Source organism: Anas platyrhynchos, chromosome 2 (genome assembly GCF_047663525.1).
Source record: "Anas platyrhynchos isolate ZD024472 breed Pekin duck chromosome 2, IASCAAS_PekinDuck_T2T, whole genome shotgun sequence".
Taxonomy (NCBI): domain Eukaryota; kingdom Metazoa; phylum Chordata; class Aves; order Anseriformes; family Anatidae; genus Anas; species Anas platyrhynchos.
The window spans coordinates 8,916,461-9,160,253 of record NC_092588.1 but is presented as its reverse complement, the minus strand read 5'-3'; the positions used below and the strand labels follow the sequence as shown (position 1 = coordinate 9,160,253).

Sequence of the window (243,793 nt, the reverse complement as noted above, 5' to 3'; positions counted from 1 at the left end):
AGTACTTCAAAGCTGGCATAAACTGCCCTTGATGCTGTTGATTGTATGTTGCTTTTTGTAAGCTATGGAGTTCAGCTTGTTTGTTTAGAAAACATTGAAAACATTGAAGTCAGCAGAGCTTATGGTTTGGAGATTGTCAGAGGAACTGAGGTATGAATTTCTGAAGAAGCATCTGGCTGCTGTTTTTTTTTTTTTTTTTTTTTTCCTCTGTAGTGCACATAGGTAGAAATGAATAAGATGACATCAAAGTAAATTGAGTTTCTGCCAAAGCTTTTTCCTCTTAATGGGAAGAATCTAGCAAAGTCCTCAATATTGGCTAACTAGCTTGGCCAAGGAGCTACAATATCAAGGCAATTCGCCTTTATTATCCAAGCATACGTGCTTCAAAGGATATCAACCAGGTGTTTTGGCTTTACAGATCTTTCTTGTATGAACAATTCTGTTCTGTATGAACAAGAATCCCTGAAGATAGTGTTGTGAGGGAAAGCTGAATGCACTAATGATACCATGAAGTCATGGAGTAAAACTAGAAGACAGTGCATAAATAGTAGCTGCTGTTCCTCTGAAAACAAATGCTACAACAGGGAATAACACTGCTGAGCCTTTAAGGTCATTGCACTTGGAAAAGGAACAGGCAGTGTAATTGCTGGGGTGACAAATAGCTGCCTCATGTAGACAAATAGACCAAAGCAGGGATTTACCTACAGCAGACACAGGTGAAATTCCTCACTAAAGAATTATTCATGGTAATGAGCTGATTTGCCACATTCTTTATCTGGTCAACACAGGCTCAGACTTCTTTAGCAGACAATTTTGCTTGGGAACATAGTTATGCTAATGGGGATGTTGAGAGGGATAACACAGAAAGCCATCCATGTCTAGGATAAGAAGTAGGAGATATAGGCCTGTGCTAAGACACAGTGAAGGTGCCCTCAGTCTCCAGCCTCCCAACCTGTTTAGATAACACTTTCCACTCACTGCTAATTGTCATTACAGAGGCTGGTAGCAGTAGTGAGAATTAGAAAACTGGTTCAGCTGGGATATGTGTTTATCAAGAATTAAAGGTCTAGAAAACCAGGAGGAATGAACCCACATCCAGCAGAGAGATAAGCTGAGGAGAGGACAGCTGTTTTATGAGCTGTTTAAACCAGCCAAAACTTCCCTCTCTAGGGCTTCAAATACCATTTTAAATGTGAAATTAGTTTAGCTGCTTCAGATACAAGCCATGTCTTGTCTTCCTCCTACAGCACCAACACTGTCCTGGGTGGTTGAGGGGCTCTTCTTTACAGTGCTACTACATGGTGTAAAGAGCTGATATTTGTAGGGCTTAAAACCAGTAATCAACTTGAAATGAGAGCAGCCTCACCACTTTGTATAACATTTCTGACAGCTCTCTGATATCTGTGATCATACCCATCCTTCAGTGATATGGTTTTCTCTGGAATCTATTTGGCCTTTTTTGTTATTTTTGGTTTCTGAAGGCTGCATTCAGCTGATCAAATTTTGCCCAGCATACCTATTCTTTACGTTGTTTTACAATGAAAAGCATTATTTTTGTCATACTACAATTAATCATTTTTGTGCTTTGATGCCTCTTTTGTTAGCAAACCATAATGTAGGCATCGATATTTTTTAGCCAAAATGGTCACTTTTATAAAAATGTGCCCAATCCAGTGGTGACACACCTGAGATATCCCAGTTTTCATTAAGGACTGTGTAACAGCCTGTAAAAAAGCAAAGCCTGTATTTACCAAGAATCCATATGTTGCACTGTATTGGCTGTCTGGGGTCTCGTCTGGGGATTGCTGTGTGATTGCAGGTTCTGCTGCTCCCATCTGTGATTTATTTTAAAGATAATATTTACTGAGACAAGCCCAGCTCCTTTGAGCACACAGATTTGATGAGAGGTTCATTTGTGCGCTTTACTGATCAGTATGATTCATAGCACTGATGCATATAGGTACCTGTGCTATATATTTACTTTTTTCCAGGGGAAAGCTGATAAGCTATCCTAAAACAAAGTCACCCTGTACTTGTTTTAATGCAGGGTTTGTAGCACTTAGATGTGCCATTTTGGCATCCCAGCAGGACTGTCTCTGTTCTGGCACACAAATCATTTGGGGTAACCTCATTCACAGCTTTTCTCCTCCTTCTGAGGTATCTGAGTGGACGTTCATCTGTGAGCTTTGTCTCCTGTTGTACTTCAGCACATTGTTTTACGGCTTGAGAGAAACCTTCTTTTGCTAAAAATTCAGACTGGAAACGGGGTTAAGAGCTAAGCTCAGGAAAGTGAACCAGGGGAATTTGGTTAATTCTTTGACTGGACAATAGATTTAACTGTAGACTCCAGACAAGTCCATGTATGTCTTGTGTCATTCAAGATATCTTAGTACATTTGAACCCTTCAGATGGTACTGACAGATATAGCACAGTGCCCCCAGGAGAGCCTTGACTTCCTGGAGTGGGTGCTAGAGCTCAGGTGGGTAACGACATGCAATACTGCCTGCAGAGCAGCCTTGTGGGCAAGACACTTCAATCTCTGTCAACCACCCACAGCCAGTCAATGGAGTCAGTGGGTCTGGGGTAAAATCTCTCTCTTCTATGTCCCACAGCCTCACATCTGGGCAGGTAGCACACATCAATCTATAGGCTGTATTGACTAGCTTTTCAGTGGTTGTTATGGAGACCAGACAACTAATTTGGATGGATATCACTCTACTTGAAGACAACTAAAAGTGAGAAGAACCTACTCAATCTCCTTTTGCCTTTGCTTCCCCAAGGCAAGCATGCTATTTTCCCAAGATTCACTGCCTATATAATTTATGTTTTAAATCCCCCAAAGTCAGGCATTTATTCTTGACCTTTTTTTTGTGGGTAACCAGCACAGATGAGCAGAGGCCTACAGCTCCTGTGGCTGGACATTCAGAGGTGAATAATAGTAAATGGAGAGAGATACTGGCAGCATTTGTAAAAATGGATGAACTGGAATCTCATAAAAATGTCACACCAGAAAATAATCACGCTTATTCTAAAAAAAATTAAACCTTTTTTATTTGTATATTTATTTTTATATATAAAAGAAATACAAAAAAAAAAAAAAAAAAAGAACACAAACAAAATGTTGATTATGGCAATTCAGTTTTGTCAGCCCCCTCTGCCTGGGCTGCTGCCTCAGATCCACCGGGAGTGAGCAAAGTCCTCCGGTTATAATGTCCCTTTATGATTCCAGAATTATTGTTCTCATTAAGGATTTGCTTCTGTTTTTGCCTGTTAAGAGACTGTACAAGTCCTAATACAACAGCTGCTAATGAATACTGTCCAGTCAGTTTTCTTGGTTGTAAGATTAAAGGATTTGGTTGAACTCTTCCTAGAAGAAAATATGTTTTGATTTTTCCTTCCTGTTCACTGATACCTTTGACATAAATCTCTCCTCGGTAGTCGAAGGCAAATCCTCGGTCCTTCAGGATCAGATACGTTTCTTCAGGCACTTGTATTCTGTCACTAACTCCTGTGCTGTCCATTCGACTTGCTAAATTAACCGTTTTGCCCCAGATATCATATTGCGGTTTCTTAGCACCGATAACTCCTGCTACGACAGAGCCATGGCTAATCCCTATTACAAAAAAGAGAGAGAGGGAGAAAAAGAACATCCAGTCAGATGAAAATGACCAAAAACCATATTTGCCCTTCAGTACTATATGAAAGCTGGTTCACATATGCTTATCTCTAAGTTTAAGAAAAGGTGCATATAAAAAGAAAGTAAGAAAAAAACTTCAGGAAAAGTAGAGAACAAAAGTTATATCCTCAGAACTATTTGACAGGGCGTCCATCACAGTGGAACTGCAGTACTTACATGTCATCTGTATTCCATGTACTATTGCCAAAATTCCTGCAAAATTATTCTTAAGTAGTAGAAAGATCTTTCTGGCCCTGCACTTGTTGAAGGCAACCCTGTCTGTGCTATGCAATCCAGAAATGACATCCCTTACAAGTATGCTTCATGAAGTGAAAATACTGAAGTATTCCTATGAAGTTATTGGAAGACTATATCTTATGATATTGCTGCATAAATTTTGCAAGAAATAATATAAAAGTGAGTTTTTTTTTCCCCCTAAAATGGAGTTTTAAGAATAAGTTTTCTGGTAATGAAAGGCAACTTTGGGAAAAAGATCTTACATTTTTAGATTTTATTAAAAGACTATATACGCAAATACATACATATGTATAAATTGTTTATAGACATGGTCTCCAAAGACTGAGTTAGCACAAACAGTGATGATGCCACCCTCCATGCTGTGATTAATGAATACACTTCAGCTTTTCTGATGTTAAGATTGTCTGTAAAGGACATGTTTCTTCTGAGTGGAGTTGGTTTTTGCCAGTGATCCAGTCAGCATAAACAGTCATCTGATTTGTTTCTGCTATGTTGCATACGTTCAGGTCATCCCACCCTATTGATTTCATCCAGGATAACAGTTTACCCCTAACAGCAGTTTAGAGATGCTGCCACGGGGACAGATCAGGTTAGAACTGAAATTAAGATTTTGTGCAAAGCCAAAAGGCTTTGTGCACAAAAACTGTGCACAGAGTTTAGGGTAAGCTACTGTTCCCCTTTTTAATTTAAACCACATTTTAATTTTCACGCTTGTACTCTGCTTACCAATGCGAAGCTCAAAGTTGTTAAAAGAATGCTTGTTGATCTCCTGTATACTTTCATTCAAAGCTATGGAGAAGTCAGCCAGAGCACACAAATGCCCCCATTTGTCTTCACATTGCTGAGGAATCATTAAAAACAACATTAGAAATGTTTTGCATTTGCCTGTAGAACATCTCCCACCCATCCCCACCAAATGCAAAATATCTTACAGATTTGGAATCTGTAAGAACAGTCTAAATGTGCTAGATCAAAGGCAGATAGGGTATTATTAAAGTTAAATTAATGCTTCCCACTTATATTACAACACTTGTGAACCTGGATACAAGAAAGCTCACTGTGAAGTACATGTTTTTTATATGGACAGATAGTGGTAAGACAAAGAGGAATGATGTTAAACCAGAAGTGTATATTTAGATTGGATGTTAGAAAAAAATTCTTCTTTCAGAGGGTGGTGAGGCACTGGAAAAGGTTGCCCACAGAAGCTGTGGATGCCCCACCCCTGGAGGTGTTCACGACCAGGCTGGATGGGGCTTTGGGCAGCCTGGTCTGGTAGGAGATGTCCCTGCCCAGGACAGAGGGGTTGGAACTGGGTGATCTTTAAGGACCCTTCCAACCCGAACCTTCCTATGATTCTATGAAGTACCAGAGAAATCCATTTCCTACCAATAATCCAAAAAGCAAAAATGGGAATTAACAATGCATATTGAAATCTATCTAATGCTGAGAAAAGAAGTATAAAGAGGATTGAGATTGGCCTGATAATGTTATGATGTCACCTCATCTATTCTGAAGCTGAGTAATTCTTTCATTAAAAAAATTTCCATAGGAATGAAGCATTGCAAGCACCACCTTGGATCACACAGTGCAGCCCTCTGACATTTTGATCATCCTCAGTATTTAAGCCAGATCATAAGAATCTCCCAAGCTTCACCCTCTTCTGTTTACCTTCCATGTCCTCAGCTGTATTCAGTTCAGGGCATGTCATCTTCCCTCAGTAACTCTCACCTCTTAGATATTGATGCAGTCACATACATATATGTATGCAGACAAGTATATTTAAAACATAGATACAAATTTCACTAGGTTTTTATTGTTTAAAAAAGGATGAATTAATCCTTGGAAATGCAGTGAAGATTTTCTCATTTTGAATTTTTACCCTCATCAAGCCTAAGGAATTAGGAGCTGTGTGTCTGATGTTCAGTTCTTTGCTCATCTCTGCACAGAAGCAATTTAAACTGGAACAAACAAAAAAAGCCTTATGCATGCCTAGTTTTGTGGATTTCTAGCTGTCAGCATCACTTGTTACTCTGTAGGTGGGAGATGCTCAGCTAGTTACACTCCACATGTTTTATAATGTATTCTAAACAAACAATGGAAATTTTCTAGTTTATAAATCTCAGTCTAATCTGGTTGCTGTTTTCTTGGCAGTTGCAATCAATGTAGGCAGATCTGATTCCCACTCTCCTGTTGATCTGGGGCAGCACACCCCTCTTCTGTGGTGTTCTTCCTCGTGGGGAGGCACTGGTTGCCAAGCAAGACAGACTTCAACAGCAGCCAACTTCTTGCTGGATGTATTTTAGAAACTCATTTTATTCCTTTGGAGACCCAATTTTCAGGCATATTATTGCATGTAGAAATGAATGGATTTCTCTCATCTGGCTCATCTGAAGTTCATGGCTATGACAGTGTATGTGTCTTCTGTGGCTAATTTTTTTGCACAGGTTGGTTTGCACCTCTGTAGGTGAGGGCAATGTGCAGACTTCTTGTTTTATAATGCTCTGACATGTCAGCTTTATTTTTATGTATAGATTATCATTCTGTCTAAAAATATGCAGCTATGTCCTTGTAATAAATGTTTAAATGAAGCCTTGCACTTACATAAGCATGCTGCTAGTGAACAGATCCTTTCTTTTCATACATTATTGCAAACTTCCAGTCAGATTCTGCTCTGAGTTACAGTGGTAACTTTAGAATATGTCCAAAGATATAGATAGACCTGCTCTAGATTCACATCAGTGTGATTGAAAGGAGATTTTTTTTCTCTCTGATAAACTCAAATTTGAAGAAAGAATCCATATGGTTCTTGTTCAGAGCACAAGATGGCATTTCAATTCATCAAGAAGTGCAACTGTTGTCTGCCAGAAGCCCCAAATGTCTATTTTCTTTTAGCATACACAGCTCTATGAACATCAAAAAGATAACTCTAATATTTTCTAATATGCATAGTGGGATCACACCAAAAGGCTTTGCTTCTTAAAGTAAACTATTCTCTTACCTGTTTTTCAGGTGACAATCCTGACACGGCCATGTACGTGCTGCCAATTGTTTTAATTTTTTCAATATCTTGAAATCTCTCTTCACCTAGTAACTAATACACATGTAAACCAAACAAAAACAAACAAAAAAACAAAAACAAACAAAGAATGTGTAATTTTTATTGCAAAATGCTTGTACAGATATGGGAATGAATCTTTGTGTTCATGCTTTCTTCCAGTCATGGCACACAGTTTGCTCCATATTCTGGGACACATTGAGCTGTGGCTCTTTGCAACATCATCTATTTACAGAGTGCATTCAAGCTAAAGCCTGCTGTGCTCTGTAAAGCTGTTTGGTACATTTTGGAATGGATAATACAAGACATACATATTCCAGCCTAACAAAAATGCAGATGAATCCCACATTTGCTGAGTTATAATCACAGAAAAGTAATGAAGACAAACTCTCTGTGTATGTGTGCTTGTATATATGAACACGCAATCACACTAAAGTATTCCTAAATCTCTTTGGGAAGAATTCAGTTTGCTTAAATTAAGTGCTCTTATGGCAACGTTTCAGGTGATGAGGCCAGAATTAAAGGGAATTCAACCAATTAACCATTTAACCATGTTACACAGTCAGTGGATAAAGGTAGATGCCTCCAAAGAATTTCTATGAGAGATCAAATCCTCACGCATGGCATGTTTCCTCCTGTTTTCTACCATGCCTGATGCCGGCATGTCCATTGGTTGTTCCATCTGCACTTTTGTTATGTATTTACCTCTTCTACAAAAAAAAATAATAATCATGGAACCAAGAGGAATTAGTAAACACCTGTATTGATGCTAAGAAGGAGTAATAACAATAAATAAATAAATAGATAGATAAAAAGCAAATTAAAAACAAACAAACAAACAAACAAACAACTAGCCAGATTAAGAATCCAGAAGAGAAAGAATAAATATTGTCTATCAACTAAAGCACTGGGTAGAGTGGGAATGTAAATCTGGTCCCTACTTCAAGCCCATCTTCACAGTAATAAAGACTTAAATAAAGACTTCACATTAAGTTGGGATCAGAGCCTGAGAGACCTACGCAGATTTCAGGTTGTGAACTCTACCAAAGACAGCAGAGCTTTATGTGGAAAGTGGACACGTCACCTCATCACAGGCTTTAAATATGTGTATTACTGAAGGTAACACCAAAATACCCTAGGAAACTCCAAGATATGCGATGTAGTATCTAATAAATTCAAGCATCAGTATGGTTAGGCAGTCCTGGAAAACAACAGCCAAAACCATCACCACCACCAAAAAAAACAAATGAACAAACAAAAGCCAACAACCAAACCACTGGTACCAGGCAATGAATTTGAAACTTTCAGTTCTAAAGTTGGGATTTAAATTTAAATAATAATAATAATAATAATAATAATAATAATAATAATAATAATAATAATAATAATAATAATAATAATAATATCTGGAGAGGCAAAAAATTAATGAAGTTTTCCCCCTTCTTTTATACAGCATCATGCATTCTTTTTCCATCTTGTGGGTTTGTTTCCTGTCAATTAAAAACTAAAGGGATTATTTCATTCAAAGGGAAAAGCATACCAAAGGCATAACATGAAATATCCCTGGCGATTGAAGTAACCACTGCATACGTCAGCCACAGTGTTAGGGGCTTGGAAGCGCTGCCGTTCATGTACAGATACAACACCATCTGTCTCTAATGGGAGGCCGCACAGCATCGCGCAGGGGACACACAGCCATATGGTTAATGGCTCCCTTCCAAGTCAGGAAAGTCCAAAAACTTGACCCGCTTCTCATTTTCTTTAAACTGCCAGAAAAGCCCATTATCTGCATTTCTCTCCTACATGGGCAGCTCTTCCAACTGCTCTCTTAAAGAAAAAGAATGCTTCTCTTTTCTATGCATTTGTGAGCAGCCTGAGAGCACCAGGTGTGTGGGCAAGGGGAGAAAATGGTCTTGATTAAAAACAGACTATGTTTTCATTTCACATGCTCACTGGAAACAACAGCAGAGAGCACAGTAACATAAAATGCATGATGAATATCTAAAATGACTATTTTTAAGGAGGAAAAAATTATTGTCTCTCAGGAAATTTAAAATAAATAAACTTATTTTCTTTCTTCTCATTCATTATTATTTATAAATCTCTATTTTTTTTTTCTTGCTTTATCTTGTTTATTAAACAACATCTTTCCTTCTTCAAATAATGGTTTATTTACCCATTACTTTCTTCACAGTATGACAGGATGATGGAATTTGTTATTGGGAAAAGGTATTCCCACTCAGTCTTAAGGCAACAGCTATTTGTTACAGGACTTTAAGTAGGCTTGCTAATTTACCAAGATAGTCCAGGAAACATTTTCAATCACTGTAATGTGGTTGGTATCTGAAAAGAAACTGAAGCTTAATCATTCAGTTCATGTACAGCTAAGGTCAGACCCTGTGGTATATGATTGCAGTAGAACATGTACAAAGTAGTAGAAAAGGAATGCTTCAGGACATGCCACACAACTGTAAATTAATCAGCAAAGTCTGAAAGCAGGATCCTGCAGGCTGCCAAAAAACATGTTTGTGACAACATAGTATATTAGAATCTGTTTTTATAAACACTGTGCAAATCACTGCAGGATAAAGGAAAAAGGAGGGAAAGAGGGAAAAAGAACCCATGAACTAGTAAGCTCTTATTAAAGAATGAGTCCCAACTGTACCATCACTAAGATACACAAATGATAGATTAAATGACTAGAAAGACTATTACTTTACAGAAAAAAAGTCTGTCAAGACTCAGAATTATCAGGAGAAATGTTCTGGTATTAATTTTTGGTAACAACATTTCTAAGAATGGGAGTTTAGCCCTGTATGTGTCTTAAGACTTCAGACACTTATGAGTAATTATAAAAAAGAGTAATTATAAAAACAGATTTGTAATGTTCCTGTTTGTTTAAATGTGAAATATTCCTTTCAGCACCTCTGGGCCTGGGTACAAAATAGGAAATAACTGTACCATGTAATGATGCTATGTGTCAAAAAAAAAAAAAAAAAAAAAAAGTGTCCTTTTGTCAGTCCAGAACCCAATATCTCCTGAAACATCTCCCATTCTGCCTCAATCAACAAGATATCCTAAGTAATGACTGTGCTTTGAGAAGACTTAGTCACCTGTTCCCCAATACTGACTTTTGGACCATGTTTCCCAGACTCCCTAAGAAAGAATCAGTCACATCCTGAGTTGTCTGGGGACTCCTACCCTGTGCAGCTGCTGGTGGCACACATTGTAAGGCCACTGTTCACTACTTTGTGTTTGAATGTTTTTGACTCCCTAACACAGTTCCACTAAGTGCAAAACAAAATAGATATGGACAGTAAGCTTTGTGTTTTATTGTAACAAATAAATGCCTCTAAAATGAACTGAAAATAACCCACCCTATCACATTTTTCAGACCAGGTCAATTTGGATTTTTACCACTGCTTTCATTCAGAAATATATTCCTAGCACTATGGATACAACATCCCTATTACTGTTACCTGTAAAAGGTAAGGTGGGGATTCACAGTGTAGAATCTAATTTGAGATTAGGAACTCATTTCACTTGTCTAAACATAGATATCTAGTGATATTTAGAGCATGCTTCCTGGTAAAACATCCAACAGATTTCTCTAGGATAGTATGAGTTTTCTGATGGTGTGGTATGGGACCTGCCAGTCCCATATGTATTCCTGTCCTAAGAATTGTACATCCAGCTGTCCCTACAGAGTTATTCACATGAAGCTGAAGAACAATATTCATCCATGAAGGACATATGTTCTTCCATATATCTGCTCTGCTTTCAAGCTGCATGTCTGCATTTTGTTTCTAGGCCTGTGTTGAGACAGACAATCTTGGCAAGAAACATCATGAAAAGAAAGGCACAATGACATCATATAATGTCAGTCTATAGTTACGTGGAAACATTACTGCCCCTGAAACACTGGACTTGAAATGACTTCTGGTTCCATTTCCATGTCTAGGATTGCTCTCTTCACAGTGGTTCTGTCACCTTCCAGACTGCTTAGACAGAGTAAACTAATGGCATGACTACACTGGAAATAGGTTAGCTGTCAGCAGGGGATCACATAATTTCATTTACTACTCATACGAAGAACATATCTATTATTCAACTAAACGTGTCTGGGACATAATGCAGTCCCTAATTAGGTCCTTTATTAATTACAGAACAGGTGTTGGGGACCTGAATGCACTATCACATTAAGGTTTTTGATGAAAATGTTGTCTTCAGTAATCACCTCAGCAGCAATGAAATTTTGCCGTGAAGATTATATGAACATGCATGAAAAGATATCTTAAATTAATTCATAGCAATAGGCTTTGCATTAAGTTTGAGCCATAATCATTTTAATCAGATCTGGAAAGAAAAACAAAACTATTAATCATGAAGCAAGCTGACAGCTGTGCAAGATCTCAGAGATAAGAATGAGATATTTATACCTATAAGGAAAGCAGATCAGGAGTTTAACAGGTGACAGAGATCTTCTCATAGGAGAGGAGGTTAGTTTTCTACTGAAATGCACAGGGATGCATCTGTGAATTCTTCTATTTCCTGCTGGAAATTTTAGTATTTGCTCAGCTGTACAAATTAATCCTCAATTTCATTGTGTCTCACAATTTGGTACATTTGACCCTCATCCAGCTTTCATGAGCTAACACTCTATGTAGTCTCCTAGCGTTCATCTTTTTCTCCAGTAGCTTCCTCTGAAGCCCTTGGAGATGTCTGTAGTTCAAAGCAAAGCAAAACAAAACAAACAAAAAAAACCCTTAGACTAGCTCCTCAAAGGGAGATCGGTACTTAAAGTAGGACTGAGATATAAATTAAGAAAAAAAAAATAATCTGTATGCTTAATCTATAGACAGAATCCTGGTATCCCTTCTTGTCATCTCTCAAAAACTCACATTTAATAATTTGTATTCTGATAAAGCCTTTTGAGTTGAGAGTCAAAATAATAAAAAGAAACAAACAATAGTAGAAGCTGTTCTCATTTTTGCAAGGCACTACCTAAGTAGAGCTTTTCCCTATTCTGTTTAAGAAAATTGTTCTATGGTTACATCACTCATGTGGGATGTAAAATCTAGATCCAGATCATTTTGAAGGAATTAACTCATTCCTTCTGCTTTCTTGGAATGTGTCAATATCAACCTGACAAGACACTCTTCACTTCCCCACTTGATACTCTACCACAATACAGAAAAGAATTAAAAAAATTTTTTTTGGATAAACAGAGATAAACAGAACATGAGATTCTAGGCTAGAATTTTTTTACTGTTCCTCAAAGATTACTTGCTATACACATGCCCAATCCCCTGCAATCCAGGTTAGTGCCAATTTTATGTTTCTCAGAAAAATTCTAAAAAGAATGTGTTTTTCCCATTTTCTCTGTAAATCTCTTTCCCATATGGAATATTCCAGTCCAGAACATAGATTCAATCTCACTTGTTCACCTTCTTGAACAGGACAGGATACCTATATAAATACTTCTTTCTTTTTATGTCCTTTCCACACTTCTTTTCCTCTCCACCTCTGAATTCCTTAACAAAGCAAGCAGCTTAACCAATGTATTACTTACTTGACCAGACAAGTGACATCAGTAACAATGCCACCACCTTTCATTCTTTACCCAACAATAGATTAAAAGCTGTGTGCTTCACATTTAACTTGACACTGTTTTTAAAACCTTTAATGTTTATTGAGTCCATTCACTCATTGCCTTCAAAATAATACCTTTATAAATACCATTATTTAGATCATTATTTCCCAGAACTGCTGTAAATTTTCTCACCCTTTCTTCTGCAGAATAAAGGCATGTTCTACTTCTAGGTATGCTGGAGCAGACTAGTTTTAACAGCATACCTTTATATTCAAGTAACTATTGATTTCAGTTTTACTAGTCATTCAGACCAAAGTTTGGCAAGTTGAAATTAAAAAGCAAAATAGACAATTGTAATAGCAATTGGAGTTAAAATAAGAACAAAGAGAAAATTACTGGAAGAAAAATAGTAAATTTGATAATTTAGGATGAAGTATTTGGTGTTAGGGAACTCATCACCTAAGCACTACCAGATTTTCTCTAATCGTCAGTATTACCTCATCAAAGTCTGCAATGATCTCATTCAGCAAGCGCAGACATTCTACTCCTTGGTTATTCATCTCAGTCTGGGAATAGAAGTCAGCAAATCCAGGAATAGAAGCAAACATCACACCAACAGCATCATAAGACTGAGAGTACAATTCCTAAAAGAACATTGAAAAAAACAAGTTGGAATGGGAATATAGAGAAGAGAAAGTAATTGTCAGCAATTAAAATATGTTTCTTATTTTTTCCATGAATAGTACCTTAATAACTGAGGTTACCATTAAGTATATTGTGTAATTGACTAGCCAGGTTCAACAGGAGCAGGCTGACAGCTTTCATATTTTTATTATGGATTTTATGCAAGGTTTGACCTTTATTAGAAAACCTCTCTTTCTGCTTCTGAGGTCAGGAGACTACACCAGAAAAACTAAAAAAATAAAAAAGTAGAATTTCTGAATTGATATGAATTTATATGGGGAATCACTTGAAAGAATGAGGAATTAATTTGCAGGTATAGGTACCAGAGAATCAAATACTGTTAGGGAAGTAAAAGAAACCTAATGTTTATTATTTTTAAGATGTTTAAGTCTGTTTTACATGTTTGGAGCTACCAATATATTTCTAGATTAGTAGATTAACAAGGATAACAGGGATCAGGTGGGGTTGTTTTAAATGTTTAATATGAATTCTTTGAAAAGATTCTATTAATTACCTCATTTTCAAGTGGATAATTTATACTTTAGAAGGCTTTATAAGTTTGTCTACTCTTTGGTTCTCCTGTGGTTCTACCTGTGGTTCTCTTAAGGTGACTATGGAGCCATCTGGTTGCCTGGCTCTTGGAGAGGTTCCTGTTATTAAGGTTTGGAAGAAGGGAGAAACAGAAGCGAGGGTTATAACGGAGTTACTGGGGATAGAAAGTAGTTTATAAGGGACCAGACCTAAGAGGCTATAATGATAAAGTGTTCCCTGGCATAAACTTTCACTTATGGTACATATATATTTCACCCTGGTATTGAATGAACAATTTATATATGTATTTGTTCCTGTGAAAATACATGTGAAATACAGTCAGTTCTTTGAGACCAAACAATTTATTTTTATTTTTAGGAAACAAAAATGCCAAGGAATCTCCACAGTTCCTGGTATGCTTTCCTAGTGGATAAGATACCACAGCCACACACATTCTCTCTCTCTCTCTCTTTTTTTTTTTTTTTTTTTTTTTTTTTTTTTTAATTTCAACTTCCAACCATTGGCTCTTCCTGTGTACTGGCAGCGCAAGGTCAAAAACTGGCATAGTGTAGCCCAATGTCTGGGTACTTTTGTTTCTGTCCTGGGACTTCCCTTGATATTCTGGCATTGAGCAGTAGCTTCTCAATGCTCTTGCTAGTGTGCTTTAGGAAACGTTACCACTTTACTCTCATTATAAAAGGACTGGTCCCCATACACTTAATGTGAACACCTCAGGCTCCTATACTCCATCATTCTGCTTCTCCCTATAAAAGCATCTTGAACCCTTGCCCTGCACTTTAGTATGCTTTTAATGCTATTGCTTATCTAGATTTTTTAGTAGTGTGTCCTCCAGAGAAAATAGAAAAATTCTACTAGTTTCCAAGTGCACTGCCAACCTCTTATTCAGGAAAAAAAAATAATAAAAGAGAGAGAGATTGATTACCATTTTACCCTTACACTTTCCTCCACTGAAGAACATCTACAGGGTCATGGAAGTCATATTCTAAGGATATTTCTGTTCTCTTTCACAGATATAGAAAAAAAGTAATACACGCTAGTTCATTGAGCCTTATGGAAAAAGAGACAATATGCACTTTAAGCATGTATGCAATCAGACATATACTTTCCTCAGATTTTGAAGATAGAAAACAATTGGCTCAGCCTTCAGCTGTTAGTTTTTTCTATTTTTGGTAAGAAGCATCAAGACAAAAATAATATATCCATGAGAAAATGCTTACAGTATACATTACAGGGAATTCATGTTTTGAGAGCAGAGAAATTAATTTAATGGCCAGACTTGAACAGCAGAATTGATTGTACTAAAATGTAGTAGATGTTACAGCCAGCCAACTCACACATAAATTATCCATGAGTATAGTCAATCTGGGAAACTGTCTTACAAAATGCAAAAGTGGTGGCACCGAATTCAATGGCAAATTATTGAAGCATCAGCAATGATCTGTGGGGCATCTGTTTGCTTCTGAAGATTATTATACATGTGAGTGTATGTGAATTGATGTGTAAGAGAGGACACATATTCCCTGAGAATCCATAATGGAGACATGACAAAACACTCTCATGGTTGGTATCAGGTCCGTTCTATTTGCAATGAAGTATTTTAGCCAGGTTTCGCACATATATTTTCTCATGTGCAATGTGGTGTTTTTATGACCACTTAATACCCACAGAGTGGGTATTCCTCAATAAGATGATTCCTATAGTTCCTTTCCTTGCAGGTTCTCACTATGTCACCTTTCCCTTGGTGTTATTTGAAATCACATATTCAGAACACAATGATTCCTCATTGTGTAGTGTAATTTGGCTGCCTACATCTATTTTCAAAATGTAGAATCAGAAAGAGGGAGACCTGAATGCATTTTACTACACAATGAATCTTGGTATGTCAGAGTTGGCAACTTTAATCTTGAAGCATTTGTTATGTCTTCATTGTTAAATATAATTCCAACATTAAATGAGAAAATCCCAATTTTATAATGCAATGGTCTTTATTCACAGATAATATTAAAATATGCATTTGCCTTATTTCAGATAAGGATTAAGTGATTTCCTGCTGTTTTCAGAATCAGATGCTGATCTTTCTTCTATCTCTTCAGCAATCCCTCTCCAAATTCTGGTTTAGGAATACACAGAAACTCCATCACCAGCAGACTTTTTACCACTTTTCCCTCAATCTGACAGACCTTCAGCACAATTAGCTTACACTTACAAAGCTTTTCTATGTGTATTGCAAGTATGCTATAGAAACAAAACTACAAACTGTGTTTCTGAAATGGGTGCTTTGTTAATTGCACAGAGAAGGCAATTCAAAGCAAAGCAATATGAAATGGCAAATATGTTCTCTTGGGTCTGGAGATGCAGGAGGCTTGGGTCTACTGCTGCCTGTTGCACAGATTTCTTGCATAATAATTGGCAAGGCTGTAATAATACTTCTGCAATACAGGGCTATCTTAAATTTTCACATGTATTTTGTTAAATATCTGTAACTTTTTTAGGAATATTTGATTTTCATATACTCAAAAGTTGGGAGGGACCTTTGGAGGCTTCCATTAGAAGCAGGAACAATTTGGTCAAGTTTGTCATGGCCTTTGCCAAACTGAAAAGCTGAAGATTTTACAATGAGGCTTTGATGAAATATCTGACCAGATCCCTGGACAAAATTTTTCTTTCATCTAAATGGGACTTTTTGTCCTGTAATTTGTGTCCATTGGATCTTGTCCTTCATATGAGAAGGGTTTGTGTTTGTCTTTTCTATAACCAACCAGTAAGTAGTTGAAGACAACAATAGGATTATCCTTCATCCTTTTCCTCTTAAGGCTGAACAAACCCAGTTCTCTTAGCCTCTTGTCATATGTCGTGGTGTCTGAAAATACTAATAATATTAGTGGCACTAAACTGAAATTGTTCTGCTAGGTCTATATGTCTTATACAGGGGATCCTAAAGCTGGAAACAGCACTCCATATGCAGACCTAGACATGTAGAACACAGAGAATAGTAATTTCCCAATTTCCCTAACATTAAAACATGATTTTTTTTTTTAATTCACTGTTTATTTATTTATTTTTAAAATATGGACCAGATGCCAAATACAGGCAGTATTTTTGTACTGAGTACTATTGAGAATAGTGTAAAAACAATTCCCGAACAGGTCTGTTTTTCTTTTGCTAATTAAATGAAATTTTCAGAGGTAAAATTGATACCTACTTCATTATCCCGATCCTTCTCCAGAAAGTGACGGGCAACATGACTGGGTAAAATATTACGTAGCATATTTTCATTGTGCTCCCTTAACTCCTTCATTTCATTGATTTCTTCTTTTGCTTGAACACGCCAGAGAAAATCCAGCCTTGCTGTATATTCAAGCTGTAATATCAGAAAGAAAAGAAGTGCAAAAATAAAACCCAACAAGATAAGAGTAGCTGTTGTATTGTCATCCTGGAAGGCTGCTCCTGCCATGTAATTTCTTCAACATTGCTGAAGATCTTTGACTCAGAAAGAATTTGATTTCATTGCCAGAAAAAATATCTTTTATTTGCCTTGTGTATTGTGAGTTCCTCAGAGAAATATTGGGACTAACAACATTTGTCATTACTGTTACGATTAGTGACTAGAAATTTTCAGAAAGTTATTTTCCTTTTAAACACCTTTCTATTATTTAAATAAAAACATAATGGGATCAGCCGGGAGATTAGTAATTAGAAGATATTGGTATGAAATAAATATGTTCTCCTTTTCATATATATATGAAAAGGGTTTCTTGAGGAAATAACAAATATGATTCCAAATACTTTTCAAAGCAACGTGTTTTACTTCTTACAGATGAGCATCTTTCAGCAAAACTAAATCCAAAAGTCCAAAACAGTGTCAAGGAGGACTTTCAAGTCTTTGGCACCAACATGAGATATTTCTGTTGTGGGGACATCCACTTGTATGTCTTTTAATTTTTTAAAAAGATAGTGAAAGATAAGCTATTGGCATTCCCTTGAATACTTATTCCTTGTTGTATTGGGGATACAGGGTCTGCACAGTAAGAATTTCAAACACAAACAGTGGCAGCGCCTGATACTGTCTAACCAAATTAGATGACTTTCAGTGTTGCATGTATATAGAACAAAACTAATATTCCTGCACAGCACAGTTTATATGTGAATACAAATATATATATTTGTTGCATATTTATACATGTATATTTGTATATATAAAAATGGCAGCTGTCTGATAGCTGGAGAACATGCAGAAACATCACATTTTTTGCCTGAGAGGCACGTCTCAATACATGGACAAGACCACAACTGCCAGAACTTTTGAGTTCATGGCACTGAAGGAGAGCTTTCAGAATTGAAGGCAGGTGATACTTTAGCTTGCACAAAGCCTGTACAAAAGCTGATTTATTAAGCTTCAACCTGATGGAAATATATCTCTCTCTGATGCAAAAGAATTATTTTTGAGACTTGAGATGTTTTAAACAGAGATAATAATCAAATACTCAGAAGAGGGTTGCATAACATCAGTAAATAAATGCATTTTCTAATTGGGAGAGACATCAAATGGATTGCCAACAGGTGCTGGGATAAGGACATGGCTGTGATATAATTCACATACCAAGGTATGTGACTGCAGTGGGTGGGAATAACTAAGACAGGGTTCAGGCATTGGCTAGTGACTCACCTGCTCCATGTTTTTCACTGTTAGCAGTGACCAGTGGCAGTTTTGAAGAATATACAAAAACATCTTGCAAGGGGGCTTACAGTTTGACTGTACTAGAGGAAGCTTTTCTTTGTAAAAACTAAAGATGAGTCTGACTTGATATAATCTCTCAAAGCTTGTATGCATTTTAGTAGTGATTTACATTCTCTCTAAATGCTATTGCCACCTTTAAAAACAGTCTCCTCTAATTTTCATATTTTGATCTTCCATCTTGTGATTGTTAATCTGACTCCTCTCCCCCCCTCCCCCCTCCCCACAATAAATAAATAAATAATGTGTCAGAAAAATAAATATATGTTTAAGGCATTTTTTTCTGACATTTGGAGTTTCCTTTTCTACTTTTCTTCTCTACTAGCTGACTGTGAAGGTAACATTGACTATAATTTTGCAAGAAGACCTTAAAGTATTTTACAGATTGGCTTGGAGCAGGAGCTGCTGGTGGATTCTAAGTTCTTTGATGCTTCAGACATCTAAAACCACTACAATGAGAAGTTTTCAAAAAGCTGCAATGCATTTTTTTGGGGGTATTTTTTTTTTTTTTTTCACATCTTTAAACCTAACTCAGAATAGCAACAGTTTATATTTATATTTTAAATAATTTCATTCTGGTTATTTATAATCTTATTATAGCAGAAAGTATTTTTCTTGTATCTTCACTGGTTGAGATGACACTGATAGTTCAGAGGTAAAAGGATGTCATACATATGAGGTCTGAAAATAGTTTTAGGAAGATGTTCTGCTAAGTTCTGATAGTTGCTAAAACTAACAAAATTATAGGGTAGAATTTTGGGTTTAGAAATATGAGAACAGAACAGAAATAAAAATATATGACTGCAACTGTCTGATCTTGAAATGTTCAAGTTTTCTTGTCCTGCCATATATCCCCCATATGCACTCTTAATTTCAATACTGTGTGAAGAGAATAGAACAGATGTATTACACAGCAAGCCTAGCATTTCCTATGTCCTCTATTTCTAAACAACCCAATCTTTCTCCAGACAATTGCCATATGCAAGGAAAGGACAAGGTATGGATCAGTGTTTGAGAGACAGAATATTTTTTCATTTGAGAATGAGAAAGGAAAGAGTTTACATAACAAAAGGGCACATTCAACCACTGAAAATTGCCTAACTTCAAATAAAAAAAGCAAATAGCCTTTACTCACTAATTTAAAACCTGTGCATAGAAAGATTAATGAAGAGACCTGTAGCATAATATCAGAAGCAGATACGTATCTTCCTCTCTTTTTCTCTTTCAACTGTAAAAAACTCCTCTTCCTATTTCCTCATTCTTCCTTGTTTTCCCAAGCATGAAGAAGGTTAAGGGGGTCATGGTTTTTGCAGATAGATTGCTTTGTAGGAATGTCAGTTCTTCCTCCCTTCCCACAAGGCTTTGGAGAGCAAAGCTATATCTCTTACATTTAGAGGTTATTGTGTACAAAGCTGTCTCTGCCTGCCCTGTCAAAGTTCAAGTTGTCATTTGCACCAAAGATCTCCAGAAGCGGAAGAGCAACTGGTCAACATTTGCCTGCATGAGAACACATCTGCAATCTAAAAGAAACCAGAGATGGTCTTTGTCCTTTGCTTTATAAGGTCTAATTGGAGTGGAGGGAGGAGAAGGACTGAGCCATCTGTGGGCAGTTTTATTCCTTCTGCTTTTGTTAATTTTTTATTTTTTTTTTTTATTTTTTTCAAAACCATGGTGGTAGGTTGCACTCAGGTTTAATAGGTTACTTATTTTTGTGTCTTTTCACAAGAGATGCATTTCCAAGAGAGAAGACTGTATGTGATATTGTATTTTGATAAGATTTTGAAAGATTTTATATGTTATATTTAACTCATTAAAATGTTAAAGTGGTATATAAACACATTGTAAGTACAGAATGTGCAACCTCAAAATTGTCCACAATACTTCTTTAATGAACATTTTTTCAACTTTGGCTTGCAGAAATACTGTTGTAAAATGTGTACTACTCATCTTAAGAATATGTTTCTAGATGAAATTTGCTTTCTAATGAGGAATTATTCTATTTGGCTTGATGTCATAAATCGGTGATAGAACTATATATAATTACGGGTTTAGCACAAGAGAATGTCTCTATTTCTTGGTTGAAATACACGTAAGATTTTAAGACACTGACTTTGATTAGACATACTCACAGAACCTTTTCTTGATAAGAATCTAATTTAAAAGTCTATCTGCAAATGTAGGGATTAACTTTAAATCACACTGGATAAAGAATAGCAGAGAATTAGCTGTTCAGAAATTAAATACCCATAAGCTTGATTTTACAAAAGTAATCTCTTTTGCAAAAACACCTAGAATGAGACATATCTTGAGCTATTCTAATTCTGCAGTTTTTAAGAAGTAAAGCTGTGCTGGAGGACAGCTTTATCAGATTTAATGAATTCTCCATCAGTTCAAACAATTGAAGAGGCTTTTTTAATGTGCTCTGGATCATTATAATTCTTTTTATAATTTATAATTCTTTTAATATATATATCATAGTTTGTATTTTTACAGATACTTTTATGTTATCTTTATAAAAGTAAATAAAACAGTGCAAGAAAATGTTCTCAGGCACTGTTTTTGGATTTTGTTAAACTGATAGATTAGCCCTATGAATCATTCGGGAGAACGTACAGAGGTAAGTACACATCAGGGACCATTTCCAAGGGCAGTTTGGGTATATCCACTCTGTTTTATGGGACAAGGAAGATTAACAGACTGGAAAAAGGCTGTGTTGTGCCAACAGGCCTCCAGGCTGGAGAACAGTTTCAAATACCCTCAATCAGTTTTTCATAAAATACAAATGTGTACACTCAGATTTTGATCCTGAAGAGCATTACTTGGGATTCTGTCTTAATTCTTACTCTGCCTTAATCAGTGTTTCTTCTAAATGCTTACTCTCGCTTTAGGAGATTGCCAACCCTTAGATTTGTATCTTTGCATATGCTAAGAATTTCCTAGCCTTCTCTTATTGCCTCACTCCAGTTAGGATCTACAAATGCTGGTATTAATCAGCCTAATCCTCTTCAGGGGAAAAACTTTAAGCAAGTTGAACATGCAGGACCATGTCTAAGGGCAATTGTCATTGATGCTTCCTTTAAAGTAGTAGTTCTGTTCATCTTTATGTGAACAGAAACTGCCTGAAGTCAGCATGCTTGATATGTAGTGCCATAGAGATTGTCAATCAGAAGCACTGCAAAGAAAACACCCTGCTTTAGATGTATTTTAGTGAATGTATTGGTTGATTATTATTTTGATACAGTAGTTTCTTGATTCCTCAAGTATCACCCTCATCTAAGTCCTTGTTATGATCTAGGTGAAAGCATTCCTGGAAGTGGTCCATGACCCAAAGTCGGTGTTGGTGCTTAGACTTCTATAACCTAAAATTTTCCTCAGTTCCTCAAGTGCAGTGTTTTTCTTCTATCAACATACTAAGTCATTTCAAGGGATTTTTATTATTTACTGATTTGTTATTCCCTTTCTTCATTTTGGTTTTATGCCTGCTCAAGTACACTGAAGTAGTCAGATAACACTAGAATTGAAAAAATACCTAAGATAAACGAAGTCCTATTTGTTCCTTCAACCTCTATCAACAACTACAATATAACTTGTCTATTGCTGAATATAATATTGCACATGTTCTTTAAGAATGCTAGGCAGTGTCAGATGTAGGCTTTCTTTAATCAGATTCTGCATATGGCTTATTAAATTGTTAAAGGTCATATGCTCAAGTGGATAAAAAGGCAGTTGGTATTTTGAAAGTAATTATTGTCACATCCTGCAATTGTAAGTGATATAGGGAATGGTTGAGGCAAATGTTTGCATTACCTGTTGACCATGATAAAATACAGCTAAAAGAAACATTGCCATCAGTAGTAAAGATGCCTCCTTTGTACCCAGGAAGTCTGTTCTGGAAAAATAAAATAAAATACAGTTATTGATTTGTCAGTGCTTGTTGTAATCATGCAGAAATTTCATTCTGTAATTCCCTAGTACTTTTTCTTGTTCATTAAAAAGTCTTCTACATTTGAACATTTAACTTAGAAATAATTAGTTCAAGAGGACAGGAGTGTAATTAGAGTGCTTGCTGTTTGGAAACAAATGTATTAAATAAATAAATTGTAGCCTACAGTAAGTACACAGAAGGTGATGATCTTTCTTTTTCAAATGTGATATGTAAGCTGTGTGCCAGTCATTCAACTTTCCTGGGAGCTTTATAAACAACAATGAACACAACAGCCCTTGCCATGTATAGGAGGTGGTATCTGCATAGGGAAAGATTTAGGCTGGATCTAGTAAAGGGAAGCTTCCAGAGTGTGACAGTAAAAGTCCAACAAAAGGGACTTGAGATAAAAAATGGACCCCAAGGCAGTTGCTGAAATTTAAATATACTTATACTGATTTTACTGAGACACAAAGAGGAGAGCATAGAATTCTTTGCCTATGACAGGAAATAAAGGAAATGTTTGTAGATAGCAGGGAAACAACGAAGATGAGTTAGGAAAGTGTTTTCTCCTGAATGTAATCAGAGATGCTGTGTGTGGAGCAACGGAGAAAGTGTGATGAAATATGGTGAAAAGAGCCCAGAACAGTTTAAGTAGATTTCAGATACAAAGAGGAATTACAATTATGTGAAAAGATGACAAACTGAAAAAGCAATTATCTCTACAGTGTCAGGGAGTTGTAGAGAGGCATGTTTCTCAGGGGGGAAAGACATGAATGGAGAGGTTGGGGAATTGGTAGGGCCAAGTTTATAATGAAACAAAAAGGAGAGGGAACAAAATTTGGAGCTGAATGGAAACAGTCCAACCTTAAATAATGCACAGCCCAAACCCTGAATCCATTTATGTAATTTTGAAAGAAAGATATATGATTCTTGCCAGAGGACTCCCATGACAACTAGAGCACACAGAAAGGTGGACCTTGGCAAGACTAAACCAAATAGAAACTTTCTTGGGAGTGAGGTAACTGAACTGACCTTGTCTGTCTGATGAAGAATTTAAATACTTTGAATTCAAGTGTCTTCCCATTTTGCAGTTGTATGAAATATGGCCTCCCTAGGATTCTGGAAGGACTCTGATACACTGGCTGAGGGCAGCAACCTCAAAGGTAATAATTCCAAATGCCTCTATTACTGGATATTGTAGTAATGTAGTTATAGCCCCAAATATATAAGACAGATGAGTTTTGTATTAAGTTGTAATACCTTTTATTCAACTATTTAGTATAGCTAAGAAAACAGGGAAGCTTCTGAAAACAGGGCCTTGAACCTTGTGCTCTCTAATGTCAGAGGTGAAACTCAAGTCCTTTTCCTGAGTGTGGAGCATCTGAGCTGAGATGAGTCCAGTTCTCCTGGACTGTTGGTTGCTTTGAAGTATATTCCTGGCTGTTTCTTTCTCTGTGGAAAAGTCCCTGTAGAGTTTTATTTCCATGTGCAATAGAAACTGTTCTGAATCTGAAGATTTTCACACAAGCATACATTTTCTTTGCTGTGCTTAATTAGTGGAAAAAAAAATATGATCATGACATCATCAGACAATGACCATGATATCTACTTCTAGTTAATGCTCTTGGTCAGAGTATTATTTCCTTCCTGCCATTTGTTTTATTTGCTGGGCTCTGTCATGAATATACTATGTGTTATATGATTAGATAATAAGAGCATAACTAGGATTAGAAAAAGGAATTGCATCTCAAGCCATTAGTATTTTGGTACTGTAGGAAGCTAGTAAGGAAAGATATTTGTGCAAAGCCTTATTGTGTGTAAAGACATGGCTGTTGTGAGAACTACTTGCAGTGCAAATGGATGCTTTTCTATGCTTTTGCAGCTCTTCAGTTACAGGTTTTGCTGGCATGAACTTAAAAGCACAAGCAGCAGTACAAGCTGGTCGAGTACTACAGATTAAAGATGTATTTTTCTGAATGAGCTAAATCGCTGCTACTCTAGGTTCAGAGTTATTTAACACTTGGAGAAGCTCTAGCTGCAAATTGTGGTGGATCTTCTGTCCTCCCACTGGCTCTTCAGCTCCTCTTTCTGACAAGAGAGTCTACAAAATGAGATCATCCTTGTATTCCTTATATCTTTAGCAACTGTATGCTATATTTTGAGATTTATATGGGTAAAACCCTGCCCCTAAAACACCGTTTACACATTTTCTTAATTGGAGGCAAAAGTTTAAATCACTACTTCTGGAGTATTTACGACTAGAAACAAGTGGTGTATATGCACTATAATATATTTTTGGCAACATGGATGGACTATGGGAGACTTAAGAGATAATCCCTTCTCAATATTTACTTTTCCTCATGAAATGAGTACTTAAATAAAAAGGTCTGAGAAAAAAAACAATCACATTAGAAATCTTGCTAGATTCGTCAATGCCTCTTGTAACCAACCCTATTTACTATTATGTTATCCAACATGTATATTCTCTGGTAAGACTTAACCTTTTACCTTGTTAAAAAACAGTTCCTAAAGGAAGCTGTGAACACTTACTCTCCATTGTGGTTAAAGTTGTCATATTGCAGAAAAAGTGAAGCATAGATGGTCTCAGTCAGCAGAGAATAGATCGCAATCATGATGAGAAGTACTGCCAGTTTTAGGACAGAGTTGAGACGAAGAAAGACTGCACAAGTCACCATTGCCAGCACACCAGTGAAGACAAAATACTGAAGAGAAAATGGCAGTCAATTACTTTTAGTGATTAGTGATTATACATTCACTTTGTTGATATTTGCATAAACAATCCAGTGACCAGAAGTATAAAAAACTATTGGTCTCGAATTTGGTGCTCTTGTAAGTCTTAGCATACAGGTTACTATAGAAACAAAGTGCTCATATAGAATGTTTAATTAAAACTTCTCTTGTTTTGCATGACACCTCCATATTAGCAGAAATCCTCTTTTGCACCTTTGTTGCCTTTTCGTAGTATTAGAATGGAAAGGGCATCCTGTATAATAAAAAGAGGAAAGTGAGAAATGCTCTATGTATTAGCTGGCTAATGAAAAGTCAATAGTGGGAATCACTTCTATTCCTTTGATTCTAAACTTCCACAGGAGTCACATTAGTTAGGACAGGAGAATCATATTCCTGCTTTATCCTTTTCCCATGCTAACTGAAGAGAGGATAAAACCATAGGTTTGGGCGTTTATTACAATCATTTATTTCTTTATTTATTTATCTATGTATTTCATTATTTTTAATATTACAAGTCAAGCTGAGTTTCATTCTTCTCTTAAAATGTGATGCCTGGAAGTTTTATTCAGACTTCATTTTCTAATCTCATCATTGTCTCATTTTTCTCAATGATCATGTTAAATGCAAACCATGAAGCTATAGAAAAACAATCATGGCCATAAGCTATTCAGATTTGAAATAGCAACATAAACACACATGGTCCACATGTAGCTTAAATTAACTCCTATCATACAGGCTTAGGAGAGACTGCAGCATTCAGTTTTCTGACTACACTTTTTTCTTTAGTATAGTTCCTCTGGGAAAGTGTGCACCTCTACAATTTGTGGTAATATCATGACACTGCCATATGAAATTCTAAGCAACATGCACATGACCAATCCATTGAATTTGCTATCAGATTGCTCATCACAGAGAGGAAATTTTTGTTTGTTTCAAATGGAAATTTAGAGTAACTTTTTTTTTTTTTTTTTAATTGTGTTTATTTATTTATTGATAAAAAATATTAGTCTCTTACATTAGCTTCCTAGGAATTAAGCAGTATGTTTTATTGAGTTGGTGCATTGGATCATTGCTGGATGTGTTTTCAATTATTTTTAAATACACAAGAGAGGCAGCAAAAGTTAAAAATTTGGGCAAATGAGATTCTGCTGCTTACAGAAAGGAAGCTGGAGGACTTAGTTTGGTAAAGCATTTAATAATGACTTGTCACTGATTTCATGCATGAACAAGGATATTACTAGCCAGAGAGGGTTTCCATTTTTCTTAATGACTTTTATTGAAAAAAAAAATCTTTTCTTGTACTAAAATGCAGGTCTTGTCACATCTCAGTGTCTCATGTCTACTCACATTTCAGCTGTCTGCTGAATGCTGTCTGCATATATACAGGCTGAACAGCAAGGACAATAAAAATCTTTATATCCTAAGATTTTTAGATTGAGATTCTGGTTGTAATGTTCTATTAGGCCATAAGATTGATTCATTCTGTAACCCATTTCTACTTTTTTCTGCCAGCCTATTGATAGATGACAAAGTTCAGCTTCACAGTCCTATTAAGGCACCTGACTCCACCACCACTATTTTAGTGGTCATAGATTTTAGTAGTTGCCATATAACTGCTGTAGAGCTATGCCTCAGATTCAAAAGTACCCTCAGAAATACCTCAGGATAGGAACAGATGTCTGCAAAAGATGCAGATGAACTGTTGAACGTCTGGTTCTTCAGGGGCACTGGTTTGTCAAAATCACACCATAGCTGTGAATAAAGGAAAGAAGGAAAAAAATAAATAAATCAGGGCTACATTGTGTGCTAGTGACTACATGCTTGTGTGGCTGTCCGGCTGGGTTCAGGGGTGGAACTGGTTGACCTGCTCCTCTCCATACTAGCTTCCTAACTGCCATCAAGGGCTAAATGGACAACATGAAGACAGAAAAGTGGGAATTAAAAGGAAAGGGGAAAGCTATTCACACTACAGGCATTTAGCATCTGGGTAGCCTTCCTATTCAATCCTATTCCTAAAGGTGAAAGATGAGCTCCTCCAGGAGTTTCAGAAGACTGACATTGGACTCTTAAGAACTATCAAGTGATAATGTCTATATTTTACTATGAATTATAGACAACATAATTATATCATGAGCATAAAATCAAACTGTATGTGTACACTTGCTTGAAGACAGGCTTTTCCTGCCATGATGTTATGGATGGAGTTATCCTTGTAGGAGTGGGAAAAAAGCCCATGGCATCATCCATGTGTCAAAGAATAACATGGTCCCAGAATTGTAAGTGAGACATATAGAATGTAAGGGAATGAAAAATGGTTCATGATACAATGTTTTTGAGAATACTATCTAGGAGAATTTCAGAAAATACAACATTTTACTGTTATGACCCGCATTTATTTTAATAGTATTTCAGACTGGCTGTATTAAATATAAATACGACATCAGTGTTGAATCGTAATATATCATGGTCTTAGAACACAGGAAAAAAAAATCATGAATGTTTTCATGTTTTGACAGTCAAAGCAGATGGAGTTTCCCATCACATATATTAATCCAATCTGGATGTTTATACTAGGTCATTTCATCAACCTGGTATGTACAAACTAGTTCCCTTGTCCCTCTTTCTAACAGTTAGATAGTTTGTTTAATGAAGCCCAATTGATTAACATTAAATTGTAATTAATTTTGAGCTTGGAACTCTCTTGTTTGTTCTTTCAGCAACTCAGTCATCTCTGAAGTGCAGCAACATTTTCTAGCTTTTCTGTACAGTCTTGCATGACAACGGATAAAGATAACTTCTGCAAACTCATGAGGTGTATAGCACCTCTCTACAAGGCAGAGTGTCATCTCTGGGTGCCTCTAAATAATATTCAGGATAATAATCTTTTTTTTTTTTTTCCTAATGTTTTAATGATAAGAATGTACTTGATATAGAGAATCACATATGCCCATCTGATGAAACCAAAAACTTTTGTTAGAATGTATCTGAGTCTTACTTCCCTCCAGCTGGCTGAATTTGAACTCAGTGTATGCACATAGCTGCAAGGCTGACCTTGCATTACCTGCTCTTAAGTCCACATTGGTCCCTACAGTGTTGCAGTCCACCATATGGAAACAAGTGGCTGCTTCATAGAAGTCACCTTTTTAGTGGTGTGCAGGAAGTAGATAAAGTATTATTAAGGCAGGTTTCATTTTCATATAAATTAATTATATATTATATAAATGCTGTGGTTTCTTGTAGAGGTCAGGTCCCAGTGCCTCAAATCACTGAATATAAGACAATAAATGTAACTATTTCTTGTCTTATAGAAGCCCACTGGCATAAGAGTAAAACCAATTACATTTCTTAAGACTATTTTTGGATTAGCCATCACACATGATTACAGTGGTCACAATCTTCAAAAATAATCCACAACAAACCATGAAGAAAATCTTGTTATCATAATACCGATAGAAATTTGGGTTTGGTTGCCTTGTTCCAAGAGCAGGATTCATTATACCAAAATCTTTCCTGACAGATATTTGTCAAACACGGTTAAAAAACCTCTACATTATACAACACACCTTAGTGATCTATGCTATAATGTAGCACTGTCCTTATCTTTAGGAAGTTTTCAGCCCTATTGAACTTCCTGTCATAGACCATATTTGTATTTTCTCAGTGGTGACATTCTTCTTTCTCCAAATGACTCTCCTATCAGTGACAGTGTGGTATCAGAAAGAAACCAAGACACATGTTCAGTTCTAGCATATTGGTCACCTGTACTGTTATAGTTGCTATTATTTCTATTGTCATTAAATGCTTTCTTGGTCTAATCTTAAGGTAATAAATATCTATGAAGAACAAAGTTCAGATGAAAAAGAACAGCTGCATCCATACCCAAAAGGTTCCTTAGAAGAAGGAGGTGTGATAAAAATGTTATTTTTTAATCTATCAGTGAGATATTTACTATCTTCTTGACTCAGGTTTCAATACCTGCCAGGTTGTCTGATACTATTATCTGCCTAATTCATGCAGATAACTCTTATTTCTAATGACATTTGGATAATCAGGGCTTTTTTGTATTTGCACCGGTGTTACTCCTTTACATGGTAAAAATGGCACGTCAGCCAGGCTGACAGTATTCAATTAGCAATAATTTTATCCATGCACAGTTGTGAAACAAAATTTGGTATATGCCTTTTCTCACAGATATGCTGATAAAATTTGGTCTAGATTTGTTATACCTGGGACTTAGTGGAGACATGTATGTTGGGAGACCAGTCAGACCATTTCCCAGTGTGGATAGTTGTCCTGGTTTCAGTTAGGACAGAGTTAATTTTCTTCCTAGTAGCTGGTAGAATGCTATGTTTTGGCTTAGGATGAGAAGAGTGCTGATAACACCCCGATGTTTTAATTGTTGCAGAGCAGTGCTTACACCAAGCCAAGGACGTCTCAGCTTCTTGCTCTGTCCTGCCAACGGGCAGGCTGGGGGTGCAGCAAGAGCTGGGAGGGGACAGACCCAGGACAGCTGACCCAAACTAGCCAAAGGGGTATTCCATACCATCTGACATCATGCTAAACAATATATAGGGGTGGCTAGCTGGGGGAGGGGGGCCGGACTGCTCAGGGTTAGGCTGGGCATCAGTCAGCGGGTGGTGAGCAATTGCATTGTGCATCACTTGTTTGTACACATTATTATTAGTAGTATTATTATCATCACTGTTATTATTATTATTATTAATTTTATTATTATTTTCCTGTCTTAATAAACTGTCTTTATCTCAACTCACAGGCTTTACTTTCCCATTTCTCTCCCCCATCCCAGAGAGGGAGGGGGGAGGATGAGCGAACGGCTGTGTGGTATTTAGCTGCCGGCCGGGTTAAACCACGACAATAGTGGAGAGAGGAAAATCTCTTTATTGGGAGTATGATTAAAAGACATCTTTGGGGATACCTGTTTTTCTGCACTGACTATAAAGGAAGCTGAGAGTGACCATGACCATAGCTTGATACTTCAGCTAAAGTGAATCTGGACTGAAGGGAGTTGTTAAAACCCCTTTAGGCTTTTAAACTTTTCTCCTATGCTGAGGTTACTGGCCCAACTTCACCTGCTCTATCCTTTCCCTATAGGTATTTTCTAGTTTTGTTCACCCTTCTCATTTTTTAGTAATCTAACTGATAGAACTGTGACATGAGGAATTTAATACCTATAAGCACTATGGACTAACGGTCTTTAAGAAAGTATATCAGAATGTCAGAAAATTGTGAATCATCCTCAAACCGTGGATATATTGAACAGAAAATGGCATAAGGGTTTTAAAAATAGATGATCCTTATGAAGGAGAAATAATTACATATTTCAGAAAAACATAGTTTAAACAACAGTCTGAATTTCCTGAAGCTGTGGTACTTTGCCTTTTATATTTAAATTATATCTGGCTTATAAACACATTAGTTAGCAAGTCCTTTAGCAAGCTTAATAATTCATAAATCATATTTTCCTGTATAATAGACCTTGGTTCCCTATGAAGCTTACAATATTTATGATGGCTCCAAGAAAATTAATCAGAATAGATGCAAATATAATGACATTCCTGGCCAAGTAGGTCTCATTAATCCAGCAGCAAGTTTTCCGGAGCATTAAGGGTAAACATTTGTAATCCTCTGCTGTGGTGATTAGCACAAGAGCGGAGTGCAGCATAATCAGAATAGAAAATTGAATGACCATTGGTATCACCCTGGGAAGAAAAATAAGAAAACCCAACATTAAACCACATCACAATACCACTGCTAATAAAAATAAATGTGCAAACAGTTAACTCCAGGAAAAATCAGTTTTCATAAATCTGAGACAATTACTCCAGGAAAAAAGAAAAAAAAGAGAGAGAGCAAGAGAGGCAGAGACATGTTCTATAGATCTGTTACTGTTTCACTTGTTTTCTTGTTGAGAAACTGCTGTTGAAGAAATAAGCCAGCGAAATTGCTGCCATTGCCTCTGTCTGTCTATCTAGGGTCCACCTGTGTATGAAATGCTTCCCAACCCCAGTAGGCTAGTTTTCTATGGGCAGTTTGGAAGAGTGTTATTTTGTATACTGCACAACACAGGTGTCTTAAAATTATACTATATTTTCGGTCTCAAATTGTAAACTCAGAAACGACCAGTAAAACAATGTAGCCTGATTTCTGGCAGGCATGTCAGAATACGGTAATTACAGAAACGCAAGATTTTCCTAATTTTAATTAATAGTGGGTCAACTGTGGTTAAGAATGTCATCAATTTCAAAACAAATGAACAAACTGATCTACTCTTTCCATGAAAGACATTCAAAATATAAATCAGATGAAAATATGCTCTGAGGTCCAAACATTTTAAAATAAAACATGTCCTTTGGCATACTCTAAAAACTTCATTCGTGTGAATGTGATCCTTATCCAAGTATTGTTAAATGTGTACATTGAATAGACAATTAAATTCCTTTGAGTAAACCATTAAAACCAGAATTTCTTCTCATCAATCTTTCATTATATTTTTCTAAATTTGTTCCTTTTTTTCTTGCTTAAATCTGGGACATGAAGTCAATCAAGTAACTGACATGCCTGAGAAATGCGGTAAATTGTTTTAATTCACTGAGAACAAAGCACTCAGCATTTCATAAATCAAGTTTATTGTCCCTGTTTCTGCCAGTTATTGTCCTTTCAGATCTCTTTTCCCAAAGATTTTTATTTCAATTAAACCTATGAAATTAAAAGTAACTCCACTTCTCCTGTAAAGTTCCCATCTCTTCACACTCCTTTCCCTTGCCTTTCTGCAATACAGAGTAATTAAGTACTTAAAATTTCTAGTAACCTAGTTGTATACATGCCTGTACTCTACAGTGATGTAATTGTAATTTCTTACAGGAAAAAATCTTTGAAAGAGATTTAAAAGAGATCAGAACATTCTGGAGAGACTTCTGCAATTCCAGGTGTCTAAGTGTAGGTGAGATGTACATAGGTGAGATGTACTCTTTCTTAAACCCTCTGTAACAGTAAGTTTTATCTTCAGATTCAGATTTGACTACACATCCACTATTCCTCATCTTGTCGAGTAAGGTATAACACTACCCCTATGCTTGGGCCTTATTGCAAGACAAATTTAAGGGTGCAGTGAAAATATCACTATAGCTTTTCTATCCTAGTTTGTCAGTATGTTTAGATCAGCCATATCCACTCCCTGAATCCAAGTAAGCTATATTTCAACTTACCTGGAATTGTCCTCAATTTCAGGCTATTCAGATTTGGATTTAGCAGAGCAAATTCTGAACTGGATCTAAGCTATGGCTTATATGTGTAGGAGTCCAGAAAAAAATAATATCTCAATAGATAATAAAGAGAAAAGGTGTTATATACATAAGATTATAATGTTTTTTTTTTGTTTTTTTTTTTTGTTTGTTTGTTTTTTGTTGTTGTTTTTGTTTTTGTTTTTTGTAGTACTAAATTACAAAACATTTTGAAATAATATATGAAAGATACCAAAATGTAAGCTCTGTTCCCTAATGAACTGAAATAAAATGGTTTACACATTAATGTCCCTTGAGCTTCCATGTGGTAATATTAGTTTTGAAACTTTTCTCATGATGTACTAGCAGTACACAATGTTATCTTACATTTGTTTCAGCATTTCACTCTTACAAGTCTTTGCAAAAGTTTGTATGTGATGAACACAGAACACAGTGAAGCTTCCCAGAAATGTTCCATTCCTTTGGCAAGCTTATTCAGAATTTTGAAGGAAAGAACAATATAGCCAGAGAAAACAAATTGTATTTGGGAAGAGAGAATAATGAAGAAAAATTGACTGGACCAGAAGTCACAGATTTCATCCTGTACAACTGAAAGTTTCGTCACAAGAATCTCAAGATTCACTGAAAGTCCCAATGACACCAAGCAGGCTATGTGACAATGCTTTGAGAACAGCTTCTGTCTGTGAAAATACACAGAAGGCCACTGATGCTTACTGTAAGAGAAAAATATGTTCATAGATACACTCAGGATATCCTTATGAATGGAGTACAGGAAAAAGGAGGTATGTGTGAAATCAACAGTCCTGGAGATAGAAGCCTTTTCTTCATGGAACTAGAAGTTCATGGACACTAAATATTCTATTTTTTTCTCTCACTACTATATAGAGAGATGAGAAGTAGTACAGTTTCCATGAAAGAAGACTATACTGTGAAACAAACAAACAAAAAAAACCAACATTAATATGTTTAAGAGACAGCAATGTAGTCAAGGAAGAGACAATAAAGCCAGGAAAAAGCTGCACAATAGTCATGGAGAACTACAAGAGAGTCAAGAGAGCTCATCAAGAGAGCTATGTAGTTTAGGATATTCATCTCACTGCATAGCGGTCTCATATTTATTCAGCTGAAAGGCGTCTTGAGGTCCGCTGACTGACTTGTTCTCCAGTGGTTATATTTTGAACCTAGGGCATGGACTCTGGGTTTCAAAAGTTTTGTGAAATAAACTCTTTTGGCTTCCTACACTACTACAATACTTTGCAGTAGCTAAATGACTGAGATCCTTTTTGGAACTGAGAGTTTCTATTAATGACTCAGATGTGGATAGACAGCCTATTCATGCATATGTGGCCAATACAGCAGACCTAAGCTGACCCAGCTTTAAATGAAACCAAAATAAAGCTTTCAAAAAGATTGAGGTCAAGACTCAAGATGTCAAAGCTGAGGACACAAAACATGAGTTCTTATTTTGGACTGTCACACTACACATTTAAGACCAAATGTTATTGTATTATGGTACAATACAGGGAGCAGCTAGGGACCTAAGACTGGGATATCAATCCAAAATGCAATGCTACCTGCCTAGGCACCTGAGAAACCATGGCTGTGTATTTGTTTATAATAAATATGTAGGGAACAAGAATTCTTCTGTTGTAGCTATTCTGTTAGATATTGATGTGTTTGTCTTATCCAAGTCTGCTTATGATAAAAACAAAACTAAACTGTGCACGCCTAAGAAGTCCCAGAGAATCAGCCCAGTATCTGTGTAAAGATTATATTGGCAGCATGCTGATAGGATCAAATGCAGCCAAAGATATAACAGAGGTTATAAGAAAAGGAACAAGACATAATATGTTTCTAAGAACTTCTCTCATAAGTGCATGGGATAGATCCCCTTTTCACTGAAGAAGCAATTTAAGGCCAAATGATTTTTTTTTTTTTCCAGGGGTCCCCTAATGTCAGTTTGAAATGAGCTTTTTGCCTTTCCTCTTCCTTCCACAGTCGTAAATCAAGAGTTGTGGAGCCAGAAGGAAAATTTATGTAAAACAAAGGATGCAGATGTTTTAAATGAATAACTTGAAAACTGTTTTGCTCCCCTCAGAAGAATAACCCAGTGAAAAACTGTCAGAAATAAGAGTAGCACAGAAGTCTGCTCTAGTATGACCTGTTACCCATGTGAGCATATAGAAAGTTTATTGCAGGAGAAGAATCAAACTCCCAAGCCTTTCAGATGTAAAAGATGAATCACTGCAAAGTTGGCAATGTAACTTAATGGCTTCATAGAGGATAATTACAATAGAAATATGACATTAATTTATGTCACTTAGAGTAATGACCCAATATTTCAAAGCATGAAAGCTACTGCAAAGATTCTTAAATTCTGTGAGGTACCTATCCTGTCAGGGGAAAGTATGAATGAATCCAGTATTTATCATGCCGGAGACATATATAAACTGAAATAAAATTCTGCAACTCCCCTACATAGTAGTAATAATAACAGAAAGATAAGTTAACTTTTATGTTAAGTAAAGTTAGTCTTTGTTCTTTTTGAAATTGCTTGGTGAAGTGCTGGATAAGGCCCTGGGCCTCCATGATCTACTGTGTGGCATCTCTGCTCATGGCAGGGGGTTGGAACTAGATGATCTTTAAGGTCATCCAACTAAAACAATTCTGTGATTCTATGATTACCTTCTTTAGCACACACAGACCTAGGCAACCTACGTGGGAAATTCTCTGAAGACCCTTAGTAAGATATACTTTATGATGATTTAAATAATGTTTCTTTTACCATGTTTCCAGAAATTCCCAAAAGACTCAGCTTAGCAAAATATTCAAACGCACTTAAACAAATACATAATTCCATCCCTATACAACAAAGCACCAAATCATAAATTGAAAAGCTCTAAAATATGTTGATAGGGTAAGTTACCATGAGGGGTGTGAATTATACAGTTTGTTAGTTTTACCGTGCAAATGATATCCATGCTGTCCTCCTATGGTACTTCTCTGATATCTACTAGAAGTATAAACATAAGTGTTTAAGATTGTCTGAATCCAAATCCATTCATGTGCTTGTTCATGTGCTTATACTCATAAGTGGAATTGGTTTTTGAAGAGAAGTTTTAGAAATCTGAACTTATCTGAACTTATTTCCTCATTCAATACATTTAAATAAATCTTCTTGCTCAAATCCCCTCATCCTTTTTCTTTTTATTTTTTCCCCACTTTGCTCAGCTTTTGAACACCCCTCATTTAACAGTTATATTTTATTAAGACTGAGAAATGAAACATGTTTCTGAAGTAAAGTATCAGAACTTGAAAAAAAGAAGACCAAAATTTGCCTTCTTAAATCTTTTCAGTGGACTTCTGAAAGGACATCAGAACTACCACGAAGTACCTGTGTACTTACTCAGATCCTCTTTCTCAAAGGGATAATGGTAGTTAGTCTTTCCCCAAATATCTTCCCAGGTTCTATTAACCAACTTCTGAGGTGATCCTGGGGCCAAGGTTCCACAATTTTGTTCAAAAACCTCTGCTTATCTTATCTTGTAGGAAATAATATAGGAAATATCTAAAGTTTTTATTTATTTATTTATTTATTTGTGTTTTTTCTTTTTTTTTTCTTTTTTTTTTTTTTTTAAATTAATTATATTTGCAGCCTGTTTAATATTCAGTGACAAAAAGGTCCAAAGAATTTGTGAAATACATGGGAAAACACAAATTACTGTGCAATATGGGAAATCAGAATGAGAGACAGCTGCAGGCATGGAAGCTATGTGACTCCTTCTTCTCTTATTCCAATGGCACTAGATACCGTCATGAGAATTAACAGAGATGAATTTGTGCAGATAGAAAAAATGTCATGTATTTTTGCTGGTATAGTAGTGATTGATATAGCAGCAGAAATAATTTTAGAAAACAGGTTCCATTAATAAGATCCATAAATCTTGTGCATACTGAGAAAAAGCAAAAATAACAGCTACCAGAAGTGAAAAATTTTGAATGTGCATTGGGAGAAAGACTTTAGCCAAGCAAACAAACTTTCTTCTATTAGAGCAATATAGCACATAAGGAGCAGTGCAAGGTCAGACATTACTCTGTGTACATTCCCATCAAGGAACAACTATGGAATACATGGTATACCACTGCTGCAGAATGCAATTGCCAACCTGCATCCAATCACTGTTTTGTTATTCTGTGACATAAACATGGTGAACAAGTCCTTCTAAACATGATCCAAGATATATTGCTGGATGATTGTAACATAAGTTTGTTATTTCACATACGAGTAGTGCATTTTCAGTGTCATTCTCCAGGAAGCCATAAACTAATGTTCATCTGAGTGGTAGAAACCACTTGACAATTATGCTCATCTGGGCATTTCCATTTGAGCACTTTTTCAAAGACCAAATGGGATTAGAGGCTTGCTGGCTTTGCTATGATGTTAGAAAACTGACTGTACTTACATATAATCTTGTTTTGTTAAGTAGTAGGATAAACAGCCAATTGGTGGGCTTGACTATGTTATGCATGTGAACATATAGCTGTGAACAGCTGTGTCAGTTTCTTCACTTTGATAGGAACTTGTTGCTTGGTCAACCCCAGACAGAAGCAGAAGTGGGAAAAGGTCTACCAGATCATTTGCTGCTGCTACGTCTTAAGGGCAAAAGATTGCTTCCCTCAGCTGGGTAATACATATCATTAGCAACAAAGCGCAACAGTATGACTTTCTAATGTAGCATGTAAGAAACAAAACCAAAACAATCACTGATTGTCACTTTGTAAAGAACAGTTTTAAGTCTAGATCATGTTTTACTTGAATGCAGAAAGCAGAAGACCATATCACGTCAAACTTTTGTAAGACAAAGTTCATACTTATCTCAGTGGGAATACTGCTTAAAAACATAATATTATAATGTCAATAGATACTACTGTCTATCACGTGAAAATGTGAAGTTTCAGAGAATGTGATACAAAAGCAAATAATAAAGAGGGGAGAGGAGGTAGGAGGAAGGGCAAAAATATTTCCAAAGAGTTTGGGGAACAAGCAGTTTATTGGCTCATTCCACATCTGCTAGCAATGTTATCCCATTATTTCCCCAAGAGTGCCTTCAGATATACAGCAATATATTTCTATATTTACCTGGAAGAAGGAAGTAAGCTTTGGATAGTGGTGATAAACACAAGAACAATAAATGCACACACCAAGTTTGATTTGAATACTTCATCCCGCATTTGAGAATACTGGAATAAAAAGAAAAAAAAAAAAAAAAAAGAAGAGCAAATTAGCTGTTGACCCAGTGATTTCATAAAGACTGATGCATATGTGAGGTTTGGGGGAAGAGATAATAAATCAGCAATTCTGAATTTATTTTTTAAAATCCAAGAACAACAAATAAATCACAAATACGCTGGTAAAATACTTATTGAACATAAGTCTCTAATTTTCATTTGTACTACAAAATGGTTTTGTTGGCTGCCTCTTTTTCCAAGTTATTTGCATAAAACGAATGAATAGATAGCAGCTTCTGATGCTGAATATAGTACTAAATACATAATTGCTTCACCAAAGGAATTGTGGGTTCCTTCACCTGAAAGCAAACACAAAAGTAACCTGTGACTGTCTGCATGCATTATATTACAGAATTGTCTCTGTGCTTTCCATATTGATACCATTCTGCTTTCTTTTTTAATTATTTTAAATGCACCCAATTTGGGACATTCTGTAGCTAGTATGTAGGTTGTTATGTCTGGATCCTGACATTTCCAGTGGCTGTACAGAAACTTGTCAATGTGGGCATTTTCCAAGGAGAAAATGAGGGTATTATTATGTAAAAGATCATTTGAAGTGCATTATTACTATCATTTATTTTAAAGGTATTTTTTTTCCCAGCATATCAGACCACTGAAAATGCTAGCAAGCTCCCGTTTTATTGGAGTTACCCAGAAATGGAGTAACAGATACATCAATAAATCATTGCGGATTAGTAAATTGCAATGAATCAGATTGAGTGGAAATGTTGCCTGGATCTTCAGCTGATATTAAACACTGTTAATTTAATGAAACTCTAATCATTTATGGCAGATGAAGATTTGTCCATAGATGTATTTATCCTATAGAGATGACAACAAATTTTCTTCACCTAATGATCAATCCCATAGGAGCCTGTCTCAGTCATTTGTCTTCCTCTGAACAGTAACTCCATTTTATGTAATCTCTTTTGAGGGATCTGAGAGTTACATGTGCAGAAGAAAAGTAAACCAGAATCAAAGAAATGTCTGATGTCAGGATATTTCTCCAGAAGTTTGAAAATAAAGCAAATTGCTGTTATAAATGCCAAAAGAGTTTTATAATTGAGAAAAATAAAAAGCAATTAAGAACTGTATCAGCAACATGCATTGAGAGGGTTCATATGTGTACTTCTGCATTTAATGCTAAACTGCTCTTGAAGGAAGATCTTGTCTATACTCATACAGACTATACAGACTCAAGCTTCTGAAATGGGAAAAAGGCTTCTCTCTTCCCTGCTTACATTTGCTTTGAGTAAGAGATGTGTTTGTTGATGCCTTTCATTTTGGATCCTCCTCTGCCATGATTATACCCTGTGTCTTCTGTTTTCAGAAGCAGTACCATTTTGACATGATTTTTGATGGTGCTCAAAGGCAACTCCACTTCATTTTTCTGCTGAAAGCACAGAGGCACTGACCCCAATTTCATGTGCAGGGAAACAGAACTGCATCAGTCTGCTTGAATAATGGACCTAGGCTTTTTTGGTTCTTGCACAAAAAGAACCAAAGGGAGAAAGAAAGGCACATTTCTTAAAATATAACATTAAATCCCAAATATTACTTAGGGAAATTATAGCAAATTAATTGAATGAAATACAGACATGGAATTGCTTGTTGTGTCAAGCATTATGTCAAAGGATGAATGCTGTGGTCTAATCAGTAATAATGTGATGAGGCATTGTTATTGTCTCTGAAACAGCACAAACACCCATGATAAAGATGGAAACTCAAGGCAGGAAAAGGGATGGCTGAACTTCTGAAAAGAACAGAGTCTACATAGACCTTGTTGTTTATCAATAACAGAAAAGAAGATGCTGAACAGGCTCAAAATTTGCCAAGTGTTCCTTACAGAGCTTCTTGGCTCTACACTGGAAGTTTCTGGATCAAAGGAAAAAGGTGAAGCTTATTTCTGCAAGAATATGGGATGCAGCATGGACAAGGTTTGTTTCCTAGTCATTTAACTTCTCACCCATCTGAACTTTTTATACAGAGAAATTCAAATATTTAGGTCTAATTTTAACCTAAGATAACCTGTACTGAGAAATTCAAAGCTCTTTTGATGTTTTCAGTGTGCTCATCTCACAGAAAATACAGACACTTCACCTCTAAGCCCAGTCTTATTTATGATCTCAATACAAACACACATGAGAGCTTAGGATATCTTTATACAAATCTTTGCACTGAAAACTCTCCTTAACAAAAATTCTACCAGAATGCAACATTTCTTACCTTGTTTCTATGATTTATCTTCTCTGAAAATACATGCTACTGGTGTTACTAAGTCATTGTTATCATGGTAGAATATCTTAAGGACATCTTTTAATATTTGGAAATCAACTAAAGTAGGAGATTTTTCCCATGTGCCATTACATGTTTGAAAATCTTTAGTGTATTTTCATGCTACCATTATAAGTACTCTACAGTGATGACTCTTGCTCTATCTGTCTACATCCTATTTGTGAAAATTACCTCTAGCAAAATTGAGAGTGAATTAGTTTCTAAACGAGCCATCAAGTGCTAATGAGTAAAATACAGGTTAATAATGACTAGTCCATTTGGAGAAAGAATCTATAAAATATACCAGGTGGGGATCTTGCACAAATCCCCTGAAAAATGTATTCTTACAAAGTTCATGTGGAAATATGCATATTGCCTGAGGGATATAACCCGTTCACTAATACAATCATTGCAGATTGCTGTGGAATCTACATTTATGCTATCACCAAGAAGGACATAAAAGCAATAAGATAAGAGAGGAATGGGAAGATGTATCACTGGCTTAAACTGTTGTCATCTACAAATGATTTAAACTGTTGCAAACTGGGAGCTGTGCTAGCTCCCATGGTAGTTCTGGGCATGATGTTTCCAGAAAATATATTTTTATATATATATATTACCATTTAAACCTCAAAAGAAGTAAATCAGCACTTTCAGTACTAGTGTAAATCTGCTGTCCACAATTTCTTTGCAATGAGAATAAGAATAAAAGAATAAGAATAAAAGTATAAGAAATGCAGGCAGGTGAAAAAGCTAGCATAAGTCCATTTGAGATCCATTCAAGCCACCCAAAAAGGCTTATGATCCCAATGCACAGTAGTCCTGTTACAAATGCAGGAGAAAGAAATATAGAGTATTGTTCATATGGTTACTCAGTTCTCTGTGGTTTCAGAGCATTAACACAATACTGACTGAACACCATTAATGCGACAGTGCATGGTGGGGAGATCCACTATGGGTACTCGTTCTACATATTGAATAACTGTGAGGTCTGCAGTGAGAAGTATTTGCAGGTAAAATAAATAAGTATTAGGCAGATACAAGTACTGCCCAAAATTGTGATGTCTAAATGTGAGGGTGCAATATTTTACATAAGATAAGTTCCTTTATTTCAGAGTTATATCTGACTTACAGCTGCTTCTGTGCTGAGCTGATGGTGACTGGCAGCAAATGGAAATGGCAGTGTGAGATGGGAGACCAACAGACTTATACTCTTTTTGCTCAGCAACACTACAGGGAACACCTCATGAGGCTGATGTAGAAGGTCATGGTAAGCAGTTGCAAAATGTTAATGACTAGAAGAAAGCATAATTCCAGACTGAAAGGTTAGAGAGAACCTTTCATAGGTTCTTTCTAACAGAGAGACCAGAGGGGGGCTTCTAATCTGAGCTTCTTTTGCTTTCTGAATGGGCAAGAGGAGAAAGGAAGAACCTGATAGTAATAGTAATATAAGACAATAGTAATATAATACAAATAGTAATATAAGACAACATGGAGTTGTCTTTGACAGTTGTCTGTTGAAAACATTTCCCCTGTTGTTTTTTCATGATTGTTTGTGTTCTATAATTTAACACTAAGGCCATCAGGGCAACCTGTAACGACTGTATGGGCTAACAAGGAAGAAAGGGAATGACATTGTCTACATTGTCCCCTGATATAGGCAGATGCATGTTACAAATACATGACCATAACGGTCATTGCAATTCATTCAATTGCATTGCAATTACATTGCAATTCATCTTTCCTTAACCCACATCATCCCTTTACATCCTAATGCAATCCTCAACTTTCTCTGGGCACACTCACGGTGTCTTTGCACACTCAATACAAGCAAGAAGTTTGCTGGCTGACAACTATTTAGTCATTAGAGGTGGGAGAACCAGAGCAACTAAAACAGTGTTGACATTACAAGAAATAAAACCAAAACTTATTTCTGTGCAGTGAAAAAAAATAATTAAAAAAAATCAGCTCAATTCAGAGGACAGAAAGAGAAATAGGAAATACCTAGGGAAATACTGAATGAAAGGAAATATTGAATGGAAGAACTACTTTCCAAGTCTTTTAACATAGGGTGGCATTGGAAATATTACACTGAGAAGAAAATGTATCAAAAATGATAAAAATGTTGGCTTTTTAATAGACTTTTTGATATCCGGAAGTAATTAAAAACCTTATTAATATTTAAAATATGACCTATGAAATGTCATAGATTAGGGCATGGTTTTGCCCATTCTACCCCCCCCCCCCTTGCCTAAACTGCATTTTAATGAAATTCTGACCTGACTGTCTACATTTTCCATAAGGATGTTAATCATGAAGTCCAAAATCACAAGAGAGTTGGGATTCTGAACATAGAATCTGATTTTGGGCAGTGTCCATTTGCTTCAGCCTATGTTAAGGACTTGTTTTTATTAAATAGCAATGTAAAGTGGGGTTCATCATTCAGCATCCATCATTCATCATTGCTTTACTCAGCAAGTTGGTTGTGACCAGGCTGTTTCTTTTTACACACACAAAAAAATCTAATACACGATCCCCCACCTTCTTGATTATTCCGTTATATCCAGACTTTTCTATCTTATCTTTTTACCTGTTGTCTTTAACAGATTAAAGATTGCTCATGACTTTTAGACCTTTAAATGCTAATTAGCAGGATATCAGAAATCCTAAATTTAACTTCCTGCTCCAAAGCCTAATACTAATGTTAATGTCTTTTTCATATAGCGTTTACAAACAGGTCTTGGACCAGAGCATGTGATCCAGAGAACCACACCAAAAGAAGCTTTCAACCACTATATCACAGTCATATTATTTATCTTATCAAGACTTTTGTCCCTGATAATTTTGGCTTCTTTTCTGGTGCAGTGTCACTAGACAAGTGGGGAAATTTTCTTCATTGGCTGCTTTTGTCCTGCTAAGAGAGGTATGGTTTCAGCCACAGACCTTTCTTTAGCTGTTGTTGAAATCTGGGTTCCTGACAGCTTTGCATAATAACTGCATTTTTTTGCGGCATTGGCACCTTGTGGGATTTTACCTTGTGTCTCAGAATCATAAATATCCTCATGGGGAAATAGAATCTTTCCCTTTTTTAAGCAAAAAAAATAAATAAATAAAATTCATTCTATAGGCTGCTTTTAAAATAAGGACTTTGATACACTTCAAGCAGACTTTTTCTTTTCCAGTGGTTTTCATGAAGTGATCACCATTAATACCACCCGAGGACTAGTCTCCTGTAAGTCAAGCAAAATAGTCTGTTTTCCAGTGGAAAAGTGATGGTGGTGTAGGCCTTCAGACTTGCAATTATTTTTTTGTTTTTATTTTCTTTTCAGTTTAAGTGCACATCATATCATAGGCCTGCTGTTACTGCATTTCAATAGCATGCAAGTCAATGAAATCATTTGAGATCTATGCAACACCTCTCCCACTCAGCTTGCAAGTAAAGTTTTCCCCCTGCCTGCCTTTCTCTTTTTAGCTTAAAGCTTATATATGGAAGTGGACTAAAACAGAAATTAGTGAGATCATATTGCTGCTGAGAAGCAACAAAAACAAGAACAACATTTACCTCTTAAAAGCAGATGTTAAAAACTGGTGTTTAAACCAAAGAGTTGACATTAATTTTGACTTGAAATAAACAGTGGCTGACTAGAGGAGACCAGATTGATTCTGCTAGTAAATGAGAGGCACATATCTATGTAAATATAGATATCTATTTTGAATAGAAGTGTCAGTATATTAATATGCTCAATCACCATTTGTGCCAAAGCAACCTGTCATATGATGGAAAACTGCTTGTACTACACAACAAATGAAATCTGCAAGTAGCTTTTATTGTTTTCAGAAGAAGAGTTTGCTCAATGTAGGCATTTTCCAGCAATGAAATATAATCACTGAAGCACTGTAACACCTGCATCATGACAGTGTCCATTATGACCTCTAGATCAGTCCCATCTTCTGAAAACTGAAACAAAATGAAAAAGAACAAAACCAGAAAAGAAACAATGCAAGCTAGAACCTAGAGCTTCTCTATTTCAGTGGACATTTATTGCAATTTGAGTAGCAAATAATTCAGCTACCAAGACCCAGCTACCTTGTGCTCCAGGCTGGAGTCTTTAAACATCAGTGAAAAAGGCTTGATATGCTCTCTTCTCAATTTATCGCCACTCCGTAAGTCGATGGTGTGCTCTATTCGCTTGTTAATTTCCTCAGGCCCAGACTGGACATGCAAAGCTTGTGCAAGATGGTTTGGAAGCAGATTTATTGAATTTCTTGTTAGGGCAGCCAGAGTCTAGGGGAAAGCACATGCAAACAGAATAAACCTGCTGGTCCCCTTGGGTTAAAATGCAATGTTTTAGATCATGTTGCATTGCAAACCATTACAGCATTCCATGCAATTCATTTGATGAAATCTACAGAAGTGTAAAATAATATGTCTGTTCCACTAAACACATACAGTACATTAAGGGGAGTACTTTAAAGTCCAGTTTAAACAGGCTACAAGGTTTGTTGTTGTACTGAATATTAGGAGTACAATCTCCTTTCCAGATTCTGATACATAATCATTAGATTATTAGATACATAGCATGCATAAGGGGAGTTCACACCAAAATCACAACAGGGCATTGAACTCAGTGGTGTGTTTTCACAACTTAGAATGGAAGCTACAGAAACAGAAGACACAAACAAAACATGAGTAACAATGTTTTTTTTGGTCTTAAAGTTACTGGATGTGTGCAGTTAAGGAACAGATCAATTGGGCAGAAGTGAAGAAGGTGCATTTCTGGTTACTTCAGCATGGCTTTTCAGATAATATGCTCTTCTTCACTACTGGTATATTTTAGCCAGTCAAGATTACAGTTAGGCTATATGATTTAATGTAACTGTAATTCATATTATTTAATATATATATATTATCTCAATTGCTTTATTCCTTTGATATTTCACTGACATAAAAAAAAGAAAAAGAAAAAAAGTCTCTTGCACGGCTTTGCAAATGAAAGTTAGTGGAGGTAGTAAAAAGGATGTTTCACCTTCAGGAAAGAAGTAGAGTTTGCTTTCATAAAAATAACTCAATCCAGAGTTGGTACCATTTTGTGACACAAACTACAGGGAAGGTGCAGGCTGAATGGGAAAATAAACTCTACTACCTTTGATATTCCCAAGTGTTAAGGCATGTTAATGAATGGAAAGTATATAAACCTTCATACATCACAGCATAAAATAAAAAATATGGAAAAATATACACTTTTGCTTTAGGAAATGTATCATATAGCTCCTTGCTGGAAAAGATCCTCTCTATCTCTTTCAAGTCACTGTTGCGACAAGGAAGTTAGAATGGATTTTTCACTGCATTTCTCTAGAAAGCCAGTTCTTTTGGATCACAGGATTATGTATAGATAATGAGATAGGGAGGTTTCCCTCATTCTTATTCAAAATATAGTGAACAGTTAACTTTTAATGAAACTTGGAGATCACGTTAAAACACAAGTAAGGGTCTTGCTGTCAAACACTAAGGGTACTTGCTGTCAAACATTAATTTACAGCTCTCTTTGTAGTCCTAAAATAAAGTCCAGGGACTCCATAGTCATGGCTAATGTCTAGTTTTCTCATATTCCATTTTTTTAAGAGTCCAATATATAGACAGAAAATGATATTAGGACTGAAATCATCTGCCTATTGAAGTGAAAAATAATCTTCTTGCTTGCTTTAGTAGAAGAAAGGCTTCAATCATAAATGTTTGGCAAGTCTCTCTACTCCAGTTTCCCCATCAGAAAACCAGTATCATCAAGATTTTGGGGAAAAAAATCAAGGAAACTGATACCTAAGTTTCTCTTTTCATAATAATATTTCAGATATGCCTAATATGTTAATTAACTTGATAATCAAGTTGATAGCTCCAAGATTGGAGCAAAAACCCAGGGAAACAATTGAGTCAATACTGTATTACTACACATTAAATCACTACTTAATTTAGCTATTCTTATCTCTTTTAAACTGGGTAAGTTATTTTAAAGTAAGTTTTTTTTTTTTTTCATATATATATTTTTAAACTGGGCAGGAAATTTATTATCAGTTTCTGGCGACGAAATCTCAAAAGAGGATCTGAAATCACTCTTAAAGGACAAGATCATAAAAAATGGTGTTGTGTGCATTAATTCCTGAGAACTCATATTACTATATGAGTATATATTACTATATGAGCATTGGAAATGGGGGTGGAGAAGGTCCCTATTGTTTCAGCTGGGTATTGTGTTTTATTTACATAAAGGGGATGTTTTCAGTTCATTCTCTTAAGTGATTATTTTTTCTTCAAATTATCTTTTTAAATTTGATTAATATGAAGAACAGTTTTCTTGCTGAATGTATGAGCTGGTTTACGATTTGTAGCAGATGGACATGCCATAATGTCAAGAGCATGGCAACAGTCAGTCGTATTGGTGCAAAATTGACTCTGAATTTGTATTTATTTTCAGAGGAAAATAAGAAAATTCATATTTGAGTTTAGTAGAGCATCTCCCTTATACCCATACACGCACTTAAAAAAATGCTTTCCAGTAATTAGTAATAACAACAAAGCAAAATATCATGCAAATTATTGGCCAAGAATATCTTCTAACCATACTTTGTCTCTGCAGCCCCATCCTCATTCCGTATTTTTAAGACTCTGATTTCCCTAAGTAAAGAAATATTAGTTCTCCTTGCTACCTCTTCTACACTTTCATGAACAGCTTTGTGGATAATAGCTGTGAATCCTACAATAGTCTTTTGAGCTTTCCTGTTGTTGATGATAACAATTCATTGTACAAAAAATATACAGATTTTTTTAGGCATCCCCCCCGCCCCCCCCGCGAAACCTGAATCTGAGTATAAACAACAGAATGAATTAAAACCAAACATATTATTTAAGAAGAGATTGGACTGTGCACTTAGTCACATGGTCTGAACTTTTGGGTAGACCTGTGCGGTGTCAAGAATTGGACTTGATGATCCTTAAGGGTCCCTTCCAACTCAGGATATTCTATGATTCTATGATATTTAATAAATCCAGTCATCCTGACTTGAGAAAGAAGGGAAATTTATAGCCAGTGACTTTTATAAAGCTCTAGGTAAGCTTTACATTATTATTATTGTTATTGTTATTATTGTTATTATTGTTATTATTGTTATTGTTATTATTATTATTATTATTATTATTATTATTATTATTATTATTATTATTATTATTATTATTATTATTTATTCATATATCAAACACCAGATCTTAGAGATAAGTAGGGAAATACAAGCTCACATATTTAGAGAGACAGGGGACAGGTAGGGGGCAGTTCAGGAGGAAGACAATTAAGTGAAGATGCCTAGGTGTTTGGTGTCTAAACTTCTATTACTAACAATATATACCCTGGATACTTTCAGTTGCCCAGTCAATTGCAGTAATTAGCTGAGATGTCCTAGGTTATCCCAGAAAGCAATCTAGAGCTAGGAGATGTGACACAGGACCTACAGCAGTCCCATGCACTGTTGGTATGGGTAGGAACCAGCTGAAGTGTGCTAGGGTATCTCAAACTGCAATAGATAGTCACAGTTAAGAAGCTGTATGAAGATCTTACTCCACAGGGTGAAGCCTAGAGAACTGTTCAGATAATACACTAGTTGGGACATTATATTGTTTCAGCTTGGGTGATTAGCAGTGTACGAGACATCACAGTCTCTTGCCTGATTTTAGCATATAGTCCAGATGATCAAAGATTTTTTTATAAGTCCCTTGTATTATTTATCACATCCATGTATGCGGATGGCATCCTGGAGTACCTCAAAGAACACTAAACCCTTACAGTTAGGAATCTAACTAAAGATTAACTAAACTCTATGGGATATTGACACCTAGGACAGTCAGTAGACAAAAATGCAGGTGCCTTGGTTTCAACTGAATTATATCTTGTTTATACTCCACTGTCTTGGAATTATTTATGTTTTTCTTTTCTTTTTTGCTGTTTTTTTTTTTTTTCCTTTCCTTTCCTTTCCTTTCCTTTCCTTTCCTTTCCTTTCCTTTCCTTTCCTTTCCTTTCCTTTCCTTTCCTTTCCTTTCCTTTCCTTTCCTTTCCTTTCCTTTCCTTTCCTTTCCTTTCCTTTCCTTTCCTTTCCTTTCCTTTCCTTTCCTTTCCTTTCCTTTCCTTTCCTTTCCTTTCCTTTCCTGCCTTCTTGCCTTCATTCTTTCCTGCCTTCTTTTTTTTTTTTTTTTAACTGCTAAGTCATTGCAGCCATTACTAAGATATGTAGATATGCTTACTAAAACACAGACATTTTAATTTACTTTTGTCTAATTCACATCATTACAGTCCCATTAGGTGCCTCTAATACCACATCTAATCACCATATTTTGGAAGGCCCTCTGGAAGGCCCAAAGAAGAAATCCAGCTCTGTTCTCCTAACATAAAATAACTTCTGTCTGGCTTTCTCTGCTTTAGAAAAGAAACCCAGACACCTGTTTCAATAACAGAAAGCTCCTTCCATATTAGGCATGGTCTGAATTTCCAAACGGACACTTGCATCCTTGGCTTACCTCACAACCATAGCTAAGGCACATAGTTGTAACAGCACCATAGATCCTCACATCTTTTATTAATGTCTATGAATGTGTAAATAGCGGTTATTCTGTTCCTCACTCATATCAAGACACTTTGAATTCACTGACTTAGGCTGCCTTCAGGTTACCTCATACTAAGTGAGGCTGGGGTAAAGAATATGCATGACAGCAAAATGGAGTTTGGGCAAGAGAGCTCACCAGACTGTCTGCCATTTCATATGCTTCTCAACATACCTACAGCTAAAACTAAGCTAAACGTGAGTAGTTACTCAAATTTTTAAATAACTTACATAAGGTAAAGAAATCTTTTAAGTGTTATTGGCAAATATTCAAATGTATGGAGTGACATTGTTAGGTTGCTGTTATTTGGATTCTCGGCATCTGTTGCTATCAGTGCTTTTTAGGCTGCATAATTATAGTTATTAAACAGTTGTCCCATCCAAGGCTGACATGCCTCTGGAAAAAAAACTACTATATCCTAGTATGATTTAAATTTATCTGAATCTTGAGCTGAAATGCATTATTTGTGAGCAGTAATGACTACTCTCTCAATGTTAAATTTAAAAATTACATCATAATTTAATCACACCTGAAATAGTAGTTTTTTTTTTAAAGCTAATGTCCACCCAAAAGCTTATTGTAAATCTGTGTAATATAAAATTCTAATTGCTTCCAGTACAAAATCAGTTCTGTTCTGTTCTATTCTATTCTCTTTTTAAAAAAAATAGCAAAAAACAATTCTAGATATGGATCATTTGTTACCATCTTTGTAAGACAACAGTTTAGCTATGCTTATTTCAATGATTTTAATGAACTTTTTACTAGTTCATTAGGTGAGAGTTTTTTTCAATAATAGAACAGAAAAAAATAACCTATTTTATTCATTTTATTTTATTTTATTTTATTTTATTTTATTTTAATTTTAATTTTATTTTATTTTATTTTATTTTATTTTATTTTATTTTATTTTTTTGTTAGTATCTGGGTCAGATTTAGCTGAAAAAAATATCAGTGAAATGATAGCCTATTCTACAAAGATTTTTTGGGGACTAGAGAAATGGTCTTAAAGTGAAAGGAGAAAGAGAGAGACATCAGAAGATAGGTACAACAGCATGCATTCATACCTCTGTTCCTAATGAAATGAGAAAGTAGAGGGAACTCAACAAAATACAGAGAATACTAAAAGGCAGTGTACATACAGATACATGGATGTACAGAATATAAATAAAGCAGGTGTTTTATATCACAGAGAATTTCAATACACTTTGAAGAGATGAAGACAGCACTATGGACTGATTGATTGTGAAGGCTTATCACTTCAGACCAGATTTGCAAGAAGCAGAAGACAGTTGACAGAAAGGCCTGCACACAATGCTTGAAGTTCAACAGACAGTGAAGACAAGTAGGACTAAGGATGTGCAGCAGAAGAAAGGATATATCATGTCATTACCGATCACTCAGGAAAAATGTAATATAAATGTAGTCAACCTTGTTTCATAAAGACCCATTAATCTTTCAAATGTAGTGAAAACAGGTGTCTGAGGGCATTTTAACCTTTCCAGCTTCAATTCCTCTAAGTAAGCAGACCTCACAAGCAATTTTTATGACTGTATAAGAATTGCTGGTTCCTAAGGTGCTAGCAGTTAGTGTTGTAATGCTTTTGGAAAAGGTCTGATTGGGAACAGTTTTCATTTTTTTCATATTTCTATCAAACTAATCATGACTTTAGGCTCTAACTCACTTGTGATTGAACCTTATTTATGTTTTAGAATCAGCCTTTCATTTTTTTTTTTTTTTTTATTTTTTTAGGGAAGGGAAGGGAAGGGAAGGGAAGGGAAGGGAAGGGAAGGGAAGGGAAGGGAAGGGAAGGGAAGGGAAGGGAAGGGAAGGGAAGGGAAGGGAAGGGAAGGGAAGGGAAGGGAAGGGAAGGGAAGGGAAGGGAAGGGAAGGGAAGGGAAGGGAAGGGAAGGGAAGGGAAGGGAAGGGAAGGAAAGGAAAGGGAAGGAAAGGAAAGGAAAGGAAAGGAAAGGAAAGGAAAGGAAAGGAAAGGAAAGGAAAGGAAAGGAAAGGAAAGGAAAGGAAAGGAAAGGAAAGGAAAGGAAAGGAAAGGAAAGGAAAGGAAAGGAAAGGAAAGGAAAGGAAAGGAAAGGAAAGGAAAGGAAAGGAAAGGACAAAATGTTTTAGCAAGGTGCTTTTATTTATTTATTTATTTATTTTAGGTAGATCTGTTTTCTTTCCTTTACTTATCAATAACTTACACTATGTTGTTTCCTCTGTCAGAATGTCCACTCACATATTCTTTCACTTCGATGGCAGTACAGTGATGATGTGCAGTGATATTCATACTCTGACTAAAATGTCCCAGCTAGTTTGGTTACATTAGATTAACTTTTAATTTACTTCTCTAAGGACTGATTCAATTAAAACTAAGTTGTAGTTTTATACAGTATTACTATAGTATTACATTTCAGTTGGAGAAAAAATAAAAAAAAAAAAGAAGAAAGAAAATAGCTGTGCTCCTGGAATTTCCCCAGTTTACGCATATGATTTATTTCTGCCCTGAAACAATTTGTTTAATCATCTGCTCTTACAGTATATGTTAGAGAAAAGGTTAAAGATGAACTTGTTTTCTCTGAGGCTTCCATTATTTAAACGCACTTAAGCATGCATTCATACTCGATGATATTAAAGGAAGTTTGACTTACATTCTGTTTTCCTACTATGTTATCAAATGGAAGTTCAGGGCTCCATGATCCTTCGGTAAATGTTGCCCCACTGTTTCTCCTGTCGGAGGAGCTGACAGCCTCTTTCACAATATCTTCAGGCAAAGTCAACAGACTCTCCTCAGGCTGTTTAATTAAATACGTCTCAATGTTATGTTTCCTCAAGAATTCATTGCGTTCTTTGCCATGCCCTTCTTCAACTTTATAATCCCCATTGAGGCAGTCCAGAGTGGCCTTGGAGATGTGGATTCTCCTGTATAAGTGAAATAAGTAGTAGCAAATACCAATTGTGCTCTAGTATAAATAGGTAACAAGGAGTTTTATGGGCTCTGCACAATTTTTATATGATAAATAAATAAAAGTGTTACAGTTGTATATGGTGATTTCTATAAAGAAAATAAAACAATGTATTCAACAAACATGATGATTTGGGGATAAATACTGTCAAAGCACATTCTCATCAATATGATCTCATGAATACACAAAATCTTGTCACAGGAAAAACAATTTGATATTAATATGTGATGCCTTTGTTCACAGTAATAGTTTAAAGAGAGATCTTCCTGAGTGAAATATTATTCAAAATGAATCAAAATTACCACTTCGTGTAGATATGGTCAGAGGAAAATAAATGATATGTATTAGAGCAGCTTGTGTGAAACTGCTTTCATTTTCTTCAGTTAGTTAAGGTAGCTTAGACTATTTAAATTAGCAGTCTGATTGTATCTGAAGTGAATTAGGGAATAATTATGCAAACTGATCATGTACTAGACAGGTGGGGTGATAATTTCTGGTAAGATTAAGTGGTGAGTTAAAAGCTTTTTCAAAAGTGAATCTAATGAATCCAAGAGATGACATATGAACAGCTTAACTTTTGCAAAAACATAATAGGTCTTTGGATGTCTTAAAACAAAACTAGGGGGTGTTTGATGTTGATTTTCTTCATCATAGTTATGATTACTTGAGAAGGACAGAAATAAGTTAAATTTAAAAAAAAAAAAAAGGCTCTTATTTCTAGTTTTAAGAAATCTTCAACCACCTATATGTTGGATAATTTGAAGACACCTCTGAAACACATGGTTTGCATGGTTATTATATTATATTGCATGGTTAGCCATGCAATACTTTACAAAACAACATCATAAATGCAACATAATGAATGCAATATTCATTAGATATTTAGCTAACTGAAAAATAAATGTACTGTCTCTTTACTTTAAAACTGTCTAATTTTTTAAACTTTGGATTCATAGCACTTTTTGAAAGTCAGGCTTGCAGACAGATTTCTAAAATTCAGAGTCAGCTAAAATTCATCATTTCTTGATGGCATGTGCTGAGGCATTTTTCTCAGGCACTGCAAATTGGTTGGCTTGACTGAAGAAAATGGTCCTAGCACATCCCCTAGGAACTTTTTTTCTGGAACTACAAAGAATGCCTCTATACAACTATAAGAACAAAATATTACTGGATTGAAAAGTTTGTAAACACCTGTATAAGGTGCCGGTATTTCTAGAAGAATCAATTGTCGATTGTCTTTAATCATAGTGAAAAAAACAGGAGTATCATAACCTGGCACAAACTGGGTCTATATGGAATATTAAACATCAGTCTATAATTAAAAGATCAAAAAATTATAGCTCAGCCATTTTTTAACTTGTCTCAGCTTCTCACTGAAGTCAATATAAGTCCTGTACAACTTTCAGTATCTGAAGTCATGCTGTTATGATGTTCACAGAAATTAGTACACTTGTAATCAAATCTCAGTAAAACTGTCAGAAAAAAAAAAAAAAAAAAAAAAAAAGACTCAAATATCTCAAATATAAGCAAATTTTGTCCTGGACTTTAAAACCAGATCATATATCTTTGAAAGATAATGCATTTCCTAGCTCTTACAATAGGCTAAATCAATTGAAGTAAACTACTAATTAAAAAAAAAAAAGGGAGGGAGGAGAGGGGTGAACAAGAAAATGATACATTAGTTGCCAGGGTGACTATCTTTGTGCTGAGTTTCAACCTAATATAATTTCATAAGATTGTATTATGAAGTCCTGAAATATGGATTTTATAATGGAAATGATAACAGCTTTAACTAGAGTATGGAACTGGCTATTGATGTAATACCCTTAAATGGACCAAATACTAATAAAGAGTTGGTAGATTAAAAATACTTTGGGTTTCACCTTTTCCACAGCTTACTTAAAAACAAAACAAAACAAAACAAAACCAATAAAATAAAATAAAATAAATGTATAATGGAGAGTCCCCTAATTTCATACAAATACAGTAAATTGTGAAACTGAGCACCGAAGCCAAAAAGTATCATCTGTCCTACTGTTGAAAATGTATCAGACCTAAAGCTTTAAAAAATACCTGTCAATGATGCATCCTGGAAAATTAATTATTAGCTAAGTTTTATGCCAATTCAATACAAAAGATTAATACCTAGATGTACCTGGAGAAGAAAATTAGAAGATGGGAACTGGAAAAAGAATTTTCTTAAATAACAATGTACAATCTTATACAGGGAGAAGTAAGGAGAGGCTGAAGTGACCTTAACTGCTCTACTCTGTGCACCAGGAAATCAGACATCAGTCAGTAAATCACTGCTTTGAGAGACTTAGCAAACTGCTGTCACGTATAGGTTTTGTTCTGTTAGCAAACAGATATGCAAGAGTGGAAATTACTTTGCTCCAATAGACTGCAACTTAGTTGGGCATTTTATTGACACCAGAAAGGTGGTGCATTCTCTGGGTTATTCATTAATAGCTGTATTACTTGTATGAATTAACAGCAATAGACTACACTTTTTGCTGGCACGGATGATGAAAGGTAGATAATTGTTTTGCTCATGTTAACAAAGCAACATATGACCTTTCTTAGTCATCTGGAGCTCTCATGGGATAAGCATCAGGGATTTTATTTTATCTTTTTTTTTTTTTTTTTTCTTTTAGCCTGTAGTTTTTTACACTAATGACATATGCAGAGCATAAACTTGTTTTCAGAACATTAATCATTTCATTTTCTGTTGAATTTAATAATATACCTTAGCCTAGAGGTCTACTATGGGAAACAGTGGATGAAGCCTACATTTGCAAATACAGTGTAAACCAAATAACTTTGTAATTTCCTTGGAACTTGACAGCTCTTACAGATACTGATGTATATGTAGGGAGCATAGCACATGACTCAGATTTGATGACTTAAAACCTCTCTCACTCAAGATGACAGAATCACTTAGAGTTTTTCTACATAAAAATCTCCATGGCTATTACTTCTATTTTCCATTGCCACGTCATTGTTTGGGATCTTTATCTATATGTTTCATCAATGGAAGAGGAAATTGAAAGTGTATAGAGGATTCCTGCAACCACTACTATTGCTTCAAATTTAGGATCTGCAGTTTCCAAACTGCAGTGAGATATAGTTCACGTCAGGCAAAAACAATATTTTATCCTCCAGGTAAATTAGCCACCACAGATGAAAAACTAAGCAGGTGGATGGAAAGTCTTGTATTTTCACATACATAAATGGCTGTGCATAAAGGGGCATCTTTGTGGGTCCCTTCCAACTTGGTATATTGTATGATTCTATTAGCCTGTCATCCATAACTTCTTGCCATATCAACATATGAAGACATAACTCTTCCCATACTTTGTGCATTATAAAATAAAAAATTACATTACTGTGCCTCACAGCAGCAGAATGAAGACTAGAGAAACTCAGGGATGGTCGACACCTAATTGGTAAATTTGGCCTATCTCCATGTACCAGATCTGAATACAACCATTGACCATCTGCATGAAATCTTAGCTGAAAAAGGAAAAGAAATATTTTTGTCTTTTTCCAAACCCCTGCAAGCGGACCATTTCTATGTTTTTTTTTTTTTTTTTTTTCTTCTGCTTTACAAATACTTTCCAATCACAAAATAGGAAAAAAAGAAAAAGAAAAAAAAATAAACAAAGAAACCCAAGAAGTCATAGTTGATGGAATAATGGAAAGACAATCTGTTGGAAAGGTGCATAGTGTATGGTGTTGACAATGTTTTTTGACTGTGGGAAATATGTGTTGCCTTACCCAGGAATTCCACCAGACTCAAGTTTGTTTGCAATATCCACATCCCATGACCAGACATCAAACTGCCACTTTCGCAGGCCCAGCACTCCACACAGAACTGATCCTGAATGTATCCCTATTCTCATGTCAATGTCATGCTTTGTTCTTGACCTAACGTATCTGTTAAACAAAACAAAAACAACAAAAAACAGACTCGTGAAAGTATAAGCCATATTTTTCATATCTTTTAGAAAAGAATACAATGTAAAATGCAATATCAATTTATTATAAACAACCACTTAATCTGCAAAATGAAGAGCTATTTTTTCTAGGTAGCAAAGTAAGGGTAGTGATAAAATGACTGTAAAAGCCAGATTATCATTAAGTGCTTAATTGCATGCATGGTTCAGTGGCACACATATTACTCCTATCAGACAGAAAGGGAAAGATAGGGAGAGAAAAACATGCCTGAATGAAAGGATTTGTTGAACTCATTGAGTCCATTAGTTTAGAATTATAAAAGAACAATCAACAACATGAAAAACTACTATAATCAAATCTGTATATAGTTCTGTATTCTATTATATTTTTGAATAATTTTCAAAATTTTATTTATTTTTTTTTTACTAAAACTTTCTAGAGTTACTCTTTGCCCAAAGGTGAATTATTTGCAGTAGATTTGGCCAGAATATTATTTGCTTTGTTATGATAATGATGTGATTCAAAAATAAGTTGTTTCAGTTCAATGTGATGGTAAAGACCGTTGCACTGCTCAAAAATAGACACAGAGAAACATATTTGTCAACAGCCTCAGAAGAGGGATTTTGTCCCAACATTGTTTTCAATTAATATATCTGTGGGCTATAAGGGGAATTTCATTGTGTTAAAACAATATCTTCCTTTTCTGATACGAGAAAACACATGTCATTCACAGCTACAGCCACTTCAGAAGTACCTTAAACCTAGGACTGCTTCTTCCAAGTTTGTATTGGGATAGTCCAGCACATCACCATAAGAAACTCACAACTAAGATGATTGAACCATTGGGGTGACAAAGAGAAAAATTTTCCAGTCCTACCTGAGTGACAAGAACTATTTGCACAGAAAATACTGTTAGAAGTAGTGCTCATTAATATTTGAATAGCTTGTTCAGGATCAGAAAAGCATGTTACTGTTGGTCTACAAACAAGACAGCTATTTCTCTATAAAGAGTCCCAGTTCTACAGTCACTGAAGTCAGTATCAGGGCAGCCAGATGACACAACAGAGAAGGTAAAGAATAAACAGCTCTGTTTCATAACTCTGGAGCTAACTACCATTGCTTCAGATGCCTCAGTCATGACCTTGACAGACCTTCTCTAGAGAAGAAAATTGCATACTGAATTCAATACTTGGACTTTCGTTACTTATTTCGTGAAGCAAATAATGAAATAACAGTTTCAAAATGGAGAGAAATCAGTCACACAAAAATGTGAGGAATTGAAAATAAGCAATTAATCTTTATTTCCCTTTCCTGCAAAATCCAAAACCTTGGAGAAAAACATGCCTATGATGTCCCAGTGCAGCTATTTGTCTACTACAGAATACCTTTTCATCATATCAGGAAGCTAACATATTTCAGTTATTTAAAGAAACAGATTTACACAAAGTTAATCAGCTAATAATTAATAAGCTAATAAAAAGAACAAGCTTTGGGAGGGAATTTATCCATGTTTAGATAGTCTGTGTGTATAGTTTTCATCTACAAATTTCTTTGTTTTGCGGTCAAGAAGGCTTGAAATATGAAAATTTAACACATAATGACCTGACTCTGTAAGACAGGACTTGAAAACAAATCTTCCACATTGAAGAAGTGTCTTAAGTATTATGAGAACAATCAAGAGAATTAAGAACACTGTAATTTGTAATGTGTTGTGAAGAACTTTTATAGATATAATACAAAAATATGTAAACTAACACTCATAACTGTCAGAGGTATTATCACACAATATATTATCCCCACGCAAATAATCCCCAAAAATATATAAACCCCCCCAAAAATCCCCCCAAAATAATCCCCACACAATAGTTTCCCCAGTCTGCTTTTTTCTTTTTTTATTATTATTATTATTTTTTATTTTTTTTTAGGCTAATAAATAGGCTAGTAGTGTGTGTATACATGTATACTCTCTCTCTCCATATATATATACTCTCTATTAGACTGTTAAATTTTAAATACAACAATTCTTAATTACTAGTAAATGATGTCATTTAACTTTAAATAATGTAAATTATAGCCCTATATCTGTACATTGTATGGGAATTAATGCACACATCTCATTGGGGAGGCCTGGTATAAACAATGGTGCAACTGAGTAATACCTCTGTTTCCTGAATGTTCATTGACAGTTGCTGGATTTTAATTTTTCCTTTGTTATAAATATGCAATGACGTCTTGAGAAAACTTCATTAAGGCACACAGGACTTTTGCATTTGTTCAAAGCTTCATGTAGCTCTGCTGTCAATGCTACCTTTTGCATGACACTGCAGAGTCTATGTAAGGCCCTATCCCCTCTTGTCTTTCACAGCTTACCAGCAACTTTTCCATGTGCACTGCCGAGGTGATATTTGATCTCAGCACTTCACCTGTTGTCAGTGGGGATTTGGCCACCTGCCTGCATCCTTTGACCGAGGGCTGTTTTGTGTTTCTGTCAGCTCTGGCGTTGGTGCACCTGCAGGGCCCTATTGTCACATCCTTCTCTTACTTGCCCTTCACAGCAATATGTTCTTACATTGATAGGTAGGAAACTAATTGCATAAAGGGACCTGACTGAATTGCACCACAGGCAGTCAGATATATTTAAGCAGACTGTCCAGAACATGAATCAAACCATGATGGAGATTTGATCCTGCTTCTATTGCTTTGCTATTTGCAACACAAGACCAAGGACAGAGTTGTTGAGAACATTTGTGGAGATGTTATATTTCCTCAAACTTTTGATGTAAGTTTTTAACCTAAATAAAGAAGAAATAGTCATGGTTGAAAGGTGAGGTGATTGATTAGTATGTAAAAAGACACTTTTTTTTTTTTTTTTAATTCGAAATGATTTGGGTTGAAGTATTTCTGAATTACATAGAGAAGGGGACTTCACCTGAGTTGTCTCCATAGCCAAATCCAACACCCTAATAGCCAGACTGCCACTTTGCAGAGTCTTGTTTATACACTGCTATAGGACAAAAGCAGTTAAATACTTTGAGACTACAAAACTTGGGTCATGATGCTCAGTAGAGTTAGTTCTCATCTATTTAGAAAAAAAAACCAAACACCTTATCATAAATAATACCACATACCAGATATTGAAATAAAGGGTGTTCTCTTTGCATATGTTCATGTTCCACATCTTCTAGTTCTTCTGACTATTAAATTTATTCAAATATGAATTAAATTTTTTTTTAAGTTTTTGCTTCAACTGTTTAAAAGGTTTTCTGCAAATATTTTCAAAAGGTCCACACATTAAGCTGAATTATTGATGCTCTACAAAACAGCCCAGCTTACCTCACAAGCTATGAGATATCTTATTCAGGACAATGAAATTGTGACTGATGCTATTCATGCCATATCTCATTTCAGTCAAGTTGGTGATGAAAAATTCATTGATTTTAACTAGATCTTGGCATATCTGTCTGGTCAACATTGTTTGATGGATATTAGATTTTTTATTTTATTTTATATATTTTTTAGTGCTACTAATCTGAGGCTTTCCTATCTGTATATAGAAGGTAAGTCAAAAGTCACAGATCTACTTTTCAAGCTTTTCTGAGGCTGCTAGAAAACAGAATGCCTTTCAGGTTCAAACAGTGACACATCATCCACATCTGTGCTAATCAGTGTAACTGTGCAAGGCTCTGTCTACCAACTGAGATATTTAAAACAGCCCCAGCATGTTTTCTTCCTGGCTGGCTAGCTCTCCTGCAGGTTCAGGAGTTTGTGTGTGATATCTGTCAAGACATAGCCATTGCTGTCTTAATGCACTTTTAACAGGAATAGGAAGACTGTGCTTTCTAAACTAAACAAGGGTCATAAGTGACCCTGCTTTAAGCAGAAAGTAGGATCAATCTGTCTCCTGTAGCCCTCTCTAAACTGAACTGTCCTCTGATGCTAAGGTTCAATTACATAGAAAAAATTTTGGTTGGACCTAACAGATTTGTGGCATTTTCCTGAAAGAACTCAAATGGTTTCTGGTTCTGAGACAGTAGTATGTGAACAGAGGTGTGATTCTTGGAGCTGTGTCATCCTTGCAAAACAGACATCCATTACATTAAAAAAGCTAGGTAACAGGGTGCACGTTTAGGTTCAAAGAATACAGCTAAGGTATTATGGCTCACAGGATATAACATTTTGCAGATGGACTTTCCACAGCATTGAATTTACAATTTAAGGCAGATATTATCCCATGAAGACAGTTTAAAAGGGTGGGTCTATCTTGGAACTAGTGATGAATTCCAGTGTTAATAACAACTGCTATCTGAAGAAGTTTCATATCATCAGACTTATCATGAATGTAAATGACTTGCTTTGAGCTCAGACTGATACTATAGCAACATGGACAGAGTTAAACTACTGCCATATTCCTCTTTTTTATGTCTGCCTTCTCTGAGAAAGAAACAAGAGGGACTATAAATATTATTAGAAATTTTCTTTGTCATTTGAAAAGTATGTGATAACAGCTGTATAAATATATACACTCCTATGATAACTAGCCAATATTGTTTTGATTGTATTTGGTAGTACATTCGAAGAAAAGGGGACTCGGAAGTATACAAGCCTATTGGTCATGACACAGTTTGATTAATATGGGCATCCAATAGCAAAAGCAGGGAAAGATATACTGTCCTGATGTTCTGTTCATTAATTGTCAGTGACTGAAACGGACACGTGAAAGGGATGATGTGATTTGCATCTGAAATGCACTGAACTTGTGAACTGAGAACTTGTGAATATCTTGTGAATATCTTTCCACCACCATACAGAAATGAAGGCGTACAATAGTTTTTGGTTTTGTAAAACATTGTTCTGTTTTCTGTGAATCAGAGCTAGCTCCAACACAGACTGAGCTTTGTATATTATACAAGAAAAATCAGTGGAAAGAATACATTAATGGATTAATTAAATAATAATTCATGGATTATGAAAGCAGTTCCTGGCTTCTTCATTGCATAAGTAACTTATTTAGCCCCCATTAATCACTTTATGATTTTATTTTAATACCCAAAAGATGAAGTTAAAAGCAATTTTTTTTTTTTTTTTTTTTTTTTTTTTTTAATGTAAAGAGCTGAAAACCTAGCAGGTCAATCACTGAGATCACCTAAGATAGTCTCACTTTTATTTATTTATTTTCTTTCTTTCTTTATTCTCATGAATTTATATTAATGTTAACAACTTATCAATTTATTATAGACGGTTTCTGGAGCTTAGTCTACATTGTATCCAGGGTCTATTTTTTCTGTCATAATAATTGCTCTTTCAGCTGGTAATTTAGTGAAAAAATAATCCAAGAGAAGAAACCACTCAACACTCCTTGATTTACCAAATAAATATATCAGCAAAAAGATTTGCTTGATTTTTCACCATTATGTCGATATTAGAGTTGGATTTACATCATTATATTATGTGAATGAGTCCCTGAGGACTCCTTACACAGTCTTGGGATTTTAGTGATAAAGATATTTGAGAAGATGGTGGTGAAGAAAACAGTTTTTAACCTGGAAGCAGTTCTTGTCACCTACACTGCTACTGAGTTCCAAACTGAAGAATCAAAGGTACAGTTGTCCATCCTAATATACTGTGTGACACAGAACAGTACATTTTACCCACTTGTATTTGTTCTTCTGTGTTCCAGTAGCTTGTGTCTAATGGAAGTATTTCTTCCAGAAAAAATAAAGTATTGATCTGAAAACACTGAGAGACAGAAAAGCCACCACTTCTTTCAGTAATATTGTTGCCAATCTTTAAATCCAGTGTTTTCTGCACATATTAATGAGCCTCTAGCAAATAACTTATTCCTATTATTATTATTTAATATTATCAATAATATAATCAAAACAGATGTATAACAGTCTATGTAATTCTGTTATTTCAAAGGTACTTCTGCTTCACAAATTATTTGCAGGACTTTTTTCCTGCAACCTTATAAATATGCTTAACAAGCTCTTTAAAATGAAGACATAACACCAAGATTCAATATTATCATCTCAGTCTTGACATTAACATACTATCATCTATAATTTCCACTTTGGAAGTGTGCTCTCCTCTTCTTTATAGTTATTTCCTTCAGTTGTCTCAACAATTTTTTTTCTACTCCTTTCCTGTTTTCCCACCTTCTCCTTTACCTCACTTTTCTGTTGAACTTCCCTTGGCCTCTCATTGTGTTTTACATAATAATTCCTCTTTTAACAGCTCAACTGAAAGAATAGAAAATTGTAATGAACAAGCATAATAATCTCTGACTGGAGCATAATGTGATTTAGAAATTATCTCATTTTAGAATTACTTTTATGTTCTCTTTCTCTTATCTATTTTACATCCATTTTAATATATTTGAGTAAGAGATTGTTTCAACAAATCTAACCTCATTTTACTGTTAGGTCTTAATGTTGTGCTCCATAATTGAGTGTCAGCAAGTAGAATTCCTATCTTGAATTTTATCACATATCCCATCCATCTGGCATTCCAACACAGCTTTTAAACATCACTAACAGGCAATGAAAATGCTGATGACTACTTTCTTCTTACAGATCTTCCCCTTCTCATATATCAATAGAGATAAAGATAAAATGACTGACTATTTTTAATAGATAAGAGCAATTACAGATTTAGTTCCCCTCAGTGTTATCTCTGACATCCATTTAGCTTGGGTGATAGCTGTGAAAATGAAACATTATCATCTGATGACTAAACATTCCTCTACTATCTTATTTTTACGAAGTGTCAGAATAGACAGGCATTAATATAATATACTTACATGCAGGAAGATTTGCATAGCATGTAAAAAGATGTGAGAACCATCTGAATAAATGGACATAAATGAATCTTCATGAAGATGAAGAGCTTGTTCTATTTATTTTCATTTGCCCTTTCAATTGAATTCTAGGACATTTTGCAGAAGGTCGGGGCTTGCAAGACAGCCAGAGTTAGGATTCTTGGTCATGAACAAATGTGATGGGGCAAAGCTTCCTTGCTTTAGATTAAAAATCAAATTTTGTGGAACATTCCCATGGATTAAAGTAATATTTCAATTGAGCTCAATGGTTAAGAGAGCAAAATATATGACATTTGAAATATCAAGAAAAGCTTTTCTTGTATAAGCTTTGTAACGAGAAACAGTGATGCATAAAACATTATAGAGAAAACAGTGTTTTAGATTGTTTGGCTGAACCCTGAGCATTTGCAAAGAGAGCAGTGGAGTAGCAAGACTCAAATTTAAAGCCCTTAAGGCTCAAATTTAACATCCTTAAGATCAAGTTGAAAAGCCTCAATTAACAATGAATAAGCAGTTTAGGATATGAGTCATACTAAAACACCTAGAAGTCCCTTGTGAGTCAACCTGTCCAAGCAGATTTGTTTTACAGTTTGTGTAACTAATTATTTTACATTCTTGTTTAATTTCTGCTGACTTTGTAATCATCAAGAAGACTAAAAGGAAAATTCTGTAGTGGTATCATAAGATGGTGGACTTCTGGGCACCGTCTCAGCTGAAGTGAGGTACTGATCCTTGCAACATCATCAACTAGGCATTGGGAACAGGTGTCCTAGGGAGTTGGTGGAGTCACTCTCCCTGGGGGTGTTCAAGGATGTGGTAATTAGGAACATGGTTTAGTGGGTGATACCGGTGGTAGGGGGAAGATTGGACTAGATGACCTTAGAGGTATTTTCCAACCTTAATGATTCTATGATTCTATGAACTACATAGAATCAATGGAGAGAATAGGATCTTGGAGGATCTACAGAAGAAAATATGGTCTGCTTAACTTAGAGATACCTTCTATATTAAATGTAAAAAGAACTTACTGCTAGAAGAACCAAAAGATCTAGAACCACATGGATTTATCTCAATTTAAGTGCCTAAATCCCAATTTATCTGGGATCTCATAGCATAAATGCTATTTTTATTTTATTATTATTTTTTTTTTTGGGGGGGGGGAGTAGTGGTGGGTGGCTTTGTTGCTGTTGTTTTAATATCAAGTTCTTAAGCTACATTAAGTGCTTGAGCTAAAACATAGCTGAGATTTAAGAACTAACACAGAGCTCTGCAAGATAAAAAAGAAACAAGGGTTCATGTCATCTTTATCAGTACTCTTTCAATGTTTAGATGTTTCATGTTAACTTTCACTGCTTTGCAAGAAGGCTGCGAATTCATCTATATAATATGAACATAATTGTGAAACTCTGAAAGTTTCTTATATCTTGGGCCATTTCCCAACTATTTTTAACACACCAAATATTTGTTTCATAAAAAACTTCAGATGAAGATTAAATACATTATAATCATAAAAAAGTCATTTTTAACAGGTCATAGATCAAATATGCACAGATCAATATAGCAGAAACTCAGTTATTCAATTTTTTTTTCATTTTAACTGAGCAAATTCTATCAATTTCAGTACTAATTACCATCAAGACTGATGGTAATTTTAAGTTCTCTTAGACATAGACTGAAGTATTTGTAATATCCCATAGAAGGATTGGTCCTCCCTGATTACTATACGGCTGCACATTAAGATAAGTAAGATCTTCTGTAATCTGAAAAGAAAACCCATGGGAAAACCTTATCGGATAGCCATAAATTCAGATACTATGATTATTAAACAAAGTGAAGACAATTTGAACTGAATTAGTCTGGGATGACCAAAGTCCTAATAGGCTTTGGTTTCACAGCTCCTGTAGGATGCACGCATTATTTAAGATATGAAAACTATAGTACTATTTCTGTTGGAGTACGGTCTTTGAGACCTGCTTCATAACAGAACACCAGCATTTCAGAGACTTCGACATATATAAGGAAATTCAGAGAAACACAGAAAAGAAAAATGACTTACAATGGGTTCATTGTGGATGGTATTAACAAATGCAACTGATTTAATATGCATCTCCAAATATTTTTAACAATGCTTTTTTTCCATCAACGTTTTTTCTCTAATTCATGTTTCACTTTCACTGTGGGGATTCCAGAAGCAAAATATTGATTACTTTGTGCAACATTTAGTCTGTGATAATTGAATCCAGCCTTACAGATCATTGTTGCATAATCATTACTCAGTTACATTTTCCATTTATTAATTTTTGCCAAATTCTTTCTCTATAAAGATCTCAATAAAGTAGCTGCAGTGCACCCTAACTCTCTAATGTACATAATGAAACACACTCAGATTAAGGGAGGAAAGCAGTCTGGAAAAGAAGCAGACAAAGATAATGCATGGCAAAACATCCACAAGAAGAGGAGAATGTTCAGGATAGGAAACACTGTTTTAGGGAATACAGCAACAGAAGAAGAATTTGGAAAAGGGAATGTCAGAAGAATTGATATAGTGGGAAAAAAAAAGACAGAAAACCTCTTTTGGAGATGTCTTGGTTAATGATTGGACTAGCTGCTGCAGACCATGTAACACGGTAGCTGTGTGTGTTTTGAGAGCAATAAGTTTCACAGATCTTAACAGTTCTTACTTTATACTGTTGTCATTTTTATGAGGAGGTTGAGGATGAGCAGATTAAATTGTTTGCTGTAATCCTTTTAATACAATAAAAAATAATTAAAACACTAAATAGACAATGGTGTCAACACTTTACCTTAGAAACTAGCTTATAGGCAAGGTAGCATTTAGCATGTTTCCACACATACGGTGCCTTGTATGGATTGAAGAAGTCCTGCTCTTTTCACAGTGATAATCCTGAGATCTCTGATCCACCAAAAGAACTAATTGTCTAGTAATAACATTTTTAGATAGGAAGTACAAGACATTGTCAGAACCAATGAAAAAAGAAGAAAAAAATCATATTACCTGATAGTTTTGATCATGCTGAGCCCCATTTCAACGCAGCAGTGTGCATGGTCCTGTCGAGGTTCTGGGAGCCCAGACACACAGTAGTAGCAGTCCCCCAGGATTTTTATTCTAAGACAGTGATGTTCCTAGATGTAAATACATTAAAAGAGAAAGAAAAGGTTTGCAGTTGTGTTCTTATAATTTTAAAATAAATTTAAAACTGGTTGGAAATAGTCCTGAAAAGTAATGTAATGGATGTTTCCTGTTTGCGATTAGTATTATCTTGATTTATTTCTGTCTTGAAATAAATCACCTTTACTTTTTCATTAAAAAAAAAAAAAAAAAGATAACCATTTATGTGTTATGTCAGGCAGGCAGAGGTGGACTTGCTGATGGTGAGAAAGGTCTCAGCATAGTTACACTGGAAGCTATGCCAAAGATTCAGAAACACCAGCTGAGATAATGAATAACACATTTTAGACTATATTCCTCCAGGGCATTCTTTTTGCCCCTTTTTTGCACTGGAAATAAATGAGAGAAACCTCTTTTGTCCTACTGATAATCCCTTTCCACCTGTTTTCCACTGTTGCATTCCCAGCAGCTATAGGAGCTGATCAAGTATCTGCATCACAAAAATATCACAAGTATCTTGTGTTAGGCTTGTACTGTGGAAAAATGATATTTACTTGTCATCCAGCTGGAAACATCCTTTACCCTAGAAGCAAATATTGAATTTTATTCCTTAAATACTTATTAACTGTATCCTTTTTACCCTAGAAGCAAATATTGAATTTTATTCCTTAAATACTTATTAAACATATCCTTATAGACTGAAAGAACATATTGTGGTGTGATTAGATCATTATTTTAGAAGATCCTTTTCTAGTAAGTTGCCAAAACTTTTGCAGTTCCCAGACAAGCAGAACAACTAAGCCCAGAATAAGCTGTAATCATGCCCAAAGTATTCTGCTGGTCTGGTATCCACAGGTGATAATCAATGCCAAAGAATAGGGACCATAACGACTGGAGGACAGAACTGCAAGTGCATAGGGGCAGGACATACTGCAAGTTGAGTCAGGGACGCATTTTCATGATGGGGAAATCATTGAAATGCAAGATTAACTTTCAGTCAGTAAAGGTTCCAATGAGAGGACATTTAAATGAAGACTGGTCATTACTGGGAAGCAAGATAATTTCTAAATCTGGTTCATTAGATAATAGCAAACTTTTGCATGTGGTGTTATTTCAGCTTTTTTATTTTTCTCTCTACCAACCTGTGGTGAAGGCTGCACTAATAAAAGGGGAGCAGTCCCCTTTGCTAGTTCCACTGGGAAAAAGACAACTTTAAGTAGGATACAGGAGCAAACATGAATGCTGACAATGCCTCAGGAACTGAGTAGTGGCCAAATGAATGGGAATCCAAGTTATTATTCAAGATTTTTCCTAGGAAGAATAAAACTTTGTACTGAATCTCAGCCAAGTCTTTCAAAATCCAAAGTGGCAAAAAAGAACTTGAACACTTACAATCATAGAATCACAGAATATCCCAAGTTGAAAGGGATCCATAATGATCATTGAGTCTTTTATTGTCCTCCTTTGCACACTTTTTAATAGTTTTTTATTCTTCTTACATTATAGCACTCAAAACTGTACACAGTAGTCAGGTGGGGCCACACTTACACAAAGCATGATTTCATACCCCATTTTTTTGCACCTAAAAGCTTTCACCCAAAATCTTTGTACCCAAAACTTTTGCTGAAGTCAGCTAAAGCATAACACATACCCGTGAAGGTAATATTTGCTGTGGTCACAGGGACAAAGTAAACTGATTCACCCTGAAATCTCCTTAAACCATCAGTAGGAGCTGACTGTGTTTGAAGCCTTGGCTTCATCTTCAGCTACTACTATCACTGGCTCTAAGAGTGCAATATCTAGATGACAAAGTTTCATTAAGAAATTTAAAACTATACTCAGGCTTCTAAAATGACAAATTTTACATGTAACTCTTCTTTCCTTGTTTCTTTCTCTTCAGTCCCTCTGCAGACCCACACAAATGAGCAATGAGTACGTTTCATAGGCTTGCAACTGAAATTTCACACCCTAAAATCCACTGAAACATTCAGTTTCATATATTTTCTGCTCAATGGAAAGAACAAGAGATTTGACTTTACAACAATTTCCATCCAAATTTTTGTTTATACAATAAAACTATGAAACACTACAGCTAATCAATTAGAAATGAGCACTCAATGACACAAATCAGTGCAAGTTAAACTGTCAGAGTCCCTCTTCAAACTTTCCAGTGCTCCCCACTTAGAAAAATGGCAGATATAAAGATATAATAAAACACAGATTCTGTGGTTGTCTTTGCTAATAGTGCGATTCAATAAATTCCATACTCTAATTGTCATTTGATTTTACATCAACAAAGTAGAAAAAGCATTTACAATGTTATATTAATTTGACTGAAGTGAAGTAAAGCAAAAGGCAGCACTTTAACAACATTCAGACCCACTAGACATAGATTACAACTGATAGTATAGTATAGTATACTATATAGTATAGTATACTATAGTATAATTAGAAATAAATAGGAAATTAGAAATAAAAAGGAAAATATTCAAATATTCAATTTCCAGGAAAGAAAGAAAGATACAACTTGATTATTACACTATGATATTTTGGTATTATAATTATATTTTTATATTAAAAAAATATAGTGCAGTCTTGATTCTGTGGTACCTTCCTATCTGAAGACATGGGACTCCCCTACTAAATGAGCATCTAATTCCACACAGTTAGAAAACTCAGTCTGCAGTAGGAAAAATGCCCATATGTTTGGATAATAATGTCTCATTTAAACTGGCTGAAGCGCTGATTCTATGCGCTTCAATTTGAGCGCAATTTCTATGCGCTCAAATGAGACCTCTGTCATGGCTATATATCTCCTCATTTACTGAAAACCAGAACAAGACAGACCACTACAAAAAGGTATGATTTTGAAAAAATAAGAAAGAAGAATCTTAATGAACAAGACCTGCTAATGCGGGTTTGATGTATTCAAATTTAAGTACATGTGACACAGGAAATTATTTCAGCTGCACGTGAATGTGTACTTTTTTTTTTTTTTTTTTGTCTTGATACGTCATCTTTACAGTCATTTGCCAAAGCTCAGGAAGAAGTAATTTACAGGAGTGAGATATCCAAATCTAGATGACTATATATAGGTGTCCATATGTCAGCCAGCAGCCAAGCCTGCCATTACAGTCAAAAGACAGACAGGCAAATGCATTCATTTAAACCTATAGTGATTTAGCTCACAGCCAAAGCAGTCAGCTGGGCTTTAATTCAGTTGTCTGCACATAAGCTTATGGCACATTTGAAAGAGACCCCTGGGTATGTGAGGCACCCACACAGCACTAACAGACATGACACAAGACACATGTCTTTCTGCATTGGTGAAACAACCATGCAGAGTGTCTCTATTGGCAATAGGAACAAGGAACATTTAAATGACTGCTTGTCTTCCTAATTTGTCTTGTTAGTTGAATCGTTCTGACTGATAAATGTATTACAGTATGGTTATATTGTCCTTACCCTTCTTATATTTCCCTTTATATCTTATATTCCCAATACCTGTTTTGCAAGTGAACTGTGGATTTTTTTATCACTGGAAATGTTTTAGTTAGTGAAAGATAGTTTAACAACTGTAAGGAAGGACAGAGGACTGATAGCATCTGCTTTGGCAGTGGAGGACTGTGTGGTCTCTTGAGATCTCCTCTGATAACTCTGTAGTTGAATCACACCTCCAGTTTAAGTTAGATGCTTTGCCATTCTGTTGAATTAGTATATTAATGCTAGATTTATGGGTAATATGTGTCTTTCGAATAGCCATGCTGCAGTGATAAATAGAAGGCAGTTTTGTTTGTGCCTACCTGCTTTTCAGTGGTATAAAATCATAGCAGCAGCATTAAGGATCACCTTTCCTCACACTTTAAAGCTTGCTCAAACCCAATTCCTAACAACATCTCACTGTGACATTACCAAATAGTTGTCTGTTACCATTAAATAAAAATGGATGAAAAATCTAAAAAAGTATGAAGTAACTGTAAAATGAGAAAATTACTTAAATAAGAGAAAATGGATGTACAAGAATTTTGATGCAGCATTTGTTACATGATAGTGTTAAATTCTTATACTACTTTTTGTCTGTCATGATCTTTATTTTATTCTACTCCCTTTCACCTTCTCACAAGTAATTTCAGAAGTTCTCCTTGGGCATGTACATGACAGATGATATTGTACAGACATTCACATCAGTATCCATCATCTTGTACCCTTCCCCAAACTCAGTCAGTAGTGTTATTTGCTGATGGTATCAATTCATTTCAAAGCACGTCACAAATAGAGGCTTTTTTCCGACTTATTTTTTGCCTCTCATTTGATAGAAGTGAAAAATTAAGGGGACTGATTCTGCCAAGATCATTTGAAATCAGTAGAACTTTTGCCTGTGGATGTTGAACAGGCTTAAACACTCAGATATAAATAATAGTAATTCTAGACAGATTCAGAGGTAATTGATAAGATTTTTTTTTTTTTTTCCAAATCAACTTAATTCTCTGCAAAAGAAAATATGCAGCTCTTTCATAGATAACTACTTCATGCATTTGAATGATTTATGTTTAAGCTTATTAAATACACCCTTAGCGACTGGAAAGGGAACAAAGTAAACTGTCATAAAGTAGAACTGAAGAAATGAGTTGCTAAAATATCAAGTTACTAAAAGAAGCTGACAGAAACTTCATTAATATTTCTTGTTTCCTTCGGCTAAATTTCTGAGGAGAGGGGGAGAAAAGTGTTTTGTATGTTACACCATGTTTTTAAATGTGCCTGTGGTGAATTAATCACTTCACCTACTTTTCAAGGGAATAGGCTACTTAACAGACCAAAAGAAAATCCACATTAGCAATTTTTCTAATTTCAAGATAAAATTTGAACACTGTGGTTGAGAAATTATTGAGGCTGAACTGTAGAACAAAGAGGTTATACATGTAAATCTTTTAAAAGTGACAGAGAAGGAGGAAGCAGAGACTTGGCCTTTGTATGCAAGAGCTCAACTCCTGAAATGTTTGCCAAAGGTACAGGATACCTAGATAAAAGGCCTTTCTCAGCATGAATGGGGCGTAGGCCAAAGCTCTTAATCAGCAGGCTGGTCTGAGTGTGCTCAAAAAAGAAGTCCATCCAGATTTTTCTTATTGCAGCTCTGCCACTTTTGAAAACAAAGCTAGGACCTTGACAAAGCCAGATGGAAGGAAATTCTCTAGTCTGGTGTTTTGGCAGAAAGGAGGATCAGGTTTTGGGTCATGGCTGCCAGGACTGTTTCTATTTTTTATGTAAATGAAGGAAAATACATGACAATGCACCATCTTGTATCCTCTAACTACACCACAGAATACTTAAATGTTTTTACACTGCACACCAGTTTAACAGATCATGTAAGGAATGACTTCTTTTGGAGACTAACCTATGGCTGGGTGGTTAGGACTTCTGTAGGCTGACAGAAAATATGATTTGGGGGTCTCTTGTTCTGTGGAAGGAACTAAAGCACATTCCTGCATGAGTTTTCTGAAATATCTACTCATCTGTCCCTGTCCACACTGTGGAAGAAATGGCTGTGACTTCTGTATTTGGTGTTGATTACTAGGTGGTGCCATGACGGTTTTTCAGTACAGACACTCAAGGCATGTTTCTTTCCTGCAAAGGAAGAGCCCACTGAATCTCATGAGGCTAGGGGCATAAGCTGGGACACAGGAGGTTCCATTTGAACATCAGGAAGCACTTCTCTTATGTGAATGACTGAGCGCTTGAAGGGGCTGCCCAGAGAGGTTGTGGTGTGTTTGTCCTTGGAGATCTTCAAAAGCTGCCTGGACATGGTTCTGGGTGTCCTTCCTTAAGCAGGTGGATTGAACCAGATGAGGTCCAGAGGTTTCTTCCAAAGTCAACCATTCTGGGATTCTATGCAGTTCCACATGGAACTGTGCATAACCTGTGCCTCTTAGGAATTTCTAAGACTGCAGATGTATAAAGCGCAAAGTGGACATTTCTTAATAGTACACTTGTAAATCCAGAATTTTATCCAAATCTCAATTCAGTCAACAAGGTCTATGTTTTTTTTTTTTGGTTTTTCTTTTTTTTTTTTTTTTTGGACTTAAGTGATTCTATTCCTAAACTTTCAACTACTTCCATGGTGATTTATTTCTTTAATCAGTCATTTTCATCTGACTTTTTCATAAAATACCTGTAGATTAATTATGGTGACAAGCATTTCTAAAACTATCTTACGGACTACTGCTTTATTTGGCTGCCTAGATCCTTTGATGATTCACCGGACTCTTTAGCATCTGAAACACTATAACTTTAGTAAGAAGATTGTTTAGTACTGTTGTCTATTCACTGGTATTAGACAATTAATTATTGACATTGGTGAGGAGGGAAAAAACCTTAAGCACTGCAAAAAGAATATTCACTTCTCACTGTTACTATAAATTTGTATAATGTCCTTATAACAAATTAAATATCAAATATGTATGCTCACAATCCAGTTAACTGTGCTTCTTAATACAGTACCCAAAACATATAAGAATGGATATTCACACCTTTATTTACTGATCCATACCTTTAAACAGACAGTTTTGTTTAGGAACTCTAGGGAGTTCTGAGAGTTACATGCTTGAAGATCATTTCACAAAAGAACAAAGCACTGCCACCTCAGCAGTAAAATGTGTCAAGGAAACGTAAAACACTGCAACAAGAGTGTCTTTATTGAGGAGACAAAAGAGCCTTTAATGCCCTCCACTCTTCCCTCTTTGTTGTGAGGTCATGTACAGGGATTATGTGATGCATTCTTGGCTGAAGATCTCACTAGTTAGATGGGTTTCCAGCCCTGGAAATTCTAATCACAAGCAAGACCAATAATTCCCTTGTGGTGAACTTTTTAGCAGGTTGTCTGAAATCTCCCAAGACAGAATTCAACCAATGTTACAGAAAAAGACCACCTCTCTTCAAAAAAAGTAATCAGTTCTTAAACATGTGTAAGTAACTAGTGATTCACATTACATAAGTCTCCCACTAACACTAGGCTACTGACTTAAAGTGAAAAAAAGCTCATTAAAATGTGAATCTTCCACTTAGCATCTACAGTTCTTCTAAGTAAGAGGCATGGATATTCTGGTTTATCAAATGAAAGCTGATGAGATTGCGAAGAAATTATGTGTTTTACAGATTAACCAGTAAATTCTTATGTGAAATATTAAATTTTAGACTTTTGTGTAAGGATTTCTGTTTCAGCATCAATGCTTCATTTTAAGGATGGCTCCAATTTCAAATATGACTGTGTTTTTCTAGCAGCATATGCATGTGTCTAAATTAAAACATTTTGTGTGGTTTTACGTTTATATCTCAATGACTTTGGACTACATCTCAACTGCTATTGTGACAAAACTTACAAATGTGTCCTTCTCTCTTTAGGGTTTTATTCTATCCTCTGCCATATCTGAAACCAAATCTACTCATAGATTAATGTCACATTAATAAATATGACAAACTATTTAAATCATAGTATTTGCTGACATCTAGCACTGCATAGAAGACAGAGGAAAAACAAATGTCAGAAATAAGTATTATTTCATAAAAGCTGGATCTTTTTCAGGCTTAAAGTATCTTGCTGAATGTCAACTTATTTCCATTCTCTCATCAGAATTTTCGCCTAAGGAAAACATTAATATTAATTAAGTTTCTGTTTAGACCTCACAGTAGATGGATATATAGAGAAACCTTTTCTTCCTCTCTGTTTTATGCCAACATGTTTTTCTTATTTTCCAGCTGCCACTTTCGTCTTTAATAACTATAAATCTTTCACAAATATCATAGAGCAATTAGAAGGGGGAAGTAGCTATATATAACACAACATTACATTTCTTCTAAGAAATATTGAACTGAGTTCTAATTTTGATTGAAAGTGTTCTGTGGTAATGATACAGATATTATGGAATTTTTTGTTATCAATTATATTCATAAGTATATGTCATACTACTTGATGCAACCAGCTGAAGATTTAAAAAAATATACAATAAAAAATCAGAGCTCACTGCTTCTGCATTGCAGAAGAAAAACAAAGGCTGAATAAGAGAAACATGAAACTAAACTAAACTACATTGTTCAGTAAGCTGTGAAATAGTGTATTTTTTTAATAATATATGATTTATATAAGAATATATAGCAGGTCAAACAATCCTTTATATGAGATTATAGAATATGATTTTTATTTGGAAGTAATAAAGATTTATAAGGATTTTCCTCAAAATCCAAAGAAACTGCCTCAAGCTTTCTGCAATTGACCACTTTGCTTTGATGGTAATTCTAAGCAAAGCAAGAGCTTCAGTAACAGTGGCTATTAAGAGTTATGATGTCCCTAATTAAGCTGATTAAGAACTATTTAAGTGAAAGATCTGAAATCTAAGTGCTAATGTATAATCCTCATTAGGGGAAGATCCTTCAAGTGAGTTTTTGAAAGGATCTCTTTCCAAAAGGGCTGACAAAGATTTATAGAGAAGTATGAAACCATTGCTAATAATATTTGCAGGAGAAATAAGACTGGTGAAACAATCAAGCACCATGCAGGCATATGTGTTATAACAAGATGGCAAGACCTTAAAAAATGTGATCTTTGGACAGTGATCAAGGAAAGAGAGAATAGGAGGAAAGGTGATGATCTGTGTGGAAGCTAGTCCAGGAAAATGGCTTTCAGTGCTGGTACCTATGTCTTAAAAGAGATTCTGAAAAAAAAAAAATAATAATGGCAACCCAGAAAAATAGCTACAAGAATCATTTGAAGGAATAAATTTTACAGAGGAAAAAAGACTCACAATGAGCTTGGTCTGTTTCTTTTATCAAAAAGAAACCTGAAATGTGACTTGATCAAAGGACACAGATGTATTCCTGGAGAAAATCAGAGGCTACAAGATGGCTCTTTTGTCTAGGAAAAGTAGGCCATATCAATGGATGTAATTCAGATCTGGAAAAATCAAATGAGAAGCAAGGCATACCGAATTAGCAGTGAGAGTGTTAAGGCAATGGAATAGATTTCCAAGACACATGAGAATTTGTCTATCTTCTGGGACAATCAGATGAAAAAATGGGGATTTTTTTTTTTTTTTTCCTGAGAGGAGCACCTCTGACAGGTTTGAAAGATTCATGTAACACCAACAGAGCAAAAGTTAGGTTCATGTATATCACACGTACTTAAAATTCATGTTACAGGTCAGTCCATGTCCACTTCCAAAAATTTCCAAGGTCATTTAGGCACTGATTTAGGCACCTATATTTTAGGCAGGTAGCCCATTCATGAGTGTCCAGAACCCTGAGTAAGGCATCTTGATTTTCTATACAGTGCAGTGCTCCACATTTAGGACATAAAGACCAAAAGCCATGCAGAGCTGTGTCAGATTTTCTGTTCCTCTGTGGAGTTGTTAGCAATCTCTATTTTCAGGACACCAGACAGGTACTATGACATCCAGGTCTTAGAGACCACAGCCAAGGAACATAACCAAAAGCCTTTTTTTTTTTTTCAGTTTTTATTTATTATTATTATTATTTTTAGTAAATCTAATTAGTAATGGTAGATCACTTTAGCCCCTGTTGTCAAATCCATTCAGTGGATTACAGTGATTCTTCCCTGTGTCTTGTGCCTCTTAGAGAATTGCTCTAAACAACTAAATTAGTCTACTCAGAGACACGTAGGAGAGAAAATCAAATTCACAGATCAGGAGAGATAGTGCAAGGACTAGACCTTCACTGGCTACTGTAGCAGATTAGTTAGCCAACTCACATGTTGACACTTAAAGATAGTGGCAACAAAACCAGTCTTTGACCAAATAAACTTTAACAGAAAGAAAAGAAAATACAGGCCTAGCAAAGTTGAGCATGTGTTATAGTGTGCTTGTATTTCTGTGCTTTGCACTTAGCTTTTTTCTATTATGTAGTACAAATTAAGTACCAACTGATTTGTCTAACATAATAAACTCCATTACTCTGTTTAATTAATCTCATTGTGGAGTAAGATAGAATTCAACCAAAAGACTGTAAAATCTGCTAGCAACTAACCTTTTCAATGACTGTGATGGCCAATTATGCATCATTTAAATGAATTGGTCTTCTAGCCTTCTTTTGTTTTTAGAAGGAAAGTCAAAATAAAGGCAAGGTCTTAATAATAATAATAATAATAATAATAATAATAATAATAATAATAATAATAATAATAAAATAATTTAGAAAGGACCAGAACTACAAAAGTTCTGTAGAAACTGTGTTAGACAACCTCCAGAATTACAAAAGCCCAAAGCTCTGATAACTATCTGAGCTTTCACTTGCTGTCATTTTTAAAATTTGTCAGTGTCTTCCAAACTCAGTAGCTGTATAAACTCCCAGTGGGAAAAATATGAGTGGTGGTTATAGTATTTTCCCCAAAGCTCCCAAATACAGAGTTGACTCCATGCCCCTTTGGAAATAAGCTGTTCTTAACTCACAAACTCACATGTGCTAGTCGATCAAATCTGGCGAAGAGTTCATTCAACATTCGAACCAATTCCTGGGCTGACAAGGTTGTGGAGAGGTTGGTGAATCCTTTAACATCTGCAAAAAGGATGCTAAAAAAGGAGAAGAGATATTAATAATGCAGTTTATTTACTTTGGTAACTCCATGTGATAAATTACAATCTGGTGTGTTGTATGTGTTCTGTGTGCTCTGTGTTTATTCAACATCTATTAAAGGTGTGTTCTGAGAAGACAGTTACTGAGAAGTGAATTACAACTAAGGAAATATTTTAAAGTCATTCTACTTTTGCGCTACACTTTTGGAGACTCGGGAGTATCAAATAAAAATATTAAAAGGAGTAAGGAAATACCACCAAGAATGAAAAAGGTTTATGAAAATTTTGGAGTTTCAGATCATTCAGAAAGGCAGAATTAAGACTTAATAAGCACTGTTGTCCCCATTTAACAGTGAGAAGACTGTGGCATAGTGAACCCATAGTATAGAAGGCTATATAAACACAGAGACTTTTCACCCAGCTGTCTGTTAATAGTTTCTTTGTGAGTGGGTTTATACATGTATATGTTTATATATGTGGGTTTTTACAGTGTCTTTGATTTCAAATATTTTATTTTTTCATAGTGATCTTCAGGCTTTGCACAGCTATGTACCATACAAGACTCAATCGGATGAGGATAAAGTAAAAGGCTCGCAGGCTGGGTGGGATTTTTACTTGTGAAAAAAAAAAAAAAAAAAAAAAAGGAAAGGAAAGGAAAGGAAAGGAAAGGAAAGGAAAGGAAAGGAAAGGAAAGGAAAGGAAAGGAAAGGAAAGGAAAGGAAAGGAAAGGAAAGGAAAGGAAAGGAAAGGAAAGGAAAGGAAAGGAAAGGAAAGGAAAGGAAAGGAAAGGAAAGGAAAATTACCAAAATACACAAAGAGGAATGAGTATTAATAATAGCCTAGATAGTTATGAAAATACAACTTTCAAATGACCAATTTCTCCATTTTTCATTATCAAAACAGCAAAAGTAACCTAATGGGACACTAAGAGTTCATTACCCAATGGTTCATGTAGTATTTTCTGCTCAACATTTAGGGAAAAATACTGAGAAACAATTTTGAAAAGATCTTTTCTGTGGCGGCATGCATAAGAACACACCAGCATTTGTGCTCTAAATTATGTTTAGACTTTTTATCCTTAACTAAAACTCTTTTCCATTCAAATAGAAGGTCCATCTTCTCTCTGTTTTGATTGCTCTACAGCAACACTTACTGAGAATGAAAAAAGGTAATGAAATTTATGTTAATTTAGTGCAAAGCAAACCTTTTGTAAGGGTCCTTGAGACCTTCCACTAGATTTAATGAAAGAGTATGTATGAGGTACTGCAAAACCACAGAAGAAGCAGATAATCTATTTACTCTTCTGTAGAAGTTCAACACTGCATTTATTGAACTGTTCCAGACAAAGTTATATTTGTATTTCATCAAAAGGCAAAGTATATGTTTTTTTTTAGCCAATCACATCCCATATCAAAAGATGCATATTTTCCACTTCCTTCAGTGATGGCGGTTCAATCACTTGCCCATGTGTTTTGGGACAAATTTATGGCAAATATTATGGACTTATCTAAATATACTGTTTGTGAGAGATCACATTTAATTCAAAGATTCTGTAAAATTATAGAATGGAAGTGGATCATCTTAATACGTACAGTAAGTACTTATTGAGTAGCAGCTCTGTGATTACTATTACCCCTAAACCTAAGTTTGGGATAGGCGAAATTTAACAGGGGGGATAATGGAATTAGGAAAGTGATAATAAGAAGTACTGAATGAAAATATTTACTTATCAGGGTAGACACATGACATGTCTGCATATTTGAGAGGGTCTTACAGTATTCTAATTTCTCATTCCATAGGGTCAATAGGAAGATTGTGACAGAGTCTGTGCCTACATGCAGGCACAGCTTCAAATTCGTTGTAACCCTGAGCACACAACTAAGGTGAAAAAGTAAAATAAAATGCACAAATGGTTCAGTTCTAAAGGTTCAGTTCAAAGAGGTCTCACTATTGCAAAAACAGCCAGCTATCCTGATGAGTAAGAGAAGGCACCTAAGTGCATATCTGTTCAGTTATTATGTAGAAGTCCATTAATTTTCTAATTTATTAATGGATAAAACAATGTAAGAAGAACTCTCAAACGAGATATTTAGCAGCAGCTAAGACAAATATTAGAGAGGCTCTACCACTCACCTGACATTCTCATAGCGATGAATGTAGATCTTATGAAACTGGTGTTGCAAATGTTCATCTTCTACATTGGTCATATCATTTATCATTTCCAGAACTACAAATCGTGGTAAGACAGAAAGCACCAGCCGTTCCTAAAACAAAGAGGAAACCCAGACATTAGGCCCATTAATATCAAACTGAATTAGTACTTCACATGAATTGTTTGAGCTCTGTGTTACTAGAACAGCTGGGTAACTTGCAATTTCTGATGTGATTCTCCCTTCTAAAAATTTGTGATAATTCACATTAATAACCTGAGTCTAGACCAAGAACCTTTCCTACAAATTCTTCCCTTGAATGTTTCAAGCTTACCTGTTGACTATTTAAGTATCCATTCTAGTTATTATGTCCATTACAAGCTTCTCAGATAGTTACAGACATATCAAGCACTCTATTTTAGCAGTGGTAGCTTGAGTAACAGATCCAATTAACAGAGCCAAAGGAATTTGAATGTCCTCCAAAGCAAGTAGGATCAGATTCTCATTGTTGCTTATTTATCAGAAATTCCAGACTGTGTGTTTTGCATTCATAAACTGTATAATTATTAATAAGGATAGACATGAAGCTAAAACAAGATGTATCTAGAGGAATCTTACTACCATTCACGTAATGAAAAGGACAGCATTTAAACAAAGCTTAATTCTTTTGTCAGAGCTTAAAAACAGGGATAATATAAACTAATGCAAGCATAAGAAATGTTTTATGGACAGATTTAGCAATAAATTAGTTTTTATGTTAATCAGGTTACAATCCTTAAAGAGTGCTACACAGCCACAACAATTGCCTTCAACTATGTAGCATTCAGTGCATTTAGTGACTGGAGTACCTACAGAAGCATCCATTGTTACTGGCAGAATTTGTTTTATCCATCCATGACCATATATTTCACCAGAGCAATCTTTATTCAATTTAAAGAGAAATGGAAGAAAGCGTTTGCAAGTTATGGAGCATATATACTCTTGCTAACTAAAATACATGATACAGTACACTGAAAGGTGAAGACATGAGTGAACTGCTGTGTGATATCATGATCTGTATGAAAAATATATAAGACCACAAGGAAAAGGCAAAAGAACATGGAGGGCCCAGTGCAAGCATGAGTTTATACTGGAGAGTAGAGCTCTTTCATGTTTCCTTTTTCAAATCGTACCACACAGCTAAAACTCTGTTCCAAGAGTTGGAAATCTTTACTGGAGAATCTCAAATGTCACAAATAAAAACCCAAAGTTTTCAAAAAACACCCGAGTGGTTTAAACATCTAGATCTCATTTCAAAGGTGGAATGTGGGTAAAAGACAAAAACATTCATGATAATTCTCTTTTTGATGTCAACAGGATTAGATACCATAAATAAAATGTAGCAGTAGATGAAACATTTGAAATAAAATAAAATAAAATAAAATATAAAATAAAATAAAATAAAATAAAATAAAATAAAATAAATAAAATAAAATAAATAAAATAAAATAAAATAAAATAAAATAAAATAAAATAAAATAAAATAAAATAAATGAAGGAACCCCTCCCCAGCATTTTTAGGAGGCAAGACAGATATACTGACTTTTATATTTTGCAGTGAAAAGCATGAATAATTCCCACTCTAAGTAGTTTTAGTAGTTAGTAAATAATCCTCAGCTACAATGATAACACATTGTGGATAAACACATTCATTTGTCTAGATGGTAACACCAGCTGAGGTGAACTGTACATTTACTCAAGAAGGCAAAGCACACACTGCTAATAGCTTCACTTGGAGCAGAGGTGCATAATGTTCCCCTTAGAGACAGCAGATTTCTCCTGAGCTCCTGTCTGCATAGCATGCTAGTGCACAAAATGAAAGAACAGGGACTCTGCCATTCTTTAATCCACCTGTTCTGCAAAACTTCACTAAACCAGGGTTACCTCTAGGAAGGGAGAAAAAAAATGATGAGAGGCAGAGATAACTAATACAGAGCAGGCAGTGAGCAACCATGCATCGAGCTCACCCTTTATTCTGGCAAACACCTTTTATTCTGGTAAAAAGCCCAGGTTGGACAATTACCCCATGCCCCATATAGGTAGTACTAATTTTAGCACAGCTACATTGTTTTGATTTTTTTCTGCCTTTCACACCTGTGTATTTCGCTATCTTCCCCTCCACTTCTGATGTGTAAAAACAGCATGAGTTTCTTGTGACAACAAGAAGTATACCAGTCCCTCAGGAGGTCCTTTCCACTCCTGCAAGCCTAGGTTTCCACAGAAATATTTAGCCCTGAGGTAGTTCCACTCTCAAGCAAATATCTCATCGTCTCTTAAGATGGTGTGTTTGGGAACAACAGCTGATTACCTTTCAAGAACCAGAAATATTTTTGATATTTCATGTCCTTCAGCCTCCTATAACAGAAGGTATTTAGGCCATATATTCTTTTATTCCTTCACTATTATAGTACTTTGCTCAATATGGCCATATAATAAATCCACCCTTTGAATATATCATATCAGTCTTTCAGAGAGCCATATGATTAAAGTGTTCAATGAGTTCTTCTGAAGATACTTTCATAATAATGTAAAATCTTTTCACTGTAAATAAATAAATAAATAAATAAATCTACCTTATCTTTGTAAGAAGTAGATAGAAATCATATTTAGTATTGAAATGCTTATGAAATGTATGCTAACAAAACATTTTAAAAAGGCCACTTTTTAACAGCTGTGGGACTAAAAATGAGGAGCATGCTTCTTTTCACATCAGGAAAACTTATACTGCTTGTTTGTATACACTTAAGAGGGTATCAGGCAATGGCTTGACAACATTTATTTAAAATAAAGGAGAGTTCACTTGACATGTGTTCACTAAGCCAAGACAAATGTGACCAGCACATTTGATACCCTAAACTTCGTGCAACTCATTATGGTAAGTTAAATGTTTTTGGCTGCACATAAGATCTGGCAATGACCCATAAAAACGGAGGTTAATTAGTATGCCTCCTCTTCAGTCCTCCTTTATTAATACTGTATCATGTGAAGAGCTCTTGTCAGGATGCTTATTTGAAGCATACATACACCTCATTGTCACTATTCTGTATTACCTCTGTCATGCTGTGGAAAAATACTAAAAGAAAATAACACATAAGGATTTCTGCATTCATGTGTGTGACAGTTATGAGACAGTCCAGCCACAAGTCAAGCAAGTATCCAGTATTGAAATATTCTAGCCTAAATCCCACAAGGCAAAAGCAGGGACTGGAAGAATGAACTGCCCACTGTAGGAGAAGATCAGGTTTGAGACCAGCTAAGGAACCTTAAGGTGCACAAGCCCATGGAACCTGATGAGATACATCTGTGGGTACTGAGGGAACTGGTGGATGAAGTTGCAAAGTCACTGTCTATCATATTTGAGAAGTCGTGGCAGTCTGGTGAAGTTTGCACTGACTGGGAGAAGGGAAACATAACTACTATTTAAAAAAAAAAAAAAAAAAGAAAGACCAGAGAATTACAGGCAAGTCAGTCTCACCTCTGTGCCTGATACAATCATGGAACAGATCCTCCTGGAAACTGTTCTAAGGCACACGGAAAATACAGAGGTGATTCGTGTGAGCCAACATGGCTTCAGTATGGGCAAATCATGACTGATAAACTCAGTGGCCTTCTACGATGGGGTTACAATATTAGTGGACAAAGGAAGAGCAACTGACATCATCTACTGGGATTTGTGCAAAATATTTGACACTTTCCCACATGATCTCCTTACCTTTAAATTGGAGAGACATGGATCTGATGTATGGACCACTCCATGGGTAAGGAATTGTCTTAATGGTCATGCTTAAAGTGTTACAGTCAATGGCTCGATGTCCAGGTGGAGATCAGTAACAAGTAGTGTTCCTCAGGAGCCAATATTGGGACTGGTGCTGTTTAACATTTTTGTTGGTGATTTGGACAGTGGGATTGAGTGCACCCTCAGCAAGTTTTCTGATGACACCAAGCAGTGTGGGGCAGTTGATGCAATGGAAGGAAGGGATTCCATCCAGATGGACCTTGACAAGCTTGAGAGATGGGCCTGTGTGAACCTCATAAGGTTCAACAAGGGCAAGTGCAAGGTCCTGCATCTGGGCTGGGGCAATCCAAACACAAATACAGTCTGGGCAGAGAATAGATTGAGAGCAGCTCTGAGGAGAAGGACTTAGGGGTGTTGGTTGATTAGAAGCTTAACATGGGCTGGCAATGTGCCCTTGTATCCTGGGCTCTATAGGTGTCTCTGGGCTCCATTATCTGTGTTGACTAGATCTCAGGTGACTGTAGTGGGAGCTCAGGGATGTAAAGCTCATGTAGTCAGTTAGTTTAGGAGGTGCCCAAATCTGGAGCTGACTCTTACTCTATCCACTCCTTCAGGAAAATTTAGGAATAGCAAAATAAAAACCTTACTGGTAAAGGAAGATAACTTCATGAGTCACACATGTCAATTTAAAGTCCCAAGATTGTAACAGTCACATATCCTCTAATGCCTTCTTCTGGGTTCATGCAACTGTAATAGTCATTTTTTATTGAATGGCTTCCCTGTGGTCTGTGCACAGTGATACCTGTGTCCCTCATCAGGGGGTATCAACCGTACTTTCAACCACAGAAGTGTAGCTGGGCACATTCACAGCAAACTGGGACAAGTCCCTGATGAGTAAATAACCACTGTTAGAACCATTTTTGAGGGCAGTCAATTAACCAGCACAAGAGGTCTTGTGAATAAAAACAGAACTGGAGACCTTTCTACTGGAACTGATCAAAGGGAACAAAATACCAACAGGCACAAAACATCAACAAACAATCTGGTGCCTGCAGGGTGTTGCCAATAGGAAGACCAAACTCCCCAAGGTTTTCCTGCAGAATATGGAACACCACCACCCCAGCAGGGTCTGCTGTCTGCACAAGCTCCCACTACCAGCTCCCCTTAGGTGGTAAAGGGCAAAGGCTGAAATTTTGTGTATACTATCCTGGAATTTCCATTGTTTTTCAAAATCTTTATCAGTGTTGGCTTCACTCAGGAATGAGAAGCACTACTAGAAGGATTGTTCAAGTTTCGTTCTTCCTCCTCTACATGTACTTTCAGATGAGTGAACCCATAGATATTTGTGGGTAGAAGTATTTTGATTTGGGAATGACTTGCTTTTGGCTATTCCCAATGACGTTCTGTAAAAATGGAATAGACATACCTAAAAAATGTTAAAAATGACAGAGATTCTGAAGCAACCATTCCACATTTTTCATCTTGATTTTTGGGAACCATTTTGCCAGAACTGTCAAGGTTGGCCTTAACAATATTTGCAATTAATACCACGGATGCACTATAGTCTTAATTGCTGAACAAAACAGAATAAGAAAAGTCCTGTTCAGAGCAATTTTAGCCATTCTGGAACACATAAGCTTTTAAGCTTTTAAGGAAAGAAGATAAAATGGTATTGTTTTCTACTGAAAAAGTGACACTGTTCAGAATAAACGTAATTACTGGAGATGCCACTCTAGAAAATGTGAATTAACACCTTTCATTATGATGAACAGCTCTAAAGAGAAATTCCTTCCTTCTTAGCATACAATGGACAGTTTATTTGCAACCTTTCTTTCTTGTGTGTTATCAAGACAATAGCAAGTAATTAAAAAATATGTAAGGAACTGCAATAACTAATATGTTCAGACTCTTGGGGTTATGAGGTTGCCTTTTAGCTTTTGCTACTTACTGCTGTAATATGTGATACGAGCTATCTCAACTTTATTTTATTGGAATTCAGGCAGTTACCGTTCCCACTTATCCCATCCTTGGCTGCATATTCCATTCAGTCATCTGCTGTTCTCAGAGAGAAACAAGGCCAGATCACAGAGGAGGTTTTGGAGACTTGTTTTTTGTTGTTGTTTTCAGTTATTGTTTTATGTAACAATACAATATAGGATATCATCCAAACTGATAACCCAGTGTTCATGAGTCATGACTTTTTATAATGGTACGTAATTAGTTGTCAACTGAGAAGTATTATAAAGTTTGTGGTGACATGAGAAGGAAGAAACTTCTTCTACAACCTTCTTGTAAGAACAATATTTTATCCATTTTTTTCCTCTATAACATTGCCCAGAACACAGCATGAGACAGTATAACGTAGCACATGCTAGAGGGAAGGATTGCAAGATACTGCTGGTTTTTTTTGTTTTGTTTTGTTTTGTTTTTTTGGGTGAGGAATGGTTGGAAGATAAATGTACCTGAAGCCATGTTACAAAATCTTGGCAGAGCTTGGTGATTAAAAGTCTATTGTCAGGTGTCAAAGTAGGCTCCTTTCTCACCAACCAGTTAAATCATGTTAGAATATGGCAAACTTAATGCCTGCTTGCCCTATGCAATCTGAGCCATATAATTCTGGTTCTAGGGCTTCCAGTTTGTATTTTCATGTCTTTCCAATATCATTTTGGACTCTTAAAAACTTAGCTTATCTTGTATCATGCTGGGAGGTGGTGGAAATCTTCCTGCTGAGAGATTTTTTGAGAACGGTACCTGTTCAGCTGCCATCTGAAAAACAGTATTCCTCCATAAAATACTCAGGAAAAAAATGTTAAAATATTTTTAAAAGTAACATGATTAATATTTAACCTAAGTGCAGCCAATGTTTACTCTGTGTGGCACTGGCACAATGGTCAGCTCACCATAAGGTCAAACACACAACACTAAGCTGCATGGGAGTGGAGGAGAGCACATCTGGAGCCAAGAGCTGAAGGGAGCAAGATTTCATTCCTTGACATCAGCAGCCACCTGTTAGATCTGCTTGGCTATATCACAAAATGATCTCCTGACACTGCCTTGTCATCTGAGCTGTCTTTTAATTTAAGCAATAGAAAATACAGGTGACAAATTCAGTATGTATATACTGCAGTGTTTAATAAGCTCATATCATCTAGATCCTAACATGATTTCCTTAGATGAAGAACATTATCTTCTTAGATTACAAGAGGAAAGCCAATCATGCAACAGGCTTATATTGCAAGAGGAAAGCCAATCATGCAACAAAGACATTCAGTGAAAAGCAGACTTTACAAACAAACGTGTTACTATGCTGTCTTGTTGACGTGAAACTATGCTTATAAGTGATGCTGTCCAGTGCTGCAGTAATCCAAACACATATTCAGTACATTTTTTTTACCCTTCTTCTGTGTTAGGTGATTCTATAGAGGTAAAATATCCAGAATAAAAACATTTATATGGAAATATGACAAATAACTCAACAAAAAGTATTGTACTGTATTCTAACATTCTGTTTTCCATAAATTCCAGTTAGTCTGGACAGGAAGGGCAAAGCAGTACCTTAAGAGCAGAAGAAAGACTGAAGCATATTATGTATATGGATTCCATAATGGAATCATTTTAAGCTATTCTATGTTTTACATGAATAAAAGGGGAGAGTAAAATGGCTGCTACAAGTCAATTTTGTTCTAAAAGATCAGGTTGGCCCCATCTGACTTTAATGTCTGTAGTTCTATGCCCTGGTACACTTTCACTCTTCTAAGACTGCTATGACTTTGCTGCTGTTGAATCATCATGTAATTCTTCTGCACTACTTGTACTTTCCATTTATTTAGATTTTTTTTTTCCATTTTGTTACTTTATTTGCCATTTCAGAAATTACTAGACCACTTCAACAAAATATACTTTTCTCAACAGTATAAGTTATTGTAGATAATGACATGGGAGATGTAAGAAAGTAAGATCACATGCCATTTATTCTCAGCTTTATATGACTCAATCACTGCAGAACATAGACATGAAAATGAGCTAGGATGTCATTCTGGTCAAAACAAGGCATCCAGGCAATCTGTCTTGTGAGAGACTTGCAAGACCCCAATCTTAAACAGCACAAGCCTTGGAAGTTTCAGGAGGTGGAACAGTGGTCACTTGGTGAAAATCAAATCTCTTTTAATAGAGTTGTAGGTGGGTACTTAAATACTGATGATGTGAAAGACATTCAACCTATTCATAAACTTTAATCCAAAAATTTTATCTTACCTTAAATGATCTTAACAATTGCATCAGTGACTTGCCTCTGGCTAGCTTGGAATTAATATTGCTCATTTACAGAGAATTTAAAACTATTATTTGGACATCAGAATCCCTATTAATTATGATGATTACAAGGACTTTTGAAAGACTCCTGCAGTCATTCCAGGGTATTAAGGAAAGTTAGTGTAAAGTTCTGATCTTGAACAAGAAATAAAAATGACCTTAAAACAGGTAAGTCTATTTACAGCTTAGAAAAGGTGCTAGCCTGATGAGTTTGGAACCTGGAGTTCTTTATTTAAGCAGAGATGACTGCAATGCAGACCAGATGGCAGAAGTGTCTCATCGCTGTAGGGGGCTTAAACTATTTCATTCCCCTTACTCATTTCACCTTTGTCCACTTCCTTGAGGCAATCAGCATGGGTCATGAGCCAGTGGTAACTGTGATAATAGCTTTTTTTTTATTATTTTTTTCCTTTCTTTCTTAGACACCTCTGTCCTTAGCAAGGAGCTGAGAACACAGAAGTCAGAGGCCACCAAATACTGATCAATGAGCTATGAGTCCCATTTACTATTGATGAACACAGTAATTGAACAGCTTTAGAGATTAAAAAAAAAAAAAAAAAAAAAAGCTTTGGAAAGTAGCTTTATCACTAGTGAATCCAAAAGGGATGGGAAGCAGTTTTATTCCTCACCAATATCTTCTAGGGAAAACTCCCATGTCTGAAGTCCTACAACTCTTCAGGGTTATTTTTTCCCTCTATAAATTGTACTTCAGTGTCTGATTCTGAACTCTGTAGTGTTGGTTGTAAATCCTCTATTTGCGTCCATGTGACTAGTCCAGATTTACAAGTAATGGAAAAGAAGGCGGAGAATTATTTTTATTTCATTTTTACCTTACAATTTTACTTGAGAGCAAAATCTGGGTCTTGCACTCTGAGTATAAGAAACAAACATCACCAGCAAATTTCTCAAGTGTGGACAAGCAGAATGTGAAGGAACAACACCTAACGTTTGACATGCAAAATGTGTTTTCTACTGAAAGTGGAAGTGAGCAGATGAGGTATATTGAGACAAGAAGATGTAGAGAATGAATGTGCTGGTCCTGTAATGTGTTCCCTGGAACCAACAGAAACATAATCTCAGAATCACAGTATTGTAGGGGTTAGAAGGGACCTTAAGAGATCATTGGGTCCAACCCCCCCTGCCAAAGCAGGCTCCTTAGAGCAGGTTGCCCAGGTAGGCATCCAGGCAGGCCTTGAATATCTCTGGAGAAGGAGACTCCACAACCTCCCTGGGCAGCCTGTTCCAGTGCTCTGTCACCCTCACCGTGAAGAAGTTCTCTCTCATGTTGATGTGGAACTTCTCGTGATCCATTTTGTGGTCATTGCCCCTTGTTCTGTCACCACAAACTACTGAAAAGAGGTTGGCTGTATTCCTCCATCTCCCACACTTAAGATATTTGTAAATATAAGATTCCCTCTCAGTCTTATCTTCTCAAGAGTGAATGTGTGTATGATTCTATTCTATTCTATTCTATTCTATTCTATTCTATTCTATTCTATTCTATTCTATTCTATTCTATTCTATTCTATTCTATTCTATTCTATTCTATTCTATTATTTTATTTTATTTTATTTTTTACAAGGAATAAAAATCTGTTAAGGGACCTAGGTCAGTTTCTGAGTCATAATACGAATTAAGAAGAACAATATAAAGTCTATATATCCCTTCAGCTGTTGGATTACCCCCTAAGTTTTTATACCAAGTATGAACCTCAAAATACCAAAGGAGCAATTCCAAGAACAAATTTTTATTGAGACACCACTATTTAAAAAAGTTTGAAGAACTGGGAAACCTTTCTGAGCATCTCAGATTCAACACTCTGAGTTTCTTATACAGAAGAAAACTGGATTAAATGTAATCTCTAACCAGAGGTTTCCACAGAATTTTTAATTGGAAGGTTATTGTCTACTCTCTGAAAATAAAAGCTCAATTACTGTGACCACAATTTTTATTTACGAAGCATTTAAAACTAGTTTAAAACTTATGTAACCTCTAAACTTCAGATTATTGTTTTTTTAAACCAAATCTGAACTTTATCCTCATAGCAGTTTAGACAGATTTTCATATTCTTAGCACCGATATCAGAGAAGATGACTTTATAGTGTTTAACCCTCTTAAAGTGTCCTTTCCAATCTCAGCCCAATCTGTTCTGACTTTAAAGGTTGCAAAGTACTGATGGTTGATTAAAATCTAGATCTGTAAGAGCTTGATAAAACATGTAAGCTTCTTTAAAAAAACACAGAATTCATCAGTCTGCAGAGGGCCTGTTAAAGCTATAGGAAATAGAGACTGTTGCAGAGGCAAGTGCGAAATAGTCCTTAGGAAGCAGAGGTAGAAGGGAAACAAATGGTCAGACAGAACAATTTTCTAATGGAGAAGAGGTTTAGACAAGATTAATGTTGTTCCACAGAGAACAGGAAAAACTAAATAGGGCGGCAGCAGACTTCTGGAGACTAAGGGATGTGCTCTCCTTCTTCTGTCCTAAAAGCTGCATGTGAACGATAGGAAGTGAGTTCCCACCCAGAAACCAACCCTCTTATTGCCTAGTCAAATGGTCCATTAGAATGTTTGAATTCAAATCCATCAAAGAAATCATATGAAATAATAACCAAACTGTTTTAACTTTCAAAATGAGCTTTAATTGAATTTGCGGAATACTCTATGAGAAAGAGATCAGCTGTAATGTAGTTTGCCAGTAAAGCAGTGGTAGGGAAGAGAAGTCTGCTTGGGTATTTTTATATGGGACTCTTCTTTTTAGATCATTTAATGAATACAAATTTCTTCTTATTATTCCCCATAAATCTGACAAAATTGAGAATTATGCCTGCAGAAGCCTATCTTAACCCCAGCTTGACTGGAAGCATCCCCAGAAGTGTGGTGATTCAAGTATGATGCCAGCTTGGACCTTTTTTCCTGAGTAATCCTTGCAAGAGAAGAGGCAGACAGCAGTTGTTCCCTCAGTCACCCCCTGTCTTAATTTCTCCTTTTTCCAGCCTTCAGGCCAGTCTCCTCTGACAACATACCAGAAACCCAAGAAGCCATAAATAATGCTTAGGAAGACATTGAGAAGGGGTTTTATTTTCGTATAAAATGACTTTGTTCTGGTGAAATTTCAGAAGATACCTGCAGAGAAAGGGTATCTGCTTTCTGAAGAACATATTGGAGAGGGATGCAAAAAATCAGATAAAGAGGCTATTGCTTTGTGGTTCTAGAACCATTTAGCACAGCGTAACTTCACTGTAGGCAACAACGTAGTGTTAGAGTAGAATAAATTTGTTTATTTGGCTTCTCGGAGGTTAAAAATATGGATGATTTCTTTCTGATTTTTGTCTTAGTCTCCATTAACAGCTGTATCAGTGCAGCTTTTCTGGTGAGCTCTCTGCACATGAGGTAGAGAGTTTTCTTTTCATGAATGATGCAGAATCTGCTGCCATGAGAACAAGAAGAAGCACCTCACAGGAGGATGAAAGTAAGCATCACACAGATCTGAACTGATTTCACCTGTCATCTTGAACAACTGCAGAGAAATCCTTTCATAAAACAGTATCAAGTGCTCTAACTCTAACATAAATTATGCAAATAAAATGTTTCAGAAAGGTAATGTTTTCACAGAATCACAGAATCACAGAATGGCTGAGGTTGGAAGGGACCTCTGAAGATCATCTAGTCCAATCCCCCTACCAAGCAGGGTCACCTAGGACACATTGCGCAGGATGGCATCCTTCTGGGTTTTGAATATGTCCAGAGAAGGAGACTCCACGACCTCTCTGGGCAACCTGTTCCAGTGCTCTGTCACCCTCACAATAAAGAAATGTTTCCTCATATTCAGCTGGAACTTCCTGTGCTTCAGTTTGTGACCATTGCCTCCTGTCCCTTCACTGGGTGCCAGAGAAAAGAGTCTGTCCCCATCTTCTTGACACCCTCCATTCAGGTATTTCTACACACTGATAAGATCCCCTCTCAGTCTTTCTTCTCCAGGCTAAACAGGCCCAGCTCTCTTATCCTTTCCTTGTATGAGAGAGGTTCCAGTCCACTAATCATCTTTGTAGCACTCCTCTGGACTTGCTCCAGTAATTCCATGTCCCTCTTGTCCTGGGGAGCCCAGAATTGAACACAGCTCTCCAGATGAGGCTTCACCAGGGATGAATGAAGGGGCAGGATCACCTCCCTTGATCTGCTGACAACACTCTTCCTAATGCCTAATGCACTACTGGATACCATTCGCTTTCTTGGCCACAGGGGCACATTGCTGACTCATGGTCAGCCTGCTGTCCACCAGGATTCCCAGGTCCTTCTCCACAGGGCTGCTTTCTAACTGGTCATCTCCCAACCTGTACTGGTGCATGAGGTTATTCCTCCCTAGGTGCAGGATCCTGCATTTGCCTTTGTTGAACTTCATGAGATTCCTCACCTCAAAATGCTCCAGCCTGTCCAGGTTCCTCTGAATGGCAGCACAGCCCTCTGGCGTCACTCCTCCGAGCTCTGTGCTGTCAGCAAACTTGCTGAAGGTGCACTCTGTCCTGCCTGACCAACCCCTTCTCCTCCTATGACTGGGTGACCTGCCTGGTGGATGAGGGAAAAGCTGTTGATGTAGTCTACTTATACTTCAGTAAGGGCTTTGACACGGTCTCCCACAATATTCTCCTGGAGAGGCTGACAGCTCATGGATCGGACAGGTACAATCTTTGCTGGGTTAAAAACTGGCTGGGCAGCTGGGCCCAGAGAGTGGTGGTGAATGGGGTGAAATACAGCTGGCAACCAGTCATCAGTGGTGTTCCCCAGGGGCTAGGGCCCATCCTCTTTAATACCCTTATTGATGATTTGGATGAGGGAATTGAGTGCACCCTCAGTAAGTCTGCAGACCATGTTGGAGGGAAGTGTCAATCTACCAGAGCGTAGGAAGGCCCTGCAGAGGGACCTGGACAGGATGGGACAATGGGCAGAGGACAATGGGATGAGGTTTAACATGGCTAAGTGCTGGGTCCTGCACTTTGGCCACAACAACCCCATGCAATGTTACAGGCTTAGGGCAAAGTGGCTTGAAAGCTATGCAGAGGAAAAAAATCTGTGGGTACTGATTGACGCTTACCTGAACATGAGCTGGCAATGTGCCCAGGTGGCCAAAAAGGCTAATGGCATCCTAGCTTGTATAAAGAATAGTGCAGTCAGCAGGACCAGGGAGGTGACCGTTCCCCTGTACTCTGCTCTGGTGAGGCTGCACCTCAAATATTGTGTTCAGTTTTGGGCCCCTCAGTACCAGAAGGACATCAAGGCCCTGAAGCATGTCCAGAAAAGGGCTACAAAACTGGTAAAGGGCCTGGAACACATGTCCTATGAGGAGTGGCTGAGGGAACTGGGGGTGTTTAGTCTGGAGAAGAGGAGGCTCAGGGGAAACCTTATTGCTCTCTGCACCTACATGAAATTAAATTGTGGGGAGCTGGGGGCTGGCCTCTTCTCACAGGTAACTAGTGATTGAAATCTTCTGTGATTGAGATCTTATTACAAAATCTCTAATGTTAGAGGTATGTGCTGGACTGATTTTTAAAGCTATTTAGCAAGTTAAGACTCCACCTATATCTTTAGACATAGGAAATTTTGTAAGTCAAAATATTCACCTCCTTGCATAATAGTTGTTTTCAGATAGATATAGCTTCCTCTGTGTGTGTGTGGTGGAGGAAGAGGCAGACTGTTATCTGAGAAATTATGTGTAATTAAATGGCAATATATGACGGTTTAAAATGTTAGACAAATTTCAAACAAATACGAATTGCTGAATAAAGAGCAAGTAAGGACATAATAGAGGCCTTACAAGTTCAAACTGTTCTAAAGACATCATTTCAATGTATGTGTGGATTTAATACATCATTCATGTGAAGTTAGGGATTTTGTTTTGAAGAGAAATAGAAATGAAATATCATGTAGGTTTCTGTTCTTCACTGAAGGCAATTTCATAACATTTTTAAAATGAGGAAAATGATATATTTCTTGTTTTTGAAAGTTTTACAGTAGCTAATTAAGAAAATAAGTTATACTTTTCCATTTTCATTGCCTAGGTATAATGAAATCAGAATCACCTACTGTGCCTTTACAATAAAATCAAGATGAAAAGGAAGAAAATGTTTTTGAACTGGTTGTTAACAAAACACTGCACTGAGTGTAAACCTTTTTGAAATGCAGAGATACTAAATAAAAATATTGAACCAATTTTTTAAACAGGTAATGGTAAGTGAAGATGTCATTGAAAAAAAATTGATTCAACAAAACTGAGAACGTCACATTCTTCATTTATACATAATTACCATGTGGTGAAAACAAAATTGGAGGATATTTTATGGATACTGTTTTGGGCTGTTTGATATAACTATGTATCTTAAACACAAGCAGGTAACTACATTTCATTAGAAAATATTTAAATTAATGGTTTAGTCCATAGCTGGTAAACTGAGACTGTTTTTACAACATAATATCTTGTTATCTTTCTGCCTTCTTTATCTTGTTTCTCTAATCCTTCTGTCTTTCTATGGTACAGTTTTTCTGGTAGTCATTGGCAGTGGAGTCTCATTCAACTAAGCCAAGCTGTAAGATATTTTAAATCTTCACCAAAATTATAATTTTGAAATGAAAATAGAGAAAGCAGGGGACAGATATGTTCCCTCAGTTTCACAGAGTGCTGAGATTTCCAAGTGTTATCACTTAGATATTACTGTATCTAAGTGCATAAACATTGTTAGCAATGAATGCTGGAGTAATTCTCTTTTGTATCCACGGTACAATTCACTTTACTATAATAATGATTAGATTTAGGAAACACATTACTGTTGAAACTGCTAATATGTTTTTATTAACAACCTCAATTGCTTAAAAATTCAAAACCAAACCAAAACAAAAACCAGATCCTCAGTGAAGTAGTTAATCTTGAAAACATGACTGAAACTCTGAACTTTCTGAAATGCTTCTGAACATTTTACTGAAAAGTCTTGTTGAGAATAGCAGCAATTGATGGAATGATGGGAAAGGAAGGATGGAACAGAAAAGATTATAATGCTTAATTGTATAGAGTTTTGGAAACATGCAAGCTAGAATTTAAGTTGCTTAAGAGCTTTGAAAAAACTCTTTATGAATCTTTCCTTTCATACAGGACTACACTTCACCCTCTTCTTCCTGTGCAGTAAATGAATCAACCTGAAAGCTAAACTTGCACCTGAAGATATTTTCTATGAACAATGGGTGAATCAATGGAGTGAATCTAGAATTACAGCTATATGGTTGAGGGCATAATGTGGCACATAGACTTTTCTCCAGAGCAAAATTACTTGGACCATCAAACTGGAAAAAAACCACATAGCCATATTGAAACAGAGCCAGGAGTCTGTAAGTCCTGAAACCCTAAAAAAGAAAGAGATTGCAGGCTGATGGAAATGACAGTGGGAAAACAAAACAAAAGAAACAAACAAAAATCACATCTGTCAAAATTTCAGCTCAGAGTGCACAAACAAGAAAACAAACAAAAAACATTATTTCCCCATAGTTGGACAAACTATGATTATGGTGGCTTTAACTTCTATTTTCAATGCAGTCCACAAAAAAAGAAAATGACAAATGAAAGAATGAGACTATTATTTCCACTGAAAAATAATTCAGCTTCTCAAGATGAAACTCATTGGGAAATACAGAACATCATCTCTTGCTTTCCACCGCATGACAGAAGGTAATATGTTACAAACTTTATATTTGTATTCCAGGAAATCTGCACATACATCAGGGAATTCTTAAAAATCCCTGAATCCCAAGCAGGTCCCTACTGAGCAGTTCTAATTTCTTGTACACCTTCATGTGTATATTGGCTCTAAAACTCTCTTGCCTCTAAAATATAAATTATAAAACATTTGCCACAAAACTGATGACTTTCCATAACCGAATCTTTTAGACATTATGTAATGCTGAATAATGATAACAATAACATTTAAAGTTATTAGAATGATGGATAATAAGAGATGATAAATATACGGTATATTGAGGGGTCATTTTGAGAGCACAGAAATGATTTTTTATTTTTCTCAATGTACAGTAATGCCTGAAGTATTTATATGAGCTTTACAATTGAAAAAAAAAAAAAGTTTTCCTATGCAAATACTTATGAAAGGATATAAAATTCCTTTTTTTGTTGTTTTGTTTTGTTTTGTTTTGTTTTTTTGACTCATGTTTTTTTTCTTCTTAGCTGGTCTTATGTTTTAAACCAAGTTAGTACAAAACCAGACATATGGGACCTATCTTGCAACTTGTCATACTTCATATGACATGTTATGTATGACATATTGGGTGGAAACAAAACTTGAGAGATTGTAATTATGCCACCTATTACCAAAAAAGGAAACAGTACTACCACTGAAAGCAACAAGAAGCTTGACCTTCCTGTAAGAAACTTTAAGTTTAGACAGCTTACGAGAAGCAGAGGAGAAATAAATCAAAGTGGAATGGATTTCAGGTTTTCAGTCATATTAAGGATGGAGTTTCTTGCAGTTATGGGAAAACCAGTGTGTAACTTTGAGAATATCTACTTTTGAGGACCTATTGATAACAATAATGAAGATAGTTTATAACACTTATGTCAAAAGAAAATAGTCTCTTCAAAATGAAAAGAGAATGTTTGTCTTCTTATTGTTTCACCTCTTTAACACATTCCTTATTGAATATTAGCTAAAATTTTAGCCATCTGGTTTTTAAATATATATATATATATATAATAAATATATTTACATATATATATATATATAAAATATATATTAAATATATTATATATATATATATATATATATATATATATATATAAATATATATAAAGCCCATGCAGTTATTGAATAAGGAGGAAATATTTCATTCATACCTTCTGCTTTTTATTTATTTTTTTCTTACTTTAAAGTTATATTGTGACTCCTGGAATTGTTATCTGGAAGAACTGCACAAATAACTATACTTCTATTTACTTACCACATTTTTTGCTCCTTATTTGTAGAAAATTTCATAAGCCACATCGCAGCTATTGGCCTGTGCACTCTCCCCACCCCCACTCCTATATCACACATATATATTCACTGGAAAGTCATATAATGAATTTATTAAACTTTATCAGGATTTAATCCTTTCTAAAATGTACATGAACAAACAATATAATTTTTATAGTCATGCATGTGAAGAACTACAGATCCCCTGTATCATGAAATAAATGTCTTGAAGATAAAGAAAAAATGCTAGCAGTCCTTGGATCACTGCCCGTGGATACTGATCAAGTGAGCATGATCAATCTGCTCAAAAAAGCAGCCACCCAATGTGTGACATTGACAGTCATCTTAAAGAAGATATGTTTAAAAATTGCTTAAATGAGCCACTATTTCAGAAGCAAAGGGAAAAAAGAAATTGGAGTGAAAAAGAGTCTCCATTCCTCAAGAAATTTGAATATTTCATTTTATTGTTGTCCCAAATACAAATGGGGATATTTTGTATATAAAATATATATATGTGTGTGTATAATATCTGTAACATATATACTTGTATATATATTGCATATTATACAATATTTTCAGGATGAAAATTAGGAGAAATTTCTTCTCAGAAAGAGTGGTTAGGCATTGGAATGGGTTATCCAGGGAGATGGTGGTGTCACCATCCCTGGGGATGTTTAAGGTTGTATGTGTTACTTAGGAACATGGTTTAGTGGGTAATATTGATAGTAGGGGGGTAGTTGGACCTGGTGATTTTGGAAGTATTTTCTAACTGTAACCATTCTATGATTTTATGATTCTATATACATTTAAAATGTATCAATATAATATATGTACTTTTCAGATTTTCATTTGCATTACTATATAAAGTATAATATAGAATATGGAATATATAATATAAATACATTATATTATGTAATACACAAAATATATTTATATATAGATGTTCATAATAAAATGTTCCAACAGAGTTATTGGAAATATATCAAAATATTTTGTTCCTAATTTTGGGATTAGTTTATCATTAATTTGAATTTTAGATCTCTTTGATTTAGTGACCAGATGTCTGTGTTTTCTATTTTGGGCCAGGCTATATTTGCATTTCCAGTCATATGATGCCTATAGCACACTACTTTGTTTGGTTATAGGTGAGTCTCAGCCACAGAAAAGTGACTCTGCAGGAAGTTCTGCCCTCAGGGAACAACTCAGCTCCAAAACCTTGCAAAACACCGGGCCAAGACAAAATGCACAGATTAGAAGCAAATATTTAGATTCAACCCCTACTTTCAGCCACACTGAAAGAAACCTCTGTGTATGTGTGTGTGTTCGTTTTTAAAACCCTTTGAAATGGAAGTATCTTGTCTTCATTTTCCTAATAGGAAATAACATTTCAGCAAAATTGAATTTCTCAGGAAAAAATATTTTCTTCATAGAAATTTCATTTTCCCTGAGAAAACAAAATAATTCTAATGGAAAATCCTCAGAATCATCTGGAGCAGGGGAATTTTATGATGGTGTTTTCTAAATAATTTTACAATGAACTCTAGGAAATAATGATGAAAGTAAACCTTACAAAATGTTAGTTTACTAAAGATTAGACAAGAAGAGAGTTAAAAAAAAAAAAAAAGCCCACAAAATCCATAAACCACAAAAACGTAGTCCTAGTCCTACAGTTAAAATGAGAACAGAGTATCCTAGAGAGAGTCCAACTTTCCCTCAAAGCCTTCCTAGTCAGCTACAGCTGGAGAGACTTTCTGAGATAGATAACTGGCATCACCCTGCACAGGCATTCCTTCAGTTCTCATGTAAAGTCTAAAACATGACGTCTTCCTGGATATCTTTATGATATCTTTATAATACACATATCCATACAGGAGGACAACATAAATTCTTTTGAGAAAGAAAGAGTAGTATAACACTATATATTTTGTATATATTTTGGCTGTATTTTGATCTCAATGCAACTTCTAAAATAACATGTGAACCTTCTGATATTTCAGTAGGAATGCGAAATATGCATAACACTAAATATAATTTCTGCTGCCTTGTTACAAATCAATAAGCAGCAAACTTCCTTTTAATGGATGCCTCAGTTCTATTTTGGAAATGATGTACCTAAGAACAATTGCACCAGCTTTGACCAAATGTTCACCTAGTCAAGTATGCTATTGCACACAGTGACCAAAAGGAGATCTCAGAAGAGTTTAAGAACAGAGTGATACTTCCCTGTGGGGGCATCACAGCTCCAAAAACTATCTGTGAGCCAAAGGTGATGTTTTAGGATTTTCTCTGCCCAGGCAGGGTTTTCTTCCATGGACTTAGTTCAGCTGATATAAACTTTTTATATCCAAAACATGCTGAAAAATCTAGTTTTGCAGTTTAATCTCACTTGTGTAAAGAAATGTTTTTTAACACCTGTGAGCTATTGTTTCACATGATGGCCCCTTCTTCTTGTGAGGGGAAATGACAATGACCAGTCAGCCATTCACTATTCACCTGGTTTCTCAAAGAAAATCTTTATAATGTCATATCAGATCAATACACAGCAGCAAAATAACAACAATCATCTCACTTAACCTGCACAAATCAGGTCGTATCACACTGGAATAAGTAAGGTTACAAATGAGAGAGCAGCTTGGTCTTGTTCAATTATCAGTTCCAGTTAATACAAAAATAAGAATGTTTCTCCAATACCTGTCGCTGGTTTTCTGTCTCAAGCCTCAGTCTGGCTTCTACACATCTTCTGGTCTCCAGGAAGGCTTGACGTTGTGCTCTGTCTGATAGGTAGCTAATGAAGATTCCTGCGGTGTTCATACACATAAATAACACTGCTTGAGCCGCTATCTGCAATGAACAACAAACAGGATTTTATCAGGCAACAGAAATAAAAATATCTGTTTAAAAAAATAGGAGAGAGAATGACTGCTCTGCAGTCATTTTGGCTGTAAAACTAAATGGTTAGGAAAGTTTGCATAGAAGAATCCCCTGGATCTTAATTAAAGGCATCAAACATATAAAATTCTCTCTGCCTCGAGGAAGAAAGATACAGTATTTGGGGGCATTAAACTCTAGTTGAACCACAAATGATGTTTCCAAGAACTGACTCACAGGGCTATAGTCAAGAATGATTACAAACATAATTAACAATTTGTTTTTGCACTGTCTTTTCTGTAGAAGCAACTTTGTGATTTGTTTCATGGTTTAGTTTGAGAGCAAAGCCATATTAAGGAAAACAAAGAGTGTCATTTAGCTAAGAATTACTATCAGTAATAATAGTTATTCTGCTATTATTAACCAAATTAAATAAATTCATTTTCAGCTGAAGTCAAAGCACAAGCTTGCACAATCTGAATCCTTAACCATCCAACAAGGTAAGCTGAAAGCATAACCAAATGCTTTCATAGCCTGTGCCTGTGTACATAAACCTTTTCTTCACTGATGCCTATATAAAATCTACAGTCATTCCTTGTAGAAGGTGCAGGTGTAGTAGAGGTTATTTTTGTGTTTTTGTTGTTGTTGTTGTTTTTGTTGTTGTTGTGTGTGTGTGGGGGGGGGGTTATTTGTTTTGGTTTGGTTTGGTTTGTAAAATCCGTGTAGTTGTTGAATAAGAAGAAAATATTTTCTTCTTATGGTCTATGGGTCATGGTCTAGAAGTTGTATTTTTGTAGTGTTATCTTATAATCAGTTGCCCTGAAATCCATCTTGCTTCTTCCAATAGAAAACATTTAGCAAAACTCCCTAATCTCATTGTGATGCTGTGCCTAAGAACTGCAAGTCTCGTTCCTCACATTCATGCGGGCTACAGAACTGAGATTTGATATCAGACTAAATGCATTTGGCAGAAACTTCAGCTTTATGCATTCCTATATTTCTGAATCTGGAGCATTGTTCTAGGATAGTACAGGGAATTCATTTACAATTTATATGCCTTGATTAAATGAGAATGCATATCCTGGCTCCAGCTGAAGTTCTGTTTAACCTTTGCCAATAATAGACATCTAGGCAAAGCTTTTGAGAAATAAGGCTTGATTAGCATGATCTTTGCATCTTTCTAGCTTCCAGGATCCTGTGGTTTACAGCACCTTTGAGCTGGAGGTGGCATACTCCATCCATCTGCTCAACAGCCCCCGGTAGATCTACCATGTGCATTTTTCTCTGATTTCTTTCTGAAGCTAATTATACCTTTGGCCCTTATGGCATCTGATGACAAAGATTTCTACAATTTAATTAGGCACTTTGTGATAAATATGCTTCCTTTATTTTTCTTTAATTTGCATCCCTATCATTTATTTGAGTGTCGCATCATGTTTATAATATGAGAAACAGTGACTAATCATTTCCAATTCATCTTCCTTTCAACTTACCTGATTTTACTGACTTATAACTCATCTCAGCCTTTTCTTTAAAAAAGAGAGGAATTCAAGACTATTTAGCTTCACTGTGTTTGTCACAATTCCACCTCTCTACTTTTTTTTTTCTTTTCTTCCACATTACCCTGTTTGTCTAGAGACAATGTGCCTGAGACCAGCCAGTTTCCACTCAACACTTTCTACCTTTGATCCACTATAAAACATAAAATACAGTAATTCAACTCATGAGATAACTCCTTTTTTCCACAGGCTGCTAGTAAGTGTATGATGGGTTGACATGAGATAAGACCAGTTTGTATTGCATTGTTCAGCACAACTGAAGTTAGCTGTGGGTGGCTGGAGAAGTCAACACTTCATATCATTTTGACCAACCTGGAGATAATCTGTGCACACACACTAGGAAAGCTAGGGTTTAGGGTGACAAAAACAAACAATCAGAAGTCTAGTGTCAGGGTATTCTTGTTTATTTGCAAATTCAATTGTGACATCCACATGAGCCTAGTTCAGTCACCTGTCTCTGCTAATACTCAAGACTAGTTCCACTCGCTTCAGCAGATCTCCTTAGAGCAAATGCAGTAGAATTTGGCCTTCAATTAGATTTCATGAGTACGTAATTTGATTTGGACAAAGGGAATTAAGGAAAACATGCTACAGGTAAAACTGCAGAGGCAGAATTTGCTTTTCTTACACATAGTCATCTGACTGAAACAAATCTAAAGAGGAAACTGCTCTGCCTTGCAAAGATGTCAGTCTGTGTCTCTTCTTAATAAAAATGATAATAATTTTTAAAATATAAAAATAAAATCCATAAAAGACTTGAGTCTTTTGTTGTCACTCCTTTCTCTTGCTGTTTACAGTGGTCAATTCCAGAAGTCTTGTAGGATTTTCTTTTGCATATCAGAGCCACAGTCCAGGGTACACTATGATTTTATAAGATGCATGCTGTTTCAGATCTTTTTGACTAACCTGAAGATAATCAACGCTCACATAGTAGGAAAGCTGAGGTATAGGGTGAAAAAAGGGAAAATGTTTTCACATTTAAAAGTCCTTTAGTCCATTTTTACCTTGCACAGAACTCAAATAAGTAGCTATAGCAGAAATATCAGGTAATCTTAAAAGCCATGAGTGATACATTTTGATGTTAAATAGAGCTCTGGGAGGTCTGCTTCTCATATATATTATAAATTGCAGACAAAAAGAGTATCCATCACCATGCTGCTTGGGAATATTTGTGTAACAGGACCTGCACTGTCCATGCTGAACCTGCAGTTGCACATGACTGAAAGCACGATGAATACAGCTAAAGAAAGACTTGAGAAGATCATGCAGGTGGTTAGAAATAGCCATAAAAATATTACTCTAAAACTTTGCTTTCCACATTTCTCAGAGGAGGTAATTAAAAGTTTAGTTCACAGAGAAATCACTTGTCAAATCAAATTTACATTTATAAAGTATCCTTCATAGAGGCACCTTAGGGCACTTTGCAAAGGTGATGTGAAAAAAAAAAAAAAAAGAAGCAAAAAACAACAAAGGCAACGAAAGGAGAAAATACAGGTCAGACAAGTTTAAACTTAAATTTGACAGTACACATGGTTCTGACCAATTCATCTATATTTGTGATTGTATGAAAAGGGTTTTGCTGGAGTAGCTGAAAACAAGATAATATTTAGAGTGAATTTGGGAACAACCAGATCTCAGGCAAAGAAACCATTAAAAGGCACTGGACACAGCTGGTCAGGTGGAAGTATTAAAGTAGGTACAGTATAGTAAAGTAAGGGAACAGGGAATGGAGAAATCATTAAAAAGACAGTGAAGGAGCTCAAAAGACTGTTGTGAAGTGGTAGGTGAATCCCAGCCACAGAAAGATTATCACAACAGAACTGAATGTAGTTCAGGGAACTGGAAATCAGAAGCGTACTGGTGAGGGAGTTTGTCTGAGCTGTTGAGAGCAGAGCTGGGTTATGCATAAAAACAGCATTTAGTAAGCATTTCTGTTAAGAGAAACTAGTTGAGTTTGTCTTGATTTGGAGTTTATGACTGTTTCCAGGAGTGTATACTCAGAGAGTGAGTTAGGGAGGAGTTTGCAAATGTCAAAAAGTTTTAGATCTTCAAAAGTCATATCTGATGTGTGTTTGAATTCTGCCATGTGTTTCCTCTTTGAAAAAGTGCATTTGTCCATCAGGGAATTTAAATCAATAAGGTCTGCTGTAGGGTCTCCTAATTCAGTGCTTTCTGAGACCTGCCAGTAATAGACATTTCTGCAGTGCATAGTGCCTGACTAAGTTCAGCACTTCCAAAGAGCTCTTAACCTAAGGTGCAGTAAATAATCAATATTCAACAAATCCAAAAGACTGGAAATATGTTGACAGTCAGCTAACCCTAAAAGAGAGTCATTACCACAGAGAATCTTTATCATGAATAGTTCAGCCAAAGGTAGCATACATTTATATGGAAAGCACAGTGGAGATGGAGGAGAGAAAGCTGAAAAAGCCTAGGAAAAAATCTGAAATGTGCAGGAACACTGAACTTCTGTGTTATCACCCCAAGTGCAGACAGAAGAAAGCAAACAAACAAATAAAACTAGTATGCTCTGCAGAAATAAACCTAATATTAAGCTTCTTAGCAGGTGATTTTTTTTTCTTCTGTATAGAAACAAAACAGCGTTGGGGCTAATCTCACCAAAACACATATGAAAATTAAAGAAATTATTTTCTATATAATCTCTAGCTGGACATTCTTAAGAAAGATTAACACTAAAGAACAGAAATTTCATTAATTCATGAAATGAGCCTGTGGGAAATTATTTAATTCTTTTCCTATTTGTTTTTCTAATTTAGGATTGGCTTCAATAGCAGATTAGAGTGGTTCTTGGCTGTTTTGGGAAAACTAGGAAAGTAAAGCTGTTGTGCTACTTTAAGAGTGTTTTCAGAATGTGCCACATAAAGAACTGGTTGCTATGGTAATTATTATTGGTTAATTAGGTTTGGAGAAGCATTTTGATTCATAATTAGTTGTTTAACTAAAAATAGCAGCTTGCCACAAGGTTGGATTTTGTACCTAACGTCTCAGAAACCTCCCCATTTTCCCTTCTCCATCTACCCCCTTTCCTAGGTTACATAGAGGGGAAATAATTTATGTTTTTTTTGTTTTTTAAGAACTGATCACCAGAAATGAGCTGAGGGTTGCATGAGAAGTGTGGGATTTGAGACCAAAATGCTCTACTTTGTATAGAACAAGAACATCTGGCAGCACAGACTCCAGCACTCTCTCACTGCTGGGCTGTAGCAAGCCTCTATCTCCAGCTGAGACCATGATTTTATGAATCAAAGCTCTTGGCAGCAAAACTAGTAAGTACCTGTATCTCTGTGCTGCCTCTTGCCCACCTTGATCCCTCAGCACAGCTTCTTCTTTATCGTGCCAGATCAATTATTTGTGGGACCCTACTGTGAACTGTATCAGGGAACTTGGCCAACTTAAAAAACAAACACTTGGTGTTGGCAGTGATTTTCCTATCTAGAGCTGTTCTCTGATTGAGTTCACAGCACAGTCTCCACAGGGAGAGGAAGCACGTGAGTATTCATAGTTGGCACTGCTGCCAACTCATTAACCAAAATCATTGCTGCTTTATTGTTAAACCACCTTGTAAAGAGTTTTCTTATTTCCCATGTTCACTCCATCTGACTTCTCCTGGGACTCTGCTAAATGACAATGTGTGTTTGTTTTAGATTATGAGTACTTCTTCATCAAAGTTTATTGGAGACCTACCTGGCCCACAAAAGTGCCCAAACTGCTGCCTTGATATTCCAGAAAGCTCATCTGTTCCTGATCCTCTACATTGTCCAATTGTACAACATCTGTTTTATTGCTGCTCACAGCTGGAGTGAGTGTTAATTCTTTTATCTGATCCAAATATACATAATTTACTGAAAGTTAGGAATATAGCATATACCTGAGAAGACAGGGAGAGAAAAAGGGGTGTTGTTTATTGATAGTAAATTTAGTCAAGCACAGACTGTGCTGATTAAGAGGGGTGCTTCACCCCACCCATCCCTGGTTTGTTAAATGTGAAAGCAGCTATTTTTCTAAGTATAACCTCCTGGATATAAAGCCTTTTCATTTAGAACTGAGTTTTATGGTTCAGCTGTGCACAGCTCCCACAGGAACATCAGCTGATTCTTCAAAAACTCAGACCTTCTTTCAGGCCTCCAGGAGAGCAAAGCTCTTTTAAGAATCTTGGTCTTCTTGCTTCCAAAACTGGCACTAGAGGACTTCATGATGTACTTAGGAGCACAGTCTGGCCCTTAAGATGCAGGAAATCTGTAGCCTCAAATACTGGTTAGCCCTATCTAACAAAATATAGGGTGTACCCCAAGGAACGAATAGATCATCCACAATGGGAATAACGGGTCTCAGCCATGGTCCTCTCCATACTATTTCAGAGCATTTTAACAAACCTATTGTTCCTGCACTGCTAATGATTTAGAAAACAAAGACCATTCTCCTTCTGAACATTTGTGTAAAATCAATTATTCTAGTTGAAGATAGAATCCAGAAATACATATCTTTAATATTCAGAATAAGAGGTTTAATTTACTGTTAGAGAAATAGCTATTTCTTTCTCACTCTTTCCATCTCATTGAATCCATTAGGAATGTAGAAAATTGAATGTCTGAGTAAATTGTTCACCAGTAGCTCAAACCATACAATTTGGCAGATCACCTATCAACCATGTTTTGCAACATGGTGTGGTACAAGAGATCTTCCAGGAAAATCATATCATATCAGACACGTAAGAGCTGACATAACTTGACTGATATACAGAGGCAGTCAAGCAAATACATAACCCTGCTAGTGCCATTGAACAGCCACAAATGTCAAATTATTTTCAGCACATCACATCCAACTCCCCTTGAGTCAGGCTAAAATTTAGGATTCAGACAGATCCTTAACAACAACAAACATCTATTCTGGGACTGCTGATAATCTTTTGGTACTTTTCTTTGTATGAATATTAAATTGACTAGACATGTCTGGGACATTGTCATACTAGGGTCATACCCCATACATACAGGTGAACAGACAGAGGTGGGTAAATGATCTTCATTAGGAACAGTTTTCTATGGCTACAGAGTAGTTTGCTGAACCCTCTCTCTGACTGTCATCTAGGAACTGATCTTGAGCTACACAATGAAATCTGGTGATCATATCACCTGTTCACAGCTCTCTTTTGTCATCATTTTGCACGCAGGATGCTGTTTACAATGAGCGGTCTTGCTCTTTCTGGTGAATAACCTCTCCTATTCAGTATTTTGTCTACTGGGTAAGTATCTTTTCCTTCTGTTCTCAAGACAACTGCATTGCAGTGTAATTAAAAGAAGAAATCTAATGCCAAACCTTCCAGATGTCATCATTTGATTGTCCAAAAGTGTCACCTCATTTAGTGTGTTTAGGTAAACACAAAAAGTTCGAATAGAAATTTCTATTCTCTTTTCAAAATATATGTAAACTTGAAACCACGGTACATGCACTACAAAATTACTTTAAATTACCTAGGCCGTCTAACCAAGAGTAGATCCTGTAACACCACTCCCCTTCCCCCTCTCCCCACCTTGCTCAAACACACACACAAAAAATGATAAGGCACAACACAAATGCCTCCATAGTAGAGAAACACACTGGAAGCAACCCATGACAGTCATAGAGGGGAAGTTAGGAAACTGCTGAAGTGATGGTATTAGATTGCTCACTGCTTGGAAGGGAATGCAAAGCAGCTGTGGATTTTCCCTTTCTACACTTTCCCATTTCAGACTCGTGAAGATCAGACTGTCTGACTTTTCCTTACACATCTTTTTATGCAGAAGCTGATCTTCATTGCAAGCTGTACATTTACTCTTCAAAACAAATACCAAGTAATTACATTTAATAGAAGCCACATCCCATTTAAAGCCACAAGAAAAATAAATTGTTCTTAATAAAAGTGACTGCATCTAAACAAAGATTTATAATTATTTCATCTGAAATGGGGAAGCACATGCAAATCATAGATATTAGGAATGAAAAATCATTCCTATTTTTTGTGGACCAACCCTTACCAAATGCTGATTTTTTTTACCCTTGCTACATAGGTGGACAGTCAAATTCTAGATAACTATCTCCCACTTCAGATGCACCAGTATTTGGAGAGCAGGTTTCAGACATCATAGCTAACTTCTCATTGACAAAAAACTTCTAGCTGATACCCAGCCTGAAAATGTCTGAGATCTTCATTGAGTCTGGACACCCTAAAACTGGGACCTCTAAAATGAAAGCCACTTTTGGAAAAAATTCCCATTTTTTCTCAATAGTTCTCTCTAATCTAATGCAAGATAGTAAAGGGCAGAACTAGTACTTCCTTTAACAGATTATGCAACTGATTAGGAGGAACGGTAGAAAACAAGATCACAAAAGCTGCTTTGCAGCATTGGAAAGAGTTTAACTACATTTTAAGGAAAACTACCTAATTGGTAGTCTATATTTCTACTAAATGGGTTTGTGGTGATGTTCTGCACAGCTGTTTTTATTGCTGTAGATAATGGCTCTTATCCGAAGTAGGATGTCAAAACTGAGTGAGCGATAATTATGTTTGGAGAGCTGACAGCAGTTCATCTTTTCTGACACACTTTGTTGCTGTTTTCATCTGATCAAACGTATGTGCATCCCAGCAATTACCTGCAGTATGTACTCCACATCTCTTCCCAACGGAACTGGCAATTGCTATGATTTGTGTGCAGGTGACCCTGATTCAGTGCAGTTTACAGAATTATAGCAGTCTGCACAAGAGAAGCTTGCCTAGCTGTGTTAGGTCAGGTTGTATGTATTTTCCTCTGAATTATCAAGATGAGACCATAGGTGGAGGAAAGATTTTGCAAATCACTTTTTTTCTCCTTTTTGGTTCTGCAATGGAAATAAAAATCTGCAAAATGTAATGATTTTAAAACCTTTTTAGATCCTTCATTAAAGAATAAATACTCTCTTATGAAAGGCAGTCTAGTCCAGGTAAGAGTAAGCCTAATACTTTTTTTTTTTTTAAAAAAAAACAAAACAAAACAAAACCAAAAACGATTTAACTAAAATTGTACTGAAAATACCGGTAATGAAAAATAAATGAGGGTATCATCATCTTCAGTGTTATTTTCCAAATTATACGTGTTCTTCAAAACATGCTTCTACTGTGACTGGAAGCTCTGCTGATCAGATGTTTGTGTTAATCAGTTATACCTGCTGGCAAACAAAAACCAACCCCCCACAGCTGCTCCTTTTTTAAACTATTAGCCTAAAAAGCCAAAACAGTGCTGGAAACAAAAGCTATTTACACTTAATTAGCAGTATTTTTAACAGAAGACTAAAGTTTCCCCACAGCTACACCTGTAACTGGCTGTCATTTTGCACAGGTGTTAGAGAGGGAGTTAGCACAATGATTTATGTATGAGACCACAAACATCAACTTTCATAATTTCAGGTTATGTTGTAGGCCATCTAGCTCAGAAATGATAAGGAAAACAATTCCTCTCTTCAGATATCCTATCATGGGTGCTTTGCTTGCATTTTAATATATATATATATATATAATTGTGTGTGTGAAAACGACCTCAAAGCCACAATGTATGCAATTAATATTCCCTGTGCTTATTCTTTCTCTCACTATCTCCTTTTGTTGTTGACTATGATGACTATGAAAAACAAGAAGAGACAGACAGCAATATCCCCTCCTAGCAAAGCATTAAGAAGAGAAAAAACAAAACAAACAAACAAAAACAAACAAAAAAAAGGTTCTCAGCTATTCCTGATGCTAATATTGGGTTGTAAACATGGCAGATTGAAGCACCTGAGTCCTGCCTTTACTTTGGAGAAATCTTAGGTAGCATGAAGATGGTGGACTGTATTCTGGTTTGCCACTTTGCACTGACTAAACTTGGAAGAATACAGGATTTCAAGTATCCTTAACTACGTTAATAACCAATGATGATATGTCCTCAGGGAATCTTGGAGAGACTGCAGGAAATAGAGACTGTGAGATATGGATGAGCCTGCAAAGAAAACTTTAGGATAGTTTAGGATGGGGTAATAGGGTCCAGGAGCCTTTGTTATCCGAAGTTGAGCTGAACAGAGCTCAGGTACAGTAGCAGGACTGAATCTCTCTTTTCCAAGCTTAAATGAGAATTTTGTTGAAAACCATCTATTATTATCCAATACTCTTTAAAAGTCTATTTTACCTCCATTTTTTAACTCTCACTTAATAACTATCCTGGATAAAAAATAAGGAAGGGACATGGGAGCAAATGGAAATGTACTGGACAAAGGACATGAAAAGTTACAGCATTCCAGACCAACGGATTAAAACTTTATCTCACAGAGTTAGGCAAGGACAAACATTTTCCTTTGTGAAACCTGTGGGTGTTGTTTTGCTATTAGTCATGGTGAATGCTTCAGTGTGGTGAGCTAGAAGTCAGACTGACATCAAAAGTACAAAGAGTGCTGTGGGAAAAAGTTGACTCAGTCCTTAGCCTGGCAGAATATGCCGTAGACAAATAATAAAGGATTAGGGCTTTTTTTTTTGCCACTTTGCTACCAAAGGAGATGTATAGTAGAGGATGCATTCTGAATTAACACTAGTGTGATTAGGTAGGACTAGTTCCTTTGAAGGCAGTGGACTATTCTGGTGTAAAACAAGGATGGGATTAACATTAAACCCTGATATTTACAGTGGGCCAAATACTCCTTGCTTGACAATACAAGACATGCCTTTGTTTTTGCTGCTTGTGTAAGCATGAGAAATAGAAACTGAACTGTTCATGGAATATTAAATAAATTATACAAGACAAAATAACCACTGTCTCTGATCTTAAATAATGAATTCTGCTGAAACCAACGAGAACTGCTGGAGAGTATTAAATCTTCATGGATATAATATAAACTAACAGAAGATGCCTCACAAATGGTTTATATCAGCATAGCTCTGTATAAGTAATATAAGGTTTGATCCAATGTGTGGCCACAAACTGTACCCAGTTTTGCTGTTCAGACATTGTTTAAAAGCAGCCACTTGGGAGCAAGGTCACTCGTAACCTGCTCACATAGGAACTTACAGGTTTCAAAGGAGTATTTGCTTGAACAAAGCAGTGTTTGATATGAGTGAGCATTTAGCTCATGTATCTACTGTATAGATCAATATAGCAGCAGTCATGATATGTAAACATTGCTCTCTTAGGAGCTCTCAGTAGATGAGTACTTGAAAAGAAATTGTAGCCTTGGATATGAAGGGGTAGGAACACTGAGGCTGACAATGTTGTGTTTCATGGAAAAAAAAAAAAAAACACACCACAGAATTTAAGTCAAGAATTAGCTGACAAAGTGGATTTTTTTACTGGAATTTCAGGAAAACGGGAGAACATTAGTTCTGAAACTTAAAGAAGGAAACCAGACACAAACAGTTTTAGAGAGTTCATCCCAACTGGTTGATGTTTTTTGGATGCCAGACAGTGCAGCAGTCAAGTCTATGAAAAGGCTCAAGGGGAAAGGAGACGGTCAGTGCTAGGGTAAGATATTTATGTTTAATGCTTGATAAAAAGCCTGGTCTTTTTGATGGAGATATGCCTACCAGCTCTGATGTTTTTTAAGCAGTTTCCTCCAACAATCTTGGTTTGCTAACTATTAGAACACAAGTGAAACAAAATATTTCAGATACCCTAAGAAATCACTAGTGTTTCCTTCTTGTTAACAAATTGATTTTTCTTTTCTTATTTTTTCATGCTCTACAAACATGTTAGCTGTTGATATTAAGTGGACATCAGATACTGTACAATAACCACATGTGAAAACTGTATTAAATTATGGGGAAAAACAAGAACATGCTTAAATGTCTTCTTCATGTTGCCCTCTTCATGAACATCCACATCACCTCAATTCGTCATTATGTAAATATAAAACTGACATCTTCTTGCAATAAACAGACAACATAGTTGTATCATAAATATTTTTTTCATGCATTTTGAACTTCTTTTTTTTTCTTTTTTTTTTTTTTGATTTCAGATGTATTCCTCTGTATTATTAAAAAATAGTGAAAATCTCTAAGTCATGCCAAATATTTTTTTTCTCAAAGAGAAAAATATTAATCAAAAAAGTAGAACCAGTCAATCTGAACACCTCATCCCAGATGCTATTTGAATACAACCATATATATATATACACACATACTTGGGAGTCATGTCTAGAGACAGGTAAGACAAATTTGGAGAACTAGAAAATTTTTATGAAGGGCTTTTATAGAAAAATGAACAGACAAAAAAGCAAAATCTACAAAAACCCCACACTAATACAAATCAAACCAGTTGAGTGATTACTTGTGTGTTAAAGATTTTTTTTTGTTTGATTGTTTGTTAGTCTGTTTTTTTGTAGGTAGGTAGGTAGGTAGGAGCAAAGAAGCACAACTACTGTGTTTCTGGGCAGCTCAGCCTTGCAGGTGTGCAAATGCCTTTTTCAGACTGGTACAACTGCAGAGGAATCTAGAAGGGAAAATGTGGTCACTCAGAGATACTTAAGATTTGGGGCGCTTGTGGGCAACACCAGGGCAGGCTTTATAGGAAAAGAGCATTACTGATGCTCATTTTGAGTATACTTAAATTTCACTTTGAAGTCCTGCCTGAAAGTCAGCCCCAGGACTCCAAACACACACAGGGCCTTTGTGAAGAACCATGGGCTCCTTCAAATAAATGGCTCTTGGTGCTGCATAGCACAACCTGCTCAAGGAACAGGGTTATGATTCACAGCAGAGTGTGACACAAGCATTCTCAAGCCAGCAAAGACCAGTGGTTATCTGTTCATATGCAAACTTCCAATCTCAAGCCTAGAAGTATGCTGGGCACATGCACTCTGCACTGTACCCATCCAAACAAGCCTAATGACCTGGTTCTGAAGGTCAATGCAAGATGGGGTAGCAGAGCTCTGTCTCTGAAAATGAAATGGAAGATTCTGCCACCAGAGTAGTCCACTACACAAAATATTTCCTTGGAGACCTGGAAAGACATTAGTCTGCATAGCCTTCTCTTCACAGTCTCACAGAGGAAAAAATCACTTAGGGTTTTTTTTTTTTTTTTTTGTGTGTGTGTGTGTGTTTTTTTTCTTTTTTCTTTTTTTCAATAGATTCCCTTGAATGAAATAATGACTGGACCAAAGTCTCACTGTTCCTGACATCAATTTGGAAACATCAGAGAGGTTCTGGAGTTTCCAGAGGGGTGTACACTATTTTTGAAATGAATGCCATAAAAACAGTTTGATGAGGGATGAAAAATGTGGTTATGGTCACTCTCAGCTTGAAGTTTCCTCTGACCTCAAATTGAAACTGAAATGGAAGAGTCATTTTCACTGCTGTTTGAAAAATCTCTGCTCTAGGAGATAGAGGGTCATGTTGACCTCAGTATTCAATAAAAACTCGCTGGATTACAGAGGAAGGTTCTGCTGATCTGCAGGATTTGCAATTGCAAGTAGTGGTACCTCACTAGCCAACTTGCTCCAGGGCTTCCAGCATCTCAGCAGTACCATTGGATTTGAATTGGATCATCCAGATGTTTCAGAAAAGTATGTTCTTATCAACAAACTGTTGTGTCTGTCTTCAAAATTATGATAAAAATTTAAAGTAAATATGGGTTGACCTACCTCTTACTCTACCACCCTAATTCCACTAAGAAAAACAAGAGTGTCTGTATTATACATGTGCTTTATGCCATCTTTTATTCTGAACAGAAAACCCAGCATGAATTTGCAGAGTATTCATCATTACTAAGCAATTCCTGTATCAGGCAGGAGTCGAAATGGCAAACTAAAAATATTTTATTGAAGATTTCTTTATAGTTGATCTGAATTTCTGATGCTGATTTTGTAGTCTGGAAATAAAGGCATTTTGCTGAATGAGTGTATTGCCTTTCACAACATGAAAAACATGATTATCCTGGCAAGGTCAGAGTTTATTGCCCTTGAAGAGAACATTATCCACCATGTTCCCTGAATTACAATTGTATGCTGCTAAGAACCTTTATTGGAGAAGAAAAGGAGCATTTTGTGTCTGTTCAAAAGTAAATGCCCAATTCTCTGCTTTCTGGCAGGGGTAGAAATTTCAGCCCTAGGAAAAGTGCTCTGCTACTCCAGCAACATAAAACAGCCTTAGGTCTGATGAAACCATGTTGAGTGTCACACATAGAGAAAAAAGCATATTCTACAAGAAGATGCTACGAGAAACACCACACTCACACACTCTCATCCAGGCCAGGGATTTCAACCTGATCTCCAAAGTGGAGAGATACAGATTTGAAGGGTAGATCATTCAGTGGATAAGGAATTGGCTTGGAGGTCACACCCAGAGAATGGTGGTCAATGCCTGTATGTCCAGGTGGAGGCTGGTGATGAGACTTGTCTGTCAGAGGCCTGTCCTGGGACCAGTATTGTTTAATAACAATGACATAGACAATGGGATTGTGTGCACTCTCATCAGGTTTGCAGATGACACCAAGCTGAATGGTGCAGTTGATACAATAGAAGGAAGGGATGTCATCTAAAGGGACCTGGACAAGCTTGAGAAGTTAGATTCACTAATTGTATATGTGCCTGATGTTTGCTATAAGCTTGTGCTTCAGGGCTGCATGATATCACAGGGTGGGGATGGTGATAAGTCCATAGACCATATTCCATGAAGAAGTGTAGTACCATGCCACGTGATGACATGATACAAGCCTGCAGTTATGTCTCAGTGCAGGATTTGAGGCTGAAATGGACTGAAATAGAATGAAGTGGGTGCAGAAAGCATGGCATGTATGCTAAACAAGGTCCTGTACTGTGAGCACAGGAACTGTGCCCTGCCCTAGCTGTGTGTTTTGTCCAGACCGAACAAACCCAATTCTCTCAGCCTCACCTCATTGGTCAGAAGTTCCAGTCCTTTAATCATCTTAGAATGAGAGAATCATTTAGGTTGAAAAAGTCCCTTAAGATCATCAAGTCCAGCCATCACATACCAAACACTATCAAATCCGTCACTAAACTATGTCCCTAAGCACCACATCCACACGTTTCTTAAATACCTTTAGGGATTGTGACTCCACCACCTCCCTGGGCAGCCTGTTTCAACATTTAAACATGCTCTCCTTGAAGAAATTCTTCTCAATATTCTAAATCTCCCTTGGTGCAACCTCAGATCGTTTCCTCATGTCCTATCACTTATCACTTGAAAAAAGAGACCAACAACCACCTCACTACAATCTCTTTTCAAGTAGTTGAAGACAATGAGTTCTTTCCTCAACCTTTTTTTGCTCCACACTAAACAACATCAGTTCCATCAGCCACTCCTCATGTCTTGTTTTCTAGTCCCTTCACCCTACGCCTTTCTCTGGACTCACTCCAGTATGTCCATTTCTCTTAAGGATTTAAGGAGCCCCTTAGCTTACAGAAATCAAAAATCCAACTGACTACCACCCTGTACTTTTAGGTCCCTAGATCACATATGAATAGGCTATAGACCAGATGACTATCCAGTGAGTAGTTGCTATGACTGTCTACCCTTCCAGATTTTGTAGACCACAAACTTTCTACAAGGTCTGTGAGAATTTTTGTATGTATGTCTTTATGATTTATGATCTTTCCTTACTTGTAGGATGCTCTAGTGTTGTTTTTTTTTTGTTGTTGTTATTGTTTTTTTGTTTTTTTTTAATATATATATTTTTTGATTCTTTGGATTTTCACTATACGTTGAAGGATTCTATGTTCTGACTAAGGAATTTGAAAGTTCTTTGTAAATCTGCAACTGCTGAATCCATATCAGCCAAAAGAAGACAGTCTGATTTCTAGATTATAGTTTGAGTTTTTAATGATGGTAATTATGAAAAATGTCTCTTAATTAATGGCATGTGTATTTTCCATTTTTAAATTGCACCTATAAACTCCCTTTAAATATACACAAACTTTAGGAACATAGTAAATATTATTTTGACTTGCAAATGTAATTACTGAACCAGAAAGCAAGTTACAAAACAAAAACAACAAAAAAAAAGAATAAAAAAAGAATAAAAAAGAATAAATCATGAAATTCCACATCATTACCTTTTCTGAGTATTTGTATCTATCTAATATGAATATATGCAAATCTATGAAGTAGTTGGAAACTTTAGAACTTTAAATATGGGATATTATAATTTTTGTATTAGATAGATTAGGTTAGAGTTAGTATAGCTACAGCCTTTGGAGAAAAGGATAGACTGAATTCTGAAATGTGTTCCATCTTTGGCTAATCGTGTCCTAACTAATGTGTCCTAACTTTGGCTAATTATTTTTGGGCAGCAAAGAGTTCAACCTGAGACCTAGATACCCCAGCCAATTTCACACAGTGCCCAGGAAGGAGAAATTGCTCCCGGCCCAAGAGCTTACAGCATTTGCACAAGGATCAAGATTTGATCTCTTGTTTTCCTTCAATTCCACATGAAAGGGTTTGAATCTATAGAGCCATGTTAGGAAAGATCTCTATTAAGGCAACAAATGAATCCAGGTGGGAATGTGCTCCATTCCAATCACTGAAACTGCTTCACTGTTTGGATGTAAAAGCAAGAGTCATGGGGTCATGAGAAGGACATCTGAGGATGAGGCTTACTCTGTAACCCATACACAGACCTGTATAAACTGTATGGCTTTTACTGTATGGACTAATGTAAAGAGATCATAGAGTCATTTATGATCTGGCTGAAGTAGAAGAGAATTATACAGAGACAGGCTTTTTTTTTTTAAAAAAAAAAAAAAAAAAAAAAAAAAAGATGAGTTATAATGAAACCATTACCACTACATTCAGCACATTCATTTTTTAACAAAACATGCGTGGCTGACAAGTCAGTAGTCTTCTTTTTACATCATGGAAGGTGATGGGCATGTTTTGCACAAAAATCTCAAAGCAATTGAATGTATTAGTCACATATTATAGCAACTGAGAAAGGCAAATTTTCAAATCAACTGAAGCACAGAAACATAAAGTGATGTGTGTGGGTCAGCACAGGCCATTGATAAATTTAGTGATGAAATGGGAATGATCCTCACTCCTAGTCCCTAGCTGAAATCTGTGGTGCATACAACTCCTTCTTCTAAAAGAATATGCATGTCTGGCACGTTAAATTAGAACCATGCTGAGCATGTGTGGGATGATTTCCACATCAATTATAACCCTATCTAGTATGCACAGGGAAAATATTAATACTAATAAACATTAGAGATACTTTAATATATGACAGAAAATCACACGATAAAAGAATGTGTATATCTGGATCTTGTTCAGTTACTTGAGTAACTGCCATAAGATCTAATTCATTTCTTTAACTAGGATCCTTACTCCTTACTTGATGCCTAATATAATATCACATAGATCTTCTATGCTGATTGATTTTCCTGGTTATTATTGTTTCTTATTTGCATCATGATGATACCTCTGGATTTACTGATGAAGTTTCTACTGTGGTAGACCTAAGGCGAGCAGGAGAGAACAGATCGCTCCATTCTTGAGTAGCTCCCAGGTAAACAAAGCAGAGGAGTGTGAACAAAGGAGAAATAACAGAATACATGGAGATTGTATCCCTCCAAAGAAATAAACAGTTTTTTCCTAATTAGGATTCTGCCTCTGTTGAAAGCTTCCGTTGATTTCAGTAAAGAGTGATTTCTGCATTTTATTTTTAAGGGACTGTACTGTTAGAAACAAAGGCAAAGATATTAAAAAATAATAATAAAAAAATCCAAAACCGTAATGATCAAGTCAAATTTGAAAACCAAAACTGAATAGGTAGAAGAATTGAATAACTCAACTCATTCAAATATTCTTTCATTTATACCAGGGACAATTGTTCCTTAGATTAAAGCTGAGACCATCTTACAAAATGACAACACCAGCATCAGACTATTCAGGATATACATGGTTATTTGTTGGGGTAGTGAAAAAAAATTATTTGAGTTCATTTTATTTTTTATGATAATATGCTCCAACCATTTCTCAGACTGCAGCACTGGTTAATTAATGAACTTGGCAGCCTTCCTCTCTCTTCTAAGGCTAACTGCGTGAAACCTTGCAGCAGCAGAAGCTGGCAAATGAAGTAGCAGCACTTCTTAAAATAGTTGCTTATAAGCAAAACTTGCATGAGGAAATATTACTCTGTCAGCCAATGACTGTCTGGCTTTGCAGTTTACCCTGTGTTCATTTCCTGATAATTTTTGTTCTAGATTATGCAGTACCACACTCATATCTCTGTCTGCAGACTTGGGTGTTTGGAGAGATAAGAGTGACAGAGCTCACTCCAAGATATTCCTGGAGGACTTGGATGTCCACGTTTGTGCTCTCCTCCAGAAGAAATGCAGATTCAGAGCAATATTTCTAAACAAGCTTCTTTGTTTACCTAAAGCTCCTAATGTCTGTGGGATTCCTTTCATTACACTCTGTGGGCTTTAAATCAAGTCCCTATATCAAGGTTTTGGGAGTTTCTGTGTCAGTCACATCCTAGTAAGGTTTCTTAGTAAGATCCTTAGTACCAAGAAATGCTGTGCAAGAACTCAGTACTTTCTGTGATTGATCCCTTTTGGCCATCCAGGTCTCTTTTATCCCTGGTTTGAATGAGTGAGGCTAGCACCAGAATGCTCAAAATTCACTGCACCAATAACAGTGATTTGCATTCATCTCCCTTCTTGGGCCAGATTGCAACTCTACAATCTCTGCTGTGCTAGGGATGGGTACAAGCTGCACTGCACCAAGAACAGAGCAGAAGAAACAGTTTTTCTCTGAAGGGGAGGTTAGAGATGAAACAAATTAACAACAACAACAACAAAAACAAACCCTCAGAAGCCACAATAAGGGACATCGTACACGTAATTTGCAAACATATGACTGCAAGAGTTTAAGACAGAAATGTATGTTGAGTGCCACCATCCTCTAATAGGTCCTTATATAACACATGATAAACCATGTTTGAGACTGAGTATAAAGTAGCCAGCACAATGAGCAAGAGGAGAACTAGCTAGGAGGGAACTATGAAAGACTGAGAGTATGTCTTAAATCTATTTCCCTATGATTTAGAGTTTCACTATGAAGTCTTTCCCCTATATTTGGGATTTTCAGCTGCGTGTCCCCTTCCCCACTCCTCACCACCAAGGGTACTGTCTCTGTCTCTTTGTCTCAACACTGAACTGGGCCTACCATTATCTTTTAAAACATCTATAAATCTGTATAACAATAGCTCAATGACTGGAGGCTCACCCTCATTCAATATCTCCTTCCTCCCTAAGGACTGACTTCCCTGTAGGCTCTGCTTGGTTTTGGGGAGCTAGAGGAGCAGCAGAAAAGAAAGCAGAGAAATTGTCTGGGAAAGATTCATCAGGTCAGAGAGAGGCAACCAGAGCATAGAGTCTGTTGGTTGGGACATGTGCTTGAGGGAAAGATTTAATAGCATTATATAAAACACTAAAATGTTCAGCAAGGACATCAGAAAAGATGAATTCCTTAATCAGTTGGCTACAGATTCAAGTTTTTTTTTTTTTTTTTTTTCTTCTTCTTCCTGGGAACACCTAATCTTGAACTTTTATCTTCCTAGAAGAACAGTTTTCCAAGGAGTGGGTGAAGGTTTTCTTTGGAAACTCTCTGAGGTAAGGAGTGGTGTATTCCAATCCCCATTAGAGTCACAGAGATTTAAACCTTGGCCTGCCACATTCTTGGAACTGCGTTTCTTACTTAGAAGAAGAGCACAAGCCCCTTCTTATCCATTTCTAAACCATAAGGAAGACACTTACAACCATGAAATGTGTTTCCACTAGAATAGTGTTTGGATTCTGGCTTGGCTGAAAGGTGACTTTAATACTAAGTTGTTGAGGCACTTCATCAGATGCTCAGAAACAGAATTGTGGACAAGTACAAGAACACTGTGCTTAAAGAAATGGGATGTTAGCAAGCTGCCTGCAGGGATGGGGTACTAGGCACCAGCTGAGTAAGGGTTTTCATGTTTAGAGTTTCCATTACTTTAAACATAATTTCAAAATCCTAATTCATTTCTGTTTACTAAAATTCACTTTCTACATAACATACTCTAGCTTTTCTTATGCTTAGCCAGATGTTCCTGAAATAAGGAAATTGGGGGAAGAAATCCTCCCACTCCTCAATTTCTCTGTCCTTTGTAAAGAGGATAATCCATTAAATGGTTCTCATTTTGCCCCTTTTATTTTCTGCACAGGTCACATCATTGACAGGATTGAAAGGTTCAGTAAGAGGGTGGAATGGAGATGTGTATTCCCTTCAGTATCTGTACAGACTAATAAGGATCTTTCCATCATGATCTGTTGTTAAGTGTCAGCTGTAACTGCACTACTCCAGTACGCGATAATTTTGTATTAGATGTTGCTAGTTTAGAGCTTATGCTTCTTTCTGGACCATGAGAAACTGTAAGCAAACAATAAACAAAAACTTAAAAACAAACCAGAGGTGTTCTAATGGCACAAAAATCAAATCTGTCAGATCCAGCAAAGTAACTTTCATTGAGAACAAGTGCACTGACTACATTGTAAGCTGAAATTTACTGATAAAAGCAAGCTTCATTCATGTTTCTGCCTGAGTTCCTCCATTTTGGAGGAACTCTCTGAAGGTAATTAATCATCAAATTGTAAATATAACTAATGCATTTGCCCTACTTAGCACAACAATGATGCAGCTGCTTCGGAGAAAAGAGTATCCAATTTTAATCTAATTATGCTGTGACCCACTGATACTGGTCAGGTGATGTTACAGGATATAAAAAGGAACTAGATCATATAATCCAGTCTAAAATCATAGCATCAGGTTATAAATCACCCACAGCTGACTATGGCAGAAAAAAAAATGAATTGTAAATCATAGTATGAAAGCAACTATAGGGATAAAAGTGGCGAGATTAGATTCTGATTCTCAAATGGTTCCCAACTTTAAAATATCCTTATACATTACAGTTTTAAAAGATATTCCACAAGCATTTGGCATAAAGTTTGAAGAGATGGGTGTGCTTGATACTTGTGCTGGGTGTGCTGATATCTATGATCAGATTTTAGAAATCATATAGCTGATATATGCATAAAAAAGCTGTCATTTGCCATTATATAGTTATACAGGTTCATCACCAAAGGACTCTTTGTGGCTTCATGAATTCTTCCTCTTTTAGTAATAAGCAACCCTGAGAACGAGTTTTTTGGGAAAAAATAATGCAAAAATCACTGTGCTAATTCACAGAACTGCATAGACTTGGAAAGACAGATGCTATCCAAGGGAAAAGAATGAGTTACCCCTGTCTTGGTATTACCTACTTTAAGGTTATTTCTAAATATATTTGTAAAGTTTGATTTAATATGTATAATTTCAAACTTGATCCTTCAAGACATCCATTATGCAGATGACTTAAAGGAGTAAGCTTACTGACTGCAAAGGAATTCACTCATATGAATGAGGGATGCATGGGCAGAGGCTTAAAATCCAGTGTATGCTTACATAATTCCGAGCCTGTCAAAACCCATGTCTATATTATCATCTGCCTACGTTATATAACACTAAGGAGCTTTGAGTTGTTTATTCTTCCCCATATGCCTGGAACACATATATGGTCTTAGAAATTTTGGTTCTTATACCACATTATCACCAAGAAAACAGAAGGAATGTAATACAAATGAAATGTTCCTTTGGGAGAATGTCAGAAGTAAATATGACCCCCAGCAAAGTATCTGATCAGGAATAAAAATCAATGCACTTGTTTATCAGTAAGATCTTGTATTTCTCATCTGATTCCTGAGAGAATTAATACTTAAGTCAGTATCAGCATTTCCTATACTTAAATCATGATGTCAGGACTTTTGTCCCGTCTCTTCACAGGCTGAGCAGCAGCACATTGCTCAACATTTTGGGCTGGGGTCAGCTGAGTTTCAGGCTGTTCACATCTCCCCAGAAACACTGAGCAGTAAGCAAAATAGGAACCAGTGATTCTATGTTTGCTTTTTTTTATAAAAAAAAAAAAAAAAAAAAAAAAGTAGTCAAGTAGTCACAAGGTGTTTTTTCTCTTCCACTTTTACCTAGGATGTTAGTTCAGATTAATTTTGGTAGTGCAAAGGAGGAAAAAATGTAATAACCTCTTAAGTGTTGCTGCAGGAGAAAATGGTGGACTCTGAGCATTCATAAAAATGAATATTTTGTTAAATTCAACAAAAAGCTGAATGAGGCAGTACTGTGTGCTTGTGTTCAGCATTACAAATGATTTAAACTGCTTGTGAATGTATTTATCAATGAGACCAAAAATTAACTAAGAGATTATGGGAAAACAGTTCAAAGTACTTGCTTTTCCTCTTGTATAAACTATTGCAATTTTATCAGTTTAGGGAGAAATAACAAATTTATACCTATATGACTGAGAAGAGGATCTGGACAACTGTCCCCTTGGATACTACTGGGTGCAGTAAGAAGCTGACTCCAGGATATACAATTCTTTGTATTCAGAATTTAGTTCAGTATTTTTTCTGCATGAAATCCTGGGCTCATCAAAATCAGTGGGAAACCCATTATTTAGACTCATGATCAGAATTCTAGCCCCTGGTTTTTCTTTCAAACTGTATACTTTAATTCCCAGATCTGATTGAGGGTGACCAACTGCCTGCATCCCGAGGCACAGAAAGATGGTCACAGGTATTGCTACATAATCACATGGGTTATTTAGACTTGTAAGGCTTCTCCGAAGGGAACATGAGGTATTTTACTCGGGAAAATAAGCCTTGTGATAAAAGTACTTTGGCTGTGAGTTCAAGAAATGTGCGCTGTCCCTAAAATTTGCTGTATGTATAACCCAGATGACACGGTCTGCATTCACCTGTAGTTACATACTACCCTCCATCAGCCGTAGAAGCCCTCAATCGCCAACTCTTGAAGGACGACAGGCAGGCTCCCACCGGGCCGCTGGAGGGAGCCCCCGGGCCGCTTCAGCACCGCGCTGGCGGACAGCGCCCGGGGGGGGCGCCGCGCATCTCCCGCGCATCTCCCGCGCATCTCCCACGCATTTCCTCCCGCTCATCTCCTGCTGGGAGTTTTGTGCCCCTTGCACAAAAAGCCGCGGGGTGAGGAAGGATCCGGCCTCTCCCGTAGCGGGGTGAAGGCAAAGGGCCGAAAGAGGAGAGTAATTAGGGGGAGTTAATTGGGCTCTGGGACGGCTGGTGTAAATGGACAGCGATGTGTGGCAATCTGCGCAGATCCTGTTAAGGAGATTTGTATACGGAGTTCATGAAGGCAATCATCTGGCTGGTAATCTCTGTGCACCGCTCACAGGCGGTTCGTTCACACAACTGGAAAGGTACTGGGCTGCGAAATGAAGATATTAGTATCTCTCCCAGGAAATGTCTTTGTTAGGGTTGTCTGTGGGAAATGAGTGTGGGGGTGGGAGGACCAGCTAAACAGCTGTGATACCTGTGCATAATGAGACAGCAGTGCTTTACTCAGCTCTGAGATAGGACGTGGAAGTGCATTAAGAAATGAGCATAACTCACACAGCTTTTGACCCAGCACTAATAACACCGGCAGTGCATGAGAGTGGGACACAGCACACAGCTGCAGTTCATTCATCAGCACGTTATCAAGAGCTGAGCAACAACAACTCTGCCCAGTCTAATTGCTTTACATCCACAGAGCTCATCAAGGCACAGCACACTGGGTCAGCTTCTCTTGAAACAGGGTGAGCCTGGCCACTGGGAAGTGAGGTCAGGTAGCCCCACAGCTCACATGTGCGGAAGAAAGGCACAGACAGGGGTGGACAGGGGTTATAGGAGGGCCAGGGTCTGAGGGATGTAGATGTGTACCATGAACCATCGTCATCAACACTTACAGGTGAAAGATCAGCCACTTCCCAGCTGCGCATCCCAGCAGTCATGTAAACAATATGCCACCAGCAGCACATTCCTCTGCACCCTCCCTCCCTTGGGGATTATCTGCCAGTACCTCCACCCCCTCCTCACCGATTCCCTGGAGCTAGCCAAATGGAGATGATAATCTGCTGTGAAATATTGGTAGCACAGAGCTGTGACAGTCTGGGAAGAGGTGGGGGGAAGGGGAGCAGCAAGAATCCCCAGGATTAAGTTGCCCTAGAAAGACAGCATTTTCTTGCTTTGCAGGGGTTCATTGTGTCCTAGCTTTCCTACGGAAGAAGGCAGGTGAGTGTAAAGTAAGGTCAGTCACAATTTTAACAGGACTTATCTTGCCCAGTGCCTCTCAACTGTTTGCACTGCACCACCAGTCCCCAATATAACTGATTATCTGTCCTATACATTACTTCTAAGGATGCAGCACAACATTTGTCCCATGACCAACAACAAAACAGGTTTGTCAGTGCCCTCCAAAGACAATCCAGGATCTCACACACAACATCCAGGGGGACCTTTCCCCTGATTTTGTTGGAGTATCGCTTTTCTCTCCTTGCAAAAGATCAATGTGCCCTGCTCCTTTCCCATAGCCCAGATCAAGCTGTGCTCACACATAGAAGTAGTCCCAGCAGATCCAGAGTTAAAAGACATGAGCAAGTAAATGAGAAATGAGCAGTGGGAGAGCTTGGACAAGACAGAGTTATCTTTCCTATCTCATCCCATGCACCACTGCTGGAAGTAAGGGAGGGAAGTGACAAATGTCCCATCATCCTGACTTGTCCCAAAAAGCTGTTCCAAGGGACAGCAGTGAAGTGAATGCATAAGCAGAGGGAACAGGGTGACCAGGAAGAATACCCCTCCCCAGCTTGAGGTGAAACCTCAGTCCCCTGCTTGTCTCACAGTGTACGGGAGGGATAAGCAGTGAGGGAGTGAGAGGGGCAGAGAAAGTTGGCTTTTGCCTGTGGTCTTCCCCCCAGGCAGTGAGCCTCTAAGTACCACAGTAAAGGGGAAAGAATCTCTTGGGACTCCCCACATCTCCTCTCACCCAGGGTGACGGGGAAAGAGGAAAGTTCCCACCCATTCCTCACCACAGTACCTGGTTGAGGGAAGTCACGGCCAACCTGGGGATAACCAGCTGCATGACGAGCTGCAGGACGGAGGTGACCAGCCCGGCCAGGATGGCCCAGGTGAGTGGCAGCGGGAGCATGCTGTAGGTTGCAAAAAGCGTGAAGAGCACATAGCCAATGCCATCCCCAAGGAGGCCACAGCCCAGGCCAGCCGCCAGGATCTGTGTGGCCATGGCCACCCAGGTGACCACACCGCTGTACTGCAGGTAGGTGTATGAGGTTGTGTCCTTCCTGACCACCACTAAGGCACAGATCACCACCTCGATGCCAGTGAAGAAGCCCAAGAGAATGCCCTTTATGGGGTCCATGGGAGCAGAGGCCAGGGTCAGGTGGAGGAACAGCAGGGTCAGCTTGGTCAGTACGTCCAGGATGTTCATGACCACCTCGGATTTGCGCCGCTGGCCCAAGAAGTAGCGCTGATAAAGGCGCTCCAAGTCCCGGGACTTGAAGGAGTTGCGGAGTGTGGGGAAGATCACCCCGCGGTAGGTGTAGCCCCAGTTGAGGAAGAAATCGGAGTTACTGGGGGCACAGTCCAGGGGCAGGAAGCCCAGGTCCCCGCTGCTGCTCGTGCGCTCCGGGAAGACTTTGGTGCCTCCGTTGTTGTGGCGCTCACCACCCAAACTCCGGCCGGCCGACTGTCGCCGGAGGTGATGGTGGTGGTGGTGGTGGTGGTGAGGGTGAGGGTGGTGGTTGGGGCAGCAGGTCTCCTCGGAGCTGAAGCCCTTGCCCCCACCGCTGCTGCTGCCGCCGCTGCTGCTGCTGTGCTCCTGGATGAAGCGCTGCTCGGTGATGTGGCGCACGGCCGTCTGCCACAGCAGGCGCTGGGGTCTGCTGCTGCCGGGGGGGGTCCTGTTGATGGTGTAAAGTTCATCGCTGTCGCTCAGGCACCGCACCTCCGAGAGCTCCATGGTGGTGACTGGCGGGGGGCAGAGCACCGGCGGGGGGTGGGGGTTGGAAAGAAGGAGGGGGGGACCCGGAGGGGGGGGACCCGGGGGAGAGGGACGGAGCCGCGGGAGAAGAGGGAGGGGATGGAAAGGGTGGTGGTGGGGGGATCACATTTATAGGCAGGTCTCCGGGGCCGGCTGCTGGGCTGGCGGAGGGGCTGCTCTGCCGCTGGGGTCCGGCTCAGCGCTTGCGGCCCTCGCCCCTCGCCCGCTCCCGCGGCTCCCCGCGGAGCCGCATCCCGCGGAGCCCGGCTGCGGAGCAGCCCCGGAGCCCCGGCGGGCTGGGTGCGAGCACCCCCGGGGGCGGCGAGCAGGGAGAGAGCCGAGCCGAGGGTCCGGAGAGGAGGAGGGAGGAAAGGAGCATCTACGGGAGCAGCCCCGCTGCCCGGCGGGCGATCCTCGGCCCCATCCCGAGGCTGGAGGCGCGGAGGGGCGATGGGGAGGCGCCTTGCCGAGAGCCGTTCACAGAGGGCAGCTCCGCTTTTGGGGGATGTCGGGGTTCCTCTCCGAGATCTGGTCCCCGGGAGATGCTGTAATCCCCGCGGCTGCGGTCAGAGGGAACCCTGCGAGTGCGGGCAGGGGGGCAGAGGCGGCGGGGTCGCGGGCATCCTCGGTCACGGCGCCGGAGCCGCCGGCCGGGGGCTGCCCGCCCGCATCCCCCCGGCGGCGGGGCATGCCCTGCAGGGCTCGCAGCCCCGGCTCAGAGGGGGGAGCCTCTGCCCGGGGGGGTTTCGGGGCTGCCATCCATCGCAGACGCTCGATTTGCTTGGTAACGAGGGGAAAAAAAAAAAAAAAAAAAAAAGGAAAAAAAAGAGGGGGAAAAATAGGGAGGGAAATAAAATTAAAAAAAAAAAAAATAAAAAGAGAGAGAGAGAGAAAACTAAAAAAGCGAAAGAGCGAGGAACGAAAATCCCGCCCTAAACTCCGAGCCCTGCGAAGAGCGCTGGGAGCATCCCAACTTCTCGGCGGCTCAAGGCAAGGAGGAGTTCGTCTCCGGGGCTTCCCCCGGCTGTAGGGAGGAGGAGGAGGAGGAGAAGGAAGGGGCGAGGGGCAGGCTCGGCTGGGAGTGCTGCGGCGGGCAGCCGGCGGCCGGTGCTGCTGCCCCGGGAGCCGCGGGGACCGGCGGCCACCGCCGCCGCCACCGGAGTGGTGCTGCGGGAGGGCGGCCCGGGAGGAGGCAGAGCCCGGCTCGGTCAGCTGATGCCCACGACATCGGCGGGGCTGCCCGCATCCCCCCTCCCTGCCCGGTTAAAGCAGCCGCAGCCGCGGCTCCGGGAGGGGGAGTGAGGGGGGTGCGGGGTGTGGGGTGCAGGAGAAGGATCTGGGGGACCCCAAGGTAGGATGGGTGCTCAGCAAGCCCTCCGCTTGTGGCTGTGATTTGTTTCAACTGCACTTCTTGGAGGTGCCCTGCTCCATCCCGCAGTGCCTAGTGGATTCGTACATCTGTCAGTAAGGGCTGGTGCTGAAGCCAGGCATCCCTCTGCCCTGGCAGCCGAGTGGGAGTAGGCTCAGGCCCTGACTGGGAATTACTGCTCCTGTCCAGGGTGGGAGAGCCTTGGGAACCATCTTCACCTCTGCCTGGGTGAGCTCAGGACCTCTGAGAAAAGTGCTGTCCCTGCCAGGATTGTGGCAGTAACCACCCAGGGACAACTGACAGTGTGTGTGTGTGTGTCACAGCCCATCCTCAGCATTTATGTTACAAACCCCGAATAAAGAATAGAAACTGTCCCATGCATACAGGCTGCAGCTAGAGGCACTCCTTACCCCCCCCCCCCCCCCCCCCCCCCCCCCCCATGTTGCCAGGTGAAATTGTTCCTGCTCCTCTATGTGCCGGCTCTGCTGGTGCCAGCAAACCCGAATGCTTTGTGCACAGCCTGGAGAAGTGCGGTAGGAGGTATCAGTCTTTACCTCTTCCACTTTTTCTGTTCCCAGAATAAATCTTATTAAAGTGGCTGAAGCCTGCCCTGGGGGAAATGCAGTTTTTGGAGCAGAAACACTACCAGTAGGAGCAGCTGAAAAAGAAAAAAATTGACACCTTAGACTACTGTAAATCCAGAAGAGGAGTTTTCTTTGTATTTCAAAAGACAATAATGATTTCTGCAGAATTCTCTGAGATAAATGGGTAGCTGCCTTCTGTCAGCAGTGAGGGTTTGTGTGGACAGAGGCACTGCCTGGAAATCCAGAGTGACACTTAAGAAGCGAGACCTGAATTTCACTCCCTCCCCATATTTTATTTTTATTTTTTGTAAGTGACTAGCTGTCAGCAGCTTCAAGTGAAGCATGGTGAAATTAGATTGTTTTATTCTGGGTGTTATGGGTAGTGCAGATCCCTTTTTAGTGTCCAATTTCTCACCCTGCATGGGACAGGAGCCATGTTACCCAGCTTGTAGCCCTGGCTTCTGCTGGAAGCTCAGGTACGTGACCACGCTGTGTGGTGCTCCTCTTCCAGTGTGCCTGATCCTCCATTAACAGCCCTCCAACTGTCATAATGTAGCTTACCTTTTATTATTATTGTAAGGAAGGCACAGAGATTTAGGAAGGATTTAACTGATTGTTTCTATACTTGCACTACAACGGATTTGAGGACTCCAGCCAAGTCTGCGTCCCATGTGTGAGGCAGTTTTGTACAGATATGAGCAGAGGAAATTCTTGTTCTAGAGAGCCCAGATAAGGAACAAGTGGTGCTTTTGTGAAAGCACCAGGTCTTTCCTGTGGGTCAGCATGACCCTCTGGCATGCTGCTAACTTGGAAAGGGTTAAATCTAGTTTTGCAATAAAAATAGAGACACACATCCTTACTCCTAGATAAATCCTAATGAAAGCAGCACAACTTAAAGATGAAAATGTTCCTGTAAGTGGGGAAGTCATAACATGGTAAAAGAAATTGTAATTATTAGTGGTATTACCCCAGAGCACAGCAACAACCATCTTGTTCATCCTGATTGCTCAACACAAATCATGCAAAATCAAAGGAAGAGGAGACAAATATGTAACACAGCTTACAGAGACATCCATTCCAAAGAAATAAGATGAATCAGCTCTCAGTTGTATAATATTGCTAAAATCACTGAATCACAGTGCTGGAATGGTCCTTGGGCCCCATAGCAGAGTGAGCTCTACCCTTACCATTGTTTCTGCAGCGAAGGTTCTGAATCTCCCCAGGCAGTCTATTTCTATGCTTCTCCATCCTTATCATTTTCATAATATCTAACCTGAATATTCTTTGCAGCACTCACTAAGCACATCACTTCCCGTCTTGTCCACCATGGACAGGCAGAACAGATTATCCTGGCAGCAGTCTAGGCATATTTAATGAATGCCTCTTCCATCCCTTCCCTCTTCCCCCCCCCCTTTTTTTTTTAGGCTAAACAACCTCATTTCTGACATAATTTTTTTCCTCACAGATCATATTTCTAGGTCTCTGATGACTCTTTTTAGTTTGTTCTGTTTTCTGTATACTTGTTTAATCATTTGGTTTTCTTCGTTCCAGTCTGAGATGCCCACAACTCAACTAAGTTCCACGCTGGAAAATTTACAATGGCTTATGAGCTGCACTTCTATTTATACACTGTGTGAGATGTCTGCTTTCTTCCAGTCACAGGCTTATCCACAACTGATGACTTACTGAAGCTTCTTTGCTGTACTCAAGGCCTGGGCAGGTGTTACTTGCTCCATATGTGCATTACTGCCTACATGAAGTACCTTGCATTTAACTTTACTAAAGTTCATTTACTTTTTCCAGCCTGTATTCCCAATTTGCTTAGATCACATTGAATACTAAACCTGCCCTCCTCCATGCCAGCAGTCCACCCTAACTCTGTGCCATCTGTGGGTTTAGCAAGCCTACTCCCTCCTCAGTGCTGATGGCAAAATAGTGCAGTGCATTTAGGTAACAGCCTCTGTGTGCATTTCTTGTGTGTATTTCTGAATCTCAGCCTCAGAAGTACTGGATGTCTTTGTGCAAGGCTATCAAGAGGGCACAAGAGATTTCTGAGTATAGAGACCCGCGGCAGCAATGTTCTGGGACCTGCAGAGTGTTAAGGAAGGATGCAGGAGAGGTATGGGTCTGCCAAAGCCCTTGTTGCCACTACCAGGTGGACAAGCTGGGGGTGAAACAAGGGAATTTCACAAATCCTTCCTGAGCCCTGTGAGTCCTGAGAGGGCTTAGTTGGACCTTGATTAGTACCACACATTATTTGGTCTCTGTTGCGATTGATTTTTTTTTTTTCTTTTTAATAGAGCTAAATGACTTGGCAGTGTCACAAAATCACTAAAAGCCATTTAAAAATAATACTGTCACTACAAGGCTTTTGAAGGATGAAATCAGACAGAATTCATCCCTCTTCTGTCACCTGAAAGTTTATGTCACACTCCTCTCCTTCTTCCCCCTCTCTACCCACAGCAGTAACATTTATGTGCAGCTTAATGTTATGATATTTAATCATGCAAATAATGATCTCATCGAGTTTAGTGAGATTATTTATGTCTTTGGGATTGCAGGACTGGCACTGGGCTCTGTAAAGCACTCCAGGTTTCTCCAATAAAGGTAACCTCAATATTTAATACATTATGAAGGAATGTTTTTGTTACTATATATCTTGTTTATTTCAATAGTTTTCACAAAATAATGAAAAGCAAAGTAAGGAAAAGCAAAGCAAAGCAAAGAAAACAAAAGAAAAAAAAAAAAGAAAAATGTACAGTCAACATATAGCCTATCTATCTTCTCAGGTACACATGAAATATGAAATTTCAGTAACGGTAGAATTGACAGAACATGTGGAAAATACTTCGCATTTCCTCCTTACCTGCTTTTTTTTTTTTTCCTCTAATTATTTATTTTGTCTTTCTCCTTGACAACAGCTTAGACATTCTAGACATTCTAATAAAAATAATAATAGTAATATAAAAAAAAAAAGAAGAAAACACCTTCTGGTATTGATTGAGTCTCCTTTTTTAAAACCTATCATTTATTTTTTTCTTAAATGAATGCATACCTCAATATGATGTCTGTATGAAAGCAAGCAAGGAGCAAAAAGGAATGGATTAAACATCATAACTAGCTAGTAAAAGCACACAGACTGAATAATGAGAGCTACAGTGAAAGAAGAAAACAAGGTACCATGAACTGAAATATCAGAGAGAAAGAGGAGAAGGACAGAAAACTTAACAGATGATGGAAATAATCAACATTAGCTGGGGTTTGCAGATAATTTTTCTCAGTGCACTGAAAATATCAATTAAATATTTCAAAATTTGCAGGCAATGTAGCTAAATTATTGCATACCTCAATAATACCATATGGCAGGGAAAAAAAAAAAAAGGCAGAGTTATAGAACTAAGAGGTAGAAATATAAATGAATTTTAATATTTGTGTTTTAAAGATTATATTTTGTTTAGTTTTAGTTTTTCTTTTTCTTTTACTGTGCATGTTATAGCTTCTCCAAGCAATATCCATCATATTGGATCCATATCCAAGATCCATCACATACAAACAAAATTCTTCCCTCTGTCCCTCCACAGCTATGCATGCCCACATGCAAGGGTCTGAAGGTGGTCTAAGCACATGGATTTTATGGAGGGAGAGGAGGGACTGGAGATGAGTCTCCAAACCAAAGGATAGAGCTGTATTTCCCCCCACCCTGTCCCAGGCCAACTTTTTCCTCATCAGGAATGTACTTACCATGTTACTTTCTACTGAAAAAATATTGGTTTGCCTATTTTGTAATTGTTGCAGTTTCTCTGAAAATTAACCTTCAGAAAGACATTAACATGATGAAAATTTTCAGCTCTTAGAAAATAATTTTTAAAAGAGTGAATTTCATTTTTTTTTATTTATAAATTATTCTTTTAAATTTTGGTTGCAGATGAAAGTGGGTTTGTTGGTTTTGTTTTATTGCTGTTTTGTTTGTTGGTTGTTCTTTTATTTATTTATTTATTTATTTATTTATTTATTTATTTATTTATTTATTCAGAATAAAACCTAAAAACCAACAGTATCCTTAGATCATACAAGATTGATTAGAAAAAGATTATTTTTCTCCCTTGAGAAAGGAGCACATTTATTCTAATTGAAAATCAAATACTGTTTCAATAATTTGAAGGGAAAAAACAAACAAACAAACAAACAAAAAAACAACAAACAAACAAACAAAAAAATCCCAAAACAGAACTGCTGTTCTTTGCATTGCTCTTGGGGCTACCCAAAATTTCCTTCCGTCCTAACATCCTCTTCCAACCACGTTTTAGAAACAGGCTCTTTCTTAGTTCATTTCTCTCCTCTACACCCACCACAATTCTCATGTAATGCTGTTAAGATTGGTGAATCCCCAGAGCACCAGCATTGCTGAAAGAATAATACTTTTTACAAAGTAGTAGACAGTTCTTGATGCTTCATGGGATTCCTTTGAAAAAAATTTTTTTCTTCTAATACAAAAGACCTTTGACTTGCATGTTAATTGCAAGAGAAGTTAAAAGGAAATGAACTATTAAATTCTCCTCTCAATGCACTACAAGCAAAATCTTTATAATCTGTGGCAGTCAGACCACTCACAAGCATTTTGTTCTTGATTTGTTATCTGCAACAGCAAGTGGTAGGAGTGATAGCCTGATGGGCAAAGCTACAATTGATATTAATACTGAAAAAGAGACTTGCATTTGACATGTTCAAAAGAAGCTAAATCTAAAAAAGAACACATAAGGTTATTCTGTATAACTTTTACACTTGGAAGAATAATTCTTAGCTGTATGTAGAGGCTTTCACAAGCAGATCTCAAAGTGTTTTTCTTGTTACAGGATGGAGATGTTTCCTGTGGATGTATACAATAAATCTAATTAGGCTGCAAATAGAGAGCTGTTATATTGTATGAGATTTTAAGACCATCCAGATCAGTATCCTGCAGTTACTGCAGTATAAGACATATCCTAAGAGGAAATCCCCATCAGCCAGATCAAAGGGGGGAAAGTCTGGTAGGGTTGTGTATGCATGCGTGTGCTTATGTGAGTGTATTAAACCTTGGAACGGGAACAAGAGCTAGAAACATTGATGTTTCCAATGAAAAGGAAATCCCATTTTTGTTTCTTCTCCTTCTTCTACTTGGTGGAAAATAATTCTGTTAAATTTTTAAATAAATAAATAAATAAATAAACAAACCCAACTTTTTTGCTCTTGGAATCTCATTGCTTTGCAGCCTGTTCCTTTCACAAACCAGGGGACCTGGAATCCTTGTGCCAATGGCTTAGGCTGGATTTCCATGCTTCCAGGATTGACGGAGTTTCAAAGATGATGAAAGCTTCAGAAATGCTGAGAGTCTGGGCCAGAAGAAGCCCGTCACTCTGTCATTTTAGCTGCAGAGTCTCTAGACTGAGTTTTGAAGCAGCTCTCTACCAGGTTGGCAGGATGCCAGGTAAGTTTCAAAAAGAACCTGGCTCATGATTCTGAAATGTTTCATCTGGTACTTTGCATATGCAAATGTGTAGGACCCCATGTTTTGCTGGCCTGCAGATAAACACAAGGTTTAATTTGACTGGGTTTGGCAATGCTTTTCCCCAGCAACATAAACCTTGCCTCAACTCCCTCAACTTATTTTTTGTTTCTTGCACTACAAAATGGAGAGTGTGTAAAATAACCCTTTAAGGGGCTTTGCCGTATCACAGAGAGAACACTGCAGTCTGTTGTGCTGATATTAACAGGGACTTATTTCAAACTGAGCACCCATCATAACTGAAACATGTTAATCTACTTATTGCCAGTCAAGCTGGGGATGGTAGGTGTTCTTAGACAAAATGTTTTGGAGGAATCGTTGACTCATGGCAATCTTTAGTCATACTCTGAAATGATACCATTTATGTGTATGGAATTAGCATAACACTTGTTTCTCCATTCTATTATCTTGTTTTTACATTCAATAACATCATCTTCCTTGGCATAAGGGGAGGATAACAGACTCTTTATTTGAGCAGTCTATCTGATTTGTACCTTTTTTTTTTTTTTTTTTTTTTTTTTTTAAGTCACCAAAACCTGTCATTTTCTAGTGTTGAAGGATTTGCTGTACCAGATCAAACCTGGAAATCTGTTCTCTTTTCGGTAGCAATTTCAGGTTCTTGGCGATTCAGAAGAAGAAAAAACTTTGCTGTAGGTGGTCTGCTCTACATGTTAGGTTAATTTGATCTTCTCTCACATAACTTGAAGAGGCAATGTCAGCCTTAAAACCTGCATGTATTGTGTTTTCAAATTTGTAAGGTTTCTAAGAGCCAAGGAGCATATCATCTCATTGCCAGGTAATGCCTGGATCTACAGAACATCCAAAGTCTTTTCCATGAACTAGTCATGGATAATGCCTATTACACCCATAGGACTCTAAAACCAAGGTAAATAGCTTCATCTGAGAGTCAAACCACAAGTACTGTTATTGTGATTAATATTATTTATAATGGCAACATAAATATAATTCACACAGAGGATGGTTGTGGCTACTCTCATTTTTATGAGGATGTAAACAGGATGATTCACTTTGGAAACATACCGGGAGCCAAAATTCTTAAATTCCAATGCTTTGTTAGGAGGAAGCTCCATACTGTACTGCAACCTGCTGGAAGTTTTCTGGCATCTCTATATTCAAGACATTTGCAGTGGAAGTTTTCAGCCTGCAACAGCTCAGATATTTTATTTTAGCAGTATCAGTGCACTGTGATACCACAGCCTGTTGATTTCAAATGTCGATTCCAATAAGGTTCACATCATGCTATATTAGAGATAACTTTTTTTTTTTTCTTTTGATAGGTCTAAGTTATTGCATTTTTTTCCCTTTGAATTATAATAACATCTTGAGGCTACAATGCCATTACACAAGTCTTTCTACAAACATGTAACAGAATATTTCTGATTCCAGTAGATTTTCAGCACATGATGGGAGGCAATGCTTAGATATAGTAAAGAACTATATGGAATTTTAGAAAATGAGAGAAGTATGTATGGAAGAAGTTGTGGTCACTGGTTTAAGAAATGGCCTTTATATAGCAGTTGACCTCTTTTGAGATTTCTGCAGGAATTATAGAAGAAAAGAGTTTAGTGGGCAAGGGCTTTCCTAATTTTTACAGAAACTGACAGAATCTTATCAAAAGGATGGCAAACTAGTAAAGATTTAGTGCCACAAATTCAGGAAAAAAAATGAAAGTCTTTCTCTGTATTTGATCTGAGCATTTTCCCAGACCACTTGGTACCATAAATGTTCCCCTTGATCACTCAGCTATGTATATTTTTGTGAGTTAGTCTTAAAAAACTTATCCTGGTGGACCATTTTGTCTGTGATCATAGGTCACTGACTTTCTTTAACCTCAATGGCGTTGCGTTATTTACACTTTAAAATATCTACCAGGGAAAAAAGACAGGATGCAGGAATAAATGCTGTCATTACTAAGCATGAGGGGTATCAGTAGTTAAAGGGCACAAAAAGGTTTTAAAATAATTTTGGCTAATTCAAGATGTGATCTAGAAAACAAAGAAAACAACAAAAGATGAAGTTCACTGGAAGATAATGGAAAGTACCATATATAGGCAGAAATAATCAGTTATATTACCACATGATGGAAAATTGCTGCTTAAATAGCATTTCTGCAAGAAATGATTTGGGTTTATTGAAATTGAGCCAACAATGTCATGCTGCTGCAGGGAAAAAAAATATTGTGGTGTATAAGCAGAAAGGTAGTCTTTTAAGGGTTGTGAAATAATCCTCCCTCTCTATTGAGTATTGGTAAGGCCATAGCTGGACACGGTCCAGTTGTGAAGGTAAAGCATGTACTGGGGACTATCTGGGTCCAAGGGCAGCCCCCTAGGGGGAGGAAACCCTGTCTGCCAGACTCTGCCCTGCCACCCCAGCCAAGGAGCAGGACAGAGCAGGGAGCAACCACAGCCAGCCCCATGGGGATGGAGATGGGCAGAGACATCAGCGCATGGAGCTGGAGACTGGCGTTTTATGGCTTTTCTGGGGCAGGGACTGATGGCCCTAGAGTGGGCTGAGATGGGTAGGGCAGGCCTGGGTGTTGGGACCAGTAAAGAGTTGTTGGTGTCATCAAGGGCCAGGCTTGATGACAGGGTAGTTAAGGGGACTGCATGACAATAAACATCAGACCATCCAGAAACAGGTAAGAGAAGTATGACCAGAGATTTAAGAAAAGAAACCGAGCAAGAAAATTTGAAAAGATCGCTTATTTGGTGTGTAAAGGTATTGCTTTTATTTGTCTCCTAATAAAAATAAAGTACAATATTATAAAAAGTAAAGCAATAAAAAACAAGTAATGATGTTTTATAACTGTAGATAATATAGCTATTTAGGTATTTCTATTTGACTGATACATATTCCACTAAAGAAAAGAGGCAGTCAAACAGCATTAGTAATTTCCTGAAGAGTGCTGTAGATACTATTTAGATGTGATGACACTTGTCAACACCATTTGTAAACTTTATGCATAATGTATTCTTGACTCATATTCACCTTTATATTTCAAAACTTTATTTAGTCTGTGTTAATTTGAATTCCTATATTGTACATACAGCAGTGTGGGAACAGGACAAGTTAAGAATTTCTTTTTAAAGAAACATGGTCAGCTTCTAACAGCTCAATTTTAACAATTTCTGCAGCATAGGGAGGAATTCTTTTTTTATCCTTGATGGGCTATTAACTGTTGAAATGTAGCTATTCATCTTTCATTATTTCAATAGCTCAGAGTCTTAGATGCTTGTACGTTTACTCTCATAATGCTTCATATTTTTGCAGACCTCAGTATTTTGTATGAGCTGAACACACCAGGTCACATTCTCATTCCACTGAGACTCTCTTGACTCAGCAGTGAGAGAGGCTGGCAAAAGTCCAACCACTTCTCTCCATTTCTGCATTTGGCATCAGGCCAGACCAAGCACAGCCACCCATCCCTGAGAGCAGACCAATCCCCAGAAGGTTCAACCCTTGGGGTGCAGTGGGTGCCTACATGCATTTTATTTCTTACTGTATCTTAAGGAAGGAGTGTAATAGACTGTATGGGCATTGAGCTGGACCTCCCTTTCCTACCTCTCATTTGCTGTAAGGGCTCCTTAGCAATGGCTGTACAAAGGCAGATGAATGGAAATGTGTAACCTGTTAGCTCTTCTGAACTCATTTGTTCTCAAGACAGCCTCACTGACACAAGTTCTGGTCTTCTCAGTATAGAAGTACATGTAAGCATCTTGCTTAACTGCACTCTCCTGGGAAGCACTATTTTCACCCAAAGAGTATATCTGTTCTACCTTGCCAGCTTGTTTCCAATTTATTTTTATATAGCCATGGGGTATCTACGCTATGCTGAACTCCAGATGCCTGAAGCTATGAAACTCTGACACTGACATCACTGAATGATTGTTGAAATTACTGACAATTTGTGCTCTGAAACTCAAACTCGGACACTGTGGAATGGGTCTTCTAATGCAGGTGATGTCTATAACCAAACAAAAGGATGCTTCAGAGTTAGGTCATTGCAGAGTTTTTTCTGCCTTTTTGTGGAATAGCAAGCAGAGTCATTTTTTTCCACATATCCAAAAATGTGACATTAAGGAATGCCTATGACTTGTGTATCTGTGGTTCTGCCTGGCTCCTAACTGTACACCAGCTGAAGAAACCTAGGGAATGACACACTGGGGTAAATCTTAATCTAGAACAGAACTTCCATTCTGTCTCCTGCTTTTTAGTGTGGAACGATGTTTCTCACTAAGGATGTATATTGATGAAATGTATACCCAATAGATGAGTCCTCACTCACCCCAGGGTCATGAGGTGAATGTTACTCTGCTTTCTCATCACTCATCAGAAGCTGATGGTGTGGTGAGACCAAAGTGCACAGAGAAATTCTCACTCCAACAACCTGATGTCTATTCATACTATGGTTACAGTGTGAATCCAGAAATGCAGGAAAAGAAGATAGCAGTGACAAGATCTGGGAACAGTGAGGCTCTGCCAGCTTTAGAAGATCTTTATTCCTCAAGATACACTAGTATTAAGAATCATGAGAGATAGTGGTCAGCAGCATACATGTGCGTGATGTTAAAAGAAGTGAAGAAAAGATCTCAAAGGAACAACTCTAGACTCTCTTTCTACTAGAGGAATTTGATGAAGTATGGTACAAACCACCAAAATAAGGAGTAGTTATGGTGCAAACCACCAGAAAAGGAGTAAATTGTAAGTGAAGAAGTATCAGAGAAATATATGGCAAGTATGTTCCAAGGCAAGACCCTGAAGTAGAACCAAAGAACTGTGCTGGTGTTTAACTCAGTGCTAGTCATAAAAGCTACCAAGAAAAGATTTGTGTCCATTTCTCATCAAAATGAGGGAGGTTTTCAAAAATATTCCTAGCAGAGATATAGTGGTTTGGATACTCATCTGAAATAAGGGATATTTGTCTTCAAACTCCTATTCTTTCTCATGTAAAGAGGAATTTGAAGCTACCTCCTCAGATGTCGTGTGAGCTCCTTATCACATAGGAACTGAGACAACCTTTGTGTGACCCTCTGGGAGTGTAATTATCTAAACAAAGAAGGGGTGCTTGAAAAAAAGCATGAAACAGACCTGCCCAGAGTACTCCTTCCCAAATTCCTGTGACTGTGTCTTGGATTGAGGAAGTCCTTACTAGAAGTTGTAGGGAGATACCACAGCATCATTCACTGTGCCTCTTGGCATGCAGACTTCACTCACCTAAGCACTTGATTCACAGATACATTTAGCTGGGATTACCAAGATGATTTTGATGTATTTTATTTGAAATTGCTTCATTCTCTGAATCCTTTGTCATATACCTACAGGTCATATACCTACAATGCCCTCCCTAAAATATGCATTTGCTCACCAGGGTTGTTTGCTTGCCCCACAGTATTTTTGAAGGCTGAAGCTATATTCTACTAGGCTTTTGATTTCACTGCAATAAAGATGGTGAAATACAGATAAGTATTTCTAATGCAGAATAATAATAATTTTGGTAGGATGAGCAATAAATGTGCAAAATGAGCTAGGCTGAAAAAAAAAAAAAAAAGTGGCTTCCGTAGAGCTCTGGGATCCTAAAAGCACCAGTCAGAATTTCAAGTCAGGAGATTTTAATAAAAAAAAAAAAAAAAAAAAAAAAAAAAGATTGTTATCAATGTCACAGGTAAAATATCCCACTTAGAGTTGGAGGGCTGATGTCTAGGATCCCCATTGTCAAGGCAAAGAACACACTCGAGACTTTTTGGCTATATGATATCTGAACTTATATAGGACCTCCACAGCTTGATGAGACAGAGGTGAAATCTACACTTTAGTGCTAGGAAAAGGGGTTATGAGGATTAACTGACTGTACAGGGAGAATGGAGTGAGTTTCTTGCATTTCTATGTTACACTTCTAAAGAAAAAAAAAAAAAAAAGAAAAAGTGATGTTTCTCTATTCAGAGAAATGAGGCCACCAACAGAGTAAAAAGCCTCTTCGTGTTAAGAGGAACAATTAGAAGAGGAAGGTTGCCTGCCCTTATGAATGCATGGGAACACAGAAGAAGAGTGGGAAGTGCCTGGCTGAAGAAGTGCCACACAAAGACGGAAGGATATCTTGGTTGACTGCTTCATGACATATAGATATTTTTCTTCTTAAGAGCACTTTCATGCTCCTCTCTTTCCTGAACACTGCCATTGCTGCTTGGAGCTGTGTCTATGAATGGGCTGATTGGTCTGGAACATCCTTTACTTGACTTTGCCTCTTTCTGGTGTCTTGTTTATGGCAGCTAATGTTCAGTGACACATTGGTGTGCCATCCACCATGGTGGAAGTATTTTCAGGGCCTCCCTCAGGGCAGCTTCCAACTACCTTTCCAAGGCTGGAACAATATTTCTTGTCTACACCAATCACACCATCTAATGGGCAGGGATAGAGAAACCCAGGGAAAACAAGGAACAGTAAAGCAAACATAAAGTCTACTACTGTAAAAAATTAAAGAATCCTCTATGATTGAACTTTAAGTGGCAGAAACACTGGTTCAGACCAAATTATTCAAGCATTTCTCTGCAGCTGCTTATTGAAGTTTCTCTTTTTCTTTATCCAGTAATGATGTGCAGTTTGAGCTTACAGTGATAAGTCCTGAAATCCATCATGTTATCAGCCTCCATGACTAAAGTAAGAAATAGAATCCTACAAGTATATCTAAGGATGAAATTAAGACTGGCAGAGATGGGCTGGATTTGTCACCAAAAATATGGACAGGCTTTTACCAACTGTGGCAGGAGTTATTGCAGTGACTTTAACAGATATGTTTTGACTGAAATCTAGAGACTTTTCTGACTCAGCTGCAATCAAGAAATCATCCATGCCCTTTATTTCCTTTCTTTGAATAAAAGAGTTTCTGTTTGCAGTTACTAAAAAAAAAAAAATCCAAATACAAAATCAATCCCACACGCATCCTTTAGAAGACAATGAAACTTAGTGTTTATTGTTCTATAGCTTCACTCCTGCACGTCCGTCATATTTTTGAGCCAGAGTTAAGAGTGAAGGAAAAGTTTTGTTATTTGGTAACTTCCTCCATCTCTCTTCTTATACAGGATTGACTCCTTGTTTTGTTTTGTCCAGTTTCAATGACTGAAATGAAGTGTTGCCTACCATAGGCATGTTTCTCTTTGACTAATAGACATTATTATTAGGCTATTTTTTAGAGGTCAGTCTACAGGTGTTTTTGCTGTGTGCCATTCTATACCTTCTGTTTCTCTTCTTCCTCCATAACAACTGTTATAAATAACTATTACTATCAATAGTTATAAATAACTAAATAACTGTTGTTGAATAATTATTGTTCTTCCATCTCCAGAACAAAATATCATACAGTATATATTTTTTTATCCTGAATATTTATATATGATTTAGAAAGCAATATGTAACCTCTTTTCTTTTTTTTTTTTTTATTAATTATTATTATTATTATTTCAATAGTACAACCCTCCATCTTTTTGTTTCTTTAAATTGCTTCAGTAGGCATACATGTATACCCTGGGTTTGAGCCCTACATGGGGCTATAGAACTTACAACTGTGTTATAAAAGCAAAGCCCTTAAACATTATAATACACAGAATGTATTTAATTATTTTCCTGACAAAGCTACCAAAAAAGACTTTCCTATTTAGAAATACCCTTTGTCTTCTCAACAGTTTCATCAGTATGAAGCAGAAAAGGTAGAAGGAGTTTAAAGTATGGGATAAGAAAAACTTATGTGTACACAGCATTATATTTATAATTTGCTTGCCTCCAAAACAGAGGTTTCTTGGGATATCTATACCTCTAACATAATTGGCAAGGATGAGTATGAAAGCTAAACACATTTGATTAGAATCTATAATGTTTTGAACTGTAACTTGCCTCTCAGATGCACTGGCAGCATCTGGAAAAGTCAATAGTTCAAGGAAGTATTTTACTGAAGAAAATGGACTACATCTTTACCCCATTGCTATGGCACTATTTGTTTTTCTGAAATGACCGCTTCATCCTCCTGATTGCAGTAAGTCACAATAGATTCAGAACTAACAGACAAGTGCAGGTCACTTCTTCAGAACAATTCCATGAACACCTTCTGTAGCTGAAGTAATGTGAATTTTCAAAATATAAAGTTTTAAGAGCACAAGAAGGTATCCTGTTTCAGATGCTTTTCATATCTTATACATAATTAAAAAATTCTACCTCACTGAGGATCACAGGAACCCTACCACTGTGCTAACCACCAGTTCTTTAGAACTTTCTCAGGCTCATATGTGAGCTCACATAACCATATGTGGAGGTTGTTGTGCCATATTTTTCTTACACATGCTCTGTTACTGTCTAACTTATGATTTAACAAATGGTAGAACAAAGTAAATTGTTTGTTTTCCTTCCCAGAGGGCAATGGTTTTTCAATATTGGAAGACTAAGCTCATGCATATCAGGAAAAGAAAACTGATAATGACTCCTCACAATTCTGTTGTACTTTAATAACAGCTTAACTTTCTATGTCTCCTCTTGCCAGATAATTTTCTAAAGCTTACCCTTCTTCCCATACTGGAACACTTAAGCTAACCTTGGTGTGCTACCATGTTGTGAATGAGTTTTTTTCTTCTCATGTCATGTGAATAGCAGAATAGAACATGTTGGCACTGAGTGTTCATAAAGATATGCAGACCCAACAAGTGCTAAATCATTTTCTTTCTTCAGACATGTTGTTCCTGCTTTTCTGTAGTCTTAGACAGATTATTTCCTGCCTGATGTTTTGAAAGTTTTCAGTGCAATCTTTCAAAAAGCAATACTTTGGAGAAGAGTTATAAAGCTTCTCACACACTACTTGGGCCCTCTTTCAGTTACTTCATGGGAGGATATCTTCACTTGTGTTTGTGATCCTGCTCTGTACTCCATACTATAAATATCCTGCTGAGGAAAAGGCTGAGATTCTCAGTGCCTTCTTTACATCTGTCTTTAATAGTCAAACCACTTACCATCAGGGGTACTCAGCTTCCTGAGCTGGAGGTCTGGGATGGGGATAAGAAGAAACCCATCATGATTCAGGTAGAAAAAGTTAGAGACCTCCTACTCCATCTGGACTGGCACAAGTCCATGAGACCAGATGGGATCCAACCAAGGTTGCTGAAGGAGTTGGCGGATGTGATTGCTGGGCTGCTCTCCATCATTTATCAGAGGTCATGGTCATCCAGAGAGGTCTCAGATGACCTGAGACTTGCTAATGTGAGGTTGTACTGGGTCTGGCTGGGATGTTAACTTTCTCTGCAGCAGCCCATACAGTAAAGCCACCACAGATGCCCATCGGGACCACTCAGGGGAATCAGGCCCAGTCAGCATGGGTTCATTAAAGGCAAGTCTTTCCTGACCAACCTCATCTCCTATGTCTGGGTGAACCACCTGGCAGATGAGGGAAAGGTTGTTGATGTAGTCTACCTAGACTTCAACAAGACCTTTGACACAGTCTCCAGCATTCTCTTGGAGAAGCTGGCAGCCTATGGCTTGGACAGGTATGCTCTTTGCTGGGTTAAAAACTGGCTGGATGGCCAGGCTCAGAGGGTGGTGGTGAATGGAGTGAAATCCAGGTGGTGACTGGTCACCGGTGGTGTTCCCCAGGGATTGGTGTTGGGTCCCATTCTCTTTAATATCTTTATTGATGATTTGGATGAGGGAATTGAGTGCACCCTCAGCAAGTTTACAGGCAACACCAAATGGCAGCCTCAGACATGGTAAGTGATGAACCAGAGCCAGGACCAAGGAAGGTTTTCAATCATGAGCAGGAGGTGATAGATCGAGGAACAGGACTGGAGAGTGGGCTAGAACAAGACTGGGTTCCTGAGTCCATCCAAGAGACAGCACTATAGTCAGGTCTAGGAACAAGGTACAGTATACTCCTGAGGGGTATCCAGGTGGCAGGTTACCTACAGTGTAGCTCTGAGATCCACCCGGGAGTCAGGGACAGGTTAGAGACTGGTACCCATACGGCTGGTTAGCAAGCAGGGACAGAAGGTCCAGGACTGAGGTGAAAAGGAGACCCTGGACTCATAGGCAGAGGATAAGGGTGAAGGCCCTGAGTGAGGCTGGTCAGGGGCATTTATGCTTACTAGTGCCCTCAGCACTGACAGTCATCAGCTCAAGGTGTCCGTTGATTGAAGTTAAGGCACCTAAACCTTCAAATCCGTGTGTACAAGTGATAGTTTCCCAAGCTCCATTAGAGCTGATATGCATCTAAGGCTTAATTAACCTTCCTGAATATAAGCCACTGGACACAAATGAGCATATCTGAAATGTTACCTGGAGCTTGTTGTTACAGCACTGGATCAACAGAAGATATGCACACCGCTGACATGCAGGAGGTGAGATAGAAATCCCTAAGGCAACTCGGCTGGCCCAGGCATCCCTGTCACAGTCAGTTTGTTGATGGCTCATGCAGACACTGAGCTGATCCGTTCTTAGCATTCAATGCAGATGCCTATAGCCAGCACCTAAGTTGATTTTAGACACCATGGATGAGTTCTTTGACAAGGTCAAGCATGGAGGTGAGAACCTTCCAGGCTGATATAATACTGCTCTCTATGTCTCTGTCTCTGTCTTTTATGCTGAACTCTGGAAATCCCCATCTCATGATTTTGGCAGATGATTCTTGTTCTTCCTTTTCTGTTGCTCTTCACCACATGGACAAACCAACCACTGAAAACTCAGCCTGAGACAGGAATTTTATTGGAATATGGATAGTGGGTGGGGAAGAAGACCATATTTGCTCTGGAAACTTTCTGATGCAATCTTCCCCTTCCTCCTCAGATACATGCATTCCATGCTACAGCCCTAATCCACATCTGCAGAACCATCTCACATTACATTGGCAGCACATCCTTGGCTATGGAAACCGAGATGCTATCAGACATATTTGTCCAGAAAGGAGACTAGTGCATTTAAACTACAATCATTATGAGTCACTACAGCAGATTTTTAGAACCAAGGGAAGCGTTTTGAGTTGTGTTCCATTTCCAGTAAAAAGCCAGAATGTTCTGCAGAAATCAGACACTACCAAATATAAACACCTTGGTAATCCAAATTTTCTCCTAGTATTTTCTGAGTAGTTTTGATGTAAATTTTTCAGCTAGCACTTGGAATAATATCCTATTTAAGACATCATTCTTTGAAAATTTTAACATCAGGAAAAGGTAAACATGGGATTAAAAAAAAAAAGTCTCGTCAGTGGGGACAATATGATAAAACAGAACTCTAAAAATTCCTTGCAAAAGTTTCGTTTGATCTTCCCTTTATGCAAGTTTATGTAGAATGTGACTGATTTTGATCCCTATTTATTAAAGAATTTTTGAGACATGGGAAAAAAGAAAAAAAGACTTAAAGACTACCAAGTATGCCATAAAAAGATGCTAGATTGAGCAGAAAACTTTTAGAAAATCCAGAATTTTAGAATCTGTTCCTGAAAAAAGTACTTGAGAGATGAACATATATGAAAAAAAAAATAAAAATTGTCTTCAATAATGAATTTGAAGCACGTAATATAAATTGTTGGCTTTTGTGGAACAAGATTGGGAAATTTTGAAAAGTAGTTTTAAATAGTTTACAGAACTGGGAAAGAGATAAAAAAAACTGATGACAGATTCTGGGACTTGCTTTTGAAGAAGCTATACTACCAGCTAATCATGTCTGATGCCATGTGCTCAAGGTACATAGGTGAATCCAAACAAATTGTGCTTGCACTATACATTCCTTAAGTCATGCACTGGCGTAGCCTATAAAGTTTCACTCAAATATCTGCCAAACGGCAGGGAAAACCCTTTATAATTTCTGCCACTACACATCTAATACGATATTGAAGCAACTGTTCAGATTTATGGTCATTAGTTTTAATGGTCTCTTCAATTAAGATACTAGAAGATAAAAATAGGTCTAGAAGAATCTCAGATATTTACCAAGTAAATAAGCAAGAAACAGATACACAAAGAAACAGATACACAACAGGACAGAGATGCTTTGATATGAGATAGCTCCTTCCCATCATGAACCAGCCCCAAATGTTCACAGCCAGCCCTAAGAAATGCCATGCCAGAGTTTGTTGCTCTGATCCCCCTGCACAGTCAATGTCTGCAGCAAAGCACAAAGCTGTGGAAGAACAGTTAGCACTGAAATTAGCTAATCTGGGTGTGAGGACGGTGTTTTTATATATTTCTCCTGCTTTCACCCTTACCTACCCATGGCAACACTGGTGCTGTTTCTTCGCATTTTTCTTAGAAATGGACAGTAAAGCTTATTCATTTTGTACGTCAGTTCCTCTCCCTCTCTCCTTCCCCCCCCCCCCCCCCCCCCCCCCCCCTCAGGATTTCTATTCTTAACCTCTCCAGCTGTAGAATGAAAAAAATATACATATTGTCAGACTCCTACTCACCTTTTACCAGTCAGAAATATATGTCAGGTTGTTTTCTGTCATTAGTGTCTTAAAGCAATCTGGTATGTGGAAACATTGCAATAAGGAATTGTGACTTTTCTCCCAGAGGAGCTTAAAGGGAGTGGTAATGTATCTGAACCAGATTTTAATTCATCACATTTGAAATGCTACCTGAGGTTGCAAAATTCAAATGAGTTAGGCTTGTTCCCAAGATCTTTCCTCATGTCTCCATAAGGGACATGGACCAGCCTCTTTACAACTCTTTGGATGACTTCTAGCTGTTCTGCAGGCAAAACCTCTCCCATATGGCACTTTAATTGCACAATAAAAGTGATTTAATCTCAAATAATTATTTTGTTTTCAAAGTATCATAATTATTTCATCTCAGAGCCAGGTTTTGTAATAGAATCTTGTAAAAGAGTGTATGGATGATAGAGGTGTCTGTTTTATTTTTAACTACTGTGTACATCCTTCAATTTACCTACTTGGTACTGTTTATCTTGGTACACGGAACTAAAGACAAAGGGTTGTTGGTAAAAGCAGTCAGAAATGAAACAAGGAGAGAGTTGAAATATCTTCAAAGAAAATATCAGGAGACCTTAAAAGAACAAAGGAGGTTTAGGGGAAGTGCCTATTTATCTGGCTGCAGCCAAGTGCACAGGAATGCTTTTATTTCTGTTGTTGGAATCTAAGATCAAAAAATAAGTGAATTTTTACAAACCATTTATATAGACAGTTTGGAGGGAAGTAGGAGTTGGTGTAGGGGAGTAAGAAGGGCAGTTAAAAAATGTTGTTTGAGGAAGATGTTGCAGGATCAAGACCAAGAAGGACAGAGGAGGACAAGGAAGCCCCAGGCAGCAAGCCTGGCTGGGTTAAACAGGAGCATCCTCAATTTGTGAGGAGATTGTGAACTTTAGTTAGACTTGATGCAGCTTTGCTTGTGGGTTAACCATCTCCTCTGACAGCTGTTTTAGTAAATAAGCAGTCTCTTATTTTGACAAAGATCCTTTACATCATTTTCCTCAGCATCTGGTCAAGGTTTCCTGGAGGAGTTTCTTGGAGGTGTAAGTGAGGCTGAGAGAGCGAGACCAAGTTTCCAAGCAGCTGTACCTTGAGAAAAGTGAAAGAAAGAGTGCTGATTGCCTGACAGCAGTGTTTGAAAATGACTAAAGGGGTGTGATGCAGAGTTTGGTTTGTATCATGATGGAGATTTTTATTTTGGGATAGCTTCAGTACAAGAGTTATTCCAAAAATAGCTCTAGAAAACAGCTTACGCCTTTTAGACCCAGTCATAAGATAATCTAAAGTAAGCCATTCTGCTGTTGAAATATGTACTCACACAGCCTTTGGGATTATTTTAATGATCCAGGTATGACTTCACATTAGCAGCTGTTCTGATGCACCTTTCACCTGTAGATCAGTTTGTGGTGAAGTCTCTGCATTTGTGCTGTCACTCAGTGCACCTCAGCTATGCTTTTATATCACTTCAGAGGCACGATCTCTTGCACTCAATTATCCCAGTGTAATGTAAATTGTTAAGGTCATTCTGCTGTTAATTAATTGGTTGTGCCACATTAAAAAAGTCTCCCTGAAGTCCTCTGCTTTACACATTAATGTGAGCTTCTCCACAGACCTAGCAGTTTGAAGTCTCACTAGCAATCTAAATGACAATGATGTGCTGGGTGGATAGTTATTCTCCGTATTGCAGGAGGGAAAGATTTGAATAACATTTCAGCTGTGTTTGGATGCTTGTTGGAAATACTCCCTGAAATACCAAATGAAATCTATGTGCCATAAAGAGAATAAGTAGAAAAGTGAGGATCATTTGGCTATGTCTGAAGAGCTTGTGTAAGCCTAAAGGATTAGCAGACAGATGATGAGAGGCAATAACATTATTGCTTTTTAAAAATAGGGATGAGAGTCTTGGAAACCACCTGTGGGGAACCTCTAAATGCCTGGCCCCACTAAGCAACTGACCATATTGTTTTTAATAATCTCCCAATGTAAACTTGGGGAAGTTTATTCACAAACATCATTGAAATTTCCATGGGCAACTAATCATTGCTATTATTCTCATGCCCAGCTGCAGCTGGCTGCAGCTAAAAATGGAACAGTGGATTTTTTTTTCCTGTAGTTTGTTTTGGTAATTAAGATTCTGATAATTGAAGCATTATTGTGAGAGTGAGAAGCATGAAAGCATTGCAAAGCTTACCTTGTGATCAAGCTTTTCATCTGAAAAATTTGGCTCAGGGCCTAGTGATGGGCAGGATTAGTCCCCACATCCTCCACTGCTATCATTCTTCTTTTGACAGCCCTTTTAGGATCTCAGAGTGCTGGTACAAATGGCTGCTTCTCTTGGCAAACAGCACTTAAAACCTTCTCTCTTTATCCCATTTACCTGATTTCTCTAATCAGCCTCTCCTCATGAACCCCATTTATTTTCCTGATCACTGGTGACTCTGGGAACTGCAGAGGTGGTGGGATATTTGGGGATGATGTGAACATCCTTGGGGATATTCATACTTTGACTGAACAAGGCCCTGAGCAACCTCATGCAGATTTGAAGCTAGCCTTACTCTGAGTGGATTGTTTCAATCATTAATCTGAACTTTTGTAGAGTTTCAGCCATAGAAGTTAAGAATTCCTGAACTGAGGCCAAGAAGTAATTCAGGCCTGAAATGCCTCTTTGTACATCTATTGGCTCTTATGAGGCCTACAACCTTGTGCATGTATAGAAAGTTTGTATTAAGTGGGTGAAAAATATTGACAAGCCAGATGGGGTATGTCTCAGACCCATATCACCAAGAAGTGGTGATGGGCACGAACTGAGTTGGTGCCAAGCATAAATTCACCTGCAAGTCACTGTGAAAGGAAAACAGCTTATCATTTCCTCAGATGCCACCAAAGATCACAGCAGTCTGTTTTTACATACTTGTCTTTGCAGCAGCAGGGAGTTACTCTGTTGAATTAGCTGAATCTGATTAATATAAAGTAAAAAGGATTGTTCTTTCCGGAAGTGGCTGCACCCAGGCACAGAAGCTGTTAAATTCTCTAGTATCTTTGGAAATTTTTAAGCATTTTTACATCATAGTAAAAAAAATATTGGAAATAAGGTTATGAAGTCTGTGAGTCCATGGACCAAAACCCAGAGGTTCCTGAATGTTATGGACACCTTTCCAATTAGTAAGTGCCTTAGCCCAGCTGGGACTCTCAGAAGAGTCTGTTTCTCAGTTTCCGTTCCTAATGAACTGACAGTGGTGCCCATTATGGTCCTCTTTGCCTCCCTTTCTGTAGAAATATAATGATTAGAGGATTTGGTACAGAACCAGGACGGTTCATCTTGCATTTTCTCCTCCACCTTAAGGGTTTGGAAGTCTTCTCATCTGTGGACTTCACTCTCCCCATGCTTCCAAAAAGGAGCCTTGAGGGCTAGAAAAAAATACAAGCAAGCAAACAAACAAACAAAAAACACAAGTGAGGACATAATTGTAGTATTCTGGTTCCAGTACACAGCTGGGGATGGGAAAGAACTTGGTTCTGCTCTTGATTCCCCAAAACTACCTCTGTGTTGTATTACTTTTGTTTCTGTATTAACAATCATTAGGTAAAACACAGTAAAGTCCATTATAGTAGTAAGAACGTTATGCAATTCAGAATGCAAATAAAACACATGATTATACTTTGCTTACTTTGTAGGCTGCTTGAGAGGCATAAATTAAAAGTTATTTGAAGCTTAGAGATGACACATTAAGATTCTGCTTCAGTTCTTCTCCAGATTTTTATTAAAAAATGACTTGAAGTAAATGAAGATCAGACTCAAATTAATTTACATATGAAATGAGGTCTGCTTGAAATGCTCTGATATTTGAGCTGCTGATGAGATAGCTTACTACAAAAACAACAAAAAAACAGGGTTTGTGGAAAAAGGAGTACCTTTTTGTTATTTCAATTGATACTTTTAGGAAAAAAAAAAAGAGCAAATTCTCAGGAAAGAAAAAATAATCTTCAGAATTGTAGACAGTTATGGCTACAAGAACATTATTCATAATAAAACAATAACAACAAAATTTTAATTGTAATGGCCTGAATAGGTCAACTGAGAATTTTGAGGAAAAATAAATGAAAGGACTACAAAACTGGCTGATAATCTCAATATCAAAAAATGTCATTACAGTTTTGATTTTTGTTTTCTTTTGAAATATCAGAGAAACCTGTGCAGTTTCAGTAGTCATAGAAGACTTTATATGTATATATTATATATATGTTTAATATATGATTCTAGTAAACATTACTGAATAATCTCAAGAGCAAGTCCAAACAAATCCAGCAACCTGAACATGAAATTACTAAGTATGATGTGGGGAAAGAGATATTTGAGAGTAACAGAAAGAATATGCTAATTTTCATTCTTATTTTACATGGCATAATTGGACAAACAGTAAAGCCATTATTTTCAAAAATGATCTGCCATTTTGGATGTGTTTTTCATGTGATTTTTAATTAAGATATAATTTTCAGAGTGAAAGATGTTACCTGATGTGAATGGAAGCTTTAGTCTTGAATACTCTTCGAGTTTGATCTTTTATGTATAAGTAGTGGCTCACAGAAACTGTGACATCAGAAAATAATTGAATAAATAAATCAATTTTCAATCCATTGACTTTCGTAGTGTTCCTAAAAGTCCAGGATGTTCATGACCTTACTCCCACTAAGCTCAATGTCAAAACTCGTTTTTAACTTACATTCATATGTCAAATTGTATAAGGCACAGGGACACAGTAGAATTTCATTTTATGGTATTCGGAAGTGAGGTCTTTCGCTAAATATGTTCATTGTGGACAAAGTGAATATATATACATACATACAAAAAGAAAAAAAAAAAAAAAAAAAAAAAAAAAAAGATTTCATTCATTGTTAGTTTGCATTTTCCAGTCTGTTGTAGCCTCAGAGGTCCTTAGGACAACTGATGTTCCTTGGACGATGATCTATTGGTAATTGAAGAATGGAACAGGGCATTCCTCAGTATTTTCCTTTCTATTTCAGGCAATTTATTAAGCATCAAGCTCCTTTTTCCAGTACAGACTTCTATTTGATTAAAAGCAAATGATTCTCTGAGTCAGGTTTGTCTGGTTGGGAGCCATTTCCTATGCCCATGCAAACAGGTCTGTCAGATTGTGACCTTTCCTCATCCCTGACATGTTTATGTTGGCAAGGTCACAGAGACAGACGTAAATTGTTTGGACTGAATAAAAACAATCAGAACATTTAAATCACAAGCAGATTGTAACCTGGTGACGTGGCAATGGAAATATCTCAAAGTGCTGCCCACATTTTTCAAATGAGATGTTGTTATGGTATTGATTTATGGGCAGTGGTATTTCAACAAAAAAGAAGCTTGAAAATATCTGCATCTGGCATAGGTTAGGGGATGTCTGGATGCAACTAAGATATATCTAAGCCCTAGAGTATTCAATACAGATACATGGAGCATAATAAACTACCTGCATATAAAATTATCTTTAGGTACCCCGTCTGACCAGCACAAAACAGCCCATGTCCATACTATTAACTTTTCTTGCTTTCTGAAGGGTAACTTCCTACAAACCAGTTGCTGAGAGCAGTTTCAGCCTTCCATTAGGTCCTGGAGGAAGTGATACAAGTCCAGACCAAAACTCTGCTATTCTGAACAATTCATAGCAGCCTGGCTCTGGTACCCACTGACATTTCCTCACTTTGTTTAATTTATTAGGACAACAGCTACAGCCTTAAAACATTTCTTGCTGTGTCCATCAAGTCCACTTTCCTTGGAACAGGTTCATTACAGTTAGTAGGCATTTAATTTGGTGATTTAATCTAAGACAGGAGCTGAAATGGCCTCATTTTCCTTCACAGAGAGAGAGATGAGGTCCAGCACAGCTATGATAGATAGACATTGCTGCTGTTTTGCAGATACCTGTCTGTCTCTCCATAACATGTGGGAGATTTACACTGATAGCTCCCTTGTGTGGCCACCTCTGGCTGGTGCCTGCAGTTAGCTGGGATGAATCTGGGGCTGTTCTTTTCTTTTCCATGGGAGTTTTGAAACGAATAGACTTATTGAAAACTGATGCTCTGGTATCAGGAAATCCTATTTTAAGTGCTTGAAAAGTAGTTTAAACAAGTGTGCCTAGTGGACATACTTACCAACCAATATTTCTAATACCAGAAACAATTTTATTTATTTATTTTAATCCAAAAATAAGATGGAAACACATCCTGGTAGCAAGGTAAACCTAGCCACAGACAGGCATAGAAAATTGAACGTTTGATGACTTATTAACTGAATTTTCTTATCAGCATTGCATGAAATACAAATGAATATCTGAAAGGTAACTAAGTTACATTTACATGATCCTTGCTACAACTGCACAATTTCCAGTAAATCCACAGTTTCACACTAAAGGCTACAACCAAATGACCCATTTTAAGGTGGCTAAGCCAGTGGTTTAGTGCAATTAGAAGTGTTTAGCTATTCTTTGCATGCTATCAGCAAACAGAAAATGGTGAGTCTTCACGTCACTAGCCTATTAATCTCAGGACATATCTTAATGCCACTGCCCACATATTGGCAAACAAATTTTGTCCTGTGCTTTGAATGAACAAAAAAGAACATGTCTGTAATAGCATAAAGCTGAATCAAAGCTCACAATAACCTCTTGACTTTTGGTTTACTTTTCTGAGTTCCAGCAATCATTTTGATTCTTCCAGTTCAAGTGGCCTGTGTGTTTTAGGACCAAAAACTGATGGATAGGAGAGACATCTGTCTAATAGTCTGACAGGAAAATACTGATAATAATAATACCAATACAATCACTGGTCATGCTGGAGTTCACTGCTTTCATCTTCTAGGTGGGTGAAGAGGCACAGGGCAAGACTAAGTGCCTTTTCCAATGAGGAAAGTGTCTGGACTGTCAGAGCCTCCTGTTAGCTACAGATAGGGAGGAAAGAAGATTAAATCTTTTCAATCCCTTGCTCCCAATGTGACTTTGGTTTAGAGAAGAGGGCAGGCAGGAGCCTGCCACAGAATGCCTGACAATTTGCCTTGGAGGAGGGAAGTGGGGAGTAGGAATTGGGGAAAGCACTATTGCTGGTTCTGCTCTCACCAGTAGCCTGTTACAGGAAGCTGCTTCTTATTTATTAGTGCTCTGTGGTCATTCTCTGTGATGGCTCATCCCTTTCTTGTCCTGCCTTCTGGCATCCAGGATTCAGTCAGGCGTTGGGAAAATGTAAGACTGTTTTGGTTAGCAAGGCATTTTGAAACTGGATGAAAAATAATATTGATATTTTAATTTACTTTCTGACCTTGACACTTTACAGCATCCTTCTATATTCAGGGGGTTCCTTTTATTGCAAGAAGGAAGGAGAAAAAATCATTAGGAATTAGGGCTTCAGGAAATACAATATATTGTGGGACTGGCAGTTAATCACTGCAGTTGTCAACCTTGTGTTGACACTGCAGACATAGATACCTGTCCTTTATGAGGAAAAGCACCTGCAGTTCATCCACATGCACTAAGGCAGATACAAATCCCACGAACTTGTTCCTCTTTCTGATTTGTGGAGGCTAAGAACTTGGTTCTTTTGCAGAGAAATCTAGGGATGAAGTCTCTCGTACCCATTAATCCTCTTATTGAATTTAAAGTCTTCTTGGATTTCAGACCTCAGTTTTCTTCAGTGAGTAATCAAACAGAATATCCCTCCATAAGGACTTGCTGCCATGGCTCTGGGTCTTTTGAACCCTCCAAACTGATATTCTCCATTTGCAGTAACCTCTTGCAATTTTCTGTTTTTTTTTTTTTTTGTTTTTTTTGTTTTTTTTTTTTGGCAAATCTCTTCTAATAATAAGTCAAGATGAAAACTCTAAGTTTCTAGTCTTGCTATTGTGAAATTATTGCTACAGATACAAGTTTTGGTCTATTACTACTAACCACTGGACAGATGAGAAATTGTTATTAGATGAAATACAGTACCACCTATACTTTGTGAAAATATTGTGTATACAGGTAATTTCAATTTTGTTTCAATATCAAAACCAGTATTGTCACTGCTTTACCTCTTTAGAGAGTTTGGAGAACATAATTTCTTCCTCCCCTGGCCATTCTTTCTCTCTCTTCCATCCGGGACCTTCTCTGTGCCAGACCTTTTCTCATACTTGAAACAAGCTTTCCATTCCTCTGGCTGACACACTGCCTTAAATCTCCTTGATGCTTGCTTTGCATCAAGCTTTCCCATGGTATTTGCCCTCTACAAGCAATTTGCTGCCAGAAGGGCCAGTTTACTGGGGCACTCAAGAAAAAAAAATAAAATAATATATATATATATATATATATATAACACAAAACAAAGCAAAAAGCAAACTCACAATGTATAAATATTTTTTCCATGTCCTGCTGTGTTTATTGATACATGTAGGGACAGACACTTCCAATGATCTGTGAGCTTTGCACCAAGGACAGTCCCTTTCCTGTAGTCCAAAAGGGTACTCATTATCGAAAAAACAAATGAACAAACAAAGAAACAAACAACAACAAAAAAAAAAGAAGGAAAAGAATGAAAATGATAGCAATATGCAAGTGATTACATCATAGATTCACTCATTAAAACAACGTAATAATAATGATTAAAGAGATTGCATAAATTATTATATAAAATTATTATTATGCTGCCTTTTGAAAAATCAGCAGGCTTAGAAACAACAATTTCACTTTTATTGCCTCTGTTTTCCCCAACTAAAGTTAGTTGGCAGAATTTGGGTTGAATTTGTGCATCTTACCTTCAGCTCAGACCTGCATTTTTATTTTTTATTTTTTTTGACAAATCAAGTACCCAGCTCCGCCTATTTCTGAAAAGCAGGAGCATGTCTTTCACCTCCCTCACACATGGATGGCGTTGACTTGCTACATCCCAGGAAAACTGAGAAGTTGTATCTCATGGCCTCAGAGCTGTACCACTTGCAGCTGGTTTAGACAAAGGCACACGCAACACCTTTAAAATAGTGGGGAAGACTGGACAGCCACTGTAGCATTAACTCAGGTCTTCAATTGTTCTGGACAGCTTAAGCTAGATTCCCTGTTGCTTCAATGCTAAGAATCTCCTGTGTTTAAACCACTGTGTGCATGCATTCACAACATTTCTGTTTCAGTAAATTACTGTCATTCCTGGAAAGTGCCTCTGGGCAGAGATCATAGCTTCCTGTGTGTCAGCAAAAGACCATGCTCATCTATCTTGCACTGCTCTGTTTGAGAACTAATTCTGGGTTTGGAACATTTTATAGTTCTTTGATTTCATTCTTGATTGCAAAGCATACTTACACAAAGCCAAATTTTAGTGTTTGGAGTGTTTATTCACTCTCCTGAAGTCCTAATTGCTTGTTAGTCACCTCCTAATTGATTGCTGTGGAGTAGTGATTAGGAAGACTCAGGTAGAGGATAATGGCTTCAGGTGGGATGTACACTGGAAAGCCTGAGTAATATCAGACATTCAAGCAAATCATCCTCTTGATAAATAGGAGTTATATCAGAGTCAGCCTGGAGGAAGGTGTGCTGTGGAGATGGACATTTTATGGGTTGTGCAATTGCATGAACCGACTGACAGGTCCAAGAGTAACGCAGAACCCTCAGTGACATCCTGCTTTTGTAAAGAACTGTCTTAAACATCTCTATCAACTTATTTTATTTTTATGACACTGTCTGTACTGCTGACTGTGTTTGACCCTGGCCCTTGTCAAAGGTAAAAAAAAGGAAGGAATATTCTCCATTCCCTATGGAATCTGGGGGTTTCTGTGTTGAGTTACCAAGGAGAGAGAAAGAAAAATCCCACTGACACCACTACAGAGAGGTGGCATTTCAAACAGTGAGATAGCTTAAACAGTTCATCCTGTGCAAACACAGGAGCTCCAGTCTGGAACAAGACTGTGTCAGTACAGCAGATGTCACTGCTCACAGAGAGCTCTGCCTTGGTGAGCTGCACTCTTATGACTCCCTGATCCAGTTTCCTACTGCATGCCCATGGTGAGCCCAGGCAGTGGGCAGGTGCCTGTTTGGGGTTTATAAGGCAAGGTAGTTTTTCGGTTGCTTTTTTTTTTTTTTCTTGGAGGGGGGCTATAGGTGAGTGGAGGAAAGGGAGTGGGGGGCCTGACCATTCCCCTGCATTGCTTGGGGGGAGGAGGTAGAAGAGGGTGAATGGGGGGAAGGTGTTTTTAATTTAGTCTTAATTTCTCACTGCTGTAACTTCTTAGTAATAGGTAATAAATTACATTAATCTCCCTTATTCTGAGTGTATTTTGCCCATGATGGTATTTGTTGAATGATCTCTCTGTCCTTACGTCCACCTATGAGTGGGTCATGTTTGAGAAGAAAGGAGCAGCCAAGAGAGGCTGTGACCTACTCTGGGTTGGGGCAATCCCAGAGATGAGGGCAGACTGGGAGAAGAACTCATTGAGAGCAGCCCAGCAGAGAAAGACTGGGGAGCTCTGGTAGATAAAAAGCTTGATGTGAGCCAGCAATGCGTGCTTGCAGCCCAGGTCAACTGTGTCCTGGACTGCACCAACAGAGAAGTGGCCAGCAGGGGATGGAGGTGATTGCACCTTTCTGCTCTGCCCTTGTGAGGCCCCACTCGGAGTGCTGAGTCCACATCTGGGGCCCCCAGCACAAGAATGACAAGGACCTGTTACAGTGGATCCAGAGGAGACCATGAAGATGACCAGTGGGCTGAGTACCTCTCCTGTGAGGAAAGGATGAGAAAGCTAGACCTCTTCAGCTTGGAGAAGGCTCCATGGGGCCTCATTGCAGCCTTTCAATACTTAAAGGAGGCTTATAAAAAAGATATTTTTATATCTTTTATATAAAATACACCTTTTCACTCAGACAGATAATGACAGGACAAGAGGGAATGATTTTAAACTAAGAGAGAGGATATTTAGATTAAATGTTAGGAGAAAATTCTTCACTCAGAGGATGGTGAGGCACTGGAACAGGTTGTCCGGATTTGGGGATGCCTCATCCCTGGAAATGTTCAAGACTAGGCTGGATGAGGCCCTGGGCAACCTGATATATTGGGTGGAGTCATTGCCTATGGCATAGGGGTCGGAACTAGATGATCTTTAAGGTCCTTTCCAACCCGAGCCATTCTGTGATTCTATGATCTGTTTTTAAAAATAACACCTTTCCACAGGACTCTGATGTGTTTAATTGCCTTGAAGATGTCTGGATGATTTGCAAAAAATCTCCATCCAGGTAAGAACATAAATTTCCTGCAAGTTAAAGGAGAAACTCATTTGGATGTTGTAATAGCTGTCCCTTGGCACCTCGCTGTCTTTAGATGTCTAGATAGCATCGTAAATCTGGTCTGATAGGCTTACAGCCACACAGGGAGTTAGGTGTGAGAGTCCTTCACCAGCAGCTAAGAATAGAGTGCATCTGTGTTTTCTCAACCACCTTTAAATTGCTGTTTGCTTCACTCATTTGTATTTGAGGACAAGACTGTCATTGTCTTTGTCCTTGTAGAAGTTCTAGGATAAAAACAGCCCCCATATTTGATACCTCTAGAGCAAATGACAGCCTAAGCCTTGTTGGGCAGGCTGTCCAAGCAGGCTGAAAGTGCTCCAATTTTCTGCATCCAGTGGCACAAAGGAGATACCAGTTCCCAGCCTGATTGAGCAGATGCCTATTTACAGCTGGGAAATCCAGGATAAATGAACATACATGCTCTTGCCAGCAGCCATTGCTTTGTTCCTGCTATGTGAATTTGTTGAGCCTATCAATAGCACTATTGAGAAGTTAATTCATGGTTACAGACAGCAGCTTCTGATGCACCATCCATTCCCTTGAAGTCCATTTTTTTTTCTGATCAAAGGTAAAGCCTGAGCTGTGCAGAGTGAGACTTCTAAGGTAAAAGCTGTCAGGGGGGTTGGTTTAACAGAAGACTCATGGTTCAGAGAGTTCTCAGCTCCTGCCAGTGCAACATATTTTCCTCAGGCCTTCCTAATATTTATTTATTTATTTATTTATTTATTTATTTATTCTTGGTGGTGGTGGGGTGGTGTCATTTTAACACCTGTCTGCTCAGAATCAGAAGATGCTTTGATAGACTGATGAATATATTTCCAAGACATAGCACTGTGCTAAGTAGCAGTCCACTTTACAAAGACAGAAACAGAGGTTTGGAACAGGAGGACAAGGAAAGATATGGTGATAAATCATGAATTTTTGGAATATCTGTTTTAGCTTTGTCACTATTTCTAATCCTCTGGGTTTAGAAGAGGTCATGAAGGGGGTAGCCTCTTCGCCTGGGCAAGAGTTTTCCTGGTGCTTTGCACCAAAGAGGAGACAAAACTTGCCCTTCTCTATTGCCCATCCAAATTTGTGCTTTCTCACAGACTCTTGTCTCCAGATTTCCACTGCATGAGGAAACCACCATTCTGCAGTCTTCAGGTCATTGCAGCACAGAGGAAGGGCTGAGAGGAGTCTGTCCTCTGGCTGCGCTGACTGAAAGCATGCGGCTGTGTGTGTGCTGCCACCTCACCCTTGGCGGCTTGTAGATATTTTCCATTTTTGGCAACATGCTCCAGCTGTTACTCTTCCGTCTCCATTGTGCTTTTAACCCAGTACTGAGCTCAAGGACCAGAAAGGACTAGCAGTTTGATACCTGTAGTTGTTTTTTAAAAATAAAAAAAGCCCTCAGTGACACTGTCTGCATGCCTGTTCTTAACAGTAAATTTCTTAGTCCTCATTTCTGCTCAGTTTGAATAGCTTAGATTTTATCTTTTCCCTTCAGTCTTTCCACTCTGTGTGTAGGCAGAGAGCTCACAGCTTCTGTTTCTGCCACTGTGGTCTATCACTGTAGGAAGGTGGGTCCTGTAAGCAAGCCTTTGTTCATGTACAAGTCTATCTGACCATTACAAAAGGTATTACATAATTATGAAATCCACACACATTTGTCCCTCAGTTGGAAGAAATCAGTCAAGCACAGATGAAATTTTTTCAGTTAATTAATAAAATCAGCTGAGAACGAGGGTGGCTGAGCCATTAGGAACGATGTTACTTTGCCTCACTTCCAATTTTCTATTTAATTTCATATTAAAGCAGCCAAACTACTGGGGAGTAGTGGAAGAAGTGGGAGGTTAAAAGATACTGACTGTTGCAGTTTTATCAGGACCACTGGGCTTCTGCACTTCAGCCGACCTATTCCTAACTTGACTTCAGATCTAACTAGGAACTAACTTGAAACAGACATTATGACTGGTTTTACCAAAAAATCTTGTATCCTCAAGTTCAGGGAGCTCTGCTGCAGTTTAGATGTAGGGAAACAAGTTAATGGAGAAGCATTATTTGAAAATTGGGTAGAGGTGTAGTCTCTGACGCTTGACCGATGATGCAAGAAGAGACTAGTTGTTCATTTTCCTTTGGCAGAAAAGGAAAATAGAATTTTTAAAGTCAAGGCTGATTAAGCAGCTGTGAGTAATTGAAGGAAGTGCCATTGTGTTTAAGACCCTGGGAAAGTAAATATGAATAAAGGAAAAACAAAATCATCCTCAGCTATAAGGAAAAAATGGTTACTCATGCCAGAGCACCCAAAGGCTTCATGAATGGTCCTAGATGAGTGCCGGGGGTGTCAGCTGCTCTTCTCATGACATCTTGGTGGGGAGGCTATGTAGCTATGAAGTGGTCACTGGGGCCATGTACAAAACAAGCTCTCTTGGCTGTTGCACAGGAGAAACCTGCACAGATGGGTTCACAGACACACTCTTTAATCTCACATATGACAGTAGATCCAGATCTTGACACAACGATACACTATGGTTCCTTGCCTTCTCTTTATTAGTTTGTTGTTATTATCCCAGCTGTATTTCCCAATTACTAAAAACTGTTTTGTCCTAAGAGTATTCTCTCTATTCACAAATTCAAAAGTTTCCTTCATTTGTAGATAGCAGTCTATACAATCCATCAACTGTATATATTTGTACTTTTAAATGTTCTTTCTACAAACTGTGGCCACTGAATTCTTCATGGATTCTGTAAGAATTGCCATCCTTGTGGGATGAAAGAAAATATCAAAATGAAATTGGGAGGTCTAAGTCCTATCTGAGCAACAACTGTTTGATACATTAACAATTCAGAGATGCAGCAAGGGATATTAGAAATTGCAAAACCTTCCCATGAGACTTCTTTAGGGGTAGATGTTTCCAAGATATACCTTTCTCTAATGAAACCTAGTCCACTCCCTTGCTTTTCATGCTTCTTCATTGTGATGACGTAAGCAGGAAACAGTGAGTGAGAATTTCTGAATTCTGTTCCTACTTCTGTGATTTACTTGCCCCATATCCAAGACAAATATCTACCTTTTCCAAACTGCTTATTTTAATGTATCCATGAAGTCAGTTTTGTCACTGCAGGTACAGTAAGGCAAAATGGACACATTGCCTACTTCTCCTGTAAAGTCCCTTTTTCCTAATAGAGAATAAAGCATATGTTTCTGTCTGTAGGGGGAAAATGCATAGATTATAATCTTTTTTTTTTTTTTTTACAATACCTGCTATTCATGAATCTGTTATTACTGGTAGCAGATAACTATTCACACAACACATTCACTTAGTCATTCAGTCAGTTCACTTGCATATAGTTACCCAGTTGGAGAAACAGCTGGGGAAACAACACAAGCTGCTTACTCATCTCAGCTTCTAGGCAAGTGTTCAATCCAGTCAGAAGGTTCTTTGCTTTACCAGGTGTATATATAAATAATCCTGTAGTCTTCAACTGTATATGGCTGCCACCCTTTCTTGGATGTGGCCTGAGTTACAAAACCTACAGTTGAAATTAATGTGTGCTTATATCCTTGTATAGATTCAGCAGATTCTCAGTGCTGTGAGTTTATCAGTTCTTGCAAATTCAACAGGACTTCTAGTGTGCTAAGCTTGTCAGTCCATGGAGACTTCAGTACAAAATCTTCTAAGTGCTTTGCTTTCCTCTTTCTAGTTTGTTGTTTTCTAGTAACTATTTCTTCATCCACACCTATAGACAGCTACAGGGCTCATTTGCTGAAACAGAAAAAACATTCATGACCCTCTTATCTCAGCCATGGAATATTTCCCTTTTTAGGCCATTGCACTGGATATGGATATGTAATTTCATGTTGTACTTCGGCTGATATAAAGACAAGAAAAGCAGGTTACACATTTCCCCTCCTCTGTGGATTCCTACCTCATTCCCTGCTTCAAATGTAACATTTGTCTCTCTTCAGGGTGATCCTCATCACTTTTTTTTTTTTTTTGATTGAAGGAAAATTAAAAGAAAAACAAAATCAAAATAAAAAAAATCAAAATAAATTTCCTGTGATTCAGCAAGATGGCACAATCAACCGTTTGAAGGCAACAACGACTATGGAAGTTCAGTTTTGAGGCCAAGGGAAAGAGGTCCCACAGTGCTGGCAACCAAGTTGGATCACATTAAAGCTGATGTTAACATGCTTCTCAAAACTTAGCTGACAAATCCTTGACCTGCCTCACTGCACTGTGATGATCATCACATGAATGTGATCATCAAATAGCATATTGTTTGTAGTGGGTTTACATGGCAAGGTTTTGGTAGCAGGGGGCCATAGGGGTGGTTTCTTTGAGAAAGATCTAGAAGCCGCCCCATGTTTAGGAAGGGCCCCATTGTTTTCCAGATCTGAGCCAATAAGCGATGTTGTTTTGCGCCTCTGTGAGAGCATATTTAAGACAGGGAAAAAACGCTGTGCCACACAGCAGCCGGGAGAGTCAAGGGAGTGAGAAACAGCCTTGCAGGTGCCAAGGTCAGTGAAGAAGGAGGGGGAGAGGTGCTCCAGGCGCCAGAGCAGAAGTCCCCTGCGGCCTGTGGTGAGGACCATGGTGAAGCAGGATGTCCCCCTGCAGCCCATGGAGTACCACGGTGGAGCAGGGTTCCACGCTGCAGCCCGTGGAGGAGACCATGGTGGAGCAGGTGGCCCTGCACCGATGGAGGCTGCCGCCTGTGGAAGACCCCTGCCGGAGCAGATTCCGGGCCGGACCTGTAGCCCGTGGAGAGGAGACCACACAGGAGCAGGTGATCTGGCAGGAGCTGCTGCCCGTAGGGGAGCCAGGTTGGAGCAGTTTTCTCCTGAGGGATGGACCCCGTGGTACGGACCCATATCTGGAGCAGTTCTGGAAGAGCTGCTGCCTGTGGGAAGCCCACGCCGGATCAGTTCATCAAGGACTGCATCCCGTGGGTGGGACCCCACAGCACAGGGGACGAGAGTGACCGAGAAGGAGCGGCAGAGAAGAAGTGCTGTAGACTGACCATAACCCCCATTCCCCCGTTCCCCTGTGCCGCTCGGGGGGAGGAGGTGGAAGAGGGTGGATGGGGGGGGAGGTGCTTTTGGTTTCTTTCCTTTGTTTCTCACTTCTCTAGCTTGTTAGTAATGAGCAATAAATCTTACTATCTGTCTTCTTATGCTGAGTCTGGTTTGCCTGTTACACTAATTATTGCGTGATTTTCTCGTCCTTATCTCAATCCTTGAGCCCCTTTCAAATATTTTCTCCCCATTCCTCTTTGAGGAGGGGGAGTGAGAGAGCGGCTGTGGTGGAGCTCGGCTGCCCACTCGAGCGGAACCACGACATTGTTCTAAGTTCCATTTTTATACATTCCCTGTACAATGAATTCATGGACTCCTAAAGCTTTACAGATGTGACAGCATCTCATGAAATTGGATTGTATCACAAATGGTCAATGCATACAGCAAAATTAAAAGCAAGGTGCATCACTATTAACAAGGTGATAGCAGTGTGTCTTCATTAATTTCTGGAGAGATCAACTTGATTTTTACAGTTAAAGAAGAAAGGTAGAAAAAGCACAGGAAAAATCAAATATAAGACACTGAAGGATGAAAATCTAAATTCCACTCCACTGTCTGGCAGCCCCCTAAGGTCAAATAGGACACAGTTTGCTTGTTGAGCTTTTAATGGTCATTTAAAAATATACCATTCTGATGACACAGAAATCCTAAACTGAATATGCATTATTCTGAAGGAAAGTCAGAAAGTGGAAGGAAAAAATAAAAAGTTAGTGGTCACCCTTTATTCTTATGCCAACAGGGTTTTAAGCAGAATACTGCCAGAGAAAGAATTTGATGCAGAAAGAAATGATTTTACTGCCTTAAGGCATTTATACTAGTCCTGCCTATTCTCTTGCTTACTCTTTTTAAAGAATCTATCCCTAGTAGGGACCAGCATCTCATCAGCAATAGAGTTGTGCACAGCTCTAGGGTATTCAAATACCTCTCTGCAGAGCTACACCCGTTTCTGGAGACCACACCATGGTGCTAAGGAGCTCAGATGACCTCAGAGCAGTTTAGTAGCCCTCTTGAAGAATTCTTTTCTAATCCTGCTGCACGTGGGTCAGTCTGCACATCTAAAGGCTAACTTGGTACTGTCAAGTGGTTCGTATCACGAGAGGCAAAGAGCAGGACCATCACCATAAGCCAAAAGAAAGTTATGGAGGAAGAGGGACCCACGTAAAACTCCTCACTGGCTCAGCTGAAGCTCTTCTGCAAATCACTGGTCAGCTCAGATGCCCTCCACAGTGCTCATTACTCCACAGTGTTGTGGACAGTTCAAAGGGACTGGTAAAGTAAGAAACACAACTGTCACTCATCTTCCTTGTGACTGTTAGCCCCCCCTCCCTGCCTCAAAAAAAAAAAAAAAAAAAAAAAAAATTGAATACTTTGTCAGAGTTTTTTACATGATTTTGTTTGTTTTTCTGCTAAAAGTGTGGCTTCAAATGAATTTTGCAGCAGCTGTGAGCACTCAGCATTTGTGCAAATTAGCCTTGGGGTCTTCTGTTTGGCACCTTCCCATTAAAAGAAGAGCTCAGAGAACAATGATTTCCGAGGTAGTCTTGTATGGTATCTCATGATATTTACACCAGAGGAAAGGGTAAGGTCCAGTTCCTTAGTTCAATTTGTCATCTTATTAAAATTGTCTTTTCATTGTAACAAGCAAAAGATATATTTTCAATAAACCCAGCAAATGCCTCTGCTATGTGAATTTAGCTCAATCCAAGGACAAGGCAGCAAAATAATATACAATCAGGTATATGGTGTTGTAATGCTTATGCACAAATCATTATTCCCAAGGACATATTGACTCTGAAGTTTCCTTTTTTTTTTTTTTTTTGAGTGCTTTACATTGTACCCTCAAGTATTCGTCCATACACATGAACCTATTGGAGTTCTTCCTGTACAGAAAGGGAATAAATTATCCTCGATTAATTGCTTCTACCTTGAGGACTCATAAGTATAAACTATATCAAGGGAAAGTTGTTGTCTGACAGAAAAAAAACCTATAAGTAGTTCAGGGCTTAGACTTCTTGGTCTTAGTATTCCAATGTCCCACATCATCTGTGGACATGAACACTCAGGCAAAATGAGTATCAGCTGTGCAGAAGGCTGTATTGAGATACATAAGAAATTATTAATATGTTTTTATTCTTAATTTAGAAACAGGAATTGTAAAAAGGACCTTGGGCCTGATTTCCAGTTTTATTTTTTTTTCAGTCTGATTGTCCCACAATCATGAGTTTCTGCCAATACACAGTGTTATGTACTTTTGAGAGAATGTCTCTGTATGAAAATGGAGCTATAAAAATGTACATAGGGCTGCAACTCAATATAGGAAGGAGTAAAAATAGTACAGCTTCTCCTTTCTGGTGTGCCAAATTTCTGGAAATTTAAGAGAGATGATTTAACCACACTACTTTCTACAGAAAATGCCAATAAATACTGCAATTTCTCTGCTTGCAGACAGGTACAATTAAGTGATGTCTTTCTAATGCTATGGACCTGGCCATGCTAATGGACATGATGCCAAAGAAGACAAGGAGCAGCTAATAGAGCCAGGCAATGTGTTTATCAATAGTATTAGTTAGGCTTGCTCTAGTGACACTACCCTGCTGGGCAGCTGAATTCCACCACAACCACTCTCATTCCCCCCCCTCAGAGGAAGTTGGGGAGAAAATACAATGGAAAAGGGTACCATGGCTGAGATGAGGACAGGGATATCACTCAGTAATTACCATAATGGACAAAATAGACTTAGCATAAGGGAGATTAATGTGATTTATTGTATATTGATAACAGACTAGAAGAGTGAGAAACTAAAAGAAACTAAAAGCAATCTCCTCCCCCCCCCCCCCCCAACCTTCTTCCACCTGTTCCTCCTGTTCACAAGAGGTGCAGAGGAACAGGGAATGGGGGCTGTGGTCAGTCCCTAACGCTTCATCTCCGCTGCTCCCTCACAGTCCCTCTCTGCCCCTGTTCCCCGTGGGGTCTCTCCCACAGGATGCCGTCCTTCACAAACTGATCCTGCGGGGGCTGCCCACAGGCAGCAGCTCTTCAGGAACTGCTCCCACACGGCTCCGTCCTAAGGGATCCATCCTCTTAGGAGCAAAGTGGTCAAGCACGGGTCCCCCAATGGTGGTCGGCAGCTCCCCCCAGACCCCCTGCTCCTGCATGGGCCGCATCCTGCTCCTGCTCTCCATGGGCCGAAGCCTCCTCCAGGCCACATCCACCTGCTCCACCGGGGGCTCCTCCACCCATGGGGGGGCTGCAACGTGGAGATCTGCTCCATGTGGGACCCATGGGCTGCAGGGGAACTGCTGCTGCCTGTCTGGAGCACCTCCTGCCCTCCTGCTGCACTGGCCTCGGGGACTGCAGAGCTGCTTCTCTCTAAGTTTTCTCACTTCTCTCTCACAGCTGCTGCTGCACAGCAGAATTTTTTCCCTTTTCTAAAATTTGCTCTCAGTCCCAGTCACCCTCTAGAGAACCCAGTGAGCTGGTCATCTGAATCCTTCACATTTTCATTATTATATATTCTTTAATGAGAACTGTAATGAAATCTGTGAAATCTAATAGCAGTGTACCAAAAGGATAAAATTTCCAATCTGGGAGAAACCAACCTCATTTTAATCCTGATAGCAAATATTAAAAATAAATAAATAAAAATAAATTAAATGCACAAGAAAAAAAAAAGGTAGGAAAACGTAGTAGGAAAATAATATATGTGCACAACAGACCTAAAATCCATATAATGTGTCTAACTACTTTTTTTGTACTTCTTCAGTGAAGGGCACATGAAGTTGGCAGTGTTCTAGTGTTCTTTGCAAACTTCTTGAGCAAAGTACATCTTTTTTTTTTTTTTTTTTCCTATCAAAATGCTGTTTGTGTAGTAAGAATTAAACAAAGACAAAGTGATAAAAAAAAAAAAAGTAATTCAATATATACAGTCTTATTTCAGACATAAACTGTGTCTTTGGGGAGACAAAGTGATTTCAGTAGACCATTGACCTGTGTTAGAGTCTTTAGAAATTAAAACTGTCCAGAGAAAACTTTATTCAAAAGTTCTTATTTTACATCAAATGTGATCTTGGACTTAAACCATACATATTTGTTCTCTGAATCTTCTCTCACCTACATCTGCTGCTTATATATACCTTTACTGCAGAGAGGAACTCACCACTTTAATGTTTTTAATGGATTTTTCTAGCAGAGGCAATACTATACAACATTCAGATTTGTGTCCCAATAATTTAACAAGGAAGAAAACAGCAATGGCCAGTGGCAGTCTGGGACCTAAGCAGATGAGATTGTCAGAACAAAAGAAATGAAATTTGCATGTGTATGTTTTTGGTGACTTTTTTTTTTTTTTTTTTTCTTTTAATACACTTCTAGATGACTATTTATTTTCCAGGTAAGAAATTGCAAGAGAGAAAATGTACTTTGGAAAACAATTACTGCTGCAGGCTAGTATAGCATATTGGTGCAATGTGCATGTACTGCAGATTCCTTTTCTAGTCTGAACTTTGATCCACTTCCATTGTTAGTTTCATATTTTCCAAATCATACATTAAAAAAGAAAGAGAGAAAAAAAGAAAAAAATATTTTAAAATGCCCTATCTTTAGAGACGACACTGCTGACTTCCATATACATACGTAGGTTTAATATTAATCTACTTTAATATTTCATAATAAAACCATAAAACTTTACTATTTCATAATAAAAACATAAAACCAAATAGGCTGAAATATTTTTAAACGTCTGGAATCAATATTCATGTAAAATTTCAGCTAATGCTTAAAAAAATGAGGTGGCATCTACTGGGGATCCTTGCTTTGAAACTTCTATCTCTGAAAGTACCATCAGTTGTAGACATCTGTATGTGCTTAAGTTACATCAAAGAAAGTTAACATCTTTCTCTGAATCTCAACATCTCTACGAAGATGGATTGACTCATTGGTAGTAGTGAATACATATGCTTTAGGATCTAGCTCTGCATCACCTATTGGAATAGATTACTTTTCTCTGTTTATGTATACAGGGTGAAAACAGGGGGATATGCATCCTTGTATGGATTACTGAATTTGATGTCTGTGGTGAGGTTGCATGAATAGACTTGTTTATTGGTATGGATAAGGCTCAACTGACCTTGTAAGCATTTGCACTTGTCCTGGTCATCTCTACTGCTTGCACACCTCATCCAAAAGGAGAGGGCTGAAAATGAACACATAAATTTTGCTGCAAAAGTGCTCTGTTTCTCCATTATCTACATCAGGATTTTAAGTTATTTCAAATTCAGACAGACATTTTTGTTGGTGTGGACTTCTAGAGTAAAATAAGATGAAGTCCATCCTACATATCTTGTGAGTTAATTCTTATCAAATTTTTTTTTAGCCTGTTTGTTAGCCTGTTTACAGACAGGCTCCAACTTAATCAGAAACATGGCTCCCCAAACAGTTTTTTATCAGCTGTGATCTTTTCAATATTTAATGAATTCTTTGCTAAACAACATGGGTTAACCTTTTCCACTTCCAACATGAGAACAAGGTTTTGAAATTGCACATCCCTTAACAGATCAGTGATCAATATATACTGCCATTTTTTAGATAATTGTATAAAATCTGGAAAAAAATGCAGCGTAATTTCTAAAATAGTTGTATGACAGCTTCTCTGCTCTGCTCAAACAGAAAGCTAAATAATAAGTGAATTAATCCATAAATTCCTTTGGAGAACAATTTTCAAATTTGGATACCTACCTGGAGGCATAACATCCATATTCAGATACCTAAATGATTAGATGTTTTGGAAATTAGAAAACCTGCTTTCCAGAAGGGCTGCTGCAAACCAGAGTGGGTATGCAGTAAGTGAAAATACTCCAGCCTGTGGTGGTGAATTGACCCTGGCCCATGGAAGACAACACCAAAGAGAGAAGGATTTTCAGCTAGGATGTGGAGATAACATCCATCTCCGTAGATGCCACACTGTAAGCAAAAAAGTCAGAGAAGTTCAGTCTCATCTATTGGAGTAATGCACTTAATGCCTTAATGTAAGGCACTTTGGAGCTCTCTGTGGTCTCTTACTCTAATAGAGTTTGCTGATAACATTTAATATCTTCAGTAAAACATCCAATCTCTGTGGGATTGTAATTGTGCATATAAAGAGGCTACAGAATGAACAAATACAGCACTGACTGCAGGCGAGTGAGATCAGCCTAAGTTTGTTAGAGATAATGGAAAAAAAGGCTACAGGTAGAGCAATGCACTACACTTTTCTTCCAGGAATACCTTGCTTGCCTCTGTTATCTCTAACCACACAGCGAGGGTCTAGAGACATTTTACCAAAAGGGAAAAATTCATACATAAATAGTGCTATCGCCATCGTTGCAGTATAAAGCAATCATTATTTAATAATAAACAATCGTATTATGAAGCAGTTTAGACTTGGGAATTACAAAGAAAAACACTGTATTTGCAGTCATTTGTGTGGTTACTACTTGCTAGCTAGTTACAGGAATTATAAAAATACATACACAGTAAAGAGCTGGACCACTGGCTATCCTTCCTCTGTTAACTACTTTTGACACCACCGGAGCTTTATATCATTTTTCACATAATGTGATTAATGCTTTGTGGGTATTTGCATAGAGCATTAAATTTACTAATCCAGTTCATAGGCAAGATAAGAGTAAAATATCCTTAATTTCTGAGGTTATGCAGATATTTCATCCCTCACTATCCTCTTATTCCACTCCTTCCACTGCCTGACCTCATGTTTCTCCTTCTCTCTTCATCCTTCTCATAGAATCATAGAATCATAGAATATCTCGAGTTGGAAGGGACCCATAAGGATCATTAAGTCCAACTCCTGGCACTGCACAGGTCTGCCCAAAAGTTTAGACCATGTGACTAAGTGCACAGTCCAATCGCTTTTTAAATTCAGACAGGCTTGGTGCAGTGACTACATCCTGGGCAGCCTGTTCCAGTGTGCAACCACCCTCTCGGTAAAGAACCTCTTCCTGATATCTAGCCTAAACTTCCCCTGCCTCAGCTTAACACCATTCCCATGGGTCTTATCACTGGTGTTTACAGAGAATAGGTTACCTGCCTCTCCACTCCCCTTCACGAGGAAGTTGTAGACCGCGACGAGGTCCCCCCTCAGCCTCCTCTTCTCCAGGCTGAACAGGCCCAGTGCCCTCAGCCGCTCCTCATATGTCTTCCCCTCTAGGCCCTTCACCATCTTCGTTGCCCTTCTCTGGACACCCTCCAACAGTTTAATGTCCTTCTTGTACTGTGGTGCCCAGAACTGCACACAGTGCTCGAGGTGAGGCCACACCAGTGCAGAGTAGAGTGGGACAATCACCTCCCTCCACCGACTAGCAATGCTGTGCTTGATGCATCCCAGGATACGGTTGGCCTTCCTGGTCATGTTACTACACAGCATCCCTTAGTACCAGTGGATCCTGTTTTCTTTCACCACTCTGAATGGTTTTCTCAGTGTCTTTACCTACATTTCTCACTTTTAGTTTCAGTTTGTATCCTCTGCTAGTAGTCTCTTCAGCAATACTGTTTTGAAAAACAGTTACTCATGAAAGAGTTTGGTATGAAATGAGTATTCCCTGTGTAAGACTGACAGGTCTCACTCAGACATCCACATTTGTATTGAGAAGAGATATACAGAATTCCTATTTGTCAGTTTTTAAGAAAATTTAACTAGATTTCACATCTTTGTTCTTGGCAGGTATGCCCACTGGCCAGGTGATCCTGGTTAACCTGGAATTTCTTTTCATCAGATCAGGGAGTATTTCCCAACTCCATCTATATTAGTAAATTAAAAGGGATATTAAAAATTAAAGAAGTTCTGACATATCATCCCCTATATTGATAAACTATCACTATTGCCTGCAGTGAAGTGTTGTCCTATGCCAACTTGCATTTTATCAGACTGTGTCTGGGAAGCTTCTGTAGACCAGGGATCATTACCAGTCATCAATTTGGATGCAAACCTTCTTCAAGATCAATAAGTTTAGCTGCATGGATAAAAACCGGAATGTGTTAGTGCCATAGAAAAGCCATGGTCCATTTAATTTAAGAGTACAGAAGTAACCTGACAATCTAAAGAACTACGAGGTCAGTGCCACCTCAGAAAAGGCCTTCAGAAAGCAGTGAAGCTAAAGAGACTATAATACGAGAATTACCAGTTATGGGCTGGATATTGTACCATATTGCAGAGCCAGAAAGCTCTGAGGAAGCTGCCTGGAGAGGCTGTTGAGTCACCCTCCTTGAAGACACCCAAAAGCCACCTGGACGTTCTCCTCAGCAACGAAGGAGTCCCTGCTTGATCAGAGGTTTTGGACCATGACTTTCAGAGGTCCCTTCCAACCTACATCATTCTGTCTTTCATTCAGTGAAATCTTCTCTGTTGTCAGTTTGAGTTTCTTCCATATAGCTTAGCTGGAGATATCATGGTTTTGCTGCTAAAGCAGCTTGCTGGGTAGATTTCAAGGAGCTTTGAAAGTATCTGCATAAAAGTCTATTGGTGTTCCTGTGCCAGTTCTTGAGAACTATAGTTTAGTTGCAGCCCTTGCCAGAGCAAAACAAACCAAAACAAAGCAACAACAACAACAACAACAAACTTGACTGCAGACTACTTGTCAAGGCAGAGAATTGATTTAGAAGAACAAACTCAAAAGACAGGCTCAGTCACAAATTATTAACCTGATCAAATAACAGTCAGATAACAAACCTGTGCCTGGCCACTACGGACCATGAAGTTTCCTACTGCATGTCACTTTTTGTGCTTGTTTAAGAAGATCTCAGTCCTACATCCTGTGATCACTTCTGTAAACTTTGAGACTTTGAAAAGTCTTGGTGTGCTATGGCTAAGACAGACACTGATATAGTTTAGTCTAAGACCGAGCCTGTATTTGTACTGCTCTTTAGACGAAACACCTCTGAATATCATCTTCCCTGCCCTGCCCTGCCCTCCCCTGACCTGCCCTGAGAAGGGGAGTTGGACTGAGCCCAACCTCAGTGTTGTGTCAGTCACACTAGCCATGAAATCCACATCAGATTTCATGAACAGAAATGAGGGAACCCTAAATAGTCACTCTGGCTTTAGACCATAAAGACCAATCATACATGTAAGCATGGTAGCATCCATCCCTAATGTTCCCCTATGGATCCCTGTGTTTAGCTTGTTCCTGCTTTCAAATATTTATCAAAGATCTTTCAAAACACAAAGAGTTGAGTCTTAATATATATGTTGCTATAGTGATATTTCCTCTATCTACTACATTAATTAATGACATATAAAAAAGGAGTCCAAGGGATTAGGGTGGTGCAGTTTTCTCCTGCAAGGGTCAAGCCAGCTGGGACCTCTCTTGAGATACCCTGCAGACATTTATTATTCTGGCTGCACTTGTTTACATATGACATTTACTGCTTTCTTTGGCTTTGGAAGAGTGGCTGTTTTGAAGATAAACTGCACATTTTTTCATAGACTTATTTATTTATTTATTTATTCATTTATTTATTTATTTTCTGTACTCACACTCCCTAAGAATTCTGAGGTGTGCTGTTTGGGTCTGGTGGATTTTATCAATTCAGTTGCAATTTCTTCTGCCATTTCAATATTGAAAAAATTTCCTTTTCCATGCTTGGAAAGATCAAGTTCAAGGTAAGTATTTATCCAGTGGTCTCATTCATGAAACAAATACAAAAAGGCTCCTAAGCCTCTCATCAATGTGCTTATATTTCTTCATAGATCTCTTTAGCTCCTGATGATTCAGTGGAATTATTGATCTCTCACAGACTTCCTGACTGTCATTTGTTTTCACACCATTAGCTATTTATTCTATGAAATTAATCTTGGCCTCCCTAATTTTCTTCTTACTTAGTAGTTGTTTACGTATTTTATCGTCCTGATTATTGGCTTTGTTAAGGTCAGATGATAAAGGATTTTTGTTTGACTCATTTTGCTGTTTGAAAATTGCCATTTAATCACATCAGATAACTTCTGTATTCCCTTCAGTTCCTCCTTTCCCCTTTTGCTTGTGCCTCCTCATTCCACTCCAGGCTTGATTTGTAGGATGATTTTTCATCACTAAGTTTTCTGGTTGCTTTATTTATTTTTACTGTGGAATATTTAGTATAATTTAATTTAATTATAATATAATATTATTTATTTAATTTAATTATAATTTAACTTAGCATAAGTGAAAATGAATCAGACTGATAGCACTTCGTTTAGAGTCTCAGGACAGTGACCTCTCTAGACGTGAATTTGAAGGTGCTGAGAAAATGTTTAAGCTCCAACCATCTCAGTTCATTGTTTGGTGTCTCAGTAAAAAAACACCTTAAGAGAATTAAGCCACATCTTCTGGCTACTGGGCTATGAACTGAAATGATTTAGAAAGTATTATTCTCCTACAGAGATGAGGCAGGTAGATACGTGATAGCATCTTACATAGATTACTGGAGGTTTCTCTTAAAGTCTTCCATACTGGCAATTGAAATATTTCTGATGTGCTCCCTCAGGTTAAGACAAAAACCTCGATGAGTGAGGATACTACTTGCAGGTCTACCTATCCCATATTCCCTTCTGTCAGCCCAGATTTTAGATCTGCCCTTTTTCTGCTGCCCCAACAGTTTGTGACTGTATTGTGTACATCATACACACTCAGACTGTACTGACACAGTGTGCATTTCACTGATTTAGTCTACCTCTTCCTTTCAAGTCACAGTTAGATTTGGGGTAAACTAGGAGATACCATCTCATAAGAAAAATAATATAAAATCAGCTCTGACCGCAGGAGTCACTTAAGCAGTACACTGCTCACCACAGACTTTACAGATCCCCTATATGATGTCATTGCTGTTTCCATCCCCTGAATTCTTAAATTTATGCTTCTCCTTTTTTGGCTTTGAAAAAGTTAATGGACTTTTTCCTTTCAGTTTTCAAAATGGAAAATACATGGTGATAGATTCTCTTAATGGTCACTCAGAATGATGTTTGTTTGTAGTTATTTGTGCAAATTGAAAAGCCACTTTTCTCCATGGGAAATGAAATTATTTCCAGTGTTGACACATTTCCTCAAACAGGTGAAATAAATGGACAGTTCACGTTTCTTGGAACCATTCTGCAGTCTGCCTGCAAACTTATCTGTTATTACTTACAGATAGTCAATCAGTTGTGAACCAGTGTCACACAAGGTGAAGGCTTTGGAGTATAGTAACTGTGTACCTGCCTGTGCCCTTAGAAAGCTAATGTGAGTTGCTGCAGAGAAGGCTAACCTTAAGGTAATAGAGAAATCCCCTCCCAATCAAGCATGGAAGGAGCACATATCTCACCTCACCTCCATCGCTGTGTATTTATTTGTTTATGCAGTAATTTTACCTGCTGTGTGCACAACATCATTTCATTTCACTAATACAAATCTCCTGACTCATCCACTCCTCCCTTTCCATTTAATTTTATTTTTCAGTCTCAAATCATTTCTATCCAAAGGTTTCATTACTATAAGTTGAAAATATTTTCAATTGATTATATCATATGTAAAACAGGAGACAAAAGTTAGTCATGCATGGAACTTTATTACTATAAACCCAACAGGTGTCAAGAAAGTTGTTAGTTTTCAGTTCTTGGTTTCTTATTATTTTTACATAGACTACGTGCAGAATTTCCAATTTTATTTTATTTTATTATTTTATTTTATTTTATTTTATTTTATTTTATTTTATTTTATTTTTGGTCAGGTAATGTAAGCAGTAAGTTTTTTTAGAGTTAACATTTTTTTTTTCCACACAGTTTTGTCTGCATACAGCCAGTGTATGAAGCAGTTTCTTAACATATTTTAAAATCCAATTTTTCAAAATAATTTTTCAATGAAAAGAAGGGACTGTGAAATGTGTGAATTCCATATATTTCTGATGATGTGACTGTTATAAATTTTTTATTGCATACCATTAGCTCTGTAGTCTTGAGTGACAATCTTTCTGATGTCAATAGAAATAAAAGAAAAACAATGACCAGAAACTCTGTGCTTGTACGTTAGTTATAATAATGAAATATGAACATTGTTATAATTGCATGCTTTCCATGAAGAAGCATCAATAGTTCTAACTGAATATATTCAGTATATTAGAAAAGGTATTATAAATTATGCATAAAGTAAGAATAATTAAAAAATTACCCAGAGGCTTCTTGTCATTACTTTCAGACTCATCTCTTTCCTCACATTCTCTGCCCTTCCCTTATAATTTCATATCTACCCAGATAACAGGTTATTGATATACTTGGACTTTTGCTAGGATTTAAGTAGCCATACAGCACTACATTCACCTTCAGGATTCTTTACTGAGTGCCACAGGTGATGGCGTGATTGCCATAAAGATAGACGAGTGAATCGTAGGAAAGTCTTCAGGCAAAATCATGGAGTTTCTAAATGTTAGATTTTCTGTATATTTTTTTCTGTTTATTTGTTTTATTCTTTCCTTATATATATATATATATATATATATGTATATATTACCTTATATATATATTATATTATATATATAATTACATATATTAATTATATATTATATATATTATATATATTACCATATATATATATATATATATATATTCCATGTGTTGAAAAGTATGTGGTAGCTCAGCCATTCTTAACCACAGATCCAAGGAGACAAAGACATGCCCATGCCAGGAGATTGTCCCTGCTTTTCATAAGGCAAGAGCACATTGCAGTTCTGTGTGACTCCTATTGTGGCCCACAAAAACCAATGATGGAGCTGGATGCAATAGGGACAGGTGGATAAGTTTGGTTCCCACTGCTTTGCTCAACCAGAAACTTAAGGCTCATTGTAGGAGTCTCTGTATGAATGTCCATGGCCTGCTCTCAGTGTTGCTCATTAAATTGTGTTTTCAATGAGCAAAGAAGAGGCTGGTAGTATATCTATTCCTCAGTACATATATAGGTACATAGGAGATACATAGAAGATACATTGTGCATACGAGTAAGTCATATATATCTTTCCTTTAAGATCCTTTTACTCCCACATCTTGTGAACTGCTGTTTGCTATATTAAAAAATGTATTTATCCTTATCTTCATGCAGGGGAACAGATATGAAATTCTAAGGCAAAATGGAGATAAGGGAGATATTCCCATGTATTTGCTCCATTAAAAGTTTCCCTTTTTACCTGCTGCAGTGCTCAGATCCTGCCCTCCCAATCCCCAACATCTGTAACTGAGATTTTGGAAAGCACTTCCTGCTCTTTAGAAATCAGTAGACATAGCATGAAAGATGCCATTGCAAGCACGTTCACCATGGTGCTAAGTAGGAGCATGGAAGAGAATATACAATACCAGTAAAATGTGGTTCTGCACACATCTCTTGTCCACAGCGTGCCAGACTCAAAAAGGGAAATCTGTTACTTCTTTAAAAGGGAAGCATTTTGTATCTTTGTGCCCACCAGAGGTACATAATTAGGAACTGTGATTCTGAGACAAATGTCTCTTTAAGGGTTGCACTTAGGGAGGTGAAACCCCTGATGTTCTTTGTTCAGACTACTGCTATGAAAATTTTATATATATATATATATATATATATATATATATATATTTACAAATATTTTAAGTGGTCCTTAGTCTTTCCCACATTTCATCTTCACTCAGTTTAATTTCCATAACATGATTCTTAAAGTCACATAAAGAAAGTCTTTATACTCTGAATTTAATTGAGAAAAAATATATTATTATAACTCAGGGAAATATTTTCCACTTGTCCTGGTACTCTACTTATGTCCAGCTTTTTGGTAAGTGGTCAGCATCATGCATAGATTGTGGTGAGAATTAAATTAAGTTTTATTTCAAAACAAAAATACAAACAAACAAAACCTTCCATTTACAAATAGACCAGCTTTTCATGACCTATTTCTATAACCTGTGGAAAATTCACACTTTTTGCTTACAAATGCATTTTAAAAGAGAAATAGAACAGATATTCCAACAGAAGGCAAAGTAAGGAAATAAAAAACTTTTAAAACCCTGAACATCTAAGAAGTCCAGGACAGTACAGTGTTCTGTCCAGCCCTTCAGTAATAAACTCAGTAACAATGCCTGATTTCCATGGTGATAACTTTTTTATTTACTATTTAAGAGGACTCTTTTTCAAATCACCTACAAATTAGCAAAAGTGTTTTTTACTTTTCACAGCATTTTCCTATAACTTTAAATGTTCTTGCAGAAAGCCTTTTCCATAGTAATTTTCAACACTGAAGCAAAGGAATGGAGGAGGAGGAGGATCAAAAGCCAAATGAAGCAAATAGACATCAACCAGTCATTCACTTAGCCAAACCTGCATTCACTCTCCATGTGCCCCCTATGTGAGCAGTCACTTACGCATGCTGTTAGCTCTCACCGATGCTCCGTTGTAGCTGTCAGAGCTAGTCCATGTGTGCTGAAATTTAAACATGTGCATCTGTGGTTGGCCAGAAATGCTCCAGATGTGGATGTGATCACTATTCTCACATAATTTCTTGCAGTTGGATTAACACCTGTGATTTAATATAATTTGGCAGAAAAGTTGCAAAACAGTGAAGATAACTGCTGGAGAATTTGTGCATGCTTCTTACCCTGACATCATGTAGACACATATGTGAAGGCCTTGAGCTAGTGCTGCTGATATCAAGGAAAATTACATGTAAAAATCATATGTTTTGCAGAGCTAGGCATGGGAAGCTGATTTTGAATTCTAGTATTTTTTATTCTTTTTTATTTAACTATCCTTCACCTACCTTCCTTCCTTCCTTTCACCCATCTATCCATCCATGTATGCTTGGAGAACATCTGGTAAATATGAAGTGCTGCAAAATATATGAGGAGGTTGCTGATATACCAGCAGTGAGAACATCTTGTAGTCTAAGAAGAAAACAGAGAGGACTTTGAAGCATGAAATTGTAGCAGGGCTGTACACTAACTTGGCTGCTCATACATCATGTTTCTGAACACATTACAGCAGAGCAATGGAAGGTGAACCAGGACTACAGCCATTCTAGCTCTCTCCTTCCTATTTCCACTTCTGGTAAAAGAGTATATAATATTATAAATACTAAAAATTTTGCTATTGAATTCAGAGATTTCTCAGCCAGGTTGATCTATGTTGAAAAATTGGCTAGTATGAGCTTAGAATACAGATGCATGTAATCTTGGTTGGAAGTCTAGGGAAAAAGTACTTAAGTTCAACAGAATTTTGCCTTAATTAATCTAACATCTTTCTGCCCCAAAGCTGAAGGTGAAATGCCTAGAGTAACTCATGCAACTATAAAAATACATCCTGAATTCAAAGCACCATTTCCCTTTCTTTCATTTTGTTCTGGAAATACCATAGCTCTAGGTAACTTGTCAGAAAACAGTAATTAGGATGGGAAAACCAAGGCACAGCAAGTTTCTCAGTCAACCCAAAACTAAACAGCAACTGGCTGATAGAATAAAATAAAACCAAACAAAACAAACAAAAAAATCAAGATCTCATCTCCCCATCCTCTGCTATATCCACTATGAAATGATCCTATTCCCTAAATATCTTCATGTCTGCATTCTCCATGGGAAGCCATTGAAACTTTAATAGTTCTCCAGCTATTTTCCAACTTTTTTTTTTTTCTTTTTCTTTTTTTTTAATGCTTATCAGTCTTTGTGAAATTGTTTTGAACCATCAGAGAAGTCTTATTTGTATAGGAAGATTCTATAGCAAGAAGGAACTTTCCTTCAGAATAAGATCAGCGCTCAACATGCTGGTGTGTCCTTTGCTGCAATTGGTGCGACAGTGCGGCATAGAAGAGTATTTGTAATGCAACCTTTCCTATTAGCGACTGACCTTTCTTCCTGATCAGGCCCAGTGCTTTTTAGCCTTTATACCAAGTGTGGAAAAGAAAAGAAGAATCCTCAAATGCCTTTTCAAACAGAGAGTTGGAAACTAGCAAAGAACTCATTGATGATGAAGATCTAAAAATATGTTGCAGCAAAGAAGCTGGCATACTATAACGTAAATTTCAGTAGGAAATCCAGTGTAGGAAGAGTGGAGAATGGTAAAGAGAAAAAAAATTGATGTTTTAACAAGAAAAATGAAAAGTTTGGAAAAAAAATAAAGAGGGAAAAGAACCTCAGATATGAAAAACAACATGTGGAAGACCAGGTATAGAAAGTAGCTGAATTAAATTAATATTTTACAATAAAATACACTTTCTCTTGGCCAGAAAGCTGGTCATAACTTATTGTCAGATAACTCAGTGCTGGTGCTATTCTTTAGCATGCACCTCACCTGTGTCTTTGAAAGTCTGACCCAGCAAGAATAGGATGCTGAGATTAAGATTAGAGACAAGCATTCCAGCATGTTTTCAGTAAAGAAATCTGCCTAATAGCTTGGATCATGCCCACATTCAATTTATGCAAGATTCATTGGAGTTCAGCATTCGGTCCTTAGGCAAAAGAAAACAAAACAAAACACAGTTCCAGAAGCTTGGCATAACAGTAGAGGTGTAATATAGCAATACTTTATAGTACAGCTTCTTTGCAATGATTTATGTGAACAAAGTCTAATCTAGCATACTGTCTCAAACCCTGCCAGCTGCCCTGCTTGTGAAACATAAGATTTACCACAATGTCAGAAATAACATTTGTCAGCTCATTTATCCAGTCATGGACTACAACCAGTGCCAAATACTTCAGAATAAGATGAAATAAATCTTGCAGGAGACAGCTATATGATAATCTGCCTGAGTAATGTTCTTATTCTAAATCTTAATAGTTACTGTTTTTCTTGAGCTTTGTATCATGAGGTTTCATCTGCCTTTCTTCATCTTAGCTGTTTTCTTTACCCTAGCTATCCTTTGTCATATTATCTGAAAGAATATACTCTCCCTCCTTATCTCTGGTTAAATTATTCGTCTCGTCCACTTCCAGTGGAACTGTGTTGTATGTTGAAAATGTGTATTGTGGGGGAAAAAGGGAAAATAATGTGCAGCTTTTTGCCCCTGACACCTTTATAAGGGGGCATTTGGTTGGTTTCCAAATGTCACCTTTTCTCATGGTGTAAAAGAGGCTGCTGTGGTTTACTGTGTGGTGGGTGTCCTGTGCCCAAAGCTGGCCCTTAATAAAGGAGAGTAGGAACCTGACTCCATGTCTTATCAGTCCCAAGCAAGATATTTTCTTAAAGACTACTGAAATTTAAGGAACTGGATAAACTTTGTAGCTTAGCAACTCCCTGTGTCTAAAGACCTGCATCTGAGGCTCCAAGCCAGATCCAGCTCTCTATACAAACAGGAGAGATTCCCTATTTTACATAAACTCCTTATTTTACAGGGAGTTTATTATCTGGTTGGTCAAGACGGAAGTAGAGCTGGGGAAGGTAATGCAGCAGACAAACATTACGATCTAAGAGAAGTTTGGCAAAACACCTTGTTTGCATCACAGATGACCTTTTATTTTATCACTTGGCTGTCAGTTTTAACATTTTAGGGCAGGGTTTTGTTGGGGCAGGAATAAGTGAACAAAAAAATAAAAATGTGAAAGTAGTTGTAAAAGGCCGAGCAGAGGAAATGGCTATGGGGCAAGCAATTTAACATGTCTGTTAAGTGGGAAGAAAGAGGACAGAGGGAAAGCAACATACACAGCTGAGGTGAGGGTGTTCTGGTGAGACACTGGAGTTATTCGTTATCCTGTTTCTTCTGGCTCATCACAGTGACCTCTACATTTCCCAGCTTATTTGGCTGGGACTGTAAGGAATCATATTCTTCCCCTCTAAATTCTTGTTATTCTCATCTTGGAAGCAGGTGGGGGTAAATGTGAGGAGAGAAGGGTGGAAATAACCCCAGCTGGATCACGATTCCTCTTTCCCCTCATAGTCCATTACATTTCTGTGCCAGCTCTGCTGTGTATATGATGCTACAGCAGGTACTTTTATCAGTGTAAACTGGATCTTTACACCTTTTCCCCAAGGATCATAATGTCCCCCTAATTCTAAGATTCATCTCACTCTAACAATGTGAACCAAAATTGTTGCTTGATTGAAGGTTTTTTTTAACCTCCTCACTACGGCTTGGTGCCACAAACTCCTCTGACATTCTCTGTAATGACAGCTGATCTCTGATTCTCTCTCCCAAATGACTGTAGGCACTTAGAAGAAAACACTGGTTTTTATTTTCCCCAAGGAAAAGACAAAGGTTTATCTATGTGTTTAAAGGAACAGAGTTACCAATTACATTTTTTTTTTTTAATGAAGAAAATAGGCTTAATTATCTAACGCACAGCAGTACAATTCCTTAATTTCAGTGGTATCATGTATGTGGCACAGAGCTGAAAATAAAGGTCATATAAAAAGTACATGTAACTTGGTTTAACAGCACACTTTGGAATAATTTAAGCATAGCCTGATGATATGACTAATGTTCCATTCTGACAGCCTGCACTGGTGTCTCCCTTGACTTTGTCAAGTCATAGTGCTTGTGAAGCAAAACAGTGTGCTAAGCAATGAACAGTTCCTGAAAATAAACTTGGTCTCTGGGGCAGATCCCTTTAACTTTCTGCACCTCTTCTTTCAGGCCCTTTGCCTACTATGACATTAGCAGTCTTTTTGTTTGTTTGCTTGTTTTGTTTTGTTTTGTTTATTTTGACTATAAAAAATAAAATACTGAAAAAGAGCAGAGCCCTGAAATGTTTCAGTTTGGAAACTTTTCCAGGGTATTTCACGGGTAGCATAGCTTACATATTTCCATACCTCCTTTCTGTATATTAACAGGTTATCTTATATCTTGAATGATGGATCATAGGGTCTTTATCAAAAAATCAGACAGCATATCCTGGGTGTTCTCAGCTTCGGTGAATTGAAGTGGTTTGGCAAATAAAGGTGACATGATGCAACTGAATTACAGTTATCATGAAGTACTCTGACAACATTTAGAAATAAAGAAGTTTCAATTATTGCATCTTTTGACACTTTTTATGCTCCAGTTTTGAAGAAGATACCTCCTCCCTCTAAATGGGTTGTTGAAAATCCAGTTTTCCATTAGCTCTTTTTCTGCTTAAATGCAACACTTTCAACCTTGCTACACCATTTCACAAAAACTAGATTTCCAGTCTCAGCTACTGCCCTACAAATAAAGACACAGTCCTAATATGAAAGATAGGTCCATGAAAATGCACTGCTGATTCTGGAGGCATCCAAGCTTACTGCTTTAGTCTCTTCTCTTCTCTTCTCTTCTCTTCTCTTCTCTTCTCTTCTCTTCTCTTCTCTTCTCTTCTCTTCTCTTCTCTTCTCTTCTCTTCTCTTCTCTTCTCTTCTCTTCTCTTCTCTCTCCTCTCCTCTCCTCTCCTCTCCTCTCCTCTCCTCTCCTCTCCTCTCCTCTCCTCTCCTCTCCTCTCCTCTCCTCTCCTCTCCTCTCCTCTCCTCTCCTCTCCTCTCCTCTCCTCTCCTCTCCTCTCCTCTCCTCTCCTCTCCTCTCCTCTCCTCTCCTCTCCTCTCCTCTCCTCTCCTCTCCTCTCCTCTCCTCTCCTCTCCTCTCCTCTCCTCTCCTCTCCTCTCCTCTCCTCTCTTCCTCTTTTTCTTTTCCTCTTATTTTATTTTATTATTTCTTCTTTTCTTTTTTTTTTCTTTTATTTTTTTTCTCCTTTTTAATTTTTTTTTTCTTCTATTCTTCTTTGATAAACAGCTACTGTGTTTCTATGTTATGCTGTCATTTTCATGGATGATTCTGAACATAGGAAAGCAAAATATTTGTAAGCTAGGGATCAACTGCTATGACAAGAATAATGATTTCAGTAACAGTACAGGCTGTGCAAAATCACACATGTGGCTTTGAAACTGTGGAAAGATTTCCAAGAAATGAAAATGGACATTACAAATATAGGGCTGACATAGCATTCAGTCAGCATTCATACTGAAGCAAGCAGACACTCATATTGGATGAGAACTATATTTTATTACAGAGTCACTTACCTGCCCTAACATGAGCTTCACTGAATGGAGTCTGTATAGGCCATGTTAGTGTCTGTATAGATTGTGTTAGTCAAAAGGTGAGATATCAAAAGGAGGAATTCATGTATATGTGATGTCGCTCCTTAATTTTTGTATTTACAGTAAATCTTCTTTTTGCTCATTACTTGGTTTCCTCCACATAGCTTTCTACATGACAAGTTTGATAGGGAGTGGCAGTTAGAAAGAGACATTTCTTCTCAGAAAGAGCATTCAGGCGTTGGAATGGGTTGCCTAGAGAGGGGATGGAGTCACCGCCCCTGGGGTTGTTCAAGGCAATGGTGCTTAGGGACATGGTTTAGTGGGTGACATTGGTGGTAGGGGATGGTTGGACCAGATGATCTTTGAGGTCTTTTCCAACTTCAACAATTCTATGATTCTATATCTCACTGGTTTTATGTTTCACTGAGCAGAAGTTTTGTTTTCTCTGCAGCACTAGCTTGTCACTTCTCAGCTCTGTACAAAAAGTCTTACCCTCTGTCAGCATGTACTCCTGGGCAGAGCTGTTTTGTCAGACCAGTCATTCAAAAATACACAAACTGAATATGAGTTTATATTAAAGATACTGATATTTGGGATACACTGATTCATTTGGGACTTGTGTTATTCTGAGTAGTTAAATCATGGTTCTGATTTTTTCTATGCAGTTTCAAAGGCACACATAAAATATTGCATGGTCTACAATAAAAGCTAAAGGTATGTTTAGTATAAGACTAAAAGGCAGGACAAGACTAAAAGGCAACACTTTTCCATGGTGTTTCATCTACCTATCTGCACCTTGGAGAGAGATGTCTTGCAAATTTCTTTCAAAAAGTCTTCCAAATTTGATTTGAAGATGTCAGAACATGATATCATGGATGGATCTTTGCCACTAATGAGGAAGGACTAACGTTGAAGAAAGTTAAAAGTGACGTTCCTAGATATCTGTGCTGGCTTACCCATCAAGTCATGTGTTAAGTGACCAACATGAAAGTATGGCTGAGAATAGAAAGAAGATTGCTTTGATAATTTGTAATCCAGTAACCTTTAATTCCCTCCATTATGCCAGTTAGTAGTTCCAAGATAATAACTGCAGAATTTCACAGATATTAGTTTTAGCCTACACTGTCTCTGGACAGAGAGTGCACAGAAGGTGAAAACAGGCTTTGTTTGCATGTGGTTACCCACCACATAGCTGGCAGGCTGCATATTCTCTGCCCATCCATGTCTTTGTCAGCATGAAGAAGGGTTTCACTACATTGTACTGCAAGTATTGTAGGTCACTGGGGAGTGGTTTACTGCAGCTGACACCAGCTGCTCTGGCTAAGTTCATGGCAGCAGTGTCTTCTACAGCTGGGGCTCAAACCATGCCAAGGAGCATGTATGAACCTGGTGCTTTGAGATCAATGGTGTCACTGTGCTACCCTGAATACTAGGCAGTTCCTTCCGCAGGCCTGTTGACTTGGCTTTTAACAGCCATGGCTTGTTCAAAGGCAACCTCATACCTCATTGCACCCTCTCAACTTACTGCCTCAGCAGCTGTGGCTTGGTAGTAGAGGTAGGGTCCTCAATGGCAGAGTAAAATGTGAGCCCAGCTTCCTTACTGCAGTCACACTTGAATGCTTTTTTTTTTTTTTTTTTTTTTTTCCAGGGAGCCCTAGCTATTCTTTTTCTGGAAAATTTTCATAGTTGTTTTCTATAATTTGAAATTATACATATGAAGGTTCAAGAAATAAAGCTTGTATTTCCTCGATATAATTCAATGCTTTCCTCCATAGTCCTTTTGGCTTGGACCTGCAGGTTCTGGCATCCTGGCTCCTTTAAATTCTGTTTGCAGAAATCATGACACTTCTGGTGACACCTCTATCATTTCATAAGCAACTCTACCTTTGGCTGACTTCACAACATTGTCAGCTCTTTTCTGTCCAGGATTTTATTACATCAAGGAAAACTCAGTAACTATGTGCTGTCAGAGTTACAGCAAATGAATCCAAAGGAAATGCTGATTTCTTGGACATGAAAGTATCTGAAGGAGAACCAGTATAAGAGCTTACCATTTGGGGATATGTCTGGGGATGAAACATTGCTATCTGATACTTTATTCAGTTTTATTATCTCTGCCATATTGGCCAAGGATGGTAAAGCACATATGATCTGGCTGAGTGCCCAGAATTGGGTAAGAATTGGCAAGAGGTTAACAAAAATAATAATACAAAAAAGCCTGAGTGTCATCCATCCTGATCAAGTCACTGCAGTCCTTACTGGTGATAAATCATGTAATCATTTTGGTCGTTTTCTTTTTTCATGGAGATCTAGATGATATTTCTTGTAAGAAACAAACTGGTCTCAGACAAATGACTGTGATCTCCAGCTTCAATATCCTTTTTTTTTTTTTTTTCCTATTTAGGGTTCACTTACTATACTGTTGGCTTGACAGTTCCTTACAGCACCACAGGGCCACTAACAACCTTGCCTCTCCTGCACACTCAATTCACAACATTGGTCACAGGTGTAGCCTGTTCCAAATATTCCTGTTTACAGCAAAGCATAGGTTGCTATATATATATATTCTCTTAAATGTGTCCACTCTATGGAATAATCTCTGGCTGAGAGGCCAGCTACTACAGAGTGTTTGTAGAACCTGGTTGGGGCTGGTCCTCTAGGGTGAAGACCTCCTTTAAGATCTTCATCCAATAACCCTTAGAACAGCTCCAGGATCCACAGGTCCCCATTGCCCTAAGCCACAACTTTTACTTGTTATAGTATTGTGGGGTTTTGTTGTTGTTTGATTTTGTCTTGTTTTGTGTTTTTTGTTTGTTAGTTTTCAATTGAGTGTCAAAAATAATGTAGGGCTTGTGATAAATCCTGTAAGAATGATGTATTTATAGGATAAAACCAAATGTTGTCTCTTTCTTTGCCCTGGAGTGTGGCATGAGAACATGTAATGATCCCGGAAGGTGGAAAAACTACTGGAATAATGCTGGATGATTAGTTCAGTGAGGTAAATCCTAGTCTCATCCTCACTACACATTAAGAAATATTGCTTGTGAGAAGTATTCTTAAGGACTACACAAGCATGTTTTGTTTCAGAAAGGTTCTGTTGGCTCACTATAAAGGAGAGCCTATTAGCAATTATTAAATGTAGATGCTCAGGACAGAACCTGAGAGTTATGCTATTTGACACCTTCTAAATCCCTGGCACAGTAGATCTCTTCACTGAGCATAATAACAGTGGAGAACTTGCATATGACCCAAAGTCCAGTATTTCCATCCGTGTCTTGTTTAGGTGAGAAGAGATGGAACTGGAGAGACAAAGGAAGCATCCATGGCACTGGCTTGCAGCTTGGACAAGGGTGATTATTATAAGTCATGGATTTGCTTTTGTACCAATAGCAAAGATAAAATAAATCCAAGTTAAAACTGGAAGAGAAGTTCCAAAGTTCAAAAAAATTTTGACTTGTTTGAGGAGAAATCGCAAATATGGCCCTTCAATTTTGTATTTTATGCAATTCTAATGATATCCCAGTACAGGGACTGTTAGGAAAAATGAACAGAAATTCAGAAAGCAGGGAGGTGGACAGACATTAAAATAAATTCAAACAGAGAGATCATGTCCTGGCTCAGTGGTCACACACTATGGTGTTTTCATGTGTAACTAGTATCCCTACAGACAGATTTAGTGTATTATCCAACCATAACCAGCAAGTGTAGCACCTCATTTGGGAATTTAAAACTATTCTCTAATTGACCTCAGAAAAATGTGCCAAATTTCCAATTTCATTTTGTGTGGCTGAAGTTTGTAGTCATTATTTTTTCTTATTTTTTCTCTACTAGTCAAAAGAGCTCTATTTTACCCTCATTAACACACTTTGTAATCAATTCATCTCAGCCTGATAAGCGGAATAGATTCAGTTCTTCAGACCATCCATAGGAATGCATGTACTTCGGACCTCTAACTATTTCTGTAACATTTTTGTAACTATTTCAGTTTTTCCCAGTCTAGATACCACATCTGGATACTCTTGGAGAGTGTTCTTCTCTTGGAATAACCTGTGAGATATATGGAAATCATAAATAAACAAACAAATGAAAGAATGGTCTCTTCCTCCTCTGTCACTATCTGTTTAAAAGCCTACTATCTATTCATCCAGTTTGGAGATACTGCTGAGCAACTTCTACATTACAATGCCTAAATCCTTGTCAGAAGCAGTGACTTTTCAGGACATAATTCCACCCTCTTATGCTCTGACTTTCATTCCTCTTCCTAGGTTGACATTTGACTGTAGTGAGTTTTCTTTTTGTCTGTTTGGATGGGTGCAGGTTAGCGAGGAATACAGATTGCTCTCTATGACAGCCTCAGCCTCACTCTTATGCATCATTCAAGCAAGCTTTAGGGCACCTGCAAACTATGCTGTGATTTTAAAAGACAGAGTTAACAATAGCAAGAGGAATTATGCAGGTGCAGGAGCAAGTGGGAAGGGCAAGGAAACATATCATTCCTTCTTTCTGCTTCATTAGAGAGTGTAGGTCTATGCTTGACGGAGAGTTGTGAAAAACTGAAGCATAGCAGTCACCTCAGGTTCCTTCATAGCTGTCCCCAGATTAATACCAACTTCCATTCAGAAATCATTCTTCTGCTTCTTTTTCCCTCTCCAGGCTTCTGCAGTGTTTTGCAAAAACCCACTTATTAGCACAAAAATAAAGTACTGTGTTAGTTACAATACCAGCTGGTGTGGTTCACAGGAAAAGGAAAAAAATCCATGGGTGAAACTAGAATTTTTAAATTTACAGTAGGGATGGAAAATCTTTGACAGATTCAGATTTTGTAATGGCAGGAGAAAGTATTCATTAGAAAGGTTATAAGGCACTGCTGGGATGCATCTTTATGAGGATAATTGAGTTAAAACAATGTCTTTCATTGATTCTATGCAAAATACATAAATAAATAAGGAAAAGCAAAGGTCATTTATGTCAAATTGGGAACTCTTCCATTTTCATATTTTTATTTTTTTCTTGGGAAAAATCCTGCAGTTTATTGTTGTCTTCTCATGCTGTCACAATTGTATTCTAATGGCTTTTGAGGTTTACCGCACTGCAGTACGACTTTTCCTGCCTACGTGTGTTCAGCAACAACCACAAAACAGCCCCCACCTGCAGCAAAAACACTCTTCCAACAAACTTGATGCTTTTATTTACAGTGGAGTTTCATTCCAAGCAAGCAAGCTAATAGGACTGAATCTAATTTTCTCACATCACTTGGAGAGAATAATGCTCCAGTGCCCCCAATTTGAGGAAAACACGTTTGAAAGATTTTTTAGAAGAGATCAACCCACATACTTAAATAGTACAATTGAATAATGAAATAGTTATGTCAGTTCAGCTACACACAAATAAGTGATAAGCTTTGGAGACAGATGCTAGGCTCACAGAAGTGCATTAACAAATACAAATTCTTTTCTACGTAGATCAAAGTTTGCTTACATGGATTTATGGTAGATCTTCAATGTTTCTCTAGGGATCTTTGCTTTCAAGAGAGAGGAAAGAAAAAGGGAAAGGAAATCTCTTTAGCACTCCTGTTTTTCTTTTATGCACACACTTCCAAATCTTTTCTTTGCTTTATGACAGTAGTTATTTGTGTCACTGACATCAACTCCAGCTGGCCCAGAGTACCAAAACCAGAATAATTTTTCTTATAAGACTTCTTACCTTCACCAGGCTGGAATACAGAGCACTACATCACAATGTCAATAATTAACCTTGGCCAGGTAATATCCTTAGGCCAGTTAGGCTGTGACATTATTGTTATAATGGTTTGGAAGTTACTGACATAACCTGAAGAGCTCACACAACAAAAGAGCTGTGGGCCTTAAGAGGTTTTTAATATATATATATTTTTTTTTGTTTGTTTGGTTGGTTTGATTTTTGGCCAGCTATACTAGCTGGGCTAGAGAAAGATACCATGTTTTGCTTAAAATCTTGGCTATTTGACAGCTGGTTTTTAATGAAAGAACAGTGCTATCCATGATTACCTTCTAGTGAATTTGTGCTATTTTTTTGAATAGCTATGATTGTTGCCAGTCTTTCATCCAAGGTTTATATGAGAGAACTGTTCTTTGTTACACTGATTTAAAACCAAAAACAACAACAAAAAAGGAAGTTTTGAAAGGTAACGCTAACTGAAGTTTATAATTAGGCTGGTCCAAAAGTTACTTAGAAGATATGTTTTGTGTGGACTAGAACCACTAGGGAACACGCACAGAAGTTAATAAACTTACAAATAATCTACTTGAAAGCATGTCTAGTTAGGTTCAGTGCTGTCTGTTAAAATTCTCTTTATTTTCCCTCAAAGTTTTCTCCTTGCAATAAATATTTTTGCAAAAGTTGAATTCTATTTGCTTGCATCTAGCAGGCAGAAAAGGGAAATAAAAAAGAAGCAGTAAGAATGCTAATTCGGGTTGTATTTTGGAAATAACTTAAGCTATTGACCTGCAGTTTGGAAAAAGTTTGAGAGAAGTGCATTTCTGTGTTTCTGAGCTTGAAATGGGGTTAAAAATTATTTTAATATTAAATCTTCAATTTTGCTCCACATTTTCTATGTGACCTTGGAAAGCTGCTTCAGGATATAGAAGGTGAATGGGCAATGAGTCTTGATTTACACCAATATCAGAAAGACCAGCCTTAACTTTACTAAATGACATCTGATAGGAGAATCCAGCTGAGGTCCTTGACCTCTCTGCAAAATGATCCTGATCTTGTAAAGCAACTGTGAGTTTTTTTGTTTTTGTTTTTTTGTTTTGTTTTTTAAAAGTAGCTAAAGAAAACTGTTAATTTCTTTGAAAAAATTGGGAGAATCTACCTATAAGAAGTATTACTTACTTGCTATAAGTATAAAACATGGGAACACAGGATGCTTTTTTGGTACCAGATCAGTCAGATGATGCTCAAGGAACAAGTCAGCCAGAAATAACATCACACTCCAGTAAATAACAACTAACACTGCAAAATAAATACCCATAAATAAATATGCATACCTACAGATGTAAGGTGCTGCAAGGTCCATGAAGCATTCAAAAGTGGCTAGTTAGGTGATGTATCTTGAATATTAATTACTACACCATTACTAATAATACTAATATACTCACTTCTAGGCTGAGTTCACCATCTTGGACACTACTCATTAACAGTTGATTAGAAAACTCACTGATCTCAGTTTGCTCATATATCTTTTTTTTTTTTTTTTTTTTTTTTCTGATTCGAGGTCATCCTATTTTTATTTTTTTTACTCAGGCCATTAAGATTATACCAATATAAGTATCTTTTCAAATTCTTCTGGTCATGTCATCCTTGTATTATGTGTTTGGACAATATCAATAAGTGAAGCAATAATAATAATGTTTGATGTAGAGAGGTATTTCTGTCTGGAACTGTCTAAAAGTTTGTGGATAGCCTCTGACATTTCAAAGAGCTATTCTTTTATGTTAGTGAGAGAACATGCTCTACTGCACTGTAGAGGGTATTGCGCCCTTTCTGTTCATCATCCAGAAAGTCTATTTTTTCTATTTAATTCAACCACACTGAAATTCTAGGAAGGTTTGAAAGGAATTATTTGGGGGCATTTTTCACCCCCCATTTATCCTCATAATCTTTGTGGCATTTGTTTCAAAAGTAAGTACCTACTGATTTCCTGGGAGTTTGAAAGGATTAACAGTCAGGTGAAAAGAAGTTTGGCAGAAGTTACCTTTCTGTCTCTACTGCAATGTTTGTGTGCTTGGCTATTTTGTATCCAGTGCTTACCTTCAAGGCTACTCTTTTCAATCATTAGGAAGGAAAAATAATATAACAGATTTCTCTTAATAACAGAACAGGAACATATATCAAGTTCTTTAATTTTTGAGTGTCATTGTCAATAATGAGAAATATATTTCAAGATAACAAAATTTTTTTCAGAGTTAAGAAAAAAAAAGGCAATTAAAAGCATAGGCTGATTCTTAACATTTTGAGCTGATTCCTTTCTCTCCATATGAATAAGGATTAAAAATGCAAACAAGAACTATGGAAGTTGGCCATTAGCAACAACAACAGCAGCTGCCTCAACGCAAGTGAATTCTTCAGGCCAAGTCAATGGAGCATGACTTTCTCTGTTTGAGTATATTTATGAAAGGAAAGTTTCTTCAAAGCTAAACAAAAAAAGGAAGAAGGTCTTGAAATTAACTTGAGCAAGCTGTGAAACTAGAGGGTGAGAGCCAAGATTTAAAACATCATGTATCCAAGGAAAAATGTAATTTGGGGAGTTCTGCCATCTGGGGTGAAATCCTTCAGCTGCTTTCTTATTGACCCTCATCAGGAACTGGAGTGACGGATAGATCCATCACCTGCTGGTTACAGGCTCAGCTGTAGTGGTGGAACACTGACCTCACACACCAGTGAGTGCCATCCAGGCAATCACAGGCAAATATGTAAGAGCTGCTTTTGAATAAAGTGGCTCACCAGATTTAATGTGTTCATTTATGCAGGCTATAAGGCACGTGACACTCTGCATCTTATCAAAGCAAATACAAGAACTGGAAGAAAAAAAAAGAAAGGCCCAAAGCATTCAAGATATCAAAGTGTGAAGGGGAGAGCTGATAAAGGGCATGACTGCAGTTACACAGTTCTGATTCAACTGAAAACAGTCTTTTCCCCATCCTCCTATGTCACTATATAACTTAATTTCCTTTACAACTCCTTTAACACCTCCTTCCTTTGACCACAGCAGCAGACCTATTAATTCTGATTCTCCCAGCCTACAACAGCTTTCAGCTGAGGGGATTTCCTCAACGTGACATGATTTTCTGTTTAGGAATACTTTATAGATCTCTCTTCCACACTTCTCTAGTTCTCTTGTTTTGGCAAAGAGTTCCACAGATCTGTTGCCTCCAACTCAAAGAAATTTGTTTATTTTGAATGAATTGTTTTTGTTTCAGTTGAAATTAAATCTAATTCTGTTTATGTATTCAAAAGCTCATGACTATACCTAAGTTCTGCTATGTGGCTTTCCTAATGCAGGATTCCACAGATCAACTTTCAAAAGTTGCTCGTTGTATTTGGAACCTAAAACAAATCATTTTGCAGTGGAATTAAATACTTATATCTCTTTAGATCCAAACAGCACAGCTTAACAAGTTAGCTGAGCCTCAAAGTATAGTTATGGAAAAGCTGCGTAGCAGAACACTCATTCCTTTTCTCATCTGCATTCACAACAGGGCATACCAACACAGTTCTCTTGAAGACATGTGCATCTCAGTTTGTATTCATTGTCTATATTCCTTTTGTTTCAGTTACTGGCTGCATGTAAGAGAATGCACAGAGCTAGTGCCAGGCTTCTCAGCCTAGGGATTCACTGCATTTTGGATCCCTTATTAATAGGTGAAATTAAAATAACTCTTCTTGGACTATGACCTGGGATTAAGGAGAGACCTGGGAAGGCTAAGTTTGGCCTTGGCCATAGTTAATGCTGGCAGGGCTGGGGTAAGAAGCAGGTGGAAACTGCTGCTCAGAGTTCAGTACCACATACATGGAAGCAAGTGCAGTAGCAAAAGCTTTCAGACTGTCTGTGGTGAGAGGACATATTTCTTGCTTGAATAAACCATTCCTTACATGTGTACTGGAGGTGGAGCTACAAACAGCCTTTCATGAATATACTTCCTTCTCCTCACTACATGTATTTGCTGCCCTTTATATCTGTCTGCTTAGCCTGCAGCCACTCCCTTTCTCTCTATGGTGTTATGGAGGAGGGTCATACTGAAAAAATTCCTCTCTTCAGTACTAATAAAAACCTTAAATACTTAGTTAATAAATTGAACTAATGTGGAGTGTCAGGACGGTAAAATGCATGTGGAATTCCTGAATGAAAACTTTCTTCCTCTCACAGCCAGTGAGGAGAGCAACTGCGCAGATGGATGATCAGTTCTTACAACTTAAAAATTATGTGGTTTAATACAGAACAGCTTGAAGCAGCTTGAAGAATCTTTTATCTGACACATAGCAATTTGAAGAAAGATCACTTTACCTAAATTATTTGCTCCTCAAACCCAAGAAGAACCTCCAGCCCAGTTGTGAAAAGAGGGTGAAATTTGTCCAGTATATCCATACCCCTTAAAACCATCAAGACATTGTTTAATTTAATATGGTGCTATCTTTCACACTGTGAAACTCTGGAGGGGTTATTAAGTACTCTTAAAAAAAAGGGGGGGGGGGAGGGCTAGAAAGAAAGAAGAGCTCAGGCTTTGATCCTGCTTGCTTCCATTGGATTTCATAGCAAAAAATCTTGGTCTGTTCTCCATGATGAAAACTCATTAGTTTCTCTACCAACATCACCATCCTTCTTATTAGATTTACAGACTGTTGGAATTTTGGGAATCCTCTAAAAAAAATGTAACATTTCCAGCTTAGAAATGGGTGACTGCTGGAAAAGACTCATCATTAAGACACAGTTACACACTGAGAAACATCTGTCTATGACGAACCGTAATTATATCACTAATTACTCTGATGTCAGCTGAGACCAGGGAACATTGCAGGGATAAAACTGCTTTCACACCAGGCAGTCTACTAGCAGTGGTGTGCTCTGTGCCAATGGAAATGAAGAGGTAAAAAGGAAAACAAAGACATCTCGAAGTGACATACTGGCATCACTGGTCTCCTAATCTTTCCTAATAATTTCTCCACTTTGAATTAATTGACTTTGAATATGCTTTTCGTTCTTGTTTACCAGCTTTATAATTACTTTATTAACATTTATCAATATTGATGTTAATTAATTATTGATATTTATTAATTTAGCATGTATATTCTCAGTGGAAAATTACAGTAGGTCAACATTCCACTTGAACATATATAAAAAAAACCAACACTGTGAATGGAATAGCAAGCCCAAAGAAGTGCATGTTGGAAAGCAACTGCTTAGAAGGTATATAGCACAAAATCATGAAATGCATTAATTGTTCATTTGTTACAGAATTCACTCACATAGCAATTCCTTTGATTGAATTTTGACTTCAGTGGGGTTCCCATAGTAATCCCAATGGTTTTCCTGTAGTAATCCAATACTGTTCAAATTTCTAATATTGCAATGAGCTATTAATGAACAATTTACTAATTATTGTTTCCTCTGCAAAATTGTACACGTTTTTGAGGGAAAAAAAAAAAAAAGCTGTTTATGAGTTATAAATAATTCTCCCAATTGTGTTTTAGAGGCTCTAAGACATGAGCCTTATTGGTAATTGCTCTTTTTTCTTTCACATTTTCTTGTGCTTCAGTTATATACAGCCTTCAGTTCCATTCCTTAAATTCTTGAGTCATGCCTCTATTACCCCATACCAGCTCCAGACACTGACAGTGACTGTGTATGAATTTAGTGCTCTCTGAGAGGCTTTTCCCTGACAGCCTGGAAAAACAAACTCCTTTTTATACATATGGCTAAGCATGGAATGGAAGTGATACTACAAGCTCTCTGAACAGTCCAGCAATAGGTGAGAAGGTACATCCTTAATTTACAGTGCCTTTTCCTAAATATCTTTGATGACTCTTCCAAGGTGTATAATTTTTATAAGTTTTGTTATGGTCATTGGGAGGTAATCAACATTAACTGTTATTTCAGTCCTAAATGGTTTTTATTCTCCATCAGTATGGGCTGAAGTGTATCCACGAGCTTCATTTTGTTTTACCCACTGGTGGTAAATGTTGTAGGTAAAGCAGATGCTTTATAGATTTGATTCTGTGAGAAGTGAATCAGTGTAGCCCATTTTCAACAAATTACTTCAGCATACAAAACGTTGTTGTGCTTACGCACATGGTAACTGGAAAGACTGAAATCCTCATCCAAATAATCTTCCTATTTATTCCCTTCTGTAGTCAACCTTTTAAGTATGATAAAAGATTCAATGTAACCTCAAGGTATATGCACAGATATCCTCTTTCTCCTTCTCCCTAGTGACTTAATTTATTTGTTAAATTATAGTAAACTGCAAACCATAGAGAGCTCTCTGTGCAATGAGAAGGGGGTGAACAAAGCCAGGAGACCCTTCAAGATAGCCTCAAGAAACCTGTGATGATATATTTGAGCAACAGATAGGACTTGTCTAGATGGAGCTTCGATCTTTGAAGTTGTGACCCCATGACATTCCTATGCCTCTCAACCACATGTTTCTTCTTTTAAATCCTGGCATGTTTCCTGTCAAAACCTTTCTCCTCTCATACTCTCTTCCCTAAAACAAAACCCCACAATTGATTTTGCATAACCACCTAGAGAGCAATCAATAGTTCCTGAAATTTAATGCAGCACTTTGTTAAGCTTGCAAATGGAATAATGATTCTGTGGGGCCAAATGCTGGGCCCAGAGCTGCTTTGCCCCTTTCAGAAATGGGCAGAGAAGGTTTCCCTTGCATGTTAATGTGTTGTGTTGCAACAGGGGTCAATAGCTTCAGGCTTTATGTTGATTAGTATTTAAAGGAATGTTGTTGGAAAGTATTAGTAGAGGCATTTTAACCCTACAGACAATTGAGGAAACTAAAACACCTATTTGCTGGACAGCTTTCTCTATAAATACGCTAATGCCAGTAAGAAGCACATTATTCCTGGTCCCTGTGGTGCTTTAAAATGCACTCATTAATATAGTCTAATTTACATTTAATTCTAGGAGAGATATGCCCTGTTGCCACTGCTCACCCCAGCAAACCCCCAACTGCCTAGCAAGCTATGTGAGGCAGAGTGAGGTTTCATCATCTCAGAAGTCCTACTCAAAAGACAGTTCATTGCAAAACACAGTCTCCCCTCTGCAAGATGCTGCAGGGCCAGCTGCAGTGATGAGAATCCTGAGGTTGTGGAAGATTTGGGCTGACAGGTAGCTGGGGGAGAGGTGCTGGCAAGCCTAAAGATGGCACAGAGGTTGAAGCAGAGATTGAATCAGAAAAATAAATGTGGCAGATCTGAAGCAAGCTTCCCATGATTTATATTGAAGGTGTCTCTCATTGTGAAGCATCCAGCCGCTCTTCATGTGCATGCCACACTCCTTCCTTGCATGCTCTGTTTAGCAATGAAGTCACTGACCTTTTTGTTGTCCTCATGATGCTTGCAAGGAATGAGCATAGGTTGTTTTCATCTCCCAAAATGTTGGCAGTCTTCTCAATATTAACTATTTGGGGTTCATATAATTTCTGTAAGTCCACCTCTGGAGTCAAGGAATCGATGAAAGGGAATAAAAGGTATCAGTAGTTGCAACTGCAAGGTTATTCTGAAACAAAATGAACAGAAGATCCAGCACAGGAGAGAGACCCAAAAGGGAAATGTCCTTCCTAAGGGCATACACAGCCTTCCCTATGAAAGTGCATAGTGGTTTTCTGACACCTAATGATTTATTCTTCAGAGTTTACACCATCTTGGAATTCTCTGTGGTCTAATGCTTCAACTCCTGAAAACACAGTCCATAAGATTAGTTTCAGGAGTTCCCAGTTCCCGCTTTTTTTTTTTTTTTTCTTTTCTCTCCTGATTTCTAGCTTTGGATTTGTCTATGGGGAGGCATCAACGAACAGAGGATGGATTTCTCAGCTATTTTAAAGGAGACATTATGGAGACAAACATCTATGATTAAAATAGATTATCTCTGTGAACTGAGAAAGAATGAAAGAATACAGGATAACAGTAAAAAAAAAAAAAAAAAAAGCTTTAAACATGCTACAGAGCTGCAATGCAAAGGTTAAAAAGATACACATTTCCATTGTGTAAGCTAGAGCTAGAAAAAAAAAAAAAAGTCGGAAAATATATGTCCCCAGCAGAAATCCAATTTTGGTTTTATCATTGCTTTTCCACCAGGAGGTGGGGCTGTTAAGCACTGAATTTATTTAGTACTGCACTAAAAAAGTGTAGGTAAAATGAGAACTGTCTTTCTCTTCCCTTTCCCTCTGAAACTCATTATGTACATGTGAGTAAAAAGCATGAACTTTCTAGATATTTTAAGAACCGATTTCATTTTCTCATGGAAAAAAAAAAAAAAAAAAAAAGGAAATACCTTTAGAATGATTTTGCAATGGTTTAAATGAACTGCCTCCAGTAGTGAATTAAGTACCAATAGCTAATTAAAACATACATTAATTTGGGAGACTGGAAAGCTCAGGAGGCTTATAATTATTACTATTCCCAAGTTTCTATTGAGTCTATTGCTAGGAGAGCTCTGCAATTCAGTTGTAAGGATTAAGTCACAAAAAGAAATCACAGGACCCTGTAATGTGGCTAATTGCATAATAAAAAGATAAACACATTTAAGGTCATTTGATTCTAATTCTGACAAGCTGCCAAGAGGGATGAAAGCAGTGTTTCTGCTGCTTTCTCAGAGCCTGAACTGAGGGAACTGCTTATTTCTGATGCTTCCACAGCTCCTCATTTCACCACCTTCAAAGGAGATGTTCTAGACCCCTTGAGACGGGAAGGTGCAGCCAAAGGAAGGAAATGTGTGTCATATGTGAAGCTGAACTCTACCGCAACAGCTCTCTGACTCCATCCCTGCCCTCCCACCCCCCCCAAAGGGAAATGAGGAGAGGAAGGGAAATGTGATGGAATGAAGGGCTCAAGGGTTGAGATAAGGACAGGGAGACCACTCAACACATATAATCACAGGAAAAAAAGATTCAACATGGGGAGATTAATATAATTTATTGCCTATCACTAGTAGGCTAGAGCACTGAGAAACTACAAGTAAGCTGAAAACACCTTCCCCCATCTGCCCTCTTCCACTTCCTCCCCCCAAGAGTGGCACAGGTGACTGGGGAATGGGGGCTGTGGTCAGTCCCTGATGCTTTGTCTCCACCACTCCCTCACAGTCCCTCTCTACCCCTGCTCCCTGTGGGGTCCCTCCCACAGGATGCCGTCCTTCCTGAAATGAGCCTGTGGGGGCTACCCACAGGCAGCAGCTCTTCAGGAACTGCTCCCACACGGCTCTGTCCCAAGGGGTCCATCCCCCAGGAGCAAACTGGTCTAGCACAGATCCCCCAGTGATGGGCGGCAGCTTCCCCCAGACCCCCTGCTCCTGCGTGGGCTCCTCTCCACAGGCTGCAGCTCCGGCCCGGGGCCTGCTCCTTCGGGGGCTCTCCATGGGCCACAGCCTCCTCCAGGCCACATCCACCTGCTCCACCGGGGACTCCTCCACAGGGGGGCTGCAGCATGGAGATCTGCTCCATGTGGGACCCGTGGGCTGCAGGGGGACAGCCTGCTCCACCAGGGACCCCTCCATAGGCTGCATGGGAACTGCTGCAGTGTGCCTGGAGCGCCTCCTGCTGCACTCACCTCTCTGAGTTGCTGTGGCACAGTTATTTTTTCCCCCCTTTCTTAAATCTGCTTTCACAGAGGCACAACCAATGTCACTCACTGGTTTAGCCCTGGCCAGCGGCAGGTTCCTTTTAGAGCCAGCTGGAGCTGACTCTTCTCTGATATGGGGCAGCTGCTGGGTTCTGCTCAAAGAGGCCACACCTGCAGCCTTCCTGCTACCAAATGTTGCCAAAATAAAGCATGGCACAGAAATAGGTGCAAACCTGAACCCTCTTATGACCTAACAGTTGAACCAGGGTGCCTCAATGCAGGCCCATTATTCTCTCTTCAGTGTCAGAATTGTTGGAGATCCACTCTTCTATTTCATAGAATACATGTGATGGGCATGTAATTACTGGGCACAAACCTGAATCTGGAAGCATTTTAGGGGAATCTTGTCACCATCATGCTATGTAGCAAGGTCTCACCTCAAACAGCAACAAATATGTATGGTTATCACACTGTGTTGATCTGCATCTACACTTGCAGAGAAAGCATTTCTGATGGACATGATCAGAGATGGTCAGTCCACACAAATACTATCTGTACAGCATGACCATGCAATGGATATTAATAGATGTTCGTTTAGGCATTCAAAGAGATCTTGACTGGCCATAGGGCTTACGTGGGTGCCATAAAACTTGCCACATCAGAGGTTATCCTAACCTGATCACATTCAAAGTCACGGTCAGGAGTTAACTAACTCGAAGAAGACCATCAAGACATCCACACTTACCAGAGAGGGTACAGTCACCAGGCAAGGGAAGTCAAGAATTATTTCCAGCCACTGCTGCTATTGAGTTCAGGAGTAATGACTGATCATTGCATCCTGCGGCAGTCACAGCTTCTGCCAGCTCATCCAAATGCTTCCTCCCACTCACAACACAGCACTTCCCTCTCCTCCAAGATGACTCATGCTGTGTTCACTTCCATCCACAGCCCAGTGGCTGCTAGGCACTACCAATATAGCATAACTAAAATTTGGCTTTGGGTGTCATGGTGAGATCTAGATGTAACATATGGATGGCAATGAAGCCCCAAATGTTGGGTCTTCTATATGGTTTAATGTAGTTACAGAACAAGATGGACAATCTTGAAAAAGAGGCTTTTTTTTTCTTTTTTTTTTCTTTTTTTCTGATAGTCGTTTTTTTATGCCCTGCCTGAAAACACCATCCAAACTTATCAGCCTCAAGAGTTTGAAGGCTACTAAGCATGTATTTGTGATCAATAGTTTCAAAAATTATCAGTGGGTTTATTCGAATAAGAGTAGATAACTTGTTCCCATCCATTAGCTACAAGAGAGCTTTAGACAGGTAGCAAGAGTTTGATTTTTATATCTGTATAAAAAAAGACATGAATACATGGCCAGTTAAGACTTTCAGAAAGCCCAACAGAGGGATATACCAGGCAGATGAAGCAGTGATGCTGCTCAGTGATTTTGCTGCTTGCTTGACTGTTCAGCATCCAAGTTTCAAGTTCTGGGCTTACAATTCATAAAATTTATTCTTTAGTTGGCAAGGATTTCCTTTGCAATCTCAGATTTGTCACTCCACACCATTTCTAAATACATCATCTGTATCCAGATGCCATACATACTCATCTACCTAAATGTGTTAGAGGTCTAGAGTCACAGAGGTGCTTGAAAATATTTAATGCTAATATTTAGGAAACACTGACACTACAAAGTCTTGGTAGATCTCTGTTAGCTTCTGCTCCCTGGTGCCCAGGCATAAAATACAGTTTGAGTAGTAACAGCAATACAAGATCTGGACATACAGCTAGAAAGGGGGTTACTGGGGTTCCTTTCCCTGTTCTAGTGAATATCTGAATATGATATATAAAATAGATCAGATGTTAAAGGAGGAAGTGATAAGTTGAGAGCTTCTTAACTCAAAGTGCCCTCTGACACTTTCTGCACTTCCTCTGAGGGATGGAACATGAATTCAACTCCTCTCAGGTAGAGGATGCTTAGTGTAAATGCTCTAAACACTGGATCATTACTTAATAGATAAAATACCTTGCCTGTTTCCATACTCCATTTTCCAGTTGGATTTTGAAATGACTCAACCTTCATGGAGCTTTTTAAATAATAGTAGTTCTTTAGGGGTATATTTTGACCTTATTCCTTTGGCTGAAACCTACAGAAGACTTTAAAGTGCCGACGTCTCACTGACATGCAAGAATATCTTGGCAGACCTTGACAAGAAAAATGTAGAGCTATCATTTCAGAGATATTTGATCCCTATTGTAAAACGCTCACAGATGGACCAGTGAATTCATAAGCTATTTTGAGGAAGAGAGGTATTATTGTAGTGTAATATAGATGGTTTAGATGAGGAGTTTTACTGTGGATTCAGTGAAGCCAGAATTTCATCCTGCACCACTAAGTTAGATAACTTGTGTATAGCACATACTTAAATGACCATTGCAGGTTTCTGAGACCCTGATCTGAAGCAGGGCAAAATGATTGACCCAATAATTCCTTCATTATCACTAGAATTCCTTTATATCTCTTAATGATTTTCTATTTTCTCTCTTTGCTTTCTGCTTATGCTCAAGGCAAAAAAACAAAACAAAACAAAACAAAAAAAAAACAACAAAACATCCAATATTTCCAGAACCTATTTTAGTTTCCATACATTTTTTTTCTTTAGCTAGCAGCAAATTTCTAGTCTTAAAACTTTGCTTTACCACTGGCTGAAATTTCACACACACTTAATACTAAAATTTGTCAAACTGGAAACATTATAGCTGAATAATCAGGTAGTTTGAGGCTGCAACTTAATCTACAGTAAGCAGATTTATTCCAGTAGGAAATGTCTTATAGTATTTTTACTGCTAGTGTTCAATGCGTTCCTTTGTTGTTTAAAAGTTACTTGCAGCATAAGTAATTAACCACTATTTAAAACTACAAAAACTACAAAACTACAGTATTCAAAACTACAGTATAAAACTACAGTATTCTTTCTTGCGTACAGACATGGCTGAACTGATTGCGAAATCCTTGGGACAAAACTGCTATTTCTTCTGTCTTACACATGACTGAGCACATTAACGCGTAAAAGCGATAGTACAGTGAATCTTATTTAGGCAAAAGAGGGTGTATGAGTAAGATAAAAACAAGTATTTGCATCTTGATTCTGATTTGAATTCATCTTTGTTTGTGTTGTAAAAAAGAATAAAAAAGAAAGAAAGAAAAAAAAAGGGAAAAAAGAAAGAAAGAAGAAAACATGAATTTTCATCTCTGGAACCCTCATGTAACATCTCTGAGTCTGATCATTTTCTGTGTCCAATAAAAAAGAAATCTTGGTTTTATAAAAATCTCAGAAGATGAGAAGGGATTACAGGGATTAATCCCACAGTACAACTTTTGTACTTTATTTATTTTATTGCTGTTGATTTGTAAATCTGTATTGTATGCTAAGATTTATGATCTTCATTCATCACCAAGTTCAGTCTCATCAGTGAGAGGTTATGATACTGTAAATTCTAGCACCTTTGTCTCACTAATAAAATATGACAGTATACATCTATAAATTCCCAATTCTGATGGTTATGTTGTGTTTCCTGCAAGGGTCTTTCAAGCACTGACATTTTCAAACAGACGTCATGAATTAGGGGAGCACGATTTGATTAGGATGCTGTGGTCTTCCTTGTGCCAAAAAGCATGGATCTCTTTCAAGCAAAGTCTGTCCTTAGCATGTAGTTGACAGTAATGTCAATGCTCATAAAAAAGCAAGCAAACAGCCCAGCTATGATGAGTTATGCTGTCTACAGAAAGCAGTAATAGAAAGGTGACAACCTTAGCCAAAGAAAACTGAAGGACAAAAAGGACAGCAGAGTTATTTTAAACATTCTAACAGGGTACCAGTAACGAAGAAAAAGTGATGGACACTATAAAAGTAACAGAAAGTGTTCTTGTGACCAGAGCTGTTTGCTTTTCTACTGCCAGACTGTATATACAGGACTATACACTTTTATGATGATATTTTTTTTTATTTCAGAAGTAATAGTTCCCAGTATGGAAACAGCACAACATGCCAAAAGCTGACATAAGGCACACTCAGATCTGGACCCCAGTTTCTTAGCTTTCAAGTGGGCTTACACTTGAGATTTCATTTGGAGCTCCTCTGTAAAGGCAACACGTCTCTGCTCATATTATTAATCTATTTCTTTGTCTTCCCTGTAGTAGGGGATACTTTGATTAATAGCTTCTTCTGTACTGCAATAGTTTGGAGGTGCTTCTGTCACACAGGGAGACATAAAAACTACAGAACCCATAGCGGTGAACTATAAATCCCCAACAAAATTAATGTAAATTTTCCCTTTAGCTTGAATGATTTCATTAATTATTTTGAAATCCAGCTAAACATGGGTAGCACCTTCTTCATCTTTAATGTCTCAGGATTTTCTCATCGCTGGAATCTCTTGTTTCTTGCAAATCATAGTTAAGAATATCTCCCTACTGGGAGGCAGGAAAAAATTTGGCTTGTTTAACTATGAAAAGTCCATCTCAGAATCTTTCCTGATCTGAAACACTTATTGAAAAGGGGCTTGCTTATTTCTGTGAAGAAGAAATGAAAAATGGCTTTTTTACAGTTGTTGCATAGTTGTTACATGTGTCTGCTTTGGTATCAGCAGACTTGTCTTGTTCTAGATATAGGTCTCTCTATAGAACAGGTCTATAGTTTTATACAGCTATATATATATATATATGTTCTTGATAGCCTTGTTCTATTTATAGAGGAGGAATCAATGTTCAATGGACAATGGGCATGAAGTTCATATGTTGATGATCCTTAAGGGTCCCTTCCAACTCAGGATATTCTATGATTCTATGAAATGTTATTAGAACATGATTCAAATAACATTATAGATGGTTATATGGTGTTGGCTGTATGTGTACATCTGCCCTTAACTTCCACAGGTCATAACAGTTTAGGAAGATCTTTGTTCACTGTTTAGCCTTTCCAAATGTATCTGTAGCTGTAGAAAATAAAACTTTTAGTTCACCTACTGTTATATTCTGCCTCATTTATGCTGGTGTAACTGAGGAACCATGCCGTTCCCTTCTTCAGAATGTTATTAGATTTACAGAAATAAAAACAAGAATTTGGTCTTAGATGGGATTGGATACAGATCATGCTTATTATTGTGAATAGATAAAAGCTGCTTTTGGTTTAGATTTTCTCAATTAAGCAAACGTGAAGAAATCCAGTTCTCCATTCTTTGCAAGCTTTGTTGTGTTTTTCCACTTACACAAAGAGCTTTTTTCACTTGTTTACTTTTTTTTTAATTTTTTTTTTTCCTGTTTAAGAGTGACAGAAGCCTTCAATTCTTTTGAAGAAGCTAGAGACCATTAAATACTGCTGAAATAAGAAATAAAATCCAATACAAAAACCTCAAAACCTGAGGGGGTGGAGGAATCTATTCCCACCTTATATAATATGGTCTTGGTATCTTATACATAAAAGACAAAAAAAGAGCCTTTGAAAAAGGCAAACATGTGGAGGAGGAAACATTAGAAATTAGACTTGGCCATCCTGCACTACAAAACAGAGCTCTGTGGGTGTTCTGCCTTTCCTACCCCCAAAAAAGCAACCTGCAAAACAGGCCCTGGTCCCTGCTCTCTGCCCAGCCCTATCCTTTCTGTTTCATCCACCCCTGCTGAACACAAGAACAAACAGAAACACCAACTCTTTCAGAACAGCAACATATTTTATTGGCAAAAGGACAGGAGAAACAAAACAGAGGATGGGATAAGGATCAGGGAAAAAAAAATAAAAAAAATCAAGAGAACTGTTTTTCTGAGCTGTCTTTGGACTATTCTAGTTTGTAACAGGAGCATTCAAGACATCAGGAGATATCTGACAGCTCCCTTTCCACTGGTGAGGTATCTGATATCCTCAATTTTTTCTCTACCCTACTGCTTATGTGATTTGGTTTTGTTGAATTTAATTAACATACTTGTATGTAGTTCTCAAATCTGATGCTTTTTACAATAAGGTCCCTTTGTACTTCTCTGAATCTATAAAAGAGACCGAAAGCAATACATACATTATATTTACTCTGATTTTAAAGAATGCTGCACTAACAGAGTACATTTAAAAGAGCTGACTGATTCTGAAAATCTAGTTACATAGATGACATCTGGTCTAATTCACTCTCCAGACCTCTGGCATTCATGTGTTGTTGTTCTCTGAAGGACACATAGCTACAGTGTTCCCAGAGGAAGAGTTGTGACTTACTAGCAGAGCCTGAAGTCATATGTCAGTTGAGATGGCTGTCGAGGCACTTTCACACCTAGTTAATCGCAGTGCTGTTAGGCTGGGATCGGATTCCTAAATCACATGGAGCCCATATATGAGCACAGCTGCTATAAACATGTGAGATGTCTGAATGTACAGCCTGGTTTTCAATAATTTAGAAAGGGATAATGTGCGATCAGCATTCTGTAATTTTAGAACATAAAAAACTTGTTACTTACATATGAAAGTCCAGAGCAGCACTTGTGAGGCAAAACTTGTAAACTTTGTCATAAGCACTGTCTGGATGAGGATTTTATCTGTTCTCTACAAAGCCACTGTTGGCTTCCAGCTTGCAGGTGTCCTCCTGTCAATTAGCATGACCACTTCCACAGTGGGATCATTACCCGTGTATCTGAGCACTACAAAGAAAACTGTAGAAGAAGTTCTCAAGCTTTGGACCCAATTAATTATCATCTCCACTTGGGCAACACAGAAGTGAAGGATGTTGCACTTAGAGACAGCATGAGATCATAGGAGTTCCCTGCTCATTACTGTTTCTCAGACCACAAGACCATGCTATTCTTATGATGCAGTGAAACAATTTGATAAGCCAGGGTTTTTCTTTCAGACTTGTTCATTTGTTACCGGTTTCTTTTTTGTTCCATGTTCTCTTGCTGAATTTTGGTAACCTCTGAAATCAAGAAAGATATGCTTTATACCTCCTCAGCAATGTTACCTTGCTTGTTACATCCTTAAAAGCAATTCTTTAGTTCCGTTATTTTTTCCTTTCCTCATGGGGATTTCCTATTCTGTATTTTGCTCTACAAAAAGCAGAGAATGATTTTTCCATTATTTCTTAAATAAAGTCAAGGCATACAGGGAATTAAAACAGGGCACTTAAACGTATGCTTTCAACACTAAGTTGATATGGACAGCAGAAACACTTTACTGGTAATAGAATCACAGAAAAGCTTCTATGGTATGGATGCAGCTGTACTGGAAATATTTTGTTTATTACCACTGAAGGAAAAGAACCCACAAGGAAGAAATAAATGTATTATTTTTTTCTTTATAGCTGTGTTTAGATTTGTTTACTTCCTGATATTATCCGGGAAAGCACAAGAGCTGAATAAAAATGTACACAGAGAGATTGTGTCTCTATGAAAACAAGGTGAAAAGAATTCACTTATCAATATAACCATGCGATATAGGTAAATAAAATTTTGCCATGCTGATATGGCAAATATATATAGCAAATATAGCAAATGCTGGTGCTGCTGTGACCTATAAGAAACATATACAAAGGTACCAAATGAAAAGAAAAATTTCTGAGGGAAAATTCTTATTTTAGTGCAGAAATCTTATCTAACTTACCTTAAGTTCTACAACCAAGTTTCAAGAAGTGTGTGACAAGGACAGAAGAACATATCTGGGGTGCCAAAACTATTTTTTATTACTGCAATCAATACTATGAAACATTTTAATCTATAAAAAATGTAATTGTATATGATTACACTGTTTTCTTGCAATCTATATAAAGCAAAATTATGCTTATGTCTGCTTGGCAATTAAGTGATTTCTTCTAACTTTTTGCCTATGGAAAGCCTTGACTCAGTTTTTTCTTTCTTCTCATAATGTCTACTCCTAGAAGTCCCACTTACCCCAACTAGTTGGCCTGTGCTCCCTCAGGTGTTTATCATGCATGCTAATCTCATACTTTTACTCATTCTGTCTAACATGATTATGATATAGTTTCCCATACTATTTTATAGATAATGCTATTAGCAATAGTAGAAGAATTAGGTTCAAGTTATAGACATACATTGGACCATCCATTGGCACAACTCCTTCAGTGAGCAATAACATCCTTAAGACCCATACCAACTTTCCTATTTTAGCTAAAACTTTCCACATAAATCTCTAAGTCATCTCATTTACCATACTCAGGTTTAATGTAGTCCATTTAGACTAGTCAGGACTTAAAAAACTGTCATGGCTTAATAAATTTAATAAGTATAACACATCACATGAGTTTCAGAAATGAACTGAAAAATTACTGTAACAGAGTGCAAGGGATTCTTCCAAGACAACAGGTGTGCGATCATTGCTATTCTATCTTGCCTGATAGAATGTGTGGCTGATCAGAGGCTGGGTTTACTTGACCTGATTGAATGGAAAAGAGGTGATACTGAGGCAAAGTAGTATGTAGTTCTAATTTATACGATTGTAAGGTAGGTACTGGAATGTGTTATTTAAGTTTTACATTGCTTCCACCTAACACTGAGCCAAACTTATGACCTTCTGTCAGATGAAATCTGTCACAGTCATGATTATGAAATGTGTTATGACTGCTCCAAAAAGAGTAATTATTGGTATAGGTTGTCTTGCTAGTGGAGGTGTTTCTTGCTAATGGAGCATGTGCAACGTTGCTAGCAGATATGTGCGCAAAACATGAGAACTTTTTTGTCATAATACTCAGTTCTGCTTGGATCATGAAAGCACTAAAAAGGTAGAGAAATCCATAGGTTCTTCCTGTTGTTGGCTGCTTTGTTTGTACCTTTATTACTCTTTACAAGAGTCTGGAGATTTCCTCTGTTTTACATTTCAATGTATGTGATAGACAACATAGTCCAATCAAAACTCATTATTATTCTAACTATTAACGTTCTGTGGCTTGAAGAAGAAGAATTGCTTCCCTCTAGTTACATCATTTCAAGCTCTTTCTTTTTTTAGATAGATTGGTTATGAAGGAGATAAAGTCTTTGGCAATGTAAAGCTCTATATTAATTGTCCTCAGAAGCTATCACATCATCTACAATAGCTGCAGTAAAGGCATTTGATAATTTCCATTTGTTTAATAGTTTTCCACCACCTGTCAACAATTATGATTGTCTCTTGACAATCATAAAGAAGATCTACATTTAGTACCTCTCCAGTAGTGCCTCTCCTGAACAAAAATTGCAGGAAGTCAGAGCATCTGGGTGGGGAAAACACTGCTACTTACAGTCATATGGTTATAGCTCTTATTTATTTAGATAATATATTAGAATTGCAGAGTTACTGAATGGTTTGGGTTCGAAGGTACTTTTAAACATCACCCAATTCCAAGCCCCCTGCCATGGGCAGGGACACCTCCCACCAGACCATGTTGCTCAAAGCCCCATCCTAACTGTCCTTGAACATTTCCAGGGATAGGACGTTAGCAGCTTCTCTGGGAAATTTGTTCCAGTGTCTTACCACCCTCTGAGTAAAAAGAATATCTTCCTTATACCTAATCTAAACCTTCCCTTATTCAAGAGAATATTGAGAATACAAATGATGTCAATTCTGAGTATCTTATTTGCAGTCTGTAAACTGTGGACAGACGCTGCAGTTGTATGTAGGTGTATTCCTATTAAAATACCATGCACCTTCCAATTGGAAGTAAGATCTAGAAATCAAATCCCTACCGAGAAGTAGAAATCATTTAATTGAACGTAATATGTATGTATTACATTAACTGCTAAAGCAGATCGCTGCTGTTTTACTCAGTGCAAGATTAGTAACTACTGAAATATCAGACAAGTATCTAAGAATGCCTAATTCAAGAAAACTAATTGAAACACGGTGTTTCAAATTACAGTATTTGATTATTGACAGCTCACACTAGAGGGAGCCAGTCTTTAGGATACAGTGCTTTAATGAAATACAGTTCCCAGGAGGGTATATTGGAGTAGAAACTGAAGCATCTAGGTGCACAGAACATTTCTTTCTGGCTCACTGCCTTTCTGTCAGAGGCAGGCAAACAGTTGTTTGAGCAGTGCATGATGCCCTAGTAGCAGCATGACTCCCACTGTGACTGTAAGCATCCATCAGCATAGACAACCAGCTGTTGTTACATACACCACATTACAGTGCTTCTCTTCCTCCATTCATGTGGGTAGGAATGAGCTATCATATCATGCAAGGGATGGTCCCAGAACTGTTATATTGTCTCCAACAAGGATGGACTGTTGTGCATCTTTGTAGGTAAATCTTTGCATTATTCAGAATGCTTTCAAAATATGTTAGCATAGTCAGTGGAGATATTGCAATAATATTAACTGTCATCCTTTTGCAATGTCAGGGCTCAGGGGTGAAACTTCAAAGATGTTTCAGCCGTTTACCCCATATTGTTGGGGTACATCAATAATGCAGTGTTACCCTTGAATGTGGTTACAGAGCTGACTGAAATGTGTTAGGAAGGCTCTGCAGAGGGATCTGTATGGACTAGATCAATAGGCCAAGTCCAGTCACATGGCATTCAACAAGGCTAAATGTTGGGTGCTGCACTTAGGTCATAATTACTCCATGCAGTGATATAGGTTTGGGAAAGTGTGGCTGAAAATATGCCAAGCATGAAAAGGATCTGAGAGTGCTGCCCAAATGCTGGTTGAAGATGAGCCAGCCATGTGCCCAGGTGGCCAAGAAGGCCAATGGCATCCTGGCCTGCGTCTTACCTAGTGTGACTAGCAGGACTAGGGATTGTCCCTGTGAGGGAGCCTTCCCTTCCTAGGCTAAATAACCCCAACTACTTTCTCATCCTTTCTTTATAGGAGAGGTACTCCAGCCCTCTGATCATCTTTGTGTCCCTCCCCTGCTCTTACTAGGAAGCTTTTATGGATTTTAAATTCAATTTAGTGGGCAGAATCAGAATGTGCCTTCTCAACAGTTTAGAGGAAAGGTTAATAAAGAACTTATTTTCCTCAGTGAAGCCTAGGAAAGCATTGCATTTTCCAGGATAACATCTTCTGTTTCTTGGTGCTGCTCTACCACCTGTAGTTAGAGGAGTTAGAGTCTAAAAGTCCCTCTGACAGTAACTCTTCAGGGAACTCAGTCCCTTTATACACACTTATACGCATCCTTTCCGTATGAAGTAGCACCACATTTTATCTATTAATTCAACACAGCCACCCTGTAGTGTCTCTATGTACTGCACTTACAGGCAAGGTAGGTGAGGCATCTGTCCTGTCAATAACAGAAATAGAACCAAGCCTAATTCTTATTTTCTTCCTCTAACCACCAGCCCAGAAACTTGTCTATTAACAGGGAAGGTTTAGGGGGAAAAATGATAAGAATTAATCTTGCAGCTTCATTTTCTTCTTCTGTGCCCTGCTTAGATCTCAAGTATGCACAACTCTGGCAACAATCATGTCTTTTCATAATACTTATTCCCTCTGCACTCTGCCACTGGGATTGGAGCTCATCGTGATACACCTTTTTGAACCATATCCACATTCAACTAACTTTGGTGCCTTGTGACTTATTTAAATGTAAATCACCTGTCATAAATGGATGTCCCATTCTGTCCCTGACAACTGGAACTGTTACCTGAGAGAAATCTTGGATACATTGTGCAGCACTGACTGCCAGCCTGCAGTAAGAGTGATGCTAGATTGGAAAACTCAGAAAAAGGCTGCAAGGATAATTAGAAGCCTGAGACTTACTTTTGTTTGTTTGTTTGTTTTTGTTTCAGTGGAGCATTCAGAAAGCTGGATGTAGTTTGTTTAAAGCAAAGAACTTAACAGCAGATTTAATCAAAGCCCGGAAGGGGGTGGATATTTCTGATGCTACAGTTCCCCTTAATCTAGAAGAGAAAAGTTAATAAGATCCAATGTTTAAAAGCTGATACCAGACAATATAATTTTAGACTTAAAGCTTAGCTGTAAGCCCTGAGTAGGAAATGACCTTCCCCCAACACACACACACACAAAAAAAAAAAAAAAAAAAAAAAAAAAAAAGCACTAAAACACAAAAAAGAGACTATTCTGGTAACTCTCTAGATGCATACTTGATTTAGACAATGATGAAGTAGAAACAAAAATTCCATGGTGAAAAGCTATTGAAAGCTATTGTTTGTGTTAGGCAGAAGCTCAGACCAAATCAGTGTTTCCTCTTTAAAATCCACAGCCTTGTGAAATGGAGCTTGAATCCTTTCATATACATCCAGAGGAAAAGGCGAGTCCAATTCAGAAGACATAGTCTGAATATGGAAGTAAAAGTGGACAGAGAGTGAAATATTTACCTCATATCCAGCTGTGGCTAGCATAATTAAAAATAAAACCAGGCTTTCTGATTCTCAGTGTATTTATATCTGTTTGGCTATGGAAGTTACTATTATAGTAACTAGGGCTAGTCAGCTAAGTGCTTTTTCCTTTTTAAAAAACATTGATTTTAGTTTAGAAATAGTGAACAACTGATGACTCTTTCAAAAGATCTGGCTGAAACCCAAAAATTCTGATTTAATGGGATTTGCAGGTTGAACATGGTTCCCTCGGGAATTTTACTTTAGTTTGGATCAGGGTACCCAATTTGTCCACTGTGCTTTTCTTCTCCTATTCTTACTGAGCTATTTCAATATGCACGTAAAGTCCCACAGCCAGAGGTACCATATGGAAGACTTGTATGGGTCATTAAACCTGGATATAGAAGGAAAATAGAAGAAGGAAGGCAAACAAACAATGACACCTGGAAACCACATGGCAAGGTTTTAATAAAAATTTTGTTTTCCACTCAGCAATATTCAGAGTTCTGAATAAGTTTATTTTTTAATCATATATATATATATATATATATATATTTTTTTTCCACAGAGGTTAGATATTTAAAAATATATCAGTGATCAAAAATTAATTTTCTTCAGATTCAATAAAAAATATTCAGTCATCTGTTGTAATGACAGACAGCAGTAATAAAGAATCAGAAGTTGTGTATGTTACCATCAAAAAACCCAGATGTTTATCTGAGAGGTGTCTGAGTATTTTTGATGGACATGTTTTCATTGCACAGACTCAAAATATCATTTTCAACTTTGAATGTTACTAGCTATCTACTTTCTTTTAAAATGTTTCTTTTCTTGGGATTTTTACTTGCCACCATATAACCCAGATGAGGATGAATAGATATAGGTAATTAAAATAAACTTTTATTATTTTTTTCAATGTAATTTATTTTAAGAATGGAAGATACTTCTTTTTTCATGTAAACTGAGATTTTTCAAGCCAAACTATCATTGTCAGTAAACTCTTGTCAAGTGCTTGTATCATGATATAAAATTATATATTAATTTTGTATAAAATACATAGAAACATATAACATACACAGATATAAAACATATAATTGTTATATAATACATCGTTATGAGCGTATATTAAAGATACAAAAATATATAACCATCTTTTGATACCTAGTTATTTGGATATGAGACATATTGGTTTCATATGTTGTGTTTTTGACATGATATTTAAATGACATTAGCAGATCACTGATGAAGAATACATTCATAAAATTCTTTGATGTTATTGTCAGATGGGTAACCTGTGACTTTATTCAATCTGGAAGAATATTGCATTCAAATTCCCACATGAAGAAAGTTATTAATGACTAGATTGATTCAAGTTTCCAAGACAACATATTGCTGTGAAAGATTAGGTGGAATTTTACAGTAAGTTGGTTTCAAAATTGCATTCAACATGAAATAAGGCCAATATATCATCAGGAATGGGCCTGAGCCTATGCAGGAATTAATAGTAAGGTGCGACCCTTCTGCTTCAGCAGAATGTGCACAAGCAGCTTGATTTACCAGGGCACAGACAATGTGCATCTGTTTCCTTTTCCATCTGGGATGACACTGAGACTGGTACCCGGCATTAGCTTGCTTTGGGTCATTCTGCCACAAAAGATGTTTGAGTATTACTGGGGGGTTGTGCTAGTATAGTTTGAAACTAGAAGTGAAACCATGCTTGCGAGACAATTTGCTGGATAAGGGAAGCTATCTTCCTCTCTGGCACCATTTCAGACTAAATCCTCTTTACCTCTCACTCTAATGTTGTAGGTTTTTGGCATTTTCATTCTGGTAAAATATAAAGCATGCTAAACTGCAGAAGAGGGCAATAATCTATGGAGGGGATTGACTTCCTTTAGATCCTCGCACATCCTTTCCTACATGGATAGTTTATTACATCAGCTATATGTTTTAGTCTTTATTTTCTTTCTAAAACACCCTCTCTCCTCAATAACATCTTTCTTCCGTTACTTGACAGTGTTCAGTAGGTGGATGTATTTATTAATGGAGAGACAAATGAGACTGAAAATATTCAGAGAAGATTGCTTTTCAGGTAGCAGATTTGATGGTCCAGAGTTTTCATCTTCATAATGACATAGATTATGGGATTGAGTGCACCCTCAGAAAATTTGTAGATGACACCAAGCTGAGTGGTGCAGTTGATCCCAAAGAAGGAAGAGATGCCATCCAAAAGGACCTGGGCAGGCTGGAGAAGTGGGCCCATGTGAACCACATGAGGTTTAACAAGTCCAGCTGCACCTGGGTTGGGGCACTCCCAGACAGGAGCACAGACTTGGAGAACTCATTGAGCAGCCCGGAAGAGAGAAACTTGTCAGTTCTGGTGAACAAAAAGCTTGACGTGAGCCAGCAGTGCATGCTTGCAGCCCAGAAGACCAGCTGTGCCCTGGGCTGCATCAATAGAGGAGTGGCCAGGAGGGGAGGGAAGTGATTGTCCCCCCTCTGCTCTGCCCCACTTGGAGACTGCAGCCAGGTCTGGGGCCCCCAGCACAAGAAGGATGCAGGGCTGTTAGACTGAGTCCAGAGGAAGGCTACAAAGATGATTTGTGAAAGATCATTTAAACTGTTATTCAAAGACTTAAGTTTTCTGCAATGTTAAAAGTAAACCAGTTACTTTTTTTTTTTTTTTTTTGTTTAGAAAAAGAGTTTCTCTGGAAATTTCCATTGCAATTTGATTTTTTAGCCATTTAAAAAGTATTATTGAGTTTATTTATTCACCAAGAAATCATATGCACCAAATGACCATTTATGTAAGAATTACGTTTTTACCCAAGCACTTTTCTTGTGAGTATTAAACATTTTTTTAAATATAATATTCACTCTGACAGCTCAGGCCTGTGGGATTCTTTCTTACCTTAAATAGACATTTAGCCATTATGACAGTTCACTGGTCTGGAAGAGAGAACAGGTTAAGGTATCCTTTATGCAGCAGTGTATCACTACAGGAATACCTTTTGGTACTAATCTAGTCTTAGACATTATTTAAATCACTGGCTTGGGAAATTGGAGAGTGAAGGAAAAGTTTTTAAAGATTGTGAAACTTTTCTGCTGTTCTGGGAAGAACTCATTTTACCTAAGTCCAATGCGTTAACAGTTGAGTGTCCAGCCTCCTCTACAATTTTTGGAGAGATACATCAAATAACAGTTCACTTTATCTCTCTGTAACCCAATTTAGGAGGAGATTTGCCATTTTTTTAGGATATGGCTGCTGGCATACAAACAATAGAATCACAAAGAATAGTTTAGACTTGATGTTTACTTTCTAAGTGAGATATAAGCAATCCAGAACGTGTGTTTTACCTATCTTTTGGACATACTTGTATTTTTGGACTTCTCTGATGAAAGTTATAATCTGATGTAAAAATGTCTTCCAATGAAGTAACCATTTATTTTTACAGTATTTTAAAACAGCAAACATGTTCAATATATAAGTTAGGAGTGCTCAATATGATAGGCTGATAAAGATGAGACTTCTGCAGCTTCTGGCCCACAGGTCCAAGACCGAACACGTGTTCTCAGTAGTCACACGTATATAGAGCACGCACATAAAACACATCTATACATGTCTGTCTCTGTAGATCAACACAGGTTTACGCAGTCAATGCTCGGACAAACAAAAGCAGCACTAATTGCCTCATCCTGTTGTCTTTTCCAGCTGATTGCATTGAAGAGGCAGTATCTGCCTCTGCCTCTGGAGCAGTCTCCCCAGCTGGGCACGAGAGTCCCTGAGGCTGCATCTCCACACCAGTTGCTTGTGTATCTGAATGCAAATACATGCAGACACACTGTGGAGCCCTCCAGTGACAGGCATTAGACGCTTGGGTCTACCTACTAACTGGCCTTTGTATCCTCTGATCTCCAGTTGCCTCATGCACGTAGATGCCACATATGCAAAAGGGTCTCAATCTATCCCCAGACCTTACAGTGTCTCCACTAGCTGGCTTGGACCTCCTGGTCCATTTGGTAGCCAGCTGGTATTATACCAGTATTATACCAGTATATACCAGCCTGGTATATACCAGGGCTGGTATTTCAGTCTGTCTATTTCATGTATATGCAGATGAGCCTTGTAACACATAACCTAATAATATACATTTACATTACTTTCTCCAGTGTATTTTATAGATTCTTTGTAAAAAAAATCACTTAAATTCTCAATGAAAAAACAAAACAAAACAAAACAAAAAACTAAAAATGTAGAATGTTGGCTAAGTATCAAAAGGCCAGCTTTGACCTAGACAATACGAGTAAGATAACTTTCTTTTTTCCTAGATGGCTTCCAGGACGTTTCATTTTAATTTCACATCTCTTTCTAAAAAAATTCTTCTTAGCAATCATTTCCAAAATCAGAAGCTGGCTTGATTTCCAAAATCATGTTTAATGTGTCAAATTTGCACAGTGATCAAGGATTATCGTACTGGTGGTTCTCCACACTTGTTAAAGAAGCTAAATGGAATAAGAGTTAATATCATATAATTGGGTACACCTGTTAAATTGAGAAAGCAGTGATCTTCAAAAGTATCATGTGCTTCAGCTGTGAAAGACTAAGCTGTTTACTGTACTTGAAAAAAAATGTTATCTTCACATTTTCTGATGCTTTTGCCCAATGCAAATACAGTCCTAACAGATTTAATAAAGATCTGATTTCATAACTTTAAATAGAAAAGATCTTGTTTAGTTGTCAAATTACCATTTACTTGTTAAGCAGGCTATGTGCTATTGTACTGGAAAAAGATAGTATTACAGTAGACAAATTAAAATATATTTGAATGTGTCTTTTTTGTACCAGCTTTTTATGTTTTTGCAATTGTTATTCATGGTATCCATTGTCATTTTTTCTCTCTGATTAAGAGACGAAACTGAACACTGAGTAGTAAATGAAAGGAGAAAACACCATTTTGTGCTAATTGATTTTAAAACTAGCCCATGAGCTAGAAACAATTCAGAACTACTGAGAAAAAAAGTCTCACTGAGATTATGTTAATAGAGATTTTCATTAAAAATATGTTTTTTCTTTTCCTCACTGAAGTACTGTAATTACTGTAAAAGTGAAACAATAAACAGAATCTAGTGGCTGATCCTACCTTGTATAACTTAATATTCTTTTCACAACAAAAATATTACATGAATTTTCATGTAAAAGAATACTGATGGGATTATTATGAAGCAAATTGAATAAGCTTGATATGATCAACAAATTGGAAGTGTAAAAGCTCCAGAGAACTGGAAGATGGTTAACATGAAACCAACGGATCTTCCAAGGGAGATTCTAGGGACTGCAGGGTAAAAATCTGATGTCCAGTAGAACCTGTAATAAAAAGAAGAATTAATGGATACATTGGAAAATAGTGTGGGTGTGGTAACAGCCTTTTGAAAAGAATTCGTACTCCTGTGGTTCTTTGATGAAGCAACAAGTATATGGATTCATTTTTATTTTTTTACTTCCAAAAAAGTATATGATAAAAAGTTAATAAAAAGAAAAACATTGAGGAAATGAACCAAATCTTTCCAAAATTAAGGTGCTGTGGCATAAGATGGAAGTTCTTTGTCAGGCAAAACAATCAGTTAAACGATAGGAAAGGGGGACAGCAGTAAGCAATTAGACTTGCAGTATAGTGAGGTCAGTATTGGATTCCCCAGTCCAGGGACTTCTGCTTTTCTATGTATTCACATATGAACTGGAAAACTGTGAATATTGAATTAATCTGGCTTGCTGGTGATACTAATTTATTTATGGTAAGAAAAATAAGGTGGTTGAGAGCTTAAGAAAACTATTACAAGACAATAACTAGCCAATAGAACAATAGATGACATTCAGTATAGATAAATTTAAAGTGATGCTTAGCCAGTAATACAGTCTTAACTTTACATTGAAAAAGATTGTTTTTGAGTAGACTGTTATTATCCAGAAACAAGACATGGAACTAGTGTGCCTACATCTTCTGTCAGGCATGATGTTCCTGCCTATATGTCTCAATAAATGAATAAATATAATATAAATAGATAAAAATATATATTAAAAAAGTAGAAATAGAGAGTTTCTGAGAAGAGCAAAAAGCGTGATCAAAGGTCTGTAACAGGTTCTGTATTTGTGTGTAGGCTAGGCTTTTTCAGCCTGCAAACAAACAGTCCAGAAGGAGTCCAGAATGAGACCTACATGTATAAACCCTAGGTAGCCTAAAGAGGATGTACCTATGTTCTCTTTTCTAGTATAAAACCCAACAACCTAACGGAAATTAAACTAAATGGAGCTAACATGTGGCAAATTGGAAAGAAAATAAAGACACCAGTTATTCACACAGGGTGAAGAAAATGTCCAGGTTACTGTTTACAAGGACAGCATGTCTCTACTGAAAGTCATTGAGTCATAAACAGCTAGAGGCAAGAAGAGTATTTTTTGGGAAGTATTATTACCTGCTTGCCTAGTACTACCTCCCAGCTATTCACACTTGGTCACTGTCAAAGATAGAATAGTGGAATAATTGTGCCTCAGTTCTGACAAAATATGCCTGTTTTTAAATGATCACATCCAACCTCCTGCATTCTGTGGCTAAGTGTGGAGTGCAGAATAGTTGGTTTTTCTTCATAGAAGATGCATTAGAATGATTTAAAAATCGATGAAGGACTACATAGCTTACTTGAAAAGACTTTGGAATATAGTGTGATACTTCAAAAATTATCAGCATGTTCTTGATTAATCCTTAAGCTGTTTTTGCAGTATTTTCTTCCCATTCAGAAAAGTCTGTTATTTAGCAAAGCAGAAGTACTGTAAATAATGAGATGTATCTACATGAAAAGGGTTTCTCTAGTGTTTTTTGAAGTGAACAAGGTTTGGTGTATGACTACATGCCAGTTGTGCTTCAAAAGTTCTTTGTATAAGGACCTAGTTCAGTAAACTGAATGTAAATATATGGCGCTACTTAAAATACCCTGTGATATCTGAGAGATCCTCAAGGGAGATATTCCATAAAGTGTAAGGCAGACCCTCGGGAGTAGGAGCTGGAAATCAGAGACTGTGGCAAAACAAATGGCTCTAGACACCCATGCTTAACTGCAAAGGAGCTGTGTACCTGCACATTAGTCATCCCTTGTGAGACAATGTGACTGATATAACTCTCTAAAGAGAGCTCAAATCATCAGTGAAACAGATTTATCTCTTTCTTTTTTTTTTTTTTTTCCTTTATGAATTAGTTAAATTAGTAATATGCTAGTGGACGGTTAAAAGTTCAGTTTCCTCCATTTCTTTTTAAAGTGCCACAATGGCTATGTGTAAAAATGAAAAAATCACAAAATAAAGTCCAGGCTTTTGTCTGATACCAACAAATCTTGTTGGTAGTACTTCTCCTTTTTCATTCTTTTGCTAAATACCATCTAATTCTGTTTCTTTAATGTGATAGAATGTGCACAAGCAACTTGGCAGGCAAAGGGTTTATATTTCTGTATCAGTTCTTTAATGAAGCATACAGGCACAAATGTGAATTTTTTATTTGCTAATAGAGACATATCTCAGTAGAATACCAACTTCAAAGAATCAAACAATAATGAGAACTTGACTTTAATTAAGCGTTTCACCAAGCGGGATAGTAGGAAGAAGAATCTTAGGGAGCCATCATTAAATTTAATGAGACTGAGGATCTGAACTATACCGCACCCAAACAGCAGCAACAAGATGCAACTATGTCAGCACCAGCAATGAAGGTATAAAAACAGTCATTATTCTTCTGAAGTGAATATATATATATATATATATATATATATTTCACTGCCTACACCAAATACTGCTCAGATGTGTGCTAATGTGTTAGCAACCTACAGCTGTTGCAGGGTCAGTCACACTTTCCCCGAACAAGGAAGAACCTTCTGAAAAAATGTTTCAGAGAGGAAGTCTTTAGAAGAACCAGCTACTGGGGATCTTACCTTTCTGTCTCCCAAAAAACCACATGATTTAATTGTTCTGGTAGAAATCTATCTATCTAATGGCAGAAATCTATCATCACTGCATTGTCAACCCAGGGGAGTTTTGCTCTCTTTTTTCTAAAATCATGGCTGGCCAGTTGTGACAAACTGGGGGATTTGCTAGCCATTCCATAAGGCACACCATTTTTGCTGCCAGCCCAGCATCTATAGGTGCAGATCAGTATCTTCCAAACAAGACATAATGTGAAAATTAAAACCACTGTTTATACTCACATATTCAACTGCAGTGACATTTTTCTAACCACATATTCATAATACATCCAACCAAGATGACACATCCAAGGACTGACTTGAGAGGGGTGAGGTGGGTAGCAATAGGAAAACTCCTGCCTGCTCCTTATGTTGCAGTTCACTTCTCTTTGAGAAAGGTGGATACCAAAAGTCACAAGCCATTTTCTGTTGCTATCAAGGACTGTGCAAGGCCAAAATAATAGGATGTCTAGTATGACATTTAAATGTGACTTGAAGAGCATACTTCAGAGTAGACTAAGGTTAGATAAAATACTGTATTGTCCTCCAATAACTTTCATATGCATTACAGTACAGTGATAGTGCATTCACTGTCCTATTTTCCTAATCTTCTTGCTTGTGGAGCTGTGGCGTGGGTGGATATCAAGATTAAAAGATAGGAGCCTAGATAACTGTGCAGAGCTAAGCCCTGAAAATATTAATTTTTGTCTTTGAACTGTGCTAGTCATGGTAGGGAGTAAATTAATGCAGGATTAGAAACATTATTTTATCCAAGATGTGATACAGGGCCAAATTGAAGAGCCCTATTCCCTGTTAATTAAACCACATAGTTCATACCATTCAAAAATACTGATTTAAGGAATTGAACTGCAAATTAGAAAATATTTTGGTCTGTGTATGTTTAATTTTAATTAACTGGAGACTTACTAATTTGACAAGTGTTTCACAACACAGAACTTGTAAAGGGAGAGTTGAAGGTTATGTTCGTTTGTAGACTATATTTTAAATAAACTGCATAAAAAAATTTAAATACATTCTCCAGTCTCACAGCACAAGGCATTTAAAATACTACTGTAGGTTTTTCATTGAATAAATTTTTTTGCTCATCATTAAATTATTGGCTAAATATTTATGAACTTCACTGCTTTATGCTTCAACAAACAAATTGATCTTTTCATTTTGTTTTACTCTGAATTCTGGAGACAACTGTGGAGTGGAATACAGCTGACTTAGCGTTATCACTATAGGGGTAATTCATCTCATGCTAAACTAGGTATCTATCATAAAATATAACACAGTATTTGGAGATGACTATCTCACTTCATTAAAGACAGACAAAGCCTAAATGATGAACTTTACACGTAGACACTGTATTATTATTATTATTATTATTATTATTATTATTATTATTATTATTATTATTTTATTATTATTGGCAACAAAAATGTGGGAAAGTGAATTCTACTTTTTAAGTTACTGATAATAACTTTGTTCAAGCAAGTAATGTTCTATGTTATATTTGCCTGCTGGACAACCAAAGGAGAAGTGATTCATTTCATTCTAGATTTTCTGCAGAATTCAGTGGTTTGGCTCTCCTTGGAATTGACTGTGGTGATGTTTCTCTTCTAAAGTTGAGCATGATGCTTTGGTATCTTCCCTTCCATTTGTTTTGCTTAGACTATGTGTATCCGTGGCTCTCCTTTTCTTCAAAAATGGTACTTACAATCATGAATTATACCCCATTGCTTGTGCTTTTCATGTTGACTGTTCTGCTCTGGAGAAATAGAACTTTTCCTATACCGAGACTCTGCTTCCCTAGGATTTTAAAGAAATCCTTAGAAATAGCTTGACCCACTTGGCTCTGAGAGGACCAAGTTACCTTCTCTAGCTTGCAGCTTCATAGTTGAGAAGTAGTTCCAGGTGAGGAAAAAAATAAATAAATAAAAATGGGGGAGATGGGGGGAGGGGGAGAAAAAAAAATCTTCAAGATATGTCTGAGAGACAGAGTGGAAAAAAGGTAGTGTCACAGTATGGTCAATCTCGTACAGAGATGTGAGAAAGGAAAGGTCATGGGCTTCGGGAAATATCCAGCTACTAGTTGAATATGGTGAGGAGAATTGGTATATGAAGTGGAAAGCAAGTTAAGAATGCTGCAGCTGAAAGACGATGTGTGTGTGAAATACAGAAAGCTTTCCAGACTGCCATTTCTGCTTTTCCACTGTACAATAAAATCAAGTAAACATTTTAAGATCTGAGTAGTGGGAGGCAATCATATCTGCACTCTTAGAAGTCACCACATTTTGATTATTTCAGTGTGAATTGCTTGCACTTTTTAATGACATAAATTGTGCTTAATATCATATTGTTTACATAATGATAATTGTTCCCTGAGCAGAGAGATCCCTGAGCAATTCTGTATGGGATTTAATTCTTTAAATATAATTCCCCTAGCAGCAATGTGGCTAAGATTAGGGAACAGATTCCAACCCAGCCACCCCCACACCCAGCCCCCCAAAAGGCATATTCTTCATCTTACAACAGATACAAAATTTAATTTTCATAGAAATTTCAGGATAATTTTGCTATTTAAGGAATCATTCGCAGATAAACAGAAGAGGGCAAAATCAAAATTCCTTTCACAATGAGCACTAGATTAAACTTTTTTTTTTTTTTTTTTTTTTTTTTTTAATACATAAGGCCAGTAGCACAGGCAATGACACAAAAGATTAATTTCACCATTTCACCAAGTGATGTCAAATCTTCCTGGAGAAAAATTCTTAAGGTGAATGTCTGAGGTACAACTAAAGATTTGATCAAGATCTATAACTTATAGGAGGTGAAGCCCTCAGACCTTTCACACAAACTTTTGAAGTACAATCTCTTGATCAAGTCAGTCAGTGCAGTTAGGGAGCTGGAAAAGCAATGTGTCTTGACAATGGACCAGAACAGGAAAAGTGAAAATAGAGCTGGAAGTCTGGAAGATAAGAAGTGCTGCACAGGAACTATGACAGGAAAAGGAGCAGGTTAGTCTCATCTCAGTACCAAATGTAACTATTCTTCTGCTGATAGGAACAACAGAGTTTCAAGTTTTAATTGTTAAAGGGATTTGTTTTCCAGAAGCTGGAAAAATCTGCTTGTTTGCAAATGGGACATGAATCTCAGGAAGGCTAAATTATGGAAATTGCTTTGTTAGGACTACACAATGGATGGAGCAACATCAGAAATATATGAAAAACTGGCATTTCCTCTAGTCTCTGAACATCAAAGTTTCCTAGAGTGCTTCCAATGACTTTCTAAGGCTTTGAGGATGTCCCTCAGAAAACATACTTGTCTTGTTTTTCATATCTTGAATCAGTGGAAGATTGCTGTGGTAAGATAATTGGTGATTCCTTATCAGATCTATTGAATTTCCATAGAGAAGAATACAGGATATAGATATTTAAAGTAAAAATCATACTTGGACTACCCACTGCTCAGTGCAATTTGCTCTTACCTGCTGCAGACAAATATTTCTTTACAGGAAGTGGCAGACCACATAGGGGATCTAAATGTAGGTGTCAGCTCAAACTTTGGCAGCTAGTGTGAGTGCAATATAGCAGGGAATAAAACATGAGTAATGCAGATGCATACCACAGAACAGTTATAGATGGGAGCTGATCCCACTAATCAGTAAGAGCCATAAGTGAATAGCGACAGTTAAAGAGTAATATTATCTTTGGCTTCATGATATATGAACTTAGAAGTCCACAGCCATGGATAAAGTAATTGAACTTTAGTAGCAATTTCCACAGTTTTGACCTTAGCTTTTTACTCCTTTCATGTTTTCCAGCAACTTTTGACAAACATAGGTGAAGAGATGGCTAATAACATTGTCACCTTCTTCCAGAGCCATCACCACCTCTTGACAGATAAATACCCTTGAGACATTTATTTAGATTAACCTACACTTCAGAAAGCTCCTGGAAAATGAAGTGGCCTTCCCTCGTTTCCTCAAAACCTATAAAGAATTTGCTAAAGAAATCCAAGTTGGAGGCTGACTGTGACCTGGAGGCTTTGGAAAACCATCAGAAAGCATAGACTGTGAAATGTTCACTTCATTGACTTTCAGTGGGAGGCAGAGGAAGACACTGATGCATACTTGCTAAAGAAAAAGTATTAGTGTTGAAGTGCACATAATACTGGACCAGAACATGGGACAAAGATGCATTAAGGATGTGTGTGAGATGAGGAGAAGCTAAGCAGCAGTGTAAGTGTCAGGAAGCAGGAGCACAAAGCCAGAAACAAGAGAGAAAGACAAATAGGAAAAAAGGAGTGAAAAGAAATCGCTCAAGGAGGCAATTTTTGCATTGTGAATCTACCTCATCAGAACCAGCAAGCAGACAGATGCCATTGTTATCTTTTAATAGCTAAGTCAGAATTGTATCAAATGTGAAAACTAAACTTCACATTCAGCTTAGCTACCTAGGGAGACAGAAGATGACACTGAATAACTAATGCACCATAGGTAACCGTCAAGAGAATAACTTTGGATTGACAAATTTATGATGCAATGTACCAGGCCAAATGAGAAAAAAAAAAAAAAAAAAAAAAAAAAGAGAAAAAAGAGAGAGAGATTTGATTGCTAATTGCTGATTGCATGTTTAGAATAAGAAACAAAGAAAAAAAAAAGTAAAGAAAAGAAAAGAGGAAGAACAGCACTCACAGTGGGGGCCATTATCATAATCTGACATCAGTTTAATTGTGCACAATTATTTCACATGAAATATTTGTTGAAAGCAATCTAATGTACAGAATAGGCTCCTAAATAAATAAATATATAAATAAAAAGTGCCAGAAGCAGTGGATTCCTGTACTGCTTAAAGAACAAAAAAAGAACAAAAGCAACTTTAAAAGAAGGCAGTAAGCCTTCAAAAAGATGAGAAAGACAGACAGTGATATATAGAATGCATGAGAATGAGTAGGCAGGAAAGAAAGAGTGATCTTTATGGCCAGAAGTTTCTTCCAATTCCAGGCGTATTTTATAAAAAGAAGAAAGATTTCTACTAAGAGAAATTTGAGTCTGTATATGAGATACTGTAAAATAAATTGCAGTTGAAAGGAACTTTAAGCACATATTTTCAATGTTAAACTTAAATCCCCTGGAAAAAGTGAAGAAAAAAGAAAAGGAAAAAGGCATTTCATTCATTATTATAGACAGTATCATACACATAAAACTTTTCAAAGCAGTGTAAATATTTAAGCAGCTACTATAGAAAAACTTTTATATTACCTTAGAATGAAAGCATATTTCTGGAATCAGATACCTTTGATTCCCTGACTAGAATAAAGTTTGAGCTCTTCCATTCTAACCCTCTGCAAAACAGGCTTCCAGATCTTTCTCATCATCCAACCCCACTCCTTTGCCATTTCTATTTTTCCTTCAACGATCAGGTAGATAGTGGAGAGTTTGATTCATTAAAACTAAATTTGCTATTAAAATACACTTAATGTCAGCTGGAATGGGGATTTGAACAAATCAGATGTTAGGCCAATGCTTGTAAAGATCTTTTTAAATACATGGTTCTTATTGTGGTTGTATTTGCCCCCAGGAATTTCAATTGTGTTATGTCATTGAATTTCTGAGTCCAAATTGCTTCTTGCTTCTAGGCCTCAGTTTCCAATTTTAAGCAGCTAAAATAGCTTCATTATTCTCATGTATTTTCCCTGCCTTATCATTATTTAATACCAAGACTGGAGGACCAGAGGATATTACTTATTTGTACAGGTAAAAATGTAATGATTGTAATATCCCCACAAGAAAGAATCATGATGTCATTATAGTATTTTTTTCACTCCTCTGTTCCTCGGCAAATTTGCTTTATTCCTATTATCTCTGTCTTGAAATGGATGCTGTCACCTGTCTATCTGGATGTTGTCTTCTGCCACTAGTAGTTGAAAAAAATTAAAAAAGAATAAAATAAATATTTCACCAGCAGAGAACTTTAATTCTGTTCTATGTTTTAAGTTTTATGTTCTATGTCTGCTGTTTAATTCTGATTCTATGAGCCATGACTAGATTAAACCATAGATTTTGGCCAAGGACAACAAACCTGAGACTTGTGGCAGACTCACAATTTCAGCTCATGTTAATGTAAAAGAAAAAATATCATATTCTTTGTTTTAGAGAAAACATTGTGAATAGGAACAGTTTGCACCTCATACAATGAAATCTGTGTAATTTTACAGACAATTCATTTCTCTAGCAGAGGACAAAAAAAAAAAAAAAAATAAAGGGAAAAACATCCTTGCCCCAGAGACACTTACATGGTCTAACTAGACCACCAACATTTGGAGGAAAGTGGTATAGGATGGGACAAACCCTTAATCCAATGGAAATTGAAACCTTGGGGAAATCCAATGCAGCAGGTTTCAGAGGGATCTAGATGTCATCATCAGCCATCAGCTCTGTTGTGAGTAGCAGTGCGTGCCTTAATGGTATTTTGTCCCTCTTCAGCAATGGAAGGAAAAAAAGGTCTCATCTGTGGCCACATACATTCTATGTTTCACCAAGGATCCTGATGTCCAAACTGCCCAGCCCAAGGACTGCCAGGACTCTGCCCTGTCATGCACAACAGCTTCTCATTTCTGTGGAAATGGGCACAGGCTCTGAGAGTTTGGTGTATACCCCAGGATGTATATGGAATGTCTCTGGGGTGCAGATCTTGGAACCTCAGGACCTCAGAAGTCAGATAGGTCCATAAGGCTCTTGTGGTCTATGACACAGCCTTGCTTGACAGAGGTGACAAGTGATGGCTGCAGTCAAATCCTAATGATTCTGAGAGAACTGAAGAAAAGATATCAATAAATCACCAGATTTCAGACTGTTTAGTAGAAAGAAGAAAAAATCTGAGTACAAATGTTTAGAGACAAGTCACCTTTTCTGAAACCCATGCTTTTTTTTGCAAAAGCAAGAATAGAGCTAAAATTTCAAATGATTTGTTAAAAAGGAACAGGCAGAGATAATTTACTTGTCCTATGAGTGGAAATCTGAAATAAGGCTAAATGATAGCAGCAGCAGAATCCCAAAGGAGCACCAAACTGAAAAAGAAAGTTTGGGGAACAGTGCGGGAAAAAACTCTACACATGCCTGTCATAAATAGTATTTTGCAATTTTTAGCACTCAATACCGAATAAAAAACATGTTATAGGAAGAAAGCAAACAGTAATTTTGAGGAAATCACTTTACATTAATCTCAATGATATTAATGCATTAAAAAAAACAACAAAAATCCACCCCACTTTGTGAAGTTTACATCGACAGTAGATGTGAAGATAAACATCATGAAAAGCTCAATGTTAGAGACATCGGTTGTGAGCCCAGTACAAAGAATACCTCAGTTCAGTATCAGAACAAAGAGCAATATGTCAATCAAGTGCAGTCATACTAATATCATATCATGACCAATCATATAATTACTTTGATAATACCAAAGAAATTATGAAAGTTAAAACTAACGTTTAAAAAGCTAAAATGCCATTAACATACAAACATCCAGCTGCAACTAAAACTTCTGAATTACACCATCATACCAGCATAAAACATAAAATATTCAGACAAAAATAGAAAAAAAAAAAGTAAAAAAAAAAAAAAAATGTTGCAGAATGAGGAAACACACTGTGCCCAAAGAATCTACTATGAATTTTTTGCAGTTGAGCTGCTAACTGGCTACCAAGTTCTAAGTTCTAACTGGCTACTAAGTTCTACTTGTCTTCTAGGGGTCCTATAAGTTATTCATTGCTCAGTGCAGCATTTACTTGGAATAATGATCTGAAGGAAATTAATAGAAGACAAGTCCTTTCAGAATCACTAATGGATGGGTACACAAGCTGGATAAGCAGAAAAGTATCTACTGAAAGGTCAAAAAAGTTTCATATTTACATAGACTGAAAGAACTAAAATGAGCCCACTATCACAATGCAAAACTAAATCATTCAATGCAAAATGGGGGTGCTTGAGACCGGTAACAGGCATTGGCAAGAGATAATCATTGGAAGCTGTTTCATTAGGAGGGAAATTGCCTTACCATATCTTGAGTATTAAAGATTGATAGCTCAACTAGAACAGCAGTCAAATGCTCAGCAACAATAATCCAAGTAGGAAAATTTTACAAAAAGTTATATCTTAGCTACCCAACATTGTCTGTTTAAACTACTGAAGTGCAAAAAATACAGGTTCACAAGAGAGCACTGGAGATGTGTAAAGATCCTCTCCAAAGCAATGAGAAGACACAAACAAATTTTACTTCTGTGCCTGCTCTATCTCCTCCCATAATTTTCATGATTGTCTCCAAATTTGATAAGAGCTATGAAAGGCAGGCAAAACAAAAGAAAGAGGCAATAGACAGGCACTGTGCACACAGCAAAACACAGAACAAAGCAGAAACAAATATTTTGACTAATTGCTTCTTTCACTGCTTCAATATTGCATACTGTAACTCCAGTTTCTACACAGTAAGCAACTTGTCTCACAGTGTCAGAGCAACCATCACAGAGAGAGCAGTGAGGCTTTTTCACCAGCCCTGTTTTGTTCACCATCGTTTTGTTTTAGACAGCAAACTGCAGCTTACTGGCTGGCAGTTTGTTTAATTTACCCAGTGATGAGAATTCACTCACAGCACATCATCATCATACCACAGCCAGTCAAATGTCAACACTGAATTAGGAGCTGAAATGACTGAGACTCTCTTAAAGAAAGCTGCAAACATCAAAGAAAATCTATGGCAGACTATCTCTTAATGTAGAAACACTGTCACAAAAGGTATTCATTAACAGCAGCTTTGTACAATATCTGATGTCAAGATGGTGTTAGGCATTGGTGCTCGCAACTCCATCAGTAACAGAAATGACAATGGAAAAACCATAGGACAAAGGAAAGATACACAGAGACAAAAGCTAAAGACCTTTCAGATGTACACCCTGGACAGACTATCATCTCACATTAAAATGCACACATGCAAAAGAATTCTGTAGTAAGGCTAGGAATGAGCATTTAACTCACTCAAATCCTCACTACTTCAAAGACCATTAGAAGACAGATGTGGAGATGGCCAAATATGCACGCCATTAAATTTTATTTAACAGGCATGAGTGAACCAATAAGCAGTTGATGATGAGTATGTGAGGGCACTTGAAATATTTAATTTACAATGGAACCAAAGATAAGAGTCTCCTTAAAGTCAGAAAGGTTCTCCCTAACACCTATGTCAAACTGCCACCACTATACAGAAAACTTTTGGGGCAGCGTTTAGACGTGAGAAGACTGCCTTTCTGTGAACATCCCTGGCTTCTAAGAAAAAATGAAATGTTAGATATTAAAAATAAGGGTTGGTGCTCTTTGTTGGTAACATATACATACACTCCACAAAGTTTTATTATCTGAAGTCCCTTGGTTTGTTCAACCCAGAGCAGAGCAGGCTGAGGGGAGGCCTCATGGCGGCCTGCAGCTCCCTCATGAGGGGAGCGGAGGGGCAGGTGCTGAGCTCTGCTCTCTGGGAACAGTGACAGGACCCGAGGGAACAGCATGGAGCTGGGACGGGGGAGGGTCAGGCTGGGGGATAGGGAAAGGTTCTGCACCCAGAGGTGGTCGGGCACTGGGACAGGCTCCCCAGGGAAGTGGTCAAGGCACCAAGCCTGACAGAGTTCAAAAAGCCTTTGGACAATGCTCTGACACATGGTCTGATTTTGGGGTGGTCCTGTATAGACCCAGGAGTTGTACTTGATGATCTTCATGGGTCCCTTCCAACTCAAGATATTCTATCATTCTACACTTGTATGAAGTTCAAATGAAGTTCAATGCAGTGGAAGAAAAAATGTGATTACAGAGAACGTTGAAGAGAAATATTCATTACATTAGGATAGTATTTTGAGAGGAAAGGTTGAATGCTGCACTGTCTTGGCACTCTCATTTCCACTCTCTCTCAGCTTGAATACCAAGCAGATGGAATGTAAAATATTTCAATTAGTGGCAGCTACCATTAAAGTGACTAAACATTTTGGGAACAAACCAGTGTTTTTACAATGACTGTGCTTTAAATGCTAACAACTCTTTTGCATTATTTCAGGCACAGAGGCTCATTTTTCAAATGGTTTTCTGTTTATGTCTTTTAATCTGAGATTATAAAGAATATGCTTTACACTGTGGTTGGTCTGCCAGGTTTCTGGTGAGGCGATTGATATGTTTGTCACCAGAATTCTTTGACTGAAGCCATGTCAAGCAACTCTGGAACTCACAGAGAGGCAATCAAAAGTGACAAGGTAACTGACAGCTCTGACAAGTGATTGTAGAACACACTACACTGTGCTTTGCTGTGGAAAAAAATGACCTAAACCTTATGGTTAAGTCTAAATACCTCTTAGCAGCCTGTTTTCCTTTATGGAGAATTATTATATTGTCAGGAAAGTTAGCAGAAAGCAGAGTTACTATCAACACATGACTTGAGTTGTTCCTGGTTTCTACCATGTGCAAGGAATATAGTTCAGAGGCAATGGTCGTTCTGAAGAGTATAAGTTGCAGCCAGCTTTCTCTCTCCTGTTCATGAAATGTTTAACTCCATTCCTCAATACATTACTGACTTTTTCTCTCAAGTCAGGATCAATAAATCCTTCTTTTGTGTTCTCTGTATGAATAGTCTCAGACAGAAAAATTGCACATCAACAGGCAAGAAAAGGGAAAACCTTGAACACAGTGAAGGAATGCAGATGTAAAAAAAGATAAGCAAAATTCCAACAAGAGCTTAAAGTGCAGTGTTAAGATTTGCCTCTTTTTCCTTGTTTTGGGACTAAAACAAGCTTATGTAAGACTGTGAGGGTGTTTGTTTATGTGTGGAGGTGTATTCAACTTTATGCAATGCTCTTTCCAAAGAAATCACCTAAATTTGATATCTGGTACCTTTGATTTGATGGTCTTCATATCTACTTGCTTTTTCTTTTGCAGCGTTTCCACAGGGATGTTTTCACTGGCATCACTAAGCTTTGATTTAGGCTATTAAATCATATTTTGCTCTCCAATCTATCTACTGACATTTTATTCCTTCTATGGAGATAAAACCTCTGTTATTGTCAAGTGGATCTGAGAGCATTTTCTGCCTTAAGGTGTTTTTCTGTTATACAAGGGAAAGAATGGGATGAAATGAAGATGCTCTTATGGTCTCAGGCATTTGATCTGTTTAAAAAAAAAAAAAAAAAAAGTAACTAAATGCAAGTGCTAAGCACTTGCTTTATAATACTATCACTTGAACTAAAGCATCCAGATGACACAGGGCTCACTTGTTTTAAACCTTATGCGAAAAGAGGCCTAGTTTGAGGTCTGCTTTCAAGACAACGTTGAAAATTGGAGCTAGCATTGTAGAAGTGATGGTCCAACAGAAGCATCAAGCTGGGAGCTAATTGGATAGAGAAGGTCTGGCAGGAAACCAGCAGGGAGCTGGGGCTGGGCAAGGTAGATCTCAGGTGGGCAGGGATTGACCTGTAAGTGATGTAAATCCATCACCATGAACAAGAAGGAAGAAAGTTCACATCAGTGTAGTTTTTGAAGTAGATACTGCCCTTGAATCTCCTGATGATTCAGGTTTAAAATAGAATTAACAGTGCTGCAATAATAGGTGAATGGAAAGGTGCATTCAAATACTTATTTTAGTACCTATGAAGCCATATATTTTAAAGTTAATGCAAAGGGTGTCCTTGCCCAGGTGTTAGCAGGGGCTGCAGGGTGCTGGCCAGTTTCAGATGGCTTCAAGAGCTCCATGGCAGTGCAGAGATGAGCCCAGCACCAAGCTGGTGGCACCTCAGGGAAAACAGATTTCTGAATGGGCAGAGCGGGCACAGGCCGAGGAGGAGGCCTAGGGCAAGAGAGAAGCAGCAGAGGGCCCAGGCCCCAGGAGGGGCTCCAGGCCCACAGGCAGCAAGGATTCCCCGGCAGCCCTGCAGAGCCCCCACTGGAGCAGATCTCCACCCTGCAGCCCAGGAAGGGCCCACGCCACAGCAGGGGGACATTTCCTGAGGGAGCTGTGGCCGTGGGGAGCCCCCGCGGGAGCAGGGTGTTCCTGAAGGGCTGCAGCCTGGGGCAGGGCCCCCTCTGGAGCAGGAGGAAGGGATGGCCGAGAAGGGCTGGTGGGATGAGTGCAGCCCCCATCCCATCCCATCCCATCCCATCCCATCCCATCCCATCCCATCCCATCCCATCCCATCCCATCCCATCCCATCCCTGTGCTGCTGGAGGAGAGGGGGTGGGAGTGAGGTGATGAAGATGGGCCTGGAGAAGAGGCAGGTGTTGTGGAAATTTTACTTTATCTTTCTTACCAACCAAATCTGTTTTAACTGACAATAAATTATGTTAATTTTCCTAAGGTTGAATGTGTTTTTCTCATGATGGTAACTGGTAAGTTATCTCCCTGTCTTCACCCTGACCAATGTTCATTTCTATCTTGTTTTGTCCTCCTGTCCTGTTAAAGAAGGGGGGTGAGAGAGTGGCTGGGTGGAAGTTTGACCCTTAGCCATAGTCAGATTAGAAAATTCTTATGAAGATTTCCTGAAACAATCTTTTTAATCATGCACTGAAGTCCATGCAGCAAACCATCTCTTTAGATTGGCTACATCTCTTAAAAGAGCAGGCCCATTTTCACCTACATAGACTTTCCTGGCCTGTTTTTACTGCTGAATTCTAAAATTATAAATTAAGTGACATCACACCTCTGATTGAAGTGTGCTTCCTGCTATCTTACCGAGTGTCAGAATATTGCTCTGATTATCAGTTTTCACTAGAATAAACTTGTCCGGCCACCACATTTCCATTTTCCAAAGTAGATTGTGTAGTTATATGAATACCCTTTGAATATCCAACAGTGATGCAAGAGTTGGATACCTTCCAGTCCCTAAACACCACATTTGGAGGTATGAAGTGCCCTGATTTTAGTTGATTACCGTGAAACTGAAAGTCACACTTAATTCAAGCCAGAGAAGGGCTATAGGTTTACTAAATCCAAAACAGATGAATTAGCAAAATTTATAGAAGTGAAAAGAAGGAAAGAGAGAACCTGAAGGCTACAGAAAACCTTTAACCATTTCTCTTTCCTGTATGCCTTGGTTCATACACTGACAGACTGTCTTCTGCTTTGATGGCAGAAAAATTCAGCTCTCAACAACACCTGAACTGTAAGATTGCCTACACAAAACAAATCCAAACATTTATAACACCTTAATCTTAATTATTCTGATCCATCTGTTTTTATCATTTGTAATTCCTCAACCACATCTTTGACCCAAGAAAAAAGAGGAACTGGCAATTCTTCATTACACTTACTTGAAGATACTAATTCCTGTGGATCTGGCACAAATAGTCTTACCCACATTGCCAGAATGCTTACGAGAATTGTGTTTGTCCGAACTTTTAACAAGTCATTAATGCACAGTGAAGCATGATGCCCTTTTCTAGTGGGTAAGGAAATCTCAAACCTCAGACTTATGGCTTTTCAAAGTCAGCTTTAGTATTTCACATATTACATGTAGACCAATATTTTTTATGGAGACAGGCACACAAGCTAAATGCATATTATTACTGGCATTTCCCTGAGACCATATATAAAGGTTTTCAAGGACTTTGGGGAATTAAGCTTTCATCCATTTCGAAAGATAACATCACATCCTGTCAAAGCAGATCTCTGCAGAGAGAGAACAAAAGAAAGATGGCAGGACAGTGCACTCATGACTGTTGCATATAGCATCAGCAACCTTTGCTGAACTTGTGTTCGTCATAAAGCTGCACTTGAAACCATAAAGAACCTAGGGCTGCAGACAGAATGTAATACTAAACCATTTCTAAGAGCAGTTGGCTCTTAGGCTTTGCTGCCAGTCCGGTGGTTAGAGCACAGCCTGTTGCGTTACCACAGTGATCACAACATTTGCCTTCTCCACAGCATCTGTTCAGAATGACGTTTTCCCAGGCTGTATGTACTATTAATATATTATTTAACAAACACTTGAAGGGGTGTGATGGTGTCAGGAACATTTTGGATAACAACTCTTATTCCTCCCACTCTGCTGTCACTTCACTTGTTTTCCGCAAGGGTATTTCTCAACTCTGAATTTGATCCCTGATATCTATGAAATGAAGGAAAAAGCATACATATATATATATATATATATTTTTTTTTTTCTTGTTATAAATTAAGAATAAGTAAATGGTTCACACTCAATCAATAAATCTTCCTCAAACCCAAACTGCTTTTCTTTCCATTTGGAGTAATTCTAATTTTAGTGACAGCTCAAACTAATTAGGTTATTTATTTTAATAGCTTAATCAAAAATCAACACGAAGAATAAAGAACTTTATTGACTTTACCCTTCATTCCCATGAGCTTCTGCACTATACATTGTCACAACAACATAAAGTAAATCAACCTTGCTCAACAAAATAGTGAGCTCAACAAAACACACTCATACTCTGAGATGTCCACTTGAGCTTTTAAAGTCAATAGAAAAAGGCATTTCCAGAAGACTACTTACCCCTTTTCCACCTTACCATCATGTCTTTTAGGGTTGGATCAATTATTTTCAGAAATAACCTCTCTCTTTCTTGACTGCTGAAGAAGATGAAATTTGATGCCCAACTTCTGGATGGATAAAGCTGGAAACTGATTCTCACCTACCTAAAATGTGAAAAAAATGTGTGAAGGCAACTGCATTCTCAGCACTTGTAAATTTATTTAATATTCACAGTGTTTCTTTACCCACCTACAGTATCACTATCCACCACTTTCTTTTGCCAGGCAGCATTCCTAAAAAGATACACATTCCCTGTCCTTAAGAGTTTACATACTTAAATAATCAATGCAGATTTCCAGCTGAAGCACAGGAAGAAACCACAAGTATCAAATGCAGAGGATTATTAGAAAGCAAAGACTTAAAACCTACAGAAAGCACTGTGAGAAGATGGATAGGAAGAAGAAGAATGGAAAAGGTGGGAGATTACAAGGAATCATAGAATCATAGAAATACTAAGTTTGGAAAAGATGTCGAGGATCATATAGTCCAACCATCCCCCTACCAGCAGTATCACCCACTAAACCATGTCCCTAAGCACCACATTCAACCTTTCCATAAACACCCCCAGTGACGGTGACTCTACCACCTCCATGGGCAACCCATTCCAATGCCTGACTGTTCTTTCTGAGAAGAAATATCTCCTAATTTCCAATCTAAACAACCCTGCCCTGGTACAACTTGAGGCCACTTGGTTTCTATAGGTGGAGGAAATTTGTTAAAGCCCCAGAAAGATGAGGTAAAAAGCCATCAAGATAAAAGAAAAAAACAGGGAAAGGAGGAGACCAAGGAACATAAAACACTGCTTCTCCTGCACTGGAGAGAAGTTCCTTCATAGGAGAGAAGTAGCAGGCCCATAGGTATGTCACCTTTTTCACACTTCATTTCATTTTTATCCCAGATGAAATGCAGCTATGACAGCCTATTTACTGCACTTGAGAACTTGTAAGTTTTTTTTTTTTTTTTTTTAACTTTTCCCTTCAGAGACTTTAGCTTAAAGTTATACAAGAAGGATACAAAAAAAGCCTTTGGTTTAAAAATTTCCCTGTTTTTTATCTGCTGTATAGATTGGTTAAAAATAACTTTAAGTTCCTTTGCTTTTTCTTTAATCTCAGTTATGACCCTTCTCTTGACATTATTTTATTGGGTCCTCTTTTTTTTTTTCTTTTTTTTTTTTTTCTTCTTTTTTCTTTCTCTCTTCCTGTTTTGGATAACATCTTGGTGTTATTATCATTTACTTCGCCACTATTCCAAGCTTCTCTTGGCTTTCTTTATTTCCGATTTACACCAGACCTGGCATCTGTCTTATTTGGACACGATCTGTCTTATATTGTGTTATTTACACAAGATTCCCATATGTTTTTTAAGAAGGCTTCTTTAGCCTCTGAAAATGTGCTCATTTTTCTGCTTAATGATATGGGTTTCCTTTTTCCTCTTGGTATTCGTTGTCTCTGGAATTGGTTCTTACACACTTTCTATGTCAAATTTGTAGAGTGTAGGGTGTTCCTTTTGTATTACATTCTTCAGCATGCTGTTAACCTTTTCTATCAGCATTTAGAGTTTGCCCTTTCACAGTTCGTTGTCACAACATTTGCCTTCTGGGAGATACTCTTAGCTGTAATATCAAATCTAATTTTGTCCTGATGCCCAATGGAACCTATGTAACCTTTGTAGATAGGTATAATAAATATGATTTTACCAGAACTGAATGCAAGGGATTAAACTCTACATTTTACAGCCATTGCCATTACTGACAAATGCTCCTTCCAACCTGACTCTTTTTTTTCTCAGTTAAGGTGTTGACTTGCAGAGCTTTGGTTCTATCTGGAAGATGACTTCTGAATTCATGCAATACTGTGACTGCTGATTCGATGTTAATTCTGATATTGCTTAAGCTTGGTTGAACAAAACAACTCAAATCAAATACAAAAATGTTGTTGAATGTGTATGTCACATAGATAAAAACTGCAGAGACCATGAGGAGCAACTAATAGTATGCATTAACACAGATGATACAGAAAGGCAGATACAGAGATTTATTTATCAGGTAAAGGTAGTAAATAAATAAAGCTTCTCTTCACATCTGAATGTATATCTTATAGAAGGTGGGGGTGTAAAGAGTATTAAAAAAAGAGACATAAATGTGTACCTAACACATATGTTTTAGCACAACTTATAATTTGTAAACAGCTTTTCTGAGTTCATTCATGCTTCTCCTGATCCACATATCAATGTGAAACAACCTCATAGCCTTTTGTACCTTTGGTTATCATTTTATTTTTGTCTATAAAGATATTGTTATTGGAAATGTTGGGAAATGCAGTCACTAAGTACAGCACTGGCTCCAGGAGGGGGGTTGATAGGAAAATATGATCACTGAGCTATTTACAGGAATTGAAAGGTGAAGCTCAAATAAGAAATATGAGCAGGAGTGGTAAAAAGGAGGGGTTCACAACTATTACCATTACCCTGAATGGATATGCTGGAAAAAGTAAAAAACAAACAGGGTAAATTACATAAATATTCACCACCTGATACTTCTTTGTATTCCTAAATGATATACAGAGTTTTTGAGAAGAGGAAAGACCCTAAGTATCAGTTAGTGTTGAGGTAAAGAGAAAAATATTTATTTCAACAAGCTTAATCTTCAAATAAAATGAGAGATAACAAGGTAGATAAAATAAGATGCTGAAGTGAAGTTGAGGACTATAAATAAGAGATATTATTGGGGATGCTGGGTTAAGAACTGACCACTGCCTTCACACTTCACATTTCTTTCTTTTTAAAGCAAATCTTCTGTGAAATTTTTAGGACTGTGGAATTCTTTTTTTTTTCCTTTTTTTTTTTTTTTCCTGTTTGACTTCAGAATTTCTATTGAAACTGTAAAAATTGAGCTTGCAGTTGCTATTAACTGTGTTGCAGCCCATGAGTGGATATCAATGAAATCACTTACATTTATCTTTTTTCTTAATTTGTCAGACTGTGACACTTTACTAATATATTTACCTACCAATGTTGTAGGTACTCCAGCTGGGGAAACAGAAATTCAGAAACACGAAATTCAGACACACCAGTTTGTGTACATGAATGTGCTGGTAGAAATGCTGTGGGAATTGCCTGTCTGTTGCCTTGTCCTTCTGAAACTTTGGAGGCTTGCAAAGAACTGCCCCAGGAGTGTCAAAGCTATCATACAATTCACAAAGGGTGAAACATTCATGCCAGAAACCTGCTTGAGATGGCATGATGCAGAACATTTTCTGGGTTCTGCCAAATATAATGTTAGGCCACACAATAATATCTACTTAGAATCTATAATTTCATCTAAGTTATTATTTTCCAGAACCCTTCTTATTCACTTACTAAATATCAGAACAATTTATCTACATGTACTCTATTTTTAGTTTAGCATTTTTGGTATCTCTCTTGCCACTTCAGTAAATGAAGAAAGAGTGGACATTTGTGTTAAGTTGACAAAGTTTAGGCCAGCCTGACTTTGGAAGCATTTATCGGTCAAACAGCCTGCATGACTGAACTTGTCTTACCTTCCAGATTAAACTTGCTCCCGAAACCCCTGGAACCAAGTTGGGTTCTCTCACAGAAAAACAGTAAGCTCTGGAAGAGTGAAACTCAGTAGAAGTCTTGGGGGAAAAAAAAAAAAAAGATATGCAAAGATACTGTTGGATCATCTTACAGTGGCTTCGGCTACTGAGCCCTAAATGCCTGCTAAAGCATCTAGATTGCCTGAAATATCTGTTTCACAGGAGGCAGAGAAGACTGTCACTTTGCTGTGTTGTGCATCCACTTAACAGGCATTTTCCTTCGCTGTAATGCTAAGAGCAGGAAAGGTTGTTAACAGATGCCAGAAAATGTGAATTCAATTACAGCATGTTGCAAAATCCACAGATGTTAAGTAGATTTACAAGGTACAAATATATATTTAGTCCAAGTAACAATGATGGATATAATTACAATTTTATAGCATGAATGACATAAAGAAGTTACTTTTTTGTTGTTGTTGTTTGGCTTTCATGTTCAAAATCAAAACCTACTGAGCATGAGTGATAAACAGAGATCACTGAGGCTCATATACAAGAAATTTTACATGAGAAACTATACTTCAACTCCCACACATTTTTAGGAAGTATTGGAATGATTTTGAAAAGTCATTGAATAAAAGGGTACAATTTGAAAAAAAAAAAAAAAAAAAAAAAGAAAAAGAGAAAAAAAACAAACAACGGTTTTACTCAAAAATGTAATTATTTAAAATTGCAACTGCTACCAGTTGGAATTGCAGGCAACAGAGACCATAAAGTATCTATTCTGTTTTTCTTATATCAAGAGTACCTCTGTATGTTTTTTTAAGAATAGGAAAGAAATTTGGCTCTTGGACTCAAATACTCAAATTAAACAGTAATTTTCACCCACATATATCCTCAGGCAGTATGATGAACTTAGTCAACAGCAAAGTTCTCTCTAACCTTTTCAGGGCCACATTTTTTTAAACAATAAACCGGTCCAGGCCATGTGGAGCAGTACTGGCTGGAAAAAGAACATTATGTTATCAAAAGAACATTATGTCACAGCATCACAGTAACACTAAATATTATGTTCCTGTTTCACTGGCACAACTTCACAGCCCAGTTGTCTTCATGACCTTTGAGGGACAACATAATGACAACTTTTTAACTGTTTTCTCTGTTCATACAGATAACAAACCCATGAGCCTATTAGCATATGCAGCAAGAGAGTATTGCCTCAGATACCGGCGATACCAGTCTGCCCTGGGACCATGAGGGATGCCTGCACTCATCTGCCAAGTTTAGATAGCGTATGTATGAAATATGTAGACATGGAGAGATTAGGAAAATTTGAACATAAATCCTGTTGAATTAAAGCCCTTACATACCCTTAATACAGAGATCAGCCTATGTTGAATAAAAAATTACCTAATTGCAATGTGCTCAGATGTATATCTCTCCCTTTTCTTCCCAATACAGTATATGTCTCATCTTGTAGTGCCTTTACGTTCCTGGCACTGGACATAAAAATGCAAGCGATAGTCCTTGCACAGTGCAGACAGGAATGGTCTGAGATATTGTTTTCCTGCACTTGGCCATTCAAATTCACAGGGTCATACCAAGTTGCAAGTGCGGTTTATGCAAGGCTTCAGCACTGGAGTTTGTCATTCTTGCTGTGCCTGGGTTTATCTAGCCTATCTCTCAAGCTTTGGTTTAGATTACAGCAATTCCTGGTGAGCAAGTAACTTTTGCCTCATTTGTCTTAGCTTTGCTTTGTGTAACTGCATTGTAAAGGCTATTGCTAAAATGATTTTGACATATTACATGTAAGTGACAGGCAGTGTTAACAGATATTTTATCTCTTCAGAATGAACTATTTATGACTCTAGAATAATGATGTGGTACAGAGGAGTGCAAGTGTAAAAGAAAGAATATGGGCTTTGAAAGAACAAACAATGTGCAACGCCAGATGCCCTAAAGTTATAAACAACCTAGCAGCATTCAGTTACTGATTGCTAAGGGACTGTAACTTTAGGAACTAAAAAAAGTTTTTAGGAACTAAGAAAACATGCAATATAAAGTAAATTCAGAGGTAATGTGGAACTGTTGACCAGTGAAGAAAGACAGGATACAGAACACATTAGAAATATAAAAATTGCCTTAATTCCACCCTAGGATGTGAAGAAAGAAGCTCCCAGCATCTAGATCACAGTCTTTTGGCAAATAATTTTGTGCACTGAGGACTTGATGCAACCCACCGGACTTCTATTTTTCTCACGGAAAATTTCAGCCATTGACTCTAGGACCCAGAAGAACAATGAAAGATTGAGCATAACTTCATAGAAGGGTGGTGTTAGGAAAATGTGTATAATATTCTTAATTATTTTATATTAAGACTTTCCTGGACTAATTAGATAATTTGTAGATAATTTCTACATCTCTGAGTCTCTGAGGTCTCTGGGTGTCAGTATCACTAGGCCAATAACAAGTATTTGCTCTGCTTTTATTAGATTTATTTATTTATTTATTTATTTTTCTTTAATAAGCAAGCAATGAATTCTCAGTTTTGAATATAAACTGGGTTTCTTTTTTTCCATAACCAGGTTTCTAATATAACAGCTGAAGTTTACACAATGTCAAATTGCAGTAAATTGTGTTGTGAGTATGTTGCCTAATTAAAGCTAGAAAGCAACTTTTCCTTTGCTCTCCAAGATCCATTCAAGAGCTGAGTGTCAAACTTGTCTAAATCAAACCACAACGAATACAGTATGATATGTCTGAAGGGTAGATACAGAAAACACATGACGATCAATGTCTCTTCTAGCTAGGAACCGTAAGTTTCAAAAGATTTTTCACTTCACCAGTATAATTTATATTTTGCTATTTAAAATAAGTTAGCTTCTTTCTATTAACAAAAGAGGCACAAGAGAAGAGTGCTTGAACTTTGACAAGGTCAAAAGATCCTTAAAATGATGAGTCCTGGCTTAAAAATACAATTTTTATTAGATAATGTTTTATTTTACCAATGCTCTGAAATTTCTGAAGAATTTCAGAGAAAAAAAAAAAAATACTGTGAGAGGAACACTCTACAAGTCTCTGAAATCCTGAAGCAGGCCCATAGATGATTACTAATCCATATGAAGGCACACAGTGTAAAAGCAGTAATAATTAATGATGTTTAAAAAAAGCTTTGACCCCGTCTTGGTTCTCTAATTTGTTCAGAATAACTGTTGTTCCAATTATAAAATAGAATGTCAGATTAGACATCAGCATTGGAGGTGAGCTAGGAATTTGACCATACAGACAACATCAGTCTTCCAACTAAATCAATAAAAGATATTAAATAAAGTACAGATGGTCCAGTAAATACTGCCAAGCAAATACATCTTAATACTAATTAATCAAAAACAGAAGTTATGAAAATGAACTTAATCACCAATAATTTCATCTGCCTGGCAAATTAAGCCTTGAAAATTGTTAATATTTTTACATCCTGGAGCCGTGCCATTGTAACACAGGTGACTGCAGCTTTTGAGGCCTAGAACAAGCAAACTCTATATTTAGCAAATTAGTAATTGTAACCTTGGTGTCCTTCTGTTCCTAGCAGGCAGCCTGTGGGCAAACCAAACACATGCTTTTTTGCAGGTGTACTAACCTTCTATGCATCTCTAACAACATGCCTTTGGGTGGCCCTGAAATATGTAAGTTTGGGGGGCATGTTGGATAAGTCTAAGTATTGTGAGCAGAAAGCCCTGTTTAATCACCTTTGAAGCCCCTCCCTTATAGGACAGCTAATCTACAAATCACATAAACTGTCTGTGAATACAATTGACTATTGGCTCTGTTGGATAAAAGTTAGATAAACAGTGGCAGGTTAATTGGAATGGGCTTCCCTGGATTTTTTTACCTAATAGCAGAAAAGTTTGGTAATAGAGCTTCTGAGAGATAGACTGTTTGTTTGTTTGCTTTTTAAGGATGTACCTGAGTCATCCTCAGCATTACAAAGCAAAATTGGAGAGCACTTCCCTCTTACTTTCTTGCACCCACAGATGTCCATTATGACTTCAGTTGCTTCCTCCCCTTCCTGTCTAGTTAGGTCTGGAAGAAGAAAGAAGTACTGTGTACCCCATTTGCAAACTTCTCTCAGACCTGTTCCTGCAAATAGCAGGGTACGAGACTGGTTGATTTTGAGTCTAGACTAGCTTTTAGCAAGTGAAGACTGCCTTCCTAAATGGTACCACTCAGGAGAGGAGAAAAGGAGATGATTAGAACTGACAACTGAATGTCATTATTTTTCATCTCCATTGCAAGTTTTGGCTTTTCTATCATAAACCACTTCATGGTGTACCTCTACATTATTGAGTGGGATATATATAGTACAGTGGGATATAATATAGTACAGCTTGTCTCTATCTGTGCATCTCTGAACCACCCATAAGAAGATTGCCAAGTATGTAAAAACATCCCCTTTACAGGTCTTTTTTATGGCAGGGTAAAACTCAATATAGCACCTGTGACTGGTCGCTCACTTTGTGAAGCTTCAGTAGCTTTCTGGAGAAAAATGCTTCAAGGAACCTGCTCCATTGACCATGCTAATGCTAAAATTAGGAATATTTTTGCTTATATAACTTTCAGAATAGCTTATCCCAGAAAACCTGGAGAGAAGTTTGACACTGAAGTCAGATATTTAACTTTGGAATCTGTGTTGATGCATTTTTTTATAGTGAACCTTGAAATACAGCAGAGAGGTATAATACGGAAATGTTGCTTTGATAGGTTTCATATCCTGAAGAGAATAAGACATTCTGTCCCTAGTGAAAACATCTCTTTAAAAGGGCTAATGGCCAAATTTTAGCTCTTCAGAAATCTTAAATAAATTTAATATTTTAAAGTTGGCCAGAATTCTAAAATAACCATCATTTTGTTCTAAGTAACAGCATATGACTGCTTCTTGCAGTATTAACATTTCATGGATGTTGGTAAGTACTCAGACCCTGCTGGACAATCTGCCAATATCCTTTCTTTTGTGAGTTTCTTTTTTCACAAGTTCTGCATCTCCATGGTCTTATGAAATTTGAACAATAGCTGGAACGTGTCAAAGCAAATAATATTTTCATCTTGGATTTTGCTGGGTAAAAATCTTAAATTTTACTGAAAAACAAAACAAAACAAAACAAAAAACTATCACATTGCCATGAAAATACTTTAAGTGGGGAAAACAAACAAACAAACAAACAAAAATCAAACCAGTATTGTCAGCAACATTACTTCCAAAGCTATGTCAAAATGTTTCTAAGAGTAAACTTAATAAATAACAATATGAGACATGAAACTGATACTTTAGCTGCTTAGTGACTGCAAAAAATGATATTCTAGCTTGACCTGTCTTCTTTTGGAGACTGAAGAATAATTGAAATGATTTACTGAAATATGTATATATATATATATATATAAATTTAGTATGTCTGGTCTGGCAGACTTTTTATTTTTATTTTTTTTTAATATTGTGATATTAAACCAAACGTACTGGTAGGAATGATATAATGTTCGATTCATCTACGGATTAGACTTACGTATGTTTGTATTTGTGTTGCAGAAGAACTTGAGCAACTGAGGAATGACTCAGAGTATTTACTTTGGTAGTTACAAGAAGACAGAGATAGGATTTAGGGAGCTAAATCCAAGAACATATTCCTGAGAAAAAAGCTGGAATTAACTCAAAAGTTTGGGGCATTAGCTCCTGCACTTTTCTCAAGTTTCTTATTGTTATTTTTGCTGGTTTTATTGGATTTCCCAAGTAAATCCAATACAAAATGCCAGTTCCTCTCATTTTAAGGCAACATCTTACTAGAGTTAACATTTTCTGCATTTTCTTCCCTCATCATGGCTGTGGCATTCATGCCTGTGCAGTGGCTTGCTCTCATCAGAAGCTGCACTCTGAACTTTTCAGACATTTCTGTAATTTTGTCTGGTCTATTGTCACACTGACTGAGGTAAACACTGACATGGGCACAAGAGACCAGGCCAACATCAGAATGAAGCAGCAAACAGAAGTGTGGTTTGAGTTCTCCCATGAGAAAACACAGCCCCCCTGGCCCCAAGGGATTGGTTGCTATCGGCTGCCTCCTTGAGGACCCCAGCTCCCCTGGTGAGCCTGCAGCATAGCCAAACAAGCACCTATGAGTGTGTTTCTGAGTATTTTCCTCCAAATCCTGCACATTTCCCTCCCTCCTTTGATGAATTGGTCTCAATATATATATCAATTGTATTCACGTATATTGAGATGATATATTAGAGGAGAGGAGGGCTTTTGTTTTAGTAAGTTGAATTGTGGTATTTAAGACTGCATTAAAATAATTTCAATTATTTTATTCAAAAATGCCTTATAAACATTGAACTGGGTTTACAAGTGAAAAAAATGGCTTAAAAATTGTTACAGCATTATTTTCTCTTGAAGATTCTACATTGACCGCTGGTGAGAAGAACAGAACAACTTTTTGGCATGAAAACCATTTCCTGAATTGTCTTCATGCCTCTTCTTCAAGAGAATTCTATACTAACAGCTGTAACTGTGAACACATCTTTAAAACCAAATAAAACATATTTTCCTTTCTATTCTTTCCTTGGTTCTGAAATTACATCATTTTGCGATCTTAAATCATGACATGCTTCATTTTCAAGAATGCTGGCATGCATCTTGTCCTACAAAGGCTTTGACCTTCTGTAATCTGCACAAGATGTTCTCTAGATGAGGCAGGGCCCTTTTTCGCAGAATCACAGAATGGATGAGGTTGGAAAGGATTCTGGAGGTCATCAACAGCCCTGCTAAAGTAAGGACACCCCTAATTCCACACTTATGAAGGGAATTAGACTTATTATTCTTACCCAGCTGTCAATTTTCATAAAATTCATAAACACCATTGGAAACAAAATGGTTGGTGTTAATGAGGCAGTTTATTGTTTTTCGCTCACACTTGAGTTGACAGCTACATACTTTACTTATCGTGAAAACCAACCTGAGATGCTAGACTTTTAACTGGTATGTAAACCCTGCAACTCTTAGTCACATATAATGAATGATCTTTATTTATTCAATTAGCTATACTGACTTCAGTGAAGGTACTCGTGTAAGAAGTGGTCCTATAAAATAGATTTCCAGAAAAAAGTGTAGCATCCTTGTGGTTTCCTCTTTGTCTGTTGTGAGGATTTTCTCTTTCATTTTCAGTTATTTTAGATAATTTTTTAAAGGGTTCAGAAAGTTTCCCAGTAATAACATTGTCTAGTTTTTTTTATATATAGTTTCTTTCACTGAAAGAAGAAATCAGTGTGTGTAAGCATCATGCATATCCGATTTCCTGGGAGTAATGAAACTGTCTGCCTGACACGACACAGTGATATCTAGGAAAGGTCGTCTGCAAGAATTTAACACAGCTAACAGCAGAGCTTACACTGAAGGTGCTTGGTCCCAGAAGCAAAAGCTAGTGCTGTAGTGCTGAAAGAAACCATAATTTAGCAGACATATTTAGTTGTCTGTATCAGTCATTAAGACAGAGGTGGCAACGTACAGCTGCAGATAATAACTAAGGAGACAGTTCGACACAAACAGTCTCACTGGCAAGGGAACAGTCACAAGCTGATAATACGGAGTTTGAGGAGAAAGCACAACCAAAATGGGAAGTGTAGCTCTGTAGGAGGCAAAGTCAAAACTGATTCCTTGTTATGTGTCAAGCTAGTGATTTTTGTTGTCATCACTATTTCATTCACTGAACACTTGCAATATTAAATGACAAGAATGGTAATCAAATTCAAAACCAAATACCGCAACTGAGACTTAGCAGTGTGTGCTGAGGGAAGAATAAGATGAATAAAGCCTTTGAAAGTGAAATACTACTGCAGAATACATATACATTCAGTCAGCTCAGACTCAGCACCTGGGAGCAATATGCCTGGACAAGGTCCTTCTGTGACCCTCTTTGTCAAATAAACACAACAACCTTTAAATTCAGATCCCTCCTAAAAAGAACGTTAACACAAGCAGGTATTTTCCTGACAGGCTCCAACTACTACCCCATTAACTATAACAGTGAAACATGTTGTTCACCCCACAGGAGATACGTGCAAATATAAAATGCAAGTCATTCTTAAATTTGTTATGAGGCTGCTTTTAAAACTGAATCAAGTGTTATATAATCTTGCCAAGACGGAAAGCTGAGGAACTCGTGGAGAGGGTTGAATGTTTAGTTTAAGTCCAAGAATGCCTTGAAAATCTGTGACCTTCAAATACAAGTTTCACATTGGTAGTTTAGCTTTGCCTACTGTAAAAACGTCCTTGAACTGGGAGAGGTGCAGTTCAGCTCCCTGCAAAAAGGTGAACAGGGGCTATGTCTAGAACTAGTGTTTGGTTATAAAGGGGGAACAGGCTCAAGACTTCCTGTTCCGAAGAGTTGGACCTATACTTTAATAAGTTTTTTTTTATTCTCCCTACAAAATATATGAGAGCTGTGCAATATCAGTCATTTTCTTACATGAACTTGTTCTCTCAAATAATGGTAGAACAAAAAGGTATGTCAGTATGGCTGTTGCATAGGTCTCCTGCAAATCTATAGTCTCAGATACCAATATCCTTTGAGCAGAGAAGGCCTTCCATATATCTACCTGAAGACAGAAGGAAAACCTATGTTTATACCTTATTCCCAATTCCCATTAACTATAGCAGAGTGCTCCTATCACTGTAAATTTTGTTCTTCTACTCCAATGATACAGTTGCATCCAGATTATGTGGACAGTGACTGTTGTTTTCCATGATGCATATTTCAGTGATGTACAGCTATTCAGTAAAACTCACTTGTCACTTGATAGTAACGCCTTGCCATTACTGGGCATCTTTGAACTAATTCTGTCCTTCAAAGTAAAATTAATCAGTCCTGCCTGACCTGAGCTTCTGCTGAACAGGTTTGTTGGTACAGTGCTTTTGCTAAGACTTTGACTTGAAATATGTATATTTACAGGTCACAGGATCCTAGAATGGCTTGGGTTGGAAGGGACCTTAAAGATCACCTAGTTCCAACTCCCCTGCTCTGGGCAGGGACACCTCCCACTACACAAGGTTGCTCAAAACCCCAACTAGCCTGGCCTTGAACGCTTCCAGGGGTGGGGTATCCACAGCTTCTCAGAGCAGTGTAGAATAATATAGTTAAATAGAAGGTAAGGATTTCTTTGCTCACATCTATGGAGGCTTCACCAGTAATCTCTTCAAGAACTGTACAAAACATATGAAAATTAATAAGAAGGAAGGAGTGTTTTTGTGGAGAGACAAAGAAGGTCTCTACATCCCCTCTGACAGATTGTTAACTGTATTTAACTCTAACTGTACATACTGACAGCCTTTTACATGCCTGGGGATGTCTATAGGCAATTGTACTGTTACGTTTCAGAACATTACAACACAAGCAGCTACAGAAGCCCATAAGGCTGAAACATGATGTTTGGGATAAGATCTTGCTTATTCTATTACCTTCATTCACCCTTTATTTCTTTTAATTGACATGAGTGGTGGTTTTCTGGCTACAACGTGTTTTCTGACTTCTGGAAAAAGAAAAGTTAGAGTAAATATTGATAATTCTCTTTTGAATTGTACTTGACTAACAGAAGCACAAATATTTGCTTAAAAATACATTTCTATTTTAAAAGCAAATTGACAAAAATGATATGGAGATCCATGTATTTTAACAGGTTCATAATCAAAGACTCACTTTGTCGATAAATCTAGTCATAATTGATACTATTTTTCTGAAAGCCAGACAGAGATATTGATTCTGGACTTTCACAACTGCAGTGGGGTGTTTCCATTTTTCACCTCACCCTAGCACTAAAGGTTCATAACAACACAGACAGCTCATTTATTCCTCCAATGATTTTCTTCTAATAAGCTACTGGAGTATTTACCTAATTGGAAAGCTGACACTTTCTTCTACTGTTCTTTCAATTCAAATCATTTCTATGCTGAGTAACTTTTTTGTAAGC

At 37.6% G+C, this 243,793-nt stretch overlaps 1 protein-coding gene and 1 long non-coding RNA gene across 3 annotated transcripts; both read right to left on the bottom strand.

The window, feature by feature from the left end:
• Nucleotides 1–3,038: 3,038 nt before the first annotated feature.
• On the bottom strand, nt 3,039–124,908 carry ADCY8 (adenylate cyclase 8). Of its 2 annotated transcripts, XM_027452717.3 has the most exons (18): nt 122,780–124,908; nt 98,063–98,212; nt 78,267–78,397; nt 76,019–76,130; nt 65,446–65,573; nt 55,433–55,591; nt 51,341–51,611; nt 44,142–44,339; nt 37,632–37,732; nt 30,748–30,949; nt 26,889–26,981; nt 25,029–25,201; nt 22,361–22,442; nt 17,021–17,179; nt 13,080–13,226; nt 6,933–7,025; nt 4,661–4,775; nt 3,039–3,613 (listed from the first exon to the last, which is right to left on the bottom strand). In XM_027452717.3, exons 1-18 carry the CDS (start codon nt 123,716–123,718, stop codon nt 3,126–3,128), a joined length of 3,741 nt encoding a protein of 1,246 aa, XP_027308518.2. In that variant the 5' UTR covers nt 123,719–124,908; the 3' UTR covers nt 3,039–3,125. The 2 variants fall into 2 exon arrangements, with proteins under 2 accessions (XP_027308518.2, XP_038030963.1); XM_038175035.2 differs by lacking the exon at nt 44,142–44,339.
• A 66,142-nt stretch (nt 124,909–191,050) lies between these two features.
• On the bottom strand, nt 191,051–195,535 carry LOC119716162 (uncharacterized). Its single transcript, XR_005263933.2, has 2 exons — nt 195,363–195,535; nt 191,051–193,317 (listed from the first exon to the last, which is right to left on the bottom strand). It is a non-coding gene; the product is annotated as an uncharacterized lncRNA (long non-coding RNA).
• Between the last annotated feature and the right edge of the window lie 48,258 nt (nt 195,536–243,793).

What these genes read in the sequence shown, in the direction of transcription:
- ADCY8 (XM_027452717.3), bottom strand. Translation starts at nt 123,718, where the DNA reads ATGGAGCTCTCGGAGGTGCGGTGCCTGAGCGACAGCGATGAACTTTAC. An exon ending in CATCGCTATGAGAATGTCAG is followed by an intron (nt 76,131 to 78,266) that starts GTGAGTGGTAGA and finishes CTCCTTTTTTAG; the next exon opens with CATCCTTTTTGCAGATGTTA. An exon ending in TTGGAGCCATCATAAATATT is followed by an intron (nt 26,982 to 30,747) that starts GTAAGCTTCATA and finishes CTTTATTCACAG; the next exon opens with CTATGGTGTGATTTTGACAA.